The sequence below is a fragment of the Diorhabda sublineata genome, chromosome 1, assembly GCF_026230105.1.
Source record: "Diorhabda sublineata isolate icDioSubl1.1 chromosome 1, icDioSubl1.1, whole genome shotgun sequence".
Classification (NCBI taxonomy): Eukaryota; Metazoa; Arthropoda; class Insecta; order Coleoptera; family Chrysomelidae; genus Diorhabda; species Diorhabda sublineata.
This window is the reverse complement of record NC_079474.1, coordinates 45,087,714-45,309,255: the sequence shown is the minus strand read 5'-3', so window position 1 is coordinate 45,309,255 and position 221,542 is coordinate 45,087,714. Positions and strand designations below refer to the sequence as shown.

The 221,542-nt window shown below is 31.2% G+C and overlaps 9 protein-coding genes and 1 long non-coding RNA gene across 14 annotated transcripts; 8 read left to right on the top strand and 2 right to left on the bottom strand.

Moving 5' to 3' along the window:
- Nucleotides 1–43,444: 43,444 nt before the first annotated feature.
- On the bottom strand, nucleotides 43,445–46,397 carry LOC130443565 (uncharacterized). Its single transcript, XR_008909861.1, has 3 exons — nucleotides 45,878–46,397; nucleotides 45,615–45,823; nucleotides 43,445–45,249 (listed from the first exon to the last, which is right to left on the bottom strand). It is a non-coding gene; the product is annotated as an uncharacterized LOC130443565 (long non-coding RNA).
- Nucleotides 46,398–46,523: 126 nt separating this feature from the next.
- LOC130441473 (lipase member H-A-like) lies at nucleotides 46,524–60,789 on the top strand. Its single transcript, XM_056775179.1, has 7 exons — nucleotides 46,524–47,370; nucleotides 47,537–47,676; nucleotides 55,330–55,468; nucleotides 55,925–56,124; nucleotides 58,183–58,362; nucleotides 59,719–59,967; nucleotides 60,021–60,789. The coding sequence occupies exons 2-7, from the start codon at nucleotides 47,601–47,603 to the stop codon at nucleotides 60,461–60,463; spliced, it is 1,287 nt and encodes a 428-aa protein (XP_056631157.1). The 5' UTR covers nucleotides 46,524–47,370; nucleotides 47,537–47,600; the 3' UTR covers nucleotides 60,464–60,789.
- A 1,471-nt stretch (nucleotides 60,790–62,260) lies between these two features.
- LOC130445099 (lipase member H-like) lies at nucleotides 62,261–66,215 on the top strand. The gene is made up of 6 exons (XM_056780643.1): nucleotides 62,261–62,315; nucleotides 63,468–63,684; nucleotides 63,742–63,929; nucleotides 65,324–65,515; nucleotides 65,729–65,919; nucleotides 65,970–66,215. The coding sequence occupies exons 1-6, from the start codon at nucleotides 62,261–62,263 to the stop codon at nucleotides 66,213–66,215; spliced, it is 1,089 nt and encodes a 362-aa protein (XP_056636621.1).
- Nucleotides 66,216–67,344: 1,129 nt separating this feature from the next.
- On the top strand, nucleotides 67,345–89,065 carry LOC130446068 (uncharacterized). 2 transcript variants are annotated; one of them, XM_056782111.1, is made up of 18 exons: nucleotides 67,345–67,518; nucleotides 67,606–67,769; nucleotides 67,822–68,003; nucleotides 68,056–68,224; nucleotides 70,612–70,797; nucleotides 70,888–71,141; nucleotides 71,198–71,387; nucleotides 74,585–74,978; nucleotides 76,374–77,143; nucleotides 81,406–81,877; nucleotides 81,958–82,172; nucleotides 82,710–83,080; nucleotides 84,025–84,201; nucleotides 84,256–84,494; nucleotides 84,549–84,819; nucleotides 86,192–86,420; nucleotides 86,477–86,764; nucleotides 86,830–89,065. In XM_056782111.1, the coding sequence occupies exons 1-18, from the start codon at nucleotides 67,461–67,463 to the stop codon at nucleotides 87,028–87,030; spliced, it is 4,830 nt and encodes a 1,609-aa protein (XP_056638089.1). In that variant the 5' UTR covers nucleotides 67,345–67,460; the 3' UTR covers nucleotides 87,031–89,065. The 2 variants fall into 2 exon arrangements, with proteins under 2 accessions (XP_056638089.1, XP_056638097.1); XM_056782119.1 differs by having other exon boundaries at nucleotides 67,384–67,518; nucleotides 76,410–77,143.
- Nucleotides 89,066–90,508: 1,443 nt separating this feature from the next.
- LOC130440715 (protein arginine N-methyltransferase 5) lies at nucleotides 90,509–92,607 on the bottom strand. Its single transcript, XM_056774016.1, has 2 exons — nucleotides 92,461–92,607; nucleotides 90,509–92,404 (listed from the first exon to the last, which is right to left on the bottom strand). The coding sequence occupies exon 2, from the start codon at nucleotides 92,401–92,403 to the stop codon at nucleotides 90,550–90,552; it is 1,854 nt and encodes a 617-aa protein (XP_056629994.1). The 5' UTR covers nucleotide 92,404; nucleotides 92,461–92,607; the 3' UTR covers nucleotides 90,509–90,549.
- A 747-nt stretch (nucleotides 92,608–93,354) lies between these two features.
- Nucleotides 93,355–111,145, top strand: LOC130448145 (sialin-like). The gene is made up of 8 exons (XM_056785384.1): nucleotides 93,355–93,569; nucleotides 99,825–100,002; nucleotides 104,941–105,174; nucleotides 106,608–106,782; nucleotides 106,839–107,090; nucleotides 107,149–107,425; nucleotides 109,692–109,812; nucleotides 109,990–111,145. The coding sequence occupies exons 1-8, from the start codon at nucleotides 93,505–93,507 to the stop codon at nucleotides 110,206–110,208; spliced, it is 1,521 nt and encodes a 506-aa protein (XP_056641362.1). The 5' UTR covers nucleotides 93,355–93,504; the 3' UTR covers nucleotides 110,209–111,145.
- Nucleotides 111,146–113,272: 2,127 nt separating this feature from the next.
- On the top strand, nucleotides 113,273–122,518 carry LOC130448154 (sialin-like). Of its 3 annotated transcripts, none has more exons than XM_056785413.1 (9): nucleotides 113,273–113,375; nucleotides 116,230–116,356; nucleotides 117,944–118,118; nucleotides 118,172–118,405; nucleotides 119,586–119,760; nucleotides 120,839–121,093; nucleotides 121,157–121,433; nucleotides 122,036–122,156; nucleotides 122,263–122,518. In XM_056785413.1, exons 2-9 carry the CDS (start codon nucleotides 116,292–116,294, stop codon nucleotides 122,398–122,400), a joined length of 1,440 nt encoding a protein of 479 aa, XP_056641391.1. In that variant the 5' UTR covers nucleotides 113,273–113,375; nucleotides 116,230–116,291; the 3' UTR covers nucleotides 122,401–122,518. The 3 variants fall into 3 exon arrangements, with proteins under 3 accessions (XP_056641391.1, XP_056641383.1, XP_056641374.1); XM_056785405.1 differs by lacking the exon at nucleotides 113,273–113,375 and adding an exon at nucleotides 115,936–116,037 and having other exon boundaries at nucleotides 122,263–122,512; XM_056785396.1 differs by lacking the exon at nucleotides 113,273–113,375 and having other exon boundaries at nucleotides 116,219–116,356.
- Nucleotides 122,519–129,720: 7,202 nt separating this feature from the next.
- On the top strand, nucleotides 129,721–159,588 carry LOC130445018 (uncharacterized). Its single transcript, XM_056780523.1, has 16 exons — nucleotides 129,721–129,860; nucleotides 131,226–131,400; nucleotides 133,328–133,561; nucleotides 134,569–134,743; nucleotides 135,606–135,857; nucleotides 138,316–138,592; nucleotides 139,925–140,045; nucleotides 141,370–141,514; nucleotides 145,312–145,378; nucleotides 149,160–149,319; nucleotides 150,456–150,689; nucleotides 152,604–152,778; nucleotides 153,976–154,233; nucleotides 154,534–154,810; nucleotides 155,953–156,073; nucleotides 159,348–159,588. Exons 1-16 carry the CDS (start codon nucleotides 129,805–129,807, stop codon nucleotides 159,543–159,545), a joined length of 2,925 nt encoding a protein of 974 aa, XP_056636501.1. The 5' UTR covers nucleotides 129,721–129,804; the 3' UTR covers nucleotides 159,546–159,588.
- Nucleotides 159,589–162,911: 3,323 nt separating this feature from the next.
- Nucleotides 162,912–173,100, top strand: LOC130445101 (elongation of very long chain fatty acids protein 7-like). Of its 2 annotated transcripts, none has more exons than XM_056780611.1 (5): nucleotides 162,912–163,002; nucleotides 163,705–163,895; nucleotides 167,484–167,615; nucleotides 172,225–172,467; nucleotides 172,820–173,100. In XM_056780611.1, the coding sequence occupies exons 1-5, from the start codon at nucleotides 162,945–162,947 to the stop codon at nucleotides 172,985–172,987; spliced, it is 792 nt and encodes a 263-aa protein (XP_056636589.1). In that variant the 5' UTR covers nucleotides 162,912–162,944; the 3' UTR covers nucleotides 172,988–173,100. The 2 variants fall into 2 exon arrangements, with proteins under 2 accessions (XP_056636589.1, XP_056636597.1); XM_056780619.1 differs by lacking the exon at nucleotides 162,912–163,002 and adding an exon at nucleotides 163,361–163,499 and having other exon boundaries at nucleotides 172,820–173,091.
- Nucleotides 173,101–180,672: 7,572 nt separating this feature from the next.
- On the top strand, nucleotides 180,673–200,986 carry LOC130452465 (elongation of very long chain fatty acids protein 7-like). The gene is made up of 6 exons (XM_056791767.1): nucleotides 180,673–180,960; nucleotides 189,305–189,367; nucleotides 191,607–191,878; nucleotides 192,052–192,214; nucleotides 196,894–197,030; nucleotides 199,843–200,986. The coding sequence occupies exons 2-6, from the start codon at nucleotides 189,310–189,312 to the stop codon at nucleotides 200,077–200,079; spliced, it is 867 nt and encodes a 288-aa protein (XP_056647745.1). The 5' UTR covers nucleotides 180,673–180,960; nucleotides 189,305–189,309; the 3' UTR covers nucleotides 200,080–200,986.
- Nucleotides 200,987–221,542: the final 20,556 nt, after the last annotated feature.

Here is a 221,542-nt window from a genome sequence, read left to right as displayed (position 1 = left end):
TCCTAACCTAACCTAACCTAACCTAACCTAACCTAACCTAACCTAACCTAACCTAACCTAACCTAACCTAACCTAACCTAACCTAACCTAACCTAACCTAACCTAACCTAACCTAACCTAACCTAACCTAACCTAACCTAACCTAACCTAACCTAACCTAACCTAACCTAACCTAACCTAACCTAACCTAACCTAACCTAACCTAACCTAACCTAACCTAACCTAACCTAACCTAACCTAACCTAACCTAACCTAACCCTAAAAGGGGAAAAAAAAGGAAAAGGGAAAAAAAAGGAAAAGGGGAAAAAAAGGAAAAGGGGAAAAAAAGGAAAAGGGGAAAAAAAGGAAAAGGGGAAAAAAGGAGAAGGGGAAAAAAGGAAAAGGGGAAAAAAGGAAAAGGGGAAAAAAAGGAAAAGGGGAAAAAAAGGAAAAGGGGGAAAAAAGGAAAATGGGAAAAAAAGGAAAAGGGGAAAGGAAAATGGGAAAAAAAGGAAAAGGGGGAAAAAAGGAAAAGGGGGAAAAAAGGAAAAGGGGGGAAAAGGAAAAAAAAATAATTTGCCATGTTTTTTTTTTGGTTGGTTGGACTAAACAAAATATTTAAAAAAATTTTTTTTTTGGATTGAAAATTTTAAATTCAGTTTCGAAAGAAGTGGCTTTGGAAAAAAGTTGAAGGTTGAAAAATAAAATTGACTCGCTTAAAAATAATGAATAAATTGGACTTCGAAAATAATTCACATGGCAAATTTTGAATTGGAAAAAAAAATTTGATTTGGAAACAAAGGTTTAGGAAAAATGGACGTGAAAATAAATTTATTTTGATTAGACGAGGTTAGGTTAATTTTTTTTTATTAAACCGGCGAGGTTAGGTTAACTTAGAATCTAAAAATTCTAAAAATTGCTAAAGAAAGTCAAAAATTCTCATTTCTAAATGTGGGAGAGAAAATTAAAAGACGGATTAAGTTAGGTTAGATTGGTTTTAAATTCTAAGACTTATATAAATTTAAAAATACCGAAAAAATCTAAAAATTCTCATTTCTAAAAATGAATCTGCTTAAAAGGTGGGAGGGAAAAAAAAACTTTATTTTCATTAAAAAGAATGCTTAACCGGCGTGGTTTGGTTAGGTTAGGTTAGGTTAGGTTAGGTTTCAAATTCTAACACTAAAATAAAATCTAAAACTGCTAAAGGTGGGAGAGAAAAAAAACTCAATTTCTAAGGACTAAAGAATATCTAAAAATTCTAAGGACTAAACAAAATCTAAGAATTCTATTTGATAAAAATAATCCAAGACTAAAAACAACATGCTCAAGTCTAGAGAAAATTTCTAAAAGTCAAAGGAAATCCCAAAATTCAAGAATATCAAAGAAAAATGTAAATATCAAAAAATTGTATACATGTTCATTTATAAATTAGGTTAGGTGATTTTCGATCAAAAATTTAAGAAAATAAAAATTCTCAAAAAGAAACAACTATCTTTTTTACAAATGTTTTTGAATCTCAACTATTTAGTCAACAAAATTCATCTTTCTATATAAATAAAATGAATTTTGTCAAATGTTTCAATTTTCAAAATAAACCGGAATTATATCGAATCAATTATGAAAATAAAAGCAACACAAGACACAAAAAGCACGACACCACACTGATTTCATTCAGAACTTCATCCAACTCGCATTCTATTTACTAAAACTAATATTTTGTATCAATCAAATATGTTATGTTAAATAAAGTGTAGTTAACTAAAATAGATGGAATAGTTTCAATAGAGACGCAACCTCGTGTACCATTTTATTTATTTTCTACAACCAACTTCCTGAAAAGTGTCAACTTCTCTCAAATACTAAATAAATATTTTTCAGTTTCCATTTTTTCTGTGCGAAAAAAAACCAAATAATAAAACCAAAACAAATATTTGACAAATTGGGAATAAATTAAAGTCTCAACGTATTTTTTATTAAAATTTATTTCAACAGTGAGCTGTTTGTTAGCTTCGCTTCTACTCTCCCGTCCTAGAGGCTCGAAAGAGTAGCAAGTTACTGAGCCACTCCACCAACTTCAAGGTCTTACAGCTCCCAGGAGTGGACCTAAACCTAAGCTTACATTTAATAAACTAACTATAAACATATTTACAAATCATTAAAGTCAATTTCCTACCTCTTACAATAAAACTAAAAAAATACATCACATAACAACATAAATATAACAACACTTCACTTCAACTCCTGCTGCCTCCTTAGCCATTACACAAACTTCCGGGACGCTAAAACAAACAAAAATTAATACAACTCTTCAAATAAAGCTAATAAAATTTATTCCATTTCCTAATTAATCTTTTGTCCATAAAATTGTTCAAGTAAACACTTACCTTCAAATTAAACACAACACTTTAGTTAGTAACTTTACGTTAAAAATTAGTAGTTAGTAGTTGGTTTTCGCACAGAATGGTGAAGAATTAAATGGAAAGATAACATTAAAACACTCAACTCTCAATAGTTACAATTTGTTGCAACAAGTTCTTACCTTAAAGTTGACGAAATAGATTTGATATTTACATTTTTCTTTGATATTCTTGAATTTTGATATTTTCTTTGACTTGAGCATGTTGTTTTTAGTCTTGGATTGTTATTAGCATCTCTTTAGCAAATAGAATTCTTAGATTCTCTTAGCAAATAGAATTTTTAGATTTTGTTTAGTCTTTAGAATTTTTAGATATTCTTCGGTCCTTAGAATTTAGATTCTCTTTAGCAAATAGAAAAATTGGAACACAAATAAAGCAAAACGAGAAACAATGAGAGAGAGCATTCTCAGTTGACTGAATGAGAAATGGAATCACTCCTAGAAGACACAAAAAAAAAAAAAAACGAATCGAGACAGGAAAGTTTGAATTAATTAATGTGAATAGGAAAATAGGAAAATTATTCAGCTGAATGTTTGATCGAGAGGTGATGGATGAAAAGCAGATATAATCGGTGAAACCCCAGGTACTAAGCCTCACAAAACTATCTCATCAATCGAGTTCTTTTGATCAGACTAAAAAATGAGTCGTGGGGCGCGTGAAATTTCTATCAACAATCTCTTCCGCTCATATATATTAACTGCTATTTTTCATTTTATGGCGATTTTCATTTTTAGTCTTTTCAAAAGGCTCTAAGATCGATGAGAGAGAAGTGTAAAACATAATACCAAGGACCAATTACCCATATTGCTTTTGTTACATCAGTCCTACACGAATCACCAATCCGTATTCCCGATAAAAACAATCAACGTGAATATAATGGACAAAATTTTGAGATTTTCTTACTGGAAAAGAATGTCAAAGATGATTTGAAGAGACACACCAACAATTGGTTCCAATATAATAGAGGAGATCTTTTGTTTTCCGCACCAGAAAAGCAGAGAGAAAAACAACCCTCAATTAACTACGTACGTGAATAAGAAATTGAACCACTCCTAGGGAACACAAATGAAGCAAAACGAGAAACAATGAGAGAGAACATTCTCAGTTGACAGAATGAGGAATGGAATCACTCCTAGTGGACACAAAAGAGGGATCGAAATAGGAATGTTTGAATTAATTAATGTGAAAAGAAAAATTATTCACCTGAATGTTTGATCGAGAGGAAAGATGTAGTGCAGGTGATGGATGAAAAGCAGGTATAATCGGTAAAACCCCAGATACTAAGCATCACAAAACTATCAATCGAGTTCTTTTGATCAGACTAAAAAATGAGTCGTGGGGCGCGTGAAATTTCTATCAACAATCCCTTTCGCTCATATATATTAACTGCTATTTATTATTTTACACCGATTTCCATTTTTAGTCTTTTCAAAATCCTTGATTGATGAAAAGAAGTGTAAAACATAATACCTAGGACCAATTACCCATATTGCTTTTGTTACATCAATCCTACACGAATCACCAATCCGTATTCCCGATAAAAACAATCAACGTAAATATAAAAGAGAAAATCTTATGTTTTCTGCACGAGAAAAGCAGGAAGAACAAAACCCTAAATTGACTACGAGGATGAATGAGAAATTTAATCACTCCTAGAGGGCACAGAAGGTCAATCGCAACAGGAAAGTTTGAATTAATTAATGTGAAAAGAAAAATTATTCAGCTGAATGTTTGATCGAGAGGAAAGATGTAGTGCAGGTGATGGATGAAAAGCAGGAATAATCGGTGAAACCCCAGTTACTAAGCCTCACAAAACTATCTCATCAATAGAGTTCTTTTGATCAGACTAAAAATTAATTTACGCCTAATTTCATTCTTAGTCTTTTCAAAATTCTTGATTGATGGAAAGATGTGTGAAGAATAGTACCTAGGACCAATTACCTATATTGCTTTTGTTACATCAATCCTACACGAATCACCAATCCTTATTCTCGACGGAAACGTTCAACGGAATATAGAAGTTTTTTTGGGTTTATAGCCCAGGAAATGAAACTGAAAAGGAAAAGGACAATTTATGTAAATGTCAATGATGATTTGAGACCCTCAACCAATTAGTATTGATTTTATAAAATAGAGAAATTTTGGGGTATATGATTTATTGTGAAAGAACAACTCTATATCGACTACGTAGATTAGCGAGAATATTGGGACGATGGCAAGGATAAGATAACGAGAGCCTAAAGCAAGTCCAACGATTCTAATTTCAAAAGGAAATAAAATTACCTACTTCACGGGGGGATACAAAATTGGAATTAAACCAGGAAATTTTCAATTGATAAAAGTGAAAAGAAAAGAAAAACCCATTCTTCAGTTCAGTCAAAAGTTTTGTAGGGACATTTTTTATCTTCAATAAACTACTTTTATTTATCTTCCAAATAAAATCAAAATAAGGAGTATTTTGAGGTTAAACATTTCAATTGGTACATGATAATTGAGAATTGTTTAAAATTGATTAAATTTTGGAATCCAGAACATGAAGAAATAAATTAAGATGTGCCCCATTCTTCCGGAAATGGAATAATTGATCTAAATTTAAGAGAGTTAATGCTTAGATCCCAAGTACCTACCGGTTATCATAACATTCATCATCAATCTGGGGTATTGATTAGACTAAAATATGTATTTATTAAAATGAAAAATGAAATCTGGGTATTATATAAATGGCAGTTAATATATATGAGCGATAGAGTATTGATATTAATTTCACGCACCCCACGATTTTAGTCTAATCGATACCTCAAACTGATGACGAATATCATGATGATTTGTAGGCACATAGAAATTCGATCAAGATAAATGTTTTTGAAGAGTGAAATGTGAAATGATCAAAATGAGTTCGCTAAAACGTTCATAGATATTTTTTCATTTGTTGTTAAATAGAGATGGAACCTAAGAAAATATTAAGTTGACCAATTTCGAAGATATGATTAATTTATGAAATGAAATTGTAAATATTTCTTAAGCCCCAGTAGTATTAAGATTATTTTGAAAACATAAATATATATATAAGCAGCAACAATACGTATGTTCCATGAAAATGTTTAATATGATGAAATAAGCTGATATTTTGAATTTTACGTTTACGAGATAATAAGACTGAACTGAGGAACTCTGGAATCGAGAATTTCGGAAAGATTCGAAGCCCTAAATGACTTTGATTAGTATAAAAATAATACATTTCGAGTATTTCGCAGCACAGAAAATAAGAAACAAAAACGAGGCTATGTGTATGACCAACAATTTTGGAATATTGGCAAAACAATACAATTATTTACTCCCCCTTTGGAAACCGGACGTATCGGCACAGCGACGAAATTGGAAACCATTAGTCCAATTCACGTTGCCTCGATCCGATGCGGTAGTATTTCACCGGGCGATGCGAGTGGGTCACATCTACACCACATCAATGGAGGATAAAAAGGAAATAATGGTACTGAAAAACACTCCGTAGAAAATTGGAAATTTCGAAATATGACAATCTATATGATATCCTGAAAACATAATGAATAATAAAGAGAATTTTTAGTTTGCAGCACAGAAAAAAAAATGGTTATTTAAGGTTTGCGTTCGTAAATCTGTTTTTATGAAATTATTTGTGATATTTTTATGTTTAATTAGAAAATCTTTTCTCTTCAGTTTTACCAATTATATAATACACAACAGTGAATATGAAGGTTTTTTTGACATTAAATCCCTCGATTTATCGGTATATAATAATCTCTGAAATGATGGAACAAATAATAAGAAATACTGGGAATCATAAATCTACTCTACTCTACTTATTTCTTCTACTGTATTCTATTCTAGTCTATTCTACTAAAAAAAACAACTAAAGTGACAATCGTTGTCACATATCCTGTACGCAGTGTATACGAAATTGAGATCTTATTCCAGTACGGAGGGTTTACGAAAATGAAGATCTTATTCCAGTTCTGAGTGTATATGAAAATGAAGATCACATTACAGTACGAAGTATATGCGGAAGACGAGAAATTATAATACATGGTGTAGCTAGAAATTAGATACCAATGATTAATGTAGATGAATGAGGAATGAAACTACTCCATGGGGACACGGACACGATAGACGGATCAAAACAAAAAAATCTGAATTAATTGGAATGAAATAAGATAAATAAATAGACGAATCAAAGCGAGAAAAAATGACAGAGAGAACAACACCCTTAGTTGACTACGTAGATGAATGAGAAATGGAATCACTCTAAGAGGACACAAAAGAGGAGTCGAAAAAAAAAAGTTTGAATTAATTGAAAGGGAAAGAGGAATATTATTCAGCTGAATGTTTGATCGAGAGGAAAGATGTAGTGCAGGTGATGGATGAAAAGCAGGTATAATCGGTGAAACCCCAGGTACTAAGCTTCACAAAACTATCTCATCAATCGAGTTCTTTTGATCAGACTAAAAAATGAGTCGTGGGGCGCGTGAAATTTCTATCAACAATCCCTTTCGCTCATATATATTAACTGCTATTTTTCATTTTACGCCGAATCTTATTTTTAGTCTTTTCAAAATCCTTGATTGATGGAAAGAAATGTGAAGAATAGTACCTAGGTCCAATTACCCATATTGCTTTTGTTACATCAATCCTACACGCATCACCAATCCTTTATCCCGATGGAAACGTTCAACGTGAATATAGAAGATGTTTTGAGTTCACTCCTCGGAGACAAAAATGACGAATCAAAACGAGAAACAATGAGAGAGAACAAATAAAACCCTTACTTGACTGCGTAGATGATTGAGAAATGGGATCACTCCTATAGGACACAAAAGAGGGATCGAAACAGGAATGTTTGAATTAATTAATGTGAAAAGAAAAATTATTCACCTGAATGTTTGATCGAGAGGAAAGATGTAGTGCAGGTGATGGATGAAAAGCAGGTATAATCGGTGAAACCCCAGGTACTAAGCCTCACAAAACTATCTCATCAATCGAGTTCTTTCGATCAGACTAAAAATGAGTCGTGGGGCGCGTGAAATTTCTATCAACAATCCCTTTCGCTCATATATATTAACTGCTATTTATTATTTTCCGCCGAATTTCATTTTTAGTCTTTTCAAAATCCTTGATTGATGAAAAGAAGTGTAAAACATAATACCTAGGACCAATTACCCATATTGCTTTTGTTACATCAATCCTACACGAATCACCAATCCGTATTCCCGATGAAAACAATCAACGTGAATATAATGGAGAAAATTATGGGATTTTCGTACTGGAAACGAATGTCGAAGATGATTTGAGGAGACCCACTAACACAATTGGTTTCAATATAATAAAGAAAAACTTGTATTTTACGTATGAGAAAAGGAGGAAGGACTACAACCCTTAGTTTACTGCGTAGATTAATGAGAAATGAAATCCACTCTTAGAGGACACAAAAGGCGAATCAAAACAAAAAAATCTGAATTAATTGGAATGAAAAGATAAAATTATTCAGCTGAATGTTTGATCGAGAGGAAAGATGTAGTGCAGGTGATGGATGAAAAGCAGGTATAATCGGTGAAACCCCAGGTACTAAGCTTCACAAAACTATCTCATCAATCGAGTTCTTTTGATCAGACTAAAAAATGAGTCGTGGGGCGCGTGAAATTTCTATCAACAATCCCTTCCGCTCATATATATTAACTGCTATTTTGTATTTTACGCCGAATTTCATTTTTAGTCTTTTCAAAATCCTTGATTGATGGAAAGAAGTGTGAAGAATAGTACCTAGGACCAATTATCCATATTGCTTTTGTTACATCAATCTTACACGAATCACCAATCCTTTATCCCGATGGAAACGTTCAACGAGAATATAATGGAGAAAATTTTGGGATTTTCGTACTGGAAAAGAATGTCAAATATGATTTGAGGAGACCCACCATCACAATTGGTTTCAATATAATAGAGGAAATCTTGTGTTTTCCGCACGAGAAAAGCAGAGAGAAAACAACCCTTAATCAACCATGTAGGTGAATAAGAAAATGAACCACTCCTAGTGGACACAAAAGCAAATCAAAACAAGAAACAATGAGAGAGAACAACACCCTTAGTTGACTGCGTAGATTAATGAGAAATGGAAACACTCTTAGAGGGACACAAATAACGAATCGAGAGAGGAAAGTTTGAATTAATTAATGTGAAAAGAAAAATTATTCAGCTGAATGTTTGATCGAGAGGAAAGATGTAGTGCAGGTGATGGATGAAAAGCAGGTATAATCGGTGAAATCCCAGGTACTAAGCCTCACAAAACTATCTCATCAATCGAGTTCTTTTGATCAGACTAAAAAATAAGTCGTGGGGCGCGTGAAATTTCTATCAACAATCCCTTTCTCTCATATATATTAACTGCTATTTTGTATTTTACGCCGAATTTCATTTTTAGTCTTTTCAAAATCCTTGTTTGATGGAAAGAAGTGTGAAGAATAGTACCTAGGACCAATTATCCATATTGCTTTTGTTACATCAATCCTACACGAATCACCAATCCGTATTCCCGATGAAAACAATCATCGTGAATATAATGGAGAAAATTATGGGATTTTAGTACTGGAAACGAATGTCTAAGATGATTTGAGGAGACCCTCTAACACAATTGGTTTCAATATAATAAAGAAAAACTTGTATTTTACGTATGAGAAAAGGAGGAAGAACTACAACCCTTAGTTTACTGCGTAGATTAATGAGAAATGGAATCCACTCTTAGAGGACACAAAAGGCGAATCAAAACAAAAAAATCTTAATTAATTGGAATGAAAAGATAAAATTATTCAGCTGAATGTTCGATCGAGAGGAAAGATGTAGTGCAGGTGATGGATGAAAAGCAGGTATAATCGGTGAAACCCCAGGTACTAAGCCTCACAAAACTATCTCATCAATAGAGTTTTTTTTGATCAGACTAAAAAATGAGTCGTGGGGCGCGTGAAATTTCTATCAACAATCCCTTTCGCTCATATATATTAACTGCTATTTTTCATTTTACGCCGAATCTTATTTTTAGTCTTTTCAAAATCCTTGATTGATGGAAAGAAATGTGAAGAATAGTACCTAGGTCCAATTACCCATATTGCTTTTGTTACATCAATCCTACACGAATCACCAATCCTTTATCCCGATGGAAACGTTCAACGTGAATATAGAAGATGTTTTGAGTTCACTCCTCGGAGACAAAAATGACGAATCAAAACGAGAAACAATGAGAGAGAACAAATAAAACCATTACTTGACTGCGTAGATGATTGAGAAATGGGATCACTCCTATAGGACACAAAAGAGGGATCGAAACAGGAATGTTTGAATTAATTAATGTGAAAAGAAAAATTATTCACCTGAATGTTTGATCGAGAGGAAAGATGTAGTGCAGGTGATGGATGAAAAGCAGGTATAATCGGTGAAACCCCAGGTACTAAGCCTCACAAAACTATCTCATCAATCGAGTTCTTTTGATCAGACTAAAAAATAAGTCGTGGGGCGCGTGAAATTTCTATCAACAATCCCTTTCTCTCATATATATTAACTGCTATTTTTTAATTTACGCCGAATTTCATTTTTAGTCTTTTCAAAATCCTTGATTGATGGAAAGAAGTGTGAAGAATAGTACCTAGGAACAATTATCCATATTGCTTTTGTTACATCAATCCTACACGAATCACCAATCCGTATTCCCGATAAACACAATCAACGTGAATATAATAGAGAAAATCTTGTGTTTTCCGCACGAGAAAAGCAGGAAGAACAACAACCCTAAATTGACTACGAGGATGAATGAGAAATTTCTCCTACAGGGCACAGAAGGCCAATCGCAACAGGAAAGTTTGAATTAATTGAAGTGAAAAGAAAAATTATTCAACTGAATGTTTGATCAAGAGGAAAGATGTAGTGCAGGTGATGGATGAAAAGCAGGTATAATCGGTGAAACCCCAGGTACTAAGCTTCACAAAACTATCTCATCAATCGAGTTCTTTTGATCAGACTAAAAAATGAGTCGTGGGGCGCGTGAAATTTCTATCAACAATCCCTTCCGCTCATATATATTAACTGCTATTTTTAATTTTACGCCGATTTCCATTTTTAGTCTTTTCAAAATCCTTGATTGATGGAAAGAAGTGTGAAGAATAGTACCAAAGACCAATTACCCATATTGCTTTTGTTACATCAATCCTACACGAATCACCAATCCTTATTCTCGATGGAAACTTTCAACGTGAATATAGAAAATGTTTGGAGTTTATAGACCAAGAAATAAGACTGAAAAGAAAAGGGCTCCTTACAATTTATGTAACTAATTAGTTTTGGTTTTATAAAATAGAGAAATTCTGGGGTAAATGATATACTTATTTGTGAAAGAACGACTACATACTATATCGACTACGTAGATTACCGAGCATATTGGGACGATGACAACAAAATAAGAGAGTCCAACGATTCCAATTTCAGAAGGAAATAAAATTACCTACCTCATGAAGGGATACAAAATTTGAATTAAAACAGGAAATTTTCAATTGATAAAAGTGAAAAGAAAAGAAAAACCCATTCTTCAGTTCAGTCAAAAGTTTCATAGGGACATTTTTTGTCTTCAATAAACTACTTTTATTTATCTTGTAAATAGAATCAAAATAAGGAGTATTTTGAGGTTAAACATTTCAATTGGTACATGATAATTGAGAATTGTTTAAAATTGATTAAATTATGGAATCCAGAACATGAAGAAATGAATTAAGATGTGCCCCATTCTTCCGGAAATGGAATGATTGATCTAAATTTAAGAGAGTTAATGCTTAGATCCCAAGTACCTACCGGTTATCATAACATTCATCATCAATCTGGGGTATTGATTAGACTAAAATATGTAAATGTTAAAATGAAAATTGAAATCTGGGTATTATATGTATAAATGGCAGTTAATATATATGAGCGATAGAGTATCGATATTAATTTCACGCACCCCACGATTTTAGTCTAATCGATACCTCAAACTGATGACGAATATCATGATGATTTGTAGGCACATAGAAATTTGATCAAGATAAATGTTTTTGAAGAATGAAATGTGAAATGATCAAAATGAGTTCGCTAAAACGTTCATAGATATTTTTCATTTGTTGTTAAATAGAGATTGAACTGAAAAAAATATCAAGATATATAAAATAGAGAGCGGCAATAAAATATCATGACCAATTTCCAACATATGATTAATTTATGAAATGAAATTGTAAGTATATATATATATATAAGCAGCAACAATACGTATGCCCCATGAAAATTTTCAATATGATGAAATAAGCTGATATTTTGAATTTTACGTTTACGATATAATAAGACTGAACTGAAGAACTCTGGAATCGAGAATTTCGGAAAGATCCGAAGCCCTAAATGAATTTGATTAGTTTAAAAATAATACATTTCGAGTATTTCGCAGCACAGAAAATAAGCAACAAAAAACGAGGCTATGTGTATGACCAACAATTTTGGAAAATTGGCAAAACAATACAATTATTTACTCCCACTTTGGAAACCGGACGCATCGGCACAGCGACGAAATTGAAAACCCTTAGTCCAATTCACGTTGCCTCGATCCGATGCGGTGGTATTTCACCGGGCGATGCGAGTGGGTCACATCTACCACTTCATTGGAGGATGAAAAGAAAATAATGGGACTGAAAACGACTCCGTAGAAAATTGGAAATTTCGAAATATGACAATCTATATGATATCCTGAAAACATAATGAATAATAAAGAGAATTTTTTGTTTGCAGCACAGAAAAAAAAATGGTTATTTACGGTTTGCGTTCGTAAATCTGTTTTTATGAAATTATTTATTATATGTGATATTGTTGTGTTTAATTAGAAAATCCTTTCTCTTCAGTTTTACCAATTATATAATACACAACAGTGAATATGAAGGTTTTTTTGAAATTGAATCCCTCGATTTATCTCTGAAATGATGAAAAAAATAATAAGAAATACTGAGAAACATAAATCTACTCTACTCTACTCTACTTATTTCTACTCGATTCTAGTTTATTCTTCTAAATAAAAACAACCAAAGTTACAATCGTTGTCCCCTAACTAGTCTCACCTATCCTTACGGAGTGTATACGAAAGTGAAGACCACATTTCGGTACGGAGTGTATGCGAAATTGAGATCATATTCCAGTACGGAGTGTATACGAAAATGAAGATCATATTCCAGTACGAAGTGTATACGAAGGACAAGAAATTAAAATAATACGGGGTGTAGCTAGAAATTAGATACCAATGATTAATACAGATAAATGAGGAATTGAACCACTCCTTGGGGACACGATAGATGAATCAAAACAGAAAAATCCGAATTAATTGGAATAAAATAAGAAAAATAAAAAGACGAATCAAAACGAGAAACAATGACTGCGTAGATTAATGAGAAATGGAATCACTCTTAGAGGACACAAAAGAGGAGTCGAAACATGAAAGTTTGAATTAATTAATGTGAAAAGAAAAATTATTCATCTGAATGTTTGGTCAAGAGGAAAGATGTAGTGCAGGTGATGGATGAAAAGCAGGTATAACTGGTGAAATCCCAGATATTAAGCCTCACAAAACTATCTCATCAATCGAGTTCTTTTGACCAGACTAAAAAATGAGTCGTGGGGTGCGTGAAATTTCTATCAACAATCCCTTCCGCTCATATATATTAACTGCAATTTTTTACGCCGAATTTCATTTTTAGTCTTTTCAAAAGGCTCTAAGATCAATGAGAGAGGTAAAACATAATACCTAGGACCAATTACCCATATTGCTTTGTTACATCAATCCTACACGAATCACCAATCCGTATTCCCTATAAAAACAATCAACGTGAATATAATGGAGGAAATTTTGGGATTTTCCTACTAGAAACGAATGTCGAAGATGATTTGAGGAGACCCACCAACACAATTGATTTCAATATAATAAAGAAAAACTTGTGTTTTGCGTATGAGAAAAGGAGGGAGAACAACCCTTTGTTCACCTCGTAGGTGAATTTGAAATTGAATCACTCTTTAGAGGACACAAAAGAGGAGCCGAAAACAAAGTTTGAATTAATTGAAGGGGAAAAAGAAAAATTATTCATCTGAATGTTTGGTCAAGAGGAAAGATGTAGTGCAGGTGATGGATGAAAAGCAGGTATAACCGGTGAAATCCCAGATATTAAGCCTCACAAAACTATCTCATCAATCGAGTTCTTTTGACCAGACTAAAAAATGAGTCATGGGGTGCGTGAAATTTCTATCAACAATCCCTTCCGCTCATATATATTAACTGCAATTTTTTTACGCCGAATTTCATTTTTAGTCTTTTCAAAAGGCTCTAAGATCAATGAGAGAGGTAAAACATAATACCTAGGACCAATTACCCATATTGCTTTTGTTACATCAATCCTACACGAATCACCAATCCGTATTCTCGATAAAAACAATCAACGTGAATATAATGGAGAAAATTTTGGGATTTTCCTACTAGAAACGAATGTCGAAGATGATTTGAGGAGACCCACCAACACAATTGGTTTCAATATAATAAAGAAAAACTTGTGTTTTGCGTATGAGAAAAGGAGGGAGAACAACCCTTTGTTCACCTCGTAGGTGAATTTGAAATTGAATCACTCTTTAGAGGACACAAAAGAGGAGCCGAAAACAAAGTTTGAATTAATTGAAGGGGAAAAAGAAAAATTATTCATCTGAATGTTTGGTCAAGAGGAAAGATGTAGTGCAGGTGATGGATGAAAAGCAGGTATAACCGGTGAAATCCCAGATATTAAGCCTCACAAAACTATCTCATCAATCGAGTTCTTTTGACCAGACTAAAAAATGAGTCGTGGGGTGCGTGAAATTTCTATCAACAATCCCTTCCGCTCATATATATTAACTGCAATTTTTTTACGCCGAATTTCATTTTTAGTCTTTTCAAAAGGCTCTAAGATCAATGAGAGAGGTAAAACATAATACCTAGGACCAATTACCCATATTGCTTTTGTTACATCAATCCTACACGAATCACCAATCCGTATTCCCGATAAAAACAATCAACGTGAATATAATGGAGAAAATTTTGGGATTTCCGTACTGGAAAAGAATGTCAAAGATGATCTGAGGAGACACACCAACAATTGGTTTCAATATAATAAAGAGAAACTTGTGTTTTGCGTATGAGAAAAGGAGGGAGAACTACAACCCTTAGTTGACTGCGTAGATTAATGAGAAATGGAATCTACTCTTAGAGGACACAAAAGAGGAGTCGAAAAAAGAAAGTTTGAATTAATTGAAGAGTAAAAAGGAAAATTATTCATCTGAATGTTTGGTCAAGAGGAAAGATGTAGTGCAGGTGATGGATGAAAAGCAGGTATAATCGGTGAAACCCCAGGTACTAAGCCTCACAAAACTATCTCATCAATCGAGTTCTTTCGATCAGACTAAAAAATGAGTCGTGGGGCGCGTGAAATTTCTATCAACAATCCCTTTCGCTCATATATATTAACTGCTATTTATTATTTTCCGCCGAATTTCATTTTTAGTCTTTTCAAAATCCTTGATTGATGAAAAGAAGTGTAAAACATAATACCTAGGACCAATTACCCATATTGCTTTTGTTACATCAATCACCATTCCTTATTCTTGATGGAAACTTTCAACGTGAATATAGACTAGGAAATGAGACTGAAAAGAAAAGGACTCCTTACAATTTATGTAAATGTCAATGAATATTCGAGACCCTCAACTAATTAGTTTTGGTTTTATAAAATAGAGAAATTTTGGGGTAAATGATATATTTGTGAAAGAACGACTACATACTATATCGACTACGTAGATTACCGAGAATATTGGGACGATGACAACAATAAGATAAGAGAGCGTAAAGCAAGTCCAACGATTCCAATTTCAGAAGAAAATAAAATTACCTACTTCATGGGAGGATACAAAATTTGAATTTAAACAGTAAATTTTCAATTGATAAAGGTGAAAAGTGAAAATGTGAGACCCTGAATTTATCATTAGTTTGATTTCTTATTTTTGACAAATCAATTACTGTACATATACAAATAATAAAGTCGAAGCAGAAAATTTCAAATAAATAAAAGTTGAAAGATAAACAAAACCGTTTGATCAGACTAAAAATTTGTCTTTTGGCGCGTTATAATTTCATCATTCTGATCGCTCAGAATATGAGTAAGTCATTTTTCATTTTATCGCAAGCCTAAGTGGTGGAAAAAATATTGGAAGAGTAGTGCAAAGGTCTAACTACCCACACATATTGCTTGACTCTATTGACTATACATTAAAAAGTTGCCTTGTAGTTTTCCAATAATTTCAAGTGAAATGACGACGCATTTCTATTGAGAAGAAAAATCATTTTATCGAGTAATTAGTTCTGTAGATTCTACCTACCAATTTTGAAAATTTGATTACATACAATATATAATAAAATTCCAAGTCATTATTCTCAAACCCTAGTACTTAGTATTTAAATTATTTTGTATTCATGTTTATTGACATTACTACAATCATCAATCATCCATATATTTCAAAGAATTGCTGTGATAATAATAATGAAGTATATTTTACCCTCAAATTAATAATTGAATATTTTTTATATGGTATTTGTAGTAGACTATTCACTGAAATTTAAATAATTACGTATTTGCTAGCTTTCGAATTTCATAAAATGCCGAATCCATTGATATTGTCTGAAATGTCGTTATTCAAATCGAGAGGTCCATATGAATTTTCAGAATATAATAACTGAAAACTAAGTGAAATTCCGTGAATATTGTTATATAATGCATAAAAAAATAACTTGAAATGTTTCATTTTTTTGAAATGGAGTAATTGAACAAAGATATTCCCTAGGTCCCGAGTGGGTATCTACCTACCGGTTATCATACCACTCAACATCAATTTAGGGTATTGATTAGACCAAAATATGAATTGGTTGAAATAAATAATGAAATCTGAGTATACGTAAATAGCAGTTAATATATATAAGCGATAAAATATTGATATTCATTTCACGCACCCCACCCCACGATTTTAGTCTAATCGATACCCCAAATTGATGACGAGTATTGTGATAACTTAGAATAGAATATCTATCAAGATAGAGATATTAGATAAGTTTTTGAAGAAAAAAAATGAACATAAGGGGCTAGCTAAAACTTTGATAGAAATTATTTTATTGGTTGTGGACTTTGAGAGATGGAGATGTAGAAAAAAAATTTTTTTCGATTCTACATAAATTTGATAATTCAAAACAGTTTTCTATTGAGAAGAAAAATAATTTTATTGAGCAAAAATAAAATAGTTGATTAGAATATGAAATCCAAAATTTTTGCAAGTCGTTCTTCTTCGCCACTACCATCTAAATTATTTTTAATACTAATACTAATGTATATTGGCTAATATTTTAATAGAATATCACGTGACTCTAGTGTTTAATTTTTAGTCTGATCGAAACTATGATTGTTATGAATGATTAAATACAATCCCCTACCTTTCGATGATATACCTCTGGTGCTTTCATGTTTTTCTTGTTGTTCCTGCTGGTGTTTTCTGGTTTTCCTCACTGTTAATGCCACTAAACTACTTAAAATATCTACTAATTACCTTCCAGCTTTTAAATTTTAGGCTTGTGATTGGATGCTATCAACATCTGTATTCAAATTATTGTCAAGAGAAAATGTGTATTACATTACATAGACGTAAATTATCAACTAAACCAACAATTAAAAGTTCAAAAATAGAAAAAATTATAAAAGAGTTAATTTCATTAAATAGAAAGTAGGATGTGGATTCAATTTTCAATTTTATAAAAAATCGTTCAATTGATTTTGGATCAATTAATTTTTATGAAGATTTATATTGTTTTCATAAGAAATTATTAGAATACAATGGTTAAAACTGAAAAATGCGCACAACAGAAGATTATTGAACTTGATGTTGAAGTTGATTAATAATATTGGAAACCTGTCAATAATATTATAAAAGCCAGAAAGTAATTTAATCCTAGCTACCAGTAATCATTAATCTTAAAATCTGAACTAAAAATTCGTATCATGTGTGATAATAATTCTTAAATACTGTTGATATGTATATATATATATGATTTTATATGTGTGGATTCGCACACCGCGATTTCTTTCTGATAGATGCCGGTTATAAGATTACTAATAACTAGGATTTAACTAATCTCCCAAGTTCAGCCAATTTCTGATAACACAAAATTTTTTATTTAATTGGTATAACTAATTGCACGTTAGCATTTTTTTTTCAGTAGAAAGTAAAAGAAAACTACTTGTAGTCCAACGAATATATGATGGAGGAAAATAAATAATTTCTGTAAATATAATTAGCAAAAACAAAGCGGAGGATTCTAATTGAAAAACAAGACAAAAAGGATGTATAAAATAATGTGATAAATTCGAGAAAAAAAATAAAAGTATATATGACCGTTTGATAGTTGATAGAATTTCCAAATTTCCCACGATTTCTTGCCCTTATTAATGCATTGGAATGATGATGGGTATTTTCCAAAGAAATTTTGTTGATAGAGCTAAATATTTCCAAGAATATTTTATTAACCGTAAGTTGTGTGTATGGGTATTGTATGGTTGTATGTAAAAAGAAAACTATAAAAATTAGTTGGAGAAAAAATTGAATTAAGCGGCTCTCTCTTTAAAATAATCATGTAGAAACATAATAGTTTATTATTCGTTATCACTTATCTCATCACTCCTCATAAATCTAGGATATTGATTAGATTAAAATATGAAAAATTATGGATTTTCAGCACAAATAATAAACGAAAATGATGTTTTTCATAGAGTTGTTGATAGATTGAAAAGGTATCAATCTACAATAATAACAACTAATTATTATTAATTGAGAATAATTTGAAATATTTTATATAAATGGCAGTTAATATATACGAGCGATACAGTATTGATATTAATTTCACGCACCCCACCCCATTTTAGTCTAATCAATACCCTAAATTGATGAGGAGTATTGTGATATAACGTATAACCGATTAATATTATCCAAATTAATGGTCGCGAATAAAAGAAATTATTTATTCATTTTAAGATACACGACAAAAAAAATTATTTATATTGGCTTTTGTCTTGGAAACTATCAGATAGAGAGCTGTCCTTGCTATATATGAGCATAGAGATAGATAAGAAAAGAAACCCAAACAATTGAAACTTTTCTATATAAAAGAAGGATATAATGGACCAAATTAAATGAATATGAGACATTAATTCTTAATAGGAATTTCACGCTACCCCGACCCCGAAAATAATTGGTAGATATCTACCTATTACCTACGATTATGGTATGGCTGGAACTTGTGAGGTGTTGTGATGACTGATACCTAAGATTTACCTTATCATTTTCCAACTTTTAAATTTAGTAATATATATAAGTATACGTAATTTCAAAGTTTTAACTAATTGGAGCTATTTTTAACAAGACAAGTCGGTTGAGTTTTGTTTTTGATATAAAGTGGCTAGATCTAGTTATTTCTTAACGTTTTTGAGCGAATAAATATTCACTAATAATATTCATCTACATATTTAAGAAATATGCTATGCTTTATAATAAAAAACTATTAAAATTAAACAGGTGAAAAGAATATAATAAAATAATATATAATATAATAAAATTTAATAAAAAGAATGAATTTCAAGTCAGAATATACCTACTGATCATACCACGTTAAATTCCAAAGTTCCGGGCGTCTGCAGACGAGCTCGATATTCACGAGCCGCGTCCGTCGTCTTCTTCCTATCCAGTTTGATTATTGATAGAAATTTCACGCACCCAACGAATTATTTCAAGTCTAATTGATGTCTTGGATTGAGTGGTACAATGATGCAATTACTCAGAGATACAAACAGAGTCAAACCGTAATAAATTGCGTATAAATTTTTAAAAGAAAATACCCAATTGAATATCAATGATTGGATAAGGTTAAACTTGAAAATATAAGAAAGTGTCAAATCTATTGAAAAGATGACAATCATTATGTAGATAATGTACGGACGTTGGAAAATAATTAGCTAGCATTCAAGTACCAGTCTCATAAACAACAATGTATGATTCTATTTTATTCATAAAAATTTATAAAGTCGCCTAAAAAGTATTTTCCCGTTTTACAAAGAGGATGCGGTGTTGAGAAGCAAAGGGAAAGGGGCCATTTCTCAATACAATAGAAAATATTGATGATGTCTCATAAATAATGTCCGTTTCCAATATTCATTTCGTTTGTTAATAAATCATACTAAAATAAAGCCTTAATATTCAAAATTAGAGCCAATCGTACCTACTCTATGGTTTTAACCCAACATTCAGCAGGATCCTTGAGAACTTAACATAAAACCTCATACTCTTGAATCAGCTGTCCACTATATACCTCGGCATAGATAACTCCGCCATCTGGAATAATTTCAAAGTACACTTATCATCTTTCATAATTCCACCAAACATACAACAAGGCTATTCGCTTGAATCGATCTCTTTTTACAGCGGGTTCTGGTAATTTTCCTTTGTCTAACCACTGATTTTCACGTTTTGGTCGTTTCGATAAAATAGATTTTCATTCGCAAGAGCAATGTGTCTAAATAATCGATCATCTTTTGCCAAGATAAGGAGCTGTTTATACACATCTATTCGAAGTTTTGCTTGAATATCGGTTATACCTGTAGCATTATCCCATAACTTTCATAGATCCTAGCCAATTATTTCAAATGACGATATATGATATCTTCAGAAAGCCTAAAGGAACCCGATTCTAACTTAATTTTCTCCTGCTTCTCTTATAACCAGAATATTCCACGCAAGTGTACAACCTGAGCGCGATCCGATCGATCTTTAAGTATAAAATCGCCAATAAACAAAGAGAGTTATTTAAAAATTGTAACGTAGGAATTTTGATAAATGAAAACAGACTGACTACTGCCCGTAGGCATTGGTCCATTGGTTACTATACTGACTAGAGCTTCCGGAGTTTGGCAATAGAAAGAAAATCAGGCCAGGCCTTACACCAGCATCCAAAATTAATTTGTTGCGTCGTATCGTATCAAATCGTACAGCCATGATACTGCAAAGTCTGACAAAAGCCTCAATGTACAAAATAAAAACTCGTCGAAAATCATGACCTCAAATTTATTCCCAATCCGTCAATGATATAAAAATATAATGTCCACAAATATCCAAGATAAGAAATGAAAGCGCCTATGTGTACTTACATAGATTTTAGGAAACAAATATTTCAACAAACTTTAATCGAGAAGGGCAAAATACTTTTTAGATGACTTTATACATTTTTTCATAATCATGCGGATAACTCAAAAAACTTACCTTTCGATCGGGCTGCTAATAAACGCCGTTGATATTCCTACTGAGACATGTTGATCACGATACTGTTCGCGGCACAACACTTTGTTCGATTACTCATTCACTCGATTGTGAATGAATCAAGACCGGTACGCGGGTTGTAACTTATTATTTTGTTTTCCAATTTTACATAAATTATGTTGGTATCTACTTTATCATATCTCCTCAATGATAATCAAGCTTTCAATTTATGTATGTTAAATAAGTTAAATGTTTATATCCAATTTTATTACATCTTGGAAAAGTGATCGATTTGGATTTCGTGTACAAATTTTCAAGAAAAATATTTATCCCGAAAACTTGAAAATATAATCTACAGAAAAATATGTTTGTTAACTTTATCAACTGAAAAATAGTGAAAATACTCCAACCTTGGTATCAGTTTTTACCTGAATTTATTTCCCACATCTAAAGATTAAATGTCAAGTTTTTATAGAAGTATTAAATGTTTGTGTATCCACTCAACCTAATAAGACATGAATAGAGAAGACTAAATATCAATAATTATATTATTGGTCCATTGTTACTAATTCCTAATCTGACTGATAAAATGGTGTACCCCACGATTCAATTTTTTGCCTTTATTCATGCACTAGAATGATGGATATTTTCCAAAGAAATTCTGTTGTGATAGAGCAGAATATTTCCAATATGTAAGAAAATTATAAAAAGTAGTTGGGAAAAAAGTTGAATTGAGCGGCTCTCTCTTTAAAAGAATCATGTAGAAAGATAATAGTTTATTATTCGTTATCACTTATCTCATCACTCCTCATCAATCTAGGATATTGATTAGATTAAAATATGAAAAAGTCTTTATTATGGATTTTCAGCACAAATAATAAACGAAAATGATGTTTTTCATAGAGTTGTTGTTAGATTGAAAAGGTACAATCTACAATAATAACAACTAATTATTATTAATTAAGAATAATGTGATATGTTTTATGTAAATAGCAGTTAATATATACGAGCGATAGAGTATTGATATTAATTTCACGCACCCCACCCCATTTTAGTCTAATAAATACCCTAAATTGATGAGGAGTATTGTTATAATTTGTATAACCGATTAATATTATCCAATTAAATCGACGCGAATAAAAGAAATTGATTATTTATTGTGAGGTGAACGAATAAAATTTTATTTATCGAGAGACACAATTAGATTGACTTTATATTGGATGTTGTCAAATAGAGAGCTTTGCTTGCTTTATGGATTCTGGGTATTGGAATAGATAAAGATAGAAACCTTAAAAATTGAGCATTTCTATTTAAAAGAGGGATATAATGGACCAAATTGAATAAATATGAATAGAAATTTCATGCGCCCCAAGTCTAATACTATTGATAATGTGATTTTACTCTAAGATGCGTGTACGATTCATTACAAAAATTTACTAATCGATCATATTTCCAAGCCTTGAAAATATAAGGAAAAACTGAAAAGTTCCATTGAAAATAAAAAATAATCATGATGTAAAAAATGTGATGAAAGCCAGATAATAATTGAATAGAAAGTAGATACAGTAAGTTATTCATAAATGCGACAGAGCATTAATAAATCTGTTTCAAGTCAAGAAATAGTTCTTTATAAAAATCTTTTTATTTATTTATAATTTCTTAGCTGCGAAATTTTCCATAGTGTGTTTAGTTCGATATCTAGCATCTAACTAATTATTTTTCGGTGAATGTCTTGTGGACGAATCTTAAAAACCTGAATAAAATGATTTGAATTATTTAAGAATTATGTAAGAAACATATCGAGGTTGAAAAAAAATTAGCTAGGTCCTAAGTAAATGGTCGAAATTTAACCCTTGATTAGACTAATTCGTAAGATAGTGCATATTTATTTAATATATATATGTATGCAGTTATTGAGGCCTCAAATTGAATATTGTAATTAATTATCATAACTGTATAGTTTTGCCATTGGTTGCTTCACAGACAGATCCTAATGCCTTCTGAGTATATATTCCAATTCCATCAATTAATGGTTGTGTAATAATAAAATAATAATAAAAGTTTTGAAAATTAAAAATGAAAGATTAAATTTGCCAAATCTCTTGAAAAAGATAATTTTGATAATCAATAATAATCAATATTAACGAAATAGTAGGTCCTAAAGAAATCTGTGTGTACTGTGTAAAAAATACCGGTATGACCTAATACGAGCGGTTGGATTGTTGATAGAAATTTCATGCACTCCACGATTTATTCTCTATTCTAATCAAAGTCTTGATTGGAAAATTAGTGAGATGATTATTTATTACCAAAAGCAAATTACTAACTTGCCAAGTTGTTAAACATGTATTAGTTTTGCAAGGAACAACGCTAACAATTATTACTCTGTCGCAATTATAAATACAGTGCGTGCATAAAAAATAGGACGTGCATCATTTATGAACTTTGTGAATATAAAACAAATTTTCAAATTTATTTCAACATAATTTGAGAGGTTAATTGTTGATAGAAATTTAATCTGTCTAATATAAATCCCAAATTTCTCCAATATTTGAATGACAACTTCAGCTATGTCAGCGATAGTTGGTTAGGTTTCTTCTGCGATCCACCATATTTCGTCCAAAGCTATTCTCGTATTTATTTATCACAAGCCGCTATTTATCGTCTTTATCTAATCTTAATTCATTATCCTCATTTATATGAAAATTCGCGTAAAAAATGCATTAAACAGGTACACCCTCCCTCATTCACGACATTTTTCATCCTTCGACCGTTTTCCAGTTTTTATTCCAAGATCCTAGTCACGTTTTTACGCCACGACATGATAAAAAATTCGTTTCACATACTATGCCCTACGATAAATGTTACAAAAAATGATGATAAAAAAACTTCCATCATCTTCAAGTCCGCACAATAGAAAAATTGAAACTATAGACCGGCTAAAAACTGCTAACCGTCGAAACGAGACGTCACCCGACACAATTACCCGACTATGCACCTACAAATCAAACCAGCACCAGCAGCTCAAAATCCAGAACGGCCTGTCAGTAAAGAAACGCAGTCAATGAACTTTTTTGCAGAGTATGATGCACCAGCCCAACCACAACAAGTTCAGTTTTTTTTAACGATAGATGGTTGTTTTTACTGCGATCCGTCATATTTCGTCCAAAGTTAATTCTCGGATGAATTTATCACAAGCCGCTATTTATCGTCATTATCCAAGCTTTTAATTAATTCATTCATTTATATAAAAATAAAACTTACTGCACCCCAATATTTTATGATATATCCCTAAATTTTTTATGTATAATAAAAATGGTCGACAAGAATTTCATAACACAAGTGAGACATTTAATTTTTAAAATGGAAATACCAGTCTAATAATAAAAAAAATATTCATTAATTCCTAATACCTAGGAATTTTCAATAGTTCAATTATCCCTATTTTTATTGGCTAGCAGGTAGGTAATTTTATAAAGGGCGGATAAAATCGGTACATTTTATAGCCGAAAAAGTACCTGAACTCTATTATTCAGAATAATAAACATAAAAATAACATTAAAAATTAGTTTCTTAGTAAGCGGTTCTCTTCTGTTCCTAATGCAAAAAGTGAATATAAAGACGAAAGTGTCGAGTCAAACGCGCCGCAGTTCATTTATGGTGAAAATATATAATATTTAAAAAACGTGAAATTATTTTTTTCAATAAATATTTTACAAATGAATATGATTCTGAAAATGTAACTTAAAAACTTAAGTGTTACTATTATTTATTTTTTTTCATATTTTTCATTTTATCACAATATGCTATTCATTCTTTTGTTACTACAAAAACATTTTTTTTTCGACCATTCTAATTATTCATATTCAGATAAATTTTAAACATTAGTAGAAAAAATAGAAACTATAGAAATTAAACTCAATATAGGGAATTTTTTTACAATTTTTCAAATTGAACGTTTCTATAACAACCACCTCTCAAAAATAAAAAAAAAAAGATATGAAATATGCGGTATGAGACAATTACTGAATTACGAGAAAATTTTGAATTTGTGAATTTACTTCTGGATTTGGATACAAGAAAATAATAAATTTTAATAGATTCGAATGATGGTTTAGAGTATTCTTAAGAAATTTCATACAAATATTATAATGAAAAAAATTGTAAGAACTCAAAACGAAGATGACAAGATCTTCTACGGGAAATAAAATTTATGCAAGAATACAGTAACAACGAATAACTAATTTCAGAGTAACAATTGAAAATCTGGAATTATACAGTGAAAATTTTAACATTTATCTACAAAATTACAATTGAAATTTAAAATATAAGAAAATAATTCAAGATTGAAAAAAAAATTAAAGAAGAAAAAAACAATTTTAAAATATCACAATTCCAGAAATAAAAAATGAAATAAGTCCAAAAGATAAAATATACCCAGAATATAATTTGAAAAATAAATTCAAAAATAAAAATAAATAAATTTTATATTCACAAAAATATTAAACATCAATAATACAAAAATGAAAATAGAAAAGACAGAAATTACTTACATTTGTAAATGATGCACTTCACAATTCACAATAATATTCAAAAGTATTTTGAATAATAAGTTACAACGTAAGCTTAAGCGCCGCGAAAATCTAAAATGGTATGACCTATAACTGAGAGAAACGACGTATTTATAAGAGAGGCCCTTCTTCCTTCACCCAACTTTGTTCTCGGCCAATCGAAACAAGGGTTCGAAAGATGTAGCCAATCCCAACAAAGCGATGAGAACATGTGGGGTGGGGCATTTTTCATTCTTCTTAGTATTTTTGTGGTGAAAGGTTCAAAATTCTGAACACCAAGACCGTTTGTCCCAAAAATTAATAGAGAATATTAAAATTCTAACCTTCAAAAATTGAAAAAAACAGTGTATAATAATTTTATCATTCAATTAAATGTTTCGAAGTTTACGTTAGATATTTATCATATGATTTTATATCTTCAAATTTCAATTTTTCAAGTCGATAATGGAAAAGAAGGATGAAAATTTATTCAAATGAAGTAGCTGTCGATATGAAGATTGGGAAACTTAATTTTTCACACAAGTTAACTTCCTATTTGATGGACTATGGAAAATTTCAATTTCGTGAAAGGTATTTATTATTATTACATACATACTTTCTTCTGTTAACTTCACCAGAGAATATTAAAAATGAATAGATTCAGTGTTTTTTTAATAATGTAAATTAGAAATAATTTACGTTTGAAAATTTTTTTCCAAGTCGCTTATATGATAAAATAGTCCAGAAAATAATTTTTGTTTCAAATGATTATTAAAAACATGGAATTTTCATTTCGAAAAATTCAATTTTATCAATTTCTGCATAAGAACAAAACAGCATATAATAATTTTATTAATCAATTATCAAAGTAATCCACAGATCCGAATTTTACAATATTTTATATTTTTAAATTTCAGGTCCAGTTTGGGAAAGAAAGACGAAAATTTATAACAAATGAAATAGCTGTCGATATGAAGATTGGAAAACTTGATTTTTCACACAAGTTTGCTTCCTATTTGATGGACTTTTACATTCCGTAAAAGGTATTTATCATTATTACATACATACTTTCTTCTATTAACTTAATCAGAAAATATTAAAAATAAACAGATTCAGTGTTTTTTAATGATTGATATATATTAGAAATAATTTACGTTTGAAAAAATTTTTGCAAGTCAATTCTATAATAAAATAGTCCAGAAGATGTTTTTTTCTCAAATGATTATTGGTAAAATGGAATTTCAGTTTCGAAAAATTTAATTATGTAAAGTTCTACATTAGAAAAAACTATATATGATGATTTTATTATTCAATTGTCTAAGTAAAATTCGAAGTTTACCTTAGATAGTTATTGCATTTTATCTTTTCAAATTTCAAATCGAAAATATATATTATTACACACATACATTCAACTAACTTGAGCAGAAAACATTCAAAATTAAAAAAGAAACAGATTCAGTTTTCTTTTTTAAGGGTTGATATAACTTAGAAACAATTAACGTTTGAATAAATTGTTCACAGTCGATTATAAAATAAAATGTACAGAAAATATGTTTTTTTTTCCGAATTATTATTAAAAAAATGTAATTTTCATTTCGAAAAATTCAATTTTATTAAGTTCTATATAAGAACAAAATAGTGTATAATAATGTTATCATTCAATTATTATCAAAGTAATTCACATATTCGAAGTTTACAACATTTTATATTTTTAAATTTCAGGTCCAGTTTGGGAAAGAAAAACGAAAATTTATAACAAATGAAGTAGCCATCGATATGAAGATTGCAAAACGGCACACACATACAAGATACAATAATTATCACACACATACTTTATAATTTACTTAACTGAAAATACCAAACATAAAAAGACAAATTCATACAAATATTATTCTCCAGATATCTATAATTTTTTTTATATTTGTAAATTTAATTTGTTAAAAATTTATTACATATTTTTTTCAGACAGTTTAAGTTTTGGAAAGAAACGTGACACAGAAAAACGATAATAGAAAATAGAATTTTACATGTATTTATATATTCCTGATACAGCAGCATTTCCATTTTGGAAACACATATTTGTAGTTTGAAATACATATTTGTTATAAAAATTGAAGAAATATGTTTTTTTGTTATTTATTCCTTCCTTTTGGCAAACCACTTTATCGATTCGCACACTATATATATTTTTCGTTTCGTTAACGGGTTAAAATTTAGCGTCGAATCGCGCACAAACACCTGAAACAAAAAAAAATAAATTCAAACCTTCCATTTTTTAAAATTGTTTGAAAAATAACTTGAACGTTAATACGAAATCAAATAATTATAATACATAGATATTATATGTTTTTTTTTCAAAATTTCCGTTAAGCAATTTATTTAATCTATTTCCATGGATATTACTTTTTGTCATTAAAGTTTTTGTTGTAATGTCTAGTTGAATTAAGTACAGAGCGTTCTTTTATTTACCTACGATTCTCATATAAATTTACCCACACCACTCAAAAAACTAAAAAAAAACCTCATCCTCATTTTTTTAAAATTATGTTTCGCTTGTTCGAAATAATTTCAAATTATGGACGTCAAAGACATCTAATAAAAAATGTTTTTGATACGTTTTAAAATGAACCCCTAATATTCAACTTTTTAGCAGCATTGGCACACTCTGTATATCAATATAATTTTATAACGGATACAAAGAGAAGTAGGAACTTAAAAAAATGTTTTCTACTGAAATTATTACTGAAAAGTAATGAAATACAACTTTTCAATAAGAGGTGGCACTATTGGGTATTCGACCATCATCAACAGTTCGAAGAGTGTGTTTTTCAATTTTTAGACTTTTCTATTTATATTTTCTTCATAATTAACTTATTAACTCAATAAAAAATATGTTTCTACACTCCGATACAACTTTAGTTTTAATGAAAAAATAAATTATTGTGAAAATAGCGGACGCCATCTTCCTTTCAGTTTTGTAAATAGGTGACAAAAAGTCGAGAGCCGAGACATACGAAATAGTAGAAATTAATATTAAAATAAGCTCAGTATAAGCTTCTCTGTAAAGATGGCGTTGCTAGTGCTAAAAATCTGAACCAAAAATTATTTCATTATTTCTTTAAACTTCTCATAATAGGTAATTGGTTTGTGGTTATTAAATTAAGAAAAATAAACCGTCAAAACTTAAAGCTGTGGAAGCTGGAAAGCAAACTTTGTATTCCAAAAGCATAATACGAATAACCGTCCTAATCTTCAGATCTGGCATCTTTGGAATCTTATGAAATTATAATATAATTTCATTTATCATCGTGTAGTTTAAAATAAGTGGAAAATTCGTCCCGCTTTTGCTCGCTCGCCGAAAGGAAATTTCCATGATAAATAAAACAAGAAAAATTATGATTGGTTCTTGGTTATTACAATAAGAAAATCCTGGATACAATATAAACATCATAATCATTAGAAAATAATAAGCATTCTCAATATAGACCTAATAAGTAACACAAATGAAATCATTTCAATGAAAACTACGAAACTAACTGAACTTTCATTTCCCAAAATTGAACTTTTGTCAAACTGTTGATGGGATGGGTATCTCAAATTTTTATTTTGCCTTTATAATATATAACAATTTAATTTGGTGTAGAGATTATAAATATTTGAATCCTTTCTTGGTATTCTATTGCAAATGAAATTTTTTTACTTTATTTTTCAAATGATAACGCTTTGCAGTTACATTGAAAATATGAAAGCTACTGCAGAAAGTTCGTATGAAAGTTTTACATAAAAGAATGTTGTTGCAATCCAAATAGAGTTATAGAATTAATTGATATATGAAATTGTCCGAAAGAATCTTGAATATTTAAAATAATTTAACTTCACTATAAAAATTTCTTATAGAATAACCATTGTTTTTCTGAACATATACCTATTGGCTAAAATTACTAATCAGTGAATAGGATTTCATATTATAATACATCTTGAGTGATTTTTTGAAAAAATTGAGAGTATGGAGTACGAAGAGTAACATTGTTGTTGCCGTATATACAGGATGATTAGCAATTATATTTCAAAACATAATAGTAAAAGAATGACAGTATAATATTTATGCTGTGATTTGAAAATTTTTCAAAAATATCATGTGGTCCTCGTTCCTATCTTAGTATCACAAAAAAAAGTTTTCGCATCATTTTTCTTTCAAAAACTTACGGAAATAAGGTATGGACACGTATGTTGGAAACTATCTGTAACAATTGTCGGAAAATTCATAAACGGGAATTTTCCGTGAAGTTCGTTTTAATTGATTACCACTAAGATTACACCAAATTTGTTTTTCGCGCTACCCCGTATTTGAAACATCATAATGTGTTTCAGTTTTTATAAGTGAATTTAAATTCAAATTATAGAGAAGAAAATGGTTATTTTCCATATAAAGATACACCTCCATAATAATTCGGGAAATTTGAGGAAACCCCACTTTATATCAAACTTTATCGGTATTGTTTGTACTTTCATATCTTAGTTTTTCCTACTACTTTGTTTTAAAGCCTTATTTTCAATTAATGATTACAAGTAATTTTAAATAAAGATATTATTTGCTTGGTGAACGTAGAATTTAGACACATTAGTATCGGGCGGTTATCGTTCTTAAATAGCGATTGAGAGAATATAAAATTTTGTAAAATAATAAACATGAAAGGATCAAAAAGGTTCCATCGAACGTGATGTTTCTAGAAAATATATAATTTTACATTTTGGCAACAATAAAAGTATAATAAAGCTGCATTCCCTGAAATAAGAAAAAGGAAGTCCATCATAAAATATTAAATTCTTTTAACTAAATACCGACATCGATAGAACGAACCTATCCGTATACTAAAAATAATTTTGGGTATTTTTGCAAACTCTGAAACGTGTATTTTTGAATATGAAATTTTGTAAAATAATAAACATGAAAGGATAAAAAAAGGTTACATTGAACGTGATGTTCCTCGAAAATAAATAAATTTACATTTCGGCACCAATAAAAGTATAATAAAGCTGCAAACCCTCAGAATAATAAAAAGGAAGTCCATCATAAAATATTAAATTCTTTTAACTAAATACCGACATCGATAGAACGAACCTATCCGTATACTAAAAATAATTTTGGGTATTTTTGCAAACTCTGAAACGTGTATTTTTGAATATGAAATTTTTTAAAATAATAAACATGAAAGGATAAAAAAAAGTTCCATTGAACGTGATGTTCCTCGAAAATAAATAAATTTACATTTCGGCACCAATAAAAGTATAATAAAGCTGCAATCCCTCAAAATAATAAAAAGTCCATCATAAAATATTAAATTCTTTTAACTAAATACCGACATCGATAGAACGAACAACCTACCCGTATACTAAAAATAATTTTGGGTATTTGTATCTTTGAAAAAAATGTACAAGACTTTTATTAAACACTATTGAGAATAGCATTACTTGATATGGACATTTTAGACAGCAGATCATGTGTATAGGGTGAGTTACATGTTATAATTCAGTTGTTTCTAGTGCACAAAGTGTGCACAAATTCAGAGTTTATTCATAATACGGTGTATACCAAAATTAGTTGAACAAATGAAACATATGAATCACATTTTTGAATTTGAAGTCAACTCTGAGAAAAGTTTCATTTACCATCAAGTTTAAAAACAAAGAATTGAGAAATTTTTACCAATAGAACAAAAAAATCACGAGAGGAGACAGTTAATTATAGAGTACCTTATATCAGGGACAACGAGAGAAGAGTCCTTAATTGATTCACAAGAAAAATTAAAAGATGGGCTAAATACTTTGAAGGAGTTTTGAATGGAACAGGAAGAACATTGTGGATTTCGTGAAGGAAACAACAATAAAGACATATCAGTATGTGGTGCAGTAGTACAGCTAAGAGGTGGTGGAATATGTCCAATATTAAAGAAAAAAGAAACGAGGTGTGATGAAACTGAATTTTCATTAATAGAAATATTCGAATAGTTGTTTAGCTGATATGTTCCACTCTTTGAATACAGAGTGTCCTTGTATGGACAATAATTAGAAGTTCAATGCTGAAATATACAAGAATTTTTGTTTCGAGATTACTTCTAGTACAAATAACCTACATATTTTCTAATTTATTCTAATATCGTATAACCAAGTTATCCTAGTTGTAAATAAGTCATACCTATCTCTCAACTGATACTCCCTGTATGTCTTTATTATCATTGTATGGAAAAAATCATTAATAAAACAATATAAAGCAAGAGATTTCTTAAATAATATTTCAAACGACGTTTTAAATAATTAGTGATAATTAATACTTATACTATTACATGGCTATATGAGGAAATGTTTCGAGCAGCATAGAATAGTAATTTCTTTTTAAAACACTATGTATATACTTTTAATTTTCCTACGATATATCTTCGTTTTTGGAATTAGTAATTTCATGAGTGATTACAGGTACATGAAAATGTTTCTCAATTAAAAAACGTAGAATTTAGAACAATGTTACTGACTAAAACAATTTCAAATTTCAAAAGAGTGGCTGCATATAAATCAAAACATTTTTGTTATCTTGGTATTATTTTTGATTGTTTATCAAAAATACTGTGAATTGAAAATTTCCCCGATTATTTATGTAGAATACAGTGATTTCAAAATTTCTCATAGTGTAGGGTGGTCCTTATCTCCAAGTTAAATAAACATTCTGAAAGAATTCTGTTGAACGTTATCTCATATATATCAAAATAATATATACCAAATATTAAGTAAACAAGAAATTCTTGGAATAAAGACAAAGACATCTAAGAAGGGTCTGAACGGTCAATTTTCGTTTATTAGTAATAAACCCTCAACATATATAGTTATTTTGGTATTACTTTAGATTTATCTAGAATACTGCGATTTTAAAATTTCTCATAGTGTAGGGTGGTCCTTATCTCTTTAAGAATTCTGTTGAACATAATCTCATAAATGCCAAAAATAAGATTGAAATGTAAACACACAATTCTTCGAACAAAGACAAAGCATCCAAAAAGGGGCTGCACGGTCATTTTTCGTTATCGGTATTTAACCCTCGATATAATGTAAACAAACTATTCTACAAACAGATAAAAAGGGTTCCTAAACTGCACCGCACGTGTTGTTTTTCAAATATATTATACCTCTTGTAAATTTTCGATAACCAATGTAGAAAAATAAATGAAGGATACTTTTAACAAAAAAAAGGGTGTAATGATGGTCCGTAAAATATATCTAAAATAAACATACCAGACTCCATTACCTAAAGGTAGTAAACCATTAAAAACATTGAATTCTAAAAAATCTATTTTCACTATAAAAATTTCTTATAGAATAACCATTGTTTTTCTGAACATATGATGGCTAAAATTACTAATCAGTAAAAAAGAATTCATTCAGATTATAAAAATCCTTGAGTAATTTTTTGAAAAAATTGAGAAAATTTTCCAAAATGAGGTTTAATTTTACGATCTTTAAGTATAAATCTTGCTTGGATACTAATTATACAGAGCGTTCATTACTTTTCAATAATAATGTTTGAAGATGGTAAAATTATAAAAAAAATTAGTAATTTGACTTACTATGCAAATATTATTGAAGTTTATGATTTAGAGTTAGGAAGTTAATTTGATACGTAAAATGATTTGTACTCACATAACTTTGTCCGCCTCCATATCAATTTTCCATTTCCATGATGTCCATCACTTAAAACCGATTCGCGACACACCGAAATCGATACCGAAAATTACGAATCACTTTTCCATATTGATCAGAAGGATCCATGTACTACTATTTCGAATCAAAGTGAATTTGAGGTGTATTGGAGCAATTCTATCATATGATTGGAACTTTCTTTGTGGATATACCTCGTATATCATATTGAAATTGTATTACATTCAATTTTTGGGAAAAATATCAATTTCTCAGGATAAATTATATGGATAGAGAAAAATTTATTTGATTTAAAATATTGGAAAATTTCAACGTACGTTTAAATGAATTGAATTATCTAGCAGTACCAAGTAGAAACGTAAAATATGTAGTTTGAAATATTTGTTATGAAGAATAGAAAATCATTTTTTTTGTTATTTATCCAACAATCAACAACTTTTTGGCGAACCGCATTATGGAACGTGCACTACATTTACCTTTCGTTTCGTTAACGGATTAAAATTTCGCGTAGAATCGCGTACCAACACCTGAAACAAAAACATGAATTGTAATATTTTTTCTAAATACCCTTGCAATTAAAAAAGTACAAAAAAATTATGCAAATAGATTGTGTCCCCTTTATTTATTCACGTCAAACCATTCAATCAAACACTATATTTATAAACAGATTGCCCCTGTATGTATAATAAATGAAAATTATATAACAATATATTCAGAAAAAAACTTTTATTACTTCTTAAATCTGTCAGCCACTAAAATTTTCCCCCTCGTAAAAATCAAGCCCACAATTTTTAGATGGTACCCGGTATTATAAATTCAAAGTTATATTACCCAAGATGTTATAATTTATTCGACTTGAGTGAGTTAGTTATAAATGAAAATTATATCAATGAAATCAAATTTTCAGAATGAACTTCACAAAAAATATCCGTGTTGCAAGCAAAAAAGTAAAAAATCACCCAAGTAATCAAATTTGTCGAATTCGCCTTCGTGGTTTTCAAGTTAAACAAAATATAACAAGAAAATTTCTCACGGAAAATTACTTTTTCACTAAATTTGCGATTCTCAAATCAAAATTCCTACAAAATTATACAAAATCATTCTCACTAAAACGATATTTTAAAATAAAATTCTGTTCGCTTCCGAATTCCAATTATACAAAAAATTTCTTTTTTGTTTCAAAACTTGATTTTATTGGTTGTTTACAACTAAAAGTTTTAAGATTTTTTGTTATTTAACATAAGAGAGGACCACAAGTTACATGCGAAGAATTTCTGAAGGACATTTTTAAAACAATACCATTGTATCAAATATCATAAACATGTATCAGCATTTATTCTATTTTTGTATCAAATAACGTAAACATGTATCAGCACTATTTTACTATAAATAAGATGTTTGTAAACAATTCGATGATATTTAATGTTTATAATTAGTTCGATCTTGAGATTAATTGTATTCATATAAATATTCAAAAATAAAGTTTTTTAAAAATAAATTTCGAAATACGAAATTTATAATTCACATTATTTTATTTCTGAAATTATTTTCACCAAAATTTTTTTACCAAATGATATACAGGGTTTTTCTCAACTATTTGTATTTTACGATATAATATTAGAAAAATATCAATCATATATATGTTTTCTAGTAGTTTTCCAAAAAAAATTCCGTTCTTACAAACACATTTTTTTGTAAATGCTTTGCAAAGTAGATTATATATAAAGGGGGGGTTTTCCGGATTGATCACATTTTTTGAAGAAATGGTAATAATGACGGTTTACAATAAATTTTAGCAATTTTCTTATAAGTGTACGTATAGGGAATACTAAAAAAAATTTACACCAAGATAAATTACAATGTGATACATTCGAAAGAAGAAATATAATGAGAATTTCAATTTTGAGGTCACTTTGTATATAAAATAACAAATAATTACAATTTAATCGACTACGACGATATTGCATCTTATTAAGAAAGACACTTAGTTAAATTCTTTTTCTCAACTTACAATAAGTTACAGAGGGTTCTTGTATTTACCTACCTCTCATATAAATTTGTATACAACTCTCAAAGTACTCAAAAAATTTTAATCTCATTTTCAAAAAATTATGTTTAAAGCGTTCTAGATAATTTCAAAATATGGACCTCAAATACAACTAATAAAAAAATGTTTTTGATACGTATTAAAACGACACCCTAATACTCAACTTTTTAACAAAATTGGCGCACCCTGTATATCAATATAATTTTATAGTGGGAACAAAGAGAACTAAACATTTAACAAACAATGTTTCCTAATGAAACTAATACTCAAACTTTATGGAGCCGAGCTATTCAATAAGAGATGTCACTATTTGGCATTCGACCTTCAACCACTATTCGAAGAGTATGGGATTCAATTTTTTAGAAGTTTCCATTCATATTTCCGTGATGGTGGACACATTATTCAATAAAAATATGTTTCTTCACTCTAACACAACTTTGGTCTTAATAAAAAAATAAATTGGTGTGAAAATAGCGGACGCCATCTTCCTTTCAATTTTATAAATAGGTGACAAAAAGTCAAGAGCTGAGACATACGAAATAGTAAAAACTAATATTGAAATGAGTTCAGTATGAGCTTCTGTACATAGACAGCGCTGCTAGTACTAAAAATCTAAACCAAATTCACGTTTTGGAGTTTTTGTAAATGATAAGTGACGCAATTTGTTAATTTATGTCTCGAGTAAATACTATTGATTTCAAGATAAATTTGCGCCTTTCCATTTTGCAAATCCATTCGAGAGTATTTCGTTACTCGGTTAAATAGATAAGTAGAAGGAAGTGACCACAGAAATTTCCATATCTCAAATTTTTGAACTTTTTTTTTATTTGAATTACTTCAAATGCAAAATTTTTGAAAATAAACCGACAAAAGTAGAGGGTATGAAAGCTGCAAAGCAAACTTTGGTATTCCAAAAGCATAATACGAATAACCGTCTTAGTCTTCAGATCTGGCATCTTTTGAATTTATAATATGATTTCATTTAAATCAATCAATAAAAAGTAGGTAGTTACTTTTCAATAACACATTTATATTCTTGATATAACAAATGTAGCAAAAAAAACTAAATTCTTGGAAGGATAAAGAAAGGATCTGAGAAGGTTCCACAATTTATCAAAATATCGATCATAAATATTACATTTGGACTATAAAATAAACATAAAATTTTAAAAATAAAATAACAATCCCTCAGAAGATATTGAAATATCAACCCTAAAAAATATCTTCTACCTACCTACGAATTATTGTACCCCGAGAAGCTCATACAAGAAATTAAATAATTGATAAGTGAATATTGAAAGACTAAACAGTTTTCAAAATGCAAATCAGCCACCTGAAAAACATTCTTGATAATTTCATTAGTTCAAAATTTTTTCTTTTTGAAAAAACAAAGATATTGAAGCAGCAAAGCACAAATTCAAACAACAAATCATCTTCTCTTTCCTATACCTACCAATTATTGAACAAGACAAAAAAATACCAGAAAAAAATATTTGAAACCTTCACTTGGAAAGTTTTCTATGAAACAGAAAACTGGATTATTAGTTTAGTAACAACCCTCTAGCTAATTATCTATTGAGTATCTATCAATAAAAAAAATATGTGAAAACCGATTAGATTAAGTTTGTTTTATTAAAAGATCACCAGTTTAATGCGCTTGAAATTTCAAAGTTCCAAAAGAATGGCCGCATATTACCGATATATAAAAGAAAATAGTTTTCACTTCATAATCTGAGACCAAATGAGAAGAAATATTTTAGGTAGTAAATTTAAAATCAAATAAATAAGACAAAAAATCACTCACCAATTCACAAATGAGGAAATTACCATCTTGGTACTTAAGAATTTTCCGGATATCCATGATTTTCACCACACAATATTGTATTGAAACAAGGAAAATTCCTTTAATTTCTATTTTCAATCCGTTTCACGAAAATTTTAAGATAAAAACTATTTTCTATCGATATACTGAAAATTCCCAAAGTTTCCAATAAAAATTTTCAATATTAGTCACATTTTTAAAACTAGAAATCGAAAGATTTTTTTGTCGTTATTAAACAGATCCGGTATCTCTGTATTTTATTTATCTAATAATAACTATTTTGTACTACAATCGAAATAAGGTGTTTTAATATTAATATCTATATATATATTTTTATATGAAAAAATACATTACAGTTGAAAAGATTTGACGTGAACAATAATTGCGTCGACCTACAAAGATGGCCGACATGCTGTCTAGACAAACAAGGGTCACTATATTTTAGATTATCGTTTGTTTAATGTTTATAAGTAAATTAATGATTCACACAATTTAAAATTATCTGAAGAAAATGCTTAATTGTAATTACATTGAAAATATTAAAAGAAATTAATAAAACCTAAGCTTTCGATAAAATGTAATACACTGAAATCGTTCATTTTCCTGGAAACTGTAATTGGACAAATATCGTTAATCTTTACATAAAGAGAATTATATCTTACCTATATCAATAAGAAAATAGTTTTCACTTAACAATCGAAAACAAAATTACAGGAAATTTTACGAATAGAAAATTTAGCATCAAATATGTCTGCCCGAATTTGTAATACTGTCAAAGTTTCATTATCTAAATAATTAAATGCATTGTTTAAAGCTTGTGACTTCAACATTCACAGTGCGCAAGTCAAAAACAAGTCTAGACATTCGCAAAGAATTCGAAAGGGGTCAATGATCTGAGAAGATGTAAAGTTTTGATTTATTAAATAATAAGTAATTAAATATTACATATTTTGTTATATAATTTCCATATTGAATAAAATAGTGTTTTCAAAGATAAAATATATGAAACAAGATATATTTTTAATAATGTTTCTAAGAAAGTTTTAAATAATTAGTGATAATAGATATAATACATACAATAAAATATGGCATAGATTTAATTATTACAATTCACAATAACTTAATATTATTAAATGGCTATATAATTCGAGGTTATGGGCAGCAAATAATAGTAATTTCCTTTTGAGGAATCTGTATACTTTTAATGTTTTACGACATACCTTCTTTTTTCGAATTAGTACTTTCATTAGTGATTACAGGTACATGAAAATTTTTATATTAATTAAGGATCGTAGAATTTGAGACAATGTTACTGAAATTTATTCCAACTTCAAAAAAATTAGCTGCATATGTATAAAGTACAAAACAAAATATTGTTGTTATCTTGATATCGAGAATTCTGTGATTTTAAAACTTCCTATAATGTAGGGTGGTCCTCATCCCCAAATTAGACAAACGATATCAGAAAATATTCTATTAAACGTTATTTTTCTCATCAATATCAAAAATAAATTCTAATTGTAAAGTAATTAAGAAATTCTACCAACAAAGATGAAGGCGTCTAAAAAGGTCAATTTTCGTTATACGTATTAAACCCTCAACATGTATAGTTATTTTGGTATTATTACGAGTGTGTATCTAGAATACTGTGATTTTAAAGTTTCTCATAGTGTAGGGTGGTCCTTATTTCCAATTTAATTAAAAATTCACAAAGGATTCTGCCCAACGTTATCTCATATATATCAAAAAAATATATTCCAAATGTTAGGTAAACAAGAAATTCTTCAAACAAAGACAAGGGCATCCAAGAAGAGGCTGCACGGTCATTTTTCGTTATAGGTATTAAACCCTCGATATAATGTAAACAAACTATTCTACAAACTGATAAAAAGAGTTCTAAAACTGCACTACACGTGTTGTTTTTCAAATATATTATACCTCTAGTAAATTCTCGATAATGTAGAAAAATAAATAAAGTATACTTTCAACAAAAAAAGGATCAACTAATAGTTCATAAAAGATTTCTAATATAAATATACCAGAATTAAAATATTTGGAACCCTGAAGTTTTCTTTGGTACAGTTTCTTCAAAAGTAATGTTTTGTAGTTATCGAACTTTGTTGGCTTTTATATTCTTTTTCCAATTACTATCGATCTGCATTCGAAATTCTTTATATACTTGTTAGAATGTGCACATTTAAGCACTTTGAAGAATAAATACTACGATGTCGATTAAATGAAATGAAAATAACAATCAGCTTTGAAAATTCGTAAGAAAATTAAATTATTACTTTAGAATCAATCAATTTTTATACAAATATGAAGAAAAATGCTTCAGTTATTCGATTAATAAGAAGAGAAAAGAATTTTTTGTGTATAAAATGTGAAAAGCGATTTTAAACAAATGAAGGGGTGATGACAAAAAGTTTATTAAAGGAAGAGATAATTTCTAACAGTAACTGTTCAATTGAAAAGTCATATTTTCTCCGTGTAATTATCTTACAGAATGATTTGAGATTATTTCCATATTGTTTTATGTAAATGAAAAGTGTATACAAAGAATTGATTCCGCACTAATGCAAAATGATGATGGTTATTAAAAAAAATGATCTCTATTTCCTCCAAAATAAACATCCCCAATTTGTAGCATAGCTGCAATAATATAATCAACGATTTTCTCTAAATTGGATTTGAATGGAAGAAGAAGATGCTTTATTAAACCACTCAAAAGATCTCCAGTTTGTGAAACCTCGAAACTTGATTAATTATCATATTGTTTTTACAAGTTTGTGTTTACCAAGAAAATTATAAATTAGAGAAGAATTTTTGAGACTTATATTATTTTGGAGACACGGTAAAATATCAGCATTTCCTCAAAATTTGATAATCAATACTGCCAAATATGTTAGTGAACTATTTTCTTTTGGCCAATTCTGTACAAATTGTAAAACAGTCCCAACCCTTAATATTTATTACTTTATTATTGTATTATCTGTACATTTTGAAAGGGTCTTATTTGAAAAATGAATATCTTTACCTACTACAGCCATAAAACATCTGGTCCACAGATGTGAGAATATTTTTTCAAAATAGTGTAATGGACTATAACTATAGAAGCCTACGATATTTTTTACAAAGTATTAATATGAAATAATTAGGGTTCACGCCAGCATGGCGACATAGCGACAATTGTCGCCAAATCATCAAGAAATGTCGCCAAAATCATACACATCGACGACAAATTTGTCGCCCAAAATATTTTTAAAAAAACCTATGTTTTATATTTACTGTGCTGTTTTTGCATAAAAGAATTTTTATATGCTGTAAAAATATGTATAAACGTTAATTATATTAATATGTTAATTTTTTTACTTTTGTCTACCACGTTATATTTTTGGACCAATAAATCATAACTTAGGTGGTCCTCTTGGACCACAAAAGTTTCATTGCTGGCGTGAACCCTAGAAATAATATAAACTAATTTATTTACAAGTTTTAATAAAAATGAATTTTGATATTGCCATGTCTGGATACTTGACAACTTGTTTTATAATTTTGAATATACTCAAAAGAGAAAGATTTTCTATTAAATATAGATGAAATTGAAGAACGTAGAATTTAAAACAATGTTATTGAGATTTATTCCAAGTTCCAAAAAATAGCTGCCTATGTATAAAGTACAAAACAAAACATTTTTGTTATCTTGATATCGTGAATTCTGTGATTTTAAAATTTTCAGTTCCTATAGTGTAGGTTGGTCCTCATCCCCAAATATCAGAAAAAATTCTGTTGAACGTTATATTTCCTATGAATATCAAAAATAAATTCGAAATGTGAAGTAAATAAGAAATACTTCCAACAAAGATAAAGGCTAAAAGAGGCTGCACGGTCAATTTTCAATTTTCGTTATCGGTATTAAACCCTCAAGATGTATAGTTATTTTGGTATTATTACGAGTATGTATCTAGAATAATGTGATTTTAAAATTTCTCATAGTGTAGGGTGGTCCTTATCTCTCTAAGAATTTTGTTGAACATAATCTCATAAATATCAAAAAAATATGTTCCAAATGTTAGGTAAACAAGAAATTCTGCGAACAAAGAAGGGTCTGCACGGTCATTTTTCGTTATCAGTATTAAATCCTCGATATAATGTAAACAAACTATTATACGAACTGATAAAAAGAGTTCTAAAACTGCACAGCACGTGTTGTTTTTCAAATATATTATACCTCTTATAAATTCTCGATAACCAATGTAGAAAAATAAATAAAGGATACTTTCAACAAAAAAAAGGGTCTAATAATGGTACATAGAAGATTTCTAACATAAACATACCAGAAAATAAAATATTTGGAACCCTGAAGTTTTCTTCATATTTCCGTCAAACAATCTTCGGGTATTTATCTCACAGAACAATTTGAGATTATTTCCATATTATTTTCTGTAAATTAAAAGTGTGTACTGAGAATTGATTACGCACTAATACAAAATGATGATACTAATTACGAAAATGATTTCTATTTCCACCAAATCGAACATCCCTACTTTAAAACAGAGCTGCAATAATATAATCAACGATTTTCTCTAAATTGGATTAGAATACAAGAAGATGCTTTATTAAAGAGTGTCCTTGTATGAACAATAATTAGAAGTTAAATGCTGCAATATACAAGAATTTTTGTTTCGAGATTACTTCTAGTACAAATAACAATCATTATTTTCAACTATTCCAAAGTTTCTCGTCTCCCTGTAAATCCGAATTAGTAACAATTTCAAAATTTCATTATTTAAATAATTAAATGCATTGTTTAAAGTTATTGACGTCAACAATCACAGTCAAAAAAGTCTAGACATTTGCAAAGAATTCGAAAGGGGCAATGAACTGAGAAGATGTAAAGTTTTGATTTATTAAATAATAAGTAATTAAATATTACCGATATATAGAAGAAAATAGTTTTCACTCCATAATCTGAGACCAAATGACAAGAAATATTTTAGGTAGTATTTAAAATCAAATAAATAAGACAAAAAATCACTCACCAGTTCACAAATGAGGAAATCACCATCTTGGTACTTAAGAATTTTCCGGGTATCCATAATTTTCACAACACAATATTGTATTAAAACACGGAAAATTCTTTATCGAGTTATTGTAAACACGCCACGAATACGAACGTCTAAGAAAAACAAATCACTTTTAATGTATATTTTCAAACCTTTTCAAGAAAATTTTAAGATAAAAACTATTTTCTATCGATATACTGAAAATTCCCAAAGTTTCCAATGAAAATTTTCAACATTAGTCACATTTTTAAAACTAGAAATCGAAAGATTTTTTTGTCGTTATTAAATAGATCCGGTATCTCTGTATTTTATTTACCTAATAATAACTATTTTGTAATACAATCGAAATAAGGTATGTTAATATTAATATCTATATATTTTTATATGAAAAAAGATATTACAGTTGAAAAGATTTGACGTGAACAATAATTGCGTCGACCTACAAAGATGGCCGACATGCTGTCCAGACAGACAAGGGCCAACGAATTTTTTTATGCTATATTTGAGATTATCGTTTATTTAATGTTTATAAGTAAATTAATGATTCACACAATTTCAAATTATCTGAAGACAATGCTTAATTGTAATTACATTGAAAATATTAAAAAAAATTAATAAAACCTAAGCTTTCGATAAAATGTAATACACTGAAATCGTTCATTTTCCTGGAAACTATAATTGGACAAATATCGTTAATCTTTACATAAAGAGAATTATATCTTACCTATATCAATAAGAAAATAGTTTTCACTTAACAATCGAAAACAAAATTACAGGAAATTTTAGGAATAGAAAATTTAGCATCAAATATGTCTGCCCGAATTTGTAATACTGTCAAAGTTTCATTATCTAAATAATTAAATGCATTGTTTAAAGCTTGTGACTTCCACATTCACAGTGCGCAAGTCAAAAACAAGTCTAGACATTTGCAAAGAATTCGAAAGGGGCAATGAACTGAGAAGATGTAAAGTTTTGATGTATTAAATAATAAGTAATTAAATATTACATATTTTGTTATATAATTTCCATATTGAATAAAATAGTCTTTTCAAAGATCAAATAAATAAAGCAATATAATGCAAGATATATTTTTAATAATATTTCTAAGAAAGTTTTAAATAATTAGTGATAATAGATATAATACATACAATAAAACATGGCATAGATTCAATTATTACAATTCATAATAACTTAATATTATTAAATAACTATATAAGTAGAGTTTGTGGGCAGCAAATTATAGTAATTTCCTTTTGGGAATCTGTATACTTTTAATGTTTTACGACATACCTTCGTTTTTCGAATTAGTATTTTCATTAGTGATTACAGGTACATGAAAATTTTTATATCAATTAAGGATCGTAGAATTTGACATTCGCAAAGAATTCGAAAGGGGTCAATGATCTGAGAAGATGTAAAGTTTTGATTTATTAAATAATAAGTAATTAAATATTACATATTTTGTTATATAATTTCCATATTGAATAAAATAGTGTTTTCAAAGACAAAATATATAAAACAAGATATATTTTTAATAATATTTCTAAGAAAGTTTTAAATAATTAGTGATAATAGATATAATACATACAATAAAATATGGCATAGATTTAATTATTACAATTCACAATAACTTAATATTATTAAATGGCTATATAATTCGAGGTTATGGGCAGCAAATAATAGTAATTTCCTTTTGGGGAATCTGTATACTTTTAATGTTTTACGACATACCTTCTTTTTTCGAATTAATACTTTCATTACTGATTACAGGTACATGAAAATTTTTATATTAATTAAGGATCGTAGAATTTGAGACAATGTTACTGAAATTTATCCCAAGTTCTCAGCAATTAGCTGCATATGTATAAAGTACAAAACAAAATATTTTTGTTATCTTGATATCGAGAATTCTGTGATTTTAAAACTTCCCATAATGTAGGGTTGTCCTTATCCCCAAATTAGACAAACGATTTCAAAAAATATTCTATTAAATGTTATTCTCATGAATATCAAAAATAAATTCGAAATGTGAAGTAAATAAGAAATTCTACCAATAAAGATGAAGGTGTCTAAAAAGGGGCTGCATGGTCATTTTTTATTTTTCGTTATTGGTATTAAACCCTCAATATAATGTAAATAAACTATTCTACAAACAGATAAAAAGAGTTCCAAAACTGCACCCGACATGATGTTTTTCAAATCCTTTGTAAACCATTAAAAACATTGAATTATAAACACTCTACAAGCACCATAACAATTTCTTATAGAATAACCATTGTTTTTCTGAACATATACCTATTGGCTAAAATTACTAATCAGTGAAAAGGAATTCATACAGATTATAAAAATCCTTGAGTAATTGCTTGGAACAATTGAGAAAATTTTCCAAAATGAGGTTTAATTGTACGATCTTTGAGTATAAATCTTGCTTGGATACTAATTATACAGAGCGTTCATTACTTCAATAATAATGTTTAAAGATGGTAAAATTATAAGTAATTTGACTAACTATAGAAATATTATTGAAGTTTATGATTTAGAGTTAGGGAGTTAATCTGATACGTAAAATGATTTGTACTCACATATCTTTGTCCACAAAGGAAAGATATAATTTTTTTAACACTGTTTCCTGTATATTTCGATTTCATATTTCATTCCATTTCCCTAATTTTTATACAAAATTCTAATCACAACATAATCAATTCTATCGAGATTAAAAACAACAAATAAAATATTCAAATTTAACTTTATATTTCAAAAGATCCCTAAAGATTTCGAAAACATTGTTTGATAGGAATAATTGGATGTTTGTTAAAACTTTATGAATGTTAAAAAAGTTATTCAAAAATAAATTCAAATGAATCAGAAAATCTAATCCATACTCACATGCCACCATGCTTTATCTCCTGATAATTTAATAGTTGATTAAACTGTTGGTATAATTTTCGAATTATTAACACACTTACTTTCATTTATGTAAAACTACTAAAAGATGCTACAGTTTTGGAACTTTTTTTCTATATTAAAATGATATTCCAACTTATAAATGTCACTTGGTTTGGTGTATTCATTTTTAATACTTTATTTATTTTTTCAACAAAAGAAACATCAGGATATTGAATAGTAATGAAATTCACCCTTTCCATCCTTATCTTTGATAACACTTTCATATGGAAACGTTGGCTGCTTTTACATTGGAGGCATAAGGTACTCTTCAAATCTGAAATTGATAAAGGACAAAAATTTAAACAGGCAGATATATGATCAACTTTTAAGAGTTCAAAAACATTCATGACAGCAGTTGAAATATAATAAAACTGATAACTTGCATAAGAAATTTATTGATAAAAAAAGCAAATCTAGAACACATCTTTGCTTTAAGCATTTACGAAAAAAAAAAATATAACGAATCAAGTTCTGTTTTCATTTGTACCAAATACATTGAGATTCATTATTCTAACTATCATACAACGACTGCCAAATATATGAATATACAAAAAGAATTGTTCAAAGTTCAATGCAACATCGAATAAATTAGAAAAGTAATATATTGATGAAATTTGAGACATGCAGATACATACTCACTTTTTTTCAATTTAAGAGTTGTCAGCTCAAGTTTCATATTTGTTTTCAAATGTATTGCGATTCAAGATGGATCCAGCCGAGACTTCTCAGACTTCATGTTCATCGATGGTAACATTGAAGTGTCTTCCATAACTTGATCAATAACTTTAATTTGCCTGAAACAGTTGCTCTAGGTCCTTTAAATGTTTTTTTCCAGAATAAACTTTAACCTGCAGAATGATCGTTATCCTAATTTGAATTTAATTAAATAATTTATTTAATACCTGGTAAATTTAATGTTTAACTTCCAATCCCCATGAACGTTTTTTATTATACGTTCTATCAAATAAAAATGACAAATTTGTAGACACGTTTTGAGTGCAAATCTTCAAATTTCCCATATAAAATATATCTTAGTCTGATTTTAAGCATTGCTTTTTCTTCCCGTTAAAATATCATGAAAATATAATCAAATTATGTTCACATAGATATGAAAAATATGATTTACATGTACTACTACGAATTTAGTGTTAATGATGAATAATACAAGAATTAAAATTATAGTTATAAGTCATAAATAGAACAGAGTTATTGTTATAGCCCAATAACAAACCCTAATTCCAAAAATGAACCTAACCTTAATATAATCTTGTTCTATTCGAAAATTAAACATATTTAATGGAGATAGCTCCAAAATATTGAATTCTCGCCTGCAAATCTTAATATTTGAAATAATTTCCTTTATATTTAGTTTATTATTCCATTGAGGTTAATTAATATTTGACATATGAACCTCTAACCATTATTTGATTTAAATAAAAAAGACTATTTGATGTTTAATAAAAAAGAAGACTATATATCCGATCGAAAAAGAAGAATTTAATATTGAAGAAAAAAGAAAAATTGCTTAGTTCAAAAAGTTAACCTCTCTCTGTTTATATTTTCTCTTGTGTAAACTCAAAATAATTACATATTTTATGATGGATTATACTGAAGGAAGTATAGCTGATTTAATAACACTGATAATAAAATTAAAGTCAAGAGAATTTCAGTCAAACTAAACGAATAGAAACAAGGTTAAGGGTAGAAAGTTGGATATCAAACAATAAGTAAACGAGGGAGAAAACACTAATCTGAAAAAAACATGCTTATCAACTAGTAAAAATAATATAAATTAACACGATAATGAAGTGAGTAGCTCGAAATCTATTTTGAAAACAAAAGAGTAACAAAAAACGCAAAGAAAAAAATGGTATGAGTGATAATCAACAACGAGAGAATGTAGATAATGTTTCATCGATAATTTCTAATAAAATGAAAAATAAAAAAAAGCATCAAATGATGGATGGCAGTACAGTTGATGGTGAAAAAGAACAATTAAATAAGAATAAGGATAATACAGAACCAAGACCAAAAAAATTTAGGTAAAGAAAACAAAATTATCAGCTAGCAGTCATTTAAATGGATCAGTTAACAGTGAAGAAGAACAAGTAAATGGAAAAGATAGTTAAGAACGTAGTCTGAAAATAAAGAAGGCAAAGAAAGATAAATTATTAACAAACAGTGTTGTAAATAGTATAGTTGATAGTTAAATGTTTCTATAGATTGTAAAAATAAAAATATCAAAAGTGTTTTAAAAATATAAATATGGACCAATTGAGGAGACATTAAGGGTTAAAGGTATACCCGTTGTGATCCAAAAATACCCAAAAAATTGGCTGCCATCAAAAAAGAATTTCATCCTGATATAAAGAGTATCTATCTTTTGTTTTATAAGGTAATATTTAATTTCCAAATCAGATATATTATTTCAAATGATATCTAAATTTATTAATTAACAGATTCAACATAGGTAACTAATGGAAATTCTTATTAAATTTTATTATTGATTGCTTTAATATTGTCTCATTAGTATTGGCATTTTTTACCTTCATTTTTTACAGATTTGTCAAACAAGATGCTCAAAATGCGGTTCAACAAAATGGTAATGTTTTCAAAGAAAAGCATATGTGTGTTCGTTGGTGTGGATCTACTACAAAAAATGATGAGTGCGAGGCAATATTTGTTGGAAATTTGAATTTCTGTAAGTTTTATTAATGTCATACATATTTTTGAATAATCAATAAGTCTTAATTATATTTATTATTCCTTTGAGATCTAAGGAGATTAACAAGAGCAGTTATGGAAATTATTTGAACCTTGTGGTTTGATAGAATTAGATGAATTGTAAAAATTGAATGGAGATGTTTTGTATGTAGAAGCTGTCGGAGGTGTATTATATAAAATTGTTATGAAAATATTAACAATAAGGGAAAAAAGTATTATGAAATTAGATGGCCGCTCGATGTATGAACGTCCGAGGTGTATTATATAAAAGTTTTAAGAAATTAGTGATAATAATGAAAAACAAGTATTATGAAATTATATTCCGCTCGATATAGGAACTTGTCGAAAAAGATGAATTGTGAAAATTGAATGGAGGTGTTTTGTATGTAGAAGGCGTTCGGGGTGTAACATATAAAAGTTGTATGAAAATAATAATAATAACGAAAAAAAATTTAATATGAAAGTAGATTCAGCTTGATATATAAACTTGACGAGATAGAGGTATTGTGAAAATTGGATTAGAAAAAAGTTCGTGTTTAGTTTGACGTCTAGCCGGCAGGGGGCGGTAGTGTCTATAGAATCGTGTTAAGTTTGGCGTCTGGCCGGTAAAGGGCGCTAGTGCCTATAAAACCGTGTTACGTTTGGTGTCTGGCCGGCAGGGAGCGTTAGTGTCTATAGAATCGTGTTAAGTTTGGCGTCTGGCCGGCAGGGGGCGCTAGTGCCTATAAAACCGTGTTAAGTTTGGTGCCTGGCCGGCAGGGAGCGCTAGTGTCTATAGAATCGTGTTAAGTTTGGCCGGCAGTGGGCGCTAATGTCAATAGAATCGTGTTAAGTTTGGCGTCTGGCCGGCAGGGGGCGCTAGTGTTTATAGAATCGTGTTTAGTTTGTCTTCTGGCCGGTAGGATATAGGAACTTGTCGAAAAAGATGAATTGTGAAAATTGAATGGAGATGTTTTGGTTGTAGAAGTGTATATATATATATATATATATATATATATATATATATATATAGGAAAGGGAAAGGAGGTTTACTTCTAGTTGTTTAGTACTCATCTCCATCCAAATTTCATCCTGTATAATACACGTATGTTTGAGAATGTAGAATTGCAATGGAATTAAGGACTGGTATTTAGGTTTTCTTAATCGATTGATACCATAAATAACATTATAACTCCCATAGTTTAGAATTTATTCAATTTTATTCACAGGGATGACAACAAAACCGAAAATTTCTCGGTTTTGTGCCAAAATATTGAAAATATGGGTTTGTTTGAAATGATGTGAAAAATTATCAAATATCATGTATTCGTCTCCAGAGATTTCAGAAAAAATATTAGTTTTCAGATCGGAATTTTTTCGAAAATTCAATTTTTATGGATTTTCACGGAGTTTCCCTTTGTCATTATTTTTTTTCCGGAAACTGACAACTCTTAGCGAATCTCTATATCATTTAACCCCCATGTAAAAAATTTGGTTGAAATCGGAGTCGAAAGATTTTTTCTCCATTTTCATTCTACATTTGAAATCTCGAATTCCGTTGCAAAAGCTCAAATTCAAACCTCTGTAACTTGCCTTGCATAATCAAGAAAAAAGGAATATATTTTTTCTATGGTAGTACCTATGGTCTTCATTCGATTTTTCCTCATTACCACGTTTCAGCTGCTGATCTGTAGATAATATGAATTTTTATGAGGATTTTTTTGAGAACAAAATTTGTCTCGACTTCCACCCTGTATAATACGCGTATGTATGGGAATGTAGAATTGCAATGGGACTGTGGACTGAGATTGAGGTTTTCTCATGGCAATAGTATGGAGAAGAAATTACTTACAGGCTGTAAAAGAAATGAGAAACTAAAGAGGATATATATTTCATTCAGATGAAACATCGATCATACATCAAAAAAATTTTGACAAGATGAAATTGTTGCAACTCGAAGATCTGCTTTTTCAAATAATTTACCCACAGGTTTAACACCACCAACAGGAAAGGGGCGCAGACTAATATAGTAAACATCGGTAGTTGAAAAGGTTTTCTTAAGATGGTTAATGACCATTGCATCTACTCGTACTCGTAACTACCAAGAGGACATCAATATTGATGTCTTTGAAGAATGATTCGAACAAATGATAGATCTTCTTCCTTAGAACTATTTATTAGTAATGGATAATACAAATAATCACTAGAAGACTTTATCACCCACAACCCAGTGGGTGATATCTAAAATGGGTGAAAACAGATTTACAGAATTTGTCAAAAGAGGAAAAAAATATTAAGTTCCGGTTCTGTGAGAAAAGAACCGTATTATTCATGTTCTCTTCATGAAGAGAAATTCAGAAAATATGAAATTGCAGAAGATCGTAAGAAGACGGTGGTTAGATCTCCACCATAGGCAGGTAATCATCATATGATTAAGGAAGAGAAAATATGGAAGTAGGACAATATTACTGATACTCGAGCCATTCATTGTGTATATTGGTTGAAAAAATTCCGATTCTTATTTGGATTTGTAAGAAGTAGCTTTCTTTATACTGGTGATTTTTTATATTATAATTATTCTTTTTGAAGGTTGTTTAAAAATCGAAGTTTAAACCCTTATACCTATATAACCAGCATGACAAAATGTTCTTAACACACCTTGTGGAAAAACTTGGGAAAAATTGAATTTTTTTACCTTTAGCTGTTTAAAAATGATATTATTATACAAATGTTATTTCATATGAATATATTCCGGTTATAACTTGAAACTGTCTACTGAAAGAAGTGATACGTGTATGTACTACGAATGTTTCATCATTTTATTACTCTCTCATTCATAAAAATAGATACTAAATCTCATTCCTTTCGTTGGTCTTCAAAATTTCACTATTAAAAACTTTTTGGGACAAGGTAAGCATCAAATTTGATTGGCCCATAAAATCGCTCTATAATATGGGTTACTCTTTATAATTGTGGGAATCAAATTTACTTCTCCAAGATATAGGATGCGTTTTTCTTTTTTTTTTTTTCTTCTAATCATTTATTAATTACAGGCCACGATTTTTTTTCGTAGTAAAAAGCTCGTGTCCTACTTTTTTCATTTACATTTTGATAAAATAACTTTTTTGTGTGTGACTAAGTTAAATCAATAGATAAGCTTGATTAGTTTCATAAATGTTCGAAGTCTTCACGGTACTTTGTCGAGTTACACACTTCCGAGATTACCTCACAATTTAACCTATTTCGAAGCAACAACTATTCTGCTTAGTTGATTTTTTGGTCCTGTTTAGGTGGACTTGTTTCTCGTCATATGTCCTCCATAGAGCGAGTTCTTGAAGAATTTAACAGTACAGTGCCACTTTATCACACTTATGAAGAATAATAATAAGTACGCTATTTGAATTCTAATCATCGAAATGCTTTGGTCTTCCGTCTGATTTTTTTCATTGAACGTTATTCGTGTTCGTTTCCTTTAACAAATTTTTATGTTCAAATTATGTAAATAGATTAAAGTGAGTGATGATGTGGGGGTGGATTATTATTTTGATAATTCTACTTAAAAGTAAGTACTCATTTTATTTAAGTTGACGTAGCGCGAAATTAATTGGAGGTGAATTATTTAATTTTTTATTCAAATTATAATTCCTTCTTTAGTATACAATTACCACATTGACATCACTCAATAAGTTATGTGACTAACTAAGAAAAACACATTTTTCTGCCAAAAATCTATTTTATTCATCAATATAATCTCCTTCAAGAGCAATAATTCTCTAACTACTCGATGCCCGATTTGTCTTTTGCCTCAAAATTAACTTTCAGCATTTGCTTCTTCATTTGAACTGTATTTCTCACATGCTAGAACTTTTTTGAGATTAACGGATACCCAGTAGTCACTGGGGGCCAGATCTGGACTATACGGTGGATGATAAAGCAATTCGAAGTGTAATTCGCTAAATTCAACAATCGTTTCCATCGACTTGTGAATCGGTGCATTGTCTTGGTGACAATGAGGCCTTTTTCTACTGATTCTTGCATTCTAACAATCCAGCAACTCTATTGTAGCATACGCTATTGGAGATATTCCATAACCTACCCAGCTGAATTGTTGTGCATTTGGATGCTTCGAACGTGATTTATCAGCTGTATTCCACTCAGATGATGATCGTTTTGATTTCAGAGTAAAGTGAAATCCATGTTTCATCAGGAATGACACGTGACAGTTAGACATGTGCTTTTCTTTCTTTACTAGTAGTTATATTGTTATAATTGATATCAGTTACATTGATCCCTGTACGCTTTCCGGTTACAAGGCTGTAATTTGGTCTAGGAATGCTAATCTTGTAGATTAAATATAAAGAAATAGTTATGTGAAAGTACACGTTATAACTTGTCAAAGGCCTGTACTATATCCAGAAAGGCAGCAAAGTAGTATTCTTTATTTTTAAATGACTGATTTATTGTAATCTGAAGCCAAGTAATCTGGTGACCAGTTATTAATTGCTTAGTTCTTAGATTTGGTTCAGGTTACTCCAGTAGTCACTTTTCAAATAGTTTGGACATGGTTGATAAATCACTGATCGGCCTTCATTTCCTCATCTAGTTTTCCCGTCTTTGGTATCAGTATGACTTGAGCACAGTACATTTTATGTGCTTATTGGGGCTAGTTAGTTCATGTCTATTTACTTTTTTGTTTTGTGCGCCGCGCTGTTCTAAGAATTCCAACAACAAACATGAAAATTGACATGCGAAAAATAGCATCTCAAACGTATCCTCAAAACCAATTTATCTAATCATATTAATTTCTTCATTAAACAGTTTTTATGCGCTTGAAGTCTTTGTTATAAAATAGTTTTTGTTTTTCCCTCATCTTGTTTTCATTGTTTTAACATCACTTATAGTGCCTACCCTCAAGAGATAACTACGTAAGCGTCTATTAAGTATAAAGTTATCTTATAAGTACTGCCCGCCGTTATCAAGTTTTTGCACGTTGTGGCATGGCAAAAAAATTTGCCGACCGCTGCCCTAGGGCCGAAAAGTGATAGTAAACTTTTTGTAGCCAGTAACTAAGCAATAAATTTCTACATACATTTCTACATTATACATTAGTTCTACTGATCTATCCAGCTTGTAGTTCCAATAATCATTTTATTAATTCTTTTTTTTGTCCTATTCTCTTTCGGCTTGCTTCTTCATCTTGAATCACAATTCTATTTTTTTCGTGATGATTCATCCTAATTTTAGGTCTGTTGTCTATGAGAATAGACAGTTCAGAATAACATGTATATGTTGACGATTCGATCTATTTTGGTCTTCATCAATACATTTTGTCAAAACGTCAATTTTACATGTTATTTTAAACTGCTTTCAATAGAAAGGAGATCTAAAGTAGAGACTTATTATCACGAATATAAAAAGGCCTAAGAAGTAAAATGAAAATTTATTCTATTTTCATAGTATTGCTAGAACTTTCAAAAAATATTCTAAAAGGAATCAACAATAGAGAGATTATCTGCATTTTTTGAAAATGCCTTTCTCAATCAGTCATTTATGCTACAATTGGCATTGTACAAGTTTTGCTGGTCAATATCAACACGACGAAATTTAAAAAAAGTAAACACGACCTAGAATAAGACACTATGACGGACTGTTTCAGTTGGTTGGGCAATTCTCGCTGCGTCCATAAGATTTTATTGTTTTACACAACTCGTTTTTCACTAACCTTTATGTTTTCTAGAGTTAATGAAGTGAAACAGTGTTTGACACAACTTTTTATGACACAATTATATTGTATAAAACTTTGATAATCGCTTTTGAACTGGAAATAACATTTAGAATGTTATGAGAAACTGATTGAAATTCAATATTCTCCGTCCTTCCGTTTAGTAGACATACATAGATTTTTGTAAGTTTTTTTTTCAATTTTTGGTAATTCTAGCCACATGTCCTTCCATTTGTATTCAAATAAGCTCGATAGGATTCAGTTCAAAGTTATATAATGACAATCGAATAACAGTAATGTCATGGACCTTCAGGGGCGTATCTAGAGGTCAGACAAGGAGGGATTGGTAATGATTTAGCACCTAAACCATTGCAATTCAAAAACAAATACTACAAAGTGACAAATTTTGCGTTCCAATATTATGAAAAACCGATAAATAAAAATATTTCACATAACTGCAACATAAAATGTGCATATTTGTAAAGTTTCCAATAGGGTAGATAGTGAAATATTTTATTATCATTTGTTCCAATTAATTATTAAAGACGTATTTAACGTCCCAATCATCATTGTAATGTATCGTTGTACTAGCCAATGATGATTAATATTCGCCAGAATATTAAGACATCTATCTGTTTACAGACCGCTTACTGAAAAATCCTATCGTATGAAAAGCTATAATCATCTTTGGTCGTTCCAGTAACATCAATACAAATAAAGTACGTAATTTGATACCTTAATGGAACTTGGAAGTATCCAAGGGACACCTGGAAGCAATCATCTATGATGTGGGTCTCCATCAAGATCGTGTACCATAAATCTTAATGAATACGAGTATAATAAACCTTGATTTTAAGTAGCTGATTTTATGATTCTTCACAGTCACATTAATATAAGACAGAAATATGATAATCTGGGAGGATACGTTAATGGGGGGTAAAAATAATGAACGCTTTTTGTATTCTTCAACTAAATGACTAACAGATCCTAATGGTTCGTACCGGGGGTGAGTTAAGTTACACACAAGAGATTGTATCTCTGTCGGGGTTACTGTTTGTGCAATGTTTTTAAATTTAAATAATTTTAAATTGGGAATTATTATGTCAAAATGTAACTACAGGAATATTTATTGTCCATCCAACATTAGAATCCAAACCTAGTTGTTGTAAACGTAGTATAATCATTTGAACCAATTTAATTCCATTTACTGTTCGGTCCCGTATTAAATTTGAAATTTTCACTTCGTGTTGGGATGAGGATTCATTAAATTTGACTGTCAAGTATCAAGTTTGCTAACGAAGGATTAAATTCTCCCCAAAATATGATGTCAGCCATTGAATGCAAATTAAAGTATCTGGGTTCTCCAATAAAAGATAGAAGAGAGTCCACAATCTCTTCGCCGCAGCAGATTGTTTGGCGTAGGTTTTTTGATATTTTATAGAAGATTATTAGATTATTAGAAACTTACCTGTAGCACCAACTGTTCCTCAACTCTACAATTCCTTAAAGGAATCGAAGTTCTTAGATAAGAGTTCCAATTTCGCCTTTTCAATCTTTAGTTACAAATGTTGGTTCACAACTTGAGATTCAGTAAAAAATTCAGAGCACATTGTACCGAGTGTTAATTTGTTAAGGACGTTGTTAATATTTATTTCTGCTTGCTTGGTTGAGGTTCTAGAAATTACCGTCAAGCGCGCCTGACGGTTATACTTAATATTCGTTTTCAGTGCCGCTAGGACGGATTTAAATAGAGAGCTTCCCCTTCGCATCCACCCTGAATCTCTTCTCTATAAACCAGTTTTCTATGCAGTTTGGTTGTCCTGTTAATGATAGATGAATTGTTTAGAATCCTTTTTAATTTGTCTAAAATATAAACACAAACAACAACATATTTAAGTAATACAGAATGTATGTCTTTTCCTATTTCAGATGCAATGAGTCAGATAGTACCAGACAAAATTGATTATCAAAATTTTCCACTGCCATTCAGATTAATTACCAATGCTGTAGGTGGTACACAATTTCGACAAGCAATCAGTTTTGGAAGTTGTCGAATAGTATATAATCCGTAAGTACATCAACAGTATATGTGAAGAAGTATTTTCCACAAACTTATTTTTTGCTTTGTGTTTTGTTACAATTGCCAGAAATTGTTTTCATATGTTTGTGAAAAAAACTGACTTTGTATAATTCGATTCAAATACAATATTTTACAGTGTCCTCTTATGACAAGCTTTTAAAAAAGTTTTGCTGAATCAGCTTCCGAAGTTCCACTCTCGCTCTCGAGGAAAATAATCAATCAATCATACTTTGGTACTATATTGGTAGCTTTATTTAATCAAACCAGTGAAAAACGACTATATCCGTGACTATTTATTCTAAAGGTCTGTCTTTACAAAGCAGGAATTTCAATGAAATTTTCTTACTCCACCATTTGAAGCAATAGATTTACATATAAATCATAATAATGAGAAATTATTTTATGTCGATAAGAAATTGAAAAATGTAGGGTTTATTATTGTAGGATATGTCCAGATCCAGACGTCACATTTTTCTTGTTCACGAAAGAAAATCCAGAATATCCTGTACCGATATTGGTCGGATCGAGTAGATTGGTTTCGAATTTAAACAGCACTTTATTCGATGCGACTAAGCCAACAAAAATAATTATACACGGATATAATTCCAACATGAACATAAGTGCTTTAGTAGTAATAAGAAACGGTAAGAATCGTACACGTTTTTTATAAGAATGTTTTTTTATTAATGGACGGGATGAATTTAAACAAACGGTATTGCTGCCGAGTCCTAATTTATTCACACACTTCTCTACTCAACCAATTTGTGACATATTCTTCCTTATAGATGGAATTACAGTTGTTTTTATCTCGAGTAATGCTTACTTTTTTATAGAACTACAACCTTTTATAGGGTTTGCAAAAACTCATCAAGCCATGATCATAAAAACGTGGAATCAAAAACTTTGGTAAACATTTTTTTAAATTCTACTAACTGAGCACTTTTATAAAGCGAAGGTGAACTAAGAAGAGTACTGGTATACTTAATGGATACTATTCGATAAATTATCAACAAAAGAATATCGGAAGAGCTTCCAAGAGCTCTTGTCGTATCTGTAGACAAAAACAAAATAACCGAATACCTCCTCTGTGAGTGCAAGGTAGTTCATTGACCTCTTTATAAAGTGTTAGCTAACTCTATTAACGGCTTCCACTCCATAGCTCACCTAATCTAAGCTATGCTCGTTCAATGAAACCACTCTAAAAGATCTTTGGTAGTGTACACTCCATGCTAAGCAACTGCACTTCGATAAAACTATGAAAAGCCAAATTCCTGTGATCTCATCTAATATAATCTAGCCCTGATGGTGTGTAGAAATTTCGCAGAGTGGAAGTGGGATTGTAACCCAAAGATTCCACTGCAATTGTGAGACCAATCATCACATATGGGGCAGTAGTTTAGGTTACTAGAACTAGTCTGAATACCAAGAAGAACACTTTCTCGAAGGTACAAAGACTAGCTTGTATATGTGCAACCGGGGCCATGAAATCATACCCAACAGGAGCACTAGAAGTGATTCTTAATCAATCACCTCTCCACATAGTACTGGAAAGAGTGCCAGAAAAAACTTTAGATAGAATTATTCAGAAACGAAATCACCAAAGAAAAAGCGTTCCTAAATAATGTTCAAACTAAGGACATGGCTCAGGATGATGAATCGAAAATACAGAAATTCATGTTCAATCTAGAGAGGAACTATCGCAAAGAATTGATCATAATCCTGTCCGATAACCAAGCAGCCATTAGAGCTCTAAGTTCCAACATTATAAACTCCAAACTCGTTTGGGAATGCCTAGAAAAGAGCTAGGCTAGGTAGGGGCAAACAAATTATTTGGATAACCTATAGGGGCTGAAACAGATAAAGGCTCTTCTGGGAAACTGTAACCAGAGTAGATCTGCTGAATGTATAAACCTAAGAAAGAATAATATCCGAACACTAACAGGAGTCCTATTGGGGCACTGTCGCCTCAATGGATACCTAAAGGCGCTAGATAATGCGCCGTGAAGATTTTTTTGCACAGAGGAAGCGTATATGAAATAGAAGACGACAATCTCTGGCAGCTAAAACTATTCTACATTCTGAATTTTCCAAAAGGAATGGGACTATTAGGTCAGCTCTAAATACTGGGTTCCCCAGAATCGCAGCAAGAAGGGGGGGGGAATCGATAAATCCCGCAGTGTATGTGATAACGCAATATCTATACATACATACAATGTAATTTAATGTTTCTTCAATAAAACCATGCTTTAGTAGTTTAAAGTCCATGTTAAACGAACTGTATCAATTAACACTTCATGCTGAGCAACCTTCCTTTGATATAACACAAAGGCGAATAAATAAAATATTAATAAAGTCCAGTGAATAAACAATATATTACCATGAGAAATGAATCAAAAACTATTGGATAGGATAGGTTGAAAGGAATCAATGTATAAGATAGGAAACATTGGTAAGATGGAGAAAAGACAAGAAACGAAGGATAAAAACAAAATACTTAGTAAATTTCTTCAGTTTTTTCTTTTTTTGGCCCCTTTTATATGTTCTTGTTAGCAAATTGTTTTTATTTTGATTGTCTTGTGATTCATTTCTAACACAGGTAAAAAACTATCGTTTCAACCTAGTTTGAACTTTGTCAAAATATGTTTTGATAAAGAATACAGAACAATATTGTATGAAGACCTACTAATCACCTTCTGTTTCAGAATATTTGAGAACAAAAGACTTCAATATTTTTACCGTTGATTGGAGTCCTTTGAATCAGTCTCCTTGTTATTTGGGAGCTGTTATTAACATCCGCCATGTAGGTACTTGTACTGCTCAATTAGTTGAAAGACTTCTAGAATTAGGAAATACTGATATACACGTTTTAGGATTTAGTTTAGGTAGGTAAGATCTGCGTTCTTTCAAAGCTACATTAGAGATAATTTAAGTATTTTATCTAGAACTCTGAACATGATTATTATAATGTCTGATTTTGGATTAACTACAAAACTCTAACAAACTAAAAATGACATTAATCAGCTACTTTATTGGTAGATATAAATATTTGCTATAATTATAGACACAATAGCAAGCTGTAAACAGCTATTAGTTGTCAATGTATAATAAAAAAGTAGACCACATAAAAGTAATTTTTTTTAGAAATTTCTACTTATTTTGTGAAATATCATCGGAAATACGAATCCTACGTAAAATATTATATGAAATGGAGTTGTAGTAAATTCAATTAGCTTTCAATTGAGGATAGATCGGTACCTGAAGGCCTAGCGATTGTTGTCTAGCAACAACCAGCCTCATATTGCACCATGAAGAATAATTATATATAATGTGAAAAATACGGAAATCCATCGTAGACGTATGCCACAATGCGTTTTATGTTTAAAACGTGCCGAATGGCCTTAATACAAAAAGGAGTTGGGGATCGCCAACTCTAACCACTGACAGAGAGGCTTAAGGGACGTTTACAGCAGAAAAATTGAGTCACTATAGATGAGGTCTCCCTTAAACATTGGTCATGGCTTTACCTCTCAAATTATTCTCAGCGAACTCAAATTGAATAACGTGTGTATGTGATAGGTACCAAGATAGCTTATATCACTTGGCGACTCATTGTCAACATTGTCAACCGTTGATGAAACCTGGATTCATGACGTGAAAAAATTGGGATCCTCTAAAACGAAATAATTGAAGACCTCACCATCGGCTGGAAAGGTAAAGTTGACCCTGTTTTGGGGCGAAAGAGGCCTTGAACTGACTACTTGAACAAGGGCATTACCGAAATCAGTACAAGGCAGACTTGCGAACAATTTGAAGCCAGCGTTTCAAACCTAAACACCTTGGCATACTCTAAAATAAGAATTTGCTATTTCCCCACAACATCTGGTAGCACGAGGCACATTATACCATAGAAACAATCAACGACAAACAAGGGCAATTAAACCCATTCTAATGGTACAAATTTTCTTTCCTTAGATTGTCTGTTTGGAATGTCAAAGGAAGCTCTGATGCGGCTTGATGACCAACGAAAAACCTTCGACCAGGAAGACATGTGGCTAGCTGTATTGCTATTGCTATACATGGTCAACGTCCATATAACACCACTTTTTTTGCTCTTGATGATATGGCACACTTTTCCTTATATCAACAAAATGTATCTTCATGACTGATATACAAAGACAGATCAATAGTGAGATATTGTTTATAAACTGTGTTATAACCTTCCTGTACTTCATTTCTAGGAGCCCACGTTACAAATTATATGGCGATAGAGCTTCGCCCGTATCGGGTACCAAGAATAACGGGTCTTGATCCAGCTCTTCCTGGTTTCACGACGTGGAATTTAGATAGTAAACTTGATAAAACAGACGCGGAATTCGTCGACGTGTATCACACTAATGCTTTTTTTCAAGGAAAAGTTGAAGAAAGTGGCCATGTTGATTTTTATGTTAATGGTGGTGTTTTCCAGCCTGGATGTTGGGCACAAATTAGTAAGTCATTATTGAAATCGGTAATAATAAAATAAATAGTTTCATTTTTGCAGGATATTTTGCGTGCAATCACCATCGAGCTCCTTTGTACTATGCAGAATCGATAAACACAGTAAAAGGTTTCTACGGATGGCCCTGTCCCTCATATTTCGATTACCTTTTGGGTAGATGTCTTCCTAAAGATCCGCAAATTCTTATTGGGGAATATATCACCAAAGGGGTACAAGGAGTTTATCTGGTGATTACAGAATCGGTTTCCCCTTTTGCTGTTGGTAAATATGAAGGTCCAAGCGTGGAAATTTTGAAACAATTCGAAGCACATAGGATGGCCATTTTGGACAAATATAAAAATATTGTGATTGGGTATGTCGATGAAGATGATTTATTGGATCAATTGTATAATCAAAGGAACATCAAATCGAAGATCAGTAATAAGTTATTCGAAGTTGTATTGGATCGTGAAGAAAATGCCGATCTTATAAGTGTTTTAAACTGAGTTTATAATAAATTATTTTCATTATTTATTACAATCGGTGTATTGATTTTATGTAGTATTTTTGGTTTTATCTGTCAGTATCTGGAGGATGTTGTTATATAAATTGTTGAAAAATTTGGAAATTTATTACTCTCTTTTATAGTAAATTTTAATGTAAACTAATTTTTTATTGGTTTAGAGCTAAGCGATCCAGCTTCTTTATTTTTCTAATCAATTGTTAAGTAAGGAATTCGAAATTTGCATTTTATGTTATTATATTAGAATTGTAAAACTTATATTTATAAAATCCGATAATATTTCAGAATGTACTTTGTTGCAACACAAAAGATGGTTAATTCACTTATTAACTAAAACTAATCCCCAACTTTCAACTTCGCCACCTTTGAATCACAATCATACTTTCAATGATAAATTTCATTGAAGGATTGATACTTACCGAAAAATTTTTGCGTGATGGATTTTCTTCATTTATATCATTGGGGCATTTACTTTAACTGCCTCTTCAACCTATACATAACATACCTTATGATTTGACGCCCTAAATTTATCCTGATCTCCACGTTTATTTCGAAAGTTTGATGACTATTTGTGTTTCACAAAGTTTGCAACTTGTCTTTATCATTGTTTCAGTACAAACTTGCCACAAAGTCTTACAACCTCACATAGAAATTTTACAGAAAATGTGAAATTGATTTAGTTCTCAACATAAAGCTAGCAGCAGTACTATCAACGTCATCTACCTCAGTCAGTTTTTTAATGATTTTTCTAAATATATAAGATCAAATCAACGGCTGGAACGGAGTGCTTTAGTCTGTTTCTGAAGTACAAAAAATCCATCAGATTGAGCTTGGCTGGGTGTCCGGTCCCTCGAGAAACTATAGCAACCTAAGGCAAACATAGATGGGCCTTCTGCCTCTCTTACTCAACTACTCCACTTGAATAGGTGCTTGGTTCGACTGGTATGTGGATTATTAACCATGGGCATCATGGTCGATCCGGAATGCAGCTGGTGCATGAGTTGATTGCCCAAGAGCGATTGTTACATTTCGTCATCGGTGTTTGACAGTTTTAACGCGACTTCTCTATCCGCCTACTACTAAAGTATGAACTATGAATGTCAAATTGCGTGTGTATGGCTTTCCCGACCGTCTTCCATTAGTTGAATGTTTCTTAGGCTAATCGTCGAAATAACCAAGTGTACTATTGAGTCAGAATCAGTCGGAGCAGCAAGAAACTTTTGAAAATACCAACTGCATGAGTGGGCGAAAACTCAGGCATCAATAGTTATTTTCGACGACAGCCTTCTAGTCCCAGAAACAATAAATTTTAATAAATTACTATGAAATGTGAGGTAAATTAAGATATACAGTTTTTTGAAGATCACATTTATTCACTACACCGCAAAAAACACAATAATTTAAGCTTTTTCGACAATATAATAATTCCTTTATATATTGTAAGACAATGTTGACCAAAGTCTAAAAAAGTACATTTTACTGAAATTTGATAAAATTAGTGACTACGTTATATTTCATTCATTTTTTTTTGCCGTTATGTCTATTTGATAAGTTCTTTAATATCGTGTGACATTAAAAGATTAAGCGAAAAAAAAGTAAAACGGGGCCGGCATTTGCATTTTAGTCGTAAAAGTAATTAGAATTACTTTCAAATTATTCGCAAGTGCCTCCATTAATTATGATAAAATTTAGATAATTCAATAAAAAAATAATTAGAAGTTTTATTTGTACGGAAGCCTCACATTTGCTGTTATTTCCCTCTAAAGTTCAACAACGAAAAATGAATATTAGACCATCCAAATATTTTCAAGTATCAGTTATTTTGGCTTTTATAGGTGAGTATTTATTTAGTATAGAAATACAACCGAATTTATAGGTTTATCCAGATTATAATCGTAAATTTAGTCTATCTTATTCAAAGTCAAAGTGTCTTTTCTTTTTAATTCAAAATGAAATATATTTTTTAATAATAGGAGATAAATTAATTGTTATTCCTTTTATTTTATTATGAAAGGTGAATTTACACATATTATAGATTCTTTGTTGATTTATATAAGGCGCCAATTTGAAAACGTACCCTCTTTTATGACTTGAAGATAATATAAAAGACTTTTTAATAAATAATTTTGAGAGTACACAACCTCTAAAGTCGCTAAGATCTTTCAACTAACTTTTCCAAAATACTTGATGAACAATTCGCGAGAAATCTTGTTAAAACTTTACGAGTATACCTACCAATTTTAGGTATTAATTCTATTGAATCACTCTTTTTGGAAATTTATCAAAATTGAAATCAATCACCATGAAAAAACGTCGAGATGACATAAAGCAGGTTAAATAAAAACGATAATTCATTCAATTAGGTTTTTGATGAAACAAATTACGAATACTCAAATTATAGATAGTCTCATATATTTCTCAGCTACAATCCTAACTCAAAGCTGGATTATTTTCTTACCTAATACATTAAAATTGTAGTTCTTCCAAAGCCATATCGAAACGTATTTTATTTCCAAATATTCCGAAGAAAAGAATAATTTTCCTCTAGTGTTTTGAGAAAGACAACTACAGTAGAAACGGTGGAGAACTTCCATCACGTGATTCAATATAGGATTTATCGAACACATATCTTCTACATACTATTGTCTTCTGTCAATAGGAATCAAATATAACAACATTAGATTGACGTAACGTGAATAACTGACCGTATTAAAAGTTGAATTTAACGTGAGCTTTGTTTACTGTGTTACGAAATTAGTAAGCTCCAGTTAATCAATATTATTTTTGATGCAAATACGTTTTCTATCTACATCGGGATATAACACGAAATGAAATTGTAACACGTAACATCAAATATTTCAAAATACTAACGTGACTAGTTAATTTTAATTCCAGAATTAGATTCTACCTAGAAAAATATAAAAATTTTTCTTGCCTGTCATCTTTAAATACTATGCTTAGTTATTAAGTTTCAATTTTTTCATCAGGTGCATCGTATTGCAATAACTATAGTAGAAATCTTTTGCAAAAAGAATATCCCGGTTATGGGAAAGATTTTGTATTATTTCCCGGAGATAAAGGCGAAGAAATTTATGGATATTTAACTGATAAAAATTCTAATAGATTGGGATTTGACATTGTTCAATTGTACAATAGTTTCTTAGGTAACGCCGAAGAACTCATCACTTTCACACTATATACAAGGTGAGTCATTTGTGAATGACAATAATTCAAATATTCATTAGTAAACACTAATTTTAGAAAAAATCGCGAAGGTTATACTTTCGTAAATTTTCAAGAACTATCTTTGAATATCACCAAAAAAACTAAATTCATAACGCACGGTTGGATGTCTAGTGGAACAAGAAATCTAGCCATTGGTATCAAAAACGCATTTCTTCTCAAAAAAGACGTTAACGTATTTATTATGGACTGGGAACCAATTGCAGGTACAAATATATAATTTATTTTCTATTAATAACAGTAAAAAATGCAAATGAAATGAAAGCTTGGTAGTGAGAAGAGTAGCAGAACCAACTTAATCTGAAACAACGTGGCTTTTGAAGTTTCAAGATCCAGGAAAATTACCTTTTTCTTTTAACTTCACGAAGAAAAAAAAAAGAGAAAAATACTTTGGGACTCGTCAATGTACCTACGAACCGCGGATTACTTGGTTTTCATGTTTTTGCTAATTGTCTTCTATGATACCTACACTACTATTCAAAAATTTTTACCCATCCTATAGTTTGTCCCACAACAACTCAATCGGGTTGAGATCGAGCAACCAAATCATTATTTCAGTACATTCTTCCTTTCCAATTTTTTCACATACACTTTGCACAGCTTCGAGGAGTGCTTGGGATCGTTATGATGCCTTCTTTCTTTAAAATCTCTTGCATTTTTACCAGGTCTCCAGTTGCCCTTCCACCATAACATCCCCAAACCATCACCGAGCCTCCACTGTGTTTTATAGTCGGAATTACAGATGAATAAAGCATCCGTTATTCTTTTCACCTGCGCACAAACATCCAAGAACCTCAAACTTTGTTTCATCACTCCATAAAACTTTCTTCTAATTTCCTTGCATCCAATTTTTCATTTTTACGTCTTACAAGAGGTTTCTTCAATGCCACCGTTACCAAAAAGCTTCAATATTCTTTTCATTGTAGAAGTACTCAAAGGCAGATCCTTAGATTCATTGACCAGAGCTGCTATCTCTAGGTCCTTGAATCTTCGATCACGTTTACTGATCAATACAATACCTACGTCAGCGTTTGTGGTTTTTCGAGGTCATCCTGAATATTTTCTATCGTCATATCTCCTAGTGGATAAATATTTATCCACGTTGTAGTCGAGATATTTTTAATTCGGCAGCAATGGTAAACTCACCCATTTTAAAACTTAATATCTTGGTCCAAAAAGTATAATCACAGCACGCTGTGGCGTCTCACAAGGCTAGCTGAGACTAAACTACACTCAAAAACACTGAAGAAATAATTCACAGTTGAAGAATTATAATCAAATCAGTCTATATTTGCAAGTTATAACTCGTTGCACTCACCAAAAAAAATATAAACATGTGCTCTTATGAAGTACACAAATAAAGGACACTATTATTTTTGGTTGGTAATACATCTTTCGACGATCACTTCAAAATATGAAGGAGAATTTGTTTTATTTTGAATTTCAATGAATAAATTTTGGGGTGGGCAAAAACTTTTGAGTATATATAAGAGTAGAATGTCAAGAATCTCTAAGTTTATCAAAGACGCGCTGGACTGACCATAAAAACATTTAAAATGATTATAGGTCCATTATATTAAAACCATGCAATTATTTCCAGCGAATATCCTTTATCCAGTACCCATGTACAAGACGCCTGATGTAGGTCAAGCACTTGCTCAATTTATTAACAAACTTATAGAGAAAAAACACTTAAATCCAAAAGACGTTCACCTCATCGGCCATAGTCTAGGAGCACATGTTGTTGGTTTTGCTGGAAGACTGGTTAAAGAAAAAGTTGGTAGGATTACGGGTAATATATATTCTTATTTACAAATAAGTTTTCACTAAAATTTTTTTTAATATTGAAATACATTCTTGAAATTTTCGGAAATTTAACTCACAGAAGGTACTTCATCATTTTTTTCATATTGCTTTACTCCCACTACGTATGACAGTTTTTCATAAAATTATTAAATTGTGAACATTCCAAAAACAGTTTGATGTTGATAGAGATTTTTCTTAGGATTGGATCCAGCACTTCCTGGTTTCGATATTGGATTAGTTAAAGGAGGTCATTTGAATCAACAAGATGCTGATTTTGTTGATATAATACACACTTGTGCTGGTTATTTAGGCGTTAAACAACCTATAGGACATGTTGATTTCTATCCAAATGGGGGAAGTCCCCCACAACCCGGCTGTACCATCTTAAAAGTAATTAAGTATAATGTAAACGATTGTTTGCTTAAATGTTCCATTTTTAGTTTATAGAAGCATGTAGTCATGGAAGAAGCTGGATACTCTATGCAAATAGTATCAAAATGAGCCAACATTATTTGGGAAGGAGATGTAAAACTTTAAATGATGTTCTCGAATCTAAATGTGATGGGGAACTCATTTCCATGGGAGAACCTACACCATTCCATGCAAGAGGAATTTATTATGTGGAAACGACAGATCAAGATCCTTTTATAAAGAAGACAAATTTTATAGATGATAATAAATTGTAATACTGAATCTTTGTTATTATATAAATAAGTTTTATTTTTATTTCTCTCTTGATCGCTGGACACAAATAAAAAAGACATATTTGCAAGGAATTTTTAAAATCCTCTTTCCTTTCTTATCCATCCATACTTTATAGATAAATGTAATATTAAATAATGTTAAATAGGTATTCGCACAGTAAAAATCGTATTTTATTTTTTTTTAAATATTATCTTAAAATGAGGAAATACAACCGACATCGGATTTTACGACTGCTACGACGACTGTTATTTCTTAAAAAATAATAGATCATATTGAGACAAATTTACTTCCAAAAGCATTAATAAAAATAATGATTTTTAGGTTCTTAGCATCGAAATAGTAGACAATTCGTCATGAAAAAGATATAAAAAGGTGTAAAAAGTTACTACCTAATTTATTAAGAAAGCTATGAGTTAAATAATATGGATACACTTGGATAAAAATTTACCCGACTATATCATTTAATCTTCGAGATATACAATCCAAATGACGCATGTGTCTGTTGGTTGTATAAGCATTTTCTCACTTAAACTCATTGGTCATAATTTTAGCACTGTTGTCAAAGTTACAATATAGGATCTACTAGGCCCTAGTAGTAGGGAAATATTTAAAAAATTTGAAATAAATCAATAATTCTTAGGAATTGAATATTGTAGAGGATATATTTCTTCTATAGGCAGAGTATTTGCTGCTGAAAATGTGGAAATTCATAACAAGTGTATTATTTTAACTATGATTAGTCGTAATCAATCAAATAACTACTAACAAACAAACAAAAAAATGATTTACAAACTTTCTAAAAAATCTAAAAAACATAACTTCTACTCCTTGTTTTGACGGATTAGGATTTTTAGGTCTTTTTTTCTGTTCCGCATAAAAATGAATATTTCTAAATTAAAACTTTCGTAGAGTATCGATTATTTTAATAATAATTGTAACAAATTGAAAATTATTTGAGTATTATTAATAATGATAGTAGTTGCAGCATAGAGAAATTGGCTTTTTTTATTTTGTATTCCCCAAAATCCGTATAAATATGACAACATGGTGAGTTATTGAGACCTGGGGTGCTCTAGTTAACAAATAACTGCTTATTTGAACTTGTCCAATCTTGTCAAAAGTCATATTTGTCAAGTGATGATTAATAACAATTGTTTTTTTGAGAAAATATGAAATTTCAAAATTATTCCAAACAAATTTGAGTTTATTACTATTAATTACAAACAATGGCTTACGTTAACGTTAAAGACTGGTCGGTGGACCAGGTTACAGATTGGTTAAAAGGTAAAATAAAACAAGGATCAGATTTTGTAGATATGCATTGTGATGAACTGATTAAACAATATAAATAACGAATTTTATTATTTTTAGGATTGGATAACGTTATTTTGCAATACAACTCCTCTTTTCTAAACAATGGGGTAACTGGTCATCAGCTATTGAATTTACGATCTGATGACTTGGAACACTTAGGAGTAAAAATGTTGGGACATCAAGAAATTATTTTAGAGGCCGTAGAACAACTAAGAAATTTCGTAAGTGGTCTCAAATTCACGATATATATAATACTAATATATGAAATTTTAGCATTTTGAATTGGATAAAGAAAATTTACAAACTTTAGCTTTAAAACTGTCTTGTGCAGCAAATTCTTTATATAAAGAACTTTTATTAATAGATGACGATTGTGCTGTATTACACACTCAAGTAATGGCAGATGTTCACAATATAATTACTACAATTAAACCTTTGGCCTATTGGCTAGATAGGTAAGTGATAAAAAAATACTGTCATTAAGTTTTCGTGACTTTTCTGTTGTAGGTCTCCATTTGTTGGTGATAAAGATTATATTGATAATAAGACGAGCCTCTTGCAATTAGGTTTTGAAATGGCAACTAGTGCTCATAGAGGAATATTTTCTGAGAAACCAGTGTGTACTATTAGGAAAATTTGTGAAAAACTTGCAAAAATTTCTGATCATATTATCCAGGTTAGTAAATTATCGCATAACTTGAAATGTAATTAATTTCAAAATATGGAAGTATCTTTACCTATTCACATTTTTTTGAAATATTGTAAAATGGAGGATAATTATCATTGTTCGCTTTATCCAACATTTTTCTGTTAATAAAATGACTTGCATAAATTTCTGAAGTGTGCAAAGTAAAAAAAAATACACAACTGGATTGCATTTGTTTGTTTTGTCTTGGAAATCTTAGAAACTGTGCTATATACTATAAAAATAATTACCAACATTATCATAAAGCTCCCAGTTGACTAAAAAACACTGTTTTAGTGTCTATGGGAAAATGATGAAGTCACAATCCTCATTCATCCTTTTGTTGATTACTTCCACTTTTTTTGATGGGGGCTCTTCATTTCCTTCTAATTTTAGATGTTTCTCTACTCTGTTATTAGATCTATTGCAGTTTTATCACTACAGCTCTTCATGTTTATACAGGTCCTCCTCTTTTTCTTTTTGCAGCTGTGTTAAAACTATGGTTGATATCCTCATATATTGTTTTAGGTGTTTCAACCAATTTTGTTGTTGAGGGCTCTTCATTACCTTTTGTTTTTGGATGCTTCTGTAGCCTCTTTCCATGTTAGATTTATCTATTGCAGTTTTATCTCTAGCTTTTCTCAATGTTTATACAGGTCCACCCCTTTTTCTTTTGTCATGTTGTATTATAATTTAATGCTTATCTGAACCAGGGGATCAAGAGGCACATATCACTGTTTCAGCAGTTGTGTTAAAAATATGGTTGATATCCCCATCCATTTTTTTTGTAGGTTTCATCCAATTTTGTTGTTGAATGCTCTTCGTTACCTTTTGTTTTTGGCTATTCCTGTAACCTCTTTCCATGTTAGGTTCATCTATTACAATTTTATCTCTATAGTTCTTTTCCATGTTTATACACACCCTACTCTGTTTCTTTCGGTTGTAGTGTTATAATTTAATTCTTGTCTGGGCCAGTGGATCAAGGGGCACTGATCAGTGTTTCAGTAGTTGTGTTAAAACTATGTTTGCTATCTTCAATCATTGTTTTGCAGGTCTTTTCCAATTTTTTTGATGAGGACTCTTTTTCCTATTATTTATTTACTTTATTTTTAGCTATTCTTGTAGCGCCTCTTTCTAAGTAAAGTTTATTTATTGCATTTTTATCTCTATAGCTCTTCTCCATGTTCATACAGCTCTACTTCTTTCTTTTTGCCTGTTATATTATAACTAAATGCGTCTGGTTATACTTTAATTCTCATTTTCACTTCATAATCACTACCTCTATTATCTCTTCATCAGTTATGTTCCATTGTTACTTATCCGGTTTGGTCAAAAAGTTTTGCATTGCAAGTTTTAGAATTTGTTGATTACCTATTGAATTTTGTGGAACATCTTTCTACTAAACTATGAAACAGTCTTAGTTTTATTTTTCTTGAGATACTTGATGAAGATCATATTTTATACAGTAACTTAAAAGTGTTTTATATCTGTCTTCTACCCTGCCTAAATAACAATATAGCTCCACTTGTTTCTTTCATTTAAAAAAATTGTCTATCTTTTTTTGCTAATCATATTTAGATCAAGAGGTGTTGAATTATTATGTAACTTGTTAGTTTTCTTTTGCATGCGATTTCTACTTGTTAATAGACATATTTAACCAGAAAATTCAAGGTCAAAGTTTTTAAAATAGGTTCCAGTTGATTCCTGATTTTTTTTCCTCAATTTTTCCCATCTAATCTTCTACAATGATAAATAGAGATTGCAAAAGCACATATCCCTTTTAAATTTTTATTTGCTAGGATAATTATCCTGGCTGTGCAATTGTTATATTATTCTGGTGTACTTATTTTATAGTCCATATGTTTTTGTTCACATTAGTGTTCCATTTATTGAGTCAACTGCTTGCTTGGTGTATACAAAATTAACCAGATATCATTTTGCTCTTTTGTTGCCTCCAGTATTATTCTGATACATAGGGTCAATGTAAGAGTTGCCTTTTCTAAATCCAGCTTGGGTTTTGTGTAGTTTGAAGTTTAGTGGTTCTCGTATTCTTTCCAGAAGAACTGTAACCATTATTTTACTTGTCAAGTTCAGTAATGTGGTGAGTTGCCGGTTTCACAATTAAATAAGTTACCTTTTTTGATAGTTTTTGATCCAGTTTTTTAGGATTCTCATATAATTCCAGATTTTATTGAGGTGTGGATGAGAAATTTTTATTAAAATATATGTAGGTACATACAAAAAATTGCGAAAAAAATTTGGATTTTGAATGTTTCATGACACTTAACTTAATCTAGAGACATATAGAATTAATTTTTAAGTTTTTTTGTTATGATAATTATTCTAAATGCCCAAAACAATTCCTTCATACATTTCAGGAGATAATGGATCCTATGATATTACAACCTGCTTCTTTAGACTTAGCTACATTAAAAAAGAAAGAGCAAGAACTTGGTTTCTTTATATTGCCCAGTTATCATGCTGTACATCAAATAGCTGAAATTAAACACGGTTCTCCTGCTCACACAAGCTCTAAAATAGAAGAAGGAGATGAAATTGTTCAAGTAAGTTGAAAGTATTACATTTATTTTTATACATAAAATGTGTGTTTCTAATTTATTCATTTCCATTTATAATTTCTTATTTTTTTTAAGGTAAATTATCAGACTGTTGTGGGATGGCAAAGAAAAAAAGTAATGATGCTTTTACAAGAATCGCCACCGGAAATAGTATTAACATTGAAAAAACGACCGAGACATACCAAAGTTTACGGTCAGATATATATGAAACCATATCGTTTGCCAAGCAGAAAAAGAAGTGGTCAAAATTGGTCTTCGAGATGGAATGATAACATACCATCTCCCAGGCTACTTCCAATTATTAATTTACCACCTATAACTATTTCAAAGTAAGTTTCCACAGAGATCAATAATTAAGAACTTTACATTGTAAAGTTTGTTCAAGGAGTGAAGATGAAGCCGAAGTGGCAGACGCTGAAACAGAATTAAGCAGTAGTGATAGTGAACCACCGGACAGTCCTTTGGATTCAAGTTGTCGAATGTATCCCCTTAAACCTCGACCGATATTACAAAGGCGTAACACCATATCTGGAGGTACACCAACCAACAAAAGGGCTTATCCGTCCATTGAACAGGTTAGTACTTTTTATATCACAGTTTCTAATGTTTCGATTTCAAATTTTTGACTGTCTTAAAAGTATTTTCTCAAAAAGGTGTATTATTCGATTTCAACTTTGAAACACCGTTGTGATTGTTGTATTCTAACTGTTTAGATACTGTACCAAAGGGAACTTACTAAATCGCTTATAACTTTTGAACAGATAGGAATTTTCTCCCTCAAGTTAATCAAATGAATGTTAGAATGTAATTTTATTGTTTATTTTTTTACATTTTAAATCATTCATTACAGACTTCTTTTTGACTTTTATTAATATACCAATTTAAACAATGCAGAAATAAAAATTAGTCATTGTTTTAAGAATTTCGGTTTTATCGCATTTTTTTTCTATGGATTCAGACTCCTTCACATCCTGTATAGATAAAGAATATTTGTTTATCTTTTTTCTACAAATACTAACACATTCAGTTGTACAGCTAGTCTAGTTTGATTTAACACTTCCTTCAAAGTAACTGATTATTTATATTGTGAAATAACTCCGGAGTGATTAATCAGTAGTTTAATTTATGGGATTAAATATTATAAACGGTATGTCAATCAATAATTTTTTATCACATTTAATAAATATAAAGTTCTATATACAAAGTGATTCCAATTTATGTATATAGATATGTTCAAAAATGAAGGTAAATTATTTTCAAAATTGAGTAATATGGGTAAGATAATTTAAATCAGTAAAAAGGGTAAATTCAGAATTTTAATTTACAAAATATTTGTCAAACAACTTTGTTGTGGAGTTTATAAGAAATCGCACATGAATACAGGTTAGTTTTGGAGAATAATTGAGGGTTATTACAAATTTTTAACAATTTGAAAATTTTATTGTCGGTTTATTTAAACAGAAATATTTATACATATTCTTTTATAATTTAAAATGTGATGTAACAACATTTACTATCAAAAATTAGTCTGTATTTATATAAGATAGGGTAGGAAATGAAATTATTTATCCCAAAACCTAATAAAATGTTAACTGCATTATTATGGTCGACATTAGCACCATATATTTCATTTGTACTTACTACATGCATGTAACTTGATGAATCTTTAATTAAATTAAGGTTATCGACTCCCCCAAATAAGTTTTTGTTTATATAGACTTCAAGAAGACATTTTTTTCAACCCAATGGATCGATATTGACCACTTATGGAATATTTGATCTAAATATGAAAACTTTATGTAACATACTAGTATGACTCCAAGACAATTCGATACAGTTTCCAAAAAGGGTAGATTTTTATTGATTCTCTTATAACTTTTTCTTTTACTTTATTACTTGCATGTTTTTGATGATACATCATATTTATTCCATTCTTTTTAATATTTAATATTTTATTGTATTTGGAAATGTGATGTAACAACATTTATCCTAAAGTCTATTAATCAATCAAAAAATTTAAACTGCATCATTGTTGTCTTCATTTGTATCTACCAAATGTATGTATCTTCATGAATTTTAATTAATTTAGGATCATCGACTCCTCCAAATAAAATTTCGTTTAGGCAGACTACTGGGAAACATTTTTTCAACCCAATGGGTCGATATTGACTACTTTAGGAATATTTGCTCTAAATATGATAACTTTATGTAGAATACCAATATGATCTCAAGATAGTTCGATACAGAGCTTCTAAAAAGGGTATACTTTTATTGATGTTTTCATAACTTTTTTTTACTTCATTACTTGCAGATTTTGATGATACATCATATTTATTCCATTGTTTTTAATAAATATTTTTTATCTTGTAAAGATGACTCAGTACTGAAAATTTTTTCACTTAATCATCTAATTTTAGAATCATTGATATTGGCAGGTAGCCTTGACACTGATAATAAATACACTAATGAACTAATATAAAAAAAGTTGCATTTTTGTTTGGTTCCTACACCTACAACCATAGTTAAGAATTTAAAAAATATTAAAACGAATCATCCTGATTAACAATAAAAAAAAAATAAAAATCAGCTAAAAATTGTAGCTAAATTATTTGTAATTTTACAATTCATTCATTTGGCACTAAAATTAACTTGAACAGAATAAAAACAGAACTTGACCTTCATAAAAGTACCCATTCTAAATATTTGTTGTTTATAATTTGCATAATAGTCTTATAACTTGTTTCATTCACTCTGATAGTTGCCAAAAAAGTTTTAAGCTTGTAACAGATAGATTCTTTATCAGGCCAAACAAGTTCAATAGAAAAAAAAAATTATTCAGAAAATATTCTTGTTCCAGTAATTCATAGGATTATTATCTTCTTGCATAAGATCTATACTTATGCGGAAGAAGCCTGTGTTAGTTATTTTTCCATTTATGATTAATAGATACTTGATTTTATTATTGCTGAACGACATCTCCTATTTGATGCATATCTAACCTAACCACACTTTATCAAATTATCTCATTTCTGATGACTTTATGTTCAATTAGAGAATCAATAATTGAATGTTTGCAAGATATCAAAAGTTCAGTTTTAAACCTAAAAAACTGTACATCACACTAAATTTTCAAGGTCAATGGAGCTGTGAGGGTTAAACGATACAATTACCAAAAAACTTTAGTCTAAAACTCTCTTAAAGAAATATACAGTTCCAATTATAAATTTGTTTACATTGAGAATAGTGTTTATAAAAATAGGAACGTTTATTTTACTGAAATATAAACAACTTCACCTATTAGTCAACTTGTTGAGATTAATATACCATATGTAACTAAGGATTAACCAACTAAAAATTGTTGTGTTATTGAAGGGGAACAAGAATGTTTTGATTCTTTCTATTTCATCAATAAATATACTTTATTGCTCCAAAAAAAACTCAGGTACATAATTTCCTTATCTATGTTTACAATTACCTAAAACTAAATATGTTAATAATTGATGAAAAAAAATTAAAAACACGTTCGCTATGACATGGAAACTTGAATCATTTGATTATTTTTTTCGTAATAAATTGTCTTAACTTTTGATCTTCTGTGATAGAAAATTAGTTTAAAAAAATTGGTAAAAATTGATGTTTTTACCTATTTCAGTTGATGTCGTCAACTTTTAACCATTTTTGAAACCTAATTTTCTATAAAAAAAAAAACATAAGAAGTTGAAAAAATATTATTTTATCACCTATTCATTGTTGGAAATGATTTTCGTTTCAGTATTGGGATTTTATAAAATCGCGCAATAACAACGCCCATTCGAGCTCCTATCACATTGACAGTTCAAAATTTGATGAAGACACAAAGTTTTTAAGAGACAAAAGCGCTTCATGCAACGTAGGTTTAGATTTGACACCTAGACCGACGACCGTTATAGGTCTTGGTCATACAAACAACGCAGTTCATAGGAAGAATTCTAAAGAAAAATCGCACAAAAAGAAAGTCAATTTTCAGGAAGAAAAGAAAACTGAAGATAAACACTTGGAGGAAGATAGCAAGAAGAAATTCAAAGAACAAAAACTATTAGAACCTTCTAATTTAGATTCCGAAAAGAGTATCAGTGTAGCCAGCTTAGCCAGCCTTAATAATGAAAGTATTTCATTTATAGATGAAGGTAAGAGTTGATTTTGTTAATCATTTTCGTTTGGTGATTGTTTATAACAAATGAATAAGTCGGTACAACAAAAATCATTTTATTTTCTTCCTTATAGTTTAAACGTTTCTTAAATTTTTGTTGAGATGATCAAAACAGGTATTTGTGGGATGTTTTCATTAACGGAGACAAATCTCTTTCTATCGAGCAATTTTTTTCAGGTTAACAAACACGAAATAGGTACTTGAGGCTAAATACTGGTAATAGGGCGGATGAATGATCGATTTGAACTAATTGAGGACTTTTTGCCAATCACAGTGTTTTTTTTTCAAATTTTAACAAAACCGTCGTAGAATTAATCTATAATTTAATGCTCATTAGTTTCCTAGAAAATTTTCTACCGCTTTTCTCATTATGTTCTCTAAAATCATATTAAAACAGGATTAGAGAAATCGAGTCGATTTGTTTGTCTCCTTTGTTTATTTTTATTTTTTCTGTTAGTGTTTCCAAATATCTTACTTTGGCTTTCGTGTTTTGTAATATAACTTTTATTAATATCTGGGTACCTTTAGTTCTTTTTGTCCATTTATTAAGTCAAATGCGTTTTTAAAATCTATAAAAATTATGCGTAGCTCTCTATTATATTCCCTTGTTTTTATGTATTATTTGATGGATTGCGTTGATTGTGGATCGTCCTGATCTGAACCCATTTTGGTAGTTTCTCAGTATGATTTTAGTTGGCGAGTATTTTATACATAATGTTAAAAAGTGTTATGGCTCTATAGTTTTTACAATCCTCTTTATCGCATTTTTTGTGTATTGGTATAATTACACCAGTATTCCACTCCTCTGGGATCTTGTTTTGTTTCCAGATTGTCTCAATAAGTTAATGAATTTGTTTTTTCATTTATTCTCCTCTTTAAAGTAACAGCTCGGCTTCTATTCTATTTTATTCACTATTTTTCTACTTCATTTTTAGTTGGGCATTTTGCTTCTTCCTCTTCTTCTTTTGTCATTTCTGGATTTTCCCCTGTTATATTGATTTATTTATTCTCCCCAGTAAAGTAACAGATCGGCTTATCTTCTATTTTATTCATTACGTAGTCTGTTTATTTCTTTTTCTACTTCATTTTTAGTTGTGTATTTTACTTTTTCCTCTTATTTTTTGTCATTTCCGGATTTTCCCCTGTTATGTTTTTTCTATCTTCCCATAATTTCTTTTCATAGTACTCTTTCCATATTTTCCCAATTATTTTAGGAACATCTTACAACTTACAAAACTTGGTGTCGGGATGCTGATGCTAATAATCGTTGTAACTGGTGTTGGTACTATGTATTTGGGGTAGCTTCCTTGGCAGTGTCGAAGATACCATTAGTGCAAACTTTAGTTAAATTATACTGTTTTTTTAATTCTAGATGTAAAAGTAAAACCTTTTAAATTTCATTTGTCAGGAAGAGAATTGACCGATCGAACAAGCATGACTATAGATTATTGGAAAAAAGAAATAGTAGATGAGATAATAGATTCTATTAAAAACAAAGCTATCTTAGACGAAAAACCAAAAGGTTCTAGAAAAGATAAAAAGATAGAAGACATGCCCAAAGAAGATGTAGTCTTGAATATCATACCAGAAAAAGATGAGACGTCTACAAAAGTGGAAGAACACGAAAATCAAGTCAACATAGAAAAAAATGACAATAAATCATCTAGCTTAGCTCTAATAAAAGATCCCATACTTTCCGAAATCAATGTGCATAATATAATAAAAAAATTCGACGAACAGAAATTAGAAACACCAAAAAAACCTGTAATTCTTCCGAGAACTCAAATAAAAAAATCTCCAGATGTACCCCCAAAGCCTGAGCCTAAAGTAAAACCGGCAGTACCTCCCAGAAGCGCCACTACGAAATTGAGAGGAAAATTAGATAAAAGCCACAGCACTCCTGCTTATGATCTATCAGAAGAACCAGAAAAATTTGAACACACACCAATATTATTACCTAAAGAAATCACAACAGATATCGTTAGAGAAATAAAAGAAAATAGGGAAGTTAGAGAGTTTAGAGAGACAAAAAGGGAAGTTTTAAAGGATGTTAGAGTTCCACCTTTAGAGGATTCTTTATATCAGTTGGGAATTCCAGTTGTTGAATTACCTAATCACCTAAATGGGGATATGCTAAAAGAGGTTAGTATATAATTATATTTTCTTTTAAACTGTAATATACTGTAATGAGGTTTACGGAGTTTGATTTAACCACTAGAAACGCTGGCATAGAAAAAAATCTCTCTGTTTTCTGTGAGAAAGGTTCGTTTCATTGTTTGTGAATAAACTGGAGACATTATTTATATGGGGTGAGGAATATTTTTTATTTGGCCCTGATATAGGAAAAAATTTCCTCTGAATGGATGGAATTGTGGTAGATTTAGGAAGGTAGTGTGATGTACGTTGAATTGAAAGGGGCAAAAAAGGCACCACAATGAAACCAACTTTTGTTGAATGTAAGAAGCTTCTTTTCTTTTTTATTTAAGTAAAGGGCTACATTTGCAATCATCAAATTTTCTACAAAATACTTCAAAAACGTTTTTCTGTACAATTCATTAACCTTTTCATGGCGACGCCCTTCTATAGTCGGTCCACTGAAGCTTTCCCGGCTTTCCCTAGTTCTAGACGAATATTCTGTGCTTGCATAAAATAGTCCCATAAACACACTCTAATGGATTTCAGAAATTATTGATAAAGTAATACTAGCAGTGAAAAGGATAATGATGAGGAATGAATTTTTTTCTATTCGTCTGAGAAAAAAAAATGAAAAACTAATGCGAAGGAGTAACCCTAAAGTCTAACTCAAGATTTTCAACATTTGACTGTCGCAATTGAATAAAATAGTCCCATAAACACACTCTAATGGATTTCAGAAATTATTGATAAAGTAATACTAGCAACAAAAAGGTTAATGATGAGGTATGAATTTTTTTCTATTCGATTGAAAAAAAAAAAAAAAATAAAAAACGAATGCGGATCTTCAAATGAAAATTAAGAGTTCATATTTGGTGAGAATTTTTTAAGGTGTCAGTTGATTTTTTTGATCCACCCTAATAAACATACCCTTCCAATTGCAAATGATCTGATTTATTTCAAATTGAGCTCACCTTTGATATGGTGGGTAAAATGGAATGATAAAGTGAAACATTTATTTAGACTTGAAAATCACTTGTAAATACAGAAATGGAATAAAATTTACTCGCAAAGCTTCAACTCCCGATTTTAACTGCTAGCTACTAACAAAACGTAAGTGTAGGTCTGTATCGGCAATCAATTCATATGATTCGAATTAAATAGAACGTAGAATTAAATGAATTCAAATTATCTGAGGTTGCAAGCAAAAGGAACGGTACTAATTATAGGCTAGAGATTAATTGTGGCGTCATATTTATAACTGAATAATCCATTATATCCGGTATCTGTAACAAAAAAAATTCTTAGAAAAACAAAAGTTTACAATTTCATTTTATATCTAACTTAAATGTATAAAAAATATAATAAAGTTTCAAAAATAGTTTAATGGTATCTTTTAGAACTTACCCAATGGTGTGTTTATTCAGATAAAATTAATTTATTTATAACTTCCCACTTCTATTCCATATATTCACTGTCGTAATTTTCTTTGAGATGTACGGAATGTGCTAATGGAATCTATTGAAATTTGTGCCCATTGTGTAGTAGAACATATTTCAGACTTTTAGTTAAGCTGTCAATAAAAAGACATGCGATACCGATTTCTTCAAATATATCTTTCACGTCATGGCAAAAACAGAGCTAATTTTCCTTACTGAAAAAACAAGAAAATTCTTCATGACGTTTACTTTGACGGGATATTCGAACATCAGATATAATTAAATTCAATTGCTTTAACCGCGATGGTAGTAACTCGGCTTTACTTTTTGGGAGATTTAAGTTTCTTATTAAGTCATTGAGATCTTGAGAGTTGATGAGGTGTCGTATTTTTGGTTCAGATTCAAAAACGAATTCAGAATGTACGGATGCAGATGAACTTCGTGATTGCGGGCTGCCTTGAGAGAATATTTGCTGTTCCAACGATGGCGGAGCAGGTACAGGATTTTCTTCTGTTTCTGTATGTGATATTGGATCAGATGTGGATGGTAGGTCAGCATAAGTTACATTCTTTGAATTTGTACCTCTGATTGGATTCCCAATATAAAACTAACAATCAATGTAATGATCACTGGGTTCCCTCCAAATTCTCAGCACTTCTAACTTCATTGCTCTTTTCTCACCTCAGTACCAACAAACAATAAAACGTAAAGTAACCTAAAACTAGTTCCATGTTATTATAAGATAGTTAGTAGAATAAATAAGAGAAAATGAACTTACCGTCAAGATTGTATCTGCAAGAATTACATGATACATGTGGAGCCCATGTTTGACTGGTAGATTAAATCTTGATATGTCTTGCAAATCTTTGAATTTGTACTTAAATCATATTTTTTTCTCTCTCACTTCAATAAATTGGCCGCAAATATAATAAAATGAATCAGCATTTCGTTTACAACTTCTTGTAGCCGCTTTGCACAGATTGATACACTGAAAAATGATATGAAAGACGTTATTTCTCTGTAATATTCAAACTGCCGTACACAACCAGCTATGCAAGAAACACTGCTCACATGCCCTCTTGTTTCTCTTTCTACACTAATAGCGCCCGAAAACAGACATTGATTGGGCGCAAAAATCAAACATTGCCAAATCACTGTAAGTTCTTAAAAAACAAATATTTTTAAATTCTTATAAAAAATTTTTTTCTTGGCTAGTGTTATTTACCTTGTGATTTTTTTGGTGTGATATATTGACGATGGAATTGTGAGTAAGACTAAAACTACCATTCTTATTTTAAAACTTTTAAAATACACTGAAATGAATTTAACAAAAAGTTGTTTTTAATATTGACTATCTTTTTATAAATTGATCGTACGTCTTTTTAATACTAATCAAATAGTGTTTTATAATCCGTTGAAAGATAAGATAGAAACAAAAGTCTTATTAAATTATTCCATGTACAAGGACGTTTCAAATATAAATATATATAAATACCTGTAGATGACTCGCGCGCGTGTGTTAGTTGGGTCCATTACTAACAGTGATGCATGGTGGAACGTAAGTTCCACGCGTCTGCTACAACCATGAGTGTACGTCAAGTGCTTATCGCCGTTGCGCAACCTATTTTCATTTGATTTTTTATGCGGGAAGGCATTAAAAACACTGAAATTCTTCAGCGTTTACGAAATTAGTTCGATATAGAGTGCCCGATGGATTCCAAAACTATTCAAAAATTCATGCGCTTGGAAGTTTGTCCTCGCTTGGTGTACGAATTTTCGCATTGGTACGCTATTACTTTCCCTGAAGACGAGGTGTCGTCTGAAGAGTGGTGAAAGAAGGAGAAAGGGGCGCAAGTGAAATCAAAGACAACCAGGTACACGAGTAAGAGTATGTGTACTGTATTCTTGGACAAACGGAGAATGTTGTACGTTGGTTTCTAGCGCACACGCTTTCCATAAATGCTGCATACCACTCTACCGTTTTGAAAACGTACGTGAAACACACTTATCGTTTGTAACGGAAGAGCACTCTAGATTCTTTTTCAGGATAACACTCGCCCTTATAGCGCGTGTCTCATACTCGATAAAATATCAGAAATGAGTTGGGAGATATTAGAAAATCCCTCATTCAGTCCGGACTTATCACCCTGCGACTACCACATGTTTGGACCACTAAAATAAGCCTTCGGAGTTCAAAAATTCAACACAGATTGTTGTTGTTTTCCGAGTTGCTCCAAGAAGTCTTGGGTACCGTCATGAAAGAGCTTCCGGAGAGATGGCAAAATTGTGTAACTGGTGAGGGGAAGTACTTAGAAAAACTGTAAATTTTTATAAATATTTTCGAAAATAAAAGTGTTAGAGCGTTTGTGTCGATCATATTTGAACCGCCCTCGTATAAAATATTGCTTAAATAAATACGTGTTATATTATGTGTGAAAAAAAAATGAAAAATTAAATACTCTAATGAAAATTGAAATACAATTTTCACATTTTATTTGAACTTGATTAGTGCTCGGTTAATTTGAAACTGCTCTTTGACATTATAGAGCCGATTAAATCCGTTATGAAAGAAGCATTTCAGAGAGAACATTATATAAGAAGATTTTACTTTATTTAAAAAAATATAATTCACACTTGATAGTTTATAATCTGATTAAAATGCCAAATAAAATAATTTTTAGAAACAGAGAATATAAAAAAAACTCATATTTTTTTAATAAGTTTCATTTATACCTTGTATAATAAATTTAATAATATTTAAAAATCGAATATTATAATTGAGAAAAAATGTCATTATAAATTTATTTGTTAATAAACAATCATTATTTTTAGGAGAAAATATCTGATGTTCCGCCTAAACCTCCTCCAAGGAACATGGTTGACTTCCCGAAACCAGCTTATCCAGCAGATTCGCCAAAACCTCAACTCAATTTAAGCAAAACAACAAACGAACCAGCGCCATCCAAACCAGTGTTTGATTTTCCCGAACCACCATCGGCAAGTTATGCACATTTGGAAGTTAAAAATATGTTGGAAGAAAAATTGACAACAAAGCATTTTGAGCCGAGAATGGTGTCTACGCCGCTGGCTAAGGGAAAATTAGAGTACGATAGCGATCCAAAATTGGTTTCTAGCTCTAAAGGTAGAATAGATTACGAAAGCGATACTGCGAATTATAAAGCATCTCCAAGTTACGAGATTCAGAAGAGCTCAAGTGAAACTAAAGTTTCTCCAACTAATAGCATTGTTAAGGGATTGATTTCTGGAAAGAAGTCTGGAAAGAAAAAGAGTTTGCTCACAGCAAGTATGTATTTTTCATCTCATATAAATTTATATTGAATAATTTCAATTTTATAACCGATATAACATTTATGATTGCTTTAGAGAGAAGAAAAGTTACTCTTAATGACCTTAGTCCAGCTGATATCCAAGGTTACCTGTTCCAAAGGTTGCGTGGAAAACATAATCAGATAGTTCATTGGGAAAAGCGCTGGTTTGTTCTATTGGGTAATTGTTTATATGGTTTCAAAACAAAAGAAGATCCGAAAGCAGCATGTTTAATTTTTCTATCTGGTTTCACAGTTGCTGTTGCCAGTGAAGTGAGTTTTACATCAAATTGTTATACGAAATATAAGTAGTATAAAGTATAAAACAACGTTATAAAAATATTTCAGCGGTTCAGAATTAAAATATTTGTGATGGTTGGACAAACATAACAATATTTGGAAAATAGGTTAAAGTCCATTTATATAAATCGTTGTGTGTGACATTTATATGTAATTAAAGAACGTGAATCTAATTTTTTATGGAACTAGTACCGGTTATAAAAGTAAAAAATGACACATAATTTAATATTTTTTTCTCGTTTTCTTTCAATTTTTTTTCTTCAACATCATTTTATAGAGGGCTCTAAAGTTGAGATTGTGAAAATGATAGCCTCCTACGGGGGAGGGGGAGGTAAAGAAATAATTCAAAAATTTTCTCCTCAAATTCTATGCAATATTTTTAATGATAAAAAATACTAAATTATGTATTGCTGAGAAATGAATTTTGATGAAGACCACAATTATGATATTTCTCCAAAGAACACGTTTACACAACACAACACAATTAGTCATGGAATTGAGTGTTTGCAGGTCAAATCCAGATCACATTCGTTCAAAGTATACCACACAGGCACCGTCTTCTATTTCTCAGCCGAAGACCCAGACGCTTTACAATCTTGGATAGATCTGATCAGATCGGCGACACTTCAGAACGATACACAAAAGAATCAAGATTCAAGTTTGTACTCCGAAACCGATGAGTCTGATACCGAAAGATTGAAACCACCGGTAGAAAAATCGGATTCGTTGAAAAAATTTGGGTCGTTAAAGAAGTTCACTTCGAAAAAATCTAGTGGAGATTCCAGTCCGGGCGGTAGTACGAGTTTAGATAGGAAATGGTTTTTTAATAAATCTAGTAGTCATAAAAAAGACTCGGTACCTGTTCCAACAGCACAGTTTAGGTGAGTTAAAATATAACTATTCTAGTCGGTACCAAATCTAAAGTATTCAAATATTATAATTTCTGATTTTAATTTATTTGTACTATTTATTGATTTAACAATGTAGATTTGTTCTATGAAATAATTGTAAATATAATTAGAAATATAGAATTTAAGTTCAATACTTATCTTGTTTTATTAATAATGTCCTAATTTTTATTTTAACATGTGCTTTTTCTATATTCACCATAAAGTTCAGTATCAATATTAGGGTTGCTAACAATTTTGATATTTTCCCGTAAAAAAAAATGAAAATCTATAACTAATTTGTACATCTGTAGCTTTTTAATGATTGTTAAAATTTATAGAAATCATTAATTGAATTGAAATCCTTGAAGAAGGTTCATCTATATAATTTATCGAGGTTATCTATAAATTGGTTGATGATGATAAGTTTCAAAATAAGTCAAGTCACCTAGGAGCTTTCACAAAAAATTATGCCTCACTCTTATTGAAGTATATCATCTTTTACTCCATACAAATGAATATCTAAGTTGCCGCAAAAAATGAAAACGCGCGAAAATAAATCCAAGAGCGTATAACTAATTAAAATGTAAACGTTTTTAAACGTAATCATGCGAGTGTTATCAATGTTGTATATAATTGTTTTACGGCTTAGTGTCATAATAAAATACATTAAAATAGTTCAAGTATAACAGAGATTATATTATATTTAAATATAAACCGCATCTTCGATACGTTAAGCTGATGAGAATCACGAATGATAAAACATGTATTGAAGCAGGTAGTTAGTTATAATTCATTATATAATAAGAAGCTTAACGATGGGTACAATTTCCTTAACGTTTGCCTCAATATTACACTGAACTTTATTATATTATTTAATCCTTGTAGGTAAATGAGAATCCGTTTTTAAATATCAATAAAATATTTATATATTTCAGGTCCTACAAAAAAATTCGTACAATTGATAGTCAATCCAGTGTTACTACAGGTAATTTCACATCTCATGTTCCGTTATTCTGTTCTCAGAATCTGACAAATCCCCAAAATGCTAGTGTGCCTAATTTAACGATGGAAAGTACTAGACCTGAGTTTAATCAGGGAATTCCAAAATGCAGGTGAATTTTAAAAAACGTAGTTACTTTTTTGGATTATCATGGTTTAATTTTCAGACCGAAGCCTATTAATTACATCCATGCTAGTAATCCAAGCTTGGGTAACGTCATTTCCGACTTTGTGTCTTCGAATATTAATAAAAGCCAGTTCAAAGCTGCCAAAGAAAGTTTAGCAGGGTTTGTAACACTAGAGGAATTAATGATTAAACAAACTGAGGAAAGAAAAATGAACCCACATCACATTTTTGAAGAAGTTAACAGAAATATGCAGTTTATTAAACCAGATATTGTTTATGGTAATTAATTTTTTCAAAATTAATAATTCCTAATAATTTTTTTACTTCTAACAGGAGAAATACCTATTCGTTCTCAACCCATTGATGATACATCGGATAATAATTCGTCGTGTAGTTCAAAAACCCAAACTTCGTCTTCTAGCGATAAAAATAACAGCAGTAGCTCGTGTTTTGGTAAACGTTTAGGATCTCTAAAAAAAAATCAAAACAAAAATGACGATTTTGAAAATAAAATATCGACGTATCCCAAAATTAGTAAAGGCTGCGATCAAAAATTGAATAGGTCTCTACCAAGGACGCACAAAATTCAAGAGAAATATTCAAGGTAATATTTTTTCTCTACAATTGTTATTCGGGATGTAGAATTATGATTTCAGATATTGTGTTAAAAATTATTGCTATAAATGAGGCCTAAAGAAAACACCCCGCTCGAATGAAAATGTAGGCTTGTGAATCTCACGTCTACAAAAAGTAACTTTGGCCGACCATCTTTTCTTTTAACACTTTTCTAATCATTGTAATGAAATATAACACTAGATTAATGAGTAATGAGTACAATCAACCGTATATAAAAAACCTGGCAGCTATTGAACTGCGGGAAAAAATAAAATGAGGTTATAATATATAAAATATATAATATATATATATATATATATATATATATATATATATATATATATATATATATATATATATATATTATATATAATAATATATAAAAAAAACTGAATTTATATTTTTTAAAATATAACCAACAGGAATCTGTTCTTTCTACTCGTTCCTTCTTCAGAAATTTCTATCTGTGTTCCCGTTTCCTTTATCATTTTATTTTTTTTTTCTAACGTAGCCCTCAACTGAATTCCCAGTTGTCGGAGTTTGGTTAAATTTGTTTGTTTGTGGTGTACTGGTTGAGTACTTCTGGTGTGGTTGAAACTGCAACCTGACAGCTGGGAACAACATAACATGAGGAAGGAAATAGGAACACAGATGGAAAGTGTTGAAGAAGAAATGAGTAGATAGAACAGATTTGAATAAAAAGGAGCTTATCACATGTAAATATATATTTTTCTAAAATATAACCAAACAGAAATCTGTTGTATTCTTTTCGTTATGTTCCCCAAATTAAAAGCAAATACGAATTTATATTGAAGTTATCATACAAAATTTGCTTAAAACAAAAGGATATCCGTGAAGATAACTGGAATTTTTTGTGAGCACAATAATTAAAAAAACAAGGAAAAACTTTCCAGCGAATATAAAGAATAACCACAAATTTACTAAAATTTACATTGATTTAAAGTGTAGATAGGAAGAGAAAGATTTCGAATACATTCTGAGGTTCTATAGAATTTCTCAAATGAAGTGGGAGGTCTTTAATAAATTAATTTCTTCAAAAACTCGAATGTTAGAATAAATAAATCAGAGGTGACTACTGTGTCACAATATGTGAACAAATGTTCCATATATTTTTAGCCTAGATAAAGATCAAATAAAAGATCGAAACGTTGGCATTTCAAAAAACTCTTTAACAGTTTTATTTTGAGTCCTCAACCCGCAAAACCATTCGAAATTACATACAATAATATCAAGAATCAATCTTCAATGTTAAGTCTGTTTATTGCACACTATTACGGTATACGCATTGATCGGTGTATCAGTCCTAGTCGTATTCACAATTTTTGAATCGTATTTTTTAGGTATGATAATGCTCCGCCACAATGTATATATGATAAAGAAATGTCCGTGAAGCACAAGGAACGATCTTATGAAATGATATATTGTCCAGAAACTGTGAACGATGTACAATTTGCCACAAACAGAGCATTAGATGACACAATGTATAATGACAATCCAAAAAAGGTTAGCAAAATTAAGAAACAACACAGTTTCACTTCCACTGAGAAAAAAAGCAAATTTGGTAGTAAGGTGAATATTGAAATGATGAGTTTGGTATTGGAATTAATTTAATTTTATTTAAAAAGGTACAAGATTCTTCGTCGACTATGATTAAGTTGAAATCGGCCATTCAATATACACCGATGTCACTACCTTCTGGTCAGGATCCTAAATCAAAACCGAAATTCGCTTTTGAATTGAATCTCGACGAAAAATCACAAAAAACCGGAAAACTGAAACAGATGTTTGGAGCAAAATCGGAAAGTAAAAAGGAAAAAACATTTTTAGGTTCCCCGAAATTACACAGGGCCATATTTAAGAAAAATAGCTCAGGATCTGATATTAGTTGGCCTTCGGGATCATCTTCAAGTAAGGTAAAGAATATAAATTGATGCATCATAAAAAATAAAGTATGTATTGTATTGGTTTCCTTTTTCAGCAATTTTCCATGTCTCAAAATATATACTCCTTAGAAAATTCTCCTCCAGTGATAAATGAACCGTTCGAAGTGGCCGTGACTCCTAATGCCGATTATCCAGGCCTCGAATACCCACCAATCTTCGAACCTGAAACATATTCTTTAGCAAATCCCCAATCCAGCTTAAGTGTATTAAGAAAACAAGGAAAAAATACTCAATAGTAGATATTATTGAGATATTCATCAATAATTCACATCTGTATCGGTGGAATAGTTGACTAAACATTTTAGAACAAATTAAACCGAACCGATACCTTTTAAAATGGTAAAATGTCATGACACAATCCACTGACGTAATTACAGCTGAATATTTGAATTATTCACTGATTTTATACAGGGTGTTCTGATCTATTTGTGAAATGGTGCTAGTTTTTTTGTGTTAATATTGATAGCAAGTAGATACGGAGTAGGAACTGTACATCCTGTATTTTGTTTTAGATTAACTCATTTTTGCAATACTTTCTTTGTTGAAGATTTTTAATTATCCGACAATTTTAAGTCAATATACTAGATGTTAGTTTAGCAATCCTATTGGATATATCTATTATTTGAAGATTAAGTTTTCTAATCAAATAATGTATACGATATGAAAAATGTCCGTGTTTAAATGTATGTTCGTTTCATGAATTAAGATTTTATCCATTTCCGTACACTACTTTCAGATTTTGTTCTTATTATACATGATGAAGATAGGCGAAAAAATTACGGACAAAATTTCAGGAATTTGAGAAGTCAGATTCAGATTGGTCTTTTTGCAATCATTTTTTAAAGTTATTTGAAACAATTGTGCTTTGTCCACTTTTTCTTTAACTAAATTATATTTTTTTGATTTGATAGAAAACGAGTTTTAAACAAAACAGATCAAAATTGAAATTTCGATCTGTTTCAATCAAATATATCAAAAAATATCTAAAATTAGAACGATTTATCAAGTAAAACATATAAAAAGGTCTAAGAAGAGAAAAACTACATTTTTCTCAACTTACTTGCCATCCGGAAGTATTTTGAATCGTAGATTATCGGCAACCACCATTAGGGGACCTGATATACTGGAATGCTCAATATCTAGAAGTTTTGCAGTAAAATTCGCGCAAACAAACATCATATTACGAATTGTTTTGAATCACTCTTCTTGATTCTGACATCGGCTACCATTCTCCCCTCCGGTATCAACTGCCTTCGGATATAATTTTTGGTTCGTTTCCGTGATTTATCAAAAAAATTCGTTTTGATTTGTAGACAGGTTTCTTCGAGTTTTTTATGAGGTTAATATAATACTGCGCGTTCACAGCTCGTTGTTTAGTGAAAAAATCACTCGTAATTACTCCTCTCATGTCCCAAAACACAGTATACTACACCACCTCCGCTTTAACTCCTAAGCAGAACACCATTCATACACTTAAGTCCTCATCCCCTAATTTATCAAGTAATTTTAAATAAAATTGCGTTGATTTCACATTAACTTTACAAAAAAAAAGAATAATGGTGCGTTGCGCTACAGACAATGTACATCCTTATCGCTCATGACTATAATTACACTGAAAAGCGGGGTTACGCGGTCCCAACTGTTCTCTAAGCTTCGTAATAGACCAGTCTATCTTCCAGTGCAGCCACTTTTACGATACTAAAATGTTTATTTGTTACGCGTTTATTCAAAAATTCTGTTTCATATTTGAACTGCCCTCATATTTATGATGATTTAATTTCTATGTACTCAATATCCATCACATATTCTATAATCTTTACCATAAATATTAGAAATATTATTATTGGAGTTATTAATAAGTTTAAAATCATTAAATGGGTTGAAACAATTGTTTTTTTTCTTCAAATTCCTTTATAAATTTACAATTTTAGTGGAGGTGGTTTTTTTTACTCATTATATTCAATAGATGGCATTTAGATTTATTTTTCTGCGTGATGCAATTGACACATTCCCATATTTCACTTGAAGGGCTTTAAGTTATTCGAGCCAGATCAAATTTATATATTTATATTTATTAATATATACATGCTAGAGTTTGTAAGAATTGGACTGCATATATTGTGATGAATTTGTCAGTTTTTTAAATGGTATTTTAAAAATATGTATTCAGTATTATCTTGTATATATAATAACTAAATAAAAAAATGAAACTGTTAATTTTAAGTGCCAAAACATTTGTTTTGTTATAGTTGAATAAAAGTGAAGCGTTTATTTGTTTCTTTTTGTTTTATTCATCATTGCCTTCAACAATTTCAAACATGTACTTCTAATCTAGTCCAAATTTGTGAAAATATAGATGAAATTCGTGAAAATATGTGTGGTAGCTAGTACACTACGGATAGATAACTAGAAGAATGTTACATCTTATAAAATTTCAAAAACTATAAATAAAAAAAATATATTAAGTTGATTGCAAATTCGGGGTAACGCAATGGAACGTGCACATTCCATCATTATTTTTGCGGGGTGGAAAGTGCGCGGAAGGGAAGAGCTTACTACCGTTGAGTAGGCATGCTCATGGAGTTACTTCGACAGAAAGCGACGCGCATTTTAAGAGATTTGTAGATTGTTTTAAAGCCACTATGCACCCATATTTAGAAGATATTTTGTACAAGACTCTACATCTCATTCTTCTGCTTCCAAAATACATAGACTCCTCCCTAATGAGGCTATTCTTCTTAGGTTTTTGTGTCTAACTTCACAAGACGCTCTTCTTTTTCTCCTTAAAGGTACTTAAGTCTTTTAGCTAAATGAGGAGGATATTCGCAGAGTAGATGCTCTGGTCATTATGAGAAGTTCTTAGGACTCAGTATCACTTTAACTCTAACTTTTATATTTTTTTATCTACTTTTTATTGCGTCATCCTGTATATTAAATAATACCAGTTAGTTGAAGAAAATATTCTTAACAAATCCAAAACTCCATTATTTGTGATAATGCTGAAAATATATTTCTGCTCATTAATTTCAAAAACTATACGAGGCGTTTAAATCATATTATCTCATAATAAACAGTCAAGATTAAATTACCTTTTTTTAACAGAAATAAAACTTTTTCTTTATCATTATATCACAGCTTGTGTATTAACCAGATATTTTTTTAGAGTTGAATAAAAAATTTCTTGCTCATAAATTGTTTATAAACAAATCGATTACTTCAACAATTTTAAGAATATTTTTTAAAAACAATTATCTTGACCATGTTCTTCATAAATTGATTGACTACTTAGTCAATACTTGTTTTTTCTTTTAAAAATTTTATAATTAATATTCAATAACGGAACAATTTTTATTACAAATTCTACATTCCTTTTTTAAACCTACTTATATTTAGAAAAGCGAAAATATGTCTCAAAATTTCTATTTTTTATAATATAAAAACTTTATGCAAAATTCTTAAATGTTTTTCTAATTTCTAGTATGTAATGAATATACGATAAAGTTATAAAATTGTTTTTTTAAGGTAAAAAATCACCCTCATTTCCAGCGCAAAGCTATTAAATCCACGGACAAGGTTTTGACGAAAAACAGTCGAAAATAAGAATTTGCATTTGAAACTATAACCTTTAAACAATTCAAATTAATCGACCACCATCACATATACTTTATTGAAGGGAACCTTTAGAAAAATAGATTTTCCACAGAAAAAAAAACATTGTAAGAAAAAAATTTATTTTCATGAAGTACATATGTATCCTAATGTTTTTTTATGAAGTAAGACCTTCCATTTGGATTAATAATACCAGTTTTCACTGGATTATGCAAACACCATTCGTACCATACTTTCTCATCTGAATCTACTCTCCAAAAAGACATTTCAATCCAAGTTCCTTCTTCTACATGTACAGGATTTTCCAGAGGAAACACAATAGGAAACCAGCTGACCATATCTGGTGTATATGTTTCAGGATGGATACTGAGTGTAACATCTTTATAAAGAATTGTGTCAAAATACCCAACAAATCCTGTAAGTAGACAGCTTTGCTCGGCACGAAATTTTAGTTTTTTGTATCTTTGATTGTTGATAGGTTCTATCCAATTGGGGTGTGTGAATGTAAAAAGAGGCAATGATGGAGCTATTTCGTAAAAGTTTGCTAAATGTGTCACATATGGAGTTTCATAACAATATTGTAAAGTTTTATCCAAAGGACGGTTTGTTCTTATTTCATTAAAAATTTTTATACTTTGTAAAGGAGCTAAGTATGAGGTATATGATTGAGGAATGGATATTCCAGATTTTTTTAAAAATCGTTGTGCACCATCTATGCACTCTGGTGATAATTCGTTATCACCAAAAGAACCTAATAACTCTGATACCAAAATATCAGCTTGTTCTGGGGGTTTGTATGTTCTCATATCTTCATTTACAATTGTTACTTGATTTCCCCACTCTTCCTTAGAACGATGTATTAATGTATTTATAGCAAAAGGATTTTTTTCAACGGCATATATTTTAATCTTCCTATTTAAAATAAGGCCTACATTGATAACAGCTTGTACCAAGGGTCCTCTTCCTGCCCCCACAACCATGATAACAGGAGTTTTTTCTCCAGGAAAATCTTCTACAGCTTTGTAAACAGCTCTCTGATAAGAATCATATTTAACATCATCCTTTTCAAAAATTTCATAAATATTGGTTTCTAAATGCTCTGTTAAAGGCTGTAGAGGATTCTGCAAAAAGTCTTCAAAACCATGAACAAATTCACTCACAGTGTCACCAACGAAAAGTTTTTTTCCCAAGAAATGTATGTATCTATTGTATAAAGATATATCATTGGTATCCACATCATTTTTTATTATATATTGAACATCGAGGCTCATGAATTTTTTTATAACTTCTTGATGTAATTTTGAAAGTACAGGTTTTCCATGTTGGTTGATTAAAAAATAAGAAGTGGGGATGATAATAGCTCTCACTGGTTCTCCAATCCATCTTTTTAATTCACTTGGAGGTACTAAATGTTTAGAATCACTTAGATTTAGAGCTAATCCTAATCTTTTATCATAATTACAATAAGTACGGAATTCATTCCACCAATTCCAAGAATCATATTGCGTTTCAGCTAAACAACTAAATCTAGATGGATGTAACATTGGAATATTTACCCACACACTGTAAGTGAAGCCTCCCATCAACTTTTCAAGTAAAACACGAGCTAACTGTACGTTGTTTGGTTTAGTTAAACTAATCCAGATTGCTGGAATTCCGAGATGAGATGCAAATCCTAATTCTTGCATCAACATTTTTTTACTATGTTCTCTTATATGTTCAACTTCACTATCTAAATCAATTGTTGGTGTAATTTGAGCTACTACTAATCTATTCCAATCCGAGCTGTTCATGACACGATCTGTTCTACCAATAACTGAGCCAATTTTACTAATTTCTCTAGTATAATTTGGATGAGTTAATTGAGTAACTATGAAATGGTATCCATATTCTATCGATCCGTTAACTGCTTGTTTTATATTTGGTGGACAGCTTACGTAAAGTCCTACAGACATTCTCTTCCTTTTCTCAACTCCAGATCCATTTCCTTCCTCGGCCATTCTATAAAAAAATTATAGTAAGCAATTATACAAGACATGAAATATAAATATACATACATTCAAGAGTTGAATAAGTATATAAAGCTATATAGAAAAATTATCTTAGTAATTAAAATATATAAATATCTAAACAACGTTGTTTACCCGGTATAATAATTTTAGGTTAGATTATGGCTATAACTACACTTGTAGCTTAGCTCCCTGGAATGTATGCAACTTTTAATGCTTCAAAATCTTATATTTTGGTACTCTCGGAATTGATGGTTTTAATACATTGTTATTAAATGTTTCAAAATATTTTTTATTGTACCAAATCACGATAATTCTCTCGATTTTTTGAACTTTTAATAGTTATGTAGCAAAAAATCAGTCTTCGATATAAAAAATAACATTTTGTGTGAATATTAATATACGTCTCTTGTACTGTTAGTCATAGCGTAACTCTCTAAAAAACCATAATTAATTTGCAGGATCAATTTTTGAAGATATCTTAAATCGATTGGTCCTTATTAAAACCCAGTTACAACAATGATAATTTTTGGTTTCAAAAAATAAAATAAAACACAAATATGAATGAAAATAATAGTGGCTTCACCTCCGCATTCGACAAAAAAAAATCAATTTACCATCAAAACAGGATCGGCCTTTTTTTCAGTCCCATCAATAGCCAAATAATAAATTTAAGTACCTTAGACTCATATGTTTGATATTCTCAAATATTCTGTCGGATTTCACTGGTTAATTTCTTTAGATAAGGTATCTAGTAAAAATAATTATAATAACTAATTATAATTATATTATAATTATAATTAATAAAACCTATGGATTGAATGAAAATTCTAAAGAATAATGACAGTGTTAATAATTTATATTAATATTGAAGCTCTCTAAATCCGCCTCTGTAAAATAATTGTGTAAAAGATAAAACCTTGCCAGGTGAAACGCAAAGTTAGATATAGGAAAATGAACAATACAGTTTCAAGAGCTCGATGAAGTGAGAAGTGCCATTTACCATATGGTAGTTGGCATGCAATACCTAAGTTTTCGAATAACAATTAACAAAATTTGTTGTGGTGATATAAAAGTGACCTGTCTTCGAAGATGATCCATAAAATGGAAGGGGGCAACGTGCGAAACGACGATGAAAGTGGAGACGAGCAATTAAGGTACGGTTATCACAATATTTTTATTTTTAATTGATCAATTATAGGTGAAAGTTTTGTCGAAAATGAAGGCTGAATTCTTGACATTGATTTTTGAGATAATTAGTTTAAAAATTATAAGGAAGTAATTTTTAGTACATATTTCATTTAAAGCAATAATTCAACAAATCTACATATTTTTTCGATTCGAAAAATTAAATCTAGCGAAAAATTTGGGCACTGGTTATCTAGTTATTGGTATAGCAGTTCAATCTTTTTTTGAAGGAGCAAAATATACGGACACTAAAAAATAACAAAGGATTTTATCTTCTTCAGCGGTGTTCATTTTTGGAATAACAATATAATTGAAAGTATGGAGTAGTGGAGTTTGATAGGACAACTTACTGGAATTTTAATTTAAATGCTTTATTTCGGTTCCAATAACATTTGCTAGAAAGGAAATATGGAATTTAAATTATTCGCAATCACATTTTATTTGACGAATTACATCAATAAATAAAGCAACTGTATATTATCACTTCAATACCTCAAATCATATCGTATGTGTTCGTTAAACATTACTCATTACGAATTAGTTTCGTATGAATAATTTCGTTTCTACAATATGATTTATAATATAAAAAAGTGATTAAAAATAGTATGAGCACAATATTAGAATACAAATTCTGTTCATCGAATATGAAGAAGTTTTCGACAGTTTAAAAATTATCTATAAATGGAGTGGAAAAACTGAAACTACCCCAAAAGTTAATACGATTGGTGTTCATTACATGACAAAAGAAGGATCTTCATCTGAAGAATTTGAAATAAATGCTGGGATAAGTCAATGCTATAGACTCTCAGCGGTATTCCTTAGGATTGTTGCGAATGGCATAATAGGGTCATGTAATATCGATGGACGTATCATTAATAAATCAAAACAAATAATTAGCATATGCCGATGATTTAACTCTAATAGAAAGGGACCGAAAGGTAAAGGCACATCAGAAAAAATAGTAAGGGAAATTGAAAGAAAGAAGTTTACAAACCCGAAATAGTAAAGTAGTCCACACCTTTAAGATGTTGAAGCCTTGGAATCAACAAAAAAAGGGTCTTTAGTTAAGTAGGAAGATTGAGACCATGGAATCGTTTCTCTTCTTATCAATGAACGAAGTACCACCCTGACCACTTTCTATTGATAATGACTTCAAAGTGGAAGAAGAAACGTCGAGAATTTTCAAAATTTCAGCGCGATTCAACCCAGGAACCCATTTGTTTATATATAGATATACGAGGATATATTGAAAAATTCTTAGCCTACTATAGAACCAAACAAAATTTCAATATCAAAATATTTTATTCTTCTTTTAATTGGATACATTTATTACAGCGAACCTGAAAAGTCTCTAGACCTTCCAAAAAAATTAGACCCCCCACAGCTTTTATTACCTCCTCGTTGAAAGAAAATTTAAGACGTTTTAAACTTTTTTTTCAGTTGAGTAAAGAGATAAAAGTCGGGCGGAGCCAAATCTGGTGGATACGGGGGTTGTTCTAGTAATTCAAACCCTAAATCACGAATTTTTTTCATGACAACATGAGATTTGTGTACAGGAGCGTTGTTCTGCAAAAACAAAACACGTTTGGATAGCTGTCCGCGTCTTTTCTCTTTAATTTTTTCCTGTAGAGTGGTCAGTAATGTTGAATAGTAATCTCCAGTCATTTTTCTACCCTTATCAAAAAAATCTCAAAAAACTGAAGCAAGAACTTTTCCAGCAGATTTTTGGACACGAAACTTCTTAGGTCTTGGAGACCGCCATTCCATCGATTGTTGCTTTGTTTCTAGATCGTAGAAATGTACCCAAGTCTCATCCATAGTAACAATTCGGTTTAAGAAATCTACATCGTTTTCAAATCGAGCACAAGTCGAACGCGATGCTTCTACCTTTGCACGCTTTTGGTCAACATTTAAATATTTGGGGATCCATTTTGCAGCAATTTTTCTCATGTCCAAATTGACGTGAACTATATGATGAAATAATCAGTGCTTCATATATCCGTTTTAGCCCAAAACGACGGTCTGATAAAATCATGTCATGAGTTGCATCGATATTTTCTGGGACTGACACAGAAACTGGCCATCCCGATCGGTCATCATCTTCAATGGAAAATTTACTTCTTTTGAAGCTTGCAGTCCAATTTTTCACGGTCGCATACGAAGGATATTGATCACCAAGGGTATTAATCTTCGTAAATCTGCTCACCTCTTAACCCTTTTAAATACAGGTACTTGATGATGGCTCGATACCTCAATTTTTCGATTTTCACAATTTCGGTGGTCATCTTTTTTCTTTTAATTTATTGCGTATCTCTGGTTTACTTTTTTGACGTCAAACTTTACACTGACACTTCTAATAAGTTATTGTCCGTTGCTATGGTAACGCAATATTTTGTTTATGCATTTAACTGGTCTAGGCTAACTAGATATCAATACATCCTTGTAAATTTCTTTAATTTCTTACGTTTTAGTCAATTTTTATACGGTTTTGTTGATACATTGTGATCTATCTACGCTATGTAATATTTCCATAGAAAATCTCACAAATTGACTCACAAGTCTTCATTCAAACCAATGAATTCAATAATATTGTCAAGCTATATTTAAAGTCCACAAAGTCATAATCCCTATCTATACGTAATCTAACCGCGTTAATAGAATTTTGTTAAAATCCATACTAAAAGAGTTTGGCGACAGGAAAATAATATATAATGATGGATCTAAGACGAGCAATGGCGTTGTATGTGCAGAATACAAACAAATCTTTGCGAATCAGATTACCCGATATATTTAATGTATAAGATACCGGAAATGTATGTAATATGTTATTTCTAAAATCGCACGAAAATATGTAAAATAAATAATCTAGAAAATCTATACATTGTCTAAATAGCAATCGGAAATGTAAATATTTGAGATATCAATGGTTATACGGGGATAGTGGGGCGAGTATTGTTTTGTCTGATCAGAGTGATCAGGCTATCTCGCCAGTGCCGCGTTAACTGTTAGTGTGTACGTACGTCGCCGTTGTTCAAAATGGCTACCGAATCACTCATCGCGCTTATGAAAGAGCGATTTTATAGTACTTTAAGAGTCATTAAGAACGTTAACAAACGCTAAGAAGACTGCTTATATTGAAGATGAACTTTATAAAGAGTTAATTGAAGAAGTTTCCACGGCAAAAATAACAGCTAGAAAGACTTTTAGAAGTTCGCAGATAATTGATTTTCGAAGCTTTAATTAGTAAGATAATATGAAGATTATTAAATTTTACGATATAACTGTTACCTGAGCGTTGTTGTCTAAACGAGTGCTTTAATAAAAATTATTATTCTCTTTTTAACAACGTGTTTTATTACATTCCCTAAAACAATATTGGAGTAATATACAATTCCTAGGAATTGTGTACATTTCCTAGGATATTTAAGTAATAAATAGTTTTTGGAACAATATTTTATACATTTCCTAAATAGCTTCGGAATTATATAAATTTCCTAGTATTTATATACAATTCTTAGATGTCATACATTTCTATACTATATACATATACATATACTATAGTATTGAATTAGAGTTCGACGTTTATTTGAGAAAATGGACGTAATGAAATATGTAGTAGGTAACGAAGAAAAGCTATCGATGAGCGAAAGATTCAGTATTCATTGGAGTAATTTATGTACAGAAAAAGATGCGATTAGTTCAATAAAAGATAAAATGTACGTATCTTGGTAGACACTCGGGATAACGCTTCACGATCCTCAAATAACACCTATTTTCAAATTTATTCTACCTTAGCCTCATCTCCAAACTATATTTTTAATTACACTTTGAAATTTTATTAAGACTAGTCATGGGAGATAAGAGGTTGGTACAAAAGTTTTGAGATATGGCAACACTGATGTGAATATGACATTGCCATAATCAAATTTGACATTTTGAATGGTGAACTTACTCAGAACGTGTTGTCATGCGAGTGCTGTTTGGGTTATTTTCAAATACTTGAAACATTCATTTTGGTAAAAAATTGGAATTAAATCGTGCGATAACTTTCTATGACTTTCAACGTGTGTTGATCAATTCGCTTCGACTTTTGGTGATGAGGCACCATCTCGAGTTACCGTGTTTCTGATTTTCCGAACTCAATCGTGATCGCACTTAGGATGAATTTCGTGAAGATCGTCCAGAATCGGCAGTTTTACCACAAAAACCGATGCTGTGAATAAACTGATATCACAAGATCGTCATGTGACATATTATGCGATTGAGATATACTTTGGCATAAGATCTCGACAGGCAATTGGATCAATGTATATGAACCAGAAACTAAACAACAATACAAACAATAACCGGACATTAGAGCAACGTGAACTGTACATTACCATTTGTTTGCCAAAAGTGCTAAAAAAATTAAGGGAACCAATTGCAGAAGACAAATCATCCTCCACCACGATAATTGGAGCTCTCATACACCAGTTCAAACTAAAACGCTTTCGAACAGTCAAAATATCGAATTGATGGATCAACCGCCGTATAGTTCCGCAGACCAAAAATATATGTCGAAGTCAACGTTTTTCTACATCTGAAGAAGCGGTAGATGCGTGCAAATCACATATTTTTGTGGTACCTCAATCGGAATTCCAAATGTGTATTGATCTTAATCGAGAATATTTTGAAAAACAAAAAAGCCATACTCCAATTATAAATATTATACATCCTGTCATGCTGAGTATTATCAGCCTGTACCTGCGATGATAATTCTTAATTATATTTTCTTTGGATGCAGTAATCACAAATAAACAATTCATTGCTGTCTCTTGTTAAACAAAATTACTTCCTACCTTTTAACCTCACTCAACTTCTAATAATAGATGTTGAGAATTGATCAAATTGACAGCTGACATGACCTATTCCAACCTTGACCCTATCCTTACCTCACACTTATTTTATATAGAGTCAAAGTTGGTAACCAGGTTCACGTTAATTTTTAATTTAGTTAAGTTGGCAGGCGATAAGCACTTTTTGATATGTAATTGTAATTTCAAGAATTTTCAATTATTGAGCAACAATCCGACGATTGTTTAGCAGGTACTTTTTGAAACTGAACATTATGTCAACTTTGGACTTCACCATTTCTCAACAAAGAAACCAAACTCACTGAAAATAATAACAATAAATAACCGTAGTGTTTATCGTTGAAAAAATTCTGTCTCTTCCATAAGAGCTTGAATCAGTTCTTGTTGCAGCTTTAGTATTATCATAATAGATGTAATTATACTAAACATGACAGAAATTGATAGAACTACGATTCCTTATATTAAAAAATGAGGCTTACGTGACTTTACATATTTTTTATTTTAAATTCTAGATTTAAGTCTTTAAATTATCAATCTGTATAATAATTCTCGATGTTTTGTAAGTAACAATAATGAACAATCAAATTATTGGCATACATTTGAATGTTTAGTTTGTCACGCAAACAGTAACATTCTTTTCTGTAGATAAGTATTTTCTCTGAATACATATTGCGAAAGATAAAAAAACTTTAAAAATATCATAATTGTCTTATTAAAGCTACATTACAAAAATATTTTGTTATTTCATGTCTATATAATTCTACATGAATAAGTTTGTGTTTATATAGATGTCTCTAATTCAGGGCCGGATTAAGCTGGGGGCTTTGGAGGGGCTATAGCCCCGGAACCCACGTCCAAGAGAACCCCAGAATTTTATTCATAAAAAATTATTACTTTTTATGTTAAAATATCTATTATGGATAATATATTAGAACTAAACTTTATATACTCGTTGTTATTTAGAGTTCTGCCAAGCCTGGCTGACTATAGGATAGTCAGAAATGCAATGCACACACACACACACACACACACACACCATACCTACCTACATATTTTTACACTGTTTAATGGTCTTTTGTTTTTGCAAATCTGATATAGTCGTGATGAAAATTGAGATTTTAAAAATCTTAATGTCATTCTGAATATGCCAATATTTTCTACAATATACATTAAACCTTAATTTGTCATGAGATGCGGAATTGCTCGCACGGCCTTAGGACTTTGTTCGCTTTGCAGCTAACTACATTTGATTTCTAGGGGGGACAACTGCCCACTGCCCCCCTTGGGGACGCCCTTGGTAGTCGTATTTATTAACTCAAAATAAAATTTGAACATAATTCATAATCAAACATATTTATAATAATTTTTCAGTTCTCTAGAATCTATGGGAAGTCTATGGACCTTTTGGAGAATGAGAAGATATATTGTTGCAGTACTGGCTTTTTTAGGATTCTTTACGTCTTACGCTTTGCGTGTAAATTTGAGCATCGCAATTGTAGCTATGACTGAATATAGAAACTTTACTTTAGAAAATGGAACCGTCATTAGAGTAAGTAATAATTGCAGAATTTCTTGTGTTTTGTATAAACTATAGAAATGAAAAAAATAAAAAATAGGAAAGAATGGGTGTTAACCTTCGCAAATGGTCCACATTTTACCGTAAGAACATCTACCATATTCTATTCAACTTCTACTGGGGTTATCAAAAATATTAAAAAGGGCAGACAAACAAAAAGAATGAAAACTATCAATTGCTTGTGGATTGGTAGTATTAGATTTTTTATTTAAATCTAGAAATGCTACACTAACATTATTTTATTTCTTAATATCTCAAAACTATTGGACAGTGAATTGGTATCTTCATGCACAAAGACCTTTATCTCATTGGTAATACCTCATTTTAAACAGCACATACACACAAAGCTCATTTAGCCCTTTCCAAGGTTAAAGTAGCCCAATTAACACACTTTCACAAGTAACTTGATTGGATTGACGAACGAAATTTACGACTAAACAAGTTGCATTTTGAATTTCTTTCCTTTGTTTGTGATATTTTGTATCCTCATTTAGGGAAATCATAAATGCACCTTGAACGTATTTCCTCGAACCTTCTTCTATCTATTAAGACTAGCTCCTCCTTCAGTAAATATTAAATTTTGTAAAAATAGAAAAGCAACCATGAAATATTTACTTTTGTCGACGCCTAGACAAGTATGATATATTTAAATAAAAAAAAATTGTTGTTAGGTGACAAGCAGAGATGATTGTCAAAAACCGAGTACTAAGAATCCATATTATTTATTATGGATTTTACAAAGCGGGGGTCCGTAAGAAATAAAACCATATTTGTAGATTCCCAGCTTTAGCTCCGTTAATCAATATTATAGCATTCAATAAATTGTATTATCTGTCTTTCTGTCGCTCTTGGAGGTATATATAAACTTATGGTTGCTATTGCTATAAAAACATGATTGATCTGGCAGGTAGATTAGGTAAGACTTAACTACGAGACCGCTCTCAACTAATGAAGCAGTTATGTCCTCGTGGAAGTCGACTGAGCGATTTTTATTTAGAACACCTACCTAGAATCAACTAGACTAAGTCTCATAGAGATAAACAATTTGTCTTTTTGATTTAAAGAATTCCCTAATCAGGCATTAATAGATCTTTCTCCAATACATAATCTGGGACGATTCTAATGTGATCATATTTATATCTATTTTTTCATCTTTGAAATTTTCTCCACAATGAAAATGTCCCGTTATGTACCTTCAGATTCATAATAATTCTACATATTGTAACAATTTCAGTGTCGCAAATTAATGCTATTTGTATGATTCATAATTCCATGAATAAATATTCCCATATTTCAATAATCTTTTTAACTTAGTAATCATCTTTTGCTTATTCTTTTGCTATAACCTTTTCACAGGTTATCTATTACAACATCCACCTTGTTAATACTTTTAAATACTTTAATATATCCAGCTTCGTCAGCTTGGCGAATAATTTTATTATCACATTTTCACTTTTGTCTGAAATTTAAGGTTTAAAACAAACAAAAAATTCTTTACGCGACACTGACAATCGCAAAACACACGTGTAGTTGAAATACCATTAACAATAAATTTATATGGCGACATCTCCAATCGCTCAAACAAGTGCTTAAAGCAATTTCGAAATAATGTGAATAATGGATTGATTTAATATTTGAATATCGACGAAAAATATAATGACGAATCAAAATGGTTTTGTTCTTTTGGTAACATTGATCATATTTAAAACATTAAACGGAAATACTAGAAATACATGGGGCTTTGTTCAACCAACTTTAAATGATGTAAACTGGAGTGTATTCAGCCAAACACAATATTTTATTATTATTATTATTATTATCTGTTTCACAGTGTACAATTAGTAAATCGTAGTGGAATGACCATTTCTTGGTAAGAATAATCGTTGGTGATGAAAAATGGATCCTGTACAGTAATATAGTTCGAAAACGATTATGGAGCAAAAACGATGAACCAGCACAAACCACATCGAAAGCTGAAAAACAACAAAAAAAGCTCCAGCTGCCAATGGAATTTCATGTTTGTTTATTACAACAAAGGGGCCGTTTTCTCGTCTGTTTATGAAGTTGATGGAATTATACTAGTTAACTTCAATTCACCTTATTTTCAACCATTGTCTATTAAGTTTTATTTGAAGGATTTGTGGTGATGTATGGCTATCACGTTAGCAAAAAATAAAGTCGTTGAAATCACCGTGTATTCACACCTGCAATCTTACTAATATAGATCCACACAAAGCGGAAAGTTTCACAAGTCACTATCTTTTCAATGAGAAATATCGTTGATGGAGCATAATCCATATATGTTTGATAGGTTTGGTTAGTTTGTAGGTCACATTCTCATTATCAACTCAATCTCTTCCTGCTATCGCAATATAACCTTGAATCTATATATATATATATATATATATATATATATATATATATATATATATATATATATATATATATATATATATATATTAGTTCTGAATTTTTCAATCTTCATCAAAATTTGTGTCAATCTATGTCGTAAAATTCCTAATTTGTAAGATGATTTCGTTTTGTTTCTACTTTTGAAAAAAGTGGGCACCTACCTATATAGTTGAAAACGTTATATAAAATAGTCGTTTTAGTTTAATTTAGCCTTCTTTGCTATATTTACTTTTTGTTTAGGAAATTGCCGGACTCTCCATAACTACTGAATAATCATTATTTCCATCTATATATACTCATCCAATTACCAAATAAGTGTAATGTATTCAATAAGTTGAATATAAACAAATGGTGTTAATCAATCTGTGGGATATTTATTGACATTAAAATGCTATATCAAATGATAAAAAACAACGACTGTCAATAGCAAAGCAGTAACGTAGTTACTTTTTCTGAACTGAATTTTAATAGAGATGTACTTGGACTATAATAAAAATTCTACTTCTTTTATTGTATATATTGCCAGTGATTATACAGGGTGTTTCTATATTCGACCCACAACGCTTTATCACAGAGAGACCTCAATAAATGATCCATTTTGATATAGAAATACGAACCCTTACGGGGTTACGTAAGGGTTCGATTCCTATATCAAAATGAATCATTTACTGAGATCTCTCATTGGTGAAGCGTTGTCGGTCGAATATAGAAATGAAAAAAATCTGATTCAAATAAAAAAATAACGAAAGTTACGCAAAAGAAAATTCCAGAACTTTCTAAAAATTAAAACGCATAAGGATCAAAGTCATCATTTATTTTATTATAAATGGGATTGTGGTAAATAATAAGATAATGAATTGCAGTTAATTCGCTTGTGAAATTAATCCTGTTCATTCAAACTTCTTGAAATAATTGTAATTTCGAGTTTAATAAATTTTTAAAATTAAATTTTCGGACGTCGAAAATATAACTCGAACACTGCCAATGAGAATATTTATCACATTACGATTTGAGTATTTAATAAACTAACTTCATACACTTAAAGGTTACTTGTGGGTTTTAATCATAAAAATTTTATTGAAATTGTTTTAGAGGAGAATGGAGACATTAAAAGCTTGTGATTTTTTGAATAATCGAAACCTACAATGTGAACAAACTACTGGAGTAGAAATTAAAAAGGTTTCGGGCCCTTTAAAAGCTAAACCCATTTCTAAACAATCCAGTCAAACTGTAATTTCCAATCGTTTTGTTTCATAAACATCGACTTATCATATTCCATATTCTCGTACTATCTAAATAATTTTGCTTATTTAGATATTCAGATTACGGGCGAACAGTATACATTTTTTTATTATTTATGTACAAGGGGTTGTCTGAAAAGCTTCTTATCTCAATCTACAAATGTCGGTAACATTATAAATTATATAACATATAAATTTCAGACATTCTGCACGCTAAGTTTCCGTACGACAATATGAATGAGTCGTTATGAAGATTATTCTGAAAATGGAGAAAATGTTGAACGGGCTATCATTAAATATTAGTTTTTGGAAGACAATGAGCCTCATAAGAGAGGAGCTAGATACTATGTAGGAAGTTTCTACATCAACATTCAGGATAGACAATTGAATTCAAAGATAGACGTAGTAGTTACTGAAGACGAGCGATTGGGACGGCCAGCGATATAATGGAAGAAGTTCACTGAATGATTCTGAATGACCGTCAAATTGATGTTGCAGAGATATAAAAGGCTCTATCGGCATATCATTCGCCATAAACGAGTGCCGTATTTGCTCACTTTGGACCAAAATGAATGGACAATAGCAGGAGAGTAATGCCCATTATTGCTTGATAAAGTGAAGGAAGGAATTACAAGGAAACAACAGCATTTTAATGATAAAAAGAAGATACTTTTTCATTAGAACAAAGCACTTTCTTACAATTCGGTAATAACCATGGTTCAAATTGTTTGACCACGCACCGTATTCACCAGATCTGGCTCCAGCAACTTTTTCCTAACCTGAAAGTTTCGCTTGCAGGAAAAATATTTTGTTCAGACGAGAATTTTGTAGCATACGTAAACGTCTATTTTAAGGAGAAAGGCGGCGACTATTATTTGTATATGTTGTTCAGAACTGTACCTTGATAAGGTTTTTGTTTTCAGTCAGAAATTATAGCATTGCCTACTCTAAACTCTACTGCCACCGTTATTGCATTCTCGTCTTTATCTAAGCAATTCAAAACCTCGAGTTTTTCTTTTAAGGTACAAGTCGTATATTTTATTAATAATACAAAGATAGTCTTGGAAAATACTCGAACACTGCAATAAAAACTGGCGCAAGTAAAAAAACTGTAATGTCTGAACGGAAGAAAGGGGGGGAGAATTTTTTGAACATCAAATTTATTTTATAATTGTAATATAAATATTATCTATATAGTACTTTATAACCTAATTAAAACGTTCGCTATTTTGGTTGATAGTTATGTATTTGATTTTAGACAAGAGATTTTGACTGGGATACACAACTACAAGGTTATATACTTAGTTCATTTTTTTACGGCTATATAACAACTCAACTTCTTGGTGGATTGTTGGCGGCGAAATATGGTGGAAAAAGAGTGTTTGGTGTCGGCATTGCCGTTACGGCGGCTTTAACTTTAGTTACCCCTTGGATTGCACAAACAAGTGTCTACTTTTTGCTAGCTGTAAGAATAATTGAGGGAATTTTCGAAGTAAGTACCAACTTCGTTGTTTTCAGTTTTTAATTGAATTACTACTTTGTCTTACATTAAATGATATAAACCATGGTACTACTAATTATGTCTAGATTCTTCTTGATAAAATGATGATTGGTTTCTACAAAAAGACGATCAGAAGTCACAGTGCAGCCACAAATAACAGTCAATCAAATGTATTCAACTTTTGAATCAGAAACAAAAATCAGGATTCAGCCACTTTAAATAATTTGAAGTTTGTTTGGGTTTGTAAATACCCAGCTTTGTGTATGAGAACTATTAAAAATATTGATCTTCACATGTTAGTCTTGATATTTTTTTGATATTTCTTGTCTTGTCAGAAAATTTTTACATAAAACCTAATAAAGTTTAATTTCCTCGTTAATTCTCTCATGTACATCTACTTGATTCACATCGCTCTGTATGTCCCCGTCTCTTCTTTACTCCCGTTATTATTATTTATCCATATTGATCACACTTCTTAATTTTAATACCATGTTATTAAAATTATGCTTCAATTCCATATGGCATATTTTTTAACCTATTTGTATCTGCTTCATTATTGATTCTATTTCTTTCATCCATTCCCTTTCATCTTGTCATTCTTTTGCCGTGAAATCCTCGGATTAGTCATTTTTGTTCTCACCTGCTTCATCGTTCTTTTCACATATACATTTGATAATGTTTCTCAAATTGATTCTAGCTCTGTTGTAAACTTTTCCATATTTGATTTTGATATTGTCTTTTTAAAAATATGAAATAATAATAATAATCATAACAATGATTCAGTGGAATTGAATTTCAATACATATGTGAATACGTTTTTGCTGCTCTAGATACTAAACGTGCCAATTTGGCAGTAATGAGACAAACTATAATTTGCCATCTTGCCAACAGAAAAAGAACCCATAGAACACAATTCATTTGAAAAAAGCAGTATAGTAAATCAGTACTTCATGAGAAACAAGTTTTTCAGAGGTGGACTTATTTCAGGGAAATATAAAATTTGGAATTTAAGCTTCAATTATATTTTATAGTTTTGTTGTTAATGTGCAAGCCACACATTGAGGAAGTTACAAGGTAGTGAAGGTAAAATACCATAAAACTATACACAATATGTACGACCTTATTGTTATTGCTTCCATTCAGATCATTTGCTTCACTCGTTTAAGGAATTCTTTCATATAACAATTGAGTAAATGCAATTTTTTATGTACTATAGCCCTTATATTGAGTATTAGTTTAATAATTAGAATTTTTAATAAACTTTAAAGGTTAGATACATAAAAAAATACCTTGTGAGTATTTTTCAGTACACACTATACATGTTTGTGGCACTGGAGTGTCGAAGGTTGTTGTTGATTGGTTTATTTTTTGAAATACCTTTCAATACTTACTACTATTGTAATTAAAATAATTGTTTTATAAAGGGTGTCACTTACCCATGTATCCACGCAATTTGGGCTAAGTGGGCGCCTCCAGTGGAAAGAAGTCGTTTAGCAACAATCGCTTTTTCTGGTAGTTATGTAGGTACTGTAGTATCAATGCCTTTATGCTCAATATTAGCTTCTGCACTAGGATGGCAGAGCATCTTTTATTTTTTTGGTAAGAACATTTTCTCTCAAACCCTCGTAGTAATTCATCACAGAATGACGTTTCAGGTACAGTTGGTATTATTTGGTGTCTTTTGTGGATGACTTTAATAACGGATTCTCCCGAAGATGATCCAAAAATAACAAAAAAAGAATTGAGCTACATCATCAATTCTCTTGAAGCAAAAAGTAATAAGAAAATGAAAATTCCTTGGTGCTCTTTCTTAACATCAATGCCTGTTTGGGCGATAACTGTGTCGCATTTCTGTGAAAATTGGGGATTTTATACCATGTTGACGCAATTACCCAAATTCATGAAACGTTAGTTTTTGAAATATTTTCGTTATTCCAATTATGTTATAATAATAAAGTTTTTTAGGTGTAATGAACTTTGATCTGAACGCAGCTGGATTTAATTCAGCTTTACCGTATTTACTAATGGCTATAATGACTCAATTTTCCGGCCATTTCGCCGATTGGTTTATAGTCAAAAGAATTTTAAGCGTCACTCAGGTCAGAAGAATTTTCAATTGTAGCGGGTTTCTCGCCCAGACTGTATTTATGATGACCGCTACCTATTGGTTGACACCTGCAGGTGCCACGTTCTGTATTACCATGGCTGTAGGTCTAGGTGCTTTCGCTTGGGCAGGATTCAGGTATGTATCGATTTGAAATGAAATAGGACACTTTGGAAAACGTTGCCAAATCTTGTAAAATTTCTTGATAGGATAAAATTTATTCGTCAACGTATTCTATGCCTTTCACACCAACAGGTACGCGTTGTACTGAGTACAACACAAGTTTATTTTATTTAAAACCTTTATGTTCATGTTTATTTTTAGATTTAATTTTGCTAAAATAGATTATTTACTCTTACCTGTGCTTTTTACAATGGATTAACTGAATTCTACTCAAAAATTAACTCCTATTTCTTGTTTTACTGTAGCTCCATTTCTTCTTTGTTATTTTATTATATATAAACTATTAAATGATATTTATAAAGGATAATTATTATTAAGTACTAGAGGAACAAAAATTGAAAGCAAGTTTTACTTGAACTACATAAAAATATTAAGGTATAACTTAATCCTCAATATTTTCACTTTCTTGGTTGTTTATGACTAAACTGCTGCAGATTTTTTTCTGCTTTCTTTTCTATTGTGTAAAAGTTATAGTTGGGATGGAATAATGAGAGGTGAGAACTCTCGTTAATCCTTCAGGTATAAGGAAAATCGAAACAAAACACCTGTAGCACTCCACAAACAGTTCTGAAAAAATGTATTGATATATTTTTTATGCAGCCATCAATGTGGAAATAATATATCCGGATTTTGAATAAATTTTGTCGCCCTAGGAGAGAAAAAAACTGATTTTATGCTTTCAAATCAATTTATTAATGAAAGAGAATCCGGAGAACTGTTAAAAACGCTTCCACTGCTCTTATTGCCGCTTTTTTAGATGGAAATAATTTCAATTTTTTCACTAAAGTCATCTTTATGTAGATCTGCTGTTTTTGAATATTTATGGTTTGCAGTTTAGTTACTAAACACATTATTCATTTTATCACGAAACAAATACTATATTTGGTTCATTGTCTTCTTTATCAGTTGTTCAGGTTGAGCTACATTCATAATTATGATCTATTACAAAAAAATTAACCACTACTCTCTAAAGGGATTAAAGAGACCAGTGAAGCTGCAGACAAAATGTTTTTTTTTTATTCTGATCTCAAGTAAAAGAATTTGAGCATAACTGTCAATCTTTACAATTTACACACTCAGCTTCCTTAATATATGTTCCTACAGAAACTTGATTCACTCCGATAAATCACGCATAGTGGGAACGTAACATGAGAATGAGGTGATAGATCTACAAGAAATTTAACATAAAGATGTACGACTTTGAGAAATCCGTCTCTTATTGAACGACAGAACTTACCAATAGTTTTGAAAAATTGCCTTTATAAAAAAAAATCATTTTTTTCATTGATTTCCGGTACACTTTTGATAAAGTCAACACGATAAACTTATAGAGAATTTTACAACTATTAACTTAAATCCAAGCGATAAAGAGCAGTAGTGCGTGTTGAGACAGACGAAATCGAAATTCAAAACGGAGTTCACCAAGGCTGTGTTCTTTCTTCTCAACTATTCAATATATATTTTCAGTTTGTATTTCGGAAAGTGCTAGAGGAGGAACATGAGGACATCGGAGGAAACGGATGAGAGTGAAGAAGATCTAAATCCATGGTTATAAGTATTAATATTACTTCTACCCTACTCTCACACTGAATGGAAAACAAATAGAATGGTTCAGTCATAAACGCTCAAATGGATACAGACGAAGAAATCAAGATCAGAATTGAAATGACTCGAAAGGCATTTCTCAAGTACTCCTCAATGTTTGCAAACAGAAATCTAAACCTCCACGTCAGAATAGGATTTATGGAATGTTATGTGTGGTTAGTACTGCTGGACGGAGTGGAAACTGGACCTCGAAACCTCAAATGATAAAAAAACTTGAAGCATTTGATATGTGGCTCTTGTTTATACTGGTATTATTCCAGATAATGTCCCGGAGTGCGCTTGAAGTAAAAGAACAATCAAAACAATGCACTGAAAAGGGAGAACCGGCTCCAAAGAAAGATCGTTCCATCTACAGGCAAGTTTATTTTGAGGAGCTTGACGATTTTTATTATAAAAAGGGTATCGAACGTATTGATTACATAGAAAAATAGATATATTGTTGTCAATTTTTTTCCAAAATGTATTCTTTGTTGAGCCAGGTACTTCTGCGACCATCGTATTACATACTTTTATCTATACTTCTACATAATATTTCAATATTCTTATCACAATCATATGATTCAGTGATGGAAATAGAATTTACGAAAGTTATTTAATAAAATTTTTCAATTTACAGTATCAACCACTTAGACATCGCTCCTCAGTATGCTAGTATATTGATGGGTTTTGGAAATACCTTTGCCACTATACCGGGTATTGTTAGTCCAATAATAACTGGGTATTTGGTTACAGACGAGGTAAATAGATTCATAACCTCAAAACTATATCAGATCGCGTTCGATCATTTCCACTTAATTGTTTAACTCAAAAAGATTATAATTATAATAATATCTAAGTAAGATACTTCCAATTCCAATTGTACTTTAATATTTTCTAATTATTAATTCATTTACAGTCTAATTAAATTTTTTCAGACTAATGTAGATGAATGGAGGATAGTTTTCTATATTTCGTCAGGGCTCTACTTATTTGGAGCCATTTTCTACGGATCCTTCGTATCTGGCGAACTTCAGCCATGGGCGAAAGAAACAGAGCCACTCAGTACCAACAAAGACAACTACGGTGCATCTAAAACACAAAAAGAGCAATCCTATTATGATAACAACAGTTTTGTGCCGGATAAATATAATTAGTATCACTCTGAGAACAATATTTTTAAGTTATTCACCAACTTCACCAACGTTTAAAGGCCGGGACACACCAATCATGCATCCTTCAAATCCAACTACGATCATACGGTCGAACTAGTGTCTGAGAGGGAAATGACTCTAGAGTTTGAACAGTGTAGTTCCCACCTTTACGACACGTGTCCGATCCGACTCCAACACGACTACGATCATTCGTTGAACGGCTGCAGAACACGTGTCGGTCGGAATTTGTAATAAAATGTTTGAGTTTTTGCAGTGATTTTTTACTAAATTGGCAATAATGTCGGGTATAAACCAAAAAAATGTTATTGAGGAAATGAAGACGTATCCAGTACTATATGACCAGTCAAACGAGCAGTTCTGAAACGCCGATTACAATCTGAAAAAAATATGCGAAGGAATTAAATGTCAATGGTACACTACAAATTAAAATATTATCTTAACTTATTACTTACAAAGTAAACGCATAAACACAATCAATTAAAAAGGAGATACACACTTTTATTAAATGGATACTAACTGAATTAAATGATAATACGAAAATTAAACAAAATTATATCATAAAGGCCCACCCTACACTGCTATCAAATCAAATTAAATGCTTCGCGATTCTTTCTTTGGAGCAAAATCGAAACCGAGTCGGATTGGAGTGGTATATGACAAGTGTGTCCAGACCTTTAAATAGAGACCTTTTCAAACAAATGTGGATTGGGTTGCTGCTTAGAAGATCTTTTACACAGTGGCGGAATTAGGAGTGGGTGGGGCCCATGGCGAAATATATTTGTGGGCCCCTCACCGTATCTTTTGGCTATTCTAAAAGTACGTTGAGAAATTTCTCATGGGTACATTGAGTATTTTGTAAAAAGTAAGGAAATAAAAACATTTCTATAATTTTGTATCATTAAAAGTACCGAAAGAAAAACATGTTTCATTTATGAACAAGGCTACATAATCCAAATGCCTTGATTTGTTCAAAATTGGAAATTGTATTAATCGTTAACAATTCAACCATTAATATAAAGTCGACATCAACAGTTTTCGACGACTTTACAGTTTGTAGGGTACACCAAAGTTAAAGTATTCGGGTGTTCAATATATTTTATGCTCAAGTCGTCTATAGTTTCTGGGCTAGATATTTACTGCGAGTAGAATGTCATTAAATGCAATCCTGTGGCAGAAATAAAAATATTATTATCGAATATGATTTATTTCGTCCATATTTTGCTTGCCGTACAATTATTAAACACCCCAGTGGATCAGGATTTCCAAGAAGTGAGCACATTGGGGCTATGCCTATGCTCTGGAGGAATCAGCCTTTCGCTTCAGTTACTTGTACGAGCAGCTCCATTTTTATTTATTTATTTTTTGTTTGAAGCTTACAAAAACGTATGAAGAAACTATTTTATTAGAATCATAAGAATTAATTTTTGAATAATTAATATGAAAATAATACAAAAATTGTAAAACTTCTGATAGACAAAAAAACATACGCGCGCGCTGTGTTTCATACAGCTACAGCTGATAACGTGAGGAATCTCTAGGTCGTTAGAAATGTTATTTTTCGATGGTTTACTTGCACAACTTCTGTGATATATTCGGCATTATTAGAATTTCATTTACTAAATCATCTGGGAGGGATAAAACCGTATGTTGTACGTCACAGGGATACGAGAAGGTATCCAAAAGTAACCGGAGTAGCATTGCTATGAATGAAGCTTTTGTAGTACTGATTTCTGCCGCTAGTGCCTGCCTAGCGCTCAGTGCTACGCGGGCCGTTGACCTGCCACTTCTGTTCGTAACTATTGTCCGTTTTTGCTAGTGCTGTTTTCTACTTGGTAAAAACGCTGCTGAAACTGTTTTATTGCTAAAAACTGCTTACAAAGATTATGCTATGGGGAAAACTCAACTGTATGAGTGGTTTCCTCGATTTAAAAATGGCGACATGTCGATTGATGACAAACCTCGCTCTGGACGTCCATCGACTGCCCGAATCGATGAAAATGTTGAAAGAATTCGAGAACTTGTGCACACAGGCCGTCGACAGACAATTGATCAACTTTCTGATATCAGTGGAATATCTTGGAGCTCAGTTCAGCAAGCAGGTGACTGGCTCTTCCGCCATGACAACGGACCTGCACACTCAGCCATCACTGTCAGCCTTCTTTTGGTTAAAAATAACATGGTTCCGCTGCCAACGCATCTTACTCGCTTTATCTGGCTCCGTGCGACTTTTCCTTATTTCCACGCATGAAAAGGGGTATGAAAGTGAACGAGACAGAAGCTTGCAGCCATCTCTAAAAATGAGTTCAAATAATGTTTCGAACAGTGGAAGCACCGCTGGGACAAATTTTGGTGGCTATGTACAAAAACTAGCTGAAAATGAAAACAATAAATATATTATTGAACTTATTTTCTAGATGTTCCTAATATGCAGAGTGTTTCGAAATTCATGAAACTAAATTCAAGAGGTGATTACTCGGATGAAATTAACATGGATCTTTGTTATGACAAAATTTCCTCATCCCTCCCATTCCCGAGATATAATAAATATTGAAAAAATACCGGTAGATAGTTTTTGCGACTACATGAAAATTACACAATTTCAAGTTTCTAGTTTTACCTATCTTAATTTCATACGAGTAATCACCTCCTGAATTGAGAAGCACCCTGTATATTAATTTCTTTTTTTTTGCTATTTCTATTGTGAAAACGTCAAATCTGTGCCACTACTAGAGCTTACATGAAATTACGTGAATCTATGTCGAAGATGCTTTTCCATTCTATTCTTGGATCGACTTTAACAGAAGCTACCAAAGAAACTTAAAGAGAATTATAGATCAAAAAGGAAATATTGGGTCTATAAAAATTTGTTTTTATATTTTTGTTGAGTGTCCTCTTAACAAACAATCATATCACCAAGTAATGAGGTCTATAATATAATTATAAAAACATTTCACTCGTTAATTAAATATTTACAGATAATAAAATAAATAATTATAGACTTGTGCCAGTTCATTGTTTGAACTGGCACTTTGATGGTTCGAAATCTGAAAACAAGATTTCATCTACTATTTTTTGAATTATTGACAGACAGTTCCAGTTGAAGCATATAATGTTCAAGTGTCTTTGGAATTGCGGTTGAAGTAAGAAGCGTGAGTATTATTATTATTATTATTATTATTATTTTAGAAATTTAAATATATCTAACAACATGTTTGACATACTGAATGACCGATTTCCATCGCATAGCCGATACTAATAAAGCTACAATAATAAAATTCAGACTATAAGCTTCTTTTACCACGGAATCTCCCAATTTCAAGAACGTTTGTAAATTTACACTGTTAGCGGGGTTGATTTTAAAACTATAAGTGTTGTGGCTACAAATTAAAAAATACTTAACATTCATAACAGTATTTTGAGAATATCACCCCAAAGTGTGTGGAGTGTGAGTGGAAAGGGGATGAAGTTGTGTATGAAAATTCCTCAAATATCATTAAATAAATCATTCAATTTATTCCTTACAATATTCTAAGGGACAAATGGCTTTCTATATCCTTTAAGATAACCGTTAATTGGTTATCAAATTCTTATTCGAGAATTCGCGTTCTTCTACATTTAGAGTAGCCAACAGTCTCCAAAAATATCTCTCTTGAAATCTGTCCAGAAAAAACTTTTTTATAAACTTACAAATACCTCTTAGTAATTTTTATGTTATTAACTCTGAGGATTATACAGATATACTGCACAATTAAAGCCGTGGACAACAGCTATTACTTATTTAGTTATAAAAACGTTAGTTTGAAATTAGTATGGTAAGTGGAGTGAGCTTGACACTCAATCTATTTCTTAGTACCTCCCTTTACTAGCAATCTTCTTCTTCCTTCGTGTATGATAGGTTTAAAACCTGTTTCTTCTTCAGTTTCAGCCTCCTGGATCCAGATTGTCACACCATCTCTTTCTCGGTCGACCAATACTTCTTCTGCTAATGTAACTATTCCATTCTTGTTTTCGTTTCAGTACCCAGTCAATAACATTTTCTGAGTACTTTAATTTCCGTTGTCTCTAATAGTTTCTTTGTCTTAGTTGTATCGGGTATTGTCTCTGCTGTGAATGTCAGTATAGGTCTAATTGTTGTTTTATATATTCTGCTTTTTGTTTCTTTTGTAAGATGTTTCTTTTTCCAAATAGTCCTGTGAGGCATCCTGCTTCTTTATTTCTTTTGACGACCTGCTGTCGCACCTCATTCTCGACATCTCCATAGCTCGTTATGTCTATTCCTAAATATCTAAATTTTAGTACTGTTGTATTACATGACCATCAATTTCTATTTTGGAGCGTATAGATCCCTTAGACGTTGTCATGTATTTTGTTTTCTCAGCTGAAATTATCATATTGTACTGTTTATCTACTGTGTTGAAGGTGTATTCTAGTCTTGGATTCAGCGAACAGTACGGCATCCTCCGCATAGCAAAGTATTTTAAGTTGTTTGTTACCCATCTGGTACCTTTTGCCTTGTCGTACTTTTTTTATAACTTATAACTGATAAATAAAAGGGGGCGAATAGATGTTCTCGATGGTCTGAACTATATTTATCGAGCACAAGCAATCAAATTATCGCAATATTAAATCCATAACTGGAAGCATTTTTGTAAGAATTCTTTCAAAATGAGTTTCTTTTGCTTTGTCCTGGCCTTCGAATTGTCCAGGAGAGACAAAATTGAAACCTTTTCGTCCAAAAATTCGCGAATCAAATGCGACTTAAGGCACGACGGGTTGCCATGACAAAGAAAACAGGATTTTTGTCTAATGTTTATATATATAAAGATAACGTTCGTTTCTTGCACAAAAAAAATACTTTTTGACAGTAAACCACGGAGGTTGTTCTGTATTTCTTAATAGTTACACAAATGAGTTTACACGATGTTAAGTACCTTCATTCCATTGATTAGCCTTTAGCTTGGCATAAGATATCAAAGTTTTCTCCCCAGTGAATATGCGAGAAAGATAATCATCTCTATCTTCAACGTCAGTAAGAATTTGTTGCTTAGAAAGAATTTTAGGATCGGAAGATTCGCGGAAATTCCATTGCAAGTAGACTAATTATAAATTCAGGGTTTTTCTAAACCTTTTTTTTAATTGCACGAACTAGTTTATCAGTAACCAAAATCGTTCTTCATTGTGCTTTTGATTACATTCTTCATTGATCTGTTCGACTCATCTTCTAATCATTAAATCACTCATAGTGTTTTATCTGGAAATCTCGATAAATTTCACTCGTTTTAACTTTCGGCGGCATTTTCAATAAAAGCAGATATTATTAAGGAGCACTACAAAGAACACATCGGTAGAATCGATCTGATTGAGTAAGAGAAACTGCCACGCATGCTGAAAACTGCGATCGTAGTGGTGCTGCTATAGGAATGAAAACGAAACTTACATTGTGGATATACTATGTATAAAAAATTGTGAGAGGATGTGTAAGTGGCACCAGCTATCATCTGCTGTTAGGTGTGTACCAAACAGCGGATTAGAAACTCTGGTGGTCCTGATCAGACCCAAGTAGGTCGAAGTCGGTCGATACATTATCCATCTCTCCTACCAATTCTAATCGGTAAAGAAGTTAATCGGTATCACATTCTCATATATATCGTGTATAATTAGAGAAGTTGATATTTCTTTCGTCGTCGCGTCAAAATTTATTAAATTTGTTGTGTGAAACATTTTATTTCAGTCTACTATAATCTATATCCTCCAAGTAAATAAAAATTTGAATAAACATTAACTTACGTTGCATATCTTTAACTTTCAAAGGTAATTCGATTATCTTCTTTGTTATTGATGGAAGATTAAGAGCTTGATGAGATTATTTGACAAATGTTATATTTAACTATTTGTTGTGTCTCATAAATCTGAACATTAAACTCATAATAATAAATAAGTATCCAAATAATAAATATTTATATTTATTTGTCTTATCGTTAATTCCCTTTCTGTTAATTCCAGCGTTAAACTAATACGAGTTAGTATACAAATAACTTTAGACTGCCAAGCGTAATTTTTCAAATATGGTGTTAAAACTTTTTCAAATATTTGATACTGACGAAAAAGTACCAGAGAATGAAAGTACTAGGTGAGTATGACCAATATTTAATAAGCGAATAAATAGTTTGTTGATATTCGTTAGATGCTTAAGAATTGTCATACTTTTTCTGCAGTTGACAAACTTTTAGTATACAATGCGCTTCATATGTAATGGTTATTTTGTCAATTTCTTCCGTTATCCTAACTTTCAAATCAGCAATTTGTCTGGTTCATTAAAATATACTTTATGAATAATCAGGTACTTTCGTGAATGTTTTGTTAAACAATTATGATTGGTTGTGGTGATAAAACAAGAACTCGAAAGGAGGAAATTTTTAATAATAAACACCCTGGTCAACACATTTCGCAGTCTACAGTTAGCAAAATTGCAAAAAAGTTCCGTGAAACTGGACATGTAGAAAATATTGAAAAACTAGGTAGAAATTTTCAATTTACTGAGATATTGAGGAAAATCCTCGAGAGCTTGCCGGCGACAATGATGTAAGTAGATCATCTATTTTTAAGTTTCCCATGAAGAAAATACCACCCCTAAAATGTTCAGTGGGCTCAGGAGTTAAATGAAGATGATCCTGATGGAAGGCAAGAATTCTGTGAAATGATAATGGGCAGAATTAACGCAGCTTTGCAGTTTATAAACAAAATAGTATTTTCTGATGAAACGACGTTTCATTTAAACAGAACGGTGAACAAACAGAACTGTAGGTTATTGGCCCTTATGTCTTTGAGGGCACAGTTAATAGTGAGGTTTATCTAGATTTTTTGATTAACTTCTTAGTGCTTACATTACAAAGACTTTTTCTTTATGTTAATCATCCACATGAGATAGATCGATCTATTTACTACCATCAAGACGAGCTCCACCGCATTTTGCACGTACATCTAGAAGCGAGGTTTTTGGATGAATTGGAAGACGTGGAACGATCGAATAGCCGGCTAGATCCCCCGATTTGACTCCTCTCAATCATTTATTATGGGGTTATTTATACTCTAAAGTATATTTCACTGAACCAGACAATATTGCTGATTTGAAAGTTAGGATAACGGAAGAAATTAACAAAATAACCTCTGAGGGTGAGGTCATATTAAATGTACGAGAATTTCAAAATCGTCTTGGTTATTTTCAAGAAGTGACTGGTGGTCATTTCGAACATTCAATGTGATTGTAATGTACATTGAAAAATTTATTTTAAATATTGTAAGGCATTATTATCTTTATTCTACGTAAAGTTTTGTGATAGAGACATCAAAATTTTACATCTCAAAAATTAATTTTCTCAGTTATAATTGTACCAAATTTGGAAAAATTGTGTATTGTTGAATAGAAGGCTGAAATCCCTTTCTAATAAGGTGCCACACAACCTCCTTTTTTTTTAAATTTTCGAAGGGGTGCTTATAATTCAGAGGGAGTGCTGGAGGGGGATATTCTATTCTGTAAATTGTCAATTTGAAAATAGAAATCGCCCGATTCAGATTTTTTCAAACAGTACATAATAACGCTAAAATTGAATTTATTCCATACATATGGACCGCATTGTAGATCTCGAACAGGGAAGGAAAATAAAAGTTTGAGGTGGGAAGATTCTGGATATTATTATCATTATCATTTTTGTTTCAGCTCGAATCACAGTCCTCCAATATGGTTGTTTTGGAAGGCAAAAAGATATATCGTAACCTTGATGGTTTTCTTGGGACTTATTAATACTTATCTTTTAAGAGTTAATCTGAGTGTAGCTATAGTTGCAATGACTCAATATTATAATGTTACTTTACCAAACGGAACTATTGAGCAAGTAATTATTTCGTTGGTAGATTTTTTATCGAATTTATTTTTTATTATATTTAGGTTAGAGATTTTGATTGGGATAGTAAAGTTCAAGGATATCTTTTAAGCTCTTTCTTTTACGGATACGTCTTTACTCAACTAATTGGAGCATACTTAGGAATTAAGTATGGTGGACGAATAGTAATTGCTACTGGAATCGGATTAGCATCAATTTTAACTTTACTCACGCCAGTTGTAGCTCAAGTTAATGTTTATTTATTTATAATAGTCAGAATTTTGGAAGGATTATTTGAGGTAAGCACTCAGATTTGATTATTCATTAATATGGTTGTGCTAAAACACCTCACAAAAATTACCGCATCACTCATTATTTTTTCAATATTTTAAATGTGTTGTCTGTTTTTCGAATTTTATTATTATTAGGAATTAAAACACCAATAGATATGTCTTTAGCAACATTTATTTTATATCAGTTTAATCTACAGAGGATAAAAAGTTTGATTTAACAAAACATCGAAAATATATTATTGTACAAAACATCTATACAAAAAAATGAACGGTGCTTAAACTAAAACCAGCCAATTAATTTCTAATAGCGTGTGTTGCCGCCCCTAGCTCTAATTACAGCTTCCATTCGTCTTGGAAGGTTCTGGACGTATCTTTGCGGCATGTTTTCCCAGAAGTTAAAAAGAACATTTTGAAGATCATCTAGTGTTCTTATTGGTGACGGATGTTGCTGAACTTGCCATCCTGGATGGTCCCAGACATGCTCTATTGGGTTAAGGTACGGGATACGTGGAGGCCAATTCAGGGTGGGTATCTCGACCTCTTCTAAATACTGCCGAACCACTCTAGCAGCGAGCATTATCGTGCATTAGCACATAGTTGTCATCGATATGAGGTATATAGGGTACTACATGGGGTTCTAGGATATTGGTTATGTACCTGTCAGCATTTAGTCTTCCATAATTCACTGGTACTAACTCCGTAACTCGTATACTTGCTTCTGTCAGCCTATTTCGAATTGTTTGTAGGCTTATTCGGACATTACGAGCAGCCAAAAGATCTGTTTGCAGCCTTCGAGCGGTGGTATGCCTAATTCTTAACGCCGTTAATCTCAAATAACGATCATCTACTACCATTCGTCACATGTCTTGTTAAACGTTGAGGGACACCCATTATTAACAAAATGGATTTAAATTTTCACTATACAATAACACAATTGGCTTAAAAAGTTCTCGATCTCAATGCATTCTCTAGGACAGAAATTATTTACTCGAGCTTCCAAAAAAATTTGTAAGAAATTGTGATATTTTTTTGCTCATAATAAGAAATCATAAATATATATTAAGTTGATACATATATAGATTGTCCCAAAAAACTAAAATTAAGTATTAAAAATATCCTAAAATACCAGTGATGCGATAATTTTTGTGGTCTGTATATTTACATTATATCTGAATTGCGATTTAAGGGTTTTATAGTTCCAAGTACTTTAATTTTGTGGAGAAATTGGGTGCCACCATTAGAAAGATGTCGCTTATTAACCATATCCATTTCTGGAACATACCTGGGAACAGTAATTTGTCTACCTATGTCTTCGGCACTAGCTTCTAAATTTGGTTGGGAGAGTATTTTCTATGTAACTGGTAAGATCATACAGTAAATATTTTTTTAAGTTCTTATTTAAGAGATTTTTTGGTAGTTCGCTGGTTCTGGTTTGGTTTATTTATCTATGTCTGCCGATGAATCTATTTGACTATGGTTTAGTCATTAATTCGGAAGGCAACACATCAATAAATTGGCCAAATTCTATAAGCGTACCTAATATGAGAATGCGAAGTAATTTTTCATTGTTAATATCTTATTTTTTAGTGCCAAAATGCTATTTTGACATTTCCAAACTTAACCTAGTTTCAAGCGTTCTATGTGCTATGTACTATGTACTAATAAAATATACGAGACTAAATATAGTTATTATTCCTCTTATTTCTATAGAATACTTGTTCAAAAAATTTCGAAAAAAATTACCTGGGGTTTTAAGGTGTTTATTACGTTAACGTTTCTAAACGACAATGAATTCCAAAAAACTGTATTTGAATATGAAAATTTGCCTGCTCTGCATTGAAAAAAATGACTGCATGGAAAACGACGTAGAAGTTTTTCTAGTTGACTTCTGGTGTCATGGAACATTTTAGGGCCTCCAAAATTCATAGCATACAGATTGCACTTTTTTGCACAATCTTTAGCAAAGATATTGCCTTCCAATGATGCCATTGATATGACGATCAGAGCTTATCACCAAGATATACGATCAAACAGAAGTGATTACACAACGAACAATGAGGAGAAGGCAAAAAAGATAAGAATTACGAAACACTAAATTGAAAATACCATCCTGAACTGTTGACTATAGAAGTGTATCTGCTCTGCCGGTGTCCTGCCTTGTCGGAGTAACTACGTTAAATTTCGATAGACAATACAAAAAATAGAAAAAGGGGAAAAATCAACTTAACTAACTTTCCAAATTGTGTAAAACAAAGAGAAACACAATGGGTCTCAGGCCTAGGAATTAACCACGACCAATCTACGTCGAGATTTCTGGTACCAAACTAACATAACCTAGATAATTTTACAAATTTTCAGCACTGCACCTCACGTAACAAATTGCATATTCAGCACCGCTGTTGAAGAACTGTGTATGATTATTGAACCATTCTATTTTAGGAGCGTCTGGTTGTTTATGGTGTTTATTTTGGCTACTATTAGTAGTCGACTCGCCTTCAGACGATAAAACAATATCTAAAGAAGAATTACATTATATCACGTCTTCTCTTCAAGAATCACGGATGGAAAATAATACAAAAGTTCCGATTTGGTCAATTTTAACATCAGTTCCAGCGTGGGGTCTACATATAGCTGTGTCTTGCGAGCTTTGGGGATTCTACACACTTTTAACCCAAATACCGAAGTTTATGAAATGTAAGTGATCAAATTTTTTATTATATATTGACATAATTCTACAGGCTCATCAATTATTTTTAGATATCTTAAAATTTGATTTGAGCTCATCAGGACTGGTATCGGCATTACCTTATTTATCTGTGACAGTAATGGTGCAATTAGCTGGCCGTTTATCAGATTACATACAAGCTAAAAATAAATTTTCAAACGGTTTTATTAGAAAATCATTCGTAGCCTTCGGTTTTGGTATTCAATTTTTATTCATTATAATATCTATTTACTGGTTATCACCAGTTACTACCACTTTATGTCTCACGGTAGCGGTGGGCTTTGGAGGATTTTCCATGGCAGGATTTTCGTGAGTATTATTTTTAGTAGAAAACATTGAATTATGATACTCCACTAAATTTGATTGAAAAATATCAATAATTCCATTTATTTATAAATTTTTTCTCATATTACAAATCTCATAATAATGGGTTTAAAAAATAAAAAATGACCTCAAATGTATTGACCTCAATTAAAGCAAACCTCGTCATTTGATAATAATCGATGGTTATTGACGTCGATTCACGTGAATTATTGTCATTTGAGGTCATTTGTGCAAAGGAATGACATTTTGGTTTATTTAATTAAGTTTTTTTTAGTATAGCCTAAAATTTCTTTCGTTTCGGCACACACAGCTATACAGGAATTAAATGCTAGAAATCCCAGCTCGCTAGTAATAGCGTATTTTTTTATAAAAAAACACACGCAAATAATTACAATGTCAATGTATTGGTATGAAATTAAAATTTGTATACACCACGGTTACTAATAGATATTTACCCTTCGGCGACTACGAGGGTCCGTACTTACGAAGCTTAAGCTTAAGGCCCTCGGCTTTGTAAGACTGTTGCCCTCAGGGTATAAATATCAACTCAATATCCTTCATATATAAACTATTATGATATTTTTTAGTGTTAACAGTTTGGATCTAAGCCCACAATTCGCTGGTATTATCGTTGGATTATCGAATACTATTGCGACACTTCCTGGAATAGTTAGTCCCATACTAACAGGATACATTGTAACTGATGAGGTGAGCATGGATAATACTCTTCAATTATATGTGAAAAATTCGTCACAATTAATTTCTTTTTCATTATAATATATTATAGAAGAATTCGATAATGTTTTTGTTTCAGAAAAACGTAGATCAATGGAGAATTGTCTTCTGCATAGCTGGTTGCGTTTATTTATTCGGTGCCATACTTTATTGTTTAATCGGTTCAGGAGAATTGCAGCCATGGGATCAATCAAAGGAATCACCAGAGCGTGAATGAAATACAGTTGACTGAATTATAAAAATCTGTATAAGTGATTTGTGAATTTATAAATAGTGAACAATGGAAAGTTGAAATTATTTTTTAAAAAAACGAATTAATAAATGATTTGAGTCGATTTAGTTTTATTTTCTTATAAAATCCCACATCCTTAAACAATTCAAATTGAGATATATAAGTACTACTAGCTGACCCGGCAAACGTTGTTCTGCCATATAAATTATATCTACGAAACATTTTTCTAGTTCAATAAAAATAACTAACTTACTATAAGTGTATAGGGATGTATTATAATCAAAACCGTTGTATAGACAATGGAAGTATGATTTATCACATCAAAAATAATTATTCATATTTTTACTATCAATTGGGCGAGAATATGCCACTTATAGTTGTCCAATAACCACTTTGAAATGAGCCTAATATTTTACATCATTCTATGTCGAAGAAATAAATCTGATGTAAATGCTCGAAGAACTTGTTGGCATTGTTGGTCAATTTCTTTACGTCTGTTTACTATGAATCTACGCGTTTCTTTTTGTTTTAATCGTCTCTGTTGATCTTGTACATATAATATGTAAATAAATCAAATTAAAATACTTATTTGTGAGAAACAGTGACTCAATATTGAATTCGTTTGCTTATTAGTTGACTTATCTTTCACAATAATAGAGCACGTATATTTATTAAACACGTACAGGTTTCTGTTTTGATTTAAAACCATTTGCTTACGTATTTATTTATATGAGAGTAAAAACTGTCTTTTCAGTTATTAATAGATAATTATTGCACTGGAACTTAATGATAAATTTACGGTAAGAGTGAAATAAACATGAGTGCTGCACAGAAAAATTAAAATTATACGTATAACAGTCACTGCTACGATAGATACAAAAAAGAAATTGAAATTAAAAATAAGAATTTATCGTACTATAATTATTATATTCTATTGTCATCTTGCAATCCTAATGCGGATCTGTGGATACAATAAAAAATAAACGAGATGGAAAAGTAGGGGTTGATCATAGAAGGGTAAAAAATTGAGTTTATAATTGACAAATAAAAAATAGGTGTGGATCGTAGTAAAAATTTTATCTAAAAAATTTATGGTTGGACTACCCTTAAGATTTAGGGGGATGAAAAATAGATGGTCGAATCACAGACCTACCCGATATGCATACAAAACACCACAACACGAGAATTTTATATATTAGATAATCAACGAGGAAGATTTATTGAAGCTTAAGAATTTCGGGTTTTTTATAGGTTATGCTGTTTAATTTAAGACTTCCCGGAAATTATGATCGACTTGTTAGGAAACTGAATTAAGTAATCGGGACGCTATTGCCATAAGATTAGTTCCTCACTTCCACACTTCCCGAAAGCTTGTAGTTTTAGTTCAATAAAGAGTTCTCATTTTCCAAAATTTGCTACAAGCTCCAATATATTGGTCTTTGGTTCTAACTAGTCAGCAATAGAACTAGATTCTCGTGTTGACACGTTGAACCCTTTATTTGATCCGTCTCTATGAGGAGGACTGATTTCCCTTGACCAAATCCTATAGTACACTCCTAATTCGTAAACACCGTTTTTCTTTATGACCTCAAATTTCTCTCAAAATTTGTCGTGACAATCAAGTTATACCCAAATCCCTTCGACTCAAACATCACACCAAATCATCATCAATCTCTCATATCCTCAACAAAGACAGTTTCTCTCTTCTTAGAAATTTCCTACATACCACTCGAAAAAATCCTCAATCTTCGGCTTCTCAATATTTTTCATCACATCCACTCCTTCCATCTTCATCCATTGATATGGGACACTTTCGATCGTTTATCAACCAGAAAGCCCAGCATATATGTGACAAAAGGACCCAAACCCAAAAGGACAAACTATCCAAAATCATTTTGCTCCAAAAACTATTGATATGGACACAGTTGTCCTCAACTATTCCGACACCCATATCCCTCAACTGCTGCTGGTGAGTACTCAATACTAATATGTTAGTGCAAGGTTCACACACTTGAGAAAGACTTACGGTGATGTTAAAAGGTTCAAGACAAGATCGTTTATTATTTTGAAGTTGATATGGGAAGATTTGGGGTATGGGATATGGGAAGATTTTCCTTAATTTGTTCATTGAATTTTGATTCTTCACTACATCTCCAATTGATTCTCCAAAGCTAATGCTGCAATGCCGTCTACAAATATAGCCATTTTCAGTAGTTCAGGTCTTTTGACATGATTTTCGTTTCCTTATTTCTTTGGGACAATTGTGATCTTTTGTTTTCCTTGAATTTCATTGATATTGTTTTTAATTGTAGTTAAAAACTTTTCCAGTCAGTCCTGTTATTAATTGAAGTGTGTTTAGATCTCCTTACTATAATGTGTCCACTAATTGTTAGTAATATAAGAGAATGATGCAAATTGGCAGTCGATAGCGGAATAATGCAGCAGGTATCCAAATTCAATTACCTGGGAATGAATATATCTAGTGAAAGAAACCTGACAGAGGAGGCACGAACAAAAACGGTGAAAGCATCAAAAGTCAGCGGCTATCTGAGAGATATAGTGTGGAGAAACAAAGCGATGAGCTCACAGAGCAAGACCAGAATCTAAAAAACCTGCGTGAGACCTATTTTCACATATGCCTCAGAAACCAGAGCCGAGACATCAACAACAAAAAGACTAATGAGAACCACAGAGATGAAAATACTGCTAACCATCAAGGGAGTCACTCTCAGGGACCGAACAAGGAGTGATGACATAAGAGAAGAATTGGGCGTGGTGAGATGGGTCAGGGCACAAAAAAGATTCTGGAGGGATCACGTAGAAAGAATGCCAGAAGACAGAAGGGCAAAGTGGGCTAAAACTCAGAGACCGAACACATGCAGACCTGTAGGCAGACCACCAAAGAGGTGGTACGAGAGCTGGAGATCAGCTTCTCAAGAAGATCCAAGAAGAGGGCCAAACGTACAGAATTGAACAGGACCTGCTTCTATTGAAAGAGGAAGAAGAAGAAGATAGGAGAATGATCTGGGCTTGAGCAAACAACATGCCCAATTTTCATAAAATTCAATGTTATTTGTCTTGAGATCTGATATTTTTATAGGTGGGTAAGATCTAAATTTAACATCAATATGTCAGTTACATCTTTATCCAAAATGAGAGAAATACATTTTTGTTTATATTTTCGCAATATAAAGATATTAAATGGAGCATTTAGTTGAGGAAAAAAGTTATTTATCTAATAAAATTCAAGGAAATGCTCATTGTACTTAATATTAACATATTTGGATAATTATAAAACTATTTTTAGGATATAAAGATAAAGTCAAGGATATATTCGATATTTTCAATTTTTCTTTTTTGAAATAATTGATAATTGTTATTGAATTCATTATCCTTGTGGATAACAGTAGTGTTTCCTTGTTTTAAACGAAATGAAAGAGATTTTTTATTTAAATACGAGAGCTATACAAAAAATTTAAGAAAGTTCTCTGTTCATATCGCTTGGTACGTTCTGATTACGTATATTTTGTTTATTGACGTCCAGATTTCATAACGGGAACATTTCTATACTACCCTTTTTATATAATTTAAGCAAAAATGTGCCCTGCAGACACAGTCTGTTGGAATCTATCGGTAAGTGCGTAAACAACCTAGCACTATGACTGACAAACTGCTCGCAAAATCCTGTGCAATGAAGGTGTCAAAATTATTTATAGACCAATATAAAGTGCAGGCATGGTGATTTATTTCTGAATGGGTGAGATACGTCTAATGAGAGACTAAAATCAAGTCCATAAATAAAAAAAAATGTTGGCAAACCTTTTCACGACGATTCAACAAAAAAAACAGAAATACAAGAGTTGACTCGTGTATTGTAGACTTGCTCTAAAAACTGATAAATTTGAATAACAAAAAGTAAAACTTTTCAGTGCCCCAGAAGTACTTGACAACAATTATTTTTCTTATACTTTCAAATCGCCACTTACATTTTGTATAGGGTTTGAATTTCAACACAAAGTGACTATAGGACTAGAAACAGCTGATCGCGGATCCTAACCCAGAAGCGATTCAGATCACAGTCTTACACAGTGTTAGGGCTCAATAAATATTTTTTCTATTATTAGATGGGCATTTCCATTTCAAAAGTAAAGGTCTCGCCTATGTTTAAATATTTAAAAATAGGTTTTATTATCGGTATTCGAGATTATTCTAGTAGATATGTTCCATAGAAAAAATAATATAAACAAAAAAGTAAAATAACAATACAAGTGGAAGTTGTGTAAAGAAATTTAATTTCATCAATAGAGGTTATTTGAAAATATAGAATTAAAAAGATTTTCTAAAATATTCACTTAATTTAAAATCTAATTTTTCATTTTTTCCCCTGAATTGTAATATGGTTGACGGCTGTTTTTAGTTGTCTACACCAGCTTTTCATCATTGCAATAAAAGCCATTTTGAAAATATTATCCATCACTTTTCCTTGTTTTCGACGCCTGGACTATCGACTCTTGGACACATTCTATAGATAAAATCCTCAATAAATTTTATACTCAAGTGACTCAAGTTTTCAGATATGGTATCACTAATGTCAATATGTCATATCTGACATTGCCATCATAAAGTTTGACATTTTTAATGGTGAACGTTCGTTATTTGAGTTGTTTATACTTGAAACATTCATCTTGATCAAATAATGGAATGGATTCGCGAAATTATTTTATGACTTTCTACGCGGATTAAACCAACAGCAGTATGTCGATCAAATCGTTTCGACTTTGGTGATCAAGCACCATCTGGAGCTGGTTTTACGAATTTAATCGTAGTCGCTCTTCACTACAGGATGAATTTTATCCAAAATCGGCTGTTGTGCCAGAAAACATCGATATATTCAATATTGCATAAGCAATCGACTGGCAAAAATTGGACAATCGCTCAAAAAAAAGTTCGTGTCGATTGGTGCATCGGATTGCTGAACAGGCGTATAGGTCTTTCAAGAAGAGCAAAATCCAACAAAAGTTGTGTGCGTACGAAGCAAATGGTTGCTTGTTCCTTCGAGATAACTGGACATGTCTTCGCCGTTCCATTAGAACAACGTAGAACGGTCAATACTGAATAGTACACCAGCATTCTTTTGCTAGAAGTATACGTAAAAATCGGGGTAACCAACCGCAAAAAAAAGGAATTATTTTCCACCACGACAATGCGAGTCCTCACGCATCAATTCAAAAATAGTTTTTGAACAGTCAAAACGTCGAATTGATGAGTCATCCTCCAAAGACACCTAATTCTAGCAGATCAAAAACTAATTGCCAAGTCAAGGTTTTTCAACACCTGAAGAAGCGTTGATGTGTTCAAATCACGTATTTTGGAGGTACCTCAATCGGAATGAAAACGAACGAACTTTCAAATTTAAAAAATGTTCTACAAGAACTATTGATTTTTATGACTTTTTTGTTTTGGAAAATATAAATATTACAACGTCAATAATCTAACAATGATGCTGCTTATGAGAATAGTAGAGGAAATAAATAATATATTTATTTCCTCTACTGAACCGATTAAGTTTCCGAACAACAATGAATTTGATCCGAACATGCAAATCATGATCGAGTTAACTTGAGAGAGAGAAAGAGAATTATAATTTATTGACAAAACTTTGTGAAAACTGAAAAACAAACATAAAAATAACTAAATAAAGATAGAACAAATAAAATAAAATTCCAATATACAGAATAAAACCATAATGTGTAACTAAATTATAGGTAATAGTAGTAGGTAATAATTAGTAAATAGTCCATAGCAATTAAAGCATACCATAATTAAGTATTTACAGAGTAGAAGACACTTTCCAGTAAATATGCCCTAAAATTATTCCGGAATGCAGGGAAATATGATATCGATTTAATTTCAATTGGCAAGTGATTGTGCACTTTTTTGCATTATAAAATATTGAGCCCTTAACTTATACTGAACGTGGAGAACCGTACTTACGAATTGGGCAAACGGATTCAAAGATGAATAAGAAAGGAAGAGTCAGAATTTTTAATCTTTTAAAGAAGTCCCTGCAGTGAGCCCTGCTGTTAGGTGCGAGTAAATATCTAACAGCTCCCTTTTTGTAGCTTGAAGGTTCGCTAAAATTGAGATGCACCACACGTATCCCAGAAGTATAGAGTATACTGTATAGAGGCTTAGGAACTAAATAAAATATACTGTAACTTATATAGTATAGTATAGTAGAATTGGAATTTAAAAATAATATACTACAGCCAACGACTTTATCACTACCAGCACCCGATGATATACATCATTTTTTGTGATTGTATAAAAGGTTATGGTGGCAAATGTGGTTGCAAATTGGATTGAGGTGTACAAAATTTTGTCTGTGCCGTGACAATCATGCTTGAACTCATGGTCAATAAATCATGGAATTTATGGAGATGTAGATGTAAGAAGTATAGTTTTTTCTTATATATATATAGTCCTCTAAATTCCAATAAATAATTATTCATTCTTGTATGAGAAAACCTTATAAAAAAAGACGCCTAGTATGTGGTGAGGAAACGAGTGCTTCGTCTTGATATAGTAGCTATACTCCAAAAACAGTTGATTTCACAGAAAAATGCGAGAGATATTTTTTGTAGATAATTTTATTAGAAATAAATTTGATCATAACAGCTATTGATGTCCGTGTAATAGATCACGAGATATTTACGAAAAACTGATTTTCGTGACCTTTTGACTTTACTTTTGACTAACTTTTTTACATCTCCATTTCAATACCATAATAAAGATGTATATAAAACATTAGGTCAATAAGAATTTTTCCGTAGATAAAACCTATAAAATGACTGGACTAAATTCGTTTTATTAAATATATCTGTAAAGGCTATGACTCTGGTCGAACAATTAGCGATTGAAGAAGAGGAAAGCCTCCTCTTTTCATAGAATTTCGAAATATTTTGTTTTATGTTATGGGAAATAGATTAATAGAAGATGTGGTCACCTGAGGGAAGGTATTAAGAAATAATATTTGGTAAAAACATAGAAAAAAACTCGCATTAGGTGAAGTTTCAAACAAGGTATTTCTGAAGCCTGTGAAGGAAATTGTTTTCAAACTCTCATACACATTTATTAATTTATATTGAAAAGCCGAATATCAATCAAAATAACCCTTTATTATTTAAATTCACCATTTCAACAACAACCATAATTTTTGTATTGTTTTATTTGTTGATAAGAACAAATGTTTTCAGTAATTAAAATGTATCTAATAGTTTCATTTATGCTAGACACTCTTATCAACTATACTATTTAACGACCATCATTCTTATTTCGATATTTTTAAAACGTGCTGAAATATGTTAAAAACACAGTACTTAGTTTAAAATGATTGTTTCGTTGGATAAACAAGAGCAAACAGCAGAATATAGGGATTGCAATAGGTAAATTGAACTCTTCTATACACTGAAAAAAAATTATATTTTCCATAGAATCAAAAAACAATTTATCTCTTAGTTTTAAGGTTATAAAATAGAATTAATATGAATATATGTGAGGGTTTTTTGAGAAGGTTCTGACCTCAAGTTTTCTTCCATAGTCATATTTAGTTTTCAAAATAGTTTTCTTTTAAGTCCATACACTTTATCCAACGAAAATATTTCTTACGAAACAGGAAAAAATTACTGGGAACCACATCTGATGAATATGAGGGCTGGTTAACCAACTCTAAGTACAATTTGTGAATTTTAAGCTTGTCGATTATCGAAGTGTGAGAAGGTGCATCCTCCAGAAGGAAAAGCGCTTTCTCTTTCTTCAAATGCGAACAATTTTTAGCGATTTCTTCCTCTACTTTATTAAACAATGCTACGTAATGGTTCCCTTTTTGAATATAGTGGATGAACACAATCCTTTTTAACATAATTCCTACAGTCGGGCTTAAATCGGTTGAAGGGAGTATTAATTCAGTTTAAGTTAATTAAATTGCTCAATGGTCTATTTAGACTAGATTGTAGAGTAATAAAATACCCAATAGGTACTTTCTTTCATGTTTTTGACTGCACGCTATTTATATCTAGATTAGTCATCAAGCATTAAAAGTCACTGAACTTATGCCCTCCATAAATTATATTGAAGCATGCGTCTTTCTTGTTCATTCCCGATGTTTTTAAAGGTTTCTTCTTTCATATCTCGAGTTCTAATTGAGCTAATTGTTCGTTTTGGTCTAAGACCACTCAGGGAATCAAGCCCTTTCATTATGAGTGAATTGGTTGATTCCAAGAAGAGTTGAACTCAGACAACTTCACTTTTAAATTTTTCTTAGATTTTTGCTGCATACTTCGACTTCTAATTGAGGTAAGTTGTTTTTTTTTATCTAAAAGCACTCAGTACATCAAGCTCTTTCATTTGAGATATAATATGAGGGAATTAGTTGATTCTGAGGAGAGTTAAAGGGGCTGACAGTCGATTTCACTTTCAAATTTTTTTGAGATTTTTGCTGCGTATCTCGATATCTAATTAAGGTAAGTTCTTCGTTTTGGTCTGTAAGTAAATGTGCATAAACAATGTATCTTTGTTTGCGGCTCTGATTCCGAATTAATTTAGAATCCGACCGGATAAAAACTTTGAAAATTGTCGTTCGCGGGTAGCTCAGTTCAGAATTTTCATTAGTATTCCCGTGTTCATACATCACATCGATTGATTACGTTCACTGTAAAATCTTAAATAGGATCGTAATCAATTTAGAACTGATTCTTAATTCACTTACAAAGCTTTTATTTCTTGATGGTAATTTAAAAATAATTTTCCAGCGAATCTTATAAATCTTCAGTATGGATGTTTTGGAAGGCGAGAAGATATATTGTGACACTGTTGGTATTTCTCGGTTTATTGAGCGACAATGCTTTGAGAGTGAATATAAGCGTAGCCATTGTGGCTATGACTCAAATGGAAAACGTTACTTTGGCAAATGGGACAACGATAAGTGTAAGTAAATCTGTTTTGAGTGCAACAGCGCTGTATGAATAATTTTATTGTGACAAAAGCGAGGGCGGTTCGAAGAAATCTCTCTGAGAGACTACATGACGAATGTGGGAGTGAGAACAATGCTCGTGCTTCGCCTCGCTTCGCTATTGTTTCACTTCGTGTCGATTTATTATACGCAAGGAAGCATGGAAGCAATATTCTGTTGACTGCTGTATAGAATGGAATTATACCTAATCGAACTAATCATTTGGAATCCTTTTTAATATGGATAAAAATAAAGATTTTTATATAGGCATATAAAATTCTCATACCAACCCTCTTTTCTGAGATGCGAAATCAGAACTTATTCATTCCCGTATTATGATTTTTTTATGGATAATCATGTATGTGTGTTTGACGGAATAAATAATTCTACATTACTATCTGATTAATAAAATAACTTTCACAGGGACAAGTTGTACAAGCTAAAGATAACAAAAATGAATTTTTTAATCGATTTTCTAACACAAAGGTACTCTTTGATTAACTGGATAAAATCTATGGAGATATGTAGATTTTTAGATAGTTGTACAAAATCGTTTGCCATAAAGAGACATTCTGAAAAAAATGATCAAGAACTGTAACTACTCATTGAAAATACTTACGCGCTTCTACACAATTCTTGAGTTTACGGAGGATATTTCTTCAAACTTGAAAGAATATTTCAAAATTCTGCCTTATAAGGTCACAATGGAAGTTTATTCTATCGATTATTTCGTTCTTTGTGTTTACAGGTGTTGCATATACCGAGCTTTTAAGATATCCTCAAAAAAATGACGAAGGTCTACAACGAACTATACAAACACCAGCTTTAGAGCAAAATGTAGTTGATGCTGATTCCACAACTAGCGTACGCTGTCACTACAATTTAACGTATCAATGACAACTATTCATTAGATTCTTCAGGAGCAACTTCTTTACCCCTTTCATATCCAGAAAGTGCTTTTGTCATGAAAGTAGAGGATTATCCAGCAAGACTGGCCTACGCTCGTTTGGTTCTAGACAAACAACTAGTTGCGTATGCTAGTAGTGGGATCAGCATTATTTTCACGTCATCTACTCACTCTCGAATTTTTTGCATCCAGTCCCGGAACACTCTGTATTGAAGGCATCTACCCCCTTTTACGTTTCGATTTTTTTTCTATAATTTGGTGATAAAATCACATTAGATACATTAGAATACTAGTAGGCACATAAAGTAGCCAATTTTTATGTTTCTCGGTAGGAAAATATTTTGCCGACTGTTTCCTTGAATAAAAAAGGAATTTCTATTATTGAAAATAATGAAAATTAATAATTTCAATTTCTTCTTGGTAATGAAAATAATTTTACATGATTTTCGCTGGAACAAAATAAAATTTAAAGTCTTCAATAGCGAGTATTCCCACTTCTAGCAGTGATGACAGTTTGCAAACCAAAATGTATGCTTTGAATTAGATTTTGGACCACATTCTGCGAAGGACTGTTCCATAACTGCAACAGTATATCACGAAGCTCTCTGGAATTTCTAGGGGCCGGCACATGTCTCTGTAAACTTCTCCCCATTTCATTCCAGCTGTGTTCAATGGGATTCATGTCTGGATTGCGAGCAGGCTAAACAAATTGGGTGATTTGAGCTTCGTTAACATACTCGGTAACTATCCACCGTTGGGCGATGTATTCTCATTCATAAGGGATACGTCGTCTCCAGGAATAATTGCACAACATTGTGAGCACTGAGCGATGTAATACCCACTTACACTTTGCTGTTGTTTATTCCATAATCTACTCTTTTGCTCTTTTGTCTACTTATAACTAAGTTTTAGAGATCTTCATTTCTATTCAGTGGCTAATGTTAATGCTAAAAATGTAATTAACTTCTATCGTCTCAACAAAATAATATTTTTAGGAAAGTAATTTTGATTGGAACATGAAGATGCAAAGTTTTATTTTGAGCTCAAGTTATTATGGATTTTTATTCACTCAATTAATGGGAGGATATTTATCAGCACGATTTGGAGGTAAATTAGTATTTGCAATAGGAGTAGCTGGTGTTTCAATACTTACTCTATTAACCCCAATAGCTGCAAAAACGAATGTATATTTCTTAATAGTTGTTGGTTTATTCAAAGGAGTTTTTGCGGTAAGATATGTTTTATATTTCTTATTTCCATATAGAATATAAATGATGCAAGTATATTCAAAGGCTTAATTTTTGTATCGTGTTGTATAGGAATGAAGGAGGGAAGGAAAAAAGCAATTTTAGTAGCTTCCCATTCGAAACTAGAACCTTAGTCATTTGAGTGTCATTCAATAACAGCGTTAACATATTAGGCAATTACAATCAACCAGGCTGTCAGATCCAGAATAATTTTCATGTGCCCATTGACTGCAACCTCTATCATTCTATTTTTTTCTCTATCAGCAAATAGCACAAATATTTTGACATATCGTGGTAAAAATTCTTAACTTCATTTTCTTGAGATGTGTCAGCTTCATCATCAAAATGTTTAATTTTCGCTGTTTTGACTTTTTGTTGCTGGTTATCTTCTTTAGTTTCTTCCTTTTCCTGTAGTACATTTTCTTTCTTCGTTGCTAGTTTCTTTCTTCCTCTTTGCAATGATTTTAGTTTTACATTTCTTCCCCTTCTCTTCAAATACTATTTCTATTAGCAAGCTAGATAAAATTACTGAATATTTTTGACACGGACTTTTTTTTGTTATATATGTAAAGTAGTAGACTCACAACTAATAGAACTTTTGCAAGATTATTTGATATGATTGGGTCTGTGTAAATAGACTATTCTTGAACATCGATTATTGAGAACGAGGTTGTGGTAGGATTGGCAGTAGCTGGCTCCGGGGCTGTTTTATCATTCAGCATAAACAGGATTTGAGAAAGGTTTGTGTTTGGCGTTTTGTGTGCTATTTGCTGTAGATAGAAATTCATCCTATTATTATAAAAATTGTACTGTCGTCGATAAACAAAGAGATAACAATAAAAAGAAAGTGAAGCAGAATTGGAGACTGGTTTAACAAGTTTAAATTGACACATATGAAAACCGAAATAACTCATGTGACACTCTCTTTATTTCGGATGATTATTACGAAAATTACAAGTGAAAAAATGTTTTTATTCTTTTAATTTTAGGGTCCGTTATTTCCTTGCGCCAATTATATTTTCGCCAAATGGGCACCTACATCAGAAAAAAGTAGGTTAGTAACAATTGGTTTTTCTGGAGCTTATGCTGGAACTCTCATATCTTTTCCGATATCTTCAATATTAGCAACGTATCTAGGATGGGAAAGCGTTTTTTATGTACTCGGTAACTGGTTTGAATTAATAAGTGACTGACTTATTCAAAATTTCAATTTAGATATACGAGGTTTGTCCAAAAAATAATTATTTTCAATAATTTCGTCGCGATAGTTTCAACTATCTTATTGTAGTCTAGCCGGTTTCATTTGAGAGCAAATTGGGAGAGAGTAACAAATGACAGGAAGCTACACCGGCACTGTATGGAGGCTGAAGAAGGCGTACTGTGAAATATTGCCCTCCGAAATGTCCGCTCTGATTCAAAGCTTTAGCTACGTGACATAACAATATTTTTAATGTACGAGTTGTAATCGTGTAAGCTTTGGGATCATATTTGTGGACTTCACCATCTTGATAATAAAAGAAAGACGGCAATATTGTATTGTCTGGATGATTCAGAATTCACTGTTAAGATGGCCGCATTATTTCTGGATCAAAGCCAATTTATCACACAGCTGGCTCTTTCCAGGATTCCAGCTAAATATGCAAAATAAATAATCTGACTCCTTACTTTAGACGAATGGAAAAAGACCATATCATAGCAACTGGTAACCTTATGTGAGAAATTACTACTTAATTTTGATTTGTTAGAATCTTACAAAAGCACGTCTAACATATTAAGTTGGTAACTGCATATCCCGCCGAGTTCTTGATGGCTGGCTTACTGGCGAAGCCTATGTTTCATTCTTGGAATCCTTGATATGTAGATATGTTCGATAATTTTGGGACAAACCTCGTACTTAACCTTATGAGAGTTAGAAAGGAGATTTGTGTGAGCAAGTTAATATAATATGGTTTCAGCTTTACCATTATCCAAAACAAAGCAAAATTATAAAAATCGTAGTTATTATTTCTAAGTAATATCTTTTTAGGAGTTTTTGGTTGCGTATGGACGGTACTTTGGTTAGTTATGGTCTCTGATTCACCGTCTCGGGATTCAAAGATCAGTCAACCCGAGCTTCTATACATAACCAAACATTTAGAGGAAACCGAAAAAGAAAAATTGATAGTCCCTTGGATAAAGATTTTCACATCGGTACCTGTATGGGCGTTAACAATTGCCGTCGGCTGCAAAGCTTGGGGATATTTCGCTTTATTGAGTCATTTGCCCACTTTCGTAAAACGTGAGTAGTAGAAAAATAATTGACAAATATCTTGTCAATAAGAGTAGAAGTTGTATATTTTTCTTGAAGACTATGTGGATTTCTCGACACAGAATATTTGATAGAGATGTAATATAATAAGACAATTATGAATTAGTTAGAAACATTGGATTTATTATAAGAAATAGCAAGCTTAAATATATACATTTTTTCTTCACTTTGCTTTGTTTTTTGTTTCGGTGAGTCAATCGACACATTCGTGACACAATTTTAATTTTTACTTTGCTTGCTGTACTTGAACACCACAATAATTTATTAGAATAAACACTACGATTTCTAAGTGAAAATGAATAATTTTTTTACAAATAGGTACATACTTTTCAGGTTTGATTTTGAGTCTTTCAACTTTAGGATAGAATAAAATTGATTTCGCTTTGAGGGCAATTGGGAGTTTGTGTTGTGTTGACTTCTTTATTAATAACACGTGCATTTGAAGCTGACGAAGATGTAGTAGAAGATTCAGTGCCGGATTAAGCCAGCGCGAGCCTGTAGCAAATTTGGCCAAGGGGCCCTTGGTTTGCATCAGGCTCTTGAGTTTATGAAATTAATCTCAGAAGAGAGTGACAACCCGGATCAGCTATGTAGGTGTGCGTGCAACAATGTCTTTTTTTTTTAAATAGACTCCTTATATTTTATATTACTTTTACAAATCAAGGTGGTTAGCTTTTTTTAAACTTCGGCTAATGTAATAGTTCAGACGTATATAATTTTGAATATTTATTAGATACTTGATAAAGGGCCAATGATTCAACTGAACTAGGATCACTAGGAGTTAAGCCATGAGAACTTCGTCTACCCTTTTTACTCGCCAAGGGGTTACATCGTTGGTGTCACAATATATGATGCAACTAAAATATAAGTTCGTATTTGAGTCCATAGCAAAAATAAAACCAGTATGTAGCATTCCCGGAATTGAATATTATTATTAGAAGTCGTTTATAGAGTAGAAGGCATTTTCCAGTAAATATGCCCTCAAATTATTGCGGAATGCGGAAAAAGATGATATCGATTTGATTTCAATTGGCAAGTGACTGTGCACTTTTTTGCATTGTAAAATATTGACCTCTGAACTAATTCTGAACGTACAGTAGGTGGTTAAAGTTCGTGTTCCGCGTTCCTAAGTGGATAGCCGTGCTGAATGGGAATTGTGTGCTTACTAATTGAGCAAACGGATTCAAAGATCAATAACTTCATTAGATTCACTTTGTGGTAATGAGAAAACAATTTTTTTGTAATAAAACTATAACAAAGTAATGTTTCTGGATTTCAGTGTCAACTTCTCTAAGTAAATCATGCTCTATATTCATCAAAGTAAAATGAATAAGTCGTTCTTGGCCTATTGTATTTCTTAACTAATTTTTTTGCATTCCAATGTTGAAAAAGAATGTTAGCCACTACATTTAGTTATTATGAGAGAAGTAAATTCTCAAACATTTTTTGTGTTTTGGAAACGACCCTAAAGAATTATTTAATGAAAGTTTCTAAAATTGCAGTTCCAGATACTCTCTTTATTGCTAACAATAATAGTAGCCACAGTAGTAGACAGAGGATTTTTCCAAAATTTTTTTTTTATGTGGGGGACTTTGGCTGTCGAAATATTTCAAAAAAACTAGTAATTTCATGATAGGTTTTCATCTATTTATTTACATCAATACATTATCAATATTGACAATAAACATTGTATTCCAAAATGTTTTCCAGCTGCTCGATTTTCGACTATGTCGTCGAGTGTAGTAGAGCTGCTGCTTATATTCTTTACAGTCGGTAAGATCTTTGTCTCTTGCGTCAATAAAAATATAGATCGTATTGCTTGGACGTAGCTTAATAATCATTCAGAAAATCCAATTTTTTTAACTGCCTGATCGAGTCAGGCGTTGGTGCGTGGGGCCCCAATTCGCAGGGCCATTTGCCATTTGCTGCTTGGCTAATCCGGATGTGTTATTAGGTTTCTACCTTGTTATCACATTATCATAAATGTAGGGTTTTGTGGTGATAAATGTATCCGTTTAAATTTTATATTATTTGGTTGGTACTATTGTTTGAATACTACTAAGAAGTCCCTGCAGTAAGCCCTGCTGTTTAGCTATATGATGCTATCGTAATTTCAAATAGTTTTCTGCTATTATTAACTTTATTAGATTGTCGTTATGAGAAAATAATTTTTTAGTAATAAAACTATAACAAAAAAACGATACTACAAAAAACGCGATGCTGTTATTCTGAACTTTTCGAATATAAAGATTACAAAAATTATCATCACCATATATAATTACTCCCATCAACCATTCTTCTATTCACTTCTTGAATTATCATTTAGAGAAAACCATGAAATCGTTTTGTTAAGACAATAGAATAAGAAATAAATTCAGAAATATTCTGGAGTTTGTTATCTTATTAATTTCCATTTATTATTTTTCAGATTGTTTAAATTACGACTTGAAGGATGCCGGATTTGTATCAGCTGCTCCTTATTTAGCGATGGTGATTTTGATACAGCTCGCCGGGCATTTATCTGATTTCATAGAAACCCGCAAATTATTGACTAGAACTCTTTCAAGAAAATTAATGATATCTTCGGGATTATTAACACAGTGTATTTTCATGGTTTTGGTTGTACATTGGCTTTCCGTTTTTGGAAGCAACTTTTGTCTTATAATGTCTATTGGTTTAGGGGGATTTACTATGGCCGTAATAACGTAAGATTTCCATATTACTCATCTACATTAATAGCAACTATTAAGTTAATGTGTTGAATATGACTGACTTGGATCGAACGCATCCATTGATTCTACTTCTAGTTTTTCTTTGTTATATAATGGTCATGACGCCAGATTCTAAGTGGTATTTTCGTTTCTTAAACGGTGGTGAATGATTTTGCTATTAGTTCGTTGTCGTGGTTTCCTATTTGTTTGATATATGATTCAGTAATGTTCAGAATCACACTTCTAACATGATCAGTTCATTGTGGATGGTGCAATTGCTGGCAAACCAGGAACCTTTTGCTAAATTCATTAGTGTCTCGGACTGGCATATCCCCAAAGTTTGATTCCCTATATATCGCTTCAAGAATATCTAAATATAAAAGAATTTTGGTGGTTATTGATAGTATAGATCTAATACATTCGACGAACTTTGATATCTAACTGTCTTTTTTAGTTTCGATATGTTTGGCGCATGGTAAAGGTTACTAAAACTGATTTATTATTGTTGATCTATGGTATTAAATTCATTGATGGAGTCGAGATTACTTTGAAGGTATTCAGAGGCTACTATTGGATCATAACTTGTAGATAGTATAGCTACATAATTAGCAAACGAAGCTATTTTGATGTTGTTGATTTCTACTAGTTGGAGTCGATGGAAAGTAGAGTGATTCCAACAGGGTGCATATTCTCACCTTTACCAAATTTTTGGGTTTTATAATAAATATAACAGCTTCAAATAGTCATTGTTTTCGTTTCGTTCGAGGGATTGCAAGAGCTCTGAAAAAAAATCAACGAAGTCGGAAAACTAAACAATCTTACAAATAGGTTAATATGAGGTCGAATTAATCCATCAGTTATGATATTTTCGAAACACAACCATAGACTATTTAGACCAGTATCTTGGATTTAAATGTTTCCGTTATGAATCGCATAACAGGCATATAATGCAGAGGATCAGCTGTACCCCTTAATCGACAACGTCCGGAAAAGACAGACGAAAGAAGAAGATTAGACAGCAGAGAAAATACAATACTAAATATTTACTAAAGCTGTCTCATAGCACTCCTGTACAGCAAGTTTGATTATAATCTTGCAATCTACAGAGTTCATGTTATGCGTAGATAATATAACTATCTATTTTTAAATCTGCTTTCCATACGAGGAAAATAATTAAGATAAAAATTATTTAAAGGAGCACGTGGGCTCAAGGTTAAATTAAATAAAAAAAAATATGACATGCCTGGATGATCACGCTAATTTTAATGATATTTCACTGGTAAATAATATATACTTTCCTAGTAGTTTCATTGGTTTTTATTTTAGGATTAACCCGTTAGATTTGAGTCCAAATTATGGTAGTATTATTGGTGGTATGATCCACACATGTGGAACTATTTCAGCGATTTTAAGTCCAACTATCACTGGATATATTGTTACTGAACAAGTAAGTGTTTCGAATGAGTATTATCCTAGATAAATATTTGCCAATCCCATTACTTCATACAACTACTTCTGCAAACGCTTTATAAAATGTCGGAGGCTCAACAGTTAACTCCGATTATTTTTACTTTATTTCGCAAATATTTTCATTATTTTTTTACATGAGAGTCGTGCTAATCTTAGAGGGAGTATGTAGATGACGAGAATAATGTGGTGACTTGAAAAAAATTTTCTCAATCGACACCTCGTTTCTGAGTTATGTGCCTTTAAAGTTGGTAAATCAGTAGTTATATTAAGTATATTTTCTAAATTATACATTCGAACAATATGAATTTTTTATGGATGATTCGTATGTCCATGTAGTGTGCTTGATGGAGTAAATAAATCCACACTACCATCTGAAGACCAGGGGCAGCTCAAGACAATGGTTAACAATCTGTAACTTTTACAGGTACAATTGAATGAAAGTAACAGTTTTTAACAAAAATGGAATGTCGATAAAATTTATGGTTTAGAAGATATGTACATTTTTTAATCGTTGTACATATCAAGGAAACCGTTCGTAATAAAGAGACATTCTGGAGAAAATCATCATAAATTGTAATTATTCATAGAAAAAATTGATAAGAGGTATTGAAATTTAATCAAACATTTCTAACTAAATTGCAAACTGCCGAACATCGTGTTACTTACATAACACAAAAATTGAAATGTAGAAAACTTTAGTTGTCTAGCCTATTAAATAAAATCATAAAAACTATAATAAATGTTCGAAATAGGCACCTTGTACTTCTACACACTTGACGGAGGTCGTATGAGAAAATTTTTACCACATTACAGCATTATTTTTACTTCAACTACTCACTCCAGACTTTTTTGCGTCTAGTCCCGGAATACCTGTAGATCTCAAAAGGCAAATCATTCTCTAATATATGTTTGCCGTTTTCTTTATTTACCCTATTCGCACCAGATCTCCTATTATCATAATTATAACCTTTCCATTATGTTAATAGATTAAAAATCTTGGATTTTCTCATTTTTGGTCTGTGATCATCTGCATCAATTCTATTCGTTGTTTCAAACTTCCGGAGCTTCACAACCCCCTTAATATCTAGTTTCCAAATTTGACTAATTTATTTAACAGCCTCACATAGTCGTTTTTTGATATTAATGCTATTCGGTAAGACTAAAGAAACTCATTGAAACAAATAAGGAGTAATAACAAATAAAATATTTATAAAAAAAATTAGTTCAATGAAAATGTAATATTTGACAATAATTGTTTCTGTAGTGTCAAAGTTTTCCACAACTTTTTATTTGATTTTCAGACGGATGTAGATCAGTGGAGAATCGTTTTCTACATAGGCGGTTTAATTTATTTTTTTGGAGCTGTGATATTATCGCTTTCGGTTCTGGTGATTTGCAGCCGTGGGATTCCAACGAAAACCACCAAAAGAAAACAAGATTTAATCTAGACAATTCAGATAAATACATTCAGAAAAGTTTTGATTCGAATAATTTATGGATATAGCTTTATTGATAATAAAAAAATTCTGTCTAATTTGTTTTATTATTAAAATGATGATACCTAATACGTTCCTAACAAAACTAGTTACCTCACCAATTCGCACTAGGTTGTGAGCCTTGGCCTCTTCTTGCCTTCAGATTGGTCTGTTCTTAACCAACGTTCCTCATCATATCACACAGAATTGTTAACCACAATCGCCATCATCCATTAAGAAATGTGTTAATTCAAGAGATACTTTTAGTAGGATCTGTGTGCTATACGTTCAAGTTGAGGCGCGTTCTCACGATGCGAATTTTGTTGATCGAATTTGAGTTGATCAACTAAAATTGAACATGAGTTGAGTCATATTGAAAGATGGCGCCGAATGTAATAGTTAGTGAATGGGTAATAATATTTTATGTAACTCGAGAAAAAACTTAAAACGCGTCGATTTTGGGTGAGGCAATAGATTTTAGGAAGAAATCAGTTAGAAGCACCAGAAGGCTTGTTAGAGGATGAAGAAGAATAGAGAAACCTGAGAAGGTCTGAAGAAAAATCTAATGATCTTCTGGGAAAAGTTCAGGGCCGTCTTAAAAAACAACATACAGTAAAGAGTCATGCACTTTACTTGGAGACTTCTTTTCCACGCTTGCTTCTGTTCCTAATTATACATATTTCTGTCATGATTTTATTCTTTATATCAACTCTAGTAAGGCCTCTAATGTCTATTTATCTTATAATACATTTTGGTACATTTTCTCTGACATCTTTGTTTCTATATTTTTCTTCTCGCTGATTCCAATCATTATTGCGATAAAGTTTCAAAAATTTGTACATAACACTTTTCGAGCAGTTGTCGCTCATTTTCTTTAAATTATTAAATAACCGCACGCAAAACAATGGAAAACTAAAATGTTCAATCGAAGATAAACTCGATTGTGAAGGTTCACACACTTCAAACAGGCTTGTTTGCGATTTGCATGGCGATTCGATTTGTTGAACGATATAGTTTGACTGAATCAATATTTGATTGATCAACTAGAAAGTTGATCAAATATGTTGAAAAACTCAAGACTCTTCAAATTCAAATTTTTTTGATCATATGTTAAATCAGGACACCCTGTATATATTCTTAATTTTGTATAATGATCAATAAAATTACAAATACAACCGACAACAATGCATAATTTAGTGGTTCCAAGGTTACTTTAGTTTGTTATTAGACTATATTAACTTTTTTTTTATAAATAAGTAGTAGGTCATCAATTGTGTTAAAATGTTTGAATTATTTCTCATTGTTAAAGAAAGGTGTTCATTGTAATTAAATAATCTACTATGTATTGAACTGGGAAAATAACAAATATCATGATAAAAATTAACTACATTCATAAAAGTTATCTCGCATATTTAATAGTATGTATCTAAATCGTAGCCAAATTACCAAAACTGCATTTTGGAGAATTGTGAAGCTTTTTGAACAAGTGAATTATAGTGAAAATCGCCATAAAACTAGTCGATCAAAGATGGTTACTAATGATGAAAACTCAAAGACGTTATGCAAAATTTTGTAGAAAATAAATTTGAAAAACTGCATTAAATGATGTTGGTAGTTGTTACATTATAAGGAAGAATGAGTATAATCCTTATTAATTAACACTATCACAAAAATTAACAGATGAATATAAGTTTTTTCTTCGTCTTTCTTCTATAATAAGTCTATTGCCTGTTCCTTTTTCAATATCTTTCCTCATCTTGTGTTGAGAGAATTTCCATCTTTGTGTCTAATGTACGAGCAAAGTATTATATGCCTGATTGTTTCTTTGTACATCCGTACCTTCATTTTTTTTGTCTCAGCTGTTTGTTTCCTCAAACTATGGTATGAAGACATCCCGCGACTTTATTTGCTTTAGCTACTTGTCCTCTTACCTGGCCTACGATGTCTTCATAACTCATCTCCATTTTTGGCACATATCATGGCGTCATCAACATAGCACAGGATTTTGATTTTTCAGTCATCCATCCTGTAACCTTTGTCTAGCCGCACTTTTTTTAAGATTTCATCCATTATTATGTAAAACAACATTATGTTACTAAACACGTCTCCTTGTATAATACCGCTATTGACTGGTATGGGATTGGTTTAATTATAATCAATGAGAACCTGAACTTAATTGACTGAGTATATATTTCCGATGTTCTGGATTATATTGATACGTATTGTACAATAGATGAATATAAATACTTCATCTAAATCTTTGCTGCTCGTCTTCTAGTGTTGTGATCGAGCTAATTTTGTTGTAGGGAATTAGAATGTTTTATTTAGCAGACTTTAAACAGTATTTTGCGGGTAATATTGGTCACTTCCTGTGAGATGTTAGCTACCGTACTTCAGTGGTTCATTATAGAATCCTTCCTCTTCGGGAAATTTTCTGTTCTTCAAGGTTTGGTCAACGTCTTGGATGGTGACCAAAATTCATCGTTTTTGGACACAGATCAGAACGAGCTTGCGGCAAGTGCTTGTGACGTATTGGCTTATTAACGCCGAACGGATGTGCTTACGTAGATAATACAAAATACAAAGGTTGTGACTTAAGTTTTGAAACATTGCAACTTTGAAGAATATGTCAAATCTGACATTGCCATCATTAAGTTTGACATTTTTAATGGTGGACGTGCTATCTTACGAGTGTTATTTGAGTTGTTTATAGATACTTGAAACATTCATCTTAAGACATTTTCGTGCGATGATTTTCTATAAATTTCGACGTGGATTAAACCAACTACAGTGTTCTGATCAACTCGCTTCAACGTTTAGTGATGAAGCACCATCTTGAGCGACCGTGTTTCGCGGGATTTTCCAATTTAATCGTGGTAGCACTTCGCTACAAGATAAATTACGTGAAGGTTCTCCAAAATGGGACGTTGTGCCAGAAAACATCGAAGAGGTGCGTAAACTGATACTGCAAGATCGCCATGTGATATACCTGAACATAAAAATTTGGTTGTCAAAAATACTTGTTCTCTTGGATACAGCATATTTTGATAATCGCTGGGAAAAACCTAGTATCGATTGGTGCGAAGAAATTCTTAAAAAATTCAATTGCCAAATTCAACAAAAGTTGTTCCCACACGAAACACATCAGAGCAAACAGTCGCGTGTTTTTTCGGAATAACTGTTGCCATCGTTCCATTAAAACAACGTAGGACGAATCATTCTGAATGGGACACCAGCATTTGTGGGACACCAGCATTTGTTTGTAAAAAATATTCGAAAAAATCAGGAAAATCGCAGAAGACGAATCATTCTCCATCACGACAATGCGAGCTCTCACAAATCGATGGGTAATCTGTCGTACAGTCCTTGTTTGGCAATGATCTGTTTTTATCCCCGCAGATCAAAAATAAATTGCGAGGTCAACGTTTATCTACACGTGAAGAAGAGTTAAAATAACTGTTTAGTAGGTACCTCAATCGGTATGGAAAAATGCTTCGACAATTGGTTTAAGCGTATGCAAAAGTATATTGATCTCAATGGAGGATATTTTGAAAAACAATAAAGTTATATCTAATTATAAATTTTTGTTTTTATTTATCTATCTCAAAGCTTACCTAAGGAGCAGCTCTCGTTATACATTGTTATTTATTGAATAATAATAATTTTTTTAATTTGATACTTTTATCTTACGGTTTCTATGGATTATCAACATCAACAATCAACTATTTTCTCTTTCGTAATTTTTGTTTCCTTTGTTTTCGTTCATAGTTTTTATGAGAACATGTCAAGTCAAACGCAATAACCATCACAACCCGAAACAGCCCGAAACACACTCGTAAGTCTTAAAGTTTGAGGCTTCTAACTTTTACCAAATTTCTGCAAACGTGTAAACTTAGAAAAGAATAAATACGACTTATTTAGGGTGCATTCCACAATCACGTTCACAACTACAATCTTTCCCGTTCCACTTAGTACTGAGAGTTATAAAGTAAAGTGTAATGGCTTACGAGGTATTTTGAACGTTGAGATAAATATTCACTAATGGAAAAACAATAAAAATAAAGCAAAAGCTTGAAGAGGTTATGTCAAAATATGAAATTTATTGAATTTTTTAGTGGGGTGCTAAATTAATACACATTAAAGTGGAATCAGTATAACTTCTGCACATCAAATGATGAGGTATATTCTCATGGTTATAATCTGCGTAGCTTGAGTTCACGCCGCCGCGACCACAAGGTCCGTAGTCGCTATATGGAAAACACAAAAGAGTATTTTAGGCGCCCGCCGTGAATGCTAAGTGGAATGTATCGTTAGTGTATTGAATGTTACAACTTGAATAATAGAGATGGATTTTAATATTTTAATATTCACAAAATCAGTATTCATTTAATTGAGAAACCGAGGAGGTTTGAGCATCTATCAGTCACACAACTAAATAAAGCATTTTCGGTAAATTTGCACTCAATAACGCGACATCTTTCTACTTTGAAAATGTAGATTCGGTATGTATAGTAACATAATATTTCTTACGTAAGAGTTAATAATGACATTTAAAACTAGAACCGCCAATATCTACAATAAACTAAATGCTAGTTAAGTTTTATACGATCTATTGTTAAGAGAATTGAAGTACAACTTTAATTATGAAACGACTGCATGCGATGCTTGTGATTTTTAGTTTTGCGTAAATTGTATAAAACTGATATATTACGATAAATTCGTTGTTTAATTCATCGAAATGGAAATGAAAAAAAGTAGAAATTCTTATGACGTAGAAGTTTCAAAAGATAATAGGTGAGTAACTGACATTCACGAAACTTTATTCATACTTTGCATTATATGTTAGATCTAGGTTAATCCAGTTTATAAAGAAAACGCATACTGAAGGAAATTTTGTGCCTTGGCCAAAAATGGCAACTGCTTGTTATGTAAAGGACGTTGTGGAAACTTTTGCGGACTTGAATATTCTATAGAAATATTCCTAATGTGCGTTAACTGAGGCCAATTGAACATTTTTGATAAAATTTCTGGAGTTTTTGGAAAAATAAGTTTTTTCCACACTGTATTTACTTAACTTGTTTTTCATTTCAATAGTAATTAACGACAGAGACTTTATGTATAGGATATCACCTCAAGATTTTGTTTCTAGTCCCACAATATATATGAATAGCTTGGGGAGGAAAGTTATTCACAGATATTCATATATTTTTTTACTAATCAGATCCTTGTTTTTTTATTTTTGAACAATTGGGGGGCGGTTACAGATCAGATCCCGTGGCTACTAAATTGTATATTATTTTATAATCTTTTTCATGATTTAATGTTTAGAAAATAAACATAAGCATAATATGTATTATAATTCTTACATCTAAAAGACCTTTCTCTCTGTTTGTTGTAAGTTACAAGGTACATTCTCAGGTACGTCATCTTCTGTAAATGGATGTGAAACTTTCAGTAATCGATTAGCAGTATCATCATTTCAATAGCCGATATGATGTACTTTATTCACTACGCTGTTCACTTCTTGTGATTTTGTACAGAGGAGTCTATTTCTTTGAATTAAGGGCACGTTATCTTTGGCCATACTTTGATTTTCTACCAAGGTGATTGAGGATAGACAAAGTAGTAAAAATCATTACTTTTGTGGAAGCATATTATAAGAAAGATGAGAATATATTAAAAAAAACGTTCTCCCGACTAATCCGATTTAACTTTTGTTGATCAGCTTTATTCGGTCAACAAAATTCGCTTCGCGAGACCTTGCCTTTAGTAACATACAGTGTATTCGTAAAGAAATGTACCTAACTTTATAATATTACAATTTCTGTTGAAATCACCATATGTTAAACAGGACATACTGTATATATTATTATTTTTGGAATACGATCAATAAAATTACAAATACAATCGTCCAATGTTACTTTCTTCTGTTCTTCTAAGAGCACGTTATCTTTGACCTTTTCTTTGATTTCACACCGAGTTTATTAAGGATAGACATACCAGTAAAAGTCACTACTTTTGTGTAAGAATTTCAGAGCTTCTCTAAAACTATATAGTGGTCTGACTATTAAATATTGAAATTAGTGATAAAAAACATGTTATTTTGATAGTATGCAGATTTATTTATTAGAATCATCTTCAATATATACCCTAAATCGCTTCATGCGATTCTTTTATTGTTCGAAACAGTGCAGGAAGTTTTTTTCAGTCAGTTCCTTGAGGACGTGCGCCGCTTTTTCTTTCACAGCTTTAACAAACTAAAATCTTGTTTATTTGATTTTTGTACGTTTCTCATATAAATTTTATCGCACACATTCTTCATCAATTCCTATAGATTCAGCAATCGGACAAATACCTAGCCGACGGTGAGATGGAACAAGATTTTTTCGATAATTTCTGCGGATTTTGATATGAAAGAGCGACTCGATCGAGAGTCATCATATTCTCGACCATCTTAAAAACACTTAAACTACTCAAAAACACGTAGGTGCGACATTGATCGCCATACATTTTTTTCAATAAATTATAGGTTCTAGTTGCAGTTTCATGTGAAATTTCACAACAATCCGCTAACAATCTATTGTTACGTCGATTAGTTTTACGGCAAAACAAAAACAGCCTCTATAGAAATGAAGGCCACGACTACACTGGTTTGTCTACAGACACTGTAGGCATCGCATTGACAAGAGTAGGCTTTGGGCTAAGCAGTTGACAGTCGTTAATCTTTGGTGCATGCGTACTTTGTATGTTGCAGCGCGTTATTTCATCTAGTATCAGTTTTGAGGTCTGAATTTCTTGATACTTTGTACAGTCCTTTAAGTAAAAATATATAAAGTATTTAACCTTCAACGAATTGAAAAGTATTCTGAATTAAATCTCAAGAATGATGAGCCTGGACTTTTTTTTCACGTTATAACCTACATGACTTCAAAAATTTTCATACTTCTCCATCAGTTCATTGGGTATTAAAAATGAAAATATTGTAAGAAATTATTTTCAATCATTATAAATAAAATCACAAATTTTTTCTAGCAGCTAAAACATGTTTAAGTTTTCAAAAAATATTCTCGTCCACTCCAAATAGAAGATCAATCTTGTTAAAATGTAATTAACTTCTTGTAAAACTTCACATGGGACAAGAAAACTTGCAAGAAATTGCACGCAATTTTTTTCAAAATTCAGAATATTTCATTGCACTTTGTTTGACATTACGACTCTTAACATTACCACCACTAACAAAATTAGTAAATTAAACAAATTCCTAACATCAAATTTTATTTCATGTTTTTTTTTGTGACCGGCTTAAAAATGAAAATAAGAAAGTGGTCGTTGAGGTTGGAGCCTGATAACAGATTGGTTGTTTTGCGAAAAGCACGCAATAAAAATAGCATCCAATCGATAATGCTGTAAGTGCTAGAGTTTGTATGAATCAATCAGTTGAACTTTATCTGCGCATGCTTTTGATCAAGAAAAAATTGCGTCTTGCATTGCATTGCACGTTTTATTGCATCATGTGAAGCGGCCTTAACAGCCTAATTCCAGTTAAGAATTAGTCTCAATAGATTAATAAATTATTTTATTGCATATACAATTAGCTTTCTTTCTTTTCTATGCAGATCATCATGGATGTTTTGGAAAACGAAACGATATTTGGTAGCTTGTTTATCGTTTTTTGGGTTTTTCAATGTTTATGCCTTAAGAGTAAATTTAAGTGTAGCCATTGTTGATATGACACAAGCTAAAAATGTAACTTTGGAAGATGGCAGAAATATTTTAGTAAGTATCTTACATTTCGATTTTTTCGATGAAGCTTAGTCAAAATACTCATACTTATATGGAGCTCCAAAATTTAAAATAGTTAGAAGGGCTATTTTTAATTCAGTGTGGGAAAGGACACTTTACATTGCAAAATATCAATCTTGACATGGCCCAAAGCAAGTAGCAAACAAAAGCTGATTTAATACAGCACCATCGACGTTGCTAAATGGAAAAATACAGAGTTTTTGCAATAGTTAATTAATGTATACTTGTGGTACAGAAAAAGTCAAAAATTTGAGGTATTTGTAAAAAAAAAATAAATCTTTTTTTACATACAATTCCAAGGCGTTGGCTTTGGAGACGGCTTTTGATTTCGATGTTGGTCGATCAGACTCCCCAATGACAGTGACACACTGGGAATACCGTTGTTTATATTTGGGCCGATATATTTATTGAATCCTCCACTATCCCAGTTTGAAGAGAATGTCTAATAAGAAGCTTTTCTTTGCTCCACAGTGTTCATATTTGAGTTCTCAGTATAGTTTGCACGCTTAACGAAATTAGCTTGTTGGTTTTAATTCAACCATAGGTATTTCTATGGTCACTGATCTTGACGATAATTTTCACGCAATTGACTAATGCGCAGTCTGTTATCTATCAACTGCTTTTGCGCGTTCGTAGGCTTTTTGACGCAGGCCAAAAACCGGCAAAAAGTGGTTAACAAAACGTGAATGTGGATAGCCTTTGCGACCGGTTATATACAGGATGGCTCTAGTGTCTTATTTCCTTTGACGTCAAATAATTGTGATTTCTTGTTCCCCTGTATACCCCTAAGTGCTGGTATTTACATTAGGATAGCTTTTCAACCTATTTCATTTAGTGCCCTAGATATTTCAGAATCAATTTTTCACCGGATCCTTATAAATCAATTTACTAAACTAAATTGAACATTGCAATCCTCCCAATGATTAAAACACCTCTTGGAAGATGTTAGTTTTACTATTAATTAGCAGCATTTCTCGATTATTCGTCCTAACTTCTATTGATATTTAAGGGACATCTCGTTACTATGCTATTGTTTCTGATTGAATGAAGCATATCGCCCTTCCTGTTCTTCGATTCATAAAATCTGTTTACTATATTCACTGTTTTAGAAACAAGAGTTTGATTGGGACTCTAAACTACAAGGATACATTTTAAGTTCATTTTTTTATGGATATATAACGACTCAAATAATTGGAGGATACATCGCAGCGAGATTTGGTGGAAAGCGTATATTTGTTCTAGGCATCGGAATAACTGCCCTTCTAACCATATTCACACCGATCATTGCTAAGACGAATGTTTATTTTTTAATTGGTGTCAGAATTATAGAAGGTATTTTTGAGGTCAGTATTTTTTGTATTAATTTAGCAGGAGTTGTTTATCTCGGAACGTGTGTTTGTCTCGCTTTAGACACATGTCACCAATGGTATTAATGTTGCTAAATTAGAACCATGAAAAGTGATATGTGTAATAAAAATAATTTTAAATATTATCGTGCATACCAAAACACCGACGACATGACCTTGCCTGCAGATTGAACGGTCTATGCCATCTCTGGAGCAGGTTCTCTCAGTCCATTGTTTTGATTGTAATGTGATGGATCCACGTTTTACCCATGGTTATGAAACGGCGCAAAAATTCGACTTTATTTCTGTAAAATATTGCCAAACACTCTATGGAGAAAGATGTGAGCAAAGCGCTATCCATCTTGCGCACAGTTTTCTCATGTCCAATTTTTCAGTTAAATGAGATTTTCTGCAACATTTCTGGAGTAGTCACCTCATTTGGTCTACCATAGCGATTCTGGTCTTCGCAGGTAGTACGGCCTCTGCTACCTAATATTTTACTGTTGAAAACGAAAGACCAGTTTCGCCCAGATTACGATATAGCTTTTATATTGGTTGAGCTAAGACCTTTTAAATAAGTATTGTATCAAATTGCGATGACCAATTTTTTCCATGTATACAAATTCACTGAAAACGTTCACTATTAACAGCTGCCAAACGAATACTAAACAACGTGGCGTCTGCAGACTTAATATAATATGCATAGATTGTGTACTTTCTAATAATTCAAGCAACTACTGCCATTTCTAGGTTAGGCCAGATACTTGTATACGAAACATAAAGCAAAATTTAATTTTGATAGATTTATGAATGATTTGTGGTGAAGTTACAGGCCAGACCATTTTCTAAAAATGTGAAAAGGCTTATATCATATATTTTGGTGTTATATTCGGAAATCAAGACAAACAATGAGCTCTCTATATGTGTTGTTAAATGAATTGTGTCATTGGATCAGTGGATGAGATAAGAGATATATAAGAGAAGAAGTATACTTTTTGCTGCTCCAATGGTACGTGGAAAACTCACTAACCATTTTTTTTATTACTGTTTTGTATGACAAATATTGAAGGTTATTCCAAATACGAAAAGCGCGAGATCAAATTTTCAAATTTGCAATGTGTAATAAGACCTTTTCCTCATAATGCAGACTAATAAATAGGGCGAACGATGTGAATACCCACGACAAATAAAGCAATCAGTTAAGTGACGTCAAGTAAAGGAAGGGTAAATTTATTAGCAACAAATTAGAAAGTTAATGGACGATATTGGTTTTGTAGGATAGCTTATCAAAAAAAGATAGAGCTTGGATATCCGTCATTAGTGTTGTTTGTGAAAATTTGGGCAACAATATAGAAGGAAAATAAATCGTTCAGTTGTCGAATTTTATTAGAAATCCATTTTCTTCATGCCCTTTTATTATTTTTGTACTGGGAATGCTGTCAGCGACGACTAGTGTGAAAAGTTCTAACAAGATATTATAACAATGGAAATTCAGTACCAAAGGCGATGGTATCCAGTTATGATGATTGATCACTACAGGGTTTTGAAGAGGGAAGATATGACCCACAAAAACATTTGTTACCAATTAACATTTTCAATGTCTATGTCATCGTAAAAACATAAGCGATACATAAGGTTGAAAAATCATTAATGTATCTCAATATCATTAATTTTGTCACATATTTTCATATAATGTTATTTGAACAATTCTATTATGCACACCAACTACTGGATATCCATTAAATTTGAGTTTCTTAACATTTCTTAACCTAACATTTTTTCATTTAAGTATGTTCTATTCTATGAAGTTCTATTTTCACTTCTATGATATTTCTTTTTCATTTTTTGTTATTAGTTTTAATTTTCGTAAATAATTTCTTCTATCTATTTCTACTAAGATCAACATTTCAGGGTGTTACAGTTCCAGCAATTCAAGCAGTTTGGGCAGTTTGGGCTCCACCTTTAGAAAGAAGTCGTTTGGTAACGTTTTCATATTCTGGAACCTTTGTTGGCACTGTCTTTGCGATGCCGGTCTGTTCTCTATTGGCGTCATTATTAGGATGGGAGAGCATATTTTACTTTTTCGGTAAGAAAATCAGTCATTACATATAGTATTTTCACTTCTAACTCAACTTCCTGTAATTTGAACCTGAGATTAGGCATTGATCAATCTTTGGAATGATCAAAAATTACTATGGAATATCCATCATTATCACCGCAATTTGAACAATTAACTGTAGGTTTTGGAAATTTTGCACAATTTTTTTTGTTTTGTAAAACGAAAATACAAATATATTTTTGAATCCAATTTATGTGAAAGCAATCCAAAGGTAACTATCAAGCTTCTTCCTAAGTCAACAATGTATAAATTTTAAGTTGTTCAATACATCTTCTTTATGGTTATTATTGAATTTCAATGAAATTGTTTCTTATAATATATTAATTTCTTTAACAAACTTGTCAAATAATTCTACTTGTTCTACGACGTCTTCAAATTTTAATTTTGAAAAATCACATTAATTGAAAACTGTTTTTGTAGTCCTATTATGTCCTGTCCTGTCCTTAAACAGTCATTGAATTTTGTGCCCATTTCGAGGGGGGTACTTCTGATTGGTCATGTCTAGTTTTGTTAGCAATATTTTTTAATTTCATATTCCATATATTATTGGATTAAAACATAAAGGCATTCTTTGTGAAAATGTTCTTATGTCATCTCTTTCCGTAGGCTTATCTTTCACATATTCCAGAGACTCAAATATATTTCTTACTATTACCAACCATGATTCGCCATAATTTTTAATCAGCTTCGGTTATTTTTGGCATTGGCAACTATCAGTGCAAATATAATTGTGAATATCATTGCTTACAAGTTCATATTGAGTATATACAATTGTCGTGGAAAGGTGGCTTTGATGAAAATCATCTAAAACTCCTCGATATTCTTTAAACACTAAAGTCACTCAAAATGTGTTAAACACTCAATGTTCTCGCTATTATCCTTTTAACACTCAATATATTTCCGGCGTACACCAACGTCTAATGAATATGTAGGTTACGGCTGTAATTATTTGATTACAATAATGTTTAGCGAAAATAGCTGTCGTAGGCGTTTGTGGCATAGGTTTGTGACTACCTCATATATAAGAAATTATAGGTGAATATTCAAAAAAGAAATGCATATTCAGAAGCGATTGAGTAGTGATATTGGTAATTAATAAATCAACTTGCAATTGTTTGCAAATCGTCGAATCAAATTGTTTTGTAACTATGTTTAATGTTTCAGGCACAATCGGTCTAATTTGGTGCATATTTTGGTTATTGATGGTGTCCAATTCACCTGCTGAAGATTCTTCAATTAACGCAAAGGAATTGGAGTATATACAAAGTTCTATTTCTGACGGGAAGATCGATGATGATGACGATAGAATACCTTGGATCCAGATGTTAACTTGCAGGCCCTTCTGGGCCATTGCTGTTGCAAATATTAGCGAAACTTGGGGATTTTATACCTTACTAACGTATCTTCCTAAAATTATGAAAAGTACGTGTTGATAACTCGTTTTGATAATAAGAAGAAATCTTCTTCTTTTTCCTCTACTACTGTTTCTATTGAACATTTTCTTTCCGGTTAAGGATTTATAGATATTTTGAGATTCTTGCCATATCAAACATATACCACGGATAAAGACTAAAAACACGATATTAATTACATTCATTCTCTCGTAAACTTCATCCACCAGGCTCAAGACTTGTCAAAGTACTGTTTCGAGTTTTATCTCGAAAACGAGATAAGACCAAGACCGAAAATGGAACTCTAACTTTAAAAAATATTCTGTTTTAGATGTTTTAGGTTTTGATTTGAATGCCGCTGGTTTTATATCGGCTTTGCCCTATTTGGCAATGGCGGTGATATTACAAGCGGCAGGACAAATAGCAGATCATTTGCTGGTTAAAAAACTTTTAACAGTCACGCAGGTCAGAAAGCTGCTAACTTGTTTGGGATTCTTAGCACAAACAATATTCATTTTAATAGCAGCGTTTTGGATGACACGAATTGGTACAACTTTTTGTTTAGTAATGGCTGTTGGACTGGGAGGATGTGCTTTCGCTGGATTTGGGTATGTCGGTGGTCGAGTACTAGTATAATAAAACTTATAGAATCCACGCCTATTGATAAGGTTTTCATATTGTTAGAAAAAAGAATCGGAACTAATGCTATATTGTATTAATTGCTTCATTTCTAGGCCATTATGACTATTCTAGGTTTCTCTTCTTACCCAGTTTTGTTAAAGAGATAGAAGGAAATGTACCAACGTGCGTGAATCAAGTTGATTGATAACGAGCATTCAATACGGCCAATAACTGCGAACAAGTTCACCAAATAGTTTTAAACAACCGTCGAATTAAGTTAGAAATAAACGAATTCACTATAAAATAACTGAAGAAATATGCTTGCATTAGGTACCGTCTTTGTTGAATTTCGACCAAAAGCGCATAGAATTAGAATAAGCATAAGCATTGACGTGGTTTCAGCAAATAAGTCGGATTTTTGACATCGATATAGAACTGTAGATAAAACCTGGATTCACGACTACAATCCTGAACCAAGAAAACAGTCAATATAATGGATTGCAAAGGGCGAACCTTTAAAAAGGATAAATCGTGTTTCATCGTCAAGAAGAGTGGTGGCAATCGTTGCTTGGCATAGATAAGGGATTAGGTCTTCAAAAATGAGTGAAATGAGAAATTCTAAAAAAAGGGACCGAATTCTAAGAAAGAGAAAGTGTTTTTCATTCAGGACAATATCTTAACCCACCTCGGTAATTGCTATGGTTGAAATACACGATATGCTTTTCGAATTGGTCGTCCACCCAACGTATATACCATATCTGGCTCCCAGCGACCCTGTTCCCTAACCTTAAAGTTTAACTTGCAAGAGAATTAAAAATCTTCAGTCACTACTGTACTGAGGGTATAAAATTGAAAGGACACTATGTTGAAAAATAAAAATGATCATGAAAAATACTTGAGCTGGAAACTTTCTAGGCAAACCTAATAACATTAGGCTAATTCTAAAACTTAAGATCAGATTTTATTATGAAGTTTATTCAAGATATAACCAAATGAATTAGTGTAGGTCACTAAATAGAGTATATTTTCAACTAGGAAATCAGGGCTAGAAGTTGGATTTTGTTATAAGATATATTTTCTGTAATAACACTAGCACAGTTATTTAAATGTGACTCACTTGATTTTTTAGTGTAAATTCTTTGGATATAGCACCGAAATTTGCTAGTATCATAATTGGTATAAGTAACACATTTGGAACTATTCCAGGTATAGTTAGTCCAATCTTAACAGGATACCTAGTCACGCATCAGGTAAGCTTGTTTTTATGCATAGAAAGAAAGTTTTAGATTAAGAGACAAATAGAAAATTCAGAGTAACTGACATTATAGACAGTTTAGGTGGCGCTTGTGGTAATATACGAGATATATCCAAAATTTAAGCTTCGTTTATATTTCTATCAGCGACGATTATAGTTCCGAGCAGTAGTAGCAGTTACTCTGACTCAAGAAGAAGAAACGTTCCTTGTAGTATTTCTTTATCATGTCAGCCTCAATTGAAAGTATCGCCGCTTGTGAAATCCTGTGATTCGTTTTCTAAATGCAAAAAAATTTAACCAAGTGAAGTTAATGGAAAAAATGGTATGAGTGATTCAATAATTAGAAGATGGGTCATACAGTTCAACGGAAGATATGATAAAGAACACGATGAAGAACTGATGCACTGGTCCACGCAATTATAGAGAAGCTTAAGTAAAACCGTAAATTTATAATTAGTGCTTTTGCTATGGAATTTCTGCAAATCTCACGATCACTAATTCATGAATTTGTAACTGAAAAACTGAGTACTTACATTGAGTACCCAAAATTCTTACTGAACAACATAAAAAACGACGGATGGGCAGTGCAATGATAATTTCCTTGCTCGAATAGTCACAGGGGCTCGAACATCAGTATCTTGTGATACCCCAGAAACTAAACGGCAATTAATGGACTAAATGAATAAAAGTTTTTTTATATAATCAAACGAAACTTGTTTTGTGGATATACCTCTTATAATAAAAATAAATTATGATAGCGGTGATTTGGAATAGCGGCACGAAAACGTTTGAACCCCACTATGAGGGTTAGTTAATAAATGAAAGCTTTAATTGTTATTTTAAAAAACATATAAATATAAGTTTCAGCAATAACTCGTCAAATATTGCTTCTATTCTCTGGGTAATTAACTGCGACAAGGTCCCTTGTATCTGTTATCAATCAAGATATTGAGGAGTCATATTATACAAATGTAATTGCTAGGTTTAAACCGATCGTTTCTCAAAATTATCATAAATTATAACATCGTATAGTCGTGTGATTGACACACAGATGGCGCTGCTATCATCAAATCCATATGACTTTTATGAAGTACCAACTTTTAAAAGACTTTGTGTAAAATTTCATGACATTACGATTAGTCACAGAAAAGTGAGAGCCATTTAAGTGCAGCTACTTTTGTTATTCGTAAAATAATTTCGTGTGTTAATTTATTATTGCTTTTTGATGAAAAAAACAAAAATACTGTACAAGCTCAGCAATGGTTTCAAAAGTATTATCCGGCCTCTACTCCAACGAAAAGAACCCTTTGTTATTGGTTTGATGAATTTAAACGGAGTCGTTCAGACACCGATGATAGTGAACGTTCTGGTCGTCCAATTGAGGTGGTTACTCCAGAACGCATAAAAAAGATCCATAAATTGGTTATCTCTAATCGTAAATTGAAATTGTGTGGCTGAGGCTGATATCAGAAGGCAGGGTGTTTACAATTATCCATGAACATTTGACCATGAGAAAGCTTTTTCAAAGTGTGTACCGCGTTTACTCACAGTCGATCAAAAACGACAACGTGTTTAGCCATATGTACACTTAATAAATCAGATTTTTTTACATCGATTTGTGACAATGGATGAAAAATGGATCCATCACTACACTCCGGAATCAAAATAATCATTCACCAAGAGAATGCACCGATTCACAAATCGATTGCATCGAAGGATAAATTGAACGAATTACACTTCAAACTACTTCCTCATCCAGCGTATAGTCTATATCTGACCCCCAGTGACTAAAGGCTATTCGCCGATTTCAAAAAAGTGTTCATCAGTAAGAATTTTAGCTCAAATTAACAAACAATCGCTGAGCATGAAGGTTATTTTGAGACAAAATACAAATCCGTCTTCAAGCACGGCATCGAGAAGTTAGAGAAGCGTTGGAATGATTGTATTGCTCTTGAAGGATGATGAGTAAAATCGATTTTTGCCAAAAAAAAATGTGTTTTTCTTAGTTAATCACATGACGAATGTTAGATATACTATATATTAGTTGCATTCTTGCCCGAAGAAGCAAAAAAACAGCAAAAGGAAAAAAATTACAAAGGATTCTGCCATCTACAACGGCGTCTCGTTGTGTAACTAGTATTATAATAGAAAATAAGACATTGCAGGTGATCAAATAGAATACTAATTTTCTTTCTATTGCAATTAAAGTAGGTAAACGATTACATTTGCCTGATTTTACATTCATTATCCTCCAAACCATGTCTAAACGGTGAAACATACAATAATAAGAAGATAATTTTAAAGAGGTATTTTTTTCAGTAATATGTATGTTCTCAATTTTTAATAAATGTTGATGTCGCATCTCTCAAGTGTAATAAACTTCGATAGAAAACCATGTCTTCTGCCATCTTTGAGAATAATTACTGGTTTTCTTTTTGGATAAGAAGTATTGAGACATTATTTGAGGAATAATCAATTCAATCATTCAACTACGTCATGTCTATAAAACCAGGCTTCATTCAAACAAACTACATTTCTATGTCTTAATACTTTTAAATATTCTTGTCGAAGTTCGAAAAGACGACATGTTACAAGTATTCTGTTAAGATTTTTATGTTTGAAACCACACTCTATCAAAACCGAAGTGTCTCCTAACATTTATGGTCATATGGACGTACGTACTTCGAAACTCACTCGAGTATATATAGTTTTATAATCGGAGCTCTCCAATACTTTTGACAGACTTTCAAGTAAGAATATATAAATGATACATTCCACTAAACACTCACGATAATCACGTTTTTTTTTCAACTATGTCCAGAGCGTAAAATTAAATGGAATGCATAATGACGCATTCTAGGAATTGGAGTAAATAAAAACAAATAGCAAAACAGGCAAAACGAAGGGAATGCTTTAAGAGGTTATATTACATCAAAAGATAAGATAGATTTTCATAGTTGCAGTCTTTGAGTTTAGAAAATTCTGCTAATTCTCTCAACGCTCATATCGACTCACCTATTGACATGGCCGTCATGACGTTATTAGTGACGTTCTCGCCGGGACCATAATGATCGTAGTCGCCTTGCGGAACGCTCAAAAGAGTATTTTAGACGCTGTGAACGCACTAGGTGGAAAGTGTACAACAGCAAAAAAATGACACTTATGATTCTAATTGATAATTTTGAAATGTTTAAGGGTGCTACTATTTTCATGAATTACATTTTGTCCTCATTTAATTTACATTTAATTGTTCCTCATTAATTTTTTAGGAAGATATCAATGAATGGAGAGTAATATTTTATATATCATCATCCATATATCTTTTTGGGGCTATATTTTTTGCATTTAATGCTTCTTCCGTGCTTCAGCCGTGGGCTCAAAGTAAAAAGAAGGAAAAAGAGCTGAATGGACAAAATATTTCCTCGGAAATTCACGACAATGCGTCTTATCAGAAGGATCTAACCTGAAAGCTTTATATGATATTAACAAATAATAGAATAAACTTTTATAAACGACTATCGTTATATTTTTTCCTCTTCCTTCCTTCACACATATATCAGATAGTTAACGTTGAGTTCTTAGTCTAACATAGAAAGAGGGGTTATTAATAAAAAAATCCACTAATTTTTCAGAACTTCTAGCTAAAGCTATAATTATATGATGCATTTTCAGAGTCAAAATGTTCATACATCGCTTGTTTGATTTCATTTTTGTTAATTTCACTCCTTAACATTACCTTCAGCTTTACGAACCAAAAAAAATAGTCGAACGGGGCCATATCAGGGCTCTATGATGGGTGTTAAATCTCCGTGAAGTGATATTCGTGTACAGTAGCCATGGGAATCGAAGCAGTGTGAACTGGAACGAATAAGTTCTCTCATATGTCCTAACAGATTGAGAAATTTAGGAGTTGATAAAGAAGCAAATGAGGAATTTGTGTGAAATGAATTACAATTTTAATACGTTCTATAACTGCTGCTGCACTATTCACACAGCTTCACAGCTTCATCCTAACTAAATATTTTTTTTGTGAAATTTTGGTGACGGTATATCGAACTTAGTGACGTAGATATTTTTTATATACTAATCTCTAAAACCAATAAAACAACTTTTCTACAAAAATAATAAAAGATTGATAATATTTTTGGAAAATAAAATCGACAAAATGAGACATTAAACACCAATCAGAAAAGCGTGACGTCACACCTCGCGAAACACTATGTTGTAGCTGCCATTTTCGTTTAAAGTGACCAGGTTATTTCGAGTTTTCAGAAATTATTATTAAATTAATAAAGTTCCTGTTTAGTTTAATCTTGAAAGACAGGTATAATTTGAGATGGAATCAGGATTTAACTAAACAAATTGCAATAATTTGCCCAAAATTGACGCCGTTATGCTTGACAAATTTTTTGCAATGAACACCTATTTTTGTTCATCGGAAATTCGCGTTAAAACGTTAAAACTTATATGTAAGTATTATGTGAAGAACAAACAAAGTCTTATTTAATTAGCAGTTACCAGTCAGAGAGTCGCATTTACCCACTGTGGAATGAAAAAACTTAACTGATTTTGAGGTTAGCGAATACAAAGTTTCAATAAATTTAACTTTATTAAGTTATAATATTTTATTTTTTATGTGTGGTATGTAATGGTAGAATTTGTACATTTATAAAAAGATACATCAAGTTTTGTCTGATACTTACATCAAAATGATCTTCACAGAAATAATTGGAATTGTGGAATTAGTTAATAAAATAAGAGTTTCTTGTCCCCTTACCATTTTTAACCACTTTCTTTGTATATATTTATTGTTTGGAACGTATATGAATAACTTTTCTGGCGTTTTTATCGTTGTACTTTCACATTGGGCACTATACAGTATTTATAATAAGAGGAATTCATTATTTATTAAAAAACACAATTGACTGTTATAAACAAACATAGCTGTTTCGCGAGGTGTGACATTATTCAAGACGCCATGACAGTCTTGGCCTTTTTCGCGGTCAATTTCAAATTAATTTCTAAAAACTTAAAAATACTAACGTAAAAAACCTATTTTTCTTAAAAAAATATATTTGTGGGATGAAATAGATGCTAAGCTATAGTTTTAAAGTAATTTCCAAATTTTGTCAACTAGCCTATTGATACCAATAGATTATTAAATTCATACAAATTCATTTCGACGATTCGAAAATATATAATAACGTAATTCTAGTATTTAATTAATTCACGATAATCCATTATGGTAATTTGCAAATCAAACATTGTTTTTGTTTTTTTTGAAAATTAATGCCAATAGGTGACCAATTTTGTACAGAGTAATCTGTAATAAAGAGTAACACTTTCCCGTACGCATTTTAGTTTTGAAAGGTTCACTTTCCCGCACTAGTGCCGGAAAGTGACATTCTTCAAAGGAGAAACAACTATCAAACCACCCGGGTTTGATATCAGTTGCTATGACAACCCAAGCGTGTAATTGTTACTAAAACGTCAAAGTTGTTCAAAACGTCTTGGAAGTAACCGAATAAGTACAATCTTCTTCTAATTTAAGTCACATTAAACCGAATCCGATACAATAATATTAATGGATTCATCCGACGAAGAACTTCCCGAAGCCATTTTGAAGGCTGCAAATGAAGCTAATTGCGAGATGTTACCTGCCAAATTCACACTAAGATATGAGAAGCAATACGACCATTTTGTTACATGGTATAAGGAGAAAGGGGCCAAAACTTATAAGGAAGAGGTATTTCTGGCGTATTTTTCAGATCTAAGTAAGGTTTTGAAATCTAATACATTATGGTCCCGCTATTCGATGGTAAAAAGTTTAGTAAAAATAAAACATAATTTGGATATAGGAAACTTCCATAAGCTAACGTCGTTTCTTAAATAAAAAATATTGGTTTTCGAGCACAAAAAGTTTTTACCAAAGAAGATATATCCAGAGTTATGCTAGCTCCCGATGAGGTATACCTGATGATTAAGTGTGTACCATTCTTGCACTGGCTGGCGCTCTCCGCTCTCCGACCTTGTAAACGACATTCAAGTAAAGGCAGCTTAAAAAAATTTCTGATTCCAAAAATCATTCGTCAAGATCATTTGCTTTATCTGAAGAAATAAATGATGAAATCTATTTGACGCTGTACAGAAAGTAGGCAGATTTACGACCACCTAATCCGGAACGTTATACAGGACACAGTTTCAGACGTTCTTTGGCAACGTTCCTAGCAGACTCCGGCGAAGAAATAACCAACCTAAAGTGCCTCGGTGGCTGGAAGTCTACTATTGTCGCTGAGGTCTATTTGGAGGACTCCGAGAAGAAAAAAATATCAAATAAAATTCTCTGTACTACAAATGACTCAAAACCGTTGCCATCACCGTCATCGTCATCTTTATGCGACCTGCAACCGATGCCATCCTCACTGACGTCATCTACCTTCAGCTGAAACCAAATAACTCCACTGGACCGGAAGTTCTTACTAGTCTACAGAATACAACAAATTGTGTTTTCAATATTAATATTTATAATAATTACTAGTTTTCAGTTAAAGTTTTGTATATTATTATGTTTGTTGGAATAAAATAATTTTAGAAAAATGGGTTGGTATACTTTTTTGTATATACGGTCGTAGAAAAAATAATGTTCCCAACTCATGCGTAAAGTGCCTTTCCCGCACTTGAACGGTTGCCCGGACAACTGCAGTCGCGTGCGGCAAAGTATAACTTTCCCGCACTTGTTAGGAAAATAACTATTTCCAAATACGTGTTTCACCCTATATGCTAATACTTCACACTAAAATAATTTGACTGCGATTTGAAACATGAAAAATTTCATTGAACAGTAGACAAACAACAGCTCGGTCACCATGGCGTACGTGTTAAAGAGATTATACGAGAGTTATTTAAAACTAGAAGAATTAAAAGGTGAGTTTTTCAACTAGACACGAGGTTAATGTAAAATAAAATAAATAATTTATTATGAAAAGTATTAATCCATAGGTGATGGAAATTTTAATACTTAAATTTGCGTACACGTTATTAGAAAAAACTTAATTGTTTCCCATCTTGATATTATGGACTGATATGCGTGAATCTTCTACTGTACTAGCTTAGTTAAGCTACATTAAGTATATTATCGACAAAGTTCATTTCATTCTTCTTAATCTCTTTGGAAAATAAAGCAGACAATGTTCTAACTATACAATGTTTGCTTGGTACTAATGTTTAACGAAAATAAAATACGATAAATTTCATTTATTCACAAATACCCGCCATGGTCTGTGGAAGGCAGTGCAAATAAGTCAGTCTCCTCCACGTCATAGTGCTGCTGCCAATTTTGACGACCAAGCTGGTCTTTTCCTTGTTATATTGTCTATGCATGCATGTTCGTCTTTTTTTACGTTTTCGAACCCAACACAGCAGTAAGTAATACCAGTACAAACCATTTTTTCGGACATATATTTGAAGATAAAACGTTGTTATCTTAATAAATGTTCCCAAAATGACCGCGTTGTTGCAACAACAAGAAATTATTTCTGCTACCACTTCTAATATTGCTCATTGAATACCCCAGACCTTATTTTTGTCAAAACATGAATTAATAATACTTTATTATTTTATTTGTAGATCCTAGGACTGACAGAGAACTATTCACGAAATCACCGTTATGTTTGATTGGAGTTATTGGATTGTACATTTACTTTTTCAAAAGTCTAGGACCCAAATTAATGCTAAGCAGAGAACCTTATAATGTTAAAACCGCTATGATTATTTATAATATAATACAAATAATAATTAATTTTATTTTAACAATATGTGTAAGTATAAAATTCATCTATTCTTATGAATTAATTGTATTTGTTCTTCATTATTTTTTATCCACATTTATTGTATTACCTACTATGAATTCAATTGTAAAAAGAAAATTTCCAACGCATTTCTACAAATATACATCAGTATAGTCTATAATTGATCATTTGAATTTTGAAAAAAGAAAAAGTCACCCACGAAACTCGTTCAAATTTTTTAAAAATTATCCATTATAGTGCAATTAATATATTTACGTTATATATAAGTTTTTTACGAACAAAAAATTTATGCTTAGTTTAGATTCAGTTATTTACTATCCCTCAATGTTATCATCGTCAATCTTTTCCGATTCTTTGCTAGTTGAGGTACTTTCTAGGTATATCTATAGATGAGTCTCGTTTTTGGTAATTCTTTTCCATTCAATAATTTCTTGGTATCCAAAATGAAACATTGGTGGTTCGTCTTAACTTCTTTATTCCAAATTTGTAAGTTTGGTTTAATCCACAATCTATGTTTCTCTCTGTTTTTAGAGGCTTTTAACAATTTTCTTGCAAATTGTAATACTACCTTCACGTATAATCCTCCAACGTTTCGGTTTTTTTCACGCTTGGAAGGAGGTGCTTGAACTTCTTTAAAATTATCAAAAGTGTATATTCTAAATATATATATATATATATATATATATATATATATATATATATATATATATATATATATATATACAGTGCTTTTCAGATAAAAGTATCCACCTTTAATAACTTTTGTAATACTGGTATTTAGAAAAAATCCAAAAACACGTCAATTTATGTTGGAAGGGGCAAGCATTATGGCTTATTTAAACTTACTGGAAAAGCCACCCCCTCATCCCTAGCAGCATCCCCTTTATTTTTTTAAATTACTTTTCATATTTTTTATGTAAAATTTGGATACTCCTCTTTGAGCTGATTTCAAAAATGTATAATACTTGTAGGTTAAAGTGGTTAGTTTATGAGATAAACAATTTTTCTTTTAAGAGCACAAATTTTACTTATTATTTACTTTCACCTTATTTGCCTGTACTAAAATGGGTTGTACAACAATTCAAACTCTTTAATCTTTTTAACTGTGCTATTTATTCTACTTAAAAAATCCAAACAACAAAAAACTCTACTTTTTATTAAAGTTTGACATTGTCAACTAGAATTTGTAGTCACTATTGATAGTGTAATTTGATACATTATTTATTTTGTTTCTCTGAAATGGTTTACTCTTTGCAAGAAAGAATTGAAATTGTACGTTTATACTACCAAAATAATAATTGTGCAAGAGCTGCTGCTAGAATATTTAACGAATTACATGACGGAAGACATGCAACTCATAAGTATGTAATTCAACTGATGGAGAAATTTACCACAACAGGGTCTGTTTGCAATAAAGTGCATAAGCGAGAGGGACTCGTAAATAACGAAGCAATCTAAGTGGCAATTTTAGGGCAAGTCAGCTTAGAGGCTCAACAACCCCAATCGTTGTCAACAATAAGTAGAGCGATCGGTGTTTCATCTTCTACAGTTTTCCGAGTTCTACATAAATTCAAGTACCACCCATATAAAGTTAAGTTGGTGCACGAGTTGAATGAAGATGATTTTGATCGTTGTCTAGAGCTTTGCGAATCAATGACGCAAATTATCAATAACAATCCACAATTGTTAAACAATATTTGCTTTTCTGATGAATGCTCATGGTCATTAAATGGCTTAGTAAGTAGGCATAATTGTAGATATTGGGCTGAAAGTGATCCAAATATTATGCGTGAATTCCATACACAACATCCCCAAAAGTTAAACGTTTGGTGTGGTATCCTAGGTGACCACATTGTCGGACCTTTCTTCATCAACGGAAATTTAAATGGTGAATCATATCTTGAGTTACTCAGGGAAGGGGTTGACCCACGTATTACAACAATAATAGAAAATGATGATAACCTTTCCGAAGATTTACTGGTATTTCAACAAGACGGAGCTCCCCCACACTATGCTATGCCTGTCCGACAATTTTTAAACGAAACATTCCCCGCTCGTTGGATAGGTAGAAGGGGGCAGATGATGGAGTGGCCTCCTAGGTCACCGGATTTAACACCCTAGACTTCTTTTTATGGGGGTATTTAAAAACAAAAGTTTATGCTACCCAACCAGAATCTCTGGATGATTTACGAGAGAGGATAGAAAATGAATGTCGACAATTAAATCCAGCCGTATTAAGCAATGTCAGAGAGACATTTCAAAATAGATTATACCATTGTATGGAAGTGAATGGTACTCATTTTGAACACTTATTGTAACTTCATACTAAATAGTACAGTTAAAAAGATTAAAGAGTTTGAACTGTTGTACAACCCATTTTAGTACAGGCAAATAAGGTGAAAGTAAATAATAAGTAAAATTTGTGCTCTTAAAAGAAAAATTGTTTATCTCATAAACTAACCACTTTAACCTACAAGTATTATACATTTTTGAAATCAGCTCAAAGAGGAGTATCCAAATTTTACATAAAAAATATGAAAAGTAATTTAAAAAAATAAAGGGGATGCTGCTAGGGATGAGGGGGTGGCTTTTCCAGTAAGTTTAAATAAGCCATAATGCTTGCCCCTTCCAACATAAATTGACGTGTTTTTGGATTTTTTCTAAATACCAGTATTACAAAAGTTATTAAAGGTGGATACTTTTATCTGAAAAGCACTGTATATATATATATATATATATATATATATATATATATATATATATATATATAAATGCTCTTGACTTGAGGTTTCTTCTGTTTCAAAATCAGTTTTTTTCATAATAATTTTCCAGAGATTGATAAAAAAATAGAAACCTTTCGACTCAATTTCAGTCTTTATCAAACGTCAGTTTTTGATCAATCTCATTAAAATTATCTAAAAAAAACTAAATTTGAAACAAAAGAGACCTAAAATCAAAACCATTTAGAAGCATTAATATATCAAAAGGTCTAAGGAATATATAAGGTATGAATCAGAAAATCATGTAAAATTGATTATTCTCCTTGCATTTTCAGATATGGTCTTGTTTTCAGTTTTATATTCTAATTTTAAAATAGAAGGAACCTAAAATCAAGACGATATATGAAAATGCAAGAAGAATAATCAATTTTTCGTAATTTTCTGATTATTACCGTTTAGCCTTGAAAATCCAAGGGCCAGAATGTCATATCAACATTTTTTTTATAATTTTGAACCAATCAAATATGTTTATTTTGTTTACATGGGCAGAATCAGAAAATCACTGCCCTCAAACCCTGCTGCCAAATAAAACATAATAAAGTTTATGATGAGCTATCGTTCTATAAACATAATAGGAATCACAAAATTGTGGCAGGATCAAGTTTTTGCAAAGACAATCCCATTTTCCCAGAAAAATATAAATGGAAAACTAAGAATATTTCCAGGAATTGTAAGTAATTTATATACTGTTTCAGGAGGAACCAGAAAATCGCGGGAAAGCACTGGGCCAATCTCTTCTGGTCTATAAGGATAACTAACAATCTCTTGCACATTCAATTCACGATTTTCATTATAGTAATTAATAATTTTTTTTCAGAGTACCATTGTTTTAAGTGAAACGGGATTTGCCTTATGTTCAGAAGTGGATTACAATTTACCAAGAGATTCTCTATTAGTACAAGCTGCAATAGTTTATATGTATTTAAAAATATTTGACACAGGAGATACGGTAGGTGGTTATAGTTTCAAAGTAAAAAAGTGTGCACATATTGAAAAAAAAATATTACTAGTAAAATTGTAAATAAGACGTCAATTGGATAATTATCCGTGATTAAATTATCAACAATCTAGTATTCACATAAATTATAGTTTCGTGTTATAATTCATGATAAATAAGGTTTTCAGCGTCAACAATTTCATTGTATTCTACGATAATAATAAGAGAAATTGAATCATCAAATGACGTGGATGCGTGAATTTAAATTTTACTTTGGGTACCTAACCTTTTGTTTTTTCAAATTACTAAAAACTCAACCTAATATATGAGGCATACACGTAAGCAATGACTTTGAAGTGTAAAGTATCATTATTAAGTATATTTTCCATCGCAATTTTTTGTCTTGGTTTGAGGAAATATCATTTAATATTCATCCTGGTAAATAGCTTACGATGTTTTCAGTTGTATTCCAAAAATGTTTCCACTAGTCAACATAATATATTTTATTCAGAATCCAACCAACAAACACAAGTTTATTCTTTATATTTCAATGCTTTTTTATACTGCGATATCTAGACGTGATTTAAAAAAAATTTTGATTCAATATTCGTCGTGGCCAATAGCCAATCAAGTATTTAGTCTTTAAAATATTCGTTATATAAATATGAAATAAGTCATGTTTTTTTCCTTTCCAGAGAGGAGAACGAAAAGTTTCTAGTAATTTCAATCCCACATGAAAAGATGTACCTCAACCACACAAACACAGCCATTAAATCAATATAACAACAACCTTGTTTTATGAACAAGCTTCTTATACTACCAAGTTGAAAATCAATGCCATGAAGCTACCTTTGTTCTTTGACAACTGTAATTTAACTTTTATACAAATCTCCAGTCTCATTATCGTTTGTCTGTAAAAGTTTTAGATATATTCCCTCTTTGGGTCTGCTATTTTGCTCTTTTTTTTCATTTCATCTCGTTATTCAAGAAGAAATGAAGCAAAATCTTTATTTTATTTATTGTTTCATATGTTATTTTTGTAGAAATTATTAGTGTACAGCTAAGCAGTTTGTACTAACCTACACAAGCATTAACACAACACCAACGTCTGTTGAGTAGATCCATTAGATATCTCTTCAGTCTTTTTATTGGTTGATGGGTATCTTTATAATGTTCATATTGCTTGCTGAACGCCATAATTGTATTCAATATGACCATATGAGATTTATTATAATTCTTTATCCAAGCCCCTTGTTCGCAATAAATGAATAAATTATTATTAAAATAAAATAATAAAATAAATTATTGATATGACCAGGCAATCAGGCAGTATATTTTCCTGGATTTATAAACTCTTACGTTCAACTTTTCTCTGTCGTTAGGTAATTAATTGGCTGTCCCTACTGCCCCTATTTAGACCAACTATAAATGTCATTTCATGAAATCTTGTCTCTATTTCATTTGTTCCAGGTTTCAGCATTTTTTAGATTCGTTACTGTTCTTTTTATCCTAATTATATTCGAATTTGGATATAGGTGCTGTGTAAGCGTGATCACATGATCTGGATATCTGTTTTTATTGGCTAGGCTCTGGAACGTGAGTGTTGAATATGAAAATTCGCCATCTTCCAACGCGAACTTGTCGTGAAATTGAACGCGAGCACTTCGTAATCTATTCAATTTATGTTTAACGCTAGCGAGGGCGTCAGTAAGTGTGTGAGCGTAGAAGTTTGTAAATTGAGTTTAAATCTGGTCATTTTCTATAAGATATAAAAAGAAGATATAGAATAGATCCTAGCACATTTAGCCCAGCGAGTACAGCCCAATTTTAGTCAAAACTCACGAAAATTAGTTTTTTCGCTGATTTTCTGGATTTAAGTTGTTCTGAGGGTGCTCTATTGATACAGTAAAAGTTAACATCAAAATTTTGTCCGCTAAGCTATATATTTTTGTTTAAATTTTCAAAATTTCGAATTTTGAAAATAACTCGGAATCTATGCCGAATTTCGAAAAAAGTAAAGGGATCAAAAATGTAGTACAAAAAATTTCCTACAAAAAACGTTTAGTGTAATTTCTTTCTAATCCCAAAATTACTTTTACAAAAAGCGAATTTCGTGTTATTGGATTTTTTCAACAGTGCATTTTTTAAGGATAATTCAAGACTTGAAATTTAGAGTTAAATTTCTGAAAAAAAATTACGACCAGAAAATAACCTTCGATGAAGCTTAAATATGATTTTTCCCAACCTACAAAAAACTCTAAAATGCCAGAAATTCTCTTTTAATATCTTGATTGTTGTAAGTACTCTAAACTTAAGTGTGGCACAGGGATAATCTTTGAAAACCCTATTCTTGTGAAGACTTTATTTAAATATTTATCAAAAATAGAGAAAAAATTAAAAATCGAATATAAGAAATCAATTGCAATCTGGTCGATTTCCTCATCACTCTCGAGCATTTCTTTCAAGAGGAATTCCGTGCTCGTCAGGGTGTCTTCACTGGTCTCTCCGTCTAAAAGTTATTCTTCCCCCAAGTCAGCAGGAATCAGATTTGTACATGAATTTTGTAAACATGACCCGCACAGGCTTCTACATAGCAGTCCAGCCTTCTTGCAAATACACAACTTACTACAACCTTTTTGGCAGTTACAAAAATCATTTTTAAGATCTCTGAGGACGCTGGTGATTATTGGTGACAATTGACCATATTTTTCTTAATAACAGCCTTTAAAAAACACGTATATCTATATAAATCGAGGTTAGAGACATTACGAGGCGTATTATATAAAGCAAGAACTGCATTCACTCCATTTTCAGCTATACACTCTTCTGTACTGTCAAACCTTCGAAACGCTTCAAGAGCTTCTCTGTGATTAGATTTAACTTTTAATTTTTTTTCAAACAATTTGAAGACACCTTTCTTTCCTTGAATAGTATCACAACTAGTAAAAGAAGAGTAAACTGCTATCCTAATCACATTTTATAGTAAAGCCTTATTTCACGACTTGACACTCTGAACTACACTTGCTATGAATATTTACATCAGACTTGTCTCCTTCATTCTCATATTTATCGAAAAAAATCACGATTAAATTAAATAATAATTCAACATTTCACTAATCAAAGAGTACTAAAAATGAAAAACAATTAATTTTTTCCCTTGAAGCACTCCCATTAGGTTCCTTTTCTACTATTTTCACTATTTTCTTTTCACAATTTTATTTCAACAATTAACGTTAAAATTTTACACGTGCACTAATAAGATGTCTTTTGCCGTCTGTCCGTTTTGCTCCGACGGCGTCCTCTACACCCTTAGAATCTTCGGCTGATGTATTGAAGAGACTCTCCCAGTAGAAAGAGGTTTCTTTTTTGTAGAGGGTGACTCTATCACGTATGCTTTCGTTTTCCCCCGTATGATGCGTTAAAACCAAACCCCCGAAAATCGCAAAAAGATTTAAGAAAAAAATGTCGAGCTCTTGGCGAGTTTTCAAATTTTTTATGGAAAACCAAAGGTTTTACGAACTTATTTGGGGAGGAAATTGAAGCTCGACAACTCAGCTACAAAATGTATGCTTTAGTTTTCTTATTAATTTGCCAAAAAGGCTGATATTCAACAACAATAAAAATGTAGCCAAATCTGTCAACTATGGGAAAATCTAACATTAGTAAAAGTAGTTTATTTCCTCTCACAGAGTGAGTTCAAAGTTACAATTGGTTTCATTTTAAAGGTAATCGTCTAATTGATGACTGGATCTAGCAGAGACACAGACACATGTATTTTAAGTTCACCCAGGCTACCAGCAAAAAACAATCCCGTTCGTGCTGTTTTCCAAAAAAATTTCACAAGTCTGAATTTTTTGCAGGTGCAATTGAAAAGTAGAGACTAACGAGTAAAATGCACTTTCTTTCGTCTCGAAATGTTGTAATTTCCCTCTACGTGGCGCGAAAACTTTTTAGTAAGATGCGACCACCCCGAAGTTTGAGCGCATTTTACAAAGAAATGACAACTCTAAAGGAAAAATCACAGGGGACCTTTTTTGTAGAAAATTTCTTAAACTACATTTTTGATAATTTCACTTTTTCCGAAATTTGGCATAGATTTTGAGTTATCTGGAAAAATTAAACAAACATATATTGCTTAGCGGCCAAAATTTTGATGTTAAGTTTCAGAAAATCAGCGACAAAACTAATTTTCGTGAGTCAGGAGCTGTAACCACTAGACTAATTGCCCTGTGGTTACATGAATTTCATTGATACTTGTGAATATCTTTCTGTTAGGTAAGACAGCATTTCAAAAAAGGTATATGGTGAGTTCATTTTTATTTTTTCCTGCCAAACCTTTTCAAAGGCGTGGGTAATCAACATAAGCTGTAAAGCAATATCTGTTAAGTTCGAAATCACAGTACAGTAGCGTGGTGGTTATTAAAGCCAAACTGGCGATTGAGAATGAGGTTTCATGCATGCGGTATTATTTGCAGTGTTCGAAGGAAGAGCTTTAGATAGAATTATCTGGGTTAGTTTCTTCTGGGGTTGCAAAGAGTCCAAGCTCAGCATGACATTAAATCTTAATCTAAACATAAGATTCTATTTGGAACTCAAGTTAATATTCCTGTATTTATTTCAGTTATTTTTTCTTCTAAGGAAAAGCTTTCGCCAAATTAGCTTCTTACATCTTTATCATCACTCAGCAATGATGTTAGGAGTTTGGGTCGGAGTGAGATACAATTGTGGAGGAACTACAACTTGGATTGTTCTTCTTAATACAATTATACATTGCGTTATGTTTTCCTATTATCTTGTAGCGGCCATATATCCCAACTGGAAATATAGATCAACCTTTAAAAAGACTTTAACACAACTGCAACTTGTAAGTAAATATAATATTAATAGGTGTACGTTCTATGGCGCTCCATGGAATTTTCTGTTGTTGAAAGAATAGTGTATAGCAGTTAAACACTGTTAGCAAAGCTAAGCTAAGTAACTATTTGAAATGGAAAGTCCTAAGCTACAATTTAGTGAAAGGTTATTAAAAATTTTCGTCGAAAGTAATAGAAAATCATCGCTACTTAATTCCACTTTTTTATCAAAATTAATGTACCAAGTATCTGTATGGTAATGTCGGATTTGACATATTCACATCAGTTTTGCCATATTTCAATACTTTGGCAGCAGAAACTATTACAAATTCATATATCAAAAAAATGGTTATTTTGTTTTAGGTCCAGTTTCTGATATTTATCATAATCTTTGGAAAAATTTTGTTATGGCCAACTTGTAATTATCCAAGATATGTTGGGTTTTTAACGGTAACGCAAAATATTTTTCTGTTATTCTTATTTTCAGATTTCTATTATAAGGCATATGTTAAAAAATCTAAGACTAAGTAATTTGTAATAATTTAATAAAAAAAAAATGTAATTATTCATAGTACTTATAACATTTTGAAACATATTAAGTGTATGAAAAATTGTGTGCCATTGAATAAATTCACTAAAAGAAAGATCTTGTTTATTTAACATTTAATGTTTATTAATCGAACTTTTTTAATCTATCGGTAAATAGAGTGAATCCTTTGTTAACCGGCAAAATCATATCTCACTTATTTTCTGATAATATTAATCACTTCTTGGGTCTGTGGATTACACAAGGATCGTTAATTTTTGAAACCATAAAAAATGAAAGTAGTGGATCAAATGCAAAAGGAGGAGAATATGATAAAAATGAGAGGAAAAATAATATACGGGCAATCTGAGGTCGGCAAGGGAAAGTAGGTGAGTTTTTAAGGGTAAAAAACGATTTATGTCAAAACTACTTCAGTATATGGGAGTTTTTGATTTTTGTTATTTATCTTTCACAAAAACCATTTTTTTTTTCACTTCATATACACTGTAATTCATTTGATACAAAATATTTATTTTTAAACCTCATTTTGACTTTATAGAAGCTACATTTATTTCAACTAAAACATGTCTCATAGCCTCGCCTGGAATGGGGCAAGCAGGGATACGTTTCTGCGTGACAGTCTGTCTATCGTAAAAGATGCTTCTAAACAATATTAACATTTAGTTTTGTTTCGAAGAAAATGTAATGGGTATGACCCTAGAACAGTATTTGCAAGACCTACTCGACAGACAGACGTGTCTCATAAACACCGATTTCACCTGCAGACGCCCAAAATATCAATATATCGAGACTCCTTTCTTTGGAGAAGTGCAATCCTGTGGAATCAGCTATCAAGGCATGTCTTTCGCGAAAACTACAACCTACAGAAGTTCAAGATCAATATCCACAGGCTCTCCACACGGCAGGCACCACTCGAACTACTCGATTGTAATAGGGTTCACCCTTTTTTGCTTTATTTTCACATAAAAAGTAGTGGAATTATTCTTCACGATTTCACAAACGGCTTTTGACTCATAAGTTTTGGACGCTAAACATCTTCATGTTTATCTCATCAGATTTAGTACTAACTGGCCTTTGGCTCTCTACGTAAATGAAGAAAAGTATTAGAAGGAAACGGTAAGACACTATTCCTGAAATAGAAATGCCCAACGACATAGCAGAGTGCTACAAGTCATGGATACTACATTGGGATGAGTGCATTCCTACCCAAAAGCAATACTTCAAGAATGTATTACTTTTTTACTTAGTTTTTGATAAAATAATGCATCGTATTTTTTTATCGCATCGAGTAAATAAAGGATTTACAAAAATGTAACTAATTTGCGTGAAAGTAAAATTTTCCGCTATTGCCTAATGAAGTTATTGGGTTAAATTATTTTGAATTCATTAAGAGTCCTTGTACGATACTTGATTTGGTTTCAATACACCATTAACTCATTCCATACAATTAGAAATAATTAAATCATTTTGTCTCATTGACACTCCATTGTTTATAAAACTAAGTCAAGTTGCGCATTGTCTTTTTTACACATATATTTTTAAAATTACAAGGTATCATCATTGAAACCATTAACGTAAATTAGTAAACAATCCATCAATTAATATGTTAATCATTTTTTTAATAATAATCTACTCTTCTAATTGGATTGGTACGAGGATGGTCCCAGAAATACCTGTCCTGACCTAGAGATGGCGGTAGCTACTAAAAAAATACCACCAAATATTGGAAAGTACATTGTCTATACAACATATGTTTCAAGTTTGTAGACGCGTGAATGTTTTCAGTGAATTTGTAAACATGGAAAAGATTGAAAAGGTCTTAGCCCAAACAATATAAAAACTGAGCTTGATTCTATTCTGGGTGAGACTGCTCCTTTGTTATCAACAGTACAGTATGGAGTCGATCAAATGAGGTAACAAATCCAGAAATTTTTATCAATATCCACAAAGCGGTTCTGGATGATCTTCGACCGAAAGTACGCGAGCTAGCAGACAAAGTAGGCATTTCATAAAGTGTTGCACATCGCATATTATCTGAAAATTTTGACATGAGAAAGCTGTGAGCAAGATGGGTACCGCGTTTAATCACAATGGAACAAGAACAGCATCGTGAAGATGTTTTCGTTGAGTGTTTGGCAAGATTTCACATAATTTTAGCGTCGTTCTATAACCGTAGGTCCATCACATCACACCCGAAACGAAAGAACTGAAAAGGGATAATGAGAGATGCAAGTACCGTTCCATCTGCAGGCGTCGGTTTTTTGGGAAGTGTTATGCCATCAAGACAATTCATTGGCTGGCACATCCGTGGTAATGGCCAAAATTGAATTAAATGATGATGAATTAAAGTTTGAATTGCTACCTCATGCCAGATTTGCCCTATTTGCCAGATTTGGCCCCGTCGAATTATTTTCTTTTCCTAGACTTGAATGAATGGCTCGCTGGTCAAAGATTTTCCAGTTATGAAGAGGCGATGTCGGCAGTTAATGGCTATTTTGAGGAGCTTGACGATTCTCGTTATAAAAAGTGTATAAAATCGCTGGAACACGTGTATATAAAAGGAGATTAGGTTGAAAAATAAATATATTTTTTTCCAAAATTTTTGTGTTTCCTTTGTTGAGCCAGGTGCTTCTAGGAACATCCTTGTGAGTGTACATTACTAAATTAGACTACGGGGTTTTTCTCCACTTTTTTCTCCCGAGAGTTTTCTGCCAATATCGTGCGATACGTCCAAAATATGTTAGAATAAAAATTTTCATAATTTACGAGATAAAAATTCCAAATAACTTAATGCTCACTAATTAATAATAATAATAATTAATAACTTTTGAAGGGTTATTACTTTCATAATTTTCAAATAAAAATATTCCGAAAACGGTCCTCAGTATCGAGTTTTAGCAAAAGTAGGTACCTTTCTGGTATAAATTAACTGATTTTTAAGTTCACTTGAAATTTTGCTTAATAAATCTAATATTGAAAAAGTTATGTTCAATACTACGTGGTACGAACTGTGTAACCAGCGCCCTCTATGAGAATCAGACATAAAAACAAATTGGATGTATCTAAAACTCCAAATATTTAGTTTTCTATCAATCCTAGAGACGGAATTATCTTTTTTGAAACACTCTGTATAGGAGCTTAGAGAGCTTTTTCCACAACTTTGGACAGAAATCGCACAAAATTCATTGACCAACTTGGTTGAAATCATGCCAAGAAGTTGTGTTCTTTTATTAAATTTCTTCAATATCTTATTTTATATCAGCCATTAATTCAATACTCAGTATTCTAAGATTTACTGAATATTTGACATTGATTAACAAATATATCTCTTTTGGCAAATACTATAAAATGTTTGTTCTTGCGTATAAAATTGAATTCAATAAACAAACCAACTGTTTTTATTCTTAGTCTGTTTAGTATAAACAAATAGTATTTTCACTAAATGATCGATTTAAAATAAAACCTGCCAAATTAATTAAATTAAAAAAATCGTCTTCAATCGATAGCTACATCCGCATGTGTTCAATTAAACCAGGTTAACAATGCACTTGGTATGAATATTTTCGGCCCTGTATTCCAAAATAATTCCTTAAGTTTCTCAAACGTTGTAACCTGCTTCACCGCATAAGAGCAATCGTCAACTCGACTGACAATAATCTTTCTGTTTAGCGTGATATGCTACAATAGACGATCGGGGATCGAAATTAATTTAGATAATAAATTGGAGAAATTCTGGAAATTACTAGAAATCGAGACTTTTAGAAAATTCAAATTCTTGAAAGTTAACAAATTTTCTGATGAATGTCTTTCTCTTTTACTTTCTCACTTTATAGTAAGGATGATCTTCCAGGAAACTTTCGAATTTTCAAAATTTTAGTGACTTCCTAGATCTTTTGACCTCAATAGATTCTCTAGTCAGATTCTAATGGTGAATATTAGTAAAATCTAGAATAAATAATAGAAAAAATATAATATGATATCTTGAAGTTGCTGGAATTCAAGATGCAGTGTCCGCTAGCGTTCCCAAAACAATACCTAGATCCTTGAAAAAATACTTTCTATGGTTTAACACCGACATTTTTCACACCTAAAAGTGGAACATCATCTGTTAAAAAAATTTAAGAGTACCAATAATGATATTAAATTTATGGATCTGCAAACCAAAATTAAAATATTTATACGTCGGCAAGTGATCCCAAGAATTTTGGGTCCTTTCTAAATTCCAATAGGAGAACTACCAGCATATTCCATAAGAACGAAAGTCTTCACCAACCAGTTGATATTCTAAGTACTTTTGCTGTTTATTTTCAGTCCGGATATATGACCTCATCTACTTCTAATTTTGGACTGGAATAGTTACCCTCTTTTACTGAGTCCAAGGTTATCTATCACTATCTCACCATTATAATTATATCCAACGTTTCCAATATTATCGAAACGCTGCTTTACGAATTTGTCTTCAACCACCTAATGAATAAGCCGCATGGTTTTAATCTTATCTGCACAAACTGTTATTATTTTCTTTTAAAATATTACACTTTCTATTATGAGATCATAAAGCCGTCGTAAATCACAAAATAACACAAACAATTTTTCCATTTCTTTTCAATAATTATAATTATTTTATGTTTTTGTCGATTAGTGAATTATTAACAAAAACGATTTTAGTCTGGCTGGAAACATTTACATACCATACCCCTTATTTATTTTAGCGTGGGTTTGCTCCATTCATTTCGAACGAAAGGATAGTTCCATATATTGTAAGCTGTCTATATTTAAAGCACTGTTGATTTATCTATATATCTATATTATCTATATATGATTCGCTTAAAAAAATAACCAAATTATATTCATATATCAGAACTAATATTACTGAATTAATAAATTTTGCTAGCAATAGTCTGAAGAGTAAACCATACGCAGCCTTAAAAATGTGAAATTTAAATGGTAAACTCAATAATTTTTTTTCTCATGATTTCTCAATATTTTTATTTCTTCCATTATATAATAAACGTAGTTCCTGTTAACTATGTACCTAGTAAGATAGTAATGAATCGCTCTCTTAAAACCACGATCCAGTATATAATCGTATTCCTAGGGGTATAACTTAATATATACAAGTATATCCGGATTAAATAAGGATGGAATTTCATTTTCAAGGAAATAATTTCATAATTAGAAAAAATAAAACCACAAATAATAATTGAATATTTATTGATTTATTGATAGGTGGAATTTACGATTTCCATTTCGAAGAAAGTATCCCATTCTGAAATTTGTACGTCGAGATCACAAGTTTCGTTTAACTCTTCACTTTCTCCAATGAACCTTTGAAACGGCTGGCGATATATTATCTTTTCATTTATAAAAAAACTTATTGTGTACATAAAATAACAATTTTAGATATTGTAATTGGAATTGACAATGGGTTGTTAAATTTTATGTATGGTTTGGACGAGAGAAAAATTAAAACCAAATTTATATTAACATACGGAGTTTCTTTTCATCAAAAGGTGCTATAAAAATTTATCATCAGTCGTTTGTTTGGTTATTTTAATTTATTTTCCTTTAGAAACAAAACAAAAACTATCGTGGGTCACCTACAAAAATTTGATTGATTTACACAAATTATACACGACGACCAGAAATATCAGAATTTGTTTAAAACTAGCAGCGAAACCCGGCGTTTTCGACTTAAAATAAATGTTTCATGGTATAGAAAATACCATACCAGGTTTTTATACCATCAGACACCGAAATTGCCAGAATATTTAGTACATCACTTCGATTTGGTCCTTTTAGATCAACACTCGTACACATTTTGGAACTTACCAGATCAATCCAAAAATTTCTAGAAATTTCCAGAAAATTTTAGATCGCTACTAATAAATAGCACTCCTTTTAGAATTTTCTGGATCATACTAGAACTTTCTAGAGCTTTCTCGACCATTCTAAATCGATCAATAAATTCCACTCATTTTAGAGCTTTTGGGAAATTTCTAGAAATTTCCAGTACATTAATCGATTACAATAGTTCGCTCTTATTTTAGAAATTTACAAATCACTCCAAAAATTTTTAGTACTTTCTGAAATATTCTAGATCGATCATAATAAAATGTACTCATTTTGCAACTTTTTCGACCATTCCGGAAATTTCTAGTATTTTCTAAATTGATTACAATAGTTTGGATTCATTTTAAAACTTTCCAGATCATTCCTGAAATTTTTAGAACTTTCTAGGACATTCTAAATCGATCACACATTTTTGAACTTTCTAGACCATTCCCGAAATTTTTAGACCTTTTCAGGAGTTCGTGCGTTAGAAAAGGACAGAAATATATATTTTCACATTTTCGCCAATCATCGCGACCAACCTTACTATGACCTGGAGACCAAGGCGTATTTACCACCTCAAGGGGAAATTGATTGGGGTTGGTGGTGATAGAGAAAAACGTGTCTATACAATTTTCGTTCATTTCTTCTTATTCATAACAGCCTTCTTTGCTTTTTTCCACTTGATATTTAAGGAACATCACACCCTTTTACTTATTATTAGGTTTACCTGTGTGTGGGTATATTTATAAGCTTGTGAGCTTGTTTGTAACTCTCTTTTGTGGCTTATTACTGTTAGTATATCCTACCCTTTAATTGTGTTTGTTTGCCGAGCGGGCTAAGGCGTCAACCTCCGGATTCGCCAATCAAGGGCTCAAATCCTGTTCACATCAATATTCGATCTTGATACAATGGAAAACAATTACATTAGGGAATAATTTCAAAAATCGTGAAAGTACTTAACATTCTTATAAGGAAATCGAAATTTTACCTAAAGAAAAATATTGCATAGCATAGAAGGAATATGATGGTGCTGGATGAAGGAATCTGCGGAGTTTTTTGTGACATAACAAATTTAAATATAGGCGCAAAATATCAGTAGTTGAACATACGTGGTAAGGCTAGGTTGAGAAAACATTTTTTAACATTTTTTTCATACCCTTTCCTTGCTAGAAGCCAATTATTCTTGTATATATCATATCATATAGTGTATGATAGAGTATCTCGAAAAAATTTGAGGCCAATTAGTAGGTTCACGTTTTCGAAACTGCCATGGGAAAAACGTGGGGCGCTTTGTTCACCAAGAATTCTAGTATTTTTCATTCATTAATGTCTTTAGCTTATATATAAGATAAATAAGTATTAACTTTTCAGTTTGATGAGTTTTAAAATCGTGTTTTTCAGTTTTCTTAAACTATATTTATTTTCATTAACTTGGAAATATTTATTATGCACTAGAAATTCGATTATTTTATTAATTATCAATTTTTATCGTTGGATTTTTTTTCCTAATTGGTTTTAAATGCCAAATATAAATCCTTCTATAATTAATACCTGTAATCTTTCAGTAGCCAGATTTTTTTTTCTGCTGTAACGAAGCGACGTTACGTTACGTATTAGAACCAAATGCAAAGCAATAGATAATGAAGTCATTTATTTCTTTAGAACAATTAAATAATAAAACTAAAGTCTTGAATCTTCAAACAACATGAAATTCTAATGAATTACATTACTTAAACTTTTGTAATTGTATTATTCATTTCACTGTCAATTAATGAATATTTAAATACAATCGTTTACCAACTGTATATAAATAACTCATCTTCTTGTATCCTCCGTCTTCCTTACCGAAATCTAGTGACACAATTTTTAACTTAATTAACGTAACCTGGTGTATTTGGTATTATCGTTTTCAATTATAGCTCGTTTTCTACGAGTAAGAGTAGTGAAAGTAGTCGGTTATGAAGCAAGTGCCATTCTTAGTATAAGTTTAATCAAACAAGGTTCAGTGCGGTTTTAGCTGTGGTCACATCGACCCGGTCTAAGTGCGCATTCGTTGCAGTGAAGTGTGGAGTTTTCTTCTAAACCGAAAATAAGAATACTTTCCGTAGAACTACCAAATACTGTAAGTACTTACAATAGAATATTGGTTTTTCCATTTTAATTTGTCTTTTTTTATTTATTATCTTAATATTTGTTCAAATTCATTTGAATATATGATAGAAAAACCAACTTTTCATTATATTTAATCCATATTAATTGTAGTGAATATCTCTATCATTATACTTCTCTAGATTTTATTATTACTGATTATAGTTCCAGCTACCTATATCGTTGTTATTTTCTCCAGTTTCTTCACTTTGCTTCGTTGTTTCTTTCTGGGTCAATCCGCAATTTCGCGATACAATTCTAATTTGAATTTTGAGGTATTAGCACTATTTTTGGCACAAATAGATTTCAGCCTTAATATTAAATCATTTTCTTCCAATATATATATATATATATATATATATATATATATATCAATTTATTTATTATCTGATATATTGAAAGAAAGGGATGTTAAAAATCCAATTTAACATAGTCGTATAATAATTTTGTAATTCAACTTTCATTAATTATTAACTCAACTTGATCTTTTTTAATAATTGTCTATAAACGTTTCTTTAATGCTTTCCTTTTTGTAATTTCTTCTGTTCCATTCAGTGTTGAATAATTTGTAGCTTGAACAAAATATAATTAGCTCTTGGGCTATAGTACAATAGTAATAACGAAGCCATTAACTGTAACGTGCTCAGTCTTTCACGCGAAACAAGAATTTTTTGTAACTCATGGAAACAATAAGTATAAAAACTTACACATCTAATACTACGTAATGAATTAGGATAATAAATTGCAAGAGCACCTTCGAATTACAGCATTATCATCAGACAACGACAATGCTATTATTAACAGTTTTTCCTAATGCCATATGTTTGCTAGTTATTACAGGAAGCAGTAAATGATTGCGCTTTGTCTAAATTGGTCTTACGCAAATCTTTCAAAATTCTTTATTGAGCAAGGTTGAAGTTTTCCTAGAAGAATACTTGACAAAGAAAATTCTATACGCTTCCGAAGTCTACGGATATTTCTTTGAACTTGGAAGAGCATTCCAAGATTTCTGCCTTATAGCATCACAATGGAATTTTAATCTATCCATCATTTCGTTCCTTGTGATTACCCTTGGTCCATGCAAATGGACCTCCTGGACCAATCAGTTTATTAGCAAAAATGTTATTCAGATGATTTCTTAGGAAATGGGGAGAGGCTTCATCGTGCATAAATCATTAGGGCTATGGACATTGTTTTCTTCTATTGTGAGGACATAGTAGGAGAATATTTTAAAAAGCATTGTTCTTTTCGGACACTTTTAAACGTATTCATAATATTATGTAATTTCACGTATTTGTATGAGTTAGGTAAAAAACTATTACTAACTAACTAACCTAACCAAGCCCAAACTAATCAAAGAAAAAATAGTTGAATGCAGTTTTGTAAGATATTAGGGAGGTAGAACAGAATTAGAATGCAAAAGTACAGAATAGCATACTGTGAACAAATTGTTTCTCAGTTTATTTATCTCAAAAATATATAACAGCCATATATCAAATTATTACTTAAATTATTCGAATCTTTTTTATTATTTATAGCTTTTACGATCTTATGTATGTAAATCATTTCTAAAAATTATTACTTTTCTTTATTTGATTCCGTTTCAAGATATATATATATATATATATATATATATATATATATATATATATATATATATATATATATATAGTTCGTTCATTGATGCAGTCTTATTTTTGATATTGATGACCTTTTAGTCTATTTCCTAAATATTGAGATGTCTGCCTTATGTAAACAGCGTCACAATAATTCCAATGTACTTGATATATGATTTTAATTTAGTGAAATATTTGGATTATGTATTATGTCCTTAACGACTTATATTAATATCATATTTATTTTATTGAAATAATTCGACAGTTGTTGGCAAAGTCCTTGAACATAACTTAAGGAAAAATGTTTTGATGTTTAGTTACTGTTTTGTTTCTTAATTGATTATATAGTATCTGTTTATCCTTTTCTTGAATTTATTCTTAATCATTTTTTCCATATAATTATTTTCTTTCAATCACGTATCTATTTTTTGATAATCGATGACATGAATTTAAATTCAAATATTTTGAGGATCAATTTGTACACCTTTCTGTTCTTATGTTATTGGTAATTTTATTTAATGTGACATAATTTTTTATGATAAAACATAATTAATTAAGATTTCCGGTGATTTTTGATAGTATTATTGCTTGTATAAATTTTTAAACTCATAGATTTCAAAATTCAATAATCAAATTGACGTTGATAGAAATATTGATTAATTGCGCTATGAGAGCTTCCATATCAAGGGTTAAAGCACAATTAGTAATGGAAGAATTTCAGAAAAGTGTCTTAAGAGAACTTAATACAAATATATCAACGTCAATTTGAATATTGAGTTTAAAAATTTATACAAGCAATAATACTATCAAAAATAACTTAATTACAAAACAAAAATCTTAATTAATTATTTCCCAGATGATGAATACACAATATTTCAAAGCGTCCTATATATAGATTGTTTGAAGTGAAGTGACAGGCGATAATTAGAATTTTTTATTCTAATAACAAAACTATTAACATGTGAGATATTGAATTGAGAATTTACTTCGCCTCTGTTTATAAAATTTTCATACTGCTATCGCTACATCAACAATTACACTGCCCATGATTTCTAAAAACGATAAATTGGTTATCGAAATGGGCGAAATGGAGTTTTCTACATCGAAACCTCTGAAAAATTATAATAAAGTTTTCAGTGGGTTCCATAAACTCGTTTGGAATAAGAAGATAACGATCTATCAAGAAAACGAAGCTTTACATTATGATGCTGATATTGTCAAGATGGATAAATCGCTCTATAGCCCGGATCAAAGTCTAGAATCACAAGTCTATTCCTTATGGGATTATGTTTAAAGCATTTTTCAAATTATTTTGTATTCTGTATACGATAATTTTGAAACACTCCGTGGTTTTTTGGCTCATTCTTATATCATTAACATCGGTACTGATGATAATAAAGGTACCAGCTATGCTTGAATACCTTGTACATATAGAGAACTATTTTCTAAATTTAGAGAATGAATCAAAACCCGTTCATATAATCAAGTCTTATTGCTACCTTGCATATATTGATAAATTATTGCATAGAGATATGAATAATTAATTTATAACATAGCAGATATAAGAGAAAGGCAATATTCTTCTGATTTTGAACGTTCTTCTTAGTAAAGTTATTTGGTTTCATAAGAGAAATTTGCACTACCCAATTATGTTTAATAAGTTCTGCTTGGTTAACGTAACATGTTATTATAGTTAAAATGTGAACTGCAATATTAATAATATCAGAAATGTAGGTCATTTATAGACATCTCATTTTTGTTTTGATCTTTCTTAAAATCAAAGTTATTGATCTCACTTATTTTTCAAAGAAACGTATCACCGATTAAATTTTAAAAATGCATCTTTGACTGAAAGGGAAATATTTTACTAATTGTTTCGTAAACAAGTACTTTCAATTAAAATAATATACTATTATCTTGAGAAAAGGATTTCATGAGTGTTATTCACACTCTACTCCATCAACAACAATAGTTAACATGTGTTATACTGACCTTAAACGTGAAAAATCACCGACGATACTGATCGCCGTAATTTTTTAGTTCTTTCAGAAAATTGAAAAAAAAAAATTTCCCAAAACGGTTCTTTTCTATAAACTTCTATAAACTTCAGAAAGTTTAGTTGGTGAATAGGATGGCGCTGATATAAAAACGACCATTGATTATTCACATGGCTGTCTGGGACTCTTTAAAAAAACTGGAATTTTTGTGACAATATGTGACAATCAAAAAACATGGTTTCATTACTGTACTTTTTAATCATAGAGATTGTTTTCTGAATTGAGAGAATTTGTGAAATCTACTTAAAACGATCAAAATCATAAGCTGGAAAAGTTTTGGCTCCCGTATTTTACAAAAAAAACTCATGATAATTTGGTATACATGTGTCAAATTTTGATGAAAAAATGAATTTTTACTTATTACTTTTGGACCTTGTCGTGTTATGCTACTCAACAAGAATATATTCTAATATAACAACAAACGAGAATATTTGTTAATATATTGGTTACTTCAAAATAACAACAAATTTTTCATTACTATTCAACGCCCCTGTATATAGTCGACTGAATGTAATAACAATGCATTAAAAAATACTTTGTGTTGCTTTTTATCTATTCCTACACTATAATGGATAAAATGAACGCGAATAACCTTTACCCAGGGCAATAATTTGCAAACGTGCAAAAATAATCGATCAGCAATTAGAATTATTGCTATGTTTGCCATTTTCGCAATACAATAAAATACAATATGTCACAAAAAAGATCAATAATAATAAATTTGGCTGATAGATCTATCCAACTATCAGATACTGAATTTAGATGCTATTTAAAAAGCAAAAACTGCATTGAAAGAAAATAATCATACGGAAAAAATAATGAACAACATATTCAAGAAAAGAATAAACATGTACTACAATCAATTAAAAAGCAAAACAGAAACGAATCATAAACAACAAAACATAAAACTTTTTTCCTTACAAGGACTTTCCCAACAACTATCGAATTATTTCAATAAATATGTTATTAATATAAATCATAAAGGATATTATCTAAATATTTCACTAAATTAATATCTAAAACACCAAAAAACAAAAGAAGTAATATTATATGTTAAGTCTTGATTACATAGGACAGACATCTCAGTATTTAGAAAAGTCATTGAAAGGTCATCGATACGATAAAAAAATAGAAGTGCATTAATCAACCATGAAATATCAGAAGAACATAAATTCGATTATATAACTTCGCAAATACTTGTAACGGAATCTAATACACGATAAAGAGAATTTCCATAAATGTTTCACATTCATAAATACGAAAAAGCTCTAAATGATAAAGAATAACTAATTAATTTAATTAAAATTTATAGCTCTTATTTTGTAAATTCTAATAAAATTACAAATAATTTAATTGATTACTGCTAAATATTTGAGATGTGAGGTATAAGGAAAAAATAAATTTCTATTTTTATTTAGATGTTCACGATGCAGGTGATTGATTGATTTAAATACACGTAACTGTCTTATTATTATTCGATATATTCTAATTTTGAATACCTAAGTTAACTCCTTTTACCCTATTAACTTTCCTAATAATCCCCTGGCTTAACTTCCTTGGGCTATTTTTCTATTTATTTCAGTCCATTCTTTGTTTTCATTTATATGCTCCCAAGTATCGTAGTTCGCAAACGTTTTCTTACTTATATTTTCTGTCCTTAATCTCTGTATAATTCTGACTTAGTACCATACTTTGTTTTCTCTTAGTTTATTATTATAATTTTTGCCTCCTCTTATAGTTCACAGAATACTCTCTTTCCTCTTTTTTCTGGTTATCAAAGATAAGTCGTTTACGTATGCAATTATGCAATTAAAATGTTGATATAGGTTTAATCTCTTCTAAACTATAAATTTTACAGTTCTATTGCTCTTTATTCTACTATGTGAAAACGTCTAGTTTCATCTTGACTAGTAAATTTAAGGCAATACATATTTTTATTCTATCTATTGTGTCATAAGCCTGCTGAAAATCTATAAACATAATATGTAGGCTATGATTTCTTAGCTTTTACCCATTCTTGTCTTAAGGGTAAATATCTAATCCGCTCTTCCTTTCTTGAAACCTTCCTGTATTCCCTCACTTATTTTTGATCTATTCCTTAAAATTTCGTGCACCACTTCCAAAATGCTAATTTTCGAATTTTGGTCGTGGAAATTTGAAAAATATCGAATACCTAACAATATTCATTACTCTTGATTTTAGGTCTCTTTGAAGCATATTTTTTCTTAATATTCTGACCTAATTTCGTTCTAGACCAAAATATATCTTTTTGCCGAAAAGGTGAAATCGTGACATTGGAAAGTCACAGAATGGATAAAAGTATAACAAGTTTGTTAGCTACACGTCGTAAATAATTTTTAATTGATCGTTTATTTAATACTCTTCGCCCATTTTAATTTGTTTAAATGATATTTTATTCTTAAAGTTTGAGGACAATCTATTAAAACTTACATATACTCGTAGTTATTGTTAATGATTCACGATCTTGGAAATAAAATAACTAACTTAAGGATAATTATAAATTACTGCTAAACCAATGGGTCCTTTTTGTCTCCTGTCTATCAGTGTTACATCGTCTAAATGACATTTCTGACTTTTTTTATATCAGTTTTAAAAATAAAACGCCACGGAGGAAATCGGCGGAACTACAATATTTTCATAATTAAAAAACAAGGATTTTGTAAACAAAACCACCAACAGTCTGACCTGACGTATTCTGTGCTCATAACTTCACAAAATTAATGAATTAAACTAAGAAGCTAAAAGTTCGCAAACTCTAATTTTAATTTAAATTTATTATATCATTTCAGTGTCTTTCAACCAGTAATTTAATTTGTTAGTTTCATGTTTTATTTCGGCTGCATAAACCAAGATCGTGTCATTCTTCTTTCCGATGATGAGAGAATTTAACGATCAACAAACAAATTGTCGGTACGCAAAAACCGCATGAGAATAAAGAAGGTCACATCAAATATCTTATTAAAGTAATCGTTTATTTCTTACTTAAGAACTTCACTTCACTGAAATCTACTCATCAATGTTTTACTGTTATTAGAAAAATTGTGTAATTCATTGAATATTTTGGAGGTAATTTGTTGCACTAATTAGAATGCTATTGCGCGTTGATGTGATGTTCTTAATAATGTTATTTAAAATGTTCCATTCTACTTTCTCTTGACGCGTTATTTTCACTTTATGATATAATTAGTCTGAATGGTTGGTCTGTCTACCAAGTTATAAAAAAGCGAGGTATATTTGATATTATGATTAGGAAAATTTTCAAGTAGATATCTCATGATTAAAAAATCTCTTCTTATCCAAATAGTACGGAGACCTCAAACCTCCATAGCTAAATTACATTAAAAATTGAATATTCAGTTTTTTTTTATAAATACTTACAGATTTGAAAACTCGGTTTTTAGTGACATCATTTTATGATCAAAATTTAACTAAATAAATAGACATAATGTTTATAACAAATTATGTAAAAATAATTAAATAAGTAAATATTTTCTACAAAAAAAAACCTTGAAATCGCAAAGTAAAGATTTAATATAAAAAATTGAGTTCTATGGTAACATTCTAACAGGCGGGCCATAAATTTTTTCATCATTGAAATTGCCATAAAAAAATACAGCCAAAAATTCATTTGAACGCAGCCTCTCCTCCACGCAGCTTCTACGTTAGACTAGTTACAAAACTGCAAAAGTTAAGGCCTACCCTGTAAAATAGCCAAATCTAGTGAGCTATCGACTAGTTTGTAGCTTCAAATCTCTGTGTGTTGTAGAAATATTTATAAATTATGTTTCTAAATCTTCTTTATTTCAGGCCTTTTCTGTAAACTCACTGAAGTCTTTTTCAGAAATTGAAGAAGTTACTTATGAGTTAGAATGAAGGGTATTGCGTTTCAATGCTACACTGCAATCAGAAGTCCGTCTTTACCTTTTTGGAGTAGACTCGCAATCCACTTTGATTGATTTTTCGTGTCGGAAATGTAGTGGTAAATCCAGGTCGTTGTGAGTTAAGCTGATACGGCCATGTTTGATTCCAGTGGCCTAAAATTTCGCATAGTCTCCGGACGCAGTGACTAACTCAATGTTTCTCATTTCATAAAATTTTTCACAACGGTTGAATTTATGCTTAAGCACTTCGTCTGTGCTGATGATGATCAGCTCTTCTTACACAACTACATTGGCTTCTTTCATAACAGTGATATTGTATGGGTTTTCACATTCTTGATTAATTTATGAATTTGGAAGAAGGCAATTCTTATATAATGCAACCAAGAAGGTATTTCTGGTCATTTTGACAGATTAGAAAACTTATTTTTTTATTGTTAAATTCTGTTGATAATGGATTAGTTTACTCACAAAAGCTAAATTAATTTATGTTATTCTGATAAATCAAAACTGTTCAAATTCGAATTCTAATGTTTTTATTATAGAATCTCAAAAAATAGATTCGAAAATACTTCGTCATTTCGTCATTTTCCTCGAGTAACAAATCATTTCAAAGAATTACTTAGAAATACACCTGGTGAACTTGTAACTTCTTTTAATCGAAGCAGAGCAGTTGGTAGTGAATCTTTAATTATTGCACTTAATATATTCCATGTAATTACTATTTAGTTACTTTTCTGTTTCAGTTGAAATGACGTCGTTAATGCATCTAGTTGTTGAAAATTACAGTGAATTTGCAGAATCAAGAGGTAAGTCATAAAAATGTAACCACCGTAATATTTTCTACACTTTCATACTCTCCACGAGGTTACACGTAAAAACGCGAGTTGGAGAATTTGGAAGATGCGCAAGACAAAAGAAGTGGCGTTGTCTCGCCAATACTCGTGTCGAGAGCCTTTAGGAGGAATGAGATTGATAACGTTTTAAAACATATAAAAAATTTCCAACTGCTAGCTGTCACTCATAGATCTTTAACTGAACCAATCATGATAGAGCAGCGTGAATATTTATAAGAAGATCAACAGTGAGTTGCTTAAAGGTCTCAGGTTCACTGTCCGTCAACTTATTGAACGCTTTCCTGAAGCTTCCCATGACGCTGTTAACGGAAATATTGGGTTATTGCAAGAAGTCTCCATATTAGGTCCATCGGTTGCAGACTAACAGGCAAAAGAAGCAACGACTTAAATGTGCTCGCAAGTTTCTTCAACAATGTTAAGGGGCAAGCAAAAATAAGAAGTTGGTGAACTCTATCCTTATACGAGATGGAATTTGGGTATTGTATTAAACCTTCAAAATACAACAATAATCTCCTCAGTAGCGCCAGCCGTAATTATATTACGAACAGTCTGATCCAAACTGTTCAAGATCATAAAAAACAAACAGGTAACTTTACGATTATAGGTGAATTGTAAGTACCTCAAATTTGAAAGCGTTTGTAATAAATTTGATCAACTATGGGCAAAAATTACTACGATTATAGTTATTTGGATATGAAAAAAGTGAAAAGCAAATTATAGTAATTCTTATGACAATGATAACAAAAACGATAAAATTAAAAGCACTACGTAAGCAGTTTTGAATATCAATTGTACTCTTTCAAAAAAATAAAATTTCCCATAGTTAATTATTTGCAGATAAAAATAATTAACCATCAGTAAACAAACGTTGTTACTTAGTGTACGAAACCTCAATAGCGATTAATGTTCGCAAATAAATATAAGCTTTAGAATATTTTCAGGATTGAAGTGAGGTCAGAAGACAGTTAGTTCACTTGAGGTTTCTAAAATAAGTAAAGCTAGAAAAAGTGACAATCCAATGAACCAAATGCATAAGAATGATAAACGTATACATCCCATTCCAAGTGGTAATCAATGACCACCAATCATGGGTCGATAAAGATATTCCACAAGCTCGAAATGCATTTCTCGGATGGTTAGAAGCTATCGTGAAGAACTGAATTGACAGTTTTGGACCAATATGCAAATTCTCCATAACACTAAGAAAAGCAGTTATTATTTTTCAGACAAAATTACTAGCAATAAACAAAATGGTCTCAAAAATGTTCAAATGAAAAATACAATTACATCCTTTTCTATAGCCAACGCTCCGAAGACTATTAATTGCACTTTCAAGCTAGCATATTGTGTGAACAAATTCTAGCTAATAAAACAAAGTACATAACATCAAAGTGACTACCAGGCTTTCACAGTTTATCAGTCAGAATGGACGAAAAAAAGTGGACCAGAGCTCTACTTTGGGCTAATGAGATCTCACATAATAACGAACTAAATGAATGGCTTAAGAATCAGATGGAGTCTTACTCCAAAAATAATCTAGTCCTGGAACAATTCAATAGATTCATAATCATATCAATTGAGGAACCTGAATAACTTCTCGAGAAGTGACATTAAACTTATGATCGATCTTTTGGTAGACCACTGACCTTGGCAAGCAGAAAAGAAGACCATAAGAAAAATAATCTAATCTGGAAGTAGTCTACGTATTTTTGAAACAGAACAATCAGATGCAGAGTCATGACAGAATATATTTTTAGGTATAGAAAGGCCAGAAAAACTCAACTGATACATAACTAAATCACCAAGGTTACGTTAGTACTGATATATCACGGAAATGGAGAAAGAGCAAGGATGAGGATAATTATGGAATGGAAACCTAACGAGAAATTTTACTGGGAAGACTGAAAAGTAAATGGGAAGATTAAGTTACAGAGGACATACAAAGTTTGAAAAGATACGTGCAGGACTGGAAGAAATTGACACACACAGCAATACCCATCGTGAAAATGACCGACACAGTTTAAATATGATCATTATTGAACTTTTCATGACTTTAATCAATTTTTAAAATGAATCCTCTGAGAACGGCGCTTTTACTTTTACAGGACTCATTGTATCATCTGTTTATCCACTAGTTTATCGCCGTTATCAAACTTCCTCATGAATAAAAAAATTTAATCTTTTGTTTCAGATCCTACAGTAGATTCATGGTTGTTTATGAAATCTCCAGTACCTGTGATTGCGATTCTTTTAACTTATCTCATTTTCGTATTGAAAATAGGACCAAGATGGATGGAGAAGAAAAAGCCTTATGATTTAAAATTAGTGATGATTTTGTACAATGCTTATCAAGTACTTTTCAGTATATGGCTGTGTTCAACTGCAGTATATGTGAAAGAGCCGGTTAAATTGTTGAGTCGGAGTTGTAATAATCCTTCTAATAATAAAGAACTTCAAGAAATTGTGAGTATAAACGATATTTGAAATAGTCAAAAGCCGTCATTAAATAATATTTATAAATGACTAATGTCTCAACTTATTTATTCCATGAAAAGACGCCTACAAATTGTTCCAACAATGCTTGGTGTAGACATACATTTTTACTTACGAATTAATCTTTTTTTTCATATTTCCAGGTATACAATTCATCTTGGTGGTATTTCTTTTCTAAAATTGTCGAGCTTTTGGACACTGTGTTTTTCGTTTTAAGAAAAAAACAGTCGCAAGTAACCTTCTTACATGTATATCATCATGCCATAACCATGTTCTTCTCCTGGGGTTATTTGAAGTTTTTACCAGGTAAACACACTATTTATTTTTCTGTTAATCACATGCTGATAATAAGATAGGGTACATTTTAAAACTAAGCTGATCTTAAGATCAAAATTAAAGATTTGAATTGTAATGGGGACAACCACATGCTTTCAAAAATAGCACAAAGCGCACTAAGAAATCTAGAAGGTGGAATAAAGTCGAATAAAGACTCTAAAGTGAGTTAATTGAAAAGGCACGTACAACAGTCGAAAATATTGGAATACATACAAAGAAATGACTCATAATTCAAACTATTCTCTACAGTTAATATTTTGGAACAAAAAATTGCGATAAGGAATAAATCGAAAGCATATTCATAACTTTCTGAGGAGTATCGTAGAAAGATATTATTTAGAAAATGAGCGATGTATAGCATTGATCCACCATCAGCAATACAAATTTCCAAACCTTCAAATATTTATTAAAATTGATTCACAAACATAAAAATAACGAATATTTTGCGATTAGATTAACTTTTAACTCGTGTTTGTCCATGCTATTTCATTATAAATGAATATTCTTGTAAAGACATTTTATAAAACAACGAGTTTTGTGCAAAATACCAATAGAAAATTAATATTAATTTTATAAGAGCAACCAACTTCATGAATTTAACTTGTATATCGCCCTATTCAAAGAGAATTGATCAAAATAAAAAATATCATCATCTCAATTTGGTATAATGAATAAACCAAACTAAGTTTGTAATTCTTATATAAGAACAACGAGTTGTTCTCAATAATTTCATAATATACGGTAGCCGCCAAACACGCAATTACTTTTTTTTGACATGAATATCTTCATATATATGCGTTTGATTTCCTCATGATTTTGTACTACTAATAAATTCTTTTTACATAATAGTTATCTAATAAGAAATAAATGAGAGTTAAAAAATTTAAGATGTAATCGATATACAAAGAAAATTGGTCTAGTGCATTTTTTAGTCTTACCCCTTTTATTGGTAAATGTCAAAATTCGCAAACTAAAAGGTCATTAATACGATAAAAAAAATTAAACTGCATTAATCTCCCAAAAATTACCAAGAAAAAAAAACATAAATTCAATTATAAAGATTAAAAAATACTTGGAACAGAATCTAATACTACAAATAATTGAATTGATTATTGCTACATATTTGAGATATGTAAAGACTAAGAAAAAATTGATCTTTCCTCTACCTCTATATTTATTTCTATTTTAATTTTATTCTTATTTTGATGTTCATGATGTAGGTGGTAGATCTATTCAGCTGAATTTAGATGCTTAGCTATTTAAAAAGCAAAAAAAAAAATTAATCTTTCTTGTTAAAACAAATTTCTATTTTGATTTTATTCTTATTGTAATGTTCATGATGTAAGTGATCCATTGATTTATATAAATACGCAGATTGTCAGTGTCAATTTTAATCTCTCTTCCAAAAATTATTAAAAAAAAACTAATTCCAAAATAGAAAAGTCCTGAAATTAAATAAAATAAAAGAAATTCACATTTACCGAATATAATTCCAAAACTTTGAAATCAATTCTGGACCTCTAGCACGATATTAAAGATATTCGCCTATTTATACAAATATAGTGTGTTTTCCAGTTACGATTAAAAAATAAAAAGTACTCAAGTACTCACTAAAGTGGTTTAATAGTCAAAATGTACTTGAAATCTTCACAGAGTTTAAAAAGAATCAAAAAAGAACGAGTATGATATTGTTTGTTACTGATGTCCAGTGACATAATTCATCGCTATTTTCTTTAATAATTTGTATGTGTATGTCGAACTAATATAACTTAATATATATATAAATATACTTTCAAAAACGATACAGCAATGGTATAGTTCTTTTCAATCTTTATTCATGTTTATTCACTGTTACCAAGTAGACACTGCTATCTCGTTCGTTGTTAAGTAAGTTTGTTAAGTAACGTCCACTAAACTAAAAGCTTTTATTTCTTCTTCTGCAGAATTCACTTAAAGATTCTTCATTTTTGAGTATGAGCCATGGTGAGTTGGTTATTGTGCGTAATAATTTAGCTGATTAAATATCATATAAGTACTCGTACAGCATTGGTTCCTTAGACAATGTAAATTTGAACTGAAACCACTCTATAATTTCAATCTTGAATGTTAATGTACTTTCTAGTAACCACTAGTGCTGTATTTGATTCCTAGTTGTTTCCTTTTAGTAAGAATATATTGGTTTCAAGTGAGTCCTTTATCTAGATAACTATATAGGTATTTTAAGCTATTTGTGGTAGGGTTTGTCCGTTTAGCGTTACTGTAAGTATAAGTCCTCTACATTTCGTTAAGTGATTTTGATTCGTTAATTTTGATTCCCCATATTCTTGTCCAGTCGTTTGTTTTATTGAGATGTTGTTGTAGATATTTCGCTGCTATTAAAAATTTAGCATATTTTCATAGTATATATAAGCAGTTATGCCAACAAAACTGTTAATATTACATGTAATATTGATTTGAATAAATTTTCTACAAAAGATTCATCATCCATAAATAAATTTTTACTCAACAAAATCTTAAAGCGGTTACCGTATATTATGAAATTATTGAGAACAACTTGTTGTTATATAAGATTTTCAAACATAGTTAGGTAATTAAATCAATCCAAGTTGATGATATTTTTTATTTTCGTTAAATTCATTGACTTATATTAAAATAGGGCGATATACAGGCCAGGAGTTGATCGTATAAAATTATGGCACATAATTTCTATAAAGGCAACTATTTTTATATTTATTTGATATTTCCTCGTTTTAGAGATTTGTAGTGCTGATACTGTTGGGGGATGAATGATATACATTTCTCATTTCCTCAATAATATTCCTATAATGCTCCCCATGAAGTTTTAAATACGCTCAGATATTCGTATGATGTTTATTCCTAATCAAACTCTAATGGTATACTATAAGAGCGGGTGAATAAGTCTATGGTTTTTTAAATGAAACAGGCTTTCGTTTCAAAATATTTTTCAATCTCATCTAGTATTTAAGTCGGTACCACACGAAGCGTCCAACGTTTGCGTCAACATTCGCGCTACAACGTACGGTTGAACATTTCAAGGAAGGCTAGGCGCAGGGTTACCTAAAGAAATAAATACATGACAAAAAAGTAAGGAGCACCATACTACATATATAAATTCTTCCCAAATAAATTAGATGATACTGGCAACTTTAACTTTTCATACTCCTTTGACGCTGTTCAAGAAAACCGAGTTTCTATGGATAATGTTGAAAGCAAACCATTCGTTGAATGACTACGACCACACAATGAGTCCAATTATATCAGCGTCCAACGTTGGTACCATTGAATGAATCGTGTGTTACCGGCTTTACAAGAAACATGGAAGGAATTGTTACGATGAACAGACCCTTATATACTCTGAAATTTTTGTTCCATTTAGACCAAAGCGAATTGTTAATTAATGTTTATAGTTAATCTATTAAAAGCTCTCTTTTATAAGTTGGTTGGTGAGCACATCAAGATGTACTTTGACACTTTCAATACATTCAATAAACTACCACTGGGCGTTTACTATCATTCGAAGCACTTTACTTGGAAATATTTCCAAAATGGTTAAATTGGAGTTGCTTGTAGTACTCCATAACTGGATACCGTATGTCCAAGGGGTTTAAGCACTTCTTTTTATAATAACACTTTGTTGGATATATATGACTGAGATCTTCTGCCAATCATCCAGTATAATTTATGTAGATCAAGTTGTGTTCTTTTAAAATATATGTTGTCAATTCAATCTACGATCTAGATGTATTCCAAGATATTAAACTGTATGTTATATTTAATTGTTTATTGCTCAATTTTTAGAGGAGGATATTTTTCTGTTCTATTTGTGAAGGTTATATCAACTGATTTACTCTCATTTGTTTCCATCCTTCATATTTTTAGCCGATTTCCAATTCTGTCATTATGAATTCCTTAATAAATCAACTAAAAAGCTTAAAAAAACTATCTTGAGAAGGAACAAGTTCTAAGCTGTCTGGAACAGTTAATTCCCGACTACTCACTTTAAAAAGCAACAAGAAATTTAAAAATAAAGATAGAAAATAAGCAAAAACCAATAAAGATAAAGCAAAAGTATTAATGCAACCCTTGTAAAGTCTATTTGAATCTTTCTCCAATGAAACTTCTCAATAAATATAGAATAGTCCAAATACTTTACATTAAATGAGCCTACCGATAAAAAATTATTTAGATAATAGAATTGAATCAATAGAAATCAATCCCAACAAAACATCAGGATTCGATCAGATAACGGATTCAATTCTACAAAAATTGCCATTGATAGTCAATAGAGCTATTCAACGCAATTATCAATGTAAGAATTACAACTCGATACTTTCCTAATCATGATTCCCAAACCAGGTAAATCCACAGAAATCACGTGGTACCGTCCTATTCGCTTCTACGAATGCTCTCTAAAAGATGATAAACATTTCCACGTAGTCTCCTTCGGGCTCTATTCACTTCAATAGCATAAGAATAAGTACTTTTTGTTTGTAAATTGATTTGATCATTGTAGTCAAATATTGTTGCTAGTCTGTATTAAAAAATGTAGTACATTCTCCATGGTTTTCACTAAAGATACATTTTAAGAATACTAACAATATTAACATTTAATTATTTTCAATTTTAAGGTGAACAAGGACTAGTTATAGGATTTCTGAATTCGCTCGTCCACGTAGTGATGTATTTCTACTATTTCATAGCTGCGCTGGGACCAAAATATCAAAAATACCTATGGTGGAAAAAATACATGACCTGGATTCAATTGGTACGCGTTTTTCTTTTATAACTTCATCATTGTTCATTCCAAAACTAAGTATATAAATTTCTTTTGTATCATAAAGGGTTTATTTGACAAAATTAACATTGTACACGTATGGGAAAGTTTTCAGAGATATGTAATGTATTCACTATTAATATGTAAAACAAAACTAAGCAGCTACACTACATAGATTTCATTTGAACATATATAAAATACATTCAAAGTAGCAATATTAATGAAAATAAACGAATTAACTCTTCCTCCAAGTTACGCTTGGGGGGATTAACATTAATTGTCAAATAATGTTCGAGTTGTATTGGGTGACTCAAATTCCAAAAGCTGTATTGATGGAAAACAAGATTGTGGAAAATTAAATGCTAAATCATGATATGTATCTAAACAAAATATTCCTCTCATGTTTTGCATTGGAATGGGGAAAAGTTTACCCCAGACACTGCAATATTTCCTCCATATCAGAAGATGTCTCAGTTCTGTTATTGCAACTTTTGAGGCATATATTCAAAATACGAATGAGCTTTTAATGGGAATGTGATTGTAATATATCGAAAAATTTAATCTACTGTTTCGGTATGGTATAATTTTTACTTTGAACTTTACTTCACCATAGCAATAGATTCTGTATAAGTATATAAATATAAAGCAGAGTTCAATAAAACATGAAAGAAGAACTTGGAATTGTCTACGATCCTAAACATCATAAAAAATAATATTCGTTATCGAAACATTCTGTTAATACATGCCAATAAACTCAAAGTTATTCTGTATTATTGCATTTTTTGCAATTTTCTCTATGATAGAAAGTTTGCCACTTAAAAAAATGGTTTGCTTTTAAGTTGTATGAATTCCTTGTTTTTGTTTATTTTTTTTATTACTGCCTAGAACGCAGATTTTCTAAGTCGATATTAAATTTTCTTTCAAAAGCTATTTATGTTTTTGTAGACATCAATCAAAAATAAATACAAGTTAGCATAATGAAAATCTTCTTACAGGTAGTAGATAAGCAGTTTGACGACAAAAGACATCAATTTTCTATCAGGGATTATATAAAGTTCAAATTATACTTGCCGAGATGGATTTTCTTCTTCTGTTTCTGTCTCCTCGCCTCCTTATTTTTCTCTTTTGAAGACATAGTCCTACGATTTCGAGCTGATTCCTAGAATGCTGAATTCCAGAGCTCGTATAATCTCTTCGTTAGTCTACCTTGGTTGGAAAAATTCTTTTCCAACATTCCAACAAAAAAACATTATTGACAATCCAACCATAAACTACTCTGTCCACGTGAACTCTTCAGACTCTCCTTCTATCTCTGACCAATTTGACAACAACCAATAATGTTGGTACATGAAAAGCATAAACTGATTCAATATCCGATCATAAACAGATGTGGTTCTTTAGATATTGTAAATTAGTCTTCTATAAATATATAATAAATATATATAAATACTCTGTAAGTCATCCTCTTTCTCATCTAAGTATAGGAACAGAATTATTTGCTTAGCAGATCATATTTTCTGCTATAGAGTATTCTCTATCTGCGATTCTAACTTCAGTGATGATTTTGTCGATGAGAAAGTTGACGAGATTTGGGTTTGGGATAAAGTCCGCTTGCTTCATACTATCTTTTACTGGTGTTTGTTCCCTAATTTTGATTCTCTACCTTCATTTATTTTTGATGGTGTTTGGATCTTTGTTCTTCGGTGATCAATTAACTATTTTTGTATAAACTTCCGAAAAACGCCAAAAGGAATTGGAAGGTAAAAATGATAGGAAATTGTCACAATGGAATAAGGACTAAGAAAATATACCTGGGATTGTGCGCATGCGCGTAAAAGTGAATTAAAAATTCGGTGAAAAAAGGCCTATTCGTGCCACGAAAAAGGAAAGAAAAATAGCCTAACCTTACCGAATCGATAGCATCGACGTATTTCCCGATCCCGAAAGAGCAATAAAAACAATAGAAATAAATGAAAAGCAATTTTATTCCACAAAAATTTAGTCACTTTCCTCATCCTCTTTCATTGGAGGTCGAATGGATCCACATTTTTTCGCCGGACTCGCGGTCTCTAAAGAAATTCACAAAGATCCAAGTTACTTCTGATTCCCCCCATTGTATTTTCTTCGTCCGATTTTACATTCGTCTATTTCAACGACGCAACCATCCCCAACCCCCAATTTAGTCTTCATCTTCATATATTCGGTCTAAACTGGATATACAAACTTCACGGGCATAGTTGAAGACGTCGCTCACTGATTCTGACGAAACTGTTGTTTCCAAGATTGAGGCATCTTTTATCGTCTATTCAAATCCTTGTGAAAAACAATAGGTGATGATTATTCTTTGATGGACGTTAGTGTGCAATCGTTCCAACCGTGTGTCTTCTGCCGCTGAGCTTTTATGGTCGAACGATCTACCCTTGATTTTTCCGTCTTTTCTGTCAAAAAAACATAAAAGCAGGTCTGTTATATTTGTCTCAATATAGATATATTGTCTGTATGAAACCTTGTTGTTCCAATTTACATCAGTTTTAATAATCTCGGCCAGTATTTTTTTCATCAGTTTCAGAAGTGTTGTCAGGATAGTAATACATCAGTAGATTTTGAACAACGGTTTTGTCCCCTTTTTAAATATTGGAAATTATATAATACAAATATCAAATAGATTTTTCTTAAAAATAAAAACGGTATCATTGAAGTGAATGTTAACAACTATTTGCTCCTTTTTTGTCTATTTTTATTATGTAAAACATTTTCACTAGTTATATAATGTAATAATTTCAATATCTTTATCTGATTTCAGACGCAATTCTGCATAATGTTGGCATATTTGGTATTCATCATTGCCATCGATTGTAAACTACCGAAAGCTCTGACGTTCTTCTTCGTAGGCAATGTGATAATTTTCCTATACCTCTTCAGTGACTTCTACAGAAAAGCTTATACAAAAGCCCATTCACAACGAACAACAACAAAACCCATCGAAGTCGGTCCCGCTTCAGTCATTGAACCAATGATACAGAAAGTGAAAGCTCAATAATACTAGTTTTACAATCTATTTATTTGTTATATGTTTACAAATTTTATGTAATATTCTTTTTGACACGGAAGTCTAAGGTATGAGGTTTAGGATTAGTTTTATAATATACTGGGCAATAAATACGTGGGGCAAAACTAAAATTTGTATATCATATATATTATTTACAATACCTTCGATTCCCCTAGTCAAATGGAATAAACTGTATTAACAAAGCTGTATATAGTTGATTCTGATGTTACCAAATATTGTTTTGAAATAGAAAATTTTTTAATATATTTATAAAAGTTTTATTAATTATGTTTCTAATTATCTCTACATTATGAAAAGTTATTTTTAATAGAACTTTCATATCATGTTCGGTTCAAATATTTATACAGTGAACAATTTGATCAATAAAATTCTTTCTCAGATATAACATTAACGTTTATTCAACAAAGATCAAAAGATCTCCTTTTTGTTGTTGTCAAAGCTTCTCTTTTCTTAAGTTTTCTTAACCTCAGACTATCAAATTTTATTTGCCTCGTATGAACTTTTTCTTGTAAGCTGTCTAAGCATTCTAAACCTAAATAAAGGGCTTCGAAATTTGTAGAACCATTATTAACCTTGTTCCAAATCATTCTATTTTTTCTGTATTGATAAATATCTTTCCATATTGAGAAATTTACGTATATTTTTCATTGTTCATAATTTCAAAAAGGTTTGGAGGGATATTTTCTATTAATTAATGGATCTATACAATAAACGTTACTTGAGTCTCATTTGTAGTGTCATAGTATGACTGTTGTTAATTTTCAATTATTTATACTACAGAATGACGAAGTTGTGCTGAAAGTGACAATGTGTAGTTTAAATATATTTTTGAAAAAATGTTGTAAGTGTAAAACTAGAAATAAATATAAAACATTTACGTTGTTTTTCTTTAACCTGTCAATCAATATTTTTATTACATTCTATAATATTAGGTTCGTTCCAGCCCATCAAAAAACCGTCCTTGGTACGGTGACGATTCTGCGCAATAGAGATTACGTGTTCCAATCGGGCGCGGCGGTTACCGTTATACGAATGATTCCGTTTTGTGTTCCAACTACAAACAAGTATTATTGAATATGTGGTTCCGACTTAGGTAGGTTTGTGAACCATTTCCGGGAGGGTCTTTTCGAAACTTGGTTGATAGCAAGTAATGTTACAAGAACCGTGCGTAGCTTCAGATTGCTCATGAAACATGATTTAAATAATAACCTACTTATGGGTACGTTCTTTGTTAGGCAAATATGATCCGAAGAAGGCCAAACTAACAATCATGACTATGACTTTTTTATAATAAAAATAATAGAAACTACAGACTACCGTAACCTAACTAAAAAATTATCATAGCACATAGTCAGTTTTGTAGTCAGGAATATTTAATGTCAACTTTTCTTAAGATTGAAAGTCTAAAATAATTCGGAAAATGAAAGGATATTAATTAATTTTATCACAATCTGGGCATATAAATATGAGATCTTATTTAGTGAGACCCATACACCACTCGTGGTATCACATTGACATTCGGTACATTGACCTTCAGTACATTGCCTTATATCTTTCATTTTACTATCACTCCTCTTTACCTTCTATTCTCTATTTTCTATCTTCAACCGTTTTGTTTCGTATTATTCTTTTGACACATTTTACGGAATCATTTTTATGCTTCGCTTTCTTTCTTTGAACTTTCTTCAATATAAACTTTCCACCCACCTTAGGTATAGCACTGTTTGGATATTTTGTCGTTAGAAAAATAAGAATAGATACAGAATTTCCGATGTTAGGCAGACAGTTACATATTTATTGACGTGTCTAAACCAAGTGCGGATCCCCGACAAAGGGGGGTCATTAGTATTAGGACTAGTCCTCCCCCAAAGACATAGCATTTTAAGACTTTTACCCACAAAATATAAGTTAATTATGTTGTTTTCTACCTTGATATTAATTTTTTATGTCAGAATCTTCTACTTCTTAGTCTTGAATTTCCTGAGCATTTTATTTTTGTTTTATTAGATTTGTTTTAATATTCGAAATATATGGGAATATTGGCTCCTTTTATCCATGGTGTAAAATAATTCGTACTTTCACATATTCCTACTTATGCCCTTTTATAAGAAACAAAAAACCAAATTAATTAATCGGGGTAGGGCTTAGATCCGAAGAAAGATACCTGAAAATGACAATTTTAGATTCTACCACCATAGCTCCATTATCACCCATAGACACATGGCGAATAATAGACCTGACATTGTGGAGGTTGTTGGAAGAGTCAAATTAGTCGTTTTCTTCGACGTAGCCATACCTAACATTATCAACAAACACCAGGAGATACTGACCAAGTATGCGAATGTAATTGATACCAGTCACAAGCTGAGTAGTGAATAATAATTCTCCTATGTAACATTTTTTATTAATAAATAAAATTCATTAACTTTATTAATTTTGTTTTTGAAAGAATTTGTATCACCAACTGCCACCTGATAGATTTCTTAGTTAAACATAATTGTATTATCATTACTCTTATTGAAAATTTCTTCATTTACTATTTTTCACTGAATTAAAATTATATTAATAAAATGGTTTCATATGTAGTTATGAAAATTGAATTTTAATGACTTAAACAGCAGTAACATCAACGATATTGTAAATGTTAATTGTTAAATAATATGATTATATGATAACTTATGTCATCTAATTTCATCTTTAAAAATTATCTATTATGATATATTACGTTTTTTTGGAATAGGAAAGAGAAGTGTTTAATTTAGTACAAAACTTTCTCTTAAATTAAAAAGTGATTATTATATAAATTGGTAGGAACTATGGAACAATGACATCATAGAACCAATATAAGTCTAAGCAAAATATCTGACTCTGTTATTTCTTGTAAGTCCTTTGGAAAAATACAACATTGACGTAATAAGTGAAAACATGGTTAATAGAAACAGATGGTGTATTTATTATGGTTTTTCCAATATCAATTACAGAAGAAAGAAGAAGTTATGCGAGGAACAACCAATATTTCATAAATACGCACGGCACTCATATCAAATTAAGAAATGAAAAATAATGTTTACTTCCCGTATAAAATACGGTAAACATCTAACAAAAGCGTCAGTCCACGTGGACTCATCATCTCCACAGTTTATCAATGAAAACATCGCGTAGTAAACATAAATGAATTTCTATTGGCCGAAACTGTCAGGCTTGGTGAGATGATTTCATTCATAAATTTCTTTAAATAAGTAGAAATATGGCGTTCTTTAAACCTTAGGCTATTGAAGTTAATGAAATTGACCAGTCTAGTGAGAATAAAGAATAGGTATGAATTTAATAATAAAGATATAGATATTCAACACAGTTAGTTATTTTAAACATATTCGAATGTTTTAAAAAACCGAACCGAAAGGCGACAAGATTATTTGCGTCAGATAAAAGACTATCGAAGTTCTAATAGCCGAATGGGGTTCAAAAAGTGCTCAGTTCACGTCTGGTACCTCGTTTAAACCAAACTCCCTTACAGTCAGGTACATTTTACTCGTCTATTTATGTTTTATAATTTAATATTCAGTTGTAACAAATTAACGAGGTAAAATAATGATTTTTTTTTCAAGTTCCAAGTAGAACAATTAAATGCATCTGTCTAAATAACGGTGTTTAATGCCGTCCAATTTATAATAATTCGATTACCTTTTAACGAATACTTTCTCGCATAAGATATACATATTTTTAAAAGTATTTATAAAAATAATAAATTTCTAAAATGAGCTATCTACGCCTATGATAGATCAAACAAAATTGTCGACAAGGGTTTTTATAATCTGAAATTGATATTGGAAGAACTATAATATTTTATGATATCCACCGCCTTTCAAGAATGTGAGCTCGCTACTTAAATTAATACCATGATGTCTAGAGGTATCAAGAAAATCCTGAAACTGGAAATAAAAGACGTCTATTAATGAAAACATTCCTCAAAACTAGACTTATAGATGACGGAGCTGAAGCTATCGGTCATTTATTACTAAAATAAATCCTAAATTGAGTACAGACATAATTCAATCTTATTTTCAAATTTCTATAATTTTGTTTAGACATTTTCGATAGATTACAGATATACCAACGTCACGATTGATAGGTGGCTGAACTAAATTCGTGTTGCCGATATTTACGTACAAGTTGACCTTCTTTTTGGTATGTTCTGTTGTTCAGATTGGCCCTGTAAAATCCTCGCCTTCTGACTGTCAGCGCCTCTATTGATTAATTCAACAAGTTGATCTAATGCTTAGGCACTAAAACGCGATTTCATCGCCGATTCACTCACCAGGCAGTAAAAAGCGATTTTACCGCTGACTTCTACCGAACAAACGGCATTAATGTTTCAATTTTCACTTTTGAGAAAACTCATTTATTCCGATAGTGCTGCAGTAATTTTAACATTAACTTAAAATTTACCAATGAATAGAAAGTCAAAAAATTAGGATGATAGATATGTGACCAGCTTGTCATAAATTACAATACTGGTTGCATACCTAATATTTTATTTGTATGAATGCAGACAGTGGGTATGTAACCAGTATAACACAAAAGACATTGCTGGTTGTATATTGCATATTATAAAATGATTGTAAGTATGAATGTGAGTCAGTAGATATATAACCAGTTTAACTTGAAGCAAATTAATGATAGTTAAGAGAATATATAATTAACCAACATAACAATAAAGCGTATTGTTAGTTATATATTTACTATATAATAATGGAAAAATCCCTGAAAAATAAAAAAACAACTAACGCATACGCAACGACTACTCTTTAAGGCGGCTCAAATAAAATCTGAAATCATATTTATTTATGTTCCTTCAATAGTTGTTATCAAGGACTTTATGTATATAAATCGAAATTAATTTAAAAGTTTTTGTAATAGCAACAAATAAAATTTCTCAACATTCGGATGTAAAAATTTTTATTCATATATAAATTAGTTGAATATCAAATTGATCATTTTATAATAAATGGTAAGTAGGTTGGTTGGTTATATAATAGATTGTAAGTAACAGTGATATCTTATGGTAGATAAATGCGAGAAAATAATTGAACCAAGGTCGCTGCTAAGTTCTTTCACTTTTGATAATGAATTTGCTTTTCATAGTGCACAGCCATACTACGTAGTTATAGCGCAAATGATTGTGCTAGATGATTCTATTTGTTAAGATATTACACAACATTATTTTGTAAATAAAGCTTCAATTTATGAAAATAAAATAAATCAATGCTAATTTCGCAAATCAAGTTAATATGAACATTCTATTCATTTAATGTTAAAGTATCTAGTTAAAGTTTTGGCAGATTTTGAGTCAAATATTACATTGTGATAACTAGCGATACTAAAAAATATGAAACATAGATGAAAAGTGATAATAAATAACCGAAGAGGCAGTTGAAATCGCAATTAATAATATAGGAAATAGAAATTTAATGAGAGGATGAAATACCATCGGAAATATGGGGGTATATATGGGTAGCATCACACCCGTATACAAAAAAAGTGAGCTAAGCTGCAAAAGTTTTTGAAACAAGATTTAGAAACTTTGTGGAGTATAAGTTAGAAGGAGAGCAAGCACCTTCTTGTCAGGATAAATACAGAACAAAAATTATGTAAATACATGGCCCTGAGGATGGCTTTAACATTATAGATATATAGGAAATCGCAAACCGACAAAACTTATAAAGCTAATGAAAAACACGTTCGAATCAGTGAGATGCTAGATACATATAAGAGGAAGAAGATTAGAACAATTTCAAATGAAAAACGGAATAAAACCAGGAAACAGTGGTTAGAAGAGGTTAAACAAGGCAACTACATACAATAAAACGCCCTTAAAATGAAGAAGCGGTTAGAATTAGAATATAGGGATCGAAATAATAAAACGAAAGTTGTGATGTTAAACGAAAGAAATGAAGATGATCAAAGCAAAAAAAATTCGTTTCAAAGGAAACATTTATAGAAAGAGTATCAGCATATGAATTCACCATTTAACAATTAAAATGAGACAAGAAAAAATGTTTACTTTCCACAAGTTAATTTGTCTCTACTGCTGTAGTGAGCCTACAAGAGATTATGGAATAAGATAGATTCGGCTAGGTCTAGCTGAAAAAGAATTAATATAAATTGAAAAGTTTATATCCAAATCAACCAATTATATGGAATATAAACAAAAAACTGTGAACCTTATACTATGGTCTGATAATGAGGACTTAGACTTACATATATTATCTATCATAATTATCTTTTTATATTCAATGAATGCACCATAATAATAATTCTGATAAAAAGCAACAGTGAGCAGGGCACTAAAAAACATCAGTATCATCTGCCAACCAATTCCTCTTAATACCACTTGTCGTATTCAGCACATTGATTCGGATAAAACACCTTATTCTCACAACTTTTATACCATAACTTCTCGTGTTCTTACTTTGTACCATAACGTCATTCAAAATTTCATGTCTTTATCTCTTCCTTTTATTTTCACAAACAGCATATTGGAACAACTTCAAAGCTTTCACGATTACGAATACATAGGGAGAAGTTTTGCATTTCTCTAGGTTGTATATTTGATATCACCTAGTGAACTTATACTTATTGATCACTTAAAATTTACTTGACTTTTTTTGTATTTTGGTTTTGGTATTTTCCATGCGCTTCTAGATGTTTGTTTTTGTATATACAATACATCTATGTCTGTTTTGTGGTTTAATGGTTTTTTAAAGATATTTTGAAAGTTGAGTAAGTTTCTGTCCACTAAATTTTCCATTATAAGTATAATTAGGTTTCCAACAATAATGACGATAATTTTCAGAAATCATGAAAAAAAAATTTGGCGCTATGAAATTAATGGATGTTGTCGACTAACTGGAAAAAAGCAAAATTACGAAAATTCAATGGAATAGCCAAGTTTCTAATTTTTCACACTCTTGCATACATTTTTATTATCATAGTAACGTCATTAATAAATGAATGAAAATACCTTCGTTCATGTGTTAGTTTATTGAAAATGGAGAAACATATACAAGCGTTCTTTGTATATTTTTCTATTAAAAACTTTTTAAAAATCAAAGGTAAACAAATTAAGTATTGTGACATAACATAACCTATATATGACATAACCTAGAAATGCGAAATTTTTTAACATTGATTAAGTATTCCTTGTTAATTCATTCTCATTGGGTGACCTTAAGCGATTCGATTCATTTTAATTTATAATCTCGTTGTTTAGGTCTCACTACACTACAGACTTGATCATATTCGTAGGTTTAAGTTGTAGGAAACGAGAAGACTTTTCGGAAACTATAATCAGAGATTAAGTAGATCACCTTTAAGATGATTATGGACATTACTAGAACGAAATTTTTAATGGAGATTTAATTTTCGGTGGAAATTTCAAATTTAAAACTTGACTATGATTCTTATTACTTCAGTTTCGTGCGGGAATTTCTGATGGATCAAATATAAATATTTCTAGTTTTTTCTGTGTTTACAGACGTTTATTCCTTTGTATAATAGATTCTGAATGTTTAATAACTGTTATTGAGGAGTTTTACCCGCTCACTATTACACACTGAAGTTTAAACTGAACACACTATTTACTGCCACCACCACACTATCACTCATAATTACACTGTCTGATGCTCGTTTCGAAACGCAAGTTATCGTCTTCAGAGACTGAAGGTAAAACAGAAGAGAATAGGTTGGTTATCGTCACCGTCAATCAGTGTAATTGTGAATGCGTGTTCAGTATGAATATCAACAACGTTTCCAACTTAGTCATTAAAGTTTAATACCAATATGTTTTTTATGATGAAAAAGCAAAAAGTGAAAAACCACAGTAAACTTAAAAGTTGAAGGGATTCTCTCATAGGGTTATTACCTAATTACTTCAATCAATTTCCTAACAATAGTGATGAGGATTACTTCCTGAACAATTAGATTATCATCTGATAAGTCCAGTCATTGTTTCCGATATGTCCTGATATGATGTAACGATTTGAAACAAGTAAATCTTCAACCAACCGTTACTTTTGCCAAACAGTTCCTTCTTCATTTTGAAGTTAGTTTAATTTTGCACACAAATGACCAGTAGTTAAATTATTATGATGAACAATTCTCAATTTTTGAACTCTATGCTGTTTTCCTGGTTTCTAACGCCTGATATTGACTTTTTCGATAATCAGACACCAGTTCCCACATAGATTAATAAAATGTTTGCTGGAAAAAGTTATCAATACTAATAATTTACTAGATAATAGATTAATACTAGATACGTTTTCATTTCCTAATAATGACTGACATGATAATGTTTAAAATAATTTTACTTTATTTTAATACCAAGAAAATGTACTACGTAAAGTGGTAAAAATTAATTAATGGATCTCAAATTATTCTACGGAAGCATGTTTGTAATTAATAACAAAATAATTGATATCATTTGTCAATAAAAATTATTATGGAAAATTTAGATATAAAAAAAGTATGGCACAGTAAAAATTGATTCAACAGTTTCAATAACATATAAATATATATTTATTTGTTGATAAATCAATATATTTTGATAAAATGCGAACGTAGAATCATCGAAAGTAATTTTTATTGAAAAAATTAATTACAAAAAAGGATCAAGACGATTATTCGTTTGCAATCTTTATTGTCTTCATTCCACTCTAATTATTCTCCATGCGGTACTGTCCTCGGTCTTCATCTTCAATCTTTTGATTACCATCTTAATCAGTCTTTTTTAGCTGAGCCTTCTCTTTCTCCTACTTCTTGTATCACAATGTAGCATAACGAGCCCATTTTGTTCTTTCAACTATATCTTCTCCTCCAAGTTTCTTTTCATTTAATTAATCATTTTAATCATTTTGATTAATCTTGATTGGGTCTAATATTGTTAGATATAACATTTGCTGTTAGATGTATTTAATTCTTGCGTGTAAACTGTTGGAAAGTGGAGCGCCTTGTGATCATCAGCAAGTATAAGGTCATTGTCACATCAACCATTGTATATGATGGATCCATCCAGAAAGTTGCTGGAGAAGCTCATCAGCACAGAATTGTGAAGACCGCAGATGCGGCTCAGGTTTCGGTACTCCGATAGAAACTTTGGAACATCGCATACGATGATCTATTACGACACCACATGCCCGAAGAGTCGTTAAAGACGAATGTTGCCATTATTTCGAAAAAGAGGATCATAGAAATTGCTTTTATTCTATGTAAGATAAGGAACTTTAAACAAAAGGCACAGCCAAGTATCTTGGATTAACTATTAATAATAACCTTAACTCCTTGGATCAGATTCATCTTCTGTTGACAAAGCTACGAGTGTTGCCAATTCTTAGCAATCGATTCTTTCGTAGGTTGCAGAGGTTTGGGCTGAAGCCTTCAGAATATAGTATCAAGCATCAAAAAATTCTAGCACAGAGAAGAGCAGCATTGAAAGTTATTGTAGCTTATAGGTTTTGAAACCAGCTATAATGGTAAACGTGAGTTTAAAATTCTTGCTTTGGAAAAGAAAGCAAAGCAGAAGTATTTTTAATGAAAATAGTACAAGAGGAAAGGATTTTATGATACAAAAATGGCAAAATTCTCGAAAGCGAGATCAAAGAGGAAGGTGGACGAAGTGATTGATACCAACCTTGGATAGTTAAGCACCATGCCGAAGTTGGATATTATCGTACACAATTTCTATCCGGACGTAGGTATTTTTGCGCTACTTGCACATAATGGAAAATTGCCTCTACCAATATGGAGTCCAGGATAATGCTCTGCACTTGTTCTTATATTGTGAACGATGTCAAATAGAGTGGAATTGGAGTCGCATCTCAACGAGTTGTCAGCAGATATTATTGTGTAGACTGGACAGCGATTTAAGCAAGAAAAAGAAAGGAGGGAGCTCAAATCGAAGTAATATACTAACAGTTCCACGTTAGTGTGGTGGAAGAGGAGGAAGTTTTCGTTATTAGGGGAAATGATGACCTTTATAGTCCAATACTCTGTGTATAAATGCATTCCCTTTGTCGGACAAAAAACTCTTCTAGTTCTCTTGTAGTACTTGTACTGTTGGATATTTTTTTATATCTCTTATTTTTCTATGATGAACTTTAGAAACAATTGTTTATTTCGAGGATTGAAGAAGTTGCGGTACGTATAGAAAGTAACTAAATTAATTTGTTGTGATAAAACTATTGAATAAATAATTTAGAGGGATCCAAGCGAGTATATGAAATCTCAACAACACATTAGAAAATATTCAAGGCTCGATAAGATTTTTTTACTTACGCTAAATTTTGTTTAAATAAATTGTGTTTTGCAGCGTTTTGTTATTCGTATCGTTTTCTCGAAAATCATTAACGTTTTAATTATATCAAATAATATTTCCTGTGAAATAGTTTCATATCACTCTATATTATTAGTCTATTTGTGTATCGACACTTTTTCTGATTACTTTGTTAACCGATGTTCCCTACGTAGAACAAATTAATTTACAGTTTACTACGTTCATTCCATCATGTTAATTAATCATTATTAAAAAATTGTTGCTTCAATCGGTTTGTTTAACAATAATTAGATATGATAATTATTTTTGGAATTTATACTAAAATAATAATTCTTAAACAATCTTTTTATTTCAAATATTGGTTTTCAAACACAACGTCTTCAATATATTTTATTATTATTTCATATTATTATTCAAGTCTTATTAGTTAATGTCTTATTCTTCTTCTTATACGCTATGTGCGTGGCAATAAGTAGTCTATAAATATCTCACTTCTTACGTTTTCGATTTTTTTTAAACTCTGGGATATCATTCTATATTCAATTTGAGGAAATACTTCCGAAAAACGTTTTTTGATCCCTGTGACGCCATGTGGAAGTCTACGTTGTGAATACGCTATTTAAGCATTTCATGTGGTACACTCATTTCAAACCGAGGCCATTATGGCCCAAATTGATCTATCGGAACCAATTTTTTTTAAATGTACGTTTTTTACTCTACTTTCAGCTGGTATTCTCGGAATTAACATTGAATAAAAAAAATTTCCGGGAAAACTGAAAAATGAATTTTTTTTGTAAAAATCGATATGTCAAAAACCCCATCCTTAATTTGCGCGAATTTTGGATATGTTTTTTGGGAACCTCTAACCTACCTTTTTGCCAAAAGGCAGCTAACCAAAATACTCCGTTCTGAAAATACGGCCCCACAACGAAATGTCGGTTTTGACCTATCGTAACCTCACATATGTTATGTATTTTATTCTCAGAGTTATTAATGTAGATTTTATCGTAAAACTAACAATTCCATCGTATTCTACGTGAAAAAATACGTAGAAAACACATATCACTCTATTTAGAAACATTTTTAGGGGTACTCAGCTTATCCGACAAATTAAAATCGTCAGACGCTACTCATTTACCAATCACCGGAAATATTCAACATTACTTCCAAAGCTTGTAATAATTTATATTTTCGATCATTTATTTTGCAAAAAATTAATATATAGAAAGAAATAATAGATTGATTCGCTATGATAACACGAAGATTTCAGAAGTTATACAACATAAAGCATGAAAATTGTAGAAGATTAAGTTGATATAGTGGAAGAAGAAATGACTTGGACTATCGAGGAAAACCATCTCAAAATCATTTTGGAAAAAGAGCTGATATAGACAAGTTAGCAAGTCGATGAAGGTAAGAGGCATTACCGGTAAATAATTCAAATGGAAACTGAAGAAAAAGCTCCACCAAACATCATGAACGACATCTCCAGGAGAAGATTCATGGAACTACTCCGACATCCAGCTGAGGGAGTTAATGGAATACATACACCAGGATTGAGTAGAGCTGAACCTCGATTAGTGGCGAACATACCAAGAAAACAAAATAAAAGGGGTCGCATATTAAGAGGTCGTAGAAGGTTAACATCTAATACACTTCTAGCTACTATTTTTAGTGATGAATTGACTTTATTCACTTTTCCTAGAAGAAATTACACACATTCTCAACGGAAACCTCAAAAGTAAAGAAAAAAGCAGTGCTTGGCATAGAGTTTTGTTAAACCAATGAACGTGAAAATGAGCCAGTAGCAATGAGGACTAACAACCTAATGGGTGGTGGTTGAGGGGTGGTGGGAAGTACTTTATTTTGAGGAGTGATTTTTGAAAGGGATGGGTTTGAAATATTGAGTGTGTTCACAGAAGATTTAAAACTCTATTGACCAGAGTTGGTAATCTGAGATTAATTGTGACAAGACATGACGAAACAAAAGATTGATAGAGATATTCCAATGTGATATACACAATATTGATTATTATCCTATCATCTCAGATCCTACCCTCATTAAAATCGTAATGTAGACTTCGGTCATTGAAATAGCATACAAGTCTTGGAACAGATTTTTACAATTTTCTAGCTATGTAAATTTATTTGAAATTTGTTGCCGCGTCTACCAATCTTGAGTTATCAGGTAAGTACTCACAAAAAAATTATAAATACAATACAAAAATAGAAACTAATATACCATAATTATTAACCTTTTTAATCAAGCCATCTTCCAATTTGGCAATAATGGCAGCTTTCTGAATTTCGGTCAATTGAGGAGGCATTAAATACACTTTTACTTCAACTGAAGCAAATTAATTATTGAATTATCTGTTACTGATAATGACAGTGACATTATGTAGGAACTCTAATTTACGCAGGCAAAATGTAAGTGCATGCTTTTTCAGTAAATAAAATTGTATATTTGTGACAAAGAATATTCTACCGGTCGTTGTCGTGTTCTTTTTCCAAATATGTGATCACTCCAAAGAACAAAAAAAGCAAAAATTAAAAGTGAAGACATTTATTTACACACAAAAGTGACATTTCATCTTTATTATAAATAAACTCTTTTTTCTACGTACGTTATAATATTCAAATAGTCAGTTTTTTTCATTCATTTGCATTTATAAAGAATGAGTCAAAATGTGTAAAAAGTACTGTAGCGGTTCATTTTTTCACGCTTTTGCGTTGAAAAAAGGGCCGTCACGTGTCATTTTTTAACGCAATTATAAAATTGTTTTATCAAAATAGTGTCACACTTTTATTTCTTGATATTCGTTCAAAAAAATATGTTTTGTGTCTAATTAAAAGGAGTGTAGTATTATTATTAATGATGGAGAAATAACTATTTTCTGGTTTTAATTGATTTTCTTGTCAGTTTTCACATCGAAAAAATTGAGGCGGTTACAAACTCTTATAAAAAGTATTCAATTGTAATAACAATAATAGGTGCGATTGAATATTTTTATCCAATGTGAACATCTTGTTTTTCGAATCTCATTTCATCGAATTTTTCTTAGATTTCAGTCATTATAAACTGGTTACATCAATAAGGAAATGTTTTTGCTTAGCATGTAAATACGTACTGCACTCATTAATTATTATGATGTCTCCAAACAAGAAAATTCGTCCGTTTTTTAATAGTACCTGTGGTAAACAGATAAATAATAATTAATAATACTCATACTAATTGCCTATATAGAATAACAACAATTATTTATCAATTTTTACTACGTCAACACTAATTATTGTCCAATTTACACAATGTATTGATTGAATATAACAAAAAATGTAATTTCTAATAACCAAAGGTGACATCTCACAAAAAATATCTCGTTCCAATGTATTAATTGAACGCAAAAATTCCTTCAAAGAAGCGAAAATGTGTTATATGAAAAATGGAGACTAATAAGACTACAAAATGTAATATAACTGATAAAGGTATGCGAAGACAGGAAGACTGAGCTATATCAAAGAAAAAAAATGAATATCTATAGAGACATTTATACACCCACAAGTTGAATTGTTTGCGTATTAATGACACTTCAAGACTTTTACCTATCTACCTATTATTAAATAGGTAGATAGGAAATAAAAAGCCCCTTCAAATAGAGGAGGTGTAATTGAATCGTAAACATAAATACATTTCTATTGGCCGAAACGGTCTCAAGGCGTATGTACACAATATCTTTGAAATATTCCTACTAGACAGTCTGCGATAAGCAGTGGCGTGGCTATGTGAGATTTATTTAATTTATAAATTTCTTTAAATAAATAGAAATATGGCATTCTTTAGATCATGGACGAATGAAGACAATGAAATTGCATAAAAAGGGTTGCTGTGTATCATTCACAAAACCGAAAAACATGTAAAGAAAAACTGAAATCATTTGACAAAGCTACTCAAGATTTCATAAGTAGGACAATTTATAGTTTATATAAGGAGAACAGGGATACAACATTAGAAGTACAGCAAAAGGTAGCAGATTCTAGAGAATACAATTATACCTACCAGTTTAGAAACATTGCGTAATTATTTGCGTCAGATAAAAGACTATCGAAGTTCTAATAGACGAATAGGGTACAAAAAGGGGGGTTCAGTTCACGTCTGTTTAAACCAAACTCCCTCACAGGCACGTATATTTTACTCATCTATTTACGTTTTATAATTTAATATTCAGTTGTAGCAAGTTAACGAGATGAAATAATTATTTTTCACGTTTTAAATAGGAATTACAATTAAGTGCATCTGTCTAAATAACGGCGTTTAATACCGTCCAATTTATAATGATTCGATTACCTTTTAACGAATACTTTACGATATGGAATACACCAATGGAATATAAATGGAAAACATGTAGTCATCGTAGTACCCACAGATAAAGGTTCTTCATATTTTAACTACAAAACAAAATATTATTCTCCTGGCTCTTGTATATGCAAATTATTAATTTCTTGTATGTGAATATTGGAATGAATGGGTGAATGGTCTTGTGTATTGGGAGGAAAGAGATCTCTCTGATGGCAGTTAGACTAATCCTAGAGAACACACTTCTGTCCAGTAGATCTACACCAGTACTCCATGCCATGGTAGCCAATGTTTTGCTGTATCAAATAATATTCTGAAAAAACTATATTTTGTATACTCTTTGTTTTTGGAACTGCGCATAAGTTTGGCCGTTCCTGAACGATTTTCAATGAATATAGAACAAATCTAATACCAACACGCAATACATTCCACCGATCTGCCAACTAATTCATATGTTTTTCCATTCCCCAAATTTGAATTGTCTGTTTGTGAAACCCCTTTTGACTCACCGATGCCTATTATTCTCTCCATGACCAATTTTCACATGGATTTCTTGTCCATTTCCAAAATCTGACTGTCTAAAGATTACTATTTTTGCTACCACTTTTTGTGGTTTGGCGATTGATTTTTATATTCTTCTTATGAGCAAGAATTTATTTTTATTCTATTTACTGATTTTCGGGACAAATAATAGTTTTCTTTCGATTTTTTACATTAGTCCCAATTACTTAAATATACTTTTAATCAAACTTCCTTTAAAAAACGTAGACTATTCTTCATAATTGGTATATGGAATTAGCAGCCTTCTTCTTATATTGTTTCTTGATAGTATTTATTTAAAACAATTTTATTAATTAATATTTTCACAAGAAATTTAAATAATATGTGTGACTCTTCACGAAAAACAGTACTTACATTTTTAATTAGTTTACAATAGTCATTTCTTTGAATAGGATTATGGAATTTCCAGCAACAATTTATGTGAATTTAAAATTCCGGTATTACTATGTATATTATCAATTATCAAGTTAATATTTATTTTCTTTTTATAAATTATCATTTTCAGATGTTAACGTGAGTATATTCATGTGTTAAAACATAAAATATTCTGATCATCTGATCGTAAGAAATTACAAAAGGATTAATGTAAGTGTTAAAATTGATGCCTTTTGATCAATGCTTTTATGGGAACGTTTCTCAACGGAGAGACAGATACGGCAAAGTCAAGCTGTGCGCGAAAAGTTTCAAATTCATTTTCAATTGAGGTCAGAAATGGTGCGTGGTCCTTTTGCAAAAATGCGGTCCTTCAGAAAGCCACATTGGAAGAAATCACAGGTTGTTACATCCCATGACTATGCGGGCCACTCCATTCTCCACCAATTCTCCAATATGAACATGAAGGAACTCTTGCACACATAAGGAAGCGGGGTAGCGAAGCTCCATCCTGCATGAAACCGCGGATGTTGTTTTGGATCATTGTCCATTTGCCAACGTGAATATTCGAGCATTTTCAGATAACTTTAGCCCGTCATTTGACCCACGAGACCTTCCGTATGAATACCTGTCCACACACAACCCAGGAAGGCTTAATTCTTCTTCAATGGAAACGACTGAAGGCTGCTTCATCTGACCACAAAATGGAATGCTGGAATTGCGGATCATATTAACTGTAACCAAGGTACCCCACGCGAAATTCTAATCTGAAGTCGAAATCATCTTCGTGAGTTTCGTGGAGGAGACGCGGACAGTAAACTCCATAGTGCATGCGTTTCAGCATTCGTCGTAAAGAACGATCGGATATTTGAAGTTCTCCCGATAGCCGCACTACAGATTGGTTCGGCTTGCTCAACTAACACCAACACCTCTGTTTCCATATTTTCGTTAATTGTTACAGAACGCGATGCGTCGGTAACAGAGCCCGTTTTTAAGAATTTCTGGCATGTCTTGCACAATGCTGAACGATTTGGTAGCGGCGAGTTCGGAAATTGTTGTTGAAATTCGGAAAACATAGTCTATACTTGAAGAAAGGAAACTAATAACTTCACATCAGTTTGGCTTCTAGGCAAACCAGTCCACCATAAACCGAGTACACAGGGAAACCTTCCAGGTTTACTTAAAAAAAGCCATTAATGAATATCGATAGTAGAAAAACAGAATATTACAAATTAATGGTAGATATACGAGGTATGGCTATTAAATGAGAAAAGACTGCGCGCCTAGAGGGCGGCCTAGACGGGTGGGGTAAAAAACGACTAGTGCGTTGGTTATATAGACATCTTGTCTATGCACTTCCAAAACACGTATCCGTCACTATTCTAGTATTTGAGCAGTAGCGGTTTGAAATGAACATGCTTTTTTCTCGTGTAGAAAACCATGTGTGACGAAAAACAGGAGAAATGTATCAACCTCAAATTCCTCGTTAAATTGAAAAAAACTCCGACTGAGTACTATAAATTTATGCAAGAGGCCTATGGGGAGAAATTTTACACGAGGACTTACACATGAAGTCTGTGCGAAGTTGGTGCGAAAAAATCTGACACCTGACCAAAAGTTCTTGCGTCAAAGGGTCTGCTAAGATTTTCTTAAAAATTTAAAAAAGGATCTGCTTTGAAAGGGACCAGATTTGAGTCGATGGAAGCGGTAAAGCTAAAAACGGCAAAGCTACTAAAGGCACTCACCAAAGACTTCAAGATTCCAGCACTGCTTCGATCAATGGAAAAAACGTATGGAAAGGTGTGTGGTGAGGGGAGGGTAGTATACTGAAGGGGAGCATTCAAATGTAGCATAATTTTTATAAAGAAATCATTTTTCGTAAAAAGTCTCGTTATTTAATAGCCAGACCTCGTATTATGCACAATCAAAAATTTTAAGATAATCGATTTCGTTTCATTTACTTGGTTGGAATCGAGACGAATGCACTTAACCTACCAGCTTGGCGCTTGGGAGGTCACTAATCGTTTTTATGTAATGCACAGTAATATTAGAAAAGAAATGAGTGTAAACAGTTTAAAATCTCGATAAAAAGGCGAACAAACGTTACACATAAAGCTTCAGCATTTTTTTCTTCAGATATCATTTCGATCACATCTCTCGTAAGTATATTATTTGTGCAAAAGTTATCAATTTTTGTTAACATCCTCTCGTCGATAACTGAATTTTCCAATCAGTTTATCCATTATAAACAACCAATTTTTTTATTATATTATATATAAAATTATAGATATTTCCTTCATTTTCTCCCTGTAAACTACTTCTCGAGTTTCAATTCTGAAACTACCTACTAAATGTTCAATTACTTTTGAAAATATGCAATTATTGCACAACAGAAATCTTCATTGTCATGGCGTATGTTGTAATGGAAAAATAACAATCTACTAGTTCCAACAAATGTCATTTCTTAACATTTTTTCCAAGTTATAAAAAAGAATCTGTGTTAATTTAATTGTTATGATTACTTTATAATGAGGTCTGTTCAATTTCTTTTATTAAAAACGCTATATTCACTGTTTTAAGCAAAAGACCGTGACCGGATTTTATAGAACTTTACTGCAACTGTTTTACCTAATGAAATACTTTTTTTTATGTCAAGAGATCAAATTTGCGATTGACAAATCCATGAAAATATCCTTATTAATACAAACAACAATGAATATTCAGCAGTTTGAAGAGTTTTCTTTGTATTATTAAAAAAATATGTATCCATAGCTCTTTGATACCGGCAAACTCAATAAATTTGACAGTGTACAATTAACAAATATTTTGAATTCCATTGTTTTGAGTATGTAGGTTTCTGTTTTTACCGAATGTTGAAGTCTCCATCGAAAGTTAATGGCTTGAATACGGAATACTTATTCTGTTTAAATATATATATTTCGTATTGAGGTCATTATAGTATCAGAGATCATGAAGATAAATCAATCGATATGATAATTATATTTTATTGCTTGGCTGGGATTTTCAATTTTCAATAATTACAACATACCATGAAGTTTCAAAAACTTAATCTAAGACATTTTCGTAGAATATAATAAAAATATGTGTAAATTCCGGACATTATATACACGCAAACAGGCTACATATAGTTGATCATGAGAAAATCGGAGCTTTTCTAAATCTACTCCCGATACCTGTTATATCTGCCATTGTGCTTTATTATGTTTTAAATTGGAATGGAAGTTCAGTGGGATTAATTGGAATGACACCTAACTTTACAAAATTCAAATAGATTTATTCGCGAAAATTACGAAGTGAGCGAAATTTGTTGATTTTCTTTCAAACTTCAATATAAATGAACAACAACACCAGAATACCAACAAATTTTGTTATTCTATAAACAATATAAAGTGTTATTTGTAATTTTAGTCGAAATAGTAACATAATATACCTATTTAAAGTGCTTTTCTGATAGAAACACAACCACACATTCATAAGATGCATTTCGAAAACAATAAAAACCTGCTAAAAATTCTACTGCCAATAAATCTCTTGTGTCCCTTTTTGGTAGTTTCATGTTGATATGCAAGTCTTTTCCTCCCGTACTTACATGAATAAATACATTTCCAATATTTAACTACATTCAGATTAATTGTTATCCCATGAATCTGGGACCTGGGACCTGACTTCTGTAGACCATGATGTATCTAACCTTGTACAGTAAAAGTTAGTGAAAATTCGGGTATTCTTATCTCTTTATCAACTTCAAAGGATGTCATTTGAAAGCAAGAGTTATACTTTCTTATTTTGCTTGAAAATTGCTTTGAATCATCTATAAAACTTGACAATAAAGTTTTTGAAGCTCTTCTGGTTCACCAAGTAATGGAAGTGAAACTTTACCACTGGAACAGCACATTCCAATGGTTTCATCTTTCCATTTGAGAACATCGCAATACATAGAAAAATTCCAAACATCCAATTGACTGTAGTTTCATCTAACCACAGAAGGAAAAATTATATCTAACCTCAAAAATTCAAATTGTTTTTTTTACTGCATATATAATGACAAAAAAAATAACTATAAATATAGAAAAATTCCAAACAGCTGAAACTATAGTCAATTGGGTTGTAAATTGACGTGACCGTCAGTAATACTGTATTCAGAGCTAAAACATTACTGGAGTGCTAGATGACGTCGAGGAAGCTAGATTTTGAGATTTTTTAACAAATTATTTATAATATTAGTAAAGATATCGTCGGCTAAAAGTCACAAACCTGGTAACTCCATAGCACGGAATTTTACAGTAGACACTAAAATTCGGAAAAATATTTGAAGAAAAACCGTTCAATTAAATTAATACGGAGTACGGTTAGTCTAAAAAATTGATTTAGATAACCTTGGTGTAATCTATGATTATTTTTTAAACCTAGTAATTCTATGAGTCATCTTGTTTGCATACATAAATCTAAGCCTCCACGTCAGAATAGGATTCATGGAATGTTATGTGTGGTCAGTACTGCTGTACGGAATGGAAACCTGGACCTTGAAAGCTCAAATGATAAAAAAACTTGTACTGGACTGACAGAGTCACCAACGACGAAGTACTAAGACGAATTGGTCGCAAAATAAAGCTGTTGACAATTATTAAGATAAGAAAAAACATCTTACATAGGACACATCTTCTGCAACGACAAATACCTACGAGGGACAGAGATGCATTTAAAAACGTGGTCGCCAACCTTCAATGATAAGACGGCATGAGAAAAAGAAGAAGTAACCAACTAGCCTCATCTAACCTATAAGATTAAACTTCCTAACCTAATTTAGCCTATGAAAATTTAATATTATTCATATTTTAACCAATCAAAATTCACAACAATTTGAATAGCAGCTAGAATCATTGAACTCCACATTTATGTAATGTTTCAATTTGAATATTGACTTATAAGAAAAAGCAGAATTCAAGACACTACAATCCTCAGTTAGTTAATGTAATACTTTTTGGAATCATAATACTTTTATACATATTTTTACATTGTACTTTGACCATTTGCTATGGTGAATACATAAGTATTCAGAAGCTTGGAACATACATTAGAAAGGGTAGATACGATCGGGAGGTTGACGGCCTAAAAAGCAGTGACTATAGATTTATCAGTATTAGTAGACCGACATTTAACAGCTCCTGAGAATCGGAAAATACTTGGAGTGGCGCAAAACACACGTTTAAGTGCAGACGCAGTATGGCGAAAACTGAGGTAACATCGAATTGTATCAAAGCAATCCAAAACAAGATTCCAGCTTCTGGAGATGCATCGTAAAGGCGATTTTGCATTGTCATTGGACTGTGGAGCAATGGGGAACTCTTTGATTCACGGATGAGTGATGAGTGACAAGGCTAGAGTCCTTCGCTGTAGCAGTGGGAGAAATATTCATAATACGTTAATTTATCAATTTACCATTATTTTGTATATTTTTGTGTATAATCCATAAAACTATTATTATTCGTTAAAACTATTATTAACCAATTCTCACCTAAAATTAAAAATATTGATAGTGATTAGATGGCATGAAAAATGAAATTTTCATACGACCCCTTGTCTCTTCTAAACCAAAAATGTTATCGAGTTAAACAAAGAGTACTTTTTTGTTAAATAGTCGATTGAAAAATTAAGTTTTGCTATCTTTGGATTGAACAGGTTGTCCATGGAAAAGTTACGGATTATGAACCATTGGACGTGAGGCACCACTGCCCTTCGGATAGTAGTGTAGAGTGTAGAATTATTTATTTCGAAAGTATAATGCATAATTTTAA

What these genes read in the sequence shown, in the direction of transcription:
- LOC130448154 (XM_056785413.1), top strand. Translation starts at nt 116,292, where the DNA reads ATGGTGTTAAAACTTTTTCAAATATTTGATACTGACGAAAAAGTACCA. An exon ending in CAAACGGAACTATTGAGCAA is followed by an intron (nt 118,119 to 118,171) that starts GTAATTATTTCG and finishes TATTATATTTAG; the next exon opens with GTTAGAGATTTTGATTGGGA. An exon ending in AATACCGAAGTTTATGAAAT is followed by an intron (nt 121,094 to 121,156) that starts GTAAGTGATCAA and finishes AATTATTTTTAG; the next exon opens with ATATCTTAAAATTTGATTTG.
- LOC130445101 (XM_056780611.1), top strand. Translation starts at nt 162,945, where the DNA reads ATGGCGTACGTGTTAAAGAGATTATACGAGAGTTATTTAAAACTAGAA. An exon ending in TATTTGACACAGGAGATACG is followed by an intron (nt 167,616 to 172,224) that starts GTAGGTGGTTAT and finishes TATTTATTTCAG; the next exon opens with TTATTTTTTCTTCTAAGGAA. An exon ending in CTTTAACACAACTGCAACTT is followed by an intron (nt 172,468 to 172,819) that starts GTAAGTAAATAT and finishes ATTTTGTTTTAG; the next exon opens with GTCCAGTTTCTGATATTTAT.
- LOC130440715 (XM_056774016.1), bottom strand. Translation starts at nt 92,403, where the DNA reads ATGGCCGAGGAAGGAAATGGATCTGGAGTTGAGAAAAGGAAGAGAATG.
- LOC130445099 (XM_056780643.1), top strand. Translation starts at nt 62,261, where the DNA reads ATGAATATTAGACCATCCAAATATTTTCAAGTATCAGTTATTTTGGCT. An exon ending in AGTTATTTTGGCTTTTATAG is followed by an intron (nt 62,316 to 63,467) that starts GTGAGTATTTAT and finishes TTTTTTCATCAG; the next exon opens with GTGCATCGTATTGCAATAAC. An exon ending in CCGGCTGTACCATCTTAAAA is followed by an intron (nt 65,920 to 65,969) that starts GTAATTAAGTAT and finishes TTCCATTTTTAG; the next exon opens with TTTATAGAAGCATGTAGTCA.
- LOC130452465 (XM_056791767.1), top strand. Translation starts at nt 189,310, where the DNA reads ATGACGTCGTTAATGCATCTAGTTGTTGAAAATTACAGTGAATTTGCA. An exon ending in ATAAAGAACTTCAAGAAATT is followed by an intron (nt 191,879 to 192,051) that starts GTGAGTATAAAC and finishes TCATATTTCCAG; the next exon opens with GTATACAATTCATCTTGGTG. An exon ending in TTATTTGAAGTTTTTACCAG is followed by an intron (nt 192,215 to 196,893) that starts GTAAACACACTA and finishes TTCAATTTTAAG; the next exon opens with GTGAACAAGGACTAGTTATA.
- LOC130445018 (XM_056780523.1), top strand. Translation starts at nt 129,805, where the DNA reads ATGATTGTTTCGTTGGATAAACAAGAGCAAACAGCAGAATATAGGGAT. An exon ending in GATATATTGTTACTGAACAA is followed by an intron (nt 140,046 to 141,369) that starts GTAAGTGTTTCG and finishes TTTGATTTTCAG; the next exon opens with ACGGATGTAGATCAGTGGAG. An exon ending in TTATAGAAGGTATTTTTGAG is followed by an intron (nt 150,690 to 152,603) that starts GTCAGTATTTTT and finishes TCAACATTTCAG; the next exon opens with GGTGTTACAGTTCCAGCAAT.
- LOC130448145 (XM_056785384.1), top strand. Translation starts at nt 93,505, where the DNA reads ATGATCCATAAAATGGAAGGGGGCAACGTGCGAAACGACGATGAAAGT. An exon ending in AGTGGAGACGAGCAATTAAG is followed by an intron (nt 93,570 to 99,824) that starts GTACGGTTATCA and finishes ATAATTTTTCAG; the next exon opens with TTCTCTAGAATCTATGGGAA. An exon ending in GAGCATCTTTTATTTTTTTG is followed by an intron (nt 106,783 to 106,838) that starts GTAAGAACATTT and finishes ATGACGTTTCAG; the next exon opens with GTACAGTTGGTATTATTTGG.
- LOC130441473 (XM_056775179.1), top strand. Translation starts at nt 47,601, where the DNA reads ATGTGTGTTCGTTGGTGTGGATCTACTACAAAAAATGATGAGTGCGAG. An exon ending in TTTAGTAGTAATAAGAAACG is followed by an intron (nt 56,125 to 58,182) that starts GTAAGAATCGTA and finishes CTTCTGTTTCAG; the next exon opens with AATATTTGAGAACAAAAGAC. An exon ending in CGTTTTAGGATTTAGTTTAG is followed by an intron (nt 58,363 to 59,718) that starts GTAGGTAAGATC and finishes CTTCATTTCTAG; the next exon opens with GAGCCCACGTTACAAATTAT.
- LOC130446068 (XM_056782111.1), top strand. Translation starts at nt 67,461, where the DNA reads ATGGCTTACGTTAACGTTAAAGACTGGTCGGTGGACCAGGTTACAGAT. An exon ending in AAAGAGTTTGCTCACAGCAA is followed by an intron (nt 81,878 to 81,957) that starts GTATGTATTTTT and finishes TGATTGCTTTAG; the next exon opens with AGAGAAGAAAAGTTACTCTT. An exon ending in ATTCAAGAGAAATATTCAAG is followed by an intron (nt 84,820 to 86,191) that starts GTAATATTTTTT and finishes CGTATTTTTTAG; the next exon opens with GTATGATAATGCTCCGCCAC.